At 41.6% G+C, this 240,677-nt stretch overlaps 4 protein-coding genes across 14 annotated transcripts; 2 read left to right on the top strand and 2 right to left on the bottom strand.

The window, feature by feature from the left end:
- The first annotated feature begins 17,316 nt into the window (after positions 1 to 17,316).
- Positions 17,317 to 18,975, top strand: MAP1LC3A (microtubule associated protein 1 light chain 3 alpha). Its single transcript, XM_041732956.1, has 4 exons — positions 17,317 to 17,569; positions 17,851 to 17,906; positions 17,983 to 18,089; positions 18,374 to 18,975. The coding sequence occupies exons 1-4, from the start codon at positions 17,530 to 17,532 to the stop codon at positions 18,534 to 18,536; spliced, it is 366 nt and encodes a 121-aa protein (XP_041588890.1). The 5' UTR covers positions 17,317 to 17,529; the 3' UTR covers positions 18,537 to 18,975.
- A 196-nt stretch (positions 18,976 to 19,171) lies between these two features.
- Positions 19,172 to 111,595, bottom strand: PIGU (phosphatidylinositol glycan anchor biosynthesis class U). The gene is made up of 12 exons (XM_041732955.1): positions 111,439 to 111,595; positions 97,266 to 97,330; positions 83,838 to 83,897; positions 82,919 to 82,981; positions 77,367 to 77,476; positions 75,078 to 75,178; positions 57,808 to 57,905; positions 44,747 to 44,901; positions 42,800 to 42,943; positions 40,309 to 40,433; positions 31,753 to 31,895; positions 19,172 to 19,606 (listed from the first exon to the last, which is right to left on the bottom strand). The coding sequence occupies exons 1-12, from the start codon at positions 111,566 to 111,568 to the stop codon at positions 19,493 to 19,495; spliced, it is 1,308 nt and encodes a 435-aa protein (XP_041588889.1). The 5' UTR covers positions 111,569 to 111,595; the 3' UTR covers positions 19,172 to 19,492.
- A 162-nt stretch (positions 111,596 to 111,757) lies between these two features.
- TP53INP2 (tumor protein p53 inducible nuclear protein 2) lies at positions 111,758 to 144,567 on the top strand. 3 transcript variants are annotated; one of them, XM_041733083.1, is made up of 5 exons: positions 111,758 to 111,861; positions 135,980 to 136,172; positions 139,931 to 140,105; positions 140,472 to 140,760; positions 141,237 to 144,567. In XM_041733083.1, exons 3-5 carry the CDS (start codon positions 139,982 to 139,984, stop codon positions 141,487 to 141,489), a joined length of 666 nt encoding a protein of 221 aa, XP_041589017.1. In that variant the 5' UTR covers positions 111,758 to 111,861; positions 135,980 to 136,172; positions 139,931 to 139,981; the 3' UTR covers positions 141,490 to 144,567. The 3 variants fall into 3 exon arrangements, with proteins under 3 accessions (XP_041589017.1, XP_041589018.1, XP_041589019.1); XM_041733084.1 differs by having other exon boundaries at positions 111,784 to 111,861; positions 135,988 to 136,172; XM_041733085.1 differs by lacking the exon at positions 111,758 to 111,861 and having other exon boundaries at positions 135,683 to 136,172; positions 140,592 to 140,760.
- A 946-nt stretch (positions 144,568 to 145,513) lies between these two features.
- NCOA6 (nuclear receptor coactivator 6) lies at positions 145,514 to 236,686 on the bottom strand. Of its 9 annotated transcripts, none has more exons than XM_041732543.1 (17): positions 235,466 to 236,685; positions 221,820 to 221,896; positions 204,123 to 204,225; positions 202,578 to 202,650; positions 198,356 to 198,637; positions 192,618 to 192,773; positions 187,338 to 187,460; positions 181,286 to 181,414; positions 179,752 to 180,612; positions 177,585 to 177,731; positions 173,548 to 174,664; positions 170,625 to 170,746; positions 164,018 to 167,011; positions 161,025 to 161,093; positions 158,135 to 158,171; positions 154,399 to 154,544; positions 145,515 to 146,225 (listed from the first exon to the last, which is right to left on the bottom strand). In XM_041732543.1, the coding sequence occupies exons 5-17, from the start codon at positions 198,588 to 198,590 to the stop codon at positions 146,182 to 146,184; spliced, it is 6,180 nt and encodes a 2,059-aa protein (XP_041588477.1). In that variant the 5' UTR covers positions 198,591 to 198,637; positions 202,578 to 202,650; positions 204,123 to 204,225; positions 221,820 to 221,896; positions 235,466 to 236,685; the 3' UTR covers positions 145,515 to 146,181. The 9 variants fall into 9 exon arrangements, with proteins under 9 accessions (XP_041588481.1, XP_041588477.1, XP_041588478.1 ...); XM_041732544.1 differs by having other exon boundaries at positions 145,517 to 146,225; positions 154,399 to 154,547; positions 177,585 to 177,698; XM_041732546.1 differs by having other exon boundaries at positions 145,517 to 146,225; positions 154,399 to 154,547; positions 177,585 to 177,695.
- Positions 236,687 to 240,677: the final 3,991 nt, after the last annotated feature.

The raw sequence follows: 240,677 nt of genomic DNA, 5'->3' as shown, positions 1-240,677 counted from the left end.
TCTCTCTGCCCCCAGCCCAGCTTGCTCTGTCTCTTTCTCCCTCTCAAATAAATAAAATCTTTTTTTTTTAATTTTTTATTTATTATTTATGATAGTCACAGAGAGAGAGAGAGGCAGAGACACAGGCGGAGGGAGAAGCAGGCTCCATGCACCGGGAGCCCGATGTGGGATTCGATCCCGGGTCTCCAGGATCGCGCCCTGGGCCAAAGGCAGGCGCCAAACCGCTGCGCCACCCAGGGATCCCTCAAATAAATAAAATCTTTAAAAAAAACCAAAAACCTAGGAATTACAGGCTTCCTCCTCTTATGTATGTTTGACTCAAACCAACTGTACTTTTGTACATTTTTTCATTGAGAATCCCAAACCATCTTTTCACATCAAATTCAGGTTCTGGTGAATTACCAGGAGTTAAAAAGAAATGCAGATCTCATAGATTTGTTGCAGCAGGTAGAAATCATGAAATCGCCAAACATGTCAAATCAGTAGAGCCACAATCCAATGCCGGTGAACTTAAGCTGATCAATCATATTCAGTAGCAAAGGAAAATAACAGAACATGAAGTGTTACTTCAACTGTGTTAAACAAGCTCAGTTGGATCAAAAGGCAACTTCTCCCACTATCTTCAAATTTATTCTCCGGGACTTGTTCTTCCCCTGCCTCTGGATGGAATGTCTTGGCAAATCTCAAGGCTTTGCTCACTACTTTTGGGTACTGAAGGCCCTCCTGTTGGCAAGTAATGTGTCTGGTCCAATGTAACAAAACCTTTGAACTGAATTTGGAGATGGAGACTGACCTGGACTCACCTTCAGCCCAGTGCTGTCCTTGCCCTCCGTGGTGGGGGGTGAGGGTAGGCAGCAAGCTCTTGGAGCCTTTGTGCTGTCACCTCTTTTGCCCCATGTTGCTAAGAGGGGAGTGAGATGGAGAAGAAGGTGCTCACCTTACCAACGCTGTTGTGAACTTGGTCCTGGCTCTCTAAGCCTGACATAGGTTTAAAGCTGAAACTTGTCCTTCTGATCCCTCTTTCAAGACTTTTCAAGACCTGTCTACGGCCCTCCTACCTGCCATTCCATTACTTTGGATGCTGTGGGCTCCCTGGCTGGCCCCTTATAACTTTCTTTCTTTTTCTTTTCTTTTCTTTTCTTTTCTTTTCTTTTCTTTTCTTTTCTTTCTTTTCTTTCTTTTCTTTCTTTTCTTTCTTTTCTTTTCTTTTCTTTCTTTCTTTCTTTCTTTCTTTCTTTCTTTCTTTCTTTCTTCTTTCTTCTTTCTTTCTTTCTTCTTTCTTCTTTCTTTCTTTCTTCTTCTTTCTTCTTTTTTCTGTCTTTTTTTGTTTGTTTGTTTGTTTTAGATTTTATTTATTCATGAGAGACACACACACAGAGAGAGAGAGGCAGAGACACTGGCAGAGGGAGAAGCAGGCTCCATGCAGGGAGCCCAATGTGAGACTTGATCCTGGACCCCAGGATCATGCCCTGCCTGGGCTGAAGGCAGACTCAAAACTGCTGAGCCACCCAGGGATCCCCCCTTATAACTTTCCTTTTGGCCTCTGATTCTCAGGGTTCCCCTCTACACACTCTGCCTGTCAACTCAAGGTGAAACAGCATCATCCACCACCTCCCTTCTTGGGTGGAGACAAAGCATCCACCACCTCCCTTCATGGGTGGAGACGGCTTCTAACAATCTTCCTCTAGCGTCCAATTCTTATAGGCTAGCAATCAGACTGAAGTCTGGACTCACTTTGGGCCACCTTGTTTTGCATTCCTGCATTAGTCCTGCTCTTCTCTTAGCATGTGGCCGCTATTGCCTTGGAGGTTCAGCAGAAACTGAGATGAAAATTATTAGACTTTAACTTCTAGTTCACAAGAAATGTGTTATTTAAAACTTCCCTTAAAGGCAAAATGAGGGGATCCCTGGGTGGCGCAGCGGTTTGGCGCCTGCCTTTGGCCCAGGGCGCGATCCTGGAGACCCGGGATCGAATCCCACATCGGGCTCCCAGTGCATGGAGCCTGCTTCTCCCTCTGCCTGTGTCTTTGCCTCTCTCTCTCTCTCTCTCTGTGACTATAATAAATAAAAAATTTTTTTAAAAAGGCAAAATGAAATAGGAATTTCACGATTTAAAAAAAATCTGGACTGACTTTAAAACTTTCTTGACATACAAGACTTGTTTGACTTTCAAATAGTATTAAGTTTTCAAATATACATAGAGAAAACATTATGGACAAAAGAAACATATTGCCTGTAACTTGTTCTTATTTTAAAATCTTCCTTTGTGGGACGCCTGGGTGGCTCAGTGGTTGAGCGTCTGCCGGACATGGGATCAACATCCTGAGCCAAAGGCAGACGCTCAACCGCTGAGCCACCCAGGCGTCCCTGAAGGGAATAATTTAAACAGAAGAGCTGCAAGATAAAGTTGAGAAACTCTCCCCAAAAGTGGAAAAGGAGAAAATGGAAAAGTTAAGAAAATTGAGGGATCCATCTGAGATATTCAACATCTGATTAGCAGAAGTTCTAGAAAGAGAACACAGAGGGTAGAAAAAATGTTTAAGATCTTATTTATTTATTTGAGAGAGAGAATACAAGTAGGGTGAGGGGCAGAAGGAGAAGCAGACTTCCTGCTGAGCAGGGAGCCTGATGCAGGGCTCAGTCCTTGGACTCCTGGATCATGACCTGACCCAAAGGCAGATGCTTAACTGGTTAGCCATCTAGGCACTTCCAGAGGGTAGAAAATTATCAACAAGAGACTCTAAGAAAATTTTCCAAACTAAAGCCCTAAGTTTCCAGATCAAAAGATCTGAATGACCAGAGTAATTAATTTTATTTTTTTCAGAGCAATTAATTTTAAAAAGACCCATGCTACCCCAGTGTTTATAGCAACAGTGTCCACAATAGCCAAAATATGGAAAAAGCCCACGTGTCCATCAACAGATGAATGGATAAGGAAGATGTGGTATAGGGATGCCTGAGTGGCTCAGCAGTTGAGCATTTGCCTTTGGCTCAGGGCGTGATCCTGGGGTCCCAGGAAGTCCCACATTGGGCTTCCTGCATGGAACCTGCTTCTCCCTCTGCCTGTCTCTGCCTCTCTCTCTGTGTCTCTCATGAATTAAAAAAAAAAAAAAATACACACACACACACACACACACACAATGGACTATTAGTACGCCATCAAAAAGAATGAAATCTTGACATTTGCAATGATGCGAATGGAACTAGAGGGTATTATACTGAATAAGTCTAAGAAAGATAAATATTATATGATTTCACTAGTGGAATTTAAGAAATAAGACAGATGAACATAGGGGAAGGGAAGGAAAAATAAAATAAGATGAACGTGGGGAGACACACCATAAGAGACCTGAACTCTAGGAAACAAACTGAGGGTTGCTGGAGGGTAGGTGGGGTAATTTGGTGATGGACATTAAGGAGCACACTTGTTGGAATGAGCACTGGATGCTATATGCAACTGATGAATCAGTAAATTCTACCCCAGTAACTAATAATACAGCATATGTTAACTAAATTGAGTTTAAATAAAGAATAAAAAAAATAGGAGATGCCTGGGTGGCTCAGTGGTTTAGCACCTGCCTTCAGTCCAAGGGCATGATCCCAGGGTCCTGGGATCGAGTCCCCTCATCAGGCTCCCTGCATGGAACCTGCTTCTCCCTCTGCCTGTGTCTCTGCCTCTCTCTGTGTGTGTCTCTCATGAATAAACATTTTTTTTAAATATTTTTTTCTTTTTTAAAGATTTTTATTTATTTATTCATGAGAGACACACACAGAGAGAAGCAGAGACAGAGGCAGAGAAGAAGCAGGCTCCATGCAGGGAGCCCGATGTGGGACTCAATCCCGGGACTCCAGGATCACACCCTGAGCCAAAGCAGATGCTCAACCACTGAGCCATCCAGGCATCCCCAAAAAAGGAATTTTTAAAAATAAAAAAATAGGTAAATAAAAAGACCCATACCAGGCCCCATCATCATGGCTCTCAGAACACTGTGGACAGACACAGTCCAAAGAGAGAAGAAAAACAGGTGCCCAGGATTAGAAATTACAACAACATTGGACCAACAGCATCACTAGAAACAGAATGGAGTGATGCCATCAAAATTCTGATTAAAAAATTACTTACAGCCTTGAGTTCTATTCCCAACTAAACTATTAGTTAAGTCTGAGAGTCAGGTAAATATTTTCAGACATATAAGATCACACGTATTTGTCTGCCATGCACTTTTCTCAGGAAGCTACTGAAGAATGTACATCAAAATCAGGGCATGAAAACAAACAAACAAACAAACAAACAAACAAAACCAAAATCAGGGCATGAAGCAAAGAAAGTACAACATGGGCTTCAGGCAATTTGAGACTCCAACATGAGAGACACAAAAGGGATACCTCAGGATAATGGTGAGGGGCCTGGGGCAGTAAGCCTAGAGAGAAGTCCTAAATAGGGGAGAAAGGTGTTTCCAAGAAGAAAAAACTGATAGGTTTTTTGATCCATTTGAATAGATTGCGAGAGATTTTTAGTTCTGCAACAAATTTAGGGATAATTTAATATTGGAGCATGAAAATCAAAACAAAGCAACAAAAAAGTAAGCCCAAACTCCCGGAAATAAAAAAATTGTACAATAAAAAGCAAATTTAGGACATATCCTGTGGTTCAGCTGTGCATAGTTATACAGGCAAAATACTAGAAAACCCTGAATGGTGCTATAGCTGCTGAGGGATGGGAAGAGTGATGAGGGGCAAGAGTCGAATCCCCTTCCAGTGTAAGAACTAAAGAAATAGGAGGACAACTCTGGTGCTTAGAAACATGAAGGTGAGGGGCACCTGGGTGGCACAGTTGATTGAACATCCAACTCTTGATTTTGGCTCAGGTCATCATCTCAGGGTTGTGACCTCAAATCCAACTGGGGGCCCCATGCTGGACATAGAGTCTGCTTTTCTCTCTCTTTCAAAAAAAGAAGGAGGAGGAGGAGGAGGAGGAGGAGAAAGAAACATGAAGATAAATATTAGAAGAAATAGCAATAAGTAGTTAAATTGTTATTTGACTTTTTATTGTTATCAGTATTATTTGGGTAAAAGTTAAATTTTGAGAGTTTGCAATAACCTAAAGCTATGCTTATAATAGGATAAGTGAGTGCTTCTGGCCCTTTTCCACTGAAATAACGGAAGAATGAAGAGAATATTCTAGAACTCCAGGGGGAATCTGGAGAGCTAGACCAAAGAGAACCTGTTGCAAGCATAAATTATCTTGGAAGTCTCCTACAATCTTTTAAAATTGTACACGTATTTTTCATGCTGGTGGCTCTGTGGCGAATGCAGAACCTGAGTGGAATCAGGAACTCAGTCAGCCAGGTGAGCACTGATGATGGCCTGGGTGAGAGGAGTAACTTGGGGTCCTTGCTGGGGTGTAGGAGGGGGATTCCCAAGGAGAGCATCAGAACTTGCTGAACTGGTGGGAGGGAAGGAATAAGAAGACCTCAAGGGGACTCTGAGGTGCTTGCCTGAGCAACCAGGTCCTGCCACTTGTTGAGATGGGGAGCAGTTTTGGAGGGGACAGTGTTAGTATATGTGCTACCAAAGCAAGCACTGGAGGGACAAAATCAACCATTCTGAAATGGCCTGTTTAACCTGGGCCTATCAGGCATCCGTGGGTCTGATCATGTTGAACACCCTGTTGAATACACTATTCTGCCAGTCCATGCTGGACAAACAGACTTGGGCCATAAGCCAGTGATTAAAGCCAAGAGCTTTATATGAATTCACCAGAGTGACAGAGTGAATGAAAGGGGAGAGGGGGGTGTGAAGGCATCACCAGGGATTCTTCACCTCCAGAGCTCTGCTCCAGGAACAGGCGCCTGCAGACAATGAGAGCGAGGGAGGGAGGGAGGGGGGCCCAGAGAGTCAATTGAGGCGAATGCTCTTTGGATTAGGATTTAATTAAGATGCAGAAAATTCAAAGTAACTGTGGCTTAAACAAGATAAAAGTTTGTCTAGTCAGCAGCCCAGGGTTGGCATGGTGACTCCACAAAGTCATCAGGGACCCAGGCTCTTTTCAGCTTTTAGCTCCACCATCCCCCCACATGGCCCTTGTCCTTGTGATCCAAGATAGCTGCTGGAGCTCCAGCCATCACATCAAGTTTCAGGCAGCTGACGGAGGATGGGTACAGAAGGTTGTACTCTTTCCCTCTAAGGAGATTTCCCAGAAGTCCCACAGAGCACTTTCCACTCTTTTTCTCCCCCTAAGAGCACTCTACGCCTTTATAACAACCAAGCAGGCTACTGAGAGGGGACGAAGCAAAAGGAGGGGATGGCCCCGGGGGCTTCACAGTATTGTAGGGGAAGGTGATACCGGCCCAGGTGGTGGCTGATCACCTCAGGCCTGCTTCCCACCGGGTCTGGGGTCTTGCTGTTGTAGACGCCCACCATGTCTGGTAGGACGCTCTTGTCCCACAACACTTACATTTTGTGGACAAAAGTTTAGTCATCTTGTCACTCTTAACTGCAGTGGAAGCTGGGAAATCAAGCTGGCTGCCCTAAGAGACATTCAGGGTTGTGTTCCAAGGGGTAAGAGTCAGCAGTTTCTGCCATAGAAGCCAAGAGAAGAAAGAACTTTCAGGAGAAAGTGGTCGTAGCAGTGGGCTGGGAATGTGTGCTGGGCAAGAGAACGTGGAGGCTCGTGGGGAAGTGACTGACCAAGGGTGAGGTAGAAATCTTGTCTGTTCAAAGGGTGGTGGTGAGGTGTGGTCTAGGCTGAGACCAGGGAAGTGCAGCCCAAGCTGAGCGGGGTGGAGTGACAGTGGGGAGGGCTGTGAGGGGCAGATGGGTCTGAGAGGACACAGAGTGACAGGTGGGTGAGTGAAGGGGAGAGCCCAGCTGAGGCCTGGATCAGGCTGGGGTGATGGGATGTGAGGGCAGGGGGATAAGCAGGAGGTCGGATACTGGGGAAGATGGTGGCTTCACTTGGATGTTTCAAGCTTGAGAAGAATAACATTCCGAGGCAAACTTTGCTCAGGAGGCACGATCCAGACTTGAGGCTCTGAGAGGAAGTCAGGGCGTCAGGGCTGGAAGTAGGGGTCTGGTAGTCACTGACATGTTGAAGGCAGTAATGGCTGTGAAGGGAGACCTGACCCAGGAGGACATGAGCAGGCTGAGGAGAGATGAGGGCCGTGGCAGGATGAGAGCCCTCAGGTGCAGCCAGAGCCTGGAAAGGCCAAGAGGGGGCCACTTCCGCAGGTGACTGGCCAGCTCTGAAGGTGTGGGGAGGGCAGGGTAAGAGGAACAACCCTGGCTCTGTCACTCAGGGAGGGCGGGTGCGGGGTGAGCATGCCCCTGGCTAGAGGGAAAGGAGGGGACAGAGGGAGGGCGGCCCCATGTGGGCAGTGGGACTGGTCGTCATGGCCTATACTTCCCAGTGATGCCAGAGAGACTTTGAAGAGTGAGCGTAGACACTTGGGGACCCCTGGGCCGGTTTCTTTCCCTCTAGTCTTTGAAAAATTCAATTTAGAGTCTGTAAACAGGAACAACCAATCCTCACTCAGAGATAACAACCCTGTCTCAGACTTCAATCCTTCTGGGTCCTCCCAAAGTGAGGCCCATTTTACAAGTGAGTTCATTGCCTTAAATAAGATATCACAGCACTGGGTGCTAAAGTTGGGCCACCTGATCCAGGCCCTGTTTCCCCAGAATTCCATGCTTTCTTGGTCACTCTTTGATATTGATCCTTGACCTCAGAGCCTACTCTGTTAGCATCTCCAGGTGATAAAATTGAGGTTCCAAGGGGAAAGAATGTGCTCCAAGTTTTCCAGTAAGTGGTAAAGCTACTTTGGACCTACGTCTGTCTGCCACTGTGTAAAGGAAAAGACAGAGTCTTCAAGAAAGAGCCTGCCATGGTCACACAGCAATTGGCGGCCACCCCAGGCCGGGCCGTTGCACTCTTGTGTGATGGGCCAGCCAAGGCCAGCTTTCTGCCCCAAACGGTCCTTTCGGATCTCCTTAGCACCCGGCAGCAAAGCTTGGCCCAGATTCAGTCCCTGCACATGGTCTAGAGGGGGAGACAGACCCTCAGATGGGCAGCAACCCAGAGAAACAGCACTGGGCAGGCCCAGAGTGGAGGTCCTCATCCAGCAAGTATCTACCGAGCACCCTCTGTTTAAGTGCTGGGATAGAGCAGGAACCAAACATATGGAAAATGCTGCCATTAAGGGGCTTAAATATTAGTGGGAGGGGAAAATAAAATAATTTTTGTAATAATTATACACCATATCAAATTTAAACCCACAATGAAATACCACTGCACACCTACCAGAGTGGCTAAAATTAAAGCATCTGACAACACCAAATGTTTATAGGAGTACAGAGCTACTAGAACTCCCATATAAGTTGATTAGGATCTAAAATGGAACCACTACTTTAGAAAAAGATCTGGTAACATCTTACAGAACCAAACACACACCTCATAAGCCAGCAATTCCACTCCTAGATATTTGTCCAGGTGAAATAAAATGAGTATATCCACACAAAGACTATTACAGGAATGTTCATAGCATCTTTATTGTAATCACCAAAAGCTGGACAGTCCAGGTGTCCGTTGGCAGGAGGATGGATGACCAAACTGTGCTACATCCACACAATGGAAACTACCCAGCAATATAAATAAACGGTCTACTGAGGTCTGTAATGACAAAATGTTCATATTGAGGTAAAGAAGCCAGATACAAAAGCATGTACTGTATGGTTCCGTTTATATGAAGTTCTAGCCAGCTGAGACTAACCTATAGTGAAAAGCTCAGAATGGTGGTTATGTCTGGAGGTGAGGGTGGAAATGCACTGAGGAGGGGCAGAAGGGAACTTTCTCAAGAGGTGATGGTAGTGTTCAGTATTTTTGTAGGAGTTTGGGCTGTACGGTGTCAAAACTCCTCACACACTTAACATCTGTGCTTTGTTATATTTAAATGTTATCCCTGTAATGAAAAAAAAATTACCCAAAACACATATTGATATGAACGTGAAGGGTTTAGGGATAAAGTAAACAGATGTCTGCAACTTACTGGGTTTTTTCCTTTTTTCTTTTGAGATATAATTGACATATAATATTTATATCAGTTTTTGGTGTACAATCTAATGATTCAGTATTTGCATATATTGTGAAATGGTTGCCACAGTAAGTTTGGTTAAACACCATTAGCATACATAATTACAATTTTTTTCTTATGATGGCGAACTTTTATGATGTACTTTTAGCAACTTTCAAATATACACTACAACATTACTAACCATAGTCACCAAGTTGTACATTATATTTATGTCCCCTTGATATAAATATCACACACACACACACCCATGCAGGGCAGATCTCACAACCCTGAGATCATGACCTGAGCTAAAATTAATAAGAGTCAGATGCCTGGTAGCCCTGGTGGCTCAGTGGTTTAGCACCGCCTTCAGCCCAGGGCCTGACCCTGGAGACCCCGTATCGAGTCCCATGTCAGGCTCCCTCCATGAAGCCTGCTTCTCCCTGCCTGTGTCTCTGTCTCTGTGTCACTCTGTCTCTCATGAATAAATAAACTTAAAAAAACTTTAAAAAGTCAGATGCCCAACTGACTGAGCCACCCAGGTGGCCCCCCTTGACTTATTTATAACCCGAAAGTTTGTGCCTTTTGACCCCTTTCATTCATTTTGCCCCACCCCACTCCCCAACCTATGGCAACCACCAGTCTGTTCTCTGTATCTATGAGCTTGTTTTTTTAGATTCCATATATCTGTAAGTTCATGGTCCATCGGTGTTGTCACAAATGGCAAGATTTCATTCTTTTTTATGGATTAATAATATTCATGTGTGTGTCTGTGTGTGTGTGTGTGTCACATTTTCTTTATCCATTCATCTATCAATGAACACTTAGGTTGTTTCTGTATCTTGGGTATAGTAAATAATGCTGCAATAAACATAGAGATGTGTATTTCTTTCCTAGAGATTTTGTTTCCTTCATATAAACACTCAGAGGTGGAATTACGAGATTCCTACTTTTAATTTTTGAGGAAACTCCGTACTGTTTTCTACAGTGGCTGCACAAATTTACATTCCTACCAACAGTGCACAAGTGTTCCCTTTTCTTCATACCCTTGCCAACATTTGTTTCTTGTCATGTTGATAACAGGTAGCCAGGTGTGAGGTGGTATCCCATTGTGGGTTTTTTTGCTTTTTGTTTTTTGTTTTTAGATTTTATTTATTCATTCATGAGAGAGAGAGAGAGACAGAGACAGAGACACAGGCAGAGGGAGAAGCTGGCTCCATGGAGGGAGCCCTATGTGGGACTCGATCCCAGGTCTCCAGGATCAGGCCCCGGGCTGAAGGCAGCACTAAACCGCTGAGCCACCTGGGCTGCCCCGCATTGTGGTTTTGGTTTGCATTTCCCTGATCAGTGACATTGAGCATCTATGTGTCTATTGGCCTTCTGTATATCTGCTTTGGAAGTGTCTATTCAGGTCCTCTATTTTTTAATCAGATTGGGGTTTTGGGTTTTTTGCTATTGAGTTGTATGAGTTCTTTATATATTTCAGATATATATTATATATATAATATATATATATATTAACCCCTTATCAAATATATGACTTGTAGATATTTTCTCCTATTTGTAGTAGGTTGTCTTTTTATTGTGTTGATGGTTTCCTTTGCTGTGCAGAAGCTTCTTATTTGATGTAGTCTCACTTATTTTTGCTGTTATGTTTGCTTTTGGTATCAAATCCTAAAATCATCACCAAGACCAATGTTAAAGAGTTTATCATCTATGCTTTCTTATAGTTTTATGGTTTCAGGTCTTACATTCATTTTTTTTTTTAAAGATTTTACTGGGATCCCTGGGTGGCGCAGCGGTTTGGCGCCTGCCTTTGGCCCAGGGCGCGATCCTGGAGACTCGGGATCGAATCCCACGTCAGGCTCCCGGTGCATGGAGCCTGCTTCTCCCTCCGCCTGTGTCTCTGCCTCTCTCTCTCTCTCTCACTGTGTGCCTATCATAAAATAAATAAAAAAATAAAATTTAAAAAAAAATAAATAAAGATTTTACTTATTTATTCATGAGAGACACAGAGGAGAGAGGCAGGGACACAGGCAGAAGGAGAAGCAGGCTCCATGCAGGGAGCCCAACGTGGGACTCGATCCCGGGTCCCCAGGATCACACCCTGGGCTGAAGGCAGCACTAAACCACTGAACTACCAGGGCTGCCCCAGGTCTTACATTCAAATCTTTAATCCACTTTGAATTAGTTTTTGTTACAGTGTAAGTAGTGGTCCAGCCCTCCCATCATCATTTACTGAAGAGACTATCCTTTCCTCCATGATGTATTCTTGGCTTCCTTGTTATACATTAATTGTTCATCTATGCATGGGCTTATTTCTGGGATCTCTATTCTACTCCAGTGATCTATGTGTTTTTAATAACAATATTATACTGTTTTGATTACTATAGCTTTGTAATAGAGTTTCAAATCAGGGAGTGCGATACCTCTAGCTTTGTTCTTCTTTCTCAAGACTGCTTTGACTCTTCAGAACCTCTTATGGTTCCATACAAATTTTAGAATCATTTTTTCTATTTCTGTGAAAAATGCCTTTGGAATTTTAATAGAGATTGCATTGAATCTGTACATTGATTTGGGGTATAGAGACATTTTAATATTCATCTAACTCATGAGTACAGAATATTCATTTATTCATGTCTTCAATTTCTTTCATCAATGTCCTATGATTTTTAGTATATAAGTTTTTCACCTCCTTTGTTAAATTTATTCCTAAGTATTTTATTCTTTTTGATGCAATTTTAAATGGGGTTGTTTTCTTAATTTCTCTTTCTGATAGTTCATTTTTAGCATATAGAAAGACAACAGATTTTTTATTTTAATTAATTAATTTATTTATTTATTTATTTATTTTGACAACAGATTTTTATATATTGATTTTGTATTACAACTTTACTGAATTTATGAGTTCTAACAGTTTTTTGGTGGAGTTTTTAGGGCTTTTTATATATGTAATATCCTGTCATCTGCATATAGTGATAGTTTTACTTTCTTCCTTTCAGATTTGGATGCCTTTTATTTCTTGCCTAATTGCTCTGGCTAGACTTTGCAAGATGGTTTTGAATAAAAGTGTTAAGAGTGGGCATTGTTGTCTTCTTTCTTTTTTTTTTTTCAAAGATTTTATTTATTAATGAGAGACAGAGAGAGAGAGAGAGGCAGAAACACAGGTAGAGGGAGAAACAGGCTCCATGCAGGGAGCCCGATGTGGGACTCGTTCCCGGGTCTCCAGGATCAGGCCCTGGACGGAAGGCGGCGCTAAACCACTGAGCCACCGGGCTGCCCCGTTGTCTTGTTTATGATCTTAAATGAAAAGCCTTCAAATGTTTACTGTTGAGTATGTTAGAAATCAGTTTGTCATATATGTAGCCTTTACTATGTTGAGATATGTTTTTATCATAAATGGATGTTGTGGGGCACCTGGGTGGCTCAGCTGGTTAAGCGGCTGCCTTCCGCTCAGGTCATGATCTCAGGGTCCTGGGGTGAGTTCCCAAGTGGGGCTCCCTGCTCAGCAGGGGAGTCCACCTCTCCCTCTTTCTCTGCCTGCCACAGCCCTTGTTTGTGGGCAAGTGCTCTCTTGTCAAATAAATAAAATATTAAAAATAAATAAATAGATGTTGGATTGCAGCTTATTCTGAGATGCATAAAAAAGATTGGATGGAGGGCAGCCTGGGTGGCTCAGCGGTTTAGCACCGCCTTCAGCCCAGGACCTGATCCTGATGCCCGGCCAGGATTGAGTCCCATGTCGGGCTCCCTGCATGGAGTCTGCTTCTCCCTCTGCCTGTCTTTCTCTCTCTCTCTCTCTCTCTCTCTCTCTCTCTCATGAATAAATAAATAAAATCTTAAAAAATATATTTAAAAAAAAAGATTGGATAGAAAAAAAAAAAAAAAGATTGGATGGAGGGCCACCTGGGTGGCTCAGCAGTTGAGCGTCTGCCTTCAGCTCAGGGCATCGTCCAGGGGTCCCGGGATTGAGTCCTCGAGAAGCCTGCTTCTTCCTCTACCTATGTCTCTGCCTCTCTCTGTGTGTCTCTCATGAATGAATAAATAAAATCTTAAAAAAGAAAAAAAAGATTGGATGGATGGACATACAGATGATAAAGCAAACATAAGAGTGTAGAATGTAACTGGTAAGAATATTGGTGATCGCTGGACAATGACTTCAAGTGTTCCATATACCTGAATATTTTCATAATGCTTAGAAAAATTACATAGCATATTAGAAGGTGATAGATGTTCGGGCAGAAAGATAAGCAAGGCATTGGGAGGGAGGATAGGGAGTGACCGGGGTGGGAGCTGAAACATTAAATAAAATCACTCAGGAAAGCCTCCCTGAAAAGACCTGGAAAATCAAGGGTGCGAACCACACAGAAATCTTGGGGGAAAATGTTCCAGGCAAAGTGACCAGTAAGTACAGAAAAGCCCTGGGGCACAAGCATTTCTGGGGTTCCTGGAATAGCAAGGAGGCCAGTGTAGCTGAAGCCAGGGGGGTGAGGGTGAAGGTACATGAGGCCCCAGGAGCAGCAGGAAGGGAGATCCCACAGGCTCACGGGCCACTGTTCAGCTTTGACTTTTGCTCTGAATGAGTGGGATACAGGAACAGCTGTCAGTGTAGTGAGACCACACGGAGGCTCACAAAGCCAAAACAAAGAGGCCAGAGGGGAGCTGCTGGCAGTGGTCAAGCAAGAAATGATGGTGGCTCCCGCCTGAGGGTCGTGGTGGAAGTGGTGAGAACTGGTCAGGTTCTGGATCTATTTTGAAATGTGGGCCAGCAGGGTTTGGGCATGGATTGGATGTGTGGGTAGTGAGACAAAGAAAGCAGTCAAAAATGATGGATAGAGACAAGGAAGATTACAGTGGGAGCACATTTTAGAGGAAGAGCATAGGTTCATTTGGGGGAAGCTAAATTTGAGATGTCTGCTAGGCTTTCAAGTAGAGAGTAGACATTTGGATTCAAGGGAGATGGGGGAGAGGGAGGAAGCCTTAGGGAGAGAAACAGGAGGACTGGAGTGTCAGTCCTGCTAACTGGTTGAGTAAGAGTAAGAGCAAGCACAGACCTTGGGGTTTGGGGGAGGAGCCCCTCCCCCACTGTAGCCTCAGTCCAGGGCTTAGTCAGACAAAAGAGAGGTGTAACCATTTCCCCAAGGCCATGGCCGACCTAATTCTTTAAGTCGCACTCAATAGCTCTGACCACACTCTCCTGTAACTTTGTGAGATTTGTCCATTTTGACACAGCTTTAGACCAAAGGTCAGAGAACTAAGGCCTCAGGCCAAATCTGTTTTAGCAAATAAAGTTTTATTGGGGGCACAACTATGCCCATTAGGGACCTTAGACTACTTCCACATTCCAACAGAATTGAGTAGTTGCTGGAGATCATATGCCCTCAAAGCCAAACATATTTACTGTCTGGCCTTTTCAAGGGAAAGTTTCCTGACCCCTTCTCTCTCTCACGGTGTGTTGCTCTGTTAAAGGGATTCCTAAGATATTCAGTGGGACATTTAGGTGGTCCCATTTTTTTTTTTTTTTTTTTTGCCATTAAGAAAATGCTCCAGGGGATCCCTGGGTGGCGCAGCGGTTTAGCGCCTGCCTTTGTCCCAGGGCGCGATCCTGGAGACCCGGGATCGAATCCCACATCGGGCTCCCGGTGCATGGAGCCTGCTTCTCCCTCTGCCTATGTCTGTGCCTCTCTCTCTCTCTCTCTGTGACTATCATAAATTAAAAAAAAAAAAAAAGAAAAAAAAAATTAAAAAAAAAAAAAAGAAAATGCTCCAGTAGGGGATCCCTGGGTGGCTCAGCGGTTTCGCGCCTGCCTTTGGCCCAGGGCACGATCCTGGAGTCCTGGGATCGAGTCCCACATCGGGCTCCCGGCATGGAGCCTGCTTCTCCCTCTGCCTGTGTCTCTGCCTCTCTCTCTGTGTGTCTACCATAAATAAATAAAAATAAATCTTTTTTTTTTTTTAATTTTTATTTATTTATGATAGTCACAGAGAGAGAGAGAGAGAGGCAGAGAGACACAGGCAGAGGGAGAAGCAGGCTCCATGCACCGGGAGCCCGATGTGGGATTCGATCCCGGGTCTCCAGGATCGCGCCCTGGGCCAAAGGCAGGCGCCAAACCACTGCGCCACCCAGGGATCCCAATAAAAATAAATCTTAAAAAAAAAAGAAAATGCTCCAATAAACACACTTAACTATGTTCCCTTGAGCTCACATGGCACACAGCAAGGGGAATTCCTGGTCTCTAGGATATAGGCATCTTCAGTTTCGGTAGATTTTGCCAAATTGCTCTCTACTGTGCTAAAAAGATTTACACCCTCATCAGCAGCATAGAGTTCCTATTTTTCCATTTTTCTCTAAAACATGGTATGATATTCGTTCATATTAGTTAGCAGTTTTCTGTTGTTCATGGATTCCTCTGGGTCTTCTGGCTGTGAGTGATGGTTATGCTTCTCTCTTCTTTTTCTTGGCCTGGTGCTCTGGCTTGGACCTTGATACAATGTTGCATTGTGTTCAATGCAAAATTCAAAATTTGTTCTTGGCTTTAAAGGGAATAATACTTAACATTTTATCATATAGTATGGTGTTTTACCATTAAGTATGATGTTTACTGCAGGTTTTTTGGGGAGGAGTAAGAGGAGTTCACTTAGAAAACCATCTGGATTAATTTTTTTAGGTATATAGCTACTCACTTTGTATATTTCCTTTTTATTTTTTATTTTATTTTTTAATTTTTTTTATTTCCTTTTTATTTTTATTTTTTAAAGATTTTATTTACTTATTCATGAGAGACACAGAGAAAGGCAGAGACATAGGCAGAGGGAGAAGCAGGCTCCCTGTGGGAAGCCCGATGCAGGACTCGATCCCAGGACCACAGGATCCGGACCTGAGCAGAAAGCAGACGCTCAACCACTGAGTTACCCAAGTGCCCTGATCATCTGTTTTAATGGGTGAATGTAAAATCTTTTTTTACCTCTGGTTTTGTATCATTTACCATTCTTTTAACTACTTTTTTTCTCCTTTACTGCTTTGGCCATTACACTTTCCATTCTTTAGTGATCCCTCATAAGTGTCTGAAATACACACTTTGGTTTACAAAGCTGGGCAATTATCGGTATCTTTATCTTGCTCCCCTCAAATCAGGCATCTTAGAACACTTAGAACTGATTGCCCTCTCCAGTCTTACCTGTTGTGTCCTTTCTTGTTTTGTACTCCACAGATTAATCATCACTGTTCATGTTCCACTGTGTTTTAGATCTACTCACGTTTGCCAGTTGAGTTGCTCACCATTTTTCTTTTTGTTTTGTTTTTTTAATTTTATGATAGTCACAGAGAGAGAGAGAGGCAGAGACATAGGCAGAGGGAGAAGCAGGCTCCATGCACTGGGAACCCGACGTGGGATTCGATCCCGGGTCTCCAGGATCGCGCCCTGGGCCAAAGGCAGGCGCCAAACCGCTGCGCCACCCAGGGATCCCGCTCACCATTTTTCTATCTTCTCTTTGGAGTTCTGCAAATTCATTACAAAGTGCCAAAATGCTACTTTTATTTATCCCGCTTTGGATTTTATGTGAGAATCCTGGTCTTTAATCAAGTTTGTAAGCTCTTCTTCAGGAACTGCCTCTCCCATTTTTTTTCTCTCCTTCTGGAATTCTGATTGGGCCTGTGATAGGACTGGTGAAGTGAAGACTCACTTCCTCTTTTACATTGCCCATCACCTAGTTTCTCTGGTGAGTTGCTTCTGATCTATTTTCCAGTTCAGTGACTTATCTTCTATATCTAATCTACTTTTTTGTCTCATCCTTTGAGACCTGAATTTCAATAGTTTTTCTAATTGTAGAAATTTCTTCTAAAACCTGTGCTCCTTTTTGGTGTCTTGCTCTTTCATGTTTTAATCCCCTCACCCTAGCTTTTTTTTTCTCTAATCATGAGCTCCACGAAGGCGAGAAGGTCTTTGGGTTCACTGTTGTCACCCCCGGTGCCTCGCACCGTTGCTGGAACAGAACAGACTCCGAGCGTCCTATGGGATGACTTGGCACCAGTGGGAACAGAAAGATGCCGATCTGGGGACTGACTCTGGCTCCCGCTCGCTCTCTGCGGGAGCCGAGAGGTCGCTCAACCCCGGCTTCGGGGAGAGGGGGCGGCAGCCCATGACATCACCGGACTGTGACGTGCCCAGGAAGCCCCGCCCCTTCGCGGCCCAGACAGGGAATCCAGCTCTGTCCCGTGACGTCACGGGTCCGGGCGGGAGGGTTTTGCGTCGGCCCAATGGGAGTGGCGCGCCGGCCTCCCCTTTAAGGAATGTTGTGACCTGACGTCACCCGGGCGAGTTACCTCCCCGAGCCACCGCCGCCAGGCTCAGCTCGAGCCCCGGAGCCCTTGAGCGCGAGGCGCGGAGCCCCCGAACCTCCGCCAAAGCCCCAAGCCGCGCGCCCCGGAGCCCCGGCCTGCGCGCCCCGCCGGGCCCGCGCGATGCCCTCGGACCGGCCTTTCAAGCAGCGGCGGACCTTCGGTGAGGCCCGGCGGGCGGTCAGCGGGCGCGGGGAGGGGGCGCCGCGAGACTGACCCTGACTGCCGCAGGCGACGTCAGCCCCGTGACGTCAGACTCGGGCTGGACCCCTGGGCCGTGAGGCAGGTTCAGGCCTGGGCCGGGACCTCGCCTCCCAGCCGGCGGGTGCCAGGCCCTGGGGCCTGATGGCCCTGGGGGCGGGGGTTGGGGGGGCGGGGCCGGGGACAGGCGGGGCGAAGGGCGAGCGGGACCTCTCGGCCTTACTGCCCGCCCGCTGTCCGCAGCCGACCGCTGTAAGGAGGTGCAGCAGATCCGCGACCAGCACCCCAGCAAGATCCCGGTGAGTCCCGCCACCCCCTCCCATCCCCGCGGCCCCAGGCCCCGCCTGGCTCACGCATCCCCCGCCCCACCCCTAGGTGATCATCGAGCGCTACAAGGGTGAGAAGCAGCTGCCTGTCCTGGACAAGACCAAGTTCCTGGTCCCAGACCATGTCAACATGAGCGAGTTGGTCAAGATTATCCGGTGTGTGGGCAGCAGCAGTCAGAAGGGGCTTGGGTCCTTCTGGGGGAGGGGGAGGGCGAGGCCGCAGCAGGCCGGGCCTGGCCTGGCCTTAAATCTCTGATCTGGAGAGGTTGGGATAGTCAAGGTCAGGGCTGGGATCAGTGTCAGGTCAGAGTGAGGGCTCCTAGAAGGGGCTGGGATGGGTGTGAAGCCACCTCAATCGTTTGGGGGGGGGGGGGGTGTAGGGCTCCACCCACCCAGGAGCCAGGCCCCCTCATACTGGCTTGCTCTTCTGCCCACCCCAGGCGCCGCCTGCAGCTGAACCCCACGCAGGCCTTCTTCCTGCTGGTGAACCAGCACAGCATGGTGAGCGTGTCCACACCCATCGCGGACATCTATGAGCAGGAGAAGGATGATGATGGCTTCCTCTACATGGTCTACGCCTCCCAGGAAACCTTCGGCTTCTGAGCCAGCAGTAGGGGGGGTGGTTGGCCTGGGAGTGGGGGGGTGCCCTGTCAGGCTCTGCCCAGGGAACTCCTGGCTCCTGAACTGAACTGCTCTGCCCCGGCTGGGCTGGGCAGGGATGCTGGCCCGCTAGCCAGGGGGCACCAACTGCACCTACTCTGCCCCTGGGTGGATCCTGGGCCAGTCATTGTTAGGGATGCCCTCCTGGGTGCTGGCTGGGATGGGGGAGGGTGGGGAACAGCCCCCAGCACTCTTGCTCGTGTGATTTATCTTTTTTTTAGGCCCCTGCCCATCTGCCCCTCCCTCACCTGAGGCGCTGCCCCCCTGCCTGGACCTGCCCACCCCTGAAGGACTGGCCCCTGGCTCACCTGATCTTGACATGGTGTATGGATCTGTGGTCATTGTTCCTCTGCAGAATAAAGATTGCTCAGGCCTGCCTGGCCCTTTGCTTCCAGCTGCTTGGGGAATGGGTAGGGCTGCGGGTGGCACTGTCTCATACCAGTTTCAGCTCACTAGGAACAGCTTTGTGTGCTGTGGACTTGGGGCTCATTCTGGAAACTCGCACCAGTGTGTGGTATACCGTGGTGATGTTAAGGGGCCAAGCCCACCTTTTCCAGGAGTTCAGTGTGGGCCCAGGATAGATTTCATAACAAAAAAGATTTATTAAGTAGCCACAACCTAACAAATCCTGCTCACCTGCTTCTTCCCCTTTCCAGCATGGAGGGGGTTCCCCGGTATGCAGAGCCAAAAAGTGGGGGTCCAAGCGGAGTTGCTCCTGGCTATTCCCCACAGGCCTTGCTGCCAGCCATGGCTCCCCTCTGGTGCCAGAGATTTGTAACCCTGGACTCGAACCTCATTTGCCTGAGGACTCCTCTGCTGGGAACTCTGGCTAGAGGGCTGGGCCCAGCCTCTGGCCCTTTGACCCCCTGAAGTCCATGCAGCCCTGTGACCAGCCCGGCCTACTTGAGCACAAGCATGGCCTCTGTGCCGTCCTTGGCAGTCAAGTAGAGACCATGTGTGAGGTAGTACTCCCGCCGCAGGAAGGCATAGAAGTAATCAGAGATGAGCAGGATCTGGGGGGAGAGAGAAGGTGTCAGAAGCTCTAAGGAAACTCCCCCTGAACCTTGGGTCACTGAGGGGCTGGGCAGGTGTGGGGGAGACCCTGCTCAGGCACCCCTTACCCACACTGCAAGGTTTTGCACTTCAGAAGTCGCCCCAATCCATCCCACCCCTGTGGGTTTATGCCACCATCCCTAGGTCTGGCCTCTGAACTCCAGAATGTGACCTCTGCAACCAGAGGCCCCTCCACAGTACAGCTGAGTCCCTGTCAAAGTTGCTTCTCCCGCTGTGAACCCATACCCCCCCATCTTCCTTCCAGGTGCTGAGGCCACAGAATCACCTGATACTTCACCTGCCAGTTCTATCTCCCAAATGGTCTCAAATTCACCCATTTCTACTTGTCCTTACAGCTACCACCCTGAACAAAATCACTGGCATCTAAACAGCAGTAGTCTCTTCTCTGTGTTCCCTGGTCCCAAGCCTCCCACCCCCAGTCCATTCTCCTTAGCAGCCAGAGATTGCTTTTCAGAACAAATCTGGTCATGTTCCTACCTGAAAGATCCTTTTAAAGGCTTCCTAAGGCTCTTAGGGTGAAGATCAAACTCCTTTGAGGCTCTGAGGCCTTGGGCCTGGTCCCTATCCATGTGCATGCCTCACCCTCTCTCCTGTTCCACCTCACTCAGCTCCAGTCACACTGGCCTCTTTCCTCCTGCTGCAGGATCTCTGCTGTTCCTTCTGCCTGGAATGTTCTCTTCCCTTTCATCCAGTCACCATCTGCTTACCCTTTAGGTCTCAGGAAGGATCATTTCCTTAGAGAAGCCCTCCCATACCCCCCAGGTTGGGTCTTGGCCCCATTAATCTCAAATTAGTTTTTCTTTCATCTGCATGACTGCCTGATAACTGTGGCTCCTCCCCTGGACTGGGAAGGGTCCCCAAGGGGTTCTGACACTCTGGTATTCATGCCCAGCTCAGTCTGCCATTCCTATATGGGCCACAGAATCAAAAAGGCCCTACCTAGAAGCTCAGGCTACCATCCCTATCACAGAGGCCCAGAGCTGAACATGGACTTGCGCCATTTTATAATCCCATCACATGCTAAGACCTCCAGTGCCTGGGGCAGGAGGGGCTCCCCAGGTCTCAGCCACTTAGAGGCCTCTTAGACCATCAGCACCAACCACCTGTTGCACAGATGAGAAGATGGAAGCCCAGAGCAGTGGTGGGGAGCACCTGGCTAGAGCCTACAGAGCAGGTCAGAGGTTGAGCTGAGTCTGGGATCTTGGCCTCTGATCCTCAGAAACCCCTGTCCTGGGCAGCCTCATGCTGTGGGCAAATAGAACATGGAGGCGCTTGAAACAAGAGCTAAGGACAAACACCAGGGCTGGCCTCAGGACCAGGTCCTGCCATTTTATCACCAGAGGAGCCCATCTGGCAAGCTGATGGTCTCTAACAGATGAGGAAACTGAGGCACAGAGCGTCCAGTAGTTGACCTAAGACTATGCCAGGAGAGCTGGCCTAGTGGCCAGGACCCTGCAAAGTGAGGCAGAGAACTTGCAGCAGAGGCTATCAGTGGAGCAGATAGCCCAGGAAGCCTGAGGCCTTTCCTCATAGCTGCGGGCTCAGTTACCACAGCAAAGGCTGACCTCATAGCCTGTAGCCCCTTTTTCACCCAGACCCGAGGTGTCCGGTCTGGGGATGGGGAGCCTGAAGCTGTGGCTGGGCTGGTGGGGGCTAACCCCCAAGCCAGGTCTGGTGAGGGTGAAATGCAAAGTCACAATTCACAATAAAACAAAACGAACCGACTTCAGTGTTATACACAATCAGCTGCACAAGGATTAGAAAATCAAAATACTAGGGATTAGGTTGAACCATATAAAACGGCCATTTTTGCAGATCAAAAATGGTTGAGTATTGGAAAGTTCATATAGCTCAATCCAATATAAAATGGAAAAAAAAATGAAGAGATACAAACAGTAGAGCACACGTTTTTGTTTTTGTTTTTTTTTTTTTAGCACACGTTATTTAGAAGAACCAAAACAAATATCTAAGGCCTTAGAGAGCTATTCTTTTTCCTTATAATCCTTAATATTGCAAATTATGTATGCATATATCATTGACTGAAAAATCAATTAAAAGCAACCAGCCAATAAATGACTGAATAAATAAATAAATGAGAGGATTCCTTTTGGAATCCTTACAGAGGAATTCCAAATAACTTATGCAGACATGCCCTCCTCCAGGAGATGGAACCTAATTCTTTTTTTTTTTTTTTTTGAACCTAATTCTTGTCTGCCCTCTACCCCTGCCTGAGTGGGCCAGACTTGGTAACTCATTTCCAAAGAACAGAGCAGGGAAGGAGAAAATAGTAGTTCTCTACTGGAGAAGTCCCACAAACACGGTCTTGAACAAATGATGAAGGGTAACAGCATGAAATCAGGTGGCTAGCATGTACTGGCTGAGCTTTCAAAAAATCCAAACCCCAGTCTTTTTTTTTTTTAATTTTTTTCCAAATCCCAGTCTTATAGAAAAGCATGGGACAAACCCAAAGGAGGGACACTCTACAGGATACCTGGTCAGTGCTCCTCAAGACTGTCCAGGTCATGAGAAATTAGGACAGAGTGAGAAAGGGGGCACAGAACATCGGGGAGACAGGACACTTAAATGTAATGTGGTCTGCTGGCTTGGGTCCTGGGTGTTCAATGTTAAATTTTTCAACTTTGCTGTGTCTGTGAAAATTTTCATGATAAAGTGTCAGGAGAGGGTGGCATGGAGGGAAAGAGCCCTGTGTGCTGGCTTGGTCTATCTGGAACCAAAGGTCACTAGTCCTGATTGGGTGTCCTGCCCCTGCCTCCACAGAGAAGGCATCTTGTGGACACCAGGTTGGCCTGGAGGCTTGGCTTTTTCAGAGAGATGCCCCCGGGTGGTAGTAGGCTGACCGAGGCAACCTCTTCTGACCTTGAAGCTTTCCATTTGGGCTGAGGAGAAGGGATTTCCCAGAGACCATGGGATTCAGGCCACACAGCAGCTGCAGACCAAGAGCGCTTCTGCCCAGTCTGGGCAGTGGAAGTTAGGCAAGGAACAGTAGAAAGAGCATGGGTGAGTTAGTGGCTGTGTGGCCCTATGTAAGTCACTTTCCCTACCCTAAGCTGCATTTTCCTTATTTGAAAAGTGAGTTATAAACCAGTTTACTCACAATGGTGGTTCCCCTAGCCCTTGCTCAGTTCCTCTGTGTTTTCAGAGACCTGAAGAGCAGCCCATTTTTTAGAGCTGCCCTCAGGACAATGGCTGGACTCCTCATCTCTCCTGCAATCAACCACCACGTTCTGCTAATCTCCTTCTTCAGACTTCCAACTCAGTCTCCTTGTCTCCTCCCGTTGCCACCTCTTGATGGAAGGCCTCCTGTATCATCCTGGCTCCCATTTTTTTTTTTTTAAGATTTTATTTATTTATTCATGAGAGACACAAAGAGAGAGGCAGAGACATAGGCAGAGGGAGAAGCAGGCTGCCTGTGGGGAGCGCAATGCGGGACTTGGTCCAGGACCCTAGGATCACAACCTGAAGGCAGACACTCAACCACTGAGCCACCCAGGTGTCCCCCTCCTGGCCCCTCTTAATCTCTCGGTGTCTCTCTGGCAGTCTCTCAGGGTCTCTCTCTCTCTCTCAGTCTCTCTCTCACACACACAAACACACATGAATCCTTCACTTGCCTGCTCAGAAGTGTCTAGTGCCCCACTCTGCCCTGCACCACATCCACACACCCCAGGATCCCTGAACAGCCTGTTCCTGCAAACAGCACATGGCCACACCCCACCGCCTCTGCTCATGCTCAGCTCGGTAGCTGGAATGGCCCTTCCCACAAAGGGCTCCTACTTAGCCCTAGAGAGGCATCATCTGCATCTCCTGCCCTAGAGTCTTCCCTAACCTCATGCTCAGTTATGTCACCCCTGGGATGAAGTCACAACCAAATGGGGTGGCATCTGCTCCAGCTCTGTGACCCCAAGCCCAGGAAAGGGCTGGTGCTCTGGGAGAGGTCTGCTGGTCCCCACCCTCTCAGTGTTACCACAGTGAGGGCTCAGTCAAGACCACATTTCTCCCACTAGTAGCCAGGAGGGTTGCAGGACTACCTTCTGGGCCACAATGAAGATTTAATGAGGCAGTTGATAAAAGGATGGCCAGGGACAGGGAGCAGTGCTTCACATGTGGAGTAAAATGGACAGAAGATGCTCCACTACAGGAGAGGAGAGTGGAGAGAGGGGGAAACCAACAACTCCCAGGTAGCTGCCCTGGGCCAGGCCCTTTACCAAAAGAGCATCATTAGGGTGGGCAAAATGGGTAAAGGAGAGTGGGAAGTACAGGCTTCCCGTTATGAACAAGGGGGATGGAAGGCACAGTGCAGAGAATACAGGCAATGGTACTGTAACAGTGTTGCAGGGGACAGAGGGCAGCTACACTTGTGGTGAGCACAGCATAACAGAGTTGTGGAATCAGTAAGTTGTATACCTGAAACCAATGTCACACTGTGTTGTCAGCTATGCCTCAATTACAAAAAAAAACCCATTATCATTGTCATTGAATCTTCACAACATTCTGGGGTAGGGCTTATAAGCCCCACTTACAAATGAGCAAACTCCAAGGTCAAGGGTCTTCCCCAGGGTCACACGGGGGTTAGGGAAACTTTAGGCTGCAATGCTAGTGCTGCCTGAAGCCCAAACCCTAGTTCTTCTCCATTGCCCCCACGTCCCCTCCCAGTTAAGGATTCTGGGAGGGGTGAAAGGACTGCACCCATACATGTGGGTCCTGTTATGAGCTCACAGTAACCGTGGTCTACACTAACACCCCTGTTGAGGCTGTGCTCTCAAGTCCCAGCCCTATCCCTTGGCCAAGAAGATAGAGATTTTTGGGTAAAAGGCAAAATAAGTATCAAAGACATCTGAGCCAGTGAAGGCTGTTAATTCAGTGGGTCTAGAAGCCGGGGGCTCAGAACAGCAGTCTTAACCAGCAAGGCCCCTTGGCTACAGCTTCCCAGAGAAGCAGGTGCTGTCACCATAGGCATGTTCCAGTTCCCCAGGTCTCTTGATTGGGCTGGAGATGCTGATGCTTGACAGCCAACCTGCACTTGGGGAGCTCATGTGGTTGTCTCCATGGGCAATCAAAGCACAGCTCCCTCTGCCCAGGCTGCCTCAGATCTCAGAATGTGGGAGCAGGAGGGGGCTGACAGTCGACTTGCGGAGCTGGATGGGCTTTGGCATGGACCCTACTCAGGCCTGAATGGACACATAGGGAAGGTAATGGTGGAGAAACAGAGCTCTACCCTCTAGCTCTAAAGATACAAAATAATGCAAAAAAATCACTGGACCCCTGGAAGGTCACAACACAAGATTAAAGTCAGTATGATGGTAATTGTCATCTATGTGGCACTTTTCAATTCACAAAAGCTTCCCCCCCCCATGCCTGAGTCCTCACAGCCATCCTAGGTGAAAGAAACGGAGGCTGCTATCACCACTTGCCAGGTTTCAACAGCCTCCCCATGTTCCAGATTCTGGCTCACACCCCTCACCTCTTACCCTCCTTGCATGGTGAGGTTTTCCAAGCAGGAGTGGAATCACAGTTATCTTCAGCCAAAACCCACAGGCTCAGCCTGGTCCTTAGCCTGACAAGGCTCATGCTATTGCAGGATGGCCTTCTGTACTCGCTCACTCACACTCTCTTCCCCACAGGTCCCACCACAGAGAGCCTGGTTAGCTGCTACCCACCCCTGCCCCATGTATGGGCTGCTTCCCACAGAAGCTTCCTTATACACCCCAGCCTTTTTACTCCATTCATAGCACCACCAGGCTGCCCTGGCCCTGCCTGGTTTCTTTTCTTTCTTTCCCTCAGACCTTGGACTCCTAGGAAGCAGCGCTGTGTCTCATTCACATTCTGCTAGCAGAGTGCCTGGCACATAGCAGGCACCCAATATATGCAAATAAATTAATTAGGCCCAAGGACTTGCCTAAGGCCAGTGAGCCAGGACAGATGGAGCTCAGAGTCACTGCAAAGGCCAGACCTCCAAAGCCCAGGCTTTCTGCTGGCCTTGCCCCCCTATATTTAGCTCAGGCTTTTCCTGTCACTCTTGTAGATAGGGAAGGGCCTGTGAGAGCCACGCTTGGGATGCTGAGTACTAAGTTAAAAGTTTGAGGACAAAGGAATGAACGAAGACCTAGCAAAATGTCACCAGTGAGGAAAGCAAAACACACCCCACTGGACGAGGGCAAGGGCTCCAGCCTGGGCCACAGGCCCCTCTTGTCAGGAGGAACACTTCTACCCACACACAGACCTGGGATCTTGCCATCAGGACCACACAAACCCATGGAATTCGATTTGAAATGGGCCCCGGCTGTCCACAAATGGGGGTTACCATTCAACCACTGATGATCAGCCTAACATGTCCCCCAAAACTTATTTCCTCGTGGTCCCATTCCCCAGAATGACACCAGACCAACTGAGAGGTAATTCCAGGAGATAGGATTGTGCTTTCATTTGTGGAGTAAATACATAAGTCCTGAGCAGGACTCAACACAAGAGGGCTAGTGTCTAGACCCCAGGGCTCCAGATCTCCCTGGAGACAGAGAGCAGAATGGCCAAATCAAGGCCAGCTACAGGGTCTACACTACAAGGAGAAGGGTTTGGACTCAGCACCTCACAGAGATGAGGCAGCAGCTCATGGAGTATTTACAGACCAGCTGGGACACTGTTTTGGACAGTGGGAATCTGTTTTGGACACGGACACAGAATAGGAGTGGGGCTCTCAGGGTCAGCCACAGAGGAAAACGGAAGTGGGCTCTGGCTCCCTAGGAATCCAGCAGAACCTGCCACAGGCCCAGCTCTGTCCTAAACAGATGTTAGAACTGGGAGGTTAGGGTATACAGGATTATATGGGATCACTGGTCATAAAATGTGGTTTTGGATCCCAGCTTATTCTGTTTATTCTTCAATGAACAGTCACTGAATATTCTTGGTGCTGGGGATATGGTCCTGAGCAAGACAGACCTGGGGCTGCCCTCATGGAACCTTGGGTCTAGCGAGAGGACATGAGAAACAAGAGCATGAATAAACATACCCCTTAGGTTTGGGGACTTCCAAATCTCTGCTTCTTCACTGATACCAGGAGAGCAGCATCCTAGTGCCTCCTTCAAAGGGCTGTACAAAGACTAAGTGAATTCCTTATTATAAAAAACAAGGGAAAACAGCTTATAGGGCTGTCAGGAGGGAAGCAACTGTGTCAACTGATGAGGAACTTCCTTCCTACACGAACAAGGAAAAATCACCAAGATGTTTTAGTAAATCATGATGTTCCAACCATCATGATGTTTCATCATGATGCCAACAATAAAACACACACACAAATAAAATTCTTCTCTAGGAGCACACAAGTATACGTGAATATACAAGGAAAGGTTCAGAATGCCACACAAGCACATGATCCAGAAGATTAAAGGGATCATATGGGCTTGGGCCCTAGTAGGCACTCTTTAAACATGAGTCGCTATTAATTATAATTTTAGGGAGAGATTTCCTCATGTTCCCTGTTTCTAAGATGAATTGGGGTGAGGGTAATGTTTAATCTTACTCTTTTAAAAAAACTAAATTTAAACACTTTTTTTTTTGTTAAATAGGCTCCACACCCAGCATGGAGCCCAATGTGGGGCTTGAACTCATGACCCTGAGATCAAAACCTGAGCTGAGATTGAGAGTCAGACACTTAACTGTGCCACCAAGGTGTCCCTAAACATATTACTTTTGGTTTATATGTAAAATCTTTGACAACTAATTTTCTTCTGCTGGTGGTCACTGACCTGCGGGAGAAAAAGAGTTTAAAAAAAAAAAAAAGAAGACGTTTGTTCTTCTTCCATCAGTTTACTGGTCTAATGTTTCCCTGGGGATTTGCTCTGGCTATCTGAAGAGCAGATCACTGGTGCTACTTCTCACACCAACATATGAATAATGGTAACAGGACCCACACAGGCCCAGTCCTCTCAACACCCAGGGAGGCTGGGGTATCCTGGTTTCAAGAAAACTACAACCCAGAGAAGTCACTTGCTGAAGGTCACACAGTGAGGAAGTAAAACCAACCAATCTATCTCAATTCCTCCTTCTCGGCAGCAGCCCGGGTGGCTCAGCGGTTTAGCGCCACCTTTGGACCAGGACGTGATCCTGGAGACCAGGGATGGAGTCCCACATTGGGCTCCCTGTATGGGGCCTGTTTCTCCCTCTGTCTGTATCTTTGCCTCTTTCTCTCTGTGTGTCTTTCATGAATGAATAAATAAATAAAATCTTAAAAAAAAAATTCTCCTCCCTAGCCTTTCTTGCCCACTCCCCTGCACCCCCCCCCCCAGCCCTATGGATGTTTTACTGTGGTCATTTCCTGGTTACTGACTCTGAGGCCCAATTATAATTAACAAATGATCCATGCCACATGCTGATAACTACTTAATGGCCCCAGGGGAAAGGATGAAGCCTAAGTCACTGGTTTACCTGCCAGTGTAACTAAGAATTTACCAATAGCTTGTCATATAACAAAGTGGCACTGACCAACTCAAACAGAGCAGGACTTCAAATCTGTGGGTCAAGATGTTCTCCACATTCAGCACTCACCAACACCAGACCACGTTCTGGACGCCTGCTGAAAATCCATACTTCTCTGGTTCCCAGGACAGCTCTGGTCTGTCTTGCTCAGGGAGGGGATAGGGAAGACCAGGGGATTTTAAGGCATCATCCCAGCTAGAAGAGCTGAGAAATGCCAGCTGTAGGACTGAAGACATGTCCCCAAAGGCCACACATCTCAATGGAAGCACTGATTGTAGGTCAGATAGAAGCAGGGGCTGGCTTGATCTGTGGAGGACAGGTAGGGGCTTCAACAGCCAGAGAGACCAGGTTCTGACAGAAGTGGGAGAAGGGCTGGGACAGAGCTGCTTACTAACCTTGGTTGGTGGGGGTGACTTGGCCCCCAACCTGCCCACCTCCCAGATCTCTCGCTCTCCAGGCCCAGCTGCTACTCCTTCCTCCCCAGGGCTTTCCCAGACCACCCACAACAAGAAAGGTGATCTTGTTCCCACTAGATTCCTCCAGTGGTTACTCTGCACACTGGGCCATTAATCACGTCATGTTCTCCCTGGCTATCTTTGGTTCATTCATTCAGCAACCGTTTGCTAAACAACTGCTCTATGCCAAGCACAAAGCTGGTAGCTGGGGACCCTAAAGTGGGAAGGACGGGCAGATCTCTGCTTGCATGAGGCGCACAGGCTAGTGGGGGAGGCAGAGAGAGAAACAAGTAAATAATATAACATTACAAATTGGGTAAGTGCTAGGAAGGAAACAGGTTAAGAAGGAAACAGTGGAGCAGGGGAACTTCATGGAAGGCCTTTTTAAGGAGGGGGCACTTAAGAGTTACTAAAATTCTAAATGTCTCATATTTGCACTCTGTGGCTCCCAACAGCCTGAAGGCAGGGGTTTATAACCTCTAGGAAGAGCACTCTTCCTACCTCAGTCAGTGCTCCAGGACAGTGATAGGACTTGAGTGATTGCCTTGGTAAGTGCCCCCATGTGACATGTCCCTCTAATGACCTGGCAGCAGCAGCCACAAAGCCCAAACAAAACCAGCAGTCCCAGAAAACATTTTTTTTTTTTCCAGAAAACATTTGACCCAACAAAGTTGTCTGACTCAAGAGCCCAGACCCAAGGTGGCTGACGACACAGGTGTGTGATGTCTGCATAAACTGCCAGCTTATAGATACTTGTACCACAGCTGGGAGGCCTGGAGGTTGGTATGATCTATTTGAAGGGCAACGTGGCAATATCTGCCTAAATGCATAATGCACATGTCCTCTGACCCAGTAAATCTCACCACCTGGAGTCTATCCTAAGAAAACACTGGCATGTGTGTATGAGATTATGTGGAGGGATGCCCAAGGCTCTTCCATTTATAGCAGAATAACCAGGAGCAACCTCAATGTCCATCAGCATGGGCCTATCTAGTCAAATAAATAAAGTTCCTCCTGCCCACAGGCTCTTGGAGCCATTATGAAGAGGAGACCATCAAGACAAAGAACAGTACCTAGAGTAGGAGGCCGTTCCTTTATATAAGTAAAAAAGTTCTGTATGTGTGCACATATACTGAGAGCTGTCGTAAATGCATAGAGAGCATCTGCAAAGACACCCCAAACCGATCCCAATCATGACATCTGCCTTGGGGTGAGAATAGATGACCCTGGTGGACCTTACCATTCCAAATGCTTCTATTTCGTTTTATTTCTTTTCCCAGCAATATTAATGAATTCATGTATTATGAATACTCATCTGATTAAAAGTATATTTTAAAAAGAGGTTAAAAGAAAAAGGCAAAAGACAATGCCATGGGCTCAGTCTGGTTTTTCTACGCAGCTCAGCCACTACCTAGGACACTCCCTCCCCCTGGCCTTTTGTTCCCACCTGCAACCCCGTGTTCCAACAGTTCTGTCTCTTCTGCCTTCCGTGGCCCCTGAGCTCTTGCAAACATCTACCCTACCATTTACAGAGACCCTTCCCTCCTAAAGGCAGCCACAGGGAAAAAAGCTGTCCTCTGGCAAGTTCCATGAATACTTCATAATCACTGCAACTGTATTCCTGATCCACACCTGACACTCATGAGCTGACGACAAGCTGTGGACTATTGCAGTGGAGCCTGCCAAACTCCCCAGAGGCCCAGGGTGGGCCCAGTGCCCTCACATGCCAGCCATCACTTTCAAAGGATAATTAAAAGGATTTCAGCAAGACAGAAGGGCCAGAACAACCTTTTGGAGTTCCTCAAATATTAAGTTGAATCCTGCACATTTCTGTTTACAGAGGACATGGGAGGGGCTGAGCATCCACCATGAATAACCTGAACATAACAGAACAGAGACTCCAGGATGGTCCCACCCAGGCTACAGTGCCCTCCATCTCTCTTCCTGCTGTTCACAAACCAAGATAAATAGCCAGGCTGGACATTAATTGTCCAGAAATGTCCATGCAGGAAATACCAGACCCATCACTCATTGCAAAAATCCAAACTCCTCCCTTCTTCTTTCCTAGCAGCTAACCTTGGAGGCAAGGCTCTCCCTGGGGACTATCACTGGCATCATTAGTCTCTCCAGCTCGCCTGGCTTCCCATCAAGCACAGGAAATGCCTGACTGTGCCAATGGCAAGTGAAATGGTAAATAGTACAACTGATTCTCATAAGACCTCACACAAGGAAGATGGAGCTGACCTAAGGGAAATTCAGGAAAGTTTGCTAGACCACCTGTAGCAGAATCTCTGGGTAAACTTTAAAACACAAATTCCTGACTCTGTTTTCCTGTCTATTGGTTCAACAGTCTTGGGAGTGGGATCAGGAATCTGGTTTTCCGTTTGTTTTCTTGGACAATCAAAGCCACGTAATTGTGACAGTCACAACTACAGGATTTAAAACACAAACAGAGAATCTACGTTAACAACTTCCCCTTCACCTTGATTCTGAGAACCACTGCTCTGTGGCACCAAGGGAGGGGCTTTTCCTGGGTCAAGGGAAGATTAGAGCTCCTAGCTGGTACCTCTCATTCTCTGACCCCTACAGCTTTCTCATCCGCTAATCCAAACCCCGAGATATGTGCCCTGACTTATCCAACAGCTAGACTGAACTATTTCTCATCTCCCTGCGTCTGCTTCTGCTGTCCCAGTTTGGAAAGTCTCTCCTCTCCCTCCTCCTACCCTCCACCCAGCACCAACTGCACCCACCATAGTGCCATGCAGCCCAGGTGCTGTTATAGAAAGAGGGTAGCTCAGAAATGAAGCCTTTCCTGAATTTGGTTCTTGGCTCCTCCAACGACCTTGGGCAAGAAGACAACCTGTGTGAGGTGAGCCTTGGTTGCTGTTTGTCAAGTAGCGATAGCACTATCTCACAGGCTTGCTGGGAGAATTCAGTGTGACAAGGGCTCCACACAGTGCCTAATGAATGCTGACCAAATTCAGCTTTTTTACTGCTCTCTTCTTTAATCTTCTCTACTGGACTAGGAGCTATTTCAGGGAAAGAATGGTCCCCTCACTCATGTCCAAATGCCCAGTTTACAGAACCTCAATGTCTGAAGCTACAAAATGAATCCCTGTCCCCATGCAGCCCTTGACTCTTACCTGCCCAACGTTGAAGGTCAGCGTGATGGCATAAAAGAAATTAGAGTTGGCACTTCCTGCATAAATCCAGAGGTGCCACAGGACAGGGAAGAGCAGGGAGCAGACGATGATGATACAGGTGAGGACAAAGATGTTTCTCAGGACTGCAAAGACAGATGGTCACAGTTAGCCAAATACTGATTCTCCTTGGTACCTTTTCTTGTGAGGATGGCCCCACAGGATGAAGAGGTCCAGGAAGAGCCTGGGGTAGCTCAGAGGCAGAATCCTCCTCCCAGATTCTGAGGCTCTGGGGGTGCCAAGAGGCAAGCCTCAGATCCTTGAGTCAAAGGCTTCCCATGGCCAAAACTGGTGGGAAGTCCTAGGTTTGGACTCTGTACCTCCCATTGTGGGTCTGGCAACACTGTGAAGGCCTCTGGGCTCTGCAAGGGGAGCATTTCAGCACGACAATGCCCTCTATTCCCCAATCTCAGAGTGTCCAAAGGTAATTCCCCCACACTCCTCAAGCAGAGTGCTGTTGGTCCACATGGGATCGCAGACAGGAACAGCAGGATAAACCCATGGAGGTTAGAGCACCTCCTCCTCGTGCCCCAGAGTCTATGGTGTCATAGCCCTGGGTCTTAGAAAAATGTTTTCCAATTTTTAAAATTCATGTCTCAGGTTCCCTGCCTTTCTCTTCAAATGTCCTTCATTTTTCCTTAGATGATTTGAAAATCTCTTTTGACATGCTCCCTGTCTAACATCATACCTCACACTCCTAGAGGGATTATGGATTCTCACCAGGTAGGAAGCTCTCCCAGAAGTCCCAGAGAGGACCTGACACACAGAGTGGTACTGGCAGGCAGGTGGAGTGCAGCTGGAGGGGGAAGGAGCAGGACAGTGTGGCCCAAACTTGGCCTTAAAAGACAGAGGCTGGGATGCGCGGGTGGCTCAGCGGTTGAGTGTTTGCCTGCGGCTCAGGACATGATCCCAGAGTCCCAGAATCGAGTTCCATATCGGGCTCCCCTGCATGGAGCCTGCTTCTCCCTCTGCCTGTGTCTCTGCCTCTCTCTCTCTCATGAATAAATAAATAAAATCTTAAAAAAAAAAAACAAAAAAACAAAAAAACAAAGGACAGGCTGGGGCACCTGGGTGGCTCAGCCATTGAGCGTCTGGTTTGGGCTCAGGGCATGATCTCAGTATCTGGATGGAGTCCTGCATTGGGCTCCCTGTGGGGAGTCTGCTTCTCCTGCTTCTTCCTGTGAGGAGCCTGTGACTCTGCCTCTCTCTGTGTCTCTCATGAATAAATAAATCAATCTTAAAAAAAAAAAAAAAAAAAAACCCTGGCACAGATATATTACTGAGTATTTTCTATGTCTGCTGTAACAAATCACCACTAACGTAGTGCCTTAAACAGCATATGGTTTATTTAATAGTTTTGGAGGTCAGAAGCCCAAGATGGGTCTCGTAGGCTAAAATCAAGGTACTGCAGGGCCGTGTGCTCTTTGGGGAGGCTCTAGGGGAGGTGTCTGCTTGCCTTTGCTGGGAGGAGGGGCTGCCTGGGTTCTTGCCTCTCCGACTCCCCCCAGCAACACCAGGCTAAGTCTTTCCCATGCCGCAGCATGCTGACCTCCCCTTTGTTCTCCCTTCCACCTTTTTTTTTTTTTTTTTAGAAAACAGACTTTAGTTTTTAGAGCAGTTTTAGGTTCACAGCAAAACTGTGGAAGAGATCTCCCACATGTACCCTGCCTCCAAGCCCTTCTACTTTTTTAAGGGCCCACCTGCAGCATCCAGGCTAATCTCCCCATCTGAACATTTTTAACTTTAAATCCTTTTGCCACATCAGGGTGCCACCCAGGCAGTTGGTTAAGCTTCTGCCTAATGCTCAGGTCATTGTCCCAGAGTCCTGGGATGGAGCCCTGCATTGGGCTTCCCACTGACAGCCTGCTTCTCCCTCCTCTCTGCTTTTGCTCTATCTCAGTCTCTCTCTCAGATAAAAATAAAATAAAATAGATCCTTTTGCCACATAAAGTAATATATTCACATGTTCTGGAGATGATGTGGACGTCTTTGTGGGAAGGGGAGCATTATTCTGCCTATCACACTGTGCTTTCCCACCCCCCCCTTAAACTCAAGGGGTATCTGACAGTAGGATTATATGCTATTCTTATTTTTCTTTATACTTTATTGTATTTTATTTTTATTTTATTAAAGATTTTATTTATTTATTCATGAGAGACACACAGAGAGAGGCAGAGACACAGGCAGAGGGAGAAGCAGACTCCTTGCAGGGAGCCCGACGTGGGACCTGATCCTAGGTCTCCAGGACCATGCCCTGGGCTGAAGGCAGCGCTAAACCGCTGAGCACCTGGGCTGCCCATTTTATTGTATTTTAAAAGAAACTAATAAGTATTATTTAAAATAAACTAATGAAAAGAATGCCTTAAAAAAAAAAAAAAAACTTACCAATGGATCTAGGTCCCAGCAGGCACTTAATGACAGAAGCTCCCTTCCTCTTTCTGATTCTGACCTTCGGGAAATCCCTTTTTCCAAATCAGAGTTTGAGGAGATTTCGGAAAATGGGGAACCTCCTGAACATTAAGGTTGTTTGTCTTGATTGTACGCAAACTTGGTAGAATTGGCAGAACTGCTACACCAGGAATTCATCATCGGAAGGGGGACTGGATTACACATGCAATTCTCAATTCTGGCTGCAAAATAACATCGCCTGGGAAGCCCCACCTGGTCTAAGTAAATCAGAGTCTTGAGAGGTGGAGGCTAGGCATCCATGTTTGGAACTGCTTCTCTGGTGATTCTAATATGCAACCAAGGCTTCAAACCACAGGATTACAGTTGCAGACCCAGGGCAAATATAAGGTCCAGACCAGTCTGCTACAGAGATTTCACTTTTCTAGGTCATTATGACGATAGTCAGAACAAGGTAGTTCAGAGTTCTTGTTAAAGGTGAATGCTTTTGGGCAGCCCGGGTGGCTCAGTGGTTTAGTGCCACCTTTGGCCCAGGGCGTGGTCCTGGGGTCCGGGGATCAAGTCCTGCATCGGGCTCCCTGCGTGGAGCCTGCTTCTCCCCCTGCCTGTGTCTCTGCCTCTCTCTCTCTCTGGTGAATAAATAAATGAAATCTTAAAAAAAAAAATAAAATAAAGGTGAATGCTTTGAACTTAAGGTTCATTAGAAATGACAGGTGTCTTTTCTTTTTAAAGATTTCATTTATTGGGGATCCCTGGGTGGCTCAGCGGTTTGGTGCCTGCCTTTGGCCCAGGGCGCGATCCAGGAGTCCCGGGATCGAGTCCTGCGTCGGGCTCCCTGCATGGAGCCTGCTTCTCCCTCCTCCTGTGTCTCTGCCTCTTTCTTTCTCTCTCTGTGTCTCTCATAAATAAAAATAAATAAATCTTAAAAAAATAAAGATTTCATTTATTTATTCATGAGAGACACAGAGAAAAAGAGAGAGAGAGGCAGAGACACAGGCAGAGGGAGAAGCAGGCTCCATGCAGGGAGCCTGGCGTGGTCTCCAGGATCACACCCTGGGGCCAAGGCACAGTGCTAAACCGCTGAGCCACCCGGGCTGCCCGACCAGGTGTCTCTTTGTTGCTGGTTGTTGTTGTTGTTAAAAAGCCCTTTCTTTTATGAAATGAAGATGAATGGCTGGCAATTGACTTTTAAAAAAGATTTTATTTGACAGAGAGAGAGCACAGCAGGGAGAGTGGCAGGCAGAGGGAGAAGTGGGCTCCTCACGGAGCAAGGCACCGACATGGGGCTCAACCCCAGGACTCTGGGATCATGATGTGAGCTGAAGGCAGACGCTTCACCGAGCTGAAGGCAAACGCTTCACCGACTGAGCCACCCAGGAGCCCTGCAATGGACTTTTTTAATGTCTTCAGCAAAATAAGAAATTAGCAACTCTGTCACCAGTTTTTTAAAAAGTTAGTGGTCTGTGAACTCCCACAGTTTGGAAACACTGGCCTGGAGGGCTTGTAGGGTCTTCTTTTCTAAACTGAAATTTCCACAATTCTGGGTTTTCAAAGCTGAGAAGGAAAAGCCCTGACTCAAGCATTCCTGAGACTTTGTAGGGAAACCTCCCTCCTCCCAGCACAAGAAGTCTGGGAAAAGGGCTATATACATTGAGAGTTACTATTATTAAACAATGTTACAACCTGAAGAGAGAACAATCCTATTTGCCATTCCTCTACTCCCACATCACTGTTTACATTTCTGTGCTGCTTTCTTTCTTTTAAGATTTATTTATTTATTTTAGGGCTGGGGGTAGAGGGGCAGAGACTCTTAAGCAGATTTTGTGCTGAGCCGAGAGCCCAACACTGGGCTCGACCCCACAACCCTGAGATAACGACCTGAGCCGAAACCAAAAGTCAGATGTCCCTCTTAGCAGTTCTTTCTGATCCCTTGGAAATTATTTTGCTGAAAAAGATATACATTATTCCTAAACAAAACGCCTGTGGCCTGACAGCCCAGGTAGGTCACTGTTCCTTACCTCCAGCCACTCTGGATTTCAGACAGGGTGACAAGAAGGTGACACAGTGCATAGAGACTGGAAGAGGCTCCTATGTGGCTCCCGGCTGCAATTACAGACAGCTGCAAAGATGCATTCCCATGTGCCCGGAGGAACTATCACTCGTATCCAGTTGGCTTCTGGCCTGTGGTGACCTTTGCAGGAACAGGGAGCTGCTACTCACCCTCGTTGGCTGGCAGGGCAGAGGATTAAAGCTGTGCACCCGAATGCCCAGTGCTGGGGACCTGGGGCACAGGACAGCTTGTTCCAGGCACTGGGTGTCAGAGATGTCAGAGATGACCAGCGACTAATGAGGCCAAAGGTTCACCCTTCATCAGACTTACTGGGTCAGAGGGAATCAGATTTCCCACTAGCTCACCGGGTGGCCTATCCAGTCTCTGCCTCTGTTACTGACAAACCAAAACTTTAGGAGAGTCACCTTCCCTCTCTGAACCTCAGGCATTCAGAAATAAAATTCTAAGGGTGCTTGGGAGGCTCCACCAGTTAAGCAGCTGCCTTCAGTTCAGGTCATGATCTCGGGGTCCTGGGATGGAGCCCCATGTCGGGCTCAGCAGGGAGTCTGCTTCTCCCTCTGCCCCCACACCCACTGCTAATGCTCACTCTCTCTCTCCCTTTCTCAAATATTTTATCTCTTAAAGATTTTATTTATTTATTTCAGAGAGCGAGTGCAGAGTGAGAGAGCAAAGTGATGGTGGGGAGGGGCAGAGGGAGAGGCAGACTCCCTGCTGAGCAGGGGAGCCCTGTGCAGGGCTGCATCCTAGGACCCTGAGATCATGACCTGAGCTGAAGGTAACTGCTTAACCGACAGAGTAACTCCGGCACTCCTCAAATAAATAAATCTTAAAAAATAAAATAAAATTCCACTTGAAGAATCCAGTCCTACTAGGAGTGTAGAGGGGACCTGGGAGCTTCAAAAGTGCTTATTGTATCGTTATTCTCTATAATTTGTATGTTTTTTCATCCGTATTCTTTTACCTTTATACAATAGTCAATAAAAACAAAACAACACACACACACACACACACACACACACACACACACACACATTCAGCCTCTGGTAACTGGCTCTTTAGCTGGACCACTGCAGGCTAGCACTGGTTCTACCAGCAGGCTGCTCCCTAACATCGCAATTGTGTGTCTGTATGACTCATCCTGGCCCCAAGCCCCACAGAGCGTCAGGGGCCTACACTCAACGCAGCACCCACATACCTCCTCTCTTCCCCATTGGCCAGGACAGGAAAACAAGAAGGTGAATGTGTGAGCAGGCATGTCCCCACTGGCAACTAATGTTTAAACTAAATTCTTAACCACATTACAAGTCTGAATATATCCAACCTAGACTTAGAGACTTCTCAAAGTCTCCACCCATAGGTCCAAAGGACTCGGCTGGAGATGCTCCTGGCTGAATGTAATGACTCACAGCTGTCATGGCCCAAACAGATACCCTGAGTATGAGTATTCTCTGCCATAGGAGCTGGTGATCGAGGGGGTCAGCCAATGCTCTGTGCAGGATCTTCAATTAAGCTGTACTGTAAACTGCTTGCCCAACCAGCCAGCTAAAGTATCTATTAGATCATCTAGGTTTCTGGAAACCCCATCCTTATTTTCTCTGCCTCAACCCTAGAAGACATAAAAATAGCTTATTTCAAGTTTTGAAAAATATGTTTATTCTAATGATTCTGACGGACTCTGACTACTTAGCCTGAAGCTTTGATCATGGAACTATACAGGAGGTGCTCCTGCATGATTGTTACTGGTGATAACTGCAGTGCTCTTTACATATATTTCTTTCTCAAACTTAAAACACTCATGGGAGATATTCTCCCCATTTGACAGATTAAAAACCAAGAGACTCAGAATGGTTAGATGATTTTTCCTAAAAATAGCTAGAAATGGGAAAGCCAGGATCCAGATTCAAGTCTTTCTGGCTCCAGACTGTGTTCAGTAATACGGGATGAAAGATCAACCAAGGGCAAAAGGTGCCCCTTGGGATAGATAGCTAATAAAACAATGACCCTACTTTTGGGGAAAGAGGATCAATGCACCCAACACCCACTCAGTCACAATCTGGGGCATGTCAACTTGTATGGTGGCCTCATGACCACTCTACTCTGCTGAGGGGCACCAGGTTGACAGCCCGCTGGACAGGGTGATTCTTCTTTTTTTTTTTTAAAGATTTATTTATTCATTTATTCATGGCAGACAGAGAGAGAGAAAGAGAGAGAGAGAGAGAGAGAGGCAGAGACACAGGAGGAGGGAGAAGCAGGCTCCATGCAGGGAGCCCGACGTGGGACTCGATCCCGGGACTCCAGGATCACGCCCCGGGCCAAAGGCAGGCGCTAAACCGCTGAGCCACCCAGGGATCCCCGGACAGGGTGATTCTTAACTCTGCAATGAAGATGTCACAGGCAGAAGATACCACTTCCTTCTCCCAGTCAGGCTGGACTGCTTACTGCCCCACAGGCCACCACCTGCAAGGGCAGCCCAGGCTTGGCCCACCCACTCTGTTGTTTACCTCTGCTCAGAGGCCCCGATTTACAGGTAGGTTTCCTTCTAGCATCTGGTCAGTTTCACTTCCTGGTTGCCACCCAGACAGGCCCAAACAATAACAAAGATTTACTTCCTCTGAAGCCTGCCCTCCTCCAGTTCATTCTTGACATCTTGCTGGGCACCAACTGTAGGCAAGGCAAATTCCACAGCTCCTTTCCTGTTTTAGTTTAGAGAATCAAGTGGGGCTGGGCCACTAACACTGCCTCTTTATTAGGGAGGCTGAAAAACCCATCCAGAAACACCTGCTGAGCTGTGGGTCAGGTTTGATTCTGGGTGCTGGGTACACAGAGGTACATGAATTGTAAGCCTATCTCAGGGAGCCCACAAACACTGAAAAGAACGCTCACAGAGGGCTAAGAGCCCAACTGAGGAAGATACTGGGGGCCTAGGAAGCAGAACTAGCTCACTCTATGCCATCTTCTGAGGAGGGGATGGTTAGAGCTGAAGTGGTCTTCAGAGCAGGCAGATGCCTAGTGCTGCCATCTGTCTTCTACAGACGTTTAGGTGCAGTATTGGGAAATAGTTCAAAGCCCAAGGTCTAGTGTGTGTGACTTCTTAAATCTAAATAAATTTCCATTAAAAATTGAGTTTCTCAGTCATACCAGTGACTATTGTATTGGACTGTGAAGCTATAGGACATTTCCATCTTCACAGAAAGTCCTACTGGACAGCATTACCTGGAGGCTCACAGCCAGCCCTTCTACTTACCTATCATGTGACCTTGAACAAGTGGCTCTACCTTTCTGTACCTCAGTTTTCTCATCTGCAAAATGGTGATATTTTCCTACCAAGGCTGGTGTGAAGGTAAAATGACCTAATGCATGGAACATTCTTAAAACCACAGTGGCAAGGTAATTACTGAGTAAGTCCTCAAAAAATGGTGGTTATTTTGTGGCACCTGGTTGGCTCCATCAGTTAAATGTCAGACTCTTGGAATCAGCTCAGGTTGTGATCTCATGAGTCATGGGGTAGAGCCCCATGTCGTGGGCCCTGAACTCAGCAGGGAGTCTGCTTAAGATTCTCTCTCTGCCCCTCCCACCACTCTCACTCTCTCAGATAAGTAAATCTTTAAGAAAATGCTTATTTTATTTTTTTTTTAAAGATTTTATTTTTTTATTTGAGAGAGAGTGAATGAGCTCAAGCAAGGGGCAGGGAGTGGGGAGGGCAGAGGGAGAGGGAAAGGCAGACTCCCTGCTGAGCAGGGAGCTGACCTGGCCTAATCCCAGGACCCTGAGATCATGACTTGAGCTGATGGCAGCTGCTTAAAAGACTGAGCTACCATGCACCCCAAAATGCTTATTTTTATTATCATCATTAGTCTGTGGTGCCTAGCAGACAGACACTCAGGTCACTGCCTCTCTCCCAGTGCTGCTAGCAGAGCAGATGCCAAGCAAATGCCTATCAATTGCTTTTTCCTTGGCCGTTTCATCCAGGGACCAGGCTGACACAAATCTGCCACCAGAGGTTTAGAGGCAGGAGTACTCACATCTGTAGAGATGATTCCACACAGGGAAGAAGGCCATGTAGAGGGCCACATCCCCCACCGTTGGGTAGGACTTGAAGATGGAGATGATAGCAATCTGGATGAACATGAAGAAGACAGGGTGCTCCCTGGGGCGGGATGGGGCAGGCAGACAGAGAAGGAGAGATCAGTCAGGGACCACGCTCACCCTAGAGACTCCTAACCCCAACCCTTGAACCCAAAAATACTCTCTAGGGGACTTCAGGGAGTGGCTGGCTCTGTTGCCCACAAGACATGGGGGCCTAGACCAAGTAGCACAGCAGAAAACTGCAGGGACCCAGAGACGTCCAGAGGTGGTGGTGAAGAGGGCCCAGTAAACACCAGAGAAACAGCTTGTCACCCCCAACCCCCATCCGAGCTCTGGGCCTTACCCCAGGAGCCACTGAGGAAGAAAACAAATGAAGTCACCTTCATTACTGGGCTCTAATGGCTGCTTGTCAGAGTAATCAGGTAGCCTCCCTTGCCAGAGGCTCCTCTGACAACCAAACCCAGGGCAGGAAGTGCCTCCTTGCTGACATTCTTCTCTGATAGTTTGGTCAGTGGATTCTACGGACCCTTAGCCATGATGAGCTCCTTTCCAGAAAGACAACTGATTGCTGCAGGCAGCTTTTCAACTCTTATGCACTGGAACTGGAGTTCATGTTACCTTAAACAAACAATAACGGCTACCATTCCCTAAACCCTCACTATGTGCCAAATTCTGTCCTAGGCCCTTTCCTTGCACTACAATGTGTGATCCCTACTACACTTCAGCTACTCCTCAGTACGCAGTATTGTCACCCACACTTTGCAGATGAGGAAAGAGAGGTTCAGAGAAGGTAGGTAAGTTAGTAAGCAGTGGGACTGTTTATCTCCAAACTTTTAAACATCACCAGTACTGTTCTCCTGAGTGCTTAGCACGATCACGGCTCTCATCAGGAAGGGTGGGAACAGAGCTCCATTTCCAGTGTTCTTCTGAGAACTGACCAAGTGCTAAAAGGAAGCCAACAGGAAGAGGCCAGATCTATACCCTCCTCAGCTGTACCTAAACAACATGCATGTGGCCTATTTCTGCATAGTACCTAAATGTCCAACTCATAAAGTTTTTCTTCAGGGATTAAATGGCATTCTTGTCTTGTAGGTCAAAGGTCAGAGTTGACTCAGTGGGGTATAAATCTGAGATGTGGAGACAAACATGTACACACCCCAAACACTTAAGCAGTTTTACATAGCAAATGCTTCAGACTCGGCTTGGCAAAGTCTCACAGTCCTGTAAGCTTTAGAAGGGTCCAGCTAGCTCAGTGTCTTCCTAAAGACAATCCAAATCACTGGCTGTGGGCTTTTTAGGTCGCTGGTAAGAGTTGGCAACATTTCTATGAAAAGGTAAGTGAAAATATGGTCACAAAACTATGGAGACCAGAACCTCCTGCAATGCTGGGCAAGGCTGCCAGAGTTCTGGAGCCTGCCAGGCCAATGAAGATTTTCTGTCAGATGCTAGGCCAAGGCTATGTTATGGGAAGGAGACATGAGCTCTGAGTTTTATAGAATGGGAACCATGCACATTGGTACATTGGTTATGAAGACTGGCAGGAAGGTTAGAACAGAGAACTCAGGCTCTTGAAATATAAACCAAATTCTCTGGACCATTAATGCATATCTATGTCAGTGCCTGTTTTTCCTTCTCTGAAGCCAGGATAACAGAACATCTTCCGGGGGCTACTATTAGTGATCTTTCTCAGGAGTTTGGCATGGTGCAGGGGGATGAGTATAGATTTTGGAGACAAACGTAGGTCTGAATCCCAGCTCCACTACTTACTAGCTGTGTGTCTCTGGGAAAATGGTTCCACTTCTCTGAATGTCCATTCCTCAACTATAAAATGGAAGTGATGATAATAAAATGATGCCTACTGCCAAGAAGTGCTGGAAAGGTTAGGTAAGAACACTTTTCAGAAAGCCTAAAATGGGCTGGGATGGAGCCAGGCTCAGTACATGTTAGCTTTCTTACACTATATAGAGAAGAGAGCTCCACAGACAAGCCATTTGACAGAAATTGATCAGAAGATGAAACAGAACTGCAGGTAGCCAACCTCCCAGATAATACATCCTGAGTCCCCACTGTCTTTGGAATACTGATGGAGGACACCCAACAAGATCCACTTTTTCCAAAGATACCCTCCAACTCCAAAACCTTCCTCTTATCCAAAATAGTGAGTGCGTTCAGTAGCACTGTGGGCTCAGAGTGAAGCCAGGGGAAATATCTTCTGGCTCCTCTGGAAATATCCTCCAAAGAACCCTCCCTGCAACCTGTACTTGGTGTGACTCTATTACTGGTTATGGCTACTGGAATTAGAGGCCATCAAGGGCAGGGTTTCCTAGGCAAAGATGGCATAAACCTGATAGCAATGCTCCTAGTACGAAAGGCACCTGTAAGACTATAGATGGCTCTGTAGACAAAGCAGCAGGTCCAACCACTTACTTTAGCTTTATGGCTAAGGGGATGGTGTAGAAGAAGACGTTGATCTGAAACACACATACAAAGAAGAGGCTGAAGTGCTCAAACATCTCCGCAAAGAAATACCAAAAAAGACCAATATTTGGAGTGAGATCTGGAACAGAAAGTCTGGAAGGAAAAAAACAAAGGGAGAGAAAAAAGAGAGCCAAATTTTAAACAGTCTGCTTTAACCTGCTTTTCTCCTAAGGATTTTGGTCACTACTGGGCAGCCAAGGATGGCTGTCCCCACTGAGATTGGGATGTGAGGGCCTCTCTAGGCACCCTGTATAAAGGTAACTAATAAAAACAAGAGGCAGGGAAACCAAAAATGATAACCTATAACATCAGCTGAACCAAACTTCAGGGTACAACAAAGATCTGAAATGAGGCAGGATACAGGCTAGAAGTCAAAAGAGTGGCCCTCTTTTACTGCCTAAAATACATATGTTTAGATGTAGGAGATATCCAGGACTGTAACAAAAGAGGAATGGGTTTTAAACAAACAATATCTGGACAGCCCTGGTGGGTCAGCGGTTTAGCGCCGCCTTCAGTCCAGGGCGGGATCCTGGAGACCCAGGATCGAGTCCCATGTTGGGCTCCCTGCATGGAGCCTGCTTCTCCCTCTGCCTGTGTCTCTGCCTCTCTCTCTCTCTCTCTCTCTCTCTCTCTCTCTGTCTCTATGAATAAATAAATAAAATATTAAAAAAAAAAACAACAATATCTATTTGGAGCATTCCAAAGATTTGCCTAGAGGAGCAAGCTCAAAGATCCTGCTGCTCCCCATTCTGTCGCTGCATCCCCACAGCAAGAACCAGAGACAGTGCCTGACACCACAATAATTTCTGGGGTCTTGAGGAAGCATCAGCAGGTTCCAGCTAGGATCCCAGATTTCATTTGAGAAATAAGGGTTTCACTGGAAAGCTTTTTGTCTAGTTGTATTGGTTGTTATTCTGGCTCTTCTGAAAATTTACATTATATGTTTTATTTTAAAAAACAGAGTTGAAACTGATGTCAACTCACAATTTTAAAAGGGCAATAAATAGACCATGGAGAAGGGAGAAATATGCAATGGCTCATGGTCAGAGTTCCCTGACCAAGGCCTCCACCCAGGACAAGTCTTTGCCTCCTACTGTGACTACATTTCCTTTTCTGTGAAGTGAGGTAAAGAACAAAATCTGTGGGTCAGCAAAAAGCCAGGGAAAGTTTTTCACCAGCAATACAAACTCCTATCTAAGGAACAGCATGAAGAACTACAGATTATGCTCAGTCAGGACTTAACACAAATTAGCAGCAGTCCAGAATCCCAAAGGGGAGCCTGCCACTCCATAGGCTCCATAGCCCTTACAGGCTTAACTCTCTACCACCTCACTGGGCTGTGAGTTCCTTGAGGTCTGCGCAGTGACCATCCTCCTCAGCCCCGAGACGATTGGAAAATGTCTGCAGAATTCATACTCTGTTTTGATTTACTCTATAAGTGTGACACATGGGAGGTGGCTTTATTTTAAAAGTGTCAGAGACCCTGTTGCAGCAGAGGAATATATCCATTTCTGTTGGGGACTGAACCAAACCCTTCTAGGCAGAAGCTGGTAGTTGTTTCAGATGTTCTTAGAGAGTGCTCTTTAATCTTAATAGATTGAAGGTACTCGCTACACCTGTGGTTCTTAACGTATGTTCTTGGATGTTTAGCATCACCTGAAAACTAGTTAGAAATGTAAATTCTTGGTTCCTATCCCAAACTTACTTAATCAAAACCTCTAGAAGTGGGGCTCAGAATCTGGGTGTTAACAAGCCTTGTAGGTGATTCTGGTGCACACTGAAGTTTGAGGACTACTGTGTCTAGATGCTCCCTGTGGTTGCTCACCCTCTGGTTCCAGCTGGAGCTGGGAAAACCAAATTAGATTCCAGAGTTTTTCTAATGAAGTCATTACTTACATGAAGCCGTAGACTGCAGGGATGAAATCCCAGGAGGTGAGGAGGAAGAAGGAGAGGCAAATGATTACCACTAGACTTCCCACGTACATCATGGCATATTCCCAAGAGAAGATCCAGAAGGCTTTGCTCTTCACTTTCACAGGTATGTACTGCCGCTAGGAGAGAAGGAAAATGGCATATTTAGGATGTCAAGGACAGAAAGAAATTACCAGCTTAAACTTCAAGATCCCTTCCGCAAAGAACAGGACACAGAAAAACTGAAAATCAAAGGACTTAAAAGGATTTACTTATGCTAGGTAAACACTCACCAAAAGAAAACTAGTTTAGTTATACTGTTAACAGATAAAATAAACTTTAATGTATAAAGTATTGCAGAAATAAAGGTGTTCCATAATGATAAAAGGTTCATTAGAAAGATGTAACAGCTCTAAACTTGTATGTATCTAGTAACAGTCTAAAAATATATAAAACAGGGGATCCCTGGGTGGCTCAGTGGTTTGGCGCCTGCCTTTGGCCCAGGGCGCGATCCTGGAGTCCCGGGATCGAGTTCCGCGTCAGGCTCCTGGCATGGAGCCTGCTTCTCCCTCTGCCTGTGTCTCTGCCTCTCTCTCTATGTCTACCATGAATAAATAAATAAAATCTTTTAAAAAAATAAAATAAAAATAAAAAAATATAAAACAAACATGGACAGGACTATAAAGGAAAAACAGACATAACCATCATCAGCAGGTAACTGACAGATCAAACAGACAAAAAATCAGTAAACAAGTAGGAAATACAAATAGCACATTTTTTTTCTTTAAATATTTGAGAGATCAAGAGTACACACAAACTGGCAGAGGGGCAGAGGGAGAGGGAGAAGCAGACACCCTGCTGAGCAGGGAGCCCAACACTGGGTTCGATTCCAAGACCCTGGATCACAACCTGAACTGACAGCGACACCCAACCGACTGAGCCACCCAGGCAACCCTAAATAGCACACTCTAATAAATTTGTAACTTCCTTGAGAATGAGTTAGGAAAACAAAATCTATATATCTACATAGATACAGACATAGAAAATGTGGCAAAATGGTTAACTGGGTCATCTAAATAAAAGGTACTTCGACTAGTCTTTCAACTTTTCTAATTTTTTTTTTTTTTTGATAGTCACAGAGAGAGAGAGAGGCAGAGACACAGGCAGAGGGAGAAGCAGGCTCCATGCACCGGGAGCCCGATGTGGGATTCGATCCCGGGTCTCCAGGATCGCGCCCTGGGCCAAAGGCAGGCGCCAAACCGCTGCGCCACCCAGGGATCCCTCTTTCAACTTTTCTAAAGCGTGATATAAAAGATTAGGGGACAACAAGAAATGAACATTTGAATGGTCCTATAAACATTTAAGAAATTGAATTAGTAATGAAAAATTTTCCCATAAAGAAAAGAGCAGGCCCAGTCCGTTTTACAGGAAAGCTCTACCAACATTCAAGAAGCAGGTTATTTATTCTAATCTTACGTTAACTTTTTCACAGCAAATATAAGCTTGATACCGAAACCACTTACCAACACAAATGCAAAGATGCTAAATGAAATATTATCTAACGTAATTCAATAATACGTGATAAAGGTAGGTTATGACCAGAATGGATCTATTCCAAAAACTCAAGGTTATTCCAACATAAGAAAAGCTATTAATACATGTAACACAAACAGCTTAAAAATAAGAAATCATATTAGTGTCAGATATATGCAACAACTACTTATAAAAAATAACAAGCAATAAAAGAATTCAGTGAGGTAGCAGAATATAAAATTAACATACAAATATCCTTCATAGGCACTAACAATAAACAATTAGAGGACACAATGGTAGAGAAAACCACATTTACAATAACACCAAGGAAAAGAAAACTTAGAATTAAGTCTAACAAGAAATGTGTAAAACCTATTCATGGAAAATTTTTAAATACTCCTGAAAGACACTAAAGTGGACTTGAACAGATGGACAAATATCCCCTGTCCTTGCTTAGGATTATTCCAAATTATAAAGAGTTCAGTTCTTCCTAATTTAATTTATAAATTCAATGCAATAATGCAATCCCAATAAAAATGTCAACAAGCTATTTTATGGAATTATAGAAGATTAAATTCATATGGAATTTCAACCATTCATATGGAAATACAAACATGCAAGTAATGAAATACTAATAAACACTACAACAGGGATGAACCTTGAAAACATCATGCTAAGTGAAAGAAATCAGTCACAAGACCACATATTGTATGATTCCATTTGTATGAAATGTCTAATATAGGAAAATCTATAAAGACAAAAAAACCAGAATACTAGTTGCTTAGAATACTAGTCGCTTAGGGCTAGAGGGGAAAGGGGCATTGGTGCAAAACAGAGAGTGAAGGCTAACGGGCATGGGATTTCCTTTGGGGTGATAAAAATGTTCTAGAACTGATTGCGGTCATGGCTGCACAACTCTGAATATCCAAAAATCACTGAATTGTATACTTTAAGTAAACTTATATCTTGATAAAAATAAAAGCTGTTAAAGAAAAACACCATAATTAAGTAAAAAAATAAGAAACTGGAAGGAAATATTTGCAGGTTAATATTCCTAATATATAAAGGATATATATAAAGGATTCCTAAAAATTGAGGAAAAACAGACCTAAATACAACAGAAAAATGAGGAGGAAAAATGAACAGATACTCCAGAAACATGACGAGGTGTTTAACTCATATTTAGAGAAATGCAAATGAAAACAATACTGAGATACCATTTCTTTTTTCTTTTTTTTTTATTTATTTATTTATGATAGTCACACACAGAGAGAGAGAGAGAGAGAGAGAGAGAGAGAGAGAGAGAGAGGCAGAGACACAGGCAGAGGGAGAAGCAGGCTCCATGCACCGAGAGCCCGATGTGGGATTCGATCCTGGGTCTCCAGGATCGCGCCCTGGGCCAAAGGCAGGCACCAAACCGCTGCGCCACCCAGGGATCCCACGAGATACCATTTCTCATAATCAGACTGGCAAAAATTTTGAAATGTGACAACACATTCTGTTAGCAAAGCTGTGGAAAAACAGGCACTATCCTACATTACTGGTGGGAATAAAAATTTTGTGCAATCCCTATGGAGGGAAATTTGAAAAGACCTAAAAAAAAATATGTAAATACTTACTTTTGGCTCCAGTAATTCTACTTCTAGAAATCTACCTTGAAGATACCCCTCTGACAATATGAAAATACATATACATACAAGGTTACTTATTAAAGCATTAGTTGTGATTACAAAATATTAGAAACCATCTAAATCCCCATACAAAGGGGAGGGTTAAACTCTGGTACAGCCATACAATGGAGTATTACACTGCTGTAAAAAAGAATAAAGATCTCTATGTATCAATCTGCAGTGACTTCCAGGAAAGAACAGTAAAAAAAGTAAAGCACATAAGGGTACCTAGAGCATGCTATCCTTCATATAAGAAAGAAGAAAATACACATGTAATCTGCTCACTTGTGCAAAAGAAACACAGGAAAAATAAACCAGAAACTAAAAATAGTTACTTAGGGTGACAGAGAAAGAATGAAAAAGAACACAATAGTAGAGATGAAGATAGGGTGGTACTTCTCTGAAAGTTTTTTTGTATAGCTGATTTCTTAGAACTATAGCAATATTTCTTAGTCTCTTCGCATACCCTCAAATAAACAAAAATTTAAAACCTACCAAGGTGTAGAGGAAATCTAAAATCCTACAAACAGTAATAAGTGAGCCTAACTGTATCATGAATAAGAGGACTATGCTGAAGGGCCACATGGGAGAAGGAAAGAACCAACCTGAGTGACTTCGAGAAACAGTAACTTGACAGAATACCGTAATGCTAAAGACAAAAAGAATTATGTGTACGTGTTGTAATCAGGAGATATATTTCTGACATGGTTATTTCTCACAGCAATTAGCAATTCTATTTTTTTTAAGATTTTTTTTTAAGATTTTATTTATTTATTCATGAGCGACAGAGAGAAAGAGAGAGAGAGCACGCAACAAAGAGAGAGAGAGAGAGAGAGAGGCAGAGACACAGGCAGAGGGAGAAGCAGGCTCCACGCAGGGAGCACAAAAGCTGATTTAAAGGAGCCCCCTTAAAAAAAAAAAAAAAAAAGGAGCCCCCTTTTCTAGGTCAAAGCTAGAAAAATTTGAGCAATAGGCTAATATTAATATTGGATTTTTTTTAGATGAAATCCATACAACATATATTTAACTACTTTAAAGTATGCAATTCAGGTTCTTTTAACAGTTGTCATGAAAGAAGTTTGAGGTGGATGAAGGTTAGCTCCCACTCTACACTCTTGCTGCAAAGAAAGCAAGTTTCATTTGTCAAACAAATATTTGTCAAACAAATATTCATTAGCAAGCAGGCACAAAGCATTTCACACAAATCACTCTAGAAAATCCATGAAGTCCCAGCTCTCTCCCCTTTTAGTTGTTCCAATTACCTATTGTAAAAAAGATTCACTTGGGGCACCTGGCTGGCTCAGTTGGATGAACACATGACTCTTGATCTGGAGATTGTGAGTTTGAGCCCCATAATGGGTGTGGAGATTACTAAAAATTATAAATAAATAAACTAAAAAAAAAAAAAAAAAGGTTCACTCAAGGCAGAAGGATATTATTACTATCCCAGAGGCAGGGGTCTGTTGTCCTTGGAGTCACATCAGACAACCAGAAATCCTCCTAAAAATGTTAGACGTGGGCGGCGGTGGGGGAGGCAGCCGGGTGGCACAGCGGTTTAGCACCACCTTCAGCCCAGGGTGTTACCCTGGAGACCGGGTATGGAGTCCCACATCGGGCTCCCTGCATGCAGCCTGCTTCTCCCTCTGCCTGTGTCTCTGCCTCTCTCTGGGTCTCTCATGAATAAATAAATAAAATCTTAAAAAAAAAAAAAAAAAAAAAAAAAAAAGAAGGTTAGGTGGGGGATGGATTAGGAATGAAGCCTTTGGCACCATCTCCAAAGGAAGAAGTTACAGGCCTTCCTAGATTCTTAATTCCTTTTCACAAAAATATAATAAGCGTCTCTAAATACTTAAACCAATTCTACTTCTTTTGAATACTTCGATTGCACCTACTACTTCTTTTATATTTATTTATATTTTGACAATTGACAATATACAAAAACAGAACATTTCCACCATCACAAAAAGTTCTATTGACAATGCTGCTCTAAAAGAACAAAGTTTCAAGAGAACATTATATTTTTGGGGATGGAAAATGATTCCACAAAGAGGAGGCCTTCACAGATAAATTCAAAGAGGAAGGCACGTAAGGTTCTGAGTTCCCTGTAGAGTTGATCATCCTGATCCCTCTTCCTGACAAATACTGCCATCTGGCATAGAAGGAAGGGAGGCAAGGAGGGTGGGGGGGAGGGAGAAAACCACAGTCCAGGGATGGATGGAAAAAAACCCTCCAAAGTAAAAATATTCTTTTGGTTTGTTTTTCCCTTCCTCCCTACTTAATGGGATTTAAAGAAGGGAAGTAGGAAGTGAAAAAGGCAGCCATGAAGAACTGAATCAGGTAGACTATTCAAGGCCACTCTTGGAAGAGAGTCCTAAGCACAGATCCAGGAGATGAGGTTTCACTTTTCACAAATCTGTTAGCAGCCCCCAAATTTTGGTTTGCTGCCACATTCTCCGTCCTTCATTGGATCTAAGATGTCACTGTCGATGCTTGAGTGGGAAAATGATTTTTTTCCTGGCAAATCTGTGATGTCAAATGGACATTAAATTTTAGGTATAATTTTGTTCTTAAAACTTGGTCTAAAAAAACAAAACAAAACAAAACTTGGTCTGGGAGTAGATTTGCTTTAGGAAACAGAGCCCTGAGAATATAATGTCATGTAGAATGTTTACTGAATCTATTTATAAAACCTGGGTCTGATTAAAGATTAAATAATCTTTCAGGACCACTCCCATTACATCAAGTGCAGCACGCCTGAAATGCTTAAAAAAGAAACTCAAGTGATCCTTTCCTTGATGGCTTGTTATTTATAAGCCCTAGAGCGAGATTTAATCAAGAGGTCCACATTGCACATTTCCCAGGGAACAGATAAGCATTCGTTTTACCTACTTTTTCTTCAATAGTAAATGCCAACTTAAAATGAAATGTATGTGAGTTGAAGGGTTGGGAGAATGGTGCCCTAAACTTTTGGATCAATTTTTTAAAAAATCTTTTCATTGTAAAATAAAACACAAAATACAGAAAACCACATAAAACAAATATATAACCTAGTGAATGATTATGAGACAAACATCTCTAAGGTCAGGAGGAAGAAATGTACCACCACTCCCCCAAGTCTCTCTCTGAGCCCTGTGCCAGCCAGTCTCTTCCTCCCTCCAAAGTCATCACTGATCCTGGCTTATAGAGTACTCACTTCCTTGCATTTCTTTTTCTTTCTTTCTTTCTTTCTTTCTTTCTTTCTTTCTTTCTTTCTTTCTTTCTTTCTTTCTTTCTTTCTTTCTTCTTCTTCCTTCCTTCCTTCCTTCCTTCCTTCCTTTCTCTTTCTTTCTTTTCTTTCTTCTTTCTTTCTTTCTTTCTTTTTCTTCCTTCCTTCATTTCTTTTCTCCCTTTCTCTCTTTCTCTTCCTTCCTTCCTCCCTCCCTCCCTCCTTCCTTCCTTCCTTCCTTTTTTTAAAGATTTTATTTATTTATTCATGAGAGACCTAGAGAGAGAGAGAGAGGCAGAGACACAGGAGAGGGAGACTTCACAGGGAGCCTGATGTGGGACTTGATTCCAGGACCTTGCAATCACAACCTGAGCCAAAGGCAGACGCTCAACCCCTGAGCCACCTAGGCGTCCCACTTCCTTGCATTTCTTAATGGCTTTCTATCAAACTGTGTATTCCTTTACACTATAGTTTAGCTTGCCCATTTTTTCAAAATTTAATAAAACTTTTAAGTCTCTTAATTTACAGGTCCTACAACCCATCCCACTTGTGCCCCCTACGATTCATGGGTTGAAGAACCTGGGCATTTAACCTGTAGAACTTCCCACAGTCTGTTTTTTTGCTAATTATATACTTGGTCTTCAGTACTTCTTGCAAATTGGCAGCTGGATCCTGAAGCTTAATCAATTTCAGATTTGATCCCCTTGGCAAAACTCTGGTGGTGGTGTGTTCTTTTCTCAGGAGGCATGATTTGTTTGTTTTTCACATTAGTAGCTATTAATACTCAATGCATAGATAACTGGTATTACAAAACGATGCTATCCCATCAATTTGTCTTCATTTGCAAGCTCAAAAATATATAGTAGCTCACCTACTATATGGTTACCTAATGGTATAGGAAAGACAAGATAAGTGCTTATTTTTTTCCTTTTATTTCCAGTTCTCAAGGTAATGAATTGGTTCTCTGTCAATTCTCCTAATTGGATCAATTACCAATTGACCTTTCTAATATCATTATGAATGTCTGAATTTAAATATGAGTTTTAATTCATTTCAGTTCTAATCCTAATGAAACTCAAACTGTCCCTCTTTGGTCAGTGAGAGCCTCTTCAAGTTGGATCCTGAGTCCTTTTGAGATGACCCCAGCAGTCTTTCATAGCCTCCTTGTTATCTGGTATCACAGTAGTCTAGGATTATCCTGTACATTTCCCGCCCTAAACTTAGAACTAGGCATTTCTCTGAGAAACTCATTTCTTTTAATGGGTAAAAATGGTATTGTAAGATCACAATCTGAGCCCTAAGGATACTTACTGATACTGGGTCAGTGACTGTTTCTAGACCTTCTGGTGGACTTAAACATAAATATACACACATATTCAAACTCCTCCAGAGGCCAGGCAGGTAACAAATGAATGAAGTTAGGTAATAGAAATGAAGTACAGCGAGTGGCTCAGCAGTTTAGCACTGCCTTTGGCCCAGGGTGTGATCCTGGAGACCCAGGATTGAGTCCCGCATCAGGTTCCCTATGTGGAGCCTGCTTCTCCCTTTGCCTGTGTCTCTGCTTCTCTCTCTCTGCCTCTCTCATGAATAAATAAATAAAATCTTTAAAAAAATAAAGAAATGAAGCACAGAGACTATGCTTAACTGTGAAGAGGGTATGCCTTGTCTAAAGGAGACAGATCTCCCAATTTTTCAAAAGAAGCCAGAAAGATAAAATTTTATTTTTTATTTTTATTTTTATTATTTTTTTTATTTATGATAGTCACAGAGAGAGAGAGAGAGAGAGAGAGAGAGGCAGAGACACAGGCAGAGGGAGAAGCAGGCTCCATGCACCGGGAGCCCGATGTGGGATTCGATCCCGGGTCTCCAGGATCGCACCCTGGGCCAAAGGCAGGCGCCAAGCCGCTGTGCCACCTAGGGATCCCAAGATAAAATTTTAAATGAGTTTTTATTTATTTATTTATTTATTTATTTATTTATTTATTTATTTATTTATTTTTATGTATGATAGTCACAGGAGAGAGAGAGAGAGAGAGAGGCAGAGACACAGGCAGAGGGAGAAGCAGGCTCCATGCACCGGGAGCCCGACGTGGGACTCGATCCCGGGTCTCCAGGATCGCGCCCTGGGCCAAAGGCAGGCGCCAAACCGCTGCGCCACCCAGGGATCCCTTAAATGAGTTTTTAAAATGTTGACAACTAATTAAAATAATTAAACAGCACAGTCAAATAAAATACCTCTGTGGGCTAGATGTGGTCCATGGGCTATATACTCTCAACCTGAAAAAGGCAACCTGTAGTTACATCCCAGAAGTTATATGGTTGCTAATGTATACAAAAATTTCAGGAAGTAAAAGAATTCTCAGACTGGTCAAGAAAAGCCTAACTATAATAAGAAAGGGGAAAAATGTGTAATTATCTTCTTCCCCCCCAATTTTCTAAAGCACTAGGGAGAAAAGCATTTTCTAGTGGCACTTGAGTGGTACAGTTGGTTGAATGTTCAAACTTGGTTTCAGCTCAGGTCATCATCTCATGGGTCATGAGATTCAGCCCTATGTCAGTATGATCAGTGCAGAGTCTGTGTCAGGTTATTTTCCTATCTCCTTCTGCCCCTCCCGCTTGTGTCCCCACCCCCCCCAACCCCCCCACAAATAAATATTAAATCTTTAAAAAAAAAAAAAAAAGAAAGCATTTTCTGTACAGAAATCATTTCTTTCTCATATTATGGTGAAAAAGGCAAAAAGTCAGTACCAGGAAAAAAAACCAAAACTCTTAAGGAAGTTGAAATCTTTTTTTTTTTTTTAAAGATTTTATTTATTTATTCATGAGAGATAGAGAGAGAGAGAGAGAGAGGCAGAAGCAGGCTCCATGCAGGGAGCCCGATGTGGGACTCGATCCTGGGTCTCCAGGATCAGGCCCTGGGCTGAAGGCGGCGCTAAACTGCTGAGCCACCTGGGCTGCCCAAGGAAGTTGAAATCTAATAAAAGTGTTTATACTTAATTTCTTAGACTATCAGGATAAGACCCAGGAAATATATTTTACATGATAGGTATATTAGAGGCAACAAAGCTGGTAGAAAAGTTAATTGCAATTGCATGATTAAGTGCTCACACTCATTTTCACCTGTTCTTTTTTATTATTTTTTTTAAAGATTTATTTATTTGAGAGAGAGGGAGAGCACGAGCAAGGGGAAGGGCAGAGGAAGAAGCAGACTCCTGCCAGAGCAGGGAGCCCAATGCAGGGCTGGGTCCCGGGACCCTGGATCATGACCTGAGCCGAAGGCAGATGCTTAACTGACTGAGCCGCCCAGGCGCCCCTCATTTTCTTTCACCTGTTCTAAAGAAAAGGTAAGCTAACAGCATTGCCACCTCTGAGTTGGCCCCCTCCTAGAGTCAACAGAGACAACAGAATGTTACTGGGGAAAGAGAGTAAAATGTAAAAATTCCATATAATATTCCAAAGAAGGCTGGGGAAAGACCTACTATTAAGAAAGACCTGGTTGGGGGGCACCTGGGTGGCTCAGTTGGTTGGGGATCGGGTTCTTGATTTAGGCTCAGGTCGTGATCTCAGGATCATGAGATGGGGCTCTGCATTGGACTCTGCGCAGTATGGAGTTTGCATGGTATCCTCTCTACCCCTCTCCTTCTGCCCTTCCCTCCCCGCCTGCTTGTGCTTGCATGTGAGCAAGTGTGTACTCTCTTAAGTAAATAAATAAACAATCTTAAAAGAAAAGGGAAAAGAAATAAAGACCTGGTTGGGTTTGGCTCCTTTGATGCAAGCTAATACCATATGATATTACTAGACATTATCTGGAGCCGCTCCAGGCTCCAGAAAGTATAGAAATCACAGGATTAACCTTTACAGTTCAAAGACAAGACAGAAGGTCAGGCTGCATTAAAGCAAAAATCCATAAGCACACTTATGAGGTATTTCCCCCTGGTTTCTGTTACTTTCTTTCAAAGAAAATGAGAACCTCAAGCCATCTAAGGAGGTCCAAGATTTAGGAATCTCAAGCAAAAGGAAAGAGGGAACTAGAAACCTGCCTGACTGTACACTGATGTGTTAACCCTTTGCAGTAACTAATATTATCCCCATTCTGAGGCACGGAGAAGGGACTGAATAAGGTGACTGGCTGAGCTGCTCGATTCCATGACTCAGTTGAACTGTCCAATGATGTCAGAAATAAATTTGAGTTTTAAACAAAAGTGATTTTACAAAAGGCAGTGTTTACAAATTGGTTTAACAAACCATTTAAAAATTTTTAGTCAGTTCATATGTACAAATAAATATATTTATAATAGTATTTACTTGACATAGTTGCACAAAAATTCTGGTTCCTCTTAGTGATCAGACTTTGTTTTTTTTTCTTTTCTTTCTTTTTTTTTTTTTTTTTGTGATCAGGCTTTCTAAAGAATGAACTGTAAGGGGCGCCTGGGTGGCTCAGTCGGTTAAGCATCTGCCTTCAGCTCAGGTTGTGATCCTGGGGTCCCAGGATTGAACCCCACATCAGACTCCCTGCTCAGTAAGTAGTGTGCTTCTCCCTCTGCCCCTCACCCTATTCATGCTCTTGCTCTTTCTCTCTCTCTCTCTCTCAAATAAATAAATAAATAAATAAATAAATAAATAAATAATATTTTTTTAAAAAGAATGAACTATAGTGATGCCTGGGTGGCTCAGTGGTTGAGCGTCTGCCTTCGGCTCAAGTCGTGATCCTGGGGTCTTGGGATCAAGTCCCGCATTTGGCAACCTGCGGGGAGCCTGCTTCTCCTTCTGTCTGTGTCTGCTTCTCTCTCTGTGTCTCTCATGAATAAATAATTAAAATCTTTTAAAAAATGAACTATAAATATGAAGTAATAAAGGAAATGTAAACAGCATATTGTTATGTGGAAAAATTCTTGGATTCAGCAAGAATCCGGAAAGAGAATCAAAGAAAATTTCACAGTGCAATGATGTATCAGACTAGCAATCATAAGTCAAATTTGAGAAGCCAGTGCTGGCAGCCTGAGAGGAAATTGTTCATAGCACTTTATTTTTAAGATCTTATTTTGAAGTAATATTTACACCCAATACGGGGCTTGAATTTACAATCCCAAGATCAAGAGTCACATGCTCTACTAACAAAGCCAGTTGGGCACCCCTGGTTCACTGCATCCTAGACACTGATGGTGGCACTACAAGTTGGCTGAAGCTTTCTGGTGAACACTCCAGTATTACATAATAAGGACCTTGAAACTTCTCACACCTTTCGGTCCAATGATTCAGCTAGAGGAATATGCCTTAAGGAAATAACTTAAAGAAAATCATATTACTGTACTATTTATACCAGTGACAACGAGAGTACATCATCTCAAATTCCCCCAAAAGGGCAAAGACCAAGATAATCATGTATCACTATGTACATAAATATGAAGACATATTATGAAGTCACTTAAAATGACAACTATGCAGACTATTTCAATAAGTGGAGGTATACACTCAGTTTTAGCAAGAGTGTTTATAATTAAGAAAAAGGCTCTGAAATCAGACATTTCTTGGTTTGAATTGTGGTACTGTCCCCTGCATACTTTCAAGAAATGCTTGTTTTCTAAGAATCAATTTTGACCATGAAAGACCTGCAAGTAGTTACCTGCTCTTGAGGAGATGTGTGTATTCTTACTGAGGTGGAAAAGAGAGACAAGTTAGAGGGCAGGCTCTTGCATCAAGCTGCCCGAGTTCAGGTCTTGGCACTGTCACCTGCCAGCTGTCTCACCTTAGCCAAGTGACTACACTACCCAACATTCCAGTTGCAATTCACGTGTCTAATATGGCTAATATTAGACTAAAACATGGCTAATAAAATGACCTATCCCATAACGTTCTTATGAGGTTGAAAATGAAATGATGCCTGTAGAGTGTTCAGTACAGTCCTGGACATAGTAGGTTCTCAGTAAATGTCAGCAATCTGTATTCTTTAAGTAATACTTATTGATCACCTACCATTGTCCCAGCATTGCATTAGGGACACCCACTACATTTAATCCCTACAAGAACCTTATGAGTATTGAACTTTTTTTTTTTGAGTATTGTTATACAGAAGTTTTTTTTTTTTTTTATACAGAAGTTTTTAATTTTTCTTTATTTTATTGATTTTTTAAGGTTTTATTTATTTATTCATGAGAGAAAGAGAGAGAACGGCAGAGACACAGGCAGAGGGAGAAGCACGCTCCATGCAAGGAACCCGACGTGGGACTCGATCCCAGGTCTCCAGGATCAGGCCCTGGGCGGAAGGCAGCGCTGAACTGCTGAGCCACCCGGGCTGCCCTATAGAAGTTTTTTAAAAATGAGCTCGGAGAGGGGTCTATATAATAGTAGATGACAGAAGGAGAATGCAAGATAGTTGGTAGGTTCCAACCACAAACATGTAAAATGAAATACACTTATACATTTGTAATGATATGCATAATTGGAACTTAATGTTCACTAGGTCCATTTTGTTTGAAGTTAGTCAAGTGTCTTTGTGTTTTTGAGTAGAAGCAAGTAAATATGAGATAAGGAGCCCATCCCATTGCTTTTATTGAGCCATGCCTTCCTTTCCCCAGGCAATGACCAGGCCATGTATTAAATGTCACTGGAGTGCTGGCTTCTGACCAGCAAGTGCTTACCTGAAGGAGATAGAGGAGTCCTGGTACAAACAAGGTGAGTGGGTACAGAGACTGGTATGTTGCTAAGGCTAAAAAAATAGCACTGAGGAAGGCACTACCTGTAAAAAGAAATAAATATATGCAATAATCCAGTCTTATTAATCAGGATTAGACTGAGCAAATCCCAAAACAAGAGACTTTCCATAACTGGTCAAATAAGCTTTTGCCAAATGTCTCCTGGTGTACGGGTACTATGCAAACTCATACAGAATGAGAGCTTCTTGGCTTGACTTCCCATGAAAGGAAACCTAGGAAGTCAAAACCATTTACCTTTAGCAACCTGAGACACTTCAATTATGCTTCCTTTAAATTTTCAGAGCAAGAAAGATTTCACAAAACTTTGATCTAAAGATGAACAAAGGGATCAAGTCTATTAACATCTGTGTCCTATTTAACTTATCAATGAAACCCATAATTATTGCTTAAGCAATTCAGAGGTAGGAAACCCATCCCTATTTTATAATATCTTTTCCTTATGTACTATCTTCAGGTCATGTATTTATTATTAAAATATATTAATTTTTAAAAATAATGCCCCTATTCCCTACGTAAAACGGACCACTACAGAATTATTAAAAATGTTATAATAAATTTGCAATGACATGGAAAGATATAACATCCTATTAACTGAAAGTTATAAAAAAAGATATGTATATATATACACTATGATCTCTTTAAAAAAGAATGTATAAGTAAATTTTTAAAAAAGACTACAAGACTAGGCTCAAAGTTCATAGTGATTTTTCTCTTGGTGGTTTGGTTATGGATTTTTTGTTTTTGTTTTTTTCTGGCTTCTCTGTATTTTCTAAACTTTCTATAATGATCATGCTTTGTTTTTGTCATAAAAAAAACTGATTTCTTCTTTTTTAAAGGTTTATTTATTTATTTATTTTAGAGAGAATGAATGAGAGTTAGGTGCACATGTGCTCGTGAGCTAGGGAGAGGGGAAAGAGGATGGGGCAGAGGAAGGAGAGAGAAAATCTCAAGCAGACTTCCTGCTCAGCACTGAGCCTGGAGCCTGGGTGAAGCAGGGCTCCATCTCACGATTCTGAGACCACACCTGAACAGAAACCAAGAGTCAGACACTCAACTGACTGAGCCACCCGGGTGCCCCAAAACTGATTTTTTTTTAAAAATACCAAATAGCTGGGGCACCCGGGTGACTCAGTGGTTGAGCGTCTGCCTGGGGCTCTGGTCATGATCCCGGGGTCCTCAGATTGAGTCCCGCAGAGGGCTCCCTGCAGGGAGTCTGCTTTTCCCTCTGCCTATGTCTCTGCCTTTCTGTGTCTCTCATAAATAAAATGCTTAAAACAAACAGCTATTTTCTTTCAGATGGTTTTAGATAAGAGTACCCTAAAACTAAAGCTAGAGAACCCAAATTTGCAACAGAGGTTTCAAAGTGGTCCAGAAATCAGGAGAGTGTAATTGATGGTTCAAGGCTGGTATCTTGTAACGTTTCATAAAATGACAGAACTCATGATCACTCTCATTAGTGTGGGGTCAACTTGTTGGGCCTGCGGAATCAAGGGGATTGGGAGGCACCAACAAAATGGCGGCGGACCCTCCAGCTTGTCACCTTCGCCTTGGGACTTTTCTACCACCAGCAGACCGCCCAAAGACACGTCATCATGGGGAGATAAGACCTATGCGGGGAAACCTGAACCGCACCTTATCCAAACCCTATATAAGGGCATAAGCAGTTATCGCCCCATACCGATTTCACCAGTAATATGCCCTAATACCTATCACCCCATACAGACACAACCCCTTACCCCTCCTCCCTTAAAAAGCCTGCATGTATTCCCTTTGGGCTGGACTTCCCCAGCCCGCGACTTCCCCGGTCTCACTCCCTTGCGGGGGGCCATGGAACCTCGACCAAGAGTGCGTCCCTTAAAAGCCTGCCTCGGGGCAGCCTGGGTGGCTCAGCGGTTTAGCACCGCCTTCAGCCCAGGGCGCAATCCTGGAGACCCGGGATCGAGTCCCACGGAGCCTGCTTCTCCCATTGCCTTTAGCTTTGCCTCTCTCTCTGTGTGTGTCTCTCATGAATAAATAAATAAAATCTTAAAAAAAAAAAAAAAAAAGCCTGCCTCAACCAACTTTTGCCCAGCCTATTTCATTTCACTACAAACGGATCAAACCTGACACAACTGTTTACTGGAAATAACAGATATCCTCTCAATGGTATTTCACTAAGGGAGGAACTAGTTACTCCACTAAGTCTGAAGGGTTTTACCCTCTCCCAACTCAGCTCCAGAAACAAACAGAAGATGATCCATAGGATTTTTTTGCCCACCAAAGCAGTCTCTATACTTGAAACACTGAAGACCTACCTTGGAAGAGGAGGGTTATGATATGACTACTTTATAGGAGAGTGAGTGGAGAGAAGAGAATTTTGAGGGCTCCATCCCTCAAATTAAGGAAACTTATTAGCTAGGAACAATTCCTGGTTGAAGGAAAGTAGAAGGAAGGCAGGAAAAGGAGGAAAAACTGCGACAGAATTCTATGGGGTGAGCTGTTTCATCATGCTCATTACTGCCAGGTATGATGTCCTATATCCAGGATACTTGTAAACATGACTGAGCAGGGACAGAATCATGGCCAGCCAAGCTGTGCCACCAGCAGAGGCCTCCACATACCCATTGAGCCGTAGACACCTAGAACCAGAACCAGGTCAATTCTGAGACAGGGAAATGGCAGTGGTGGGAAAAGTACTGTTTTGGAGTCTAGCATCTAGGGTGGGTTCAAGGTTCCCTGACTAAGCCAAAAATCTGAATGACATTTTGTGGGAAACCAGCTAAGGGAGGGAAAAAACTGGAAAGAACTTTTAAATTTAGCATGTCTTTCTGCAGAGACTGGGGTTGGAGAAAGAAGAGGCCCTTTAGCAGGGAAAGGAGGCTAATGTTCCAACTCCATCCATTCTTACTAATGTGGTCAAAACAAATACATGACTTTCACCCCTCTCTTTCCCGGGAGACACCAGGGAGTGAAATAAACACAGCCACCTCCTGCCTTAATTGCCTGAGATCAGTAATTACTTGTCTGGAGCAGCTGACTATCTATAAGGCCCAAGAGGGAAGAAACGGCCCATAGGGTCACAGAACGGACTTGTGAGTTTCAGAACACCTCCTCCCAATATCAGGAAAAAAGCAGTCTTCCTTCCTCAGATGAAATCATTTGGAAGGAAAAATCTGTTCCTTCTGCTTTTCTCTACCAGTAAGTGGCATAAACATCTCCCAGGCTACTGTAGTGATCCTTCACCTCTCCCACTCCACACTTCCTCTAGCAGTCATCACAGCCTGTTGATGGACCTATGGAACATCCACCACTGCAGTTCCTGCTCTCATCGGTTGCTTCTCCTCCTCAATGGTCTCTCTAGTCTCCTCCCATCTAGTTCTCTAGAGAAGTACCAGAAGGATCCTTCTAAAACAAATACACTGTGATAAGCCCCTCTTTAAATGCTTCTGATGGTTCTATTTCATTCAGCAGGTTTAGTCCAAACTCCAGCAGCAAACAGGGCCCTTTGCTAATGGGTCTTATTTATCCAGCTTCACTTGTCAGTGTTCTCCTATACATACTCTGTCCCCCAGCTACTCTGGACCATTCCCTAGATTCTGAAAACACCATGTGCTTTCATTCCTGTGTCTGTTCTCAGCCCATTACTTCTGCCCAAGCTATCCTTCCCTGCCCATTCTCCACTGACCAATTGATTTTTTTTTTAAAGATTTTATTTATTTATTACTGAGAGACACAGAGAGAGAGGCAGAGACACAGGCAGAGAGAGAAGCAGGCTCCTTGCAGGGAGCCCAATGTGGAACTCGATCTCAGGACTCTAGGATCATGCCCTGGGCCAAACGGAGGTGCTCAACCGCTGAGCCATCCAGGCATCCCTCCACTGGCCAATTGAAATGTCACTCTATGAAGCCTAAGCAGTCAGGATAACAATAGTGATTATAGCTAATGGTGGTCTCACTTACTAGGTGCCAGGTACCTATCCTCTGTATCCAGAACTGTGCTGGACTCATTAAAAAAGAAAAGAAAAAGAAAAAGAAAAAGAAAGAGAAAAAGAAAGAGAAAAAGGAAAGAAAAGAAAAGAGAAAAGAAAAAGCCCTCAGTATACATCATAAGCACCTTGTGAAAGCTCTATTTTTCTACCCATTTTTATTCTATCCATTTTTTAAATTTATTTATTTATTTATTTATTTATTTATTTACCCATTTTATAGGTAAAGAAATTAAGGTACAGAAACAAAAGGTTAAGTAATACATAATTTTAAGTAATGGAGTCAATCAGATGATTGTAGTGCCCATTCTCTTCATTCATTCAATACCTCATTCAATACTGATATTGTCCTTTAATTAATTTGTTAATGTTGCTTTCTCTCCCCATTTGTCCGTGAGTTTCTCAAGGGCAATAAATCTCTCTTCACTTTGAGCCTCCAGCTTAAATGAGTGAGTGAATGAATAAATGAGTGTCATTCAGTGACACATATGAATCCCTTAGACAAATCCAAGCACATTAAAGAAAACCAATGTTTCTGTTTTCTTGAAATATAACTGACATACAACATTGTATTAGTTTCAGGTGTATAGCATAATGATTTGATATTTGTGTATATTGCTTAATGAGTACCACGATAAGTCTAGTTGAAACCAAGTTCTTGAGGAAGGAAATCTTAGGAAGTGTAAAACACAAGTAATAAAATGCAGGCAAAGCACAAAAGAAATGGATTCTTGAATACAATGAAGCTGCTGAATAGAAGTTGAGGGCTTGTGGCAGGGGGCTGGGCACAAAGAATGTTCTGTGGAGTAAACTACTGGATGGCAGAGGTCTGTAGTCTAGTGGCAGAAACATAGTACAACAACAGTCAGGAGACTGGTGTGTGGGATGCCAGGCCAGGTATGGAGTGGATAGGGCACATGCACCACTGAGCACAAGAGAGGGGGAGTATGGAGACACACAAGGACTTAGGGCTGATACGTTTTGAAAAAAGCTAGAAGGAGCAAGATGAATGGGTTAGGAAGGTAGAGGGATGATGATAGATAGGTGCTTGGGGCAAGGTCATGAAAGATAAAGGTAAAAGGTGGGGCATCCAGCTGGCTCAGTTGGTACAGCATACAACCCCTCAATCTTGGGGTGGTGAATTCAAGCCCCATCCTGGGCGTGGAGCCTACTTAAAGAAAAAAAGAGAGAGAAAAGTAAAAAGTGACTTCAAATATTTTAGGTAAACTATACGATATGCAAACATTTCTGGAGTGCCTGCTCTATGCCAAGCCTGTGCCAGGTGCCAAGAAGACTGGTAACTGAGACAGCTTCCCTCCTCAGGGAGCTCCCAGGAACCAGTGGCAAAATACGGAGGGAGGAGAGTACAAAGCTAGCCCATCAGGGGAAGCTGATACCTAAATTTTGAACAATGATTAGGCGAGGCCTGACAGTCTAAGGGAACAGAGAGTACACGTGCAGGAGGGCAAGGGACAGTCCCATGCACTGCAGGTAAAGGGGGTTATAATTAGCTTGACGGGTAAAAACAGGGCAAGAGTTGGGAGCAATGACTGGAAGAGGGCACAAAAGAGGCTCTTGTGGATGTTGGTAACATTCTGTTTCTCAGTCTGAGTACTGATTTCTCATCATTTAGTGAAAATTCATGGAATTGTACACTAACAATCTGTGTGCTTTCTGTAGATATGTTATACATACTCCAATAAAAAGGTATAATATACAAAGTCTCATCAAGCAGGTAGATGGGGGTCAGATGATAGAGGACATAGCTTGCACAGTCATCCCAAAGCATTGACCAACAGGCCTAAACATGACATCTCAAATAATCCCTGAAATGGCAGCCTCAACTGGACAAGAGCTAGGGCATCCTGCTCATCTGACTGGGATGAACTATGCCAAGAGGACTGTGCATTTTACCAAAATAAGATAATCTACTATTTATCTGCTATCTACCCATCTAGCTTCAAATATATTTTCCAACTCTCTAGGAAGAGAGAGTTTTGTGTCCAGGTGGGGGCCAAAACAAGCCTTGGCAAGGCCTGGGGTAACAATGCCTCTGGGAACCACACTTTGAAGCAATCTGGGCCTGGGCAGGTGGCAGAGCTATAGAACAGAGCAGGACTGTAGATGAGGTAGGGCTCTAGGGGATGGTTCAAGATACTGACTGTGAGTGGAATGAGCAGAGAGGGGTCACATACAGCAACCTGTACCAGGACAGGCGGTGGGACAGACTGGAACGTAGTGAAAAGGGCTGAGTTCCACAGGATACTCAGAAGAGGAAGCTGAATAACACGCAAGATTGATGGGAAGGAGGAGTTGATGCTGGGGGCTGGGCCACTATTCTTCCTCACCAAGTGCTCTTTTAACAGGGAAGGCTCTTTTGGAGTAGTCCATCTACATCAGTGATGATAATAATTTATTGAGCACATACTCTGTTCCAGCCACACTGTAAGCACTTTACATGTATTAAGTCCTTCCAATAACTCCATGAAGTGGGTAGGCATAATTACGATTCCCATTTTACAGAAAAGAAAACTGGAGGACAGAAAGGTTGTTTGTTCAGGATTACAAAACTAGTTAATAATAATAATAGGATTTGAAACCACACTGTCTCATTCCAAACCCCACACTCTTTTTTTTTTTTAAGATTTTATTTATTTACTCATGAGACACACATACACACAGAGAGGCAGAGACACAGGCAGAGGGAAAAGCAGGCACCATGCAGGGAGCCCGACATGGGACTCGATCCCAGGACTTCAGGATCACGCCCTGGGCTGAAGGCGGCGCTAAACCACTGAGCCACCAGAGCTGCCCCAAACCCCACACTCTTTAACTACATTACTACACTACCTTCCTAATCCCAATCCATAAAAATCACAATAAACTGAGCAACTATTTGTTGAATGGGTTCTGTTAAGAAAGCATGCTAAGTATTTTATATTTCTTATTTATTCTTCTACTAATCTATATAGCAGACATTATCTCTGTGATCATACTGAAGCTCCTGAGGCTTTGTGATTTACCCAAGGCTACAGAGCTGGTAACTAGAAACTAGCAGGTTTTGAAGCTAGGTTGATATGATAAAACCGCAGGCTGCTTTATCCTAGGGTCCTCTATGACTTTCTTCATGAGTAGAGCTTTACTCTAGAGGAACCCCATGTGGCAGTGATAGGTTCAGGCCTAAGGACCATTGGTCTGCCATTGTTCTTCCAGCGCTGAGCTCCAGGAAGAGACTCTCATTTTTACCTCCAAGTCCTCCCTAGAAGGCTCACTGAGCCTCTACCAATCCTGAGAAATCTTTTAAAAAAGAGGACATTATTAAAAGTAACAACCAGCATCACTTTACTGAGTTCTTAGTACATCCCTCACACCATGCTGTGTGTTACATGTACCATCTCATTCGTTCTTTGTATTTTCTCTGTGCACTAGGGGCCGTTTCAATCCCCATGTTACAGATAAGAAACCCAAGGACCAGAACAGTTAAATTACTTGATTAAGGTGATACATCCAGGAAATGGAAGAGCTGGGATTAGCTACCAGATCTGTCTGACTTTAGAGTAGCCTGAGTGAGCTCTTAATCACCCTTGACTGCCTGAGAGTCCTTCTTCTTCCTTGAGAAGTAAGTCCTGTCACACACATCTCTTTTGGTGGGACAAGGAGAATTGGAAGGGTCCTTAGGTGGCAAACCTCAAGAATTCCTAGGTTGGAACATCTCATTGACAAACATCAACAGGAACAAGCAGGACTATCTATTAAAATGTTTGTTTTCCTTTTTATAGCCTAATGAAGATTTCACAGGGATGGAATATTTTAATTAGCCACTGAAAGGCAGACTTCCCCTTGACCAAAAGTTCCAACTTTGAAGTGAAACACGAACTGCTCCACTAAAATAACATCAATCCTGCCCTTAGACCTGTTTGCTGCCCAACTCCACAAAAAGGACATCACAATACAATGGCTTGGGCCTTGTCCTGGCCTGTAGCTCTTGATGTGTCCCAGGCAACCCTGGACTGCCACAAAGGAGGCCAAGGGAGAACAAACAGGAGAAGGGGACAGAGCCAATGAGGCCACCCTGTTCTGCAGGACACTAGCTCCATGGAAGTCTGGGGAGAGAGTTGCCAAGTTTACTTTCACTGTCCCTATCTTCTTATCAATCAAGTAAATTTGTTTTTAATTATGTACTCACTGAGAAAATTTGGGAAAAAATAGATCTAAAAAGAAACAGAAACATGAGCTTACTCTAAAAACACAAGTATTATGCTTTTGGAATCTATTTTCTATTTTTTCTTGTTTTAACATAGCTGAGATTATATTTTATTAAAATATACAATCTTGTACTCTGCCTTAAAAATATGTATTGTCACATAATTTGCAATTATTTTTTTTTTTAAGATTTACTTATGGGACGCCTGGGTGGCTCAGCAGTTGAACACCTGCCTTTGGCTCGGGTGTGATCCTGGAATCCCAGGATCGAGTCCTGCATTGGGCTCCTTGCATGGAGCCTGCTTCTCTCTCTGCTTGTGTCTGCCTCTCTCTCTCTCTCTCTCTCTCTGTGTGTGTGTGTGTGTGTCTCTCATGAATAAATAAACAAAATCTTAAAAAAATAAAAAAGATTTATTTGAAAGAGAAAGAGAGAGTGTGAGTGAGGGAAGGACAAAGGGAGAGGGGGAGAGTGAATCCTCAAGCAGATTCCCGCTGAGCTCAGAGCCTGACCTGCAGCTTGCTCCCAGGACCCTGAGACAGAGACCTGAGCCAAAATTGAGAGCCAGCCACTTAATGGACTGAGCTACCCAAGCACCCCTAGAATTACTTTTAAGCACGTGGGCAAATCATGGTTTATATACCCATTCCTCTATTTCGAGATTTTATTTTTTTCCAGAGAGAGAAAGAGAGAGAGAGAGAGAGAGAGAGAGAGAGACGGAGCACATGTGCATGTGCACGCGCATTCAAGGCATTCAAGCATAGGCATATGCAAGTAGAGGGGAGGGGCAGGAGGGCCTCTCTCTGTTTTGAAGTACTATCCATTTTTTCTAGTCATAAATAATCCTGCAGTTAATGCCTTTGTATTATAAAGCTTTGTCTGTATTTCTGCACTGCTTTTGGATAGGTTCTCGAAAGTAGAATAAATCAAAAGTACAAACATTTTAAGACTACTGCCAAACTGCTTCCCAAGAGGCCTTCACTAATTTCCAAATCAACTCACTATGTGGAAGAATGCCTATTTGACAGCAACTTTGTCAGCACTGAGAATTATCTTCTAAAATCTTTGCCAATTTGAAAGGGAAAAAAAATAAGCCATTCCTGTTATTTTTATTAATTATCTATGGAGTTGAATATTTTTCCATATTTTATTAGTCATTTATATTCCTTCTTTGTGAAGTCTCCAAACTGTTTTCTTCTTTTTAAATAAATTTTTTTAAAATTTATTTATTCATGAGACAGAGAGAGGGGCAGAGACATAGGCAAAGGGAGAAGTAGAGAGCCTGATATGGGACTCAGTCCCCAGACCTGAGATCATGACCTGAGGTTAAGGCAAGTACTCAACACTGAGCCACCCAGGCATCCCTTTTTAAAAAAAGTTTTTTAAAATTTATTTATTCATGAGAGACACAGAGAGAGGGGCAGAGAAAAGACAGAGGGAGAAGTGGGCTCCTCACAGGGAGCCCAATGTTTTAATTATTTTTAAAGATTTTACTTATTTATTTGAGAGTGAGCAGAGCAGGGGGGAGGGGCAGAGAGAGAGAGGGAGAAGCAGATTCCCCACTGTGCAGGGAGCCCTTTCCCACACTGGATCCCAGGACCCTGGGATCATGACCTGAGCTGAAAGCAGATACTTGACTGAGTGAGCCACCTAAGTGCACCTCCAACTGTTTTCTTCTTTAAACGAAGAGTGAATTATTCCTTTACAAATTTTATTTTATTTTTTTTAAAGATTTTATTTATTCATGAGAGACAGAGAGAGAGAGAGGCAGAGACACAGACAGAGGGAACAGGAGACTCCATGCAGGGAGCCCAATGTGGGACCTGACCCCAGGTCTCCAGGATCACACTCTGGGCTGAAGGTGGTGCTAAACTGCTGAGCCACCCGGCTGCCCACAAATTTTGTTAAAATTTAATTATGTGGTACAAATGTGAAATATAGAAAAATGACTTGCAGACTTTATTATTTTATTTCTTTAAAGATTTTATTTATTCATGAGAGACACAGAGAGAGAGACAGACAAAGGCAGAGGGAGAAGCAGGCTCCCCACAGGGAGTCCAATGTGGGACTCAATCCCAGGACCTCGGGATCATGCCCTGAGCCAAAGGCAGATGCTCAACCACTGAGCTACCCAGGCATCCCTGACTTGCAGATTTTATAAGTGACCCAACTTTATTGTATACTCTGTTGGTAGAGATTATTAATATACCCAAAGAGTTAGAGTGGTTCAGAGACCCAATTAAAATAGAATTCTTCAAATATTTTAACAGATTTTAATAGACTATTATTTGTGATGGTCTCTGTTTACAGCTAACAATGGAAAAAACCTTCAATGTCTAAGAAAAGGGAAGGTCTGGGACCCTACAATTAATACACCAAGGAATGGAAGTGGAGGTAGAACAGGGTGATGAAAGACTTTCATTTTGTATTTTATACATTTGTGTTTCTTTTATTCTTATTCTTTTTTTTTGTTTTGTTTCTTTTATTCTTACCAAGTATTTCAATTACTTACATGAACTGCTCCTAAAAGTAAACAAACAAAAACACCTAAATTTAGATTTATAGAAACTGACAAACAAGTGATCAATGTCACACAATTCACATGAAGTAAGTGATAAAAGTAAAACAAAATCGGAGTACCTGCTTGGTTCAGTCAATTAAATGTCTGCCTTTGGTTCCGGTCATGATCCCAGGGTCCTGGATTGAGCCCTGCGATAGGCTCCCTGCTCAGCAAGGAATCTGCCTCTCCCTCTCCCTCTGCCTGCCACTACCCTTGTTTGTCCTCTCTCTCTCTCTCTCTAATAAATACACAAAATCTTAGAAAAAAAAAAGTAAAACAAAACTGTGCATATAACATTAAAAAAAGTCTGTATTCATCCAACAGAAATCTGGATCAATATAATAAAAAGATTTTTGTTCTGTGGAACCAGAAACAATGTGGCCACAAAAGAGATACATACAACTTTTTTACATGTTTTTCCCCTAAAACAAAACCTTTCCGTTGATATAAAGATACATACAGGGCAGCCCCGGTGGCGCAGCGGTTTTAGTGCCGCCTGCAGCCCAGGCGTGATCCTGGGGACCCCAGATCGAGTCCCATGTCAGGCTCTCTGTATGATGCCTGCTTCTCCTTCTGCCTGTGTCTCTGTCTCTATGAATAAATAAATAAAATGTTTAAAAAAAAAGATACATACAAAACATGTTTTATTAAAATGGCAAATTTCACATTTTTGTGTGAGACTCCTAATGCATATACCTTCAGAGCTTATGTCTTCTGTCTTTCCACTTGGCTATTTTTAAAAATTAATTAATGAATTAGTTAGTTAAGTTTATTTATTTTTCTTAGTAATCTCTATACCCAATGTGGGGCTCAAACTCATGACCCTGAGATCAAGAGTTGCAGGCTCTACTGACTGTGCCAGCCAGGTGTCCTTGCATTCAGTTATTTTTTTTTAAAAGATTTATTTATTTATTTGAGACAGAGAGAGAGAAAACGCACGACCATGGGGGGAGGGGAGGGGCAGAGGGAGAAAGAGAAAGAGAATCCTCAAGCAGGCTTACCTCTGAGCAGGGAGCCCAAGATGGGGCTCGATCCCAGGACCCAGAGATCATGACCTCAGCCAAACTCAAATGTTGACCTCTTAACTGACTAAGCCACCCAGGTGCCCCTGCACTTGGCTATTATAAAGGCAGCATTTCCAAAGAGCATTTCCAAAGCCCCAAGATGGGGCTCGATCCCAGGACCCAGAGATCATGACCTGAGCCAAACTCAAATGTTGAACTCTTAACTGACTAAGCCACCCAGGTGTCCCTGCACTTGGCTATTATAAAGGCAGCATTTCCAAATAGTCTTGGCTATTATAAAGGCAGCATTTCCAAAGCAGCATTTCCAAAGGCATTTCAGTCCTTTCTGCCAGGCTGCAGCATACAGTCATTTTTTATTGTATTTTATTTATTTTTTTATTACTATATATTATATTATATTATATTATATTATATTATATTATATTATATTTATTTTATTTTATTTATTCATGACAGAGAGAGAGAGAGAGAGAGAGAGAGAGAGGGAGAGGCAGAGACACAGGCAGAGGGAGAAGCAGGCTCCATGCAGGGAGCCTGACACGGTATTTGATCCCAGGCCTCCAGGATCACACCCCAGGCTGAAGGCAGCACTAAACCGCTGAACCACTGGGGCTGCCCTAGAGTCATTATTTTAATGAAAGCCAGGCACCTCGATAAATGGGTCTACCTGAGCCTGACTCTCTGGAAACTGGGACTGAGGCAGGCAGTATTCACAGAAGTAGAGTCTTCACTATTCCAAAGTTGTTTCTAACAAAATGACCACCATTTTCAGAACAAGAAAATTCAGGTTATGCAATATCTCCTCATGGATGATAAGTTAAATTAAAGGGCCTACAGAAAGGCCACCTACAACCACTGCAAGAGAAACAATGTCTATGAAGACCTAAGTCATTCCCATGCTGCCCTAGAAAGAAAATGTAAACTCCCGTAAAACGTTCTGCATACAACTTTTGATTCTTTATTTCCTGAGTATACAAACTATTCGCAACAATGTAGCAAAATAAAGACTCTCGTATACTTCTTATGGGAGTATAAATTGGTAAAATTCTTGAAGGCAATTTAGCAACAAATTTCAGAAATCCTAACGAGGGTACACATCCAGTGATACAATAATTCTATTTCCAGGATTTCACTGTAAGAAAATAACTATATGTGGGTATGGAAATTACTATACAATAGAAAATTAATTGTAGTATTATTTAAATAACTGAAAACTGAAAAATTAGTTAAGTATTTAACAGAAGTTGGTTAAAGAATTTCTACACATTTCATTTCTACACAATGAAATAGGATGCAGCCATTAAACATGGCTAGATGTTTATTGATATATATGTAGATTATATTATTGACCCCAATTCTCCATCCCTCCTTATGTCCAGACTCTGTCATATAACTTTGCAGTGTCTTCCCATTGTGAACAGGATGAAGTCTCCACCCTGAGCTCAGCCATGTGTTGTTTTGATCCATGGGATGTTAGCACATGTGATGCAACAAGAAACTTAAAAGTGCATGCCCGATTGGGCTTGCTCACAGCTGTGCCTTTGCTATCATTATGAGAAGACCATGTCTAATTTAGTCCCTGGGTCCAGGAGGATAACAGACAGGTAGAGAAGAGCCCAGCCTAGATTAGCCAGCTATAGCCAGCTACCGATGCATGAATGAGCCCAAATGAAACCAACAAACTGCCTAGCCAAGTCTAACCGAGATCAGCTGATCCTTAGCTGACTTACAGATATATGAATCAAGTAAAAGTTTATAGTTGTTTTAAGCCACTGAATTTTGGCATTGTTTGTTAAATGACATTTTTGTGGCAATAGTTGATTGAGAACAATATTTAAAAGTCTGAAAGAAAAATGAGGAAAAAAGTCTGGAAAATATATACACCAAATGCTACTAGACTCCCAGTTAAAAACCATAGATAATTGATCACATGCATATCCTCTCTCCCTCCAAAAACCTCACTAAAATGACAATAAAGGAATAAAATTTGTCTTAAACAACAAAGGAGAAGAGATTATAGCAAAATAAAATTTAATACAATAGTGGAAACATAAAGCAGATGGAAGAGGGAAAAGTGACTGAGCAACATGGAAGAAATTACAGTTTAATGGCCTGCAGAGAGGAGCAGCAATAAATATTGGGGCAACTCACCCCCTACAGTGCTAGTTTCTAAGAAACTCAGCACCTTGAAGGCATCAGGTACTATGGAAAGTGGGAGTACAGAGATGGAAATCAAGCTGAAAGTTTATATACAGACCAGTAAGAACCCCGGGTCGCATCTCATCTATGTGCAGCCAGGTGACTACCCCTACATACACCATCTTTCCACCTTCTCTACCCCTCAAGACTACAGTTCTAGAGAACACTCACTAAAGAGGCACAGGTCTAGAGGATACTATGCATAGTAATGAGCTGAGGGAAAGTGTGGGCTGAAAAGTAATGAGATTACATAAACTCTCTCTATTGCAATCTACCACATCCATCCCCCATTCCTGCTCTCTCAACTCTAGCAATTGGTCACATGAACCCCCCATCCCACCAAAACTCCATCTTGGTTACTCTTAGGCAGGACATTGGAGGATTCCTCTTTGGAAAAAAATCATTTCAGAGAAAAAGAAAATGATGACATTTAGGGATACCTACAAGAAAAAAAGGCCAGCGCACTGCCTGAAATCCTTACAGTGAGACTGATTCTGCCCATTCACAGGGTCTCAAATGAACACATTAGTGCCAGTTTTAAATAACAGCCAGCCAGCCAGGGATCATCATAAATAAGAGAAAATCCTCCCATGTGAAAGACAGAGCCCAAATCAAACAGGAAAAGAAAAAGGTTGGGGGAGGGGGGGGCCAGGAAGACAAAGGGACTATGTATAGAACTAATGGAAACTAAAAACAACAACAAAAATTCAGAGAGATAAGAGAGGATACTGTGATGGTAAAATAATAACAGGACATGAGACGCCTAGGTGGCTCAGCGGTTGAGTATCTGCCTTCAGTCCCAGGATTAAATCCCACATCAGGCTCCCCATGAGGAGCCTGCCTCTTCCTCTGCTTGTGTCTCTGCCTCTCTTTCTGTGTGTCTCTCATGAATAAATAAATACAATCTTTTAATTAAAAATAATAACAGGCTACTTCAAAGAAACAACTGGAGATGAAAAAAGAACTTTAAAATATGTTTAGAAAATTAGGGGTGCCTGGCTGGCTCAGTCAGTAGTGCATGCAACTCTTGATCTCAGGGTTGTGAGTTCGAATCCCACACTGGGTGTAGAATTTAATTTAAAAACAAATATAAAAAAATAAAAACATTTAAAATATAGATATATAAATATTTTTAAATTTTTAAATTCAATAGAAGAGTTGAAAGATAAAAATATAGATGTGTCCCAGCAAAAGTAAGAGGAAGTCGGTGAAAAAGACGGAAAAATCCCACGAAAATAAAATATGCAGATTAGACCAGTCAAGAAAGGCCAATATCCAATAGATGTCCTTAAACAAGAGGACAGAGAAAACAGGAGAGAATTTGAAAAATAGTACAAGAATACCTTCAAGAACTAAAGGATACTGGTATCTAAACTGAAAGGGCCTACCAAGTGTCTAGCATAATAAATGGAAAAAGGCTCATGTGTAAGACATGGAATCATAGGGGCACCTGGGTGGCTCAGTGGTTGAGTGTCTACCTCCGTCAGGTCGTGATTCTGGGGTCCTGGGATGGAGTCCTGCATCAGGCTCCCCACAGGGAGCCTACTTCTCCCTCTGCTCACGTTTCTACCTCTCTTTCTGTATCTCTCATGAAGAAATAAATAAAATCGTAAAAAAAAAAAAGACATGGCATCATAAAATTTCAAAACACTGAGGATAAAAAGAAGATCCCAAATCTTTTAGAAAACATTAGATTACATTTAATGGCATCAAACTGCTTAATAGCAACCAGGATGCTAGAAGACAGTGAAGTAATGTCTTCAAAATTCTGAAGGAAAAGTTTTTCCAGTCTAAAATTCTATACTTGCCCCAACTGTTAATTTGCTGCCAAACTAAAATAAAGACATTTTCAGACGAAAATGACTCAAAATATGTATCTCATACACCCTTTTTTAAATGATTTTTAAGTAATCTCTATACCCAATATGGGGCTCAAACTTACAACCCCTTACTTTTGTGATCAAAAGTCACACACTCCACTGATGAAGCCACTCAGGTGCCCTTCATACACCCTTTCTTAGGAAACTACTAGAGGATATACTTTAGCAAAACAGAGGGGGAAAAAGTCAATGAAGGAGAGAAGGAATACAGGAAAGAAGGATAATAACACGGAATAATTATAAAGGAAAGTCCCAGTATGATAGCTTTGCAGCAGACCCAGAAAACAGTGAGGACAGACTGGGACAGGATGGAGGATGTGTGAGAGGTCTTCAGAAAAATAATGGAACTAGTAGACTATTGATGTATTTAAACATTTAAAAAAAACTATTTGGCACTTGATAGGTCTATCAGAACTAGGGGAAAAATAAGGATTGTTACAAAAGGAGTAAGTAAAAACAAACAAAAATAAATAAAGAAAAAGTAATCATGTTACTACTTTGCCCAGCAGTAAATAATACAGTCATAATATACAGGTACTGACTACTGATTTAATCAAACCTGTCATATAACTTCTCTAAGAAAATAAGGCAAAGGGGAAGTGATGATACAAAAGAGCTGAATCTTTATCTCCCATAAGGGGAATGCAATAGATAATATCTAAAATTTATAATTCATGAAAAAGCAATATGAGATCTCACTTAGAAATATGGGCAGCTGAATGGCTTAGTCAGTTAAGTGTCTGTCTTCAGCTCAGATCATGATCCTATGATCAAGCCTCTCATGGGGCTCCCTGCTCAGCGGGAGCCTGCTTCTCCTCCCTCTTCCCCTCCCCACTGCTTGTGCTCTATCTTTCTCTCTCAAATAAATAAATAAAATCTTTAAAAAAAATATGGAAGCAAATACCAGCAAAGCCAGAAAGGAGTTCTTTCAAAGTTGAACTAGGGATGGGAAGAGAGGCAGAGACTGTTATTCTCATTATAAGCCTTTTCCCAGTTTTTTGTTTATTTTTTAAACTTAGTTAGTTAATTATTTACTTATTTATTTAAAATAATCTCTACACCTAACGTGGGGCTTGAACTCACGACCCCAAGATTAAGAGTTGTATGTTCTTCCAACCAAGCCAGACAGGCACTCCACTGTTTCTTTACAACTGTGTTAACAATAACTCTCTGAGTAGTAGAATTTAAGCATCTTTTAATTTTTTCTCTTAGCTTATCTAAATTTCCTATAATAATCTTGTATTACTTGCATAATTAAAAATTCTTAAATGTCAGATTGTTTTTTTAAAAAAAATCCACAGAAGAAGTATTATAAAACCCTGCACAAATCAGGGACTGACCTTTGCACTTTCCTTTGGGACCTTACCTTTTATTGTGGTCAAAATGAAGAAAGCAATGAGAGTGTTGTTGATGGCGCAGGTGGACTTGGCAACACAAGACAAGACCGTGTAGGGATTTAAGAGATAGCTGGGAAAAACATAAATGTTGGCATTAGTAATCCAAATCAAAGGACCAGGGAGTCCTGGCCACCACCAGCAGGCAATTCAAGAAATTTACTAAAACCATACTCAAGGGAAGGCAACTTTTTAGAAATGAGTTCTCTTAAAAGAATGAAATGGAGTTGGGACCAATGAGTACAAGACGCTGAACATTCACTGCCTATTCTGTACTCTGTGGTATATCATCACAGAGATCCAGTAAACTAGCAGCACCATTCCTCTAATGGAAAAACTGAGACTCGGTGGTTAAGGAACTTGCCCAAGGTTTCACAAGCTAATAAATTCATTAAAAAATCAGGACTTTCTGGCTCTAAAGCCTATGTTTTTTTCTATTACTTAAGAGCTCATAAATGGTAAAATTTTACTGATTCCCAAAGAGTCTTGTATTTTAGGAATGTTTACTTGTCTTTAAAAACCAGGAAAGTAATTTTTCCTCAATCAGGATCCTAAGCTCTGATGCAGGCTACCCACCCAACCCTTTCTCCAAGAGGTCAAAGCAGATTGGGGTTAGTCCTCTTGGTAATCAAGCTGTATCCACCAAGCCAGACCCCAAGGACAGGGTAAGTATCTGCTGAATTCAATAAGCTGGTTGCCACAGAACTTCACAGGACATCTTGAACTTCCGCTGAGAAGGAATTACGCTGAAAAATCCAGTCTTTTCCTGAGGTGGAAAGGAATGGATTTAGAAATGAATTTAAAATGCTGATTAGGGAAATGTTATATAGTTATAATGGATTATTTTATTTATTTCTATCCTGTTTCCACAAAAGATTTGAGGCAGCTCAAATGAGGACAGATAATAAAAACTAATAGCAAAGTAGAAATAGAAATAAAAAACCGAGACCAAGAAAAAATGTCAATAGAAAAAAAAAAAAAAAATAAGGGCCAGGGTAAAAAAGACCAGATGTGTCTTCTACAGCACTGAATAATCAGCTTCAAATCTGGCTCTGAGTTTCCTGGCAGAGTGAAAGGGAGACCGGTTACATAATTCTGATTATTAGATAGGAAGAAACATACCAATGTCTCACGGGGAGATTATAATTCTTATTCACCAATAAAGACCTTAAATCCAATACCTCCCAGTGCTGTAAGATTAGCAGTTCTAAAGCCAAAAGCCCAGAAACTGTTTTCTTTTCAACAATTACAGATAGGCTTGTCACACAACCTTTAAAGAAATGGCTGCTATTATAAAAGTATCCTCAGGAGATATATGAGTCCATAAAGGATTCATAAAGTTACTAAACCTCTAGTTCTCTTAGGTAGTTCTTGCCAATATTTCTGAAATACATAGGTATGAAAGTTGTTTGGTTGGGAGAGGGGGAAAAAAGCCATTTCTAAATAGCAGGTGATGTTCAAGAAGCAGCTGCACAGCCACCTATTTGGAATACTGAATAGGAGATTCAACACAAAGCAGAGGGTTGAATAAACTGTCCTCACAAGGCCCCTTTTAATTCTGAAGGTCTAAAGTCAGGTTTTTCCATAAGGAAACTTGTCTGTCTTGTTTACAGTATATCTCTAGAAGCAAGCATAGTATTAATATTCAGTGACTATTAGCTGACTGAATAATTATTCATATTTGCCTATCTCCAGAATACAAATGGGAATAACCTGAAAGAACTAAATTTACTGGAAGCACTGAGCACTCCCAAAGAATTCTTTTACAGAGCTTCAATAAGTTTCACTCTCCCATACTGATCACCCAGCTGGGATAGCTCTGTTTGGCTATGTTTTTCTACACTACAAATGGAGAACTAATTGTACATGAAATATAGGAGCTGCTCAATATAATGGCCACATAAAGATCAGAATTTTATTCAATCCATGTATATAATTAAAGAACTCTTTTATTTATTTATTTATTTTTTTTAAAGAAACACTGGTTACAAGTAGGCTGGAGCCTAGATCAGCATACAGTGAAAAGGCATTTGTAAGGGGTTGATTGTGCATGTCCCTGTGTGAGGCTTTGTCCCAACAGAGACAGAATGGCTCTGTCTCTTTTGCTGGCCAGCACCCCAGTTGTGCAACAGAACCACAGCAAGTACTTGATGACTAAGACTGCAAATCTCCAAAAATATAACAAACAACATGAGAAAGTCTCATCAGATTTTTCCTTGCATTTGTTGGCACTGAGCCCTGTTTTGTCAAAGAATACTTACAACAGGGCCACTTTCAGAGGGATGTAACGCATTTCCATAGGGGTTCGGATGAGTTCGGCCACATCTGGGGCATACTGGTCTAGTTCTAGGAGGAGTTTCTGCTTTTTAAACTGGAAAAAAAATGACAAAACACATTACTTCCCATTGTTTTTAGAATGAAGACAGTAGCCCTTCCATGGCCTGAATGGCCCCACCTGGTCTGGCCCTACCTCCCCAAGCTCATCTCATAACCACCTCTCCCCTCACCTCTCACTTTCTGGGTTCAGGCACCATGAATATGCCATAACCCTCATGTTCCCAGGCCTTTGCATTTGACCTGGAACAACCACCTCTCTTTCCCTAGTTATGTCCCACATCATCTTTAGATCTCAGTTAAATCATTTCTTCCTCAGGAAGGCACCCTCACCCTCACTCAAGTAGGTAAAATCTCCCTATTACACATTCTTCCATAGTATTGTTCATGGTTACAACTTTTTTATTTATCTAATATCTGTCTCCCTCACTGACTATGAGTTCCATGAGAGCACAACAATGTTTATATTTGCCAGTACCTGGCACAGCGAGCAAGCAACAAATATCTATTGAATGGCTGGATGAATGAGTGGCAAAGCAATGTTCTCAGCCATTCTGAACAGTTATCTTTGGGGCAACTGGGTGGCTCAGTCCATTAAGCATCCGCCTTTGGCTCAGGTCATGATCCCAGGGTACCAGGATCGAGCCCCACATCACAGAGCCCAGCCTCAGGCTCATTACTCAGTGAGGAATCTGCTTCTTCCTCCCCCCACCCTCTCCCTGCTCATGCTCTCTTAAATAAAATCTTATTTCTTTTTTTAAGATTTTATTTATTTATTCATGAGAGACATAGAGAGGGAGAGAGGCAGAGACACAGGCAGAAGGAGAAGCAGGCTCCATGCAGGGAGCCCAATGTGGGACTCAATCCCAGGACTCCAGGATCACAACCTGAGCCAAAGGCAGGCGCTCAACCACTGAGCCACCCAGGCGTCCCTCAAATAAAATCTTTAAAAAAAAAAAAAAAAGTTATCATGAGTGGCCTAAGGATTCCAAAGTTCCATCCGTAAAGTGAAATATTTTCATACAATGTGAAATGATCCCCTGAATGTCACAGTATCCAGGGGTTTCTTCCAAGCTCTCCTGTTTCAAATTTTTCACTTCCACAGAGGAAGTAGGGGAATAGCCATGATGAAGAGAAGGAGGAGGGCTGGGCGTGGCTCGGCAGCTGGATAGTCTAGAGGGAGTGAGATGGGGGTGGAAAGCTCTTGCCTTCCCCTGGTGTGTCCCAACAAGTTCATGGGTGTGCTCCAGAATGAAAAAAAGTTACCTATAAGCAACCATGGGTCAAACTATGGACAGAAAAAGCCTCTGAACCCAGAATGGGTAGTTTTGCTGAATTAATGGTGAGAGAATCTTATTTCAAGAGTATAAAATCAATGCTGCAACCAATTACAAAACAGAGTACTGCAGAGGAGCCAGAGTAGCAGGTGCTTAACTATCTGTGCATGATTAAAGATTTAATGATGAAAAAGGTACATATGGACTGCATACATACTGCAAATACATACTGCATTTGTATAACTTACACAAAGTTAAAAGCATGCAAAATACTACATGTTATTTAAGGATATATACAAAAGTAGCAAGAGTTAAGGCTGTGTGGGGGAATGATAAACACTAAATCCACAACAGTGGTAACTGGTGAGAGGGAGAACAAGGAGATGAAAGTCTCAGATGTAAGTATATGTGTAATGTTTATTTTTTTATTTTATTTATTTATTTTAGAGAGAGAGAGAGAGAGCACAATTGAGGAGAGAGGCAGAGGGAGAGGGAGAGAATCTCCAGCAGACTCCCAGCTGAGCGCAGAGCTCAACACAGGGCTTGATCCCATGACCCCAAGATCATGACCTAAGCTGAAACAAGAGCTGGACACTCAACCAACTGAACCACCCAGCTGCCCTATGTAATGTTTTATTTTCAGGCTGAAATAAGTTCACAGTATGTATTATTCTTTCCATATTTTTGCATGTCTTTGGTGTTTCAGAATTTTTCAATGGAAATTTTTAAATAAAATTTTAAAGATTCATCTTTCAGTTCAAAAGAAAATTGAGGCGTTATCACAGGAATACAGGTAAGCCCAGACTTCTTGCACAGATTTAAATAGAGGCTTAATCAAAACACCTGAACAAACTCCAAAAACTTCCCTTTGATCATCTCTGAGAGTTCAGGTTAAACAGTGAATTATCATCATTAAGAGTTATGCTACCATTCACAGGCGAGGTTGTTTAATTAAAAAAAACAATACACAAACAAAAGTGCTTTTATCAGAGAGGAGGGGGCTGGCTGGGTAGACAAAGCACTTAGTGAGACAGCTGCAGCAGTGGTAGAGAAAGGAGTCCCTGCTAGTTAAGGGTTCTGGAGTTCCTGCAGAATGAAGGCCACCTGGACGGAGTGAGACCCACAGAGAAGGCTGTTGGAAGGAAACAGGGAGTTCGTCCAGGAGCAGCCAGAGAGACAGGTGGGAATGCAGATCCATTCCGCAGGCTGGAAGCCAGCCAGCCCGACTACAGGAGGAGATGGGGGCAGCTCAACAGGCACGTGCAGATCCAAGGCAGAAGTGACACTGTGCCGACAACTAAAGAAAAGTACTTCCTTGTAACTCCAATCTTCCAAAAATACTTTGAAACAGATTTTATGAAAGAAGAGTCTGCAGGAGAGAAGGGCAGTCAAGTCAGCATTCCCCAGATTTTCTGCTATGTCTCTTTTTGTCTGCCCCAATCTCACCAGCAAAGCCCCCATCATGCCTGACCTCACAGGCCCAATATTGACTCAGCTCCCCAAAGAACAACAAAAATCCTTTTTAAAAATCCCCACTGTAGGGATCCCTGGGTGGCGCAGTGGTTTGGCGCCTGCCTTTGGCCCAGGGCGCGATCCTGGAGACCCGGGATCGAATCCCACGTCGGGCTCCCGGTGCATGGAGCCTGCTTCTCCCTCTGGCTGTGTCTCTGCTTCTCTCTGTCTCTATGTGACTATCATAAATAAATAAAGAAAAAAATATTTAAAAAAAAAAAAATCCCCACTGTAAAAAAAAAAAGAAAAAAAAATCCCCACTGTATCAGAGACAGAAAAATGACTAAAAGTCTAAGGAAAAATGAGCACACGCAGCACACCAATAAAATATTAAAAGTATAAAAATATGTGAGGTTAACAAGTACCATTTAAAATTCAAAGATAAATATTTCCAGATATATTCAGCAGCCTTGACAATGATGAGATTTTTTTTTTTAAGATTTTATTTAAGAGAGAGAGTGTGAGAGAGCATGAACAGGGGATAGAGGGAGAAGCATACTCCCCCACTGAGTTGGGAGCCCAATGCAGGACTTTATCCCAGGACCCCTGGGATCATGACCTGAACCAAAGGCAGATGCTTAACTGACTGAGCCACCCAGGTGCCCTAACAATGATGAGATTTAAAGCTATCACAGGAGAGGTTAAAAGTGGCCTAAAAGGTATAGTACCAGGACGCCTGTGTGGCTCAGTGGTTGAGTGTCTGCCTGCCTTCGGCTCAGGACATGATCCTGGAGTTCTGGGATTGAGTCCTGCATTGGGCTCCTGCATAGACCCTGCTTCTCCTCCCTCTGCCTATGTCTCTGCCTCTGTGTCTCTCATGAATAAATAAATAAAATCTTAAAAAAATAAAAAAATTAAAAATAAAAGGTGTATTACTTGGGTGCACTGTCTCTGTAATCATTAATCACCTTATATACAGATGCTTGTGTGCTTTTCCATATGCATATTTCAATAGAAATTTTTGAATTAAAAAAAAAGTCTCCAAGGTGGAGCTAATTTATCTCTGCATGTCTTAGCTTATGAGGAAACCATGACCAGAGCTGAAAGCAGAAGCTTAACCAAGCCACCCAGGCACCCTTAAGATATACTCTTATAGCAACTTTCAAGTATACAATATTAACTATAGTCATCATGCTATACATTAGATCTCCAGAACTTACTCTTCTTACAGCTGGAAGTTTGTACCTTTTGACTGACATCTTCTCAATTCCCCCACCCCCAAACCCACTCTCTGGCAACCACCAATCTACTCTGTTTCTATGAGTTTGACTCATAAACTGTACACTCAATGTGGGACTTGAACTCATGACCCCAAGATCAAGAGTTGCATGCTCTACTAACCAAGCCAGTCAGGCTCCCCAATTTGACTTAAAAAAAAAAAAAGATTTATTTTAAAAAGTGAGGTAGGGGACAGAGGAGAGAGTCTTTAGCAGACTCTGTGCTGAGAGTGGGCCAACACAGGGCTTAATCTCACGACCTTGAGATCAGGACCTGAGCCAATACTGGGAACCAGATCCCTAATCGACTGCAACCCCCAGGCAACCCCCCCCCCAAGGCTGACCTTTTAAGATTCCACATGTAAATAAGGTCATACAGTTTTTGTCTTTGTCTAATTTATTTCAGTTTGCATAATGCCCTCAGGTTTATCTATGTTGTCCCAAATGCTCCACTGGTTTAAGATGTACACTCCCTGGGTCTTAGTGATAAGTCTCTAAAATGTAGTGTTTTGGGTTTTTTTTAACTATTTTTCTACACCCACTGCAGGGCCTGAACTCACAACCCTTATATGAATAGTCACAAGCTCTACTGACTGAGCCAGCCAGGTGCCCCTACTTCAAGGGTTTATAGACCTATTAAATCTTAAATGGACGCCGAGTTAAGAATTGCTAATCTAGATATCTTATAAATCTTTTCGAAGTCCGCAATTGTAGAATTCACCAGCTTTGTTACTAATGACCAGTGCCACAGAAATGCAGACTGCTACTTCTGGTTCAATTACTTGGTAACAGAAGTGAAAATGAACAATAAACAGACAACACCAATGTGATGCAGCCTTCTCTTACTCCAGTCTAAATCCTCTCAGTGGCTCCTAGCTAATCAAGGAGGACTGCAGCCAATTTTTAAAATAACTACATGGATAGTACATATGGTTAACCTGTTAACTCTCTTAGAACCCAGGAAAACGAAAATGGTCACAATATGCCATTTCCCTTGGCTACCAAAAATGGATTAAGACTAAAGTTTACATCAATACTTTCTACAGGCATTTACTACATGCCAAATTTCCCAAATAAGATTGCTCTTTGCAGGGAAAAAAAACTACATTGGGAATCCAATTTTACCTCAGAGGCATAACACTGTCAGTTAAAAGCTGCATTCATGAAAAGAAGATTTTTAAGGGTCCTCAGTAATAGAATTGTAGTTCAATACTGCTCTCGAATTGCACTTGCACAGGTAAATGGATATTAAGCTACATAAATTAAACTGACTTTTCTGTATCTGTTAAGAAAGCTGTTTCATTGCTTTGTTTTGGCCATTCCAGGGCTGGCTTTCAGGCCAGAAGCCTCTCTTCCACTTCTTAGTATTTTTAAACAGTGGATCCTTAGGTACATGACCTTTGATTCTTTGTAATCACAAAGGCCAGAAGACTATCAAAAACTCTAGTTTTGTCTCACCCACAGACTACTTACCACAACTTTATTGAAGTCTTGGATTGCAAAATACAGGGCAATGGCAGTGAGTGCATCAGTTATCTGTCGAGAGAAAGAAATGATAGTGTAGGAGTGATGGAATGCTGCCAGGGCCTAGAGCTTTTGGATGGTGGTGGCCTATTCGGTAATGAAGTCTTACAGTCAGGCAGAACCTCAACTCTCACTTTGACTACCCAAAGATAAAGCCTTGAGGGAGATGTGACTAGAAAACCTTGAGGACTATCACCCATCAAGGTTTATGTTAGCTTGGTGTATCCATTTGTTCTTTCACTGCAAGTTACTTAAGTCTTCTGTAAAACAGGAATAATATCCAGTGCTCTGCAGGCCTGATGTGTCAAGTGCCTAGCATGAAGTAAGTCCTCAATAAACAGCAGCCGTTAGAACGATTAAGGAAGACTTCAGTACACCTCCTACCTGACCCAGATTTTCAACCCTACATAATAAGGCAAGTGTTCCAAATTACTATCTCTCAAAACAGCCTTGTCACCTCAGCTTTGAAGGTTATTGCCTCTGAGAGTCTCATCAGGCCTATGTCCACTGCATGGAATCTCTTGGCAGAATGCTTAGGAAATTCAGGTGCCTCTATACTGGCTTAGGAAATTCAGGTGCCTCTATACTGGCACCACAATTAAAACCAATCATAGAATCTTGGTGCTACAAAGTTTGAGACTACATAGTCCAGAAAGCAAGTATAAGGAATTGGAAGTGGTCAGATGTCAGACTACTCCCCGTACTTCCATAATACTATCATAGTTCCTTGAATTCAAATTAAGGATAGGTTTTTGCTTTTATACTCTCAGAAACTCCTCAGCTCCCCAAATATAATTTTTCCCAAAAACAACAAGAAAGAAGACTCTAAAGATATATACATATTGATTTTACATGGAAGGTTACTTACCATAAATACCAATTCAGCATAGTCAATCAGGAAATGAAAGAGGTATATTATTAATGGAGTCTGTAGGAGAAAAACAAACAACAAATAAATTAATTTAAATCTTATTATTAAAAAATAAATAAATAAATCTTATTATTATCAGTTTCCAGAGTAGGGAATGGGAAAGAAGCTATTCTCTCAGCAAAAATCTCTCTTTCCAAGAATACTGTTCTGTAGTAGTTGGCCAGTGTCCATACAAGGGAGAATAATTTAGGGTCACTGGATCATTTTTTGCCATGGGGACTATCTGCTGAACTGAGTAAAGAGGACAAAATACAACATGTGTTAAGTATCTGTTGAGGAACTGTAAACATACTAAAAGTACGAGGTAAGTTTTAGATCTAAGCCATACAGAATAACCAAGGGAAACTCCATAGTGGACCAAGATTACTGAAATCATAAAATAAATTGGGAAATCTTTTACTGCCTCTTGTCCTCTGAGATGTTTTATATCATTAGTGTTATTGCCTCCTCATATACTGGGGGAAATTTGCTCACTGTGAAGTCATCCTGGCATGAGTTTTCATTAAGAGATTTTTAAAAAAAGATTTCATTTATTTATTCATGAGAGACAGACAGAGAGAGAGAGGGGGGCAGAGACACAGGCAGAGGGAGAAGCAGGCTCTATGCAGGGAGCCTGACGTGGGACTCAATACCGGATCTCCAGGATCAGGCTCTGGGCCGAAGGTGACGCTAAACTGCTGAGCCACCCGGGCTGCCCTCTTTAAAAGATTTTAATTACAGATTCAATTTCTATCACAAATAAAAAAAAAAAAAAAAAAAAAAACCCACAAATAAAACACTATTCAGATTTGCTATTTTTTCTTGCCAGTTTAGGTAAGTTATAGATTTTGTCCATTTCATCTAAATTTTCAAATTTACTGCCATATTTAATTAATAATATATAATTTTTATTTTATAGTGATTTTCCCTTTTTCATTCCCAACATTGGTAATTTGTACCTTCTCTCTTTTATCTAGACAATTTTGTCAAAGATTTCTCAATTTAATCAGTCTTTCAAGGAACAAACTTTGGGCTTTTCTGAATAATATACTTTTGTTTTCTATTTCATTAATTTCCTAACTTTATAATACAATATATAATCCTTCCTTCAATCTCTTCTGGGTACAACTACTTTTTCTTTTTCTAATGATACATAGATTACTGATATTTAGGCTTTCTTCTTTCCTAATGTAGTCATTTAAAGCAATAAATGTTCCACTAACTATGGCTTTAGCTGCATCACACAGGTTTTGAAATGTTGGCTTTTCAATATCATTCATTTCAAAATACTCTGATTATCGGGATGCCTGGGTGGCTCAGTGGTTGAGCATCTGCCTTCAGCCCAGGGCATGATCCTGGAATCCCAGGATCGAGTCTGACATTGGGCTCCCTGAATGGAGCCTGCTTCTCTCTCTGCCTGTGTCTGCCTCTCTCTCTCTCATAAATAAATAAATGAAATATTTTTTAAAAAACCTCTGATTTTCACTGAGATTTCTTCTTTGATAAATGTATACTGTATAATTTCCAATTATTTTAAGTTTTCTTTTTATATTTTTATAATTTATTTCTAGCTTAATTCTACTGTGGTCTTAGGAAATACTCTATCATTTCAATAATTTAAAATGTGTTGTGACTTGCTTTATGGTCCATTATATGGTCAATTTTGGTAAATATTCCATGTACACTGGAAAAGAATGTGCATACTAATACTTCTGGGTGCAGCATTCTATACATAACACTTAGGTTAAGTATGTTAATAATTTGTTCAAATCTTCTATATCCTTACTGATTTCTTTTGTCTGTTAGTTGTATCAGGTGATTGACAGAAGTATATTAAAAATCTCCATGACTGGATTTGTCTACTTCTCTTTTTAGTTATGTCATTTCTGTCTTATATATTTTGAAGCTATGTAGTTAGATATATTTACATGTAGAATTACTGTATCTTCTGGGTAAACCCTTATATTTATCATTATAAAATAATCCTCTTTACCTCTCATAATGTTTACTGCCTTAAAGTCTTCTTTTTCCGATGTCTGTATATCTACATCAGCTTCTTTGGGTTAATGTTTGCTCGATATATCTTTTCCTATATGTTTACACTCTACTTTTTTGTATGTCCTCATATATATGTTTCTTAAAAGCAGCAAATAATTATTTTCTTTAATCTGACAACTGTTATCTTTTAGTTTTTTTAGTCTATTTACATTTAATATAATTACTGATGTATTTGTGTTTACCATCTTACTATTTTCCATTTGTCCCATTTTCTTTTTCTTGCTTGCTTCTGCATTATTTTTTATTATTCCATTTTCTCCTCTATTAGCTTATTGGTTATACACTTAGCTACCATTCTTTCAGTGATTAACCCACAAATTATGGAATAGGTCTTTAACTTTAATTAGTATGTAATATAAATGACTACTTTTACTACCTTCTAGATCATATAAGGATCTTTGAATACCTTAAATCCATATAGCTACTCTCAACCTTTTCTGCTACTGGTGCTATAGCTTTAATTCTACATGTATTTTAAACCCATAAAGCATTATTATTGTTTTATACAGCCAATATTTATTTAGATTTACCCACATATCTACCTTTTTCACTGTTACTTATTCCTTCTTATATTCCAAGATGCTGTTGAAGACCATAATCCTGCCTTTTTATAATTTTTTAAATGCTGGAAACAAATTCTATCAGTTTTTATTTGCTTGCAAATGTCTTTACCTTCATCTCTGAGAGATAATGTCTCCTTTGGCTGCTTGAAATTTGTCCTTGATTTTGAGCAGTTTTGTTAAAATGTATGTTTTTCTTTGAATTTATCCTGCTTGGGTTTATAGAGCTTCTTGAATTGAAATATTTCATACATTTTGAAGAACTTTTCCACTACTAATCTCTTCCAATATTGTTTCTGTCTCATTTTGTCTTCTCCCATGGAGCTCCATTTATATGTATGCTAAACCTTTTTACTATATCTCATAGATCTCTTTTTTTTCTGTTTTCTATCCTTTTCTCTCCAAGCTTTAGTCTAGGTATTTTATATAGATCTATCTTCCAGATCACAAATCCTCCTTTAGCTTTGTTTAATCTGTTAAATTTGCCTATTGCATTCTTATTTATTTATTTATTTATTTATTTATTTTTTTTTGCCTATTGCATTCTTAATTTGCTATTATGCTTCCCAGTTCTAGAATTTCCATTTGATTCATTATATTATATTCCAGTTCCCAGAGATAAATTCTCTACCTTGGACTTATTTTTTGTGCATGTTAATCACTGGCCATTGTTATTTTAGAGTCCAAGTTTGATAACTCCAGTATCTGAATTACCTGTGAATCTTTAGTGCCTATTTTTTTCTGTCCCTATGCTTGGTAACTTTTGAATGAATGATGGACATTGTAGAGGTCCTATATGAGGTGTTTTCCTCCAGAAAGGATTTCTTCAAACTTCTGGCAAGCAATTAAAACAGAATTGCATCACCTTAATCTAATTAGAGTTAGCAAATTAAGCTGAATTTAGTTTTTGTTAAGACTAGTCTATATGTGGTCTACCCTTATTCCTCCATTCAGTGTAGTCCTTCGGAGGACCCAACTGGAAGCCAAGACCTGGGCACCTGGGTGGCTCAGTGGCTGAGCATCTGCCTTTGGCTCAGGTCGTGATCCCAGAGTCCTGGGATCGAGTCCCACATCAGGCTCCCCACAGGGAGCCTGCTTCCGTGGGGAGCCTGCTTCTCCCTCTGCCTATGTCTCTGCCCCTCTCTCTCTGTCTCTCATGAATAAAGAAATAAAATCTTAGAAGAAGAAGGAGGAGGAAGAGGAGAAGGAGGAAGAAGGAAGGGGAGGAGGAGGAGGAGGAAGAGGAGGAGAAACAGAAGAAGCAGCAGCCACCACCGCTGCCAAACCTTTACCAGAGCCCTGCCACTTTGGTTGGCCACGCACTTGAATTTGTAGTTCTCTAGCACTGTGAGACTGACAATAGCTCTGCTTAGTTCCTTAGCCTCTTAACCATCAATTTCCGTTCTTTCTCTGCTCTCAGCCTGTGGCACTTACATATTGATAAATGCATTAAGGAGAAAGCAGTACAGACTCTCAGTCTCACATTTGGTACCTTCCTCTCTAGGATCTCAGTCCCTCAATCCTGGCTATCTTGATACTTTCCAATACCATAAAACAGATAGCAGGAGAGTTGGCTTACTGAGATAGGCCAGTTCACCAATCTACCAGAACCAGAAGAATAGTACATGACTTGGTTTTAGTGAGCCCTTGCTGGTGACTCAGGAGCACCTCTGGCAACCACATGCAAAAATGTGTCCTATAATATTGCAAAGGTCACTATAGGCTTTTTAGGGACAGCAAGCTAGTGTGGTAGAAAGAACAAGGATTTGTGATCAAACTCAGGTTTAAAGCAAGATTCCATGTCTTTTCTCTCTCTAAGCCTTAGAGTCCTCATTTATAAAATAAGAATATGACCTATTTCACAAAGTTCTTGGGAGGAGTAAGTGGTAATGGGCACAAAGTGTTTAGCACAGTGTCCAACACACATACAGTAAACGTCAGTATGTTAGCTGTCTGAGATCAACTTGTTACCTCCTGTTTTCTTTTCTTTTTTTTTTAAGGATTTAATTTATTTATTCATGAGAGACACACACACAGAGAGAGAGAGAGAGAGAGAGGCAGAGACCCAGGCAGAGGGAGAAGCAGGCTCCATGCAGGGAGCCCGACGTGGGACTTGATCCTGGGTCTCCAGGATCAGGCCCTGGGCTGAAGGTGGCGCTAAACCACGGAGCCACTCAGGCTGCCCCAACCTCCTGTTTTCAAAAACAAAAACAAAGGCATCAACTTTGCCTTTCAAAGTTCTAAAAGAATTAAACTTTTTATAACTATCTACTAATGGATTCTTTTTGCATTTATTTTTGTTAGTAAGAAGTAGTAACTTGATATTTAGATTACCAATAACCTGCTTTCAAAGTGTTTTGATGCTTTAGATAGTTTAGAATGGGACGAAGTAGGTCTCCGAAATTACAAAACAAATAGTTCTCAAAAAGCCTATCAGCAAATAGGCTGGTTTCCATAATGAGCTAACGGTACATAGTAGTTAAATTATATATATTATTATAGAGAAGTATACAGTCAATATAATTTGTCTTCATGCTGTTTCCATGTCAGTGACCATTCCCAATCAGGGTAGAGTAAATATGAATGAACTCACAATTTTACAATCAGTACTTGGCTAACCACAGAAAATAGAAACATCTGCCGAAGGTAGTCATAGAATCTAACATGGTTGCCAAATTCTCTTTTTCTCTGTGCAGATTTTTCTTCTCCACTTTTACATTTTCCTAAGAACTAGATAATAAAACTGCCTGTAGACTAGAAAAGAAAAAAAAAAAGCAAAGCAACGATGAACTTTATCTTCCAAAGTGTTCTTTTCACTTGGTTTGACATAATTTTATTTATGTTTTATTACTTAAAGAAACTGTATTGAAATATAGATATCTCTATATTTATGAACACTGAGCTTACAGGAAAATTAACTCATAATCAGGAAAGAAGCAAGGGACTCTGACTTTGAGGTCATCCCCATTATGTTTGGTGTAAGCAATTGTTCAGTGGTAAAGGGGTTATTTTACACAAGTATAGAGTTAACAAGGCTTCTTGTAGTTAGAAATTATTATCTCATACCATTATCCCCTCTTATTTACACTTAAAAACACCCAACCATATACTGGTGAGGAGTAAGAATGCATTTTCTCACAGAAACATTTTAAATAATGGTTATATGATTATGACTAGATATGGCTCTTCCATTCATTTGTTTGACATATTTTTTCTGAAAAGGACTATTTCACATCTTGCCCTATCCTCAACCTTCAGCTTTCCTCCCCACTTGTCACTTCCAAATGACAACCTCATTTCTTATTTTACTGAGAAAAGCAATTAAATGAGAACCACCTTATTTTCCCACTATCCAGTTAACCAACTTCCTGTATCTATATCTATATTCCCTATCTATCACCCATTAACAATGAACAAACTTCCTTTCCTCTTAGCTGAAGTCAAATCCTCCCCTTATGAATTGTATCCCTTTTCTTCTTGCCTCCGCAAAGATACTGCTCATTCAATTATCCTTTCTTACAACATAAATTCTCTATCCACAGGATTATTCCCATCAGCAACTAAATATGCAGATTCTCTTGGTTTTTTGGTATTTTATTTTCTTAAATTTTGATAGTTTTTACGTTATTTCTTTTTTTTAATATTCTATTTAAATTAAACTTAGCTAATACATCATGTATTATTAGTTTCAGGGGTAGAATTTAGTGATCCACAAGTTGCAGTGCTCATTACATCAAGTGCCCTCCTTAATGCCCATCACCCAATTACTCCATCTCTCTAACCACCACCCTTCCAGGAACCCTCAGTTTGTTTCCTATACTTGAGTCTCTTATGATTTGTCCCCCTCTGTTTTTATTTTTCTTCCTGTTTTTTAAGTAGGCTCTAAAAAACAGAGCCTACTGACTGAGCTAGCCAGGTTCTCCCACGTAAGTTTTTTTCATTAAAGTGTAGTTGACACAGTGTTACATTAGTTTCAGGTGTACAACACAGTGATTCAACAAGTTTATACATTATGCTATGTTTCCCCCAAGTGTGGCTATCACGTCACCATACAATGCTACTACAATACCACTGACTATATTTCCTATGCTGTACCTTTTATTCCTTAACTGAAAGCCTGTATCTCCCACTCCCTTTCACCTATTTTGTCCACCTCCACACACCCTTCCACTCTGGTAACTATCAGTTTGTTCTCTGTATTTATGAGTCTGTTTCTCCTTTCTGTTTGCTTATTCACTTGTTATTCTATCTATCTATCTATCTATCTATCTATCTATCTATCTATCTATCTATCTATCTATCTAAAGCAGGCTTTCTATTTATTTATTTAAAGTAGGCTCCATGCCAACCATGGAGCCCAACTTCAAGCTTGAACTCACAATCAAGAGTCACTTAACCAACTGAGCAACCTAGGCGCCCCCTGCTTTGTTTTTTTGGATTCCACATATAAGTGAAAATATATGATATTTGTCTTTCTCTGCCTGACTTATTTCACTTAGCACAATGCCCTCTAGGTCCATCCATGTTGTTGCAAATACCAAGATCTCATTCTTTTTTAATGGCTGAATAATATTCCACTGTGTGTGTATGTATGGGTAGGTTTGAGTGTGCACATGTCCATTTAACTATCCCTGGACACTTGGGTTGCTTCCCTATCATGGCTATGCTGTGATAAATATAGGGCAGATTCTCTCTCTCTTTTTTTTTTTTTTTTCAGATTCTCATATTTAAAACGTCTTTCCAGGGTTCCTAGGTGGCTCAGCCGGTTGGCTGCCTGCCTCTGGTTCAGGTCATGATCTTGGGGCCCTGGGATTCAGCCCCAAGTAGGGCTTCCTACTGGGAGGTCTGCTTCTTCCTCTCCCTCTGCCCCTCCCCTCACTGCTCATGTGCTCTCTTTCTCAAATAAATAAATAAAATCTTTTAAAAAAATAATAAAAAATAAAATGTCTTTCCTATACATCTGCCTTCAGCTACTATACCATTTCCTTGATCTTCCTTTAGAGCCAAACTCCTCATAAAGGTTGTCTATTCTCTGTCTTATCAAAACAGAGAAGTCCAAGATATAATCCACAGGGTCTTTTATAACCTAATCTAGGAAATGACATACCATCATTTCTGCCATATTTTACTGGTCACATGAGCCAACTCTGGTACAATGTAAAAGAGGACTACAAGTGTGAATACCAAGAGTTAGAAATTTTTGGGAGCCATCATGGAAGCTGGCTATCACACCAGATGATCACAATAAGCCCATTTTCAAGTATCATCTATAGACTGACAGATCCCAATTTTATATCTCCAGCCTGAACCTCTCAAGTTTCACATTTGTATAGCCAATTGGCTTAACATCATCATTTGGATGTCTTTATACTTAATATGGTGAAATCTGAACTCTTATTTCCCACCCCATTAAAACCTGCTCCTCCCTCAGTATGCCTCATCTCACTAAATTATATCACCATTCACTCAGTTGTTCAGGACAAGAATGTACTATCTTTGAATCATATCTTTGAATTCTCTCTTGCTTTCATATCTCATATAAAATCTATTAATAGGTCTAATTCGAAAAATATGACTAAAATCTAATTACTTTTTAAAAAATATTTTATTTATTCATTAGAGACACAGAGAGAGGCAGAGACATAGGCAGAGGGAGAAGCAGGCTCCATGCAGGGAGCCTGATATGGGACTTGATCCCAGGACTCCAGGATCACACCCTGAGCCGAAGGCAGACACCCAACCACTGAGCCACCCAGGCATCCCTCTAATTACTTTTTAATTTTATTTTTAATTGTTTTTATAACTATAAGTTTATTTATTTATTCATGAGAGACAGAGAGAGAGGCAGAAACACAGGCAGAGGGAGAAGCAGGCTCCCTGCAGGGAGCCCGATGTGGGACTCATCCCAGGACCCCAGGGTCACGCCCTGGGCCAAAGGCGGTGCTAAACTGCTGAGCCACCCCGGCTACCCTAAGTACTTTTTTAAAGAGTCTAATCACTTTTCATCATCTTTGTTGTTACCACACTGTTACAAGCCACCATCATCTTGCTTAGACTACTGCCTAAGCATCCATCCTAATCTTTTTCCCTGCTTTACCTCTTGCCCCTACAGTCAATTCCCCTCACAGTATCCACAGCAGTGTTTCTTTTTTCTTTTTTAATTTTTATTTACTTATGATAGGCACACAGTGAGAGAGAGAGGCAGAGACACAGGCAGAGGGAGAAGCAGGCTCCATGCACCAGGGGCCCGACGTGGGATTCGATCCCGGATCTCCAGGATCGCGCCCTGGGCCAAAGGCAGGCGCTAAACCGCTGCGCCACCCAGGGATCCCCACAGCAGTGTTTCTTAAATGTAAAATAAATATAATCACTTCTCTCCTGGTTTAAAAGTCTCCATTTTCTCAGCATAGTAAAAACAAAATCCAGTTGCTACTGTGGGCCACCAGGGCTGGTAAAGGATCTCAAGATGGCTGAGCAAAAACTTGTTCTAACAGTCATTTAGGGGCACCTGGCTGGCTCAATCGGTAAAACATGCGACTCCTGATCTTGAGGTTATGAGCTCAAGTCCCATGCTGGATGTATGGATGCAGAGACTACTTAAAATCTTTTAAATCAATCAATCAATTAATAAAAATAAAAATGAAAGGCATTTACTGAGTAATCCTTAGGGAGATCATAACCCAAGACCAAAAGACCACTGTTAACTTCCTAAAGTCCTGGAATGAGACCCTTACCACCAAGCTGGCTACTCTACCTAAGAATCTACCTGCTATCAATTAGACTTACACATGGCCAGTGTGGTAAAGGCTGGCTTGGCAAATGACTTTGAGAAGTTAAATGATCTTCCTATTCCAGGATGCTGACGAAAAAAGATGTAAAAAGTTGTGCTGAGTTTTGGTCTCTCTTCAGGAATGAGGAATATGATAGAGCTGGAGAAGATGAAGAACATAATTCCATTTGATCAAATGACCATTGAGGATTTGAACAAAGTCTTCCTAGAAACTAAATCAGACAAGAAGTATCCTAACTGGGCTCACCAGCCAATTGAGAATTTATAAACTTGAGTCTGGGAAGAAGCTCTCACCTTCATATTATAAATTCTAGACATTAAAAATAATTATATTAAAAATAGATAATCTGAACTACCATGTCTATAAAAACTGCTACATAATCTGACTCCTAACTTCTCACAACTTGTCTTTAATATTTTCCTCTTTGCTCATTCTGCCTTAGCAACACTTGCCTTCTTCTCACAAATGCCAACCACATTCCCAAATCAGGGAAGTCATCATATATGGCTTGTTAACTTCATTTAGATCACTTATTCAAATTTCACTTCCTTGGCGTGTCTTCCTTGAACACACTATAAAATACGGACACATACATGACCATCACTTTTTATCCCTGTACTCAGTTTTATTTTTCTACATGTACTTATTTATGATTTAACTGAAATCCCACTTTTTTTTTCTTTTTTTGGATTTTATTTACTTATTCATGAGAGACAGAGAGAGAGAGAGAGAGAGAGACAGGAAGAGGGAGAAGCAGGCTCCATGCAGGGAGCCCAATATGGGACTGGATCCCAGGTCTCCAGGATCGGGCCCCGGGCTGAAGGCGGCACTAAATCCCTGAGCCACCCAGGCTGCCCCCACTTTTTCTTAACTTCAGGCTTATAGAAGTATAATGAGTATAAAATAAACTGCACATATTTAAAGTACACAATTTGATAAGTTTTGACCTATGTATACACTCATGAAGTCAACCAAGATATTGAATATATATCCTCGTTCCCAAATGTTTATCAATTTTATTGTTCATCTCAAAGAACTAATTGTGTTTCAGTGTTTTTTGCTATTGTGTTCATTTTGTTTGTTTCCACTCAGATCTTATTTCTTTTATTCTGCTTAGTTTGAGGTAAATTTATCTTCTTTTTCTAGTTTCTTAAGGTAGAAATGGGGGTAATCAATTTGAGACCTTTCTTCTTTTCCAATAGAGGCATTTAGCACTATACGTTTCCCTCAAGTACTGCTTAGTGACATCCCACATATTTTGATTGGTGTGTTTTCTGTTTTTTTTTTTTTTTTTGATTGGTGTGTTTTCATTTTCATTCAGTTCAATATACTAATTTCCCTTCTGATTTCTTCTTTGATCCATGGGTTATTGAGGAGCATGTTACTTAGTTTCCAAATAATTGGGGATTTTTCAGACATCTTCCTGGTATTAATTTTTTATTTAATTCCATGAGGTCAGAGAATATACTTTGTATGATTTTAATCCTTTTAAATTCATTGGGCCTTGTTTTATGACCCAGAATATGGTCTATCTTGTACATGTTCCACGTACACTTGAAAAGATTATGTATTTTGCTATTGTTGAATAGAATATTCTATAAATGTCAACGAGGTCAAGTTGGTTGACATCCTATTCAAGGCTTCCACATCCTTGTTGATTTTCTGTCTGCTTATCATATTAATCCTTGAGAGAGGGATATTGAAATCTCTGACTATAATTGTGGATTCATCTATTTCTCCTGCGGTTCTGTCAATCTTTATGTATTCTGAAACTCTGATATCAGGTGCATAAACATTAGGATTGTTATGTTCTCTTGATGAATTGAATAATATTATGAAATAACCATCTTTATGGTGATATTCTTTGCTCTGAAATCTGTTTCCTTTTTACTATTTACTATTTGTTGCTCTCAGAAATAAATACCATGAGGCCAAGGACTGTGTCTTGTTTTGTATCCCTAGCATCTAGCAGGGTAGTTGGCATTGGGTATGTAGTTAACAAAACTTTATTAAAAGAGAGAAGAAAGGGAGGGATTGGAATACATATATGGGTGTAGAGTCAGGCACTAGGAATACTGAGTGAAAAGTTGCCAGTACTTGTTCTGAGGAATATATGTCATGATATGTAAAACAAGTATTAGGCAATTTCAAGAGTAATATATGAACCACTAAAAGTATAAGCACAAGATGCTCTGGAAGATGTTCAGGAAGAACAACTAATCAGTCTAGGTGATGAGGAATGGCTTCTAGAAGGAGGTAAAATCTAAGTTAATATCTAAATAATAGAGCCAATCACAAAAAGAGGGAAAAATAGCCCTCCATAAAGGGACAACAAAATGAGCAAAAACACATAGGTAAGAGAGATTATAGTATTGGGGCATAATGGAAATATGTGAGAACTCTCTCAAGGGGTTCCTATTCTGTCTAGAAAACATACTGCCTAACAACTACTGCACACCAAGCCCTCATGGCTAGTGGACTATGCTTTCATATGCCCACACACATCTGTTCCCAATAACTGAATTGTGTGCTTATTAAGAGTCTTAAATTGTCCCTGTTTCTGCTAGCAGTTCTTATTATTGTGGTTCAATTAGATAGTAATACAAAACTAATGAAATAAGAATGCAAAAGCTAGTTGTTATCTTCATGAGAACCAGGCTGAATGCTTTCAGAAAACTAGACAGAAGAACAAAAAAAAAAAAAAAAAAGAAAAGAAAGAAAAAAGTTGTTCTCAAAGTAGGTGTGAGGGAGACAATTGTAAAAATGAGGGGTTAAATAAATAAATAAATAATGAGGGGTTAAGAATTCAAATTAGAAGACTTCTACTTTAAAACGATATAGCTAATAGTAATGAGGAGGGGAAAAAATTTTAAAAAACGTAATGGGGAAGGGAGAGTGGAAAGAAATGTGGTTAGGGCAGCCCTGATGGCCCAGCAGTTTAGTGCCGCCTTGAGCCCAAGGCGTGATCCTGGAGACCTGGGATTGAGTCCCACGGGCCTCCCTGCATGGAGCCTCCTTCTCCCTCTGCCTATGTCTCTGCCTCTTTCTCTCTCTTTCTCTGTGTCTGTCATGAATAAATACATAAAATATTAAAAAAAAAAAAAAAAGAAAGAAATGTGGTTAATGTAAGCAGGACCCACAGGGCTTTGTATGCCACTGTCTGGTTTTTATCTTGGATTCAGTGGTGAGCAAAGGTACTAAGCAGGACACTAACAACATTCAGATTCACATTTCAGAAAGATGACTCTGGCTGCAGAATAAAAAGTAAAGGCGCAAGACTGAATGGAGAAAGCCTTGTCAAGAAGCTGTTGCAGGAACCCAAGCAAGAGATAATGGTGACCTAAGAATGATTTTACTGTTTTAAGAACTAATGTTATGGGTTAAATAGGTTCTTGTGGACTTTCTAAGAAACCAGCATTGTTGGGCAGCCTGGGTGGCTCAGTGGTTTAGCGCCGCCTTCAGCCCAGGGTGTGATCCCGGAGACCCGGTATCGAGTCCCAAGTCAGGCTCTCTGCATAGAGCCGGCTTTTCCCTCTGCCTGTGTCTCTGCCCCTCTCTGTCTCTTTGTGTCTCATGAATAAATAAATAAAATCTTTAAAAAAAAATAAAAGAAAAAACCCAGCACTGCTGACACAGTTTTCATGAGAAAGCATGTTCCAAAAAAAAAACAATTACATGACAATTAGCGTACAACGTATTTGTGAACTGGGAACTTTTTACAATTTATTTGCCAATAAAAATGGTAACTTCTACAGAAGTCTCATCTGCTTTCTCAAATTACAATCTTAATCTGGATCAGTTCCACTGCAATTGTGAAATCTCCTTCCTATGCAGAGGACATCTAAAAAAGGTCTGTTTCTAAACATGATTTTCAAAAATAGATCTTTTCAAATATTTGTACAAAACAGAGGTTAGACTTTGGTATTTGTGACTATAAACTACTCTTAGTACTCAGAAAAGAAAACAAGAACACTTACTTCATGAAATACTGCTCCAGAATACGGAGACACTCCCAAGTCCAACAGTGAGAGGCCTTCAACCACTGAAAAGTAAAAACATCCAAGTTCACTCTTACTTCAGAGACATATGCAGATGGCCAAAGACCAAAGAGTTAGATACTCCCAGGAACAAGAAGGGCCTCACGGTATGTCCAACCCCCTTTACCTCATTCCCAGCAAGTGGCTGTAAACCTTGAACACTTCAGATGATGTGGAACTTTTTTCCATAAAGAGCATTCCTTTCCACTGTGGGGCAACTCTCAGGAGAAAGTTTTACGTTAAACTATGACCTTTCTCTGATTTCCTTGTAATTTCTACCTACTCTAAAAAGTGTTCCCTTTATGTATACTTTGCTCTATTCCCCAAAATATGACGACAAATTAGAAGCTGGTGAGAAATGCTGTTCCTAGTGTGGGGAAATGGGCACTTTTATGTGCTGCATATTTGACTGACGTGTATTAACTTTTCTACATGGAAATATGTACTTTTAAAGTATATGTCTTTTGACACTGAAATGATTGTTCTTACAACAATTTATCCTAGGGAAATAACTATGTTTATTACAGTGCTCAGAAGACTGAAAAATAAAAAATAATCCCAATTTCCATTAATAGAGATTTACCTAGATAAATTATGATATGTATACATGTGTATGTATAGATACCTAGATAGAAACACTTTATAGTTAAAAATCATACTGTGATATAAATAACTGAATAAATAGATAAGTGGAAGAGAAAAGAAAGCTCTTTCTTACAGAGAATGATAAATATCAAATGTAGAAGGAAAGATGGAAATAGAAAATCACCAGTTGGCAGACCCCACAGTAATAATATTGAAAGACAAGATTGTCAGGGATACTAAAATCAGTGAGTAAAAATATGAGAAACCATATTTGCGAGGGGAAAATAATTTTACGTGGACAAACTTGGCATTCACTACTTTAATTGTGTGACCACAGTTAAGATCACCAGCAATACATTGAACAGTTCACACTATCAACATCAAGTACTTCCTGAAATGATTCACTGAGTAGGGAAAAAAACACTTCTGTGGTCCTTATGCCAAAAATGTGTATCCTTGCCAAAAAAGCATAACTTCAATCTAATCATGAGAAAACACCAGGCAAACCCAAATCAAGAGACAAAATAACCGGATAGTGCTCTTTAAAAGTATTAAGGGGCGCCTGAGTGGCTCAATTGGTTGAGTCCGACTCTTGATTTTGGCTCAGGTCATGATCTCAGGGTCGTGGGATGGAGCCCCAGGTCTGGCTCTGTGCTCAGCAAGGAATCTGCTTGAGATCCTCTTTCCCTCCCCTCAATTTACTTATGCTCTCTAAAAGAAAGGAAGAGAAAAGAAAGAAAATATTAAGTCTGAGGAAGTATCCCAGATTGGAAGAGACTAAGGATACATAATAACTGAATGTAATGTGGGATCTTGGACTGAATCTTGGACCACAAAAATCTTGGATCACATTAGTGATACAACTGATAAAATTCTAATAATAGATATTAATACTGTATGAATGTTAATCTTCTGGTTTAGGTCAGTGTACTATGTGGGATGTTAACATTAGAAGACGCTGAGTGAAGGGTAAACAGGAATTCTTTGTACTATTTTTGCAACCTTTTGAAAATCTAAAATTATTTCAAAGTTAAGAGTTAAAATTAAAAGTTATATTACAGATAATCATTTACTGAATGAAAGATGTCTGTGAAATATTCTTCAATGAAAAGCAGGACATAACACAGCATGTCAATATGATCGAATTTTATTTAAATATTTATAAGCCTTAATCCATTTAACTGAGAGAAAATGAATATATGTATTCAATGAGAATATCTCAAAATAAGCATAAAACTTAGATATTAAAAATTTTAATATAGGGCAGCCCCGGTGGCTCAGCATTTTAGCACTGCCTTCAGCCCAGGGCATGATCCTGGAGACCCGGGATTGAGTCCCACATTGGGCTCCCTGCATGAAGCCTCCTTCTCCTTCTGCCTGTGTCTCTGCCTCTCTCTGTTTGTCTCTCATGAATAAATAAATAAAATCTTTAAAAAAATGTTTTGTTTTTTTTTTTTAAATAGGGCAGCCCCTGTGGCCCAGCGGTTTAGTGCTGCCTTTAGCCCAGGGTGTAATCCTAGAGACCCGGGATCGAGTCCCACACTGGGCTCCCGGCGTGGAGCCTGCTTCTTCCTCTGCCTGTGTCTCTGCCTCTCTCTGTGTCTCTCATGAATAAATAAATAAAATCTTTAAAAAAAAATTTAAAAATCTAGTAACCATCTCTGCTGATAAGATTATAGAAAATATTTGGTTTCTTTTACCTTTTCTTCATTTTCTGAATCATTAGCAATGAGCATTAACTCATAATTACTAGAAAGAAACAGGAAAAATTTAAAAGACACTGAGTGAAGAGTAAGAAAAAATATGAAAGGGACAAACAGAAACTACAAAATGTATGAGCTTATATATGCCTACAATGTCTCAGAAGTACATGTAAGAAACTGGTCCCTCCAGGGAACACAAATGGGTGGTTAAAGGAAAGTGTGGAAAGATGCCTTTTAATCATATAGTCTTCTGTACCTTTGATTTTTGAAACCTGTGACTGAATTACCAATTCAAAGATACACAAAACAAAACCAAAGTTACAAAGCCCATTTGAAGAAAAAAAAAACTATATATTTATAATGAGTGGGTTTTAAATATGGCTTTAAACTTCATGGACCCACCCTAGAAAGAAACATAGTTACACAGTTACACATACTGGCTGTAAAATAAAACAAATGCTATTGCTCAAGACAGCTATAACCCATCCGTATATGAGGACCAAAAAGAAACTTCCCCCAAGGAGCCACATAAAGAGGTTGCTGTGTAACACAATTATTAAACCCTTCACTAATAGCTTTACTGTAGACCCAAGGACATGATTCATCAGGCCACTTCACAGGGTAACTCCCCACTTAGCCAATAGCATCTGACCACAGAGCAGTAAAAGCAACTCAACAAAGGACCAAAAAGATGCTGTCCAGGGTCATCATTCTTCACTGGTTTAATCCAGAGGGAGATTCTTCAGTATGTAGCCAGAAGAACAAATTGTATACTTTCAGGCAGTTGTCCGAAACATAATTTCTCTCAGATATGCCTTTGCTACATATTGTACACCTATGAATTTGTTAATGTGTTCTCTGGCAAGTACCTGAAATATGGCTCTGCTATCTTCATGATTAAATATGATCTCATATTACTTAATAGATAATTGACCTGAGGGAAGAGTCAACCTCATGTAAAAAACATTAAAAAAAAAACCAAAACACTACCGTTTACTACCACCATCTATAGCATTAAAAAGTATAGGAAGAGCATAAACTCAAAATATTTTCACTGGAATAAATTGATCTTTATGATAAACTTTTTATAATGCCCATATTTTGGTGCACAAGATTGAAAACTTTGGAATGGTCTACAGTACATTTGGGAACATCTGAGTTATAGAGTAACAAAACCCTCTAGAATATAAAAGTGAATCTACTCCATGTATAAAAGAATAATCAGGGGCCCCAAATTCTAACATATATAACAAGGTCCCAATAATGTTTTGCTGGAAACATTTTAAAATATGTTTCATAAAATGCCTGTATGGGAGAAAAAACAAAATACTCATTTAAAAAGAAAAAACCCAACAACACAAAGAATCCATAACTTTAAGCCATTCTTCTTCCTAGAGTACACCCCAAAATAACATCTGTGAAAAGTACACCAGAGAAATTAAATAAAATTTCTGATTCATGGAATTCTTTTCCAACAACTAAATTTTCAGAATAGTTAACTATAAAAACTAATTAATTATTGCCAATTATTCTAAAATATAAGTTTTTTTTTCAGCTAAAGTATCTCAACTTTTTTTTTTTTAAGATTTAAGTAATTTATTCATGAAAGACACCCAGAGAGAGGCAGAGAGACATAGGCAGAGGGAGAAGCAGGCTCCCTATGGGGAGCCCGATGTGGGACTCAATCCTAGGACCCTGGGATCACACCCTGAGCCGAAGGCAGACGCTCAACTACTGAGCCACCCACACGTCCCAAGTGTCTCAACTTCTTACGATTTTATTTTTAAGTAATCTCTATACCCAACATGGGGCTTGAACTTACAACCCCAAGATCAAGAGTCACATGCTCTACTGACTGAGCCAGCCAGGCACCCTAATAAAGTGCCTAAATTCTTAACTGATAAATTGAATGAAGCAAAAATTCTTATTTAGTTATCTTGATATATTTTTCCAATGGTTGATCATAAAAACATATCATTTAGCATAAGACATTGTCTTTAAGCTTCTCATATCAAGAAGCATATGCATTCAGCTTGTTCAAAAGAAGTAGTATCCTTATATTTCTAGTCCAGAAGGCCCAAGATAGTGTCATTCCCATAGCAATGAACACACCTAGCATCCAGATCTTGCTTTCTAAATAACATCCAATAAAAGAAGGCAGGGTTCCTTGGAGGAGTGGTTGATTTCAGGACTGGATAAGCCTAAAGAAAGCATCTTGTGGTTCCGGAAAGTGTCCCAATGGCCAAAGATGGAAAAATTTGAGCACCAAAATAAATATAGACAATAATCCAGAGAATAAAATAAATACCTATGAATCCATACAGATATAAAATAAATGACTGAATAAATAAGGAAGAAGGGACAACTCTTCCTTACAGAAGAATCCCAATTCTAAATCAAGAGGGAATGAGGGAAATAGAAGAGTCAACATTAGAACACCATTGTAATAATTGGTGCAGGCAAATCAACCCACAAGTGCAAAAAGTAGTGGGCAAAAACTTAATGAGAAACAAGATATTTACAGAGCCCCTACATATATCCCCCAAATATTTATGAATTAAAAAGGGATAGCAACTTTACAGTAGAGAAACAAGACAGGTACTATCATAACCAAAGGATTAAGCATAAATTACCAGTAATAAGATCTTTCAATAAGATATATACCCAATCCAATACATTGAGGATCACTTCACTTCAGTGGGATTCTTCTCCAAAATCCATAATCTCAATCTAACTATGAGAAAACATTAAACAAACTCAAACTGGGGAACTGGGGAACATTATACAAAATACCTGACCAGTATGTTTCAAAAGTGTCAAGGTCATAAAAGACAATGAAGAGCTGAGAAACTCTCAACCATGGGAGAAGAACGAGAAAACATAACAACTAAATGCAATATGGCATCCTGAATCAGATGCTAGAACAAAAAGGAACAATGGGATAAAAGGTAAACTCTGAACAACTACAGTTTGTTCAACAGTATTATAACAATGTTATTCTCTTAGTCTCCAAGACTATACCTTGATTATGTAAGATGTAAACATTAAAGGAAGCCAGGTGAACAGTATATGGATCTCTCTGTACTCTCTTTGCAAATGTTTTGTAATTCTAAAATTATTTCAAGTAAAAATCTAAAAAAAAAAAAAGGTAGTAGTATCCAGCGTCTGGATCCAGTGCCAACTTGCAGGAAATATAGAGGATGCAAGAACATGTTAACTGTACCATGAATCTACAATCAGTAAAACCCAAACTATAGGAAACTCTGCAGGTCAGTCTGGGTTCTTCAACAATAAGAAAAAGATGGGATGGACGGAGACCTTAAAGATTAAGGGAGACCTAAAACACATATAAAAACTTTTGTTTAGGGACGCCTGGGTGGCTCAGCGGTTGAGCATCTGCCTTTGACCCCAGTGCATGATCCTGGAGTCCGAGGATTGAGTCCCACATCAGGCTCCCTGCATGGAGCATGCTTCTGTCTCTGCCTATGTCTCTGCGTCTCTGTGCGTCTCTCATGAATAAATGAATAAAATCTTAAAAACAAACAAACAAAAAAAAAAAACAACAACTTTTGTTTAGGGGCAAGACTAAACTGTAGTGACTAGGGACACTCGAGCAATAAAACAAAAAGAATGCAAAGATGTCATGACTATAATATAAAACTCTGGATAATAGTTACTTAATGAAGGGGGTTAGGGGGCTGTGACTGAGATGGGGATACAGAACGGCTTTTGGATTAAGTGGCAAAGTTCTGATTCTTGATTTGGATGGCTACAAAAGTGTTCACCTTATCATAATTCACTGAACAATACACTGTTGTGTGTGGCTTACTAATTCTCCCTTTTAACAATAAAGGTTTTGATTTCTTTTAAGATTTTATTTATTTATTCATGAGAGACACAGAAAGAGAGAGAGAGAGAGATCAGGCCCTGGGCTGACGGCAGCGCTAAACCACTGAGCTACCTGGGCTGCCCTGATTTTTTTTAAAGTAATGCTGTCAGAGTGTTCTTCCTAACCCTGATCCTCATGGCTGCATTGGAGGTAGGTTTCTAAATAAGCGCTAATAGCCTGGGCTCTACCCTGAACCCAAGAAGCTAAGCCTATACTGATTCCTAACCACTAGGTCAAGGTTGAGGAAAAGACCAAATATGATTTTATAAAGTTCCAAAAGTGCGGATTCCTGGGTGGCTCAGCGGTTTAGCGCCTGCCTTCGGCCCAGGGTGTGATCTCCTGGGATCGAGTCCCATGTTGGGCTCCCTGCATGGAACCTGCTTCTCCCTCTGCCTATGTCTATGCCTCTCTCTCTCTCTCTCTCTCTGTGACTATCATAAATAAATAAAAATTAAAAAAAAAAAAGTAAAAAAAATAAAATGGGGTATTAACATATAGGGCTTGGGACGCCTGGGTGCCTCAGCAGTTTGGTGCCTGCCTTTGGCCCAGGGCATGGTCCTGGAGTCCCAGGATCGAGTCCCACATCGGGCTCCCTACATGGAGCCTGCTTCTCCCTCTGCCTTGTCTCTGCCTCTCTGTGTGTGTCTTATGAATAAATAAAATCTTAAAAAAAAAAAAATTAACATGTAGGGCCATTTACATCTTAGAGCCATTTTGGTGATTAAATTAGTTCTTAAACATATCTAAAATGCTTCAAACAGGGCCTGTTACATAGAAAGCATTACATCAGTGTTAGTTATTATTTTCACTGAACTAAGAAACACATGCTTGCATTTTGTCAAGCAAGAAATCTCTGTAAATTTTTGTTGGACTATCAAATAAACCAATAGTCTGTAGAAATGAGTGACATAGGAAAGAGGTCTTTCCTATTATAGCTATCTGTTATTTTTGCCACCCAGCATCAATTTCCCTCTTTTCTAGTAGCAGCACTGTGGTTTTCCTTTTTTTTTTTTTTTTAAGACTTATTTATTCATAGGAGACACAGACTGAGAAAGAAAGAAAGTCAGAGACACAGGCAGAGGGAGAAGCAAGCTCCATGCAGGGAGCCCGATGTGGGACCTGATGCTGGGACCCTGGGGCCACGCCCTGAGCCAAAGGCAGACACCCAACCACTGAGCCACCCAAGTGTCCCTATATATTTTTAAAGATTTTTTAAAATAAATTTTTATTTATTTTTGATAGTCACAGAGAGAGAGAGAGAGAGGGAGAGAGAGGCAGAGACACAGGCAGAGGGAGAAGCAGGCTCCATGCACCAGGAGCCCGACGTGGGATTCGATCCCGGGTCTCCAGGATCGCGCCCTGGACCAAGGGCAGGCGCCAAACCGCTGCGCCACCCAGGGATCCCTTTAAAGATTTTATTTTAAGTGATATCTACACCCAACATGGGGCATGAACCCACAACATCAAGATACGGAGTCACACGCTCCACCACTGGGCCAGTCAGGAGCTCCAGAAGTAGAAACAGATACGTGACTTAGGCTGACCACAGTAATTGGCTTACAAATTGGCATATTACTCAAATAAGTTCAATGTGACTTGGTTCCAAGGTTTTTGTTATGCTTATTGAAGAACAGTCACCCTCTCCAAGGGACCTGATACTTTGAGGGATACTATTAGGGGCCAATCTTACCAATATTCAAGAAGAGCTGTCCTGAACGCAGTCCATGCCAAGATGGAGAAAGAATTAGTCCTGATGAGATCACAGAGTCTCTGGATCCAGTTAGGCCTGAAGTCAGGATCTACCTTGGATTGTTCTGTTACAAAGGCCAGGAGGTTCACTTTTTATTATAATTTGGGCAGTCTGCAAAGAAGAAGTCAAACTCTCCCTCTTCGCCGATGACATAATACTCTACATAGAAAACCCAAAAGCCTCCAACCCAAGATTGCCAGAACTCATACAGCAATTTGGCAGCATGGCAGGATACAAAATCAATGCCCAGAAATCAATGGCATTTCTATACACTAACAATGAGACTGAAGAAAGAGAAATTAAGGAGTCAATCCCATTTACAATTGCACCCAAAAGCATAAGATACCTAGGAATAAACCTAACCAAAGAGGTAAAGGATCTATACCTTAAAAACTATAGAACACTTCTGAAAGAAATTGAGGAAGACACAAAGAGATGGAAAAATATTCCATGCTCATGGATTGGCAGAATTAATACTGTGAAAATGTAAATGTTACTCAGGGCAATTTACTCATTTAATGCAATCCCTATCAAAATATCATGGACTTTCTTCAGAGAGTTAGAACAAATTATTTTAAGATTTGTGTGGAATCAGAAAAGACCCCTAATAGCCAGGGGAATTTTAAAAAAGAAAACCATATCTGGGGGCATCACAATGCCAGATTTCAGGTTGTACTACAAAGCTGTGGTCATCAAGACAGTGTGGTACTGGCACAAAAACAGACACATAGATCAATGGAACAGAATAGAGAACCCAGAAGTAGACCCTGAACTTTATGGTCAACTAATATTTGATAAAGGAGGAAAGACTGTCCACTGGAAGAAAGACAGTCTCTTCAATAAATGGTGCTGGGAAAATTGGACATCCACATGCAGAAGAATGAAACTAGACCACTCTCTTTCACCATACACAAAGATAAACTCAAAATAGATGAAAGATCTAAATGTGAGACAAGATTCCATCAAAATCCTAGAGGAGAACACAGGCAACACCCTTTTTGAACTCAGCCACAGTAACTTCTTGCAAGATACATCCACGAAGGCAAAAGAAACAAAAGCAAAAATGAACTATTGGGACTTCATCAAGATAAGAAGCCTTTGCACAGCAAAGGATACAGTCAACAAAACTAAAAGACAACCTACAGAATGGGAGAAGATATTTGCAAATGACCTATCAGATAAAGGGCTAGTTTCCAAGATCTATAAAGAACTTATTAAACTGGGGCAGCCCTGGTGGCACAGCGGTTTAGCACCTCCTGCGGCCCGGGGTGTGGTCCTGGAGACCCAGGATCGAGTCCCACGTTGGGCTCCCGGCATGGAGCCTGCTTCTCTCTCTCTGTCTCTGAATGAATAAATAATAAATCTTAAAAAAAAAAAAGAACTTATTAAACTCAACACCAAAGAAACAAACAATCCAATCATGAAATGGGCAAAAGACATGAAGAGAAATCTCACAGAGGAAGACATAGACATGGCCAACACGCACATGAGAAAATGCTCTGCATCACTTGCCATCAGGGAAATACAAATCAAAACCACAATGAGATACCACCTCACACCAGTGAGAATGGGGAAAATTAACAAGGCAGGAAACCACAAATGTTGGAGAGGATGCGGAGAAAAGGGAACCCTCTTACACTGTTGGTGGGAATGTGAACTGGTGCAGCCACTCTGGAAAACTGTGTGGAGGTTCCTCAAAGAGTTAAAAATAGATCTGCCCTACGACCCAGCAATTGCACTGTTGGGGATTTACCCCAAAGATTCGGATGCAATGAAACGCCGGGACACCTGCACCCCGATGTTTCTAGCAGCGATGTCCACAATAGCCAAACTGCGGAAGGAGCCTCGGTGTCCATCGAAAGATGAATGGATAAAGAAGATGTGGTTTATGTTTACAATGGAATATTACCCAGCCATTAGAAATGACAAATACCCACCATTTGCTTCAACATGGATGGAACTGGAAGGTATTATGCAGAGTGAAGTAAGTCAATTGGAGAAGGACAAACATTGTATGTTCTAATTCATTTGGGGAATATAAATAATAGTGAAAGGGAATAGAAGGGAAGGGAGAAGAAATGGGTAGGAAATATCAGAAAGGGAGACAGAACATAAAGACTCCTAACTCTGGGAAACGAACTAGGGGTGATGGAAGGGGAGGAGGGCGGGGGGTGGGGGTGAATGGGTGACGGGCACTGAGGGGGGCACTTGATGGGATGAGCACTGGGTGTTATTCTCTATGTTGGTAAACTGAACACCAATAGAAAATAAATTTATTATTAAAAAAAATAATTTGGGCAGTCTGAGTCGGGATTCTGTCATCTGCACATGAAAGAATTGACAACACGCTAATTTAAAACCCTTTAGACATTTGAAGACAAGAATCATCTCCTAAGTATACAGCCTCTCATTTATTCCTATTAAAAATCAGTGAGTGAAGGGCACCTGGGTGGCTCAGTTGGTTAACTGTCCAACTCTTGTTTTTGGCTCAGGTCATTATTTCAGGATCCTGAGGGCAAGCCTCAAGTTGGGCTCTGCACTGGACACGGAGCCTATTTAAGATTCTCTCTCCCCCTCTGCCCCTCCCCACCACCGTGCTAGCATGTGCACATGCACACACACTCTCTCTCTCTAAAAAAAAAAAAAAAAAGGGATCCCTGGGTGGCGCAGCGGTTTGGCGCCTGCCTTTGGCCCAGGGCGCGATCCTGGAGACCCGGGATCGAATCCCACGTCGGGCTCCCGGTGCATGGAGCCTGCTTCTCCCTCTGCCTGTGTCTCTGCCTCTCTCTCTCTCTCTCTCTCTGTGACTATCATAAATAAATAAAACTAAAAAAAAAAAAAAAAAAATTAAAAAAAAAAATCAGTCCATTCATCAAAATCTATTTGGATCCACAGCCCTTCACCCAAACAACTGGCCACTCAAAAAACTCATGTGAAATGGATGAATAATGAACGTCATGTGAAACCAGAAGGGCTCCTACTTAAATATTTTTAAAATGCCTGCCTTTTAGGGTTAAACACAATCATTTGCTTTTTATTTTTATTTTATTTATTTATTTTTTATAAAAGCAGCTGCATAATGCAGCTTTTTTTTTAAAATTTTTATTTATTTATGATAGTCACACAGAGAGAGAGAGGCAGAGACACAGGCAGAGGGAGAAGCAGGCTCCATGCACCGAAGCCCGACGTGGGATTTGATCCCGGGTCTCCAGGATCGCGCCCTGGGCCAAAGGCAGGCGCCAAACAGCTGCACCACCCAGGGATCCCAATCATTTGCTTTTTAAAATATCCCATCTCAAAGTATACTCTGAAGACAAGTGATACAGATGTTGTACCCTCCCTCCACCCAGTATCTCTGCTTGAAACAGGACAAATAATTATCCTGACCCAATCAGATTTAGATGGGTGACACCAAATTTCTCTCTAGCTCTGACACTGGCCCCAAGCTCCAGATCTAAACCTTTGAATATCATACTATTACCTTATACACACATCAACACTTACGCTATCCTTTCTGACTCACATATTTCAGTCAGTATCACCACTGTTCTCCCTGTTATTTTAAATTCAAAATCTTAAAATGAGCTATTTTGGCTTTCATTATTGTGCTAAGAGCTTCAACATGGATTATCTCATTTAATGGGGTACCTATTATAACTCCCTATTTTACACATGAGAAAACTGATGTTGGAGATCACACAGATATAAGTGGCCGAGGAAAAAAAGACTCAAACCCTTTTAAAGATCTCAGACCTGGGGCACCTGGGTAGCTCAGTTAGTTGAGTGTCCAACTCTTGATCTTAGCTCAGGTCTTGATCTCAGGGTGATGAGTTCAAATGCTCTGTTGGGGTTTAACTTAAAAAAAAAAAAAAAGGTCCCAGACCCTGTACTCTTAATCACCACACTACATTGCTTCATCTTTGGATCCTTCACCTTGTCCATCCTATACGTAGCCAGAGCTTATGTTTTCTTTTCTTCAGTATTTGTTCAATGGTAATGATGCAACTACTCTATGCCAGTCACAAAGGATTTAGGAATGGATAAGGAACTCATAGTACAGTGGAGAAACCAGAGATAAACAAATAATTATGATAAAAAGTGAGAAATGCTCTTAATAGAGGTATGTATAAAGCTTTAAGAGAACAAAGAAAAGAGGGCCTAATATTGCCCTGAGGCTTGTGGTATCCAGAAGCAGCAAGAATCAAGTGGCTTCAACCCAAACACGTCAGTTTGTTCAACAATTATATGTAAATATTATATTCAAGGATTATCAAGTCTAAATTCTCCCCATCACACAGAAGAATTATTACTACCTTTGTTAACCATTTGTCAACTGGAAAACCTGGACACATTACTTAACTTCTCTAAATTTTAGTTTCCTCATCTATAAAATGGAAATAACACCATCTAACACATAGAATAACTAGAGGATAAAAGCTTACCATAGTCTTTAATATGTAGTAAGTATTTTTAGAAACCAAAGCTCAAATTATTCATTGAACAATCATTCATTACATCATTCCCCATTCCAAAATGTCTATAGAGTAACATCAACACTCAAGCATTTAAAGTTCTAGGACAGGGATCCCTGGGTGGCGCAGCGGTTTGGCGCCTGCCTTTGGCCCAGGGCGCGATCCTGGACACCCGGGATCGAATCCCACATCAGGCTCCTGGTGCATGGAGCCTGCTTCTCCCTCTGCCTGTGTCTCTGCCTCTCTCTCTCCCTCTCTCTCTCTCTCTCTGTGACTATCATAAACAAATAAAAATTAAAATAAATAAATAAAGTTCTAGGACACAAAGAGGACTTCTGGGGTGTTGCAACTTCTGTAATGTTCTACTTTTTGATCTGGGTGCACCACATGAATATACAATTTGTAAAAATTCATTGCACTCTACACTTTCTATATGTGCATTGTGTGTATATTGTACTTCAGAAAAAAAGGTTTTTTAAAAGATCTTTAAATTCTAGCCCTAACCTAACCCCTTTTCCATTATGCCCCCACTTTGTACATTTTGCATCCTTCAACATTTTATCTTACATTTTATCTTCTGCCACCTGGAACTCTCCTTTCTCTACCCCTTTCCAAATTCTACATCCTTCAATAGAGCCCACATCCTTAGGAAACTGGAAAAGGAGGGACGTCTGGGTGGCTCAGCGGTTGAACATCTGCCTTTTTTTTTTTTTTTTTTAAGATTTTGTTTATTTATTAGAGACAGAAAGAGAGAGAGGAGATAGACACAGGCAGAGGGAGAAGCAGGCTCCATGCAGGGAGCTGGACGTGGGTCTCGATCCCAGGTCTCCAGGATCACGCCCTGGGCTGAAGGCGGTGCTAAACCGCTGAGCCACCCGGGCTGCCCAATGAGCGTCTGCCTTTGACTCGGGGTGTGATCCCGGAGTCCCAGGATCGAGTCCCACATCGGGCTCCCTGCACGGAGCCTGCTTCTCTCTCTGCCTGTGTCTCTGCCTCTCTCTGTTTCTCATGAATAAATAAATAAAATCTTAAAAAAAAAAAAAAAACTGGAAAAGGAGAGGACACTTTCTCGAAACTCCAAGGAAGGAACGGGATGTACACTGAACATTTTTCAAAAAGGATTATAACTACCTGTCTCTCCCACTAGCCTGTGGATCCTTCAGCACAAACTCTCATTGTAGGCGCTGGTAGAAAACCGTGCCTGATGAAGAACTTAAGAACAACCAGTAGGAAATGCGGCACGGCAAGCCCCAGACTGAGAACAGGCGTCTAAGCACACTCACACACTCTACTCGCTTAGGCAAAATTGCTCCCCTCTTTGGGGACTCCCCTCACACACTGGACCATACCCCGGGGAGAACCACGTGCGATCCTTCATCATATCCCAATCCCTTCTGCAAATCCCACTCCACCCAGCACTCCCTTTTCTTACACCTCTTCTTCCTCAGACCACGCCCCTCTGCTCTGGACACGAGTGGGACACACCCCCTCAACTCCCCACAGCTCAGGTGAGCCGGCCCCTAGGGCCCAAACCTAGCCCCACAGTCCCACGCCCCCTCCCTTTGGCAGCCCCGCCCTCTCGCCCTCTGAGGACGCCAGAGCCGGTCAGTTCCTTCAGAATCTTGAGCTAGAGGCCACTGCCCCCGCCTCCCATTCACTGAGGCCAGGAGAGCACAGGCGGGGCCTGGCCACCTACTCCAGCCAGTGGCCTCACCTCTCTTCCACGAGCTCAGTGGGGACACCACCTCCACCCGTTCAGAAATGAACTCGGCCAGACTGGAGCGGAACAAGGCCGCCCGCACGGTCACGGCCACAACCACCACCAGAGCCAAGGGAGCCGCCATGATAGCTGGGGCGGGCGCGCAGGCGGGAGGGAAACGTGAGGCGGAAAAGCCAAGCGAGCGACCTGCGCGCCACCCTCTGTAGTTCCACGGTCAAGCGCGCCTCGCTGCTGCCGCCGGAGCGCCCAGACTGGGGACTACCGCTCCCAGGATGCCTTGCGACGGGGCGGGGCGACGTAGAGCCGGGCGTCTCAAGCTCGTAGCAAAGGATTGAGCGACGTCTCCTAAAACAGCAGGTGTATGGTAAAAGCCCTCTGTGCTGCCGAAAGTAGACACGGGAAGGTGTATCTCCCTAGGTTAGTGAGCAAGTATTGAAGAGTTGTTCATTTCATTCTTGTGTGTATGTTTTCAAAGTTAGGATGTTTCCTTTTATGCTTTTAAAGAAAATTAAATATGTATTCATTTATGTATTCTACAACTGTTGAACAACGCCGCTATGCCAAGCATTTTATTGGGTTCTGAAGATACATTTTGGAGTATAGATTTATTTGCTCTGCAGCCTTGAACAAGTTAACCTTGCTGTGTCTCAGGTCCCTCATCTGGAAAATATGCTAGTCGTTAGCCTGCCCATCCGTATGGGCTCGCTAGAAACGATTGAGGAATGCCTAAGAAATTTTGCAGGTCCTTTATAAGCCATTATCAAAAATTAAATTATATAAACTTACAGTTAAATAAGTTATATTAAAACAAGGTAATAAATACTCAAAACTCCTTATTTCCTAATTATTTTACTACATTTTTGTTTTATCTGTGCTCTTGAGGTTATTTACTACTGCTATATTACTATGGCAATACTGTATAATGGTTGCTGCTGCCCATCAGCTCCCAAATTGGCGTTCAGTGATGTCACGTTGGTAGCTTGAAATCTCTCTGGATGAGAGTGTTTACACTACAAGCACTACAAATCAATTTTGGACTTTGGAGAGCTCGTTGAAAAGCATTAAGTGGCACATCATTAATTAATGTATGAAAAGTACTTATGGTGAGTGCTTAACTGTTAGCTATAATAATATTAAATTAATATATAAGGAAAGTTCAGGTCTGTGAGTAATATGAAACAGGTTGTATGATCAGGAATAACTTGGTGGAAGTGTGTTGGTAACACTGGACAGCGTGGTCAGGGAAGGCTCTGGGAAGACATGACATTTGAGCTGAGATCCAAATGAGAAACTAATAAGAGCTGACATGTGAAGGAAACAGACTCTGATTCAGGAAACAGCAAGATGTGTTTGGGAAAGAAAACAAGTGTGTTCCAAGTGGAGAGAGTGGTAGTGACCAATCAGGGACCTGTTTGCCATGGTTGAGAATTTGGACTTTATTCATAGTGTAATCCATATGCCACTGGAGGCTTTTAAACCAAAAAGTGATGTAGTCAAGTGTGCATTTTTAAAAGATCACTAAAAAATAAAAATAAAAATAAAAGATCACTATATCCCCCAGCCCTATACTGAGTATTGGGGAATCTTGCAGTGACAAAATTGCACCCAGTGCCTTTATGGAACTTGGAGATGTGATAGTCTTAAAAATAACACAAATAAAAGTAAAATCACAAATCATAATGAAAGAAGGAAAAGGGGGAGCAAGATGCTAGGAGAATACAAAAATCAGCCTTGGAGCTGATCGATTTCTTGACCAATGGGAGGGGTGGGTTTTCAGTGGAAGAGGTAATCATGAAACAATAGAAAAGGCACCCTCATCCTTTGAGCCCTGTTCTGCCAAGCACTGTGCCATTCTTTTAACACACATGAGCTTATTTAGTCTGATAACCTTCCTTTCTAACCATATAAGTGTTGCTATCCTCTTTCACATTAAAGGAGATATATGTATTACATCATCATAGAGTAAAGTGTATTATATCATGAAAAGTGGAGGTTATTATAACACAAACCCATAATGAAGATTGAACAAGATTATGTAATGTAAAATGGTTAGTGCATACCAAGTGCTTGATATGCATTATTTAGCTGTTTCATTATTGTTTACATTATCCTAATAGATGACTTAAACATTCTTTGTAGGGTGAAAATTGTCTTTGGGAAGAACCATTATAGATAGACCCAATTTGTTGGTTCTTAAACATGAGTTTCCATGGATCATAGACCTAAATATTAGAGCTAAAACTATAAGACACCTACAAGAAACCTGGGAGTAATCTCCATGACCTTGATTTAGAAGGGTTTTTTTAGATACAACACCAAAAGCACAGACAACAAAAGATGAAATAAATAAATTGAGTCTCATCAAAATTAAATAATAACAAGTATTGGTAAGGAAGTGGGGAAATTGGAACCCTCATGGTGGGCATGTAAAATGCTATAGCCACTTTGGAAAACAGTTTGGTAGTTACTCAAAATGTTAAACATAGAGTTGCCATATGACCCAACAATTCAACTCCTAGCTAAAATCCAAGAGAAATACAAGAGAAAAAAAGAGAATCCAAGAGAAACATATATCCACACAAAAACTTATACTTGACTGCCCATAGCTTGTTCATAGTTATTATTTATGATACCTAAAAAGTGGAAACAAAACAAATATCCATTTTGTTTGTTATGAATGGATAAACAAAATGTGGTCTATTAATGGACTATAATTGGGTAAAAAAAAAAAAGTATTGATACATGCTACAACATAGATGAACTTTAAAATATGCTAAATAAAATAAGCCAAACACAAAAGGCCACATATTATATAATTCCATTTATGTGAAATGTCCAGAATAGGCAAATCTATAGTGACAAAAAGCCAACTTAGTGGTTGTCTAATGCTGGGGTGGTTGAGGGGGTGGGAATAGGAAATGACTGCTAAGGAGTACAGGATTTCTTTTCAGGATGATGAAAATGTTCTAAAATCAGATTATACAATTCTGTAAACATACCACAACCACTGAGCTATATACTTTAAATGGGTGAATTTTATTGTATGTCTGTTATGTCTCAATATCTTTTAAAAAATGAGTAATCATTTGGGAGATATATTTTTCAAATGTAAATTTCCTAGCTCTGCCCCTGAAACTGTGATTTGCTAGGTCTGGGAAGGAGCCCAGGAACCCCTACTCTTCATCTATTCTGATGCTAGTGGTTAGAAACTGTACTTTGAAGAACAAAGAACATTATCGTGAAGGCATAAGTATCTAGTAGTTTATGCAACAAAAAGATTAAAATAGTAATAATAGCTAGCAAGTATTTGCATGCTTACTATGTGCTAAGCATCATTTTAAGTGCTTTACATGTTTTATCTCATTATCTACAGATACTATTACAGCTACTATAACTTCCCCATTACCACATGCACATGAAGAAACTGAAGCCAAAGAAACTTAGCTAGAAAACAGCATAACTAGAATCTGAATGTTAGGTCTAGACATTGTGATTAAGCAGGAGAGGAATTTGGGTTGAGTTGTGTTGAGTTGTTTGGTTGTTGTAGCTGAGAAGGAGGGGTAGAGATTTGAAAGAAGGGAGATAATAAAGGAACAAGCAAGATGATTTCTGTCTTGAGAAGCCAGAGGTCCCAGATGATATGTGGGTTACCCAGGAGGAAGAAATTGAGGCTCTGTGATATTAAGCAACCAGCTTTAAGTCACACAAACTGGGTGCATTTATTGAATACCTGCCTTTGCCAGGTCCTATGCTAGTCTGTGAAGATACAGTCTATATATTTCTTTTATTCCAAACAGCAAACTGATTCTGGCCATCTTTTTTTTTTTTTTTTTCAAGATTTTATTTATTTATTCATGAGAGACATGGAGAGAAAGAAAGAGAGAGACATAGGCAGAGGGAGAAACAGGCTCCCCACGAGGAGCCAGATGCAGGACTCAATCACAGAACCCTGGGATCATGAGTTGAGCCAAAGGCCTACACTCAACCACTGAGCCACCCAGGTGCCCCTGATTCTGGCCATCTTTAAGAAGTTAACTAGGAGGCTTTGAGGGAGGTCACAGAGCCAAAGACAAGACTGGGGAACCAGACTTGGAATGGTTAGGACCCAGGTAAACAACACAGGGTCTGGGAAGCAGGAGCCACCTGTCAGGTCAACTAGGTACCACCAATGGAATGAGTGAACATTAAGTTTTTAATGGCCTTGCATTGTGTCATTTAAGATTTAATGTTCTTTTTAAATTTTATTTATTTTTTTAAAGATTTTATTTACTTATTCATGAGAGACACAGAGAGAGAGGCAGAGACACAGGCAGAGGAAGAAGCAGGCTCCATGCAGGGAGCCTGATGTGGGACTTGATCCCAGGTCTCCAGGATCATGCCCTGGGCTGAAGGCGGCGCTAAACTGCTGAGCCACCAGAGCTGCCCAGATTTAATGTTCTTGGAAAGAGCATGTGATTGATTGAGATTAGGCCCCATGCCTGCCTCTTGGCTGTGTGTAGGACAGCAAGAGAAAAAGATCTGTGAGAAGTCAGATGATGAATTTACTAAGTATGTCTTAGGACAGCACCCTGAAGGTAGCTAGGTGAAATCATATGAGTGAAGGCAAAGGTGATTGGATGCTGGATGGGAAGAAAAAGGCAAATGTCCACTAATAATGGTGGTAAGATAGACACAGTTGCTCCCATATTGGGGTTTATAGTCTAGCAAGGAGTCATACAAAATAGAAGTAGTCAGGCAAAATATTTAGAGGTTATGATTAGACCTATGAGGGCAACAAAGAGCAATGACAGTGAACGACAGAGGACCTACTATTGACTAGATTGGGTAGTCAAGGAAAGCCTGTTTGAGGAAGTAGTATTTAAGCTGAGACCTAAAAAATGAGAAGGAACCACTGATATAAAGAACTGGCAATAGTAAATGGTGTATATGGTGAGGAGGGGATTGAGTTTGCAATGGGGGAGGCCAATGTGGAGTGAAATGAATAAAAGGTAAGACTGGGAAAGTAGGCAAAGGACAAATGGCCTTTGTGAACCATTGATGCTAGGTTGGATTTTTATTCTAAAAGCAATAGGAAGTCCACCATGGGGTTTCAAGAAGAGTTGGAACATGACCATAATTAAGATTTCAAAAATATCCTTCTGACCACTGAGTGGAGAATGGATTGGAGGAAGCGAGGCTGATAGCAGGAAGACCAGTGAGAAGATGCTGCAGTCAAACAGGGGAAAGAAGATGGTGGCTTGGACTAGAGTGGGAGAGAGAAGTAGTTGGATTCAAGACGTATTTTGGACGAAGCACGATCAATTCTTTCCCAAATCCTTCCATAGCTTGTTCTTGCCTCCTGCAAAAGTCTGAAGGACAGTTCTGTGAGACTTTCATTAACACAAATTTGAGAGACAGAAACACACAGCAAAAATCACAGACTGACTAGTATATAAAATATTTAAACATGATTGAGGATTTTTTTTTTAATTTTTTTTTTTTTTTTTTTTTTTTTATGATAGTCACAGAGAGAGAGAGAGGCAGAGACACAGGCAGAGGAAGAAGCAGGCTCCATGCACCGGGAGCCTGATGTGGGATTCGATCCCGGGTCTCCAGGATCGCACCCTGGGCCAAAGGCAGGCGCCAAACCGCTGCGCCACCCAGGGATCCCGAGGATTTTTTTTTTCTTCCTGGTGGCCTGACGAGCAGCCATATTATATATGACACAAGTAACCAACCAAGCATGGACATTTATGACACACCTAGTCTTCCTGCAGAAACAAATGGTCACAGAGGTCCTTTACCCTGGGAAGGCAATAGAACCTAAGCCAGAAATTTGAGAAAAACTAACCAAAATGTACAGAAACACACCAGACAATTATCTTTGTCCTCAGACTTGAACCCACCTTGGTGATAGCAAAACAGATAAAATTTATAATTTCTTGGATCATGCAAAGAGAAATGAACCCAAACATAAATGTGCAAGATATGGCCTGGATGAGAAGTAAAGAACTCAAGAAAATCAGCATAAGACACGTAAGAACAGAGTAAAAAAAAAAAAAGAAAGAAAGAAAGAAAGAAAAAAGAAAGGTTGCTATAAAAACAAAAGGAAAAAGTAAAGATACAGCATTGGCTCGATCTATATTTGTATAAAATTTTCACCATAAAACAAACTACATAAAAACTTAAAAATGAACAATAACAACTCATTAAATAGGGTAAGTGGAAGGCAGTGGCATGTAGGAAAAATAATTGAAGGCATCCTTACGATTGAAAAAATAGTAAAGGCCTGATCTAGATCATTGTACAGATTGGGAAGTGAAGTCTCAGAGAAGAGCAGCTCCTGCCCCAGGATCACAGAGCAAATCAGGGTGGCACTGGGTCCAGAAACCAGAGTTCTCACCATCTGTCTCCTGTACTAGCTGTCACTTGTTCCTGGAGACCCCCACCAGCTCCTTCCTCAACCCTTGCACCCCAGTGTTGTAAGGGCCCAAAAGGAACCAGAAATCTGGCCTTTATAATGCCCTGAAAACAGATTTCCGGGACTGTGCCTCCAGCTCTCTCAATTTCCTTCCGTCCCCTACCCATAAATGTACACCCTTGCAAAGGCCATCCTGTTAGGAAAACAAGACCAAGGTATAAACTAGAACTACAACCCAAAGGCTAAAGATTGGCTTCCTCTTGTTCAGCCTCCTGTCTCTGAATCCCTCTCCTGCCTCAGGAGCCATACCCTCCACAACCATGCATTCAGACCCCCCTGCCCTTCCCCCAAATATGCACAGACCTCCTTGCTCTGGTAAAGAAAATAGGGATAATGGTCTTTGCTTGCCATTTCCTGGCCTCCATCCCACCTTTCCTTTCTCCTCTTTCCTAATAGGACACTGAATCCTCAGCCATGTGGTTTGAGTGGGATTGACTTCAACCCCATTCCAGGAATGACTTTAAATGGCTTTAAATGGCTCAAACTAACCAATACATTCCAAATTCCTAGCCCCAGTGATTGGTTCAGGGATGAGCATATGACCCAGATCAGGTCAATAAGAGCTAAAAAAACAAATTTCAATTCTGGAAGTTTGAATTCAGCCATTTGGGGAAATAAGTCTTTACTTTTCTGCCAAGTTTGAGTGTGGAAACACCGAGACCCAGAAGCAGCTGGCAGTTTATATGTGCAAGACAAGGGGCACCTGGGTGGCTCAGTTGGTTGAGCGTCTGTCTTTGGTTCAAGTTATGATCTCGGGATTCTGGGATTGAGCCCCACATCAGGCTGCCTGCACAATGGTGAGTCGGCTTCACCCTTTCCCTCTGCCTCTGTGCTCTCTCTCAAGTAAATAAAATCTTAAAAAAAAAAAAAAAAGACAAGATATGGCAAAGCCAAGGCCAAGGCCTAACTTATTCTACATTGTAAAGATACAATGAGCCACTTTTCAATTTAAATAGTTTATTATTTACATACACAGCAAGAAGGATAAGCCAGCTCCCCAGGATCTTTGTTCCACATACCAAAAAGGATGATACTGAATCAAAAGGGGCTGAGCAATTGCAGCAAAAGTTGTGGATGCCCTGTGGTTGAGGAGCCAGCTCTAGACTTCGCTTAACAGGTTGTATATTCTGCAGGTCCATTCTGAATAAGGTGCAGCAAAAAGTTCCATAAGCCTCTCGAACCTGGGAAACAGTAAGAAAACTGTCTCATGACAGCCTCCCAGGGGAGAGAGGGAAACAAGTAGAAGATGGCCTCAGTCTTATAAGCCTCACATCCTCTCCTGTTCTGGGAGGGTCATGAGGCAGTCTGTCAAGATAAGCTTTTCAAACCTTTGCCTGTATGGCCTACATGAATATGCAAGGCCTCCAGGGTGCCAAGACAAAGCCGGTTCCCTACACTAGCACCTGATCACAAAGAGAGAGCCTGTCAAGAATTAAACCAACACCTAGGAAGTGTTTTGGAAAAATTAAGAAGACTGGATCTTAGTTCCATTATTTGAGATACTGGATGAAGCCTTGCCTGAAGGCAATTATTGCTAAACATTTCAACCCAATTTCCTTTCTAGTTTAATCCAGTTTGAGTTGGATCCGTAGTTACCTTGCAATCAAAAGTTCCTCTTCATTACAACAGGCTTTATACATCCCTGGCTTTAATCACCATTTATATTTTGGTGACTCTCAGATCTTTATTTCTAGCCTAGGTTTCACTTATTGATACTCAGACGTTTGTATCAAACTAGATATTGCCACTTTAAACTCCAAATATCTAAAACTGAGCTCATGATCTTCCTTTAACAACTCATTCTTCCTCCTTAATTCCTTATCTCTGTGAATGGCACCACCCATCTTTCAGTTGCTCAGCCAAAAACCTGGGAATCAGCCTTGACACCTCCTACTTCTCTATCCCTTATACACAATCTACCTTCAAGCCTTGACCTAAACATTGGTCAAATCAACCTACTCTTCTCCATCTTCGCTGCCACCACCCTGGTCTAAGCCACCAGCATTTCTCACCTAGACGTCTAATATACTCTCCTAATTGATCTCTTGCTGCATTTACTCTCCATTTTACAACCCACTCTTTATGTCTGATGTCCACTGTTGAATGAATGAATGAACGAATGAACAAATGAATATCACTAACTCTTCACTTAAAACCCTTCACTGGCACACCACCTGGGTGGCTCCGTGGTTGAGTGTCTGCCTTTGGCTCAGGTCATGATCTCAGGGTCCTGGGATTGAGTCCTGCATCAAGCTCCCTGTGTGGATCCTGCTTCTTCCTCTGCCTCTCTCTGTGTGTCTCTCATGAATAAATACATTTAAAAACTAAAAAAACAAAACAAAACAAAACAAAAAACACCTTCACTGGCTTTCCTTAGGACAGCCAGTATGATCTCTTCCTCTACCTACCTCCCTTGTCTCATCCCACTTTTCTGCCCTATTTACACTTGAGAAACTAAAGGATCAATAGTCATTTCCTTGGTACATTCTACTTTGTACATCCCACTGGCTACCCCAAATAGCACCTGTACTCATTTGGCAAAGTCCTACTTATCTTTCAAGACCCATTCTTCAAGTTTCCATCTCTCTGAAGACTTTGGTTCCATCTAGGAGTCCGTTATTTCTCTATATTCTCAAAGCACTTAACAGCTGCCTCTAAGCTGCACTTAATAATTACTGTCTGATAATTCTGATGTCTGAAGTTTTTGGCAGTCTGATTTGTTGTGTCTACTGAATCTTACTTATAGTGGATTGCTTGTGGATTATTAGCTAATTATTTGGAAGAACTTTATATACAGGAATTCTGTGTACCTTGCACTTGGGTGTGGGGGAGATTCAAAGAGGATTTGCATTTGTTCCTGCTAGGCATCTGAGAGATGGTTTTAGGTCTCCTTTTATGTTAATTTCTCAGCATTGGGGATTCCCAGACATGCAGGTGATATGAATATGAACCCCAGACTCCTCGAGGGTAGGCATGTGGTTTTAAATTCTTGGGAGATATTTTCTTTCCTCCAACCAAAGACAAGGTCAAGATGGACACATATTCTTTTTGTCTCCTTTGCTAGTAGTCAGAAGTTTGTCTTCTTCTACTCTAATCTTTCACTGTGGGGGTAGCCCTTCTAGGGTCTCAGTTCCAACCCCAAACTTTTTGTAAGCCCAAGTTTTCATCTCCCTAAAAGACTGTTAAAACCTGAACTATTGCAGGTTCAATTGTGAATTTAAAAGGATGTTTGTTGTTTTTGTTTCTGGCATTTCCATGTGTTCTATAACAGGAAGTACCAGATATTGTCAGAAAAGGAAGTCCAACTCAATACTTAGTAGACAGAATCATCACCATTTACTTGTCTATTTTCTCAGTGATTATCATGGAGGGCAGGAAATGGGTCTGACACATCTCTGAGTCAAGTCACCCAGCCCAAAATCTGGCACAGAATAAATGCTCAGAGTGTTTGTTGATACCAAACCTTCACTCAGACACTTCCAGTGACGAGGAGCTCACTCTCTCCCAAAGCCTTTTCTTTGGAGAGGTTGTATTACCTAGGTGACCACCTGGCTAATGAGAGACAGACTGTCCCTAGTCTGTGTTCATTCTTCCCAACACTCAGCTTGTCCACTCACATTCTGTGGAAGGGAGCTAAGGGCCTGGATGATCCCAGAGATAACTGAAACTTTAAGCTATGATCAGAAGGAAGCTCATAGGCCACTTCCATTTGTAAATCTAAAATTCTCATACACCATTGGTGGAAATCTAAACTGGCACATTTGGGGAGGACAATTTGATAGCATTTGTTGATATTTGAAATATGTATACCTATCAGTCTTATAAATCATTTCTCTGAATCTGTTCTATTTACACAAGAACAAGAATAGTCATTGTAGCATTGTTTGTGGCAGCAAAAAATTGAAAATCACCAAAATGTCCATCAGTAAGCTATCAAGCTTACTGATGATCAAGCTTACAGGGATGCCTGGGTGGCTCAGTGGTTGAGCATCTGCCTCTGGTTCAGGGCGTGATCCCCGTCCCAGCTGAGTCCCACATCAGGCTCCCTGGGGGGAGCCTGCCTCTCCCTCTGTCTATGTCTCTGCCTGTCTCTCTGTGTGTCTCATGAATAAATACATAAAATCTTTTAAAAAAAAAAGCTATCTACAGTTAAATAAGCTACCTATAGCCATACAACAGGAAACTGTAAAACAGTATTTTTTTAATGAGGTAGATCTATGTGTCTATGTGTATTGACATAGGTAGAACTCCATATTGCTGAGTGAAAAATGAGTGTTCAGGACAGAGTATATAATATGACATATTTATTTAGAAATGAGCAAACAAACAATTTATAAGCAGTAAAAATTGATACATCCTGGCAGCCCAGGTGGCTCAGCAGTTTAGCGCTGCCTTCAGCCCAGGGTGTGGTCTTGGAGACCTGGGATCCTGTCCCACATCAGGCTCCCTGCATGGAATGGAGCCTGCTTCTCCCTCTGCCTGTGTCTCTGCCTCTCTCTCTGTGTGTCTCTCATGAATAAATAAATAAAATCTTTAAAAAAAAATCAATACATCCTGGAAGCTATTTGGTAATATCAATCAACACTTAAAATACTATTGAAACTTTTAAAATAATCTCACCTTACTAATCCCCAGTAGCAGATATTCATCTTGGGGTGCCTGGGTGGCTCAGTTAGTTGGGTGTCTGACTCTTCATTTCGTCTGTGGTCATGATCTCAGAGTCATGAGATATAGCCCCAAGTCAGGCTCTGTGCTTGGCGGGGAGTCAGCTTGGGAGTCCCTCCCTTTTCCCCTCTCCCTCCACTCCTTCTTCACTGTGTGTGCATGAGCACATGCTCTTTTCTTTCTTTCTCTCTCTCTCTCTCCCTCTCTCTCTCATGTGTGTGCATGCACGCACGCAAAAAAAAAGGTATCCATCTTACAAATAAATATGCAAAGTAATGGATAAAAATATTACTTGCAGCATTGTTTGTAAAAATAAAATATTGAGAATGACCTTTCTTTCCATAGGGGAAAAGAGAAATATCAGGCATACATACAATGGAATACTATGCATGTATAAGAAAGAATGAGGCTGCTCTCCACACTGATAAGGAAAGGTCTACAAGATATATTGTAAAATGAAAAAAACAAGGTGCAGAACAGTGTCCCTATTTGTGTGAAGTATACATATATATGTATTGAATATATACTCAATATATTCAATGTATAATATATATTCAATGTAGTATATATACGTATGTGTGTGTATACGTATATGTTAGATTTTAACTGCATAGAATACCTCTGGAAGGAATAACAGGAAACTAGAATTGGTGGTTGCTTCTAGGGAAGAGACTTAATGGTTGTAAAAAGGGGAAGGAAGGACATCTGCTTTTTACTGTATTCCCTATTGAACCTTTGGAATTTTGAACTATGGCCCTGTAATTAAGTAAGTAAAAAATATAAAGCATAATTCTAAAACTAGAAGTAAAATAAACCCAATGAAACAGAATGCTTCCTATATGTAAATATATATATGCGTGTTGTGTAGAAAAAGGAAAGGATATACTCCAAATTAGGGCAGTGATGGAAGGTCTTTTGAATTGGAGGGATGGTCAAAGGACCTTAACTTTATCTTGTTTGAATTTTATAATTTTTTAAATTATAACATTTGTTTGGATTTTATACAATATTTATATAAATTGTTGCATCATTTAAAATACATTTTAATTTTAATTAATTAATTAATTGATTTTAATTTATGATAGTCAGAGAGAGAGACAGAGAGAGAGGCAGAGACATAGGCAGAAGGAGAAGCAGGCTCCATGCACCAGGAGCCTGACGTGGGATTCGATCCCGGGTCTCCAGGATTGCGCCCTGGGCCAAAGGCAGGCGCTAAACCGCTGTGCCGCCCAGGGATCCCAATACATTTTAATTTTTAAAAATAGACTTCAGTTGGATAGAATACAATCACCCCAAGGCAAAAGAGTAAGGCTGCTCTCCTTCTTCTCAGAGAAGGATGCATTTCATACTTTGTCCCTACTTGCCTTTCCCTAAGGATACCTTGGCTCAGAAGGAGGTACCTGAGCTACTCCCAGCATTATTCAAAAGAGCCCCTCCTGTCACCTCTCACCCACTTGGCTCTCTGTCCCCAGAGTTCTGGGCTAAGAACCAGAGCCAGTTGGCTATAGGGTTGTATTTCCAGAGGGCCCCATCAATTTGAGGTTGAGCAGGGCCATCCCAGGAAAACCGGGACATCTGGCTCCAACCTTTTTTCTTCTCTGTTCATCTCCTTCAACACCCTGCCCTGCCATTTCCCACCTCCCAATCTGTATTTCTCTTTTAGTCCACTCAGTGGAGAGTGCAGTGAAAAACCTATTCTGGGGTACCTGGGTGGCTCAATGGTTGAGCATCTGCCTTTGACTCAGGTCATGATCCCCGGGTCCTAGGATTGAGTCCCACATCAGGCTCCCCACAAGAGGTCTGCTTCTCCCTCTGCCTATGTCTCTGCCTCTCTGTTTCTCGTGAATAAGTAAGATTTTAAGAAAAATCTTAAAAAAAAAAAAAGAAAAATCCATTCAACCAGATGTGTAGGGATTTAGTGTCCTGCTCTCTCAACTAGTTGTATTTTAGTTTCTTTTTTTTTTTTTTTTAAGTAGGCTCCATGCCCAGTGTGGAGCCCAATGTGGGGCTTGAACTCATGACCCTGAGTTCAAGACCTGAGGTGAGATCAAGAGTTGGACACCTAACTGACTGAGCCACCCAGATGCCCCAACTAGTTGTATTGTATGAGGCATCTAAAGATGGCAATGTTGGGATCCCTGGGTGGCGCAGCGGTTTGGCGCCTGCCTTTGGCCCAGGGCGCGATCCTGGAGACCCGGGATCGAATCCCACATCGGGCTTCCGGTGCATGGAGCCTGCTTCTCCCTCTGCCTGTGTCTCTGCCTCTCTCTCTCTCTCTCTCTCTCTCTCTCTGTGTGTGTGTGACTATCATAAAAAAAAAAAAAAATTAAAAAAAAAATAAAGATGGCAATGTTGTGAGGGAAGAAGCAATAATGGTAGAATTTCTGGTACCAGTGAGGAAGGGATCCTGAGGCAAAAGGGCTTCACTATCACTCTTGAGTCATGTTGATTGTCAATGCCATATCATACTTCAGAACCAGATGAGCGTGGGGTACCTGAGTGGCTCAGTTGGTTGGTGGGCTCTTGATTTCTGCTCAGGTCATGATCTCAGAGTCTTGGGACTGGGCCCACGTCAGGCTTGCATCCAGCTCAGCACTGGTGGAGAGTCTGCTTGAGATTCTCTGTCTCCCTTTCTCTCCGCCTCTCTCCCAACCTCTCTCTCTAAAAAACATAAAATAAATAAAAATAGGGGCACCTGGGTGGCTCAGTTGGTTAAGCATCCAACTTTTGATTTCAGTTCAGGTCATGATCTCAGAGTCCTGGGATTGAGCCCTGCATGAGGCTCCCTGCTCAGCAGAGAATCTGCTTCTCCTTCCCCCTCTGACCCTCCTCCTTGCTTATGCTCTCTCTCTGTCTCAAATAAATAAAATCTTAAAAAAAAAATACAGACCTTTCTTTAAAAAAAGAAATATTACATGAAAAACCTTTCAAATACCTCCTAGAACATAAAAAGCAATCAATAAACATTAGCCATGATTGTTACTATTTATACAAATAATTTTTCTTTCTTGAACACAGAATGGAAAAGTGTGAAGGCCCTTGCAGAAGAAAAAATAATCTGTTGAGCCAATAAATCACCCAGATATAGAGGAAGGAGGTATTAGTCACTAGTCTTTCCTTTAAAAAAAGAAAAAAGATTTTATGTATTTATTTGAGAGGGAGAGAGTGAGTGAGCAAGCATGAATGGGAGAGAGGGGCAGCAGAAGAGGGAGAAGCAGACTCCTGACTGAGCAGAGAGCCCAACAAGGGACTCGATCCCAGGACCCTGAGATTCATGACCCAAGCTGAAGGCAGACACTTAACCAACTGAGTCACCCAGGCGCCCCTAATCACTAGCTTTTTTTTTTTTTTTTTAATTTTTTTATTTATTTATGAGAGAGAGAGAGAGAGAGAGGCAGAGGGAGAGGGAGAAGCAGGCTCCATGCACTGGGAGCCCGATGTGGGATTCGATCCCGGGTCCCCAGGATCGCGCCCTGGGCCAAAGGCAGGCGCCAAACCGCTGCGCCACCCAGGGATCCCCAATCACTAGCTTTTTAAAGTCCAATCCAAATCAGGAATGATTGTCATGAAACAGAGGAAGTTCTTGAACACAAGTCTAAAGAAAATGGTGTTCTGACCAAAATGTGTGACAACATCACTTCAGAGACATCTGAAAACATCTGGCTTGAGGGTTATGAACTGATAAACTTGTCCTTCTCGAATGAATTGGTCAATGTTGATTTTGTGCATTTTGTGTCAGTGGTCACATTTGTATTTTTTTTTAAGATTTTATTTATTTATTCATGAGAGATACAGAAAGAGAGGTAGAGATGTAGGCAGAGGGAGAAACAGGCTCTTTGAGGGGACCCCAATGTGGGATCGATCCCCGGATCCTGGGATCACACCTTGAGCCAAAGGCAGACACACTCAACCACTGAGCCACCCAGGTGCCCCACATTTGTATTTTCTTAAATTGAGTAAGTCTATTTTAATGTTTCTTTCTTTCTTTTTTTTAATGTTTCTTTTTTTTTTTTTTTAAGATTTTTATTTATTTATTCATGACAGAGAGGCAGAGGCAGAGACACAGGCAGAGGGCGAAGCAGGCTCCATGCAGGGAGCCTGACGTGGGACTCCATCCCCTGTCTCCAGGATCACACCCTGGGCCGAAGGCGGCGCCAAACCGCTGGGCCACTGGGGCTACCCCCCCCCCCCTTTTTTTCTTTTTAAAACAACTTTGTTGGGCAGCCCGGGTGGCTCAGTGGTTTAGCGCCGCCTTCAGCCCAGGGCGTGATCCTGGAGACGCGGGATCGAGTCCCACGTCAGGCTCCCTGCATGGAGCCTGCTTCGCCCTCTGCCTGTGTCTCTGCCTCTGCCTCTCTCTCTCTCGTGTGTCTATCATGAATAAATAAATAAAATCTTAAAAAAAAAAAAGATTAAAAAAAAATAAAACAACTTTGTTGAGGTGTACTGAATTTTGACACCATGGAACCACTCCCACAGTCAAAATATAGAGCTCTTCTGCCACTCCAGAAAGTTCCTTTGCTCCCCTTTGTATCAGTTCTTCCACCCATCCATAGGCAGTACTGATCTGCTTCTGTCAGTATATATATACTACTTTTGCCTGTTCTAGAAGTTCATACTAATGGACTTATATGATGTGTACTCTTTGGCATGTGGTTTCTTCTGTTCAGTATCATATTTTGAAGCTCATCCATATTTTTTGCAGGTTTTATGGCTTTTCCTTTTTAATGCCAAGTAGTAGTCCATTGTTCGAATATACTGCAATTCTGTTACCTTTATATACTAGGTTTTGAAAGAATAAAGGTTGACAGAGTTTGAACTCTTGAAGAAGAGGGTGAAGAGGTAATAACTGGAAGTAGAAGCCTCAAGCTTCTGTTCTGTCCCTTTTACTTGCTCATTTCATTGTCCTGGGCTAGGACTTCTCCCTCATCCCTGCTTGTTTCCTCATCTGTAACTTACTGCACTAGATGATCTCTAAATAACTATTCCATGCAATTACATTAAAGGTGGAAGGGTTTCTTCTACAAGATGGCACTTTTTTTAAAAAAAGATTTTATTTATTAATTCATTGATGAGAGACACACAGAGAGAGGCAGAGACACAGGCAGAGGGAGAAGCAGGCTCCATGCAGGGAGCCTGACATGGGACTTGATCCCCAAACTGGGATCACGCCCTGGGCCTGAAGGCAGGCACTCAACCGCTGAGCCGCCCAGGGATCCCTAGATGGCACTTTTTTTTTTAAGGCTCACAAGTAAGGTCCTGCCCTCTGACAGAGACCCAGACAACTCCTTTGGCAGAAACAGAGAACAAAATCCATAGAAAACCAGATAAGCAGATGGAAAATAAGCAGGGAGACCCCAGGCAAGTCCAGGAATTGATTAATAAATATTTCCAGTCTAATCAGAGTCTCTATTCCTGGCTTTTCTGCCCAAAGCTCCTTGTGTCAGACTCTTGGCTGGAAACAAGGGAATCAGGCCAAGAAGATTTTATAGAGTAGAAGGGGTTTTGAGGACTTCAGAGAGCAGGTTATGGTGAAGGGCTGAGGCTTCTACTCTGGGCCCAGAAGGTAGGGTGGATAGAACCAAGGGAAAGGGTGGTGGGAAGAGCTTGATCCAGAGAATGAATAAGTATCTTTCAAAGATACCGTTGAGCTCAAATATCTACATAACCCAAGTAAATCCCAGGGCCCTGCATGGTTTAGGCTTAGCCTCCAATGTCACATTCAAGAACTGCAGTATAAAGGACAAACGGTTGAAAACAAAGTAAATGTTCAGCTATAGAGTACTGAATGGACAACTTCAATCTACCCTTACTTTGATATAATGTAATACTACGTAGTTTAATATTAACAAACAAGAAGCATCTCTGTAAGTACTATTAGGGACTGATCTCCATGTTTTATCAACAAGTTTTTAAAACACATTTCAGAACAGTATGCACAGTACACTATCATTTGTGCTCAAAATGGGGAGGTCATATATACATATACATATGTGCATACATATACATATGTGTGTGCAAAGAATATTACTGACAGTTCACACAGGAAGCTCATAATAGCAGTTACTCCTGGGGGAGCAGAAGTTGATCGAAGGGTTCTGGGGGCCGAAATGGGAAGGAAACCTATATCTTTTTATTCTCTGGGATTTTGAATTGTATGCATTCTAACCGATTCAGAAATTAATTAAAATGTATTAAGTCCAAGGACAATCATCTAACTCCAAAAGTAACTTAAAAATGACTCTAACATTTACTTATTCTTTTTTAAAAAAAATTATTTATTTATTTGTTTGTTTATTTATTTATTTATTATTTTTTTACTTATAATTCTTGAAAGACATCAAGGGGTCTCTAATCTATGTGAACATCTTTAGAATTTCCTGTGTTCTTACTAATCCTCTCATGCCACACTGCTGCCTCTCATTCACTCACCAAATTTGTCACTTCCATCCAAAACTGTCCCCCATTGGCCCTTACCCACACCCTTGCTTTTCTTTTTTCCTTCCCGCCTTTCCATCCAGTCTCTGTCATCCTTGTTATCCCAGTTTTGTATCTCAAAAGAGAGCAGACAAGATAAAACTCTCCTTAAAAAGCCATGGGCAGAAAACAGGTGAGCAGGCAAAGGAATTCCCCATTAATACCCTCACTGTACAAACAGAAGTCCACAGAGGGACAGAGTTACCCAAAGTCAGAAGCAGAGTCAAGACAAGGGTGCAGGGCTCCTAATTTGAAACCATATTCTGGGCCATTCAACCCATTTGCCCCAAGGCAAGCTTCTACTCATCCTTCAAAGCCTACCTCAGATGTCCTCTCTTCCTGGCAGCCTTCCTTGAATCTCTCTCTTTCTCTCTCTCTCTTTTTTATTCCCCTAGCATCTTGTCCTACCCACTGCCATAGCCCTTATTATATATATAATATATATTTATATTTATATATTTATATATTTATATATTTATATATATTTATATATAAATAAATATTTATATTTTATATAAATATATTTATATATTTTATATATATATAAATATATATATATTTTTTTTTAAGACTCCATCTATTCATTCATGAGAGACACAGAGAGAGAGGCAGAGACACAGGCAGAGGGAGAAGCAGGCTCCATACAGGGAGCCCGACGCAGGACTCGATCCCAGGCCTCCAGGATCACACCCCGGGCTGCAGGCAGTGCTAAACCGCTGCACCACTGGGGCTGCCCTCTCCCTGTATTATAATGTTTCTGATTATGTTTCTGTTTACACTGAACAAGATTCTCAAGTATAGAAAAGGTGTCTGTCTCCCAGAGAGTAGTTAGGTATTCCTGAGTGTGGTGAATTAGTTGAAACTGTGTAATGCTCTAAGAGACAGACAGACAATGTGTTTTGAGAGCTCTGAGCTAGGAGAGGTTACTTCTTCCCAAAGAGATCTTGGAAAGCTTCATGGAAGAAGTGCTATTGATTATATATATATATAATATATATATATATATATATACCCTGAGTTGATATATACCCTGGAGTTGCATCCTATATAATCAAGTTACTCAATTTCAACTCTACGACTTTGGCAAAACAAAAAATATTGAAAAAAATGATTTCTTCCCATTTATAACACTATATTACAAGCTTCACAAAAATGCTTAAACTAAGATAAAATGTACTGGAGTAAGATTAGTAACCCAAGCTGCCTCTTAATTTTCATGCAAAAAACTTTATAGCGCATGTGTAGAAGTCTTCTATTAGTTGTGTTACAAACTTCCATAAATGTAGGAGCCCGAGACAACACCCATTTATTAGCTACAGTTCTATATGTCATAAGTCCAGGCACAACTTATCTGGGTTCTCTGCTCAGGGACCTACAAGGGAAAATCAAGGTGTTGACCTGCTGTGTCCTCATCTGAAGACTGAAACAGGCAAACCTTGGCTTCCTGACTCCCTCAAGTTGTTGGGAAAATTCCTCTTCTTGCAGCCCATATTAATGAGATCCTTATTTTCTTGCTATCTGTTATCTGGGAGCCATTCTCAGCTTCTAGAGGCCCCTCCTGGGTCCTTGTCATGTGGCCATCTCCACAACATGGCGGTTTGCTCCCATGTTGATGGTAGTGTTTGTTACTCAAGAAAATGTTTTCATGTTAGGTAAGAAAAATGCTGTACATTTTCCCCACAGAGGTTCTATAATTTTTATGCTATTTACTATTGTGTGTACACAGAGGTACATGCAATATTTCTAGACAGAATTGAATACACAGAAACACTATCTTGGGTCTCAGGAGTCTGAGTCTCAATTTCCTCATCTGGAAAATGAGGATAACAACAATGTCCATCTTGGAAAGGTATAGGCACACAGTAAACGGTCAATAAATATAAGCTGCTAACTACATTAACCCTGGAGATTAGAGAGAGTCTAGACACAGGAAGATTAGGTAGGGGTCGGGGAGGGCTCCCTAGGCCAAGGAAACTGCAAGAGCAAATCCTGCAAGCAAGAAAGCTGGTGGTGGTTTGGAGTGTGGTCATTTGCAGAGGGTGTAAGAGTGTGTGTGTGTTGACAGAAAAGGCTAAATGAGTGGGTGAGGGCAGCTGCACTCACCCTTTCAGTCAGTACTTACTGAATGTTTACTGTGTACCAGGTACTGTGAGAGCATGCCTCAGCCTAGACATGGGAGGGAGCCAAGGAGGAATTGTGAGCAGGAAAGGGCAGTGGCCTGAGCTGCTGGGAGCCCATCTGCTCCTAGAAGAGTGGCTGCCTCAGCAGGAGGGAACCCCACTGTCTCCTTTCTCCTTCCCAGCCTCAAAGCTGGAGGGATACAACCATTTCCCTTCAAAAGTTCTAAATGTGGGAATTCATGCAGGGCATTTGCACCAGAGCAGCTCACTTGGGTACTTGTCTACACTTGAACCCCAAGTCACCACCCCAGCCTCACACCTCGGTTAAGTAGACCAAAACTAAGTTGGATATTTCACTTCCTGTCACCTGACTCCTCTTCCTGAAATGGATTCTGTCCTGACTATCCCCTCCTCCAGGGAGGACAAACAAACACAACTGGCTGCCTGAAGGTTGGAACTGGAGGTAATATTTAGGAAGTGCAGGGCCAGCCACTTTGCAGATGGGGAAACTGACTTGCCCAGGGCACCAGGCAGTGAGCCCAGGAAAGGACCAGAACTGAAACTTGGAGTTACTGACAATCTGGCCAAGGTCTTTTTCATGGTATTCTCTCTCTCTTACACACACACACACACACACACAGACACACACACCACCCTCAGTTTAACCACCTCTGAGTTGAACAACAACCCCCCCCCCTTTTTTTTTAACAACAACCCTTTTTGAATAAAAATTCTGGGGATATGGCCCCTGATTAAGGTATAGGTCAATTTGTTGTGGGGAGAATTGGGGAATTATGTCTGCCCTAACCGGCTTTACCAATTAAATTTTTCCCCATTTATCTCAGTTTCTTCACCAGTAAAATGGAAAGAATAATATTATCTACATGAGTAGGTTGTTGTGAGGGTTAAGTTAATTAAAACACAGGTAAGGACTTAGAATAGTACCTGGCACACAGAAATCCTAATAGTATCATAATTAATATTTTCATTTAACTGTAGTTCTGGGGCTAATGAAGGGCAAGGGAAAGCTGTTTCTAGAGTGATCAGGGCTCCGGGTTTTGACTCAGATTCCAAGCTACCCACTGGTCTTTGCCTCAGCCTTGCCCTCAACCTGAGAGGGGAAAGGCGGGGAGAGACCAAAGGTGACGTGGTTCTCCAGTGGGTGGACTCACACCTTCAAGTACACACAAGGTCTCGTGAAGGACACACCCAGGCTGACACATCTCTGCCCTTTGAACTAGGGGGCGCCAAGCCATTGGGGAGCCCCCAGGGCTTGGTGAGGGCAAACCCAGGCCCAGACAGGAATAGAAGAGTGGCCTCTTGACCTCCAATCCTGGAGCCCATAAAATTGGGCAGGTGCTTATATCTGAGCAGGAATTGGAAGGCTTTGGGCATCTGTTAACTCCATGGGTGTGAGCCCATGTGCACATGTGTGTATGTTTGTACATGGATGCCTTCATGTGTATGTGTAGATTCCATGTCTATCCAGCAATGGCACTTCCTATCTAATTAGAAATGAGACTCCAGGATTACCCCTAGCATGGTGCCCACTGCCTCTTTTTACAGCCCTCAGGCCTAGACCAGGATCCCTGCATACTAAGCTCCCCACTGCCTGCCAACCAGGATCAGTAGATGTCTCTGCTGCTCTATAATTCTAAGTAGGTGCCATGACTTCTTTATGCCTCAGTTTCTCCACTATAAGATAAGGAGTTTGGATGAATTAAGATCTGAGGTGTCCTTCAGCCCTGATAGTAAATCTGCAGTGGAGAGTGATGGTTCCAGGGGTTCCAGGAGAGGACTCCACTGGGCTGAAACCCCCTACTTCCATAGGTCCTTCTGACTCCACAGAGAAATGGAAGACTGGGATCTGCCCTAACAGCCTATACATGTGGTTCAGCTAAGGTTAGGAGCAGAATCCAGGTCACTTAGGATTATCAGAGTACAAGCTAGGAGCTCCTTCTCTGGACTTGGAGGACCAAAATCCTGTGGCCAATAGAATGCCTTTTTTTTTTTTTTTTACATTTTTATTTATTTGTTCATGAGAGACACAGAGAGAAGCAGAGACACAGGCAAAGGGAGAAGCAGGCTCCCTTAAGAAGCCCGATGCAGGACTCAATCCCAGATCTCGGGATCACGACCTAAGCTGAAGGCAGATGCTCAACCACTGAGCCACCCAGGTGTCCCAATAGAATGCTGCTTATACCAGGGTAGAGGGTCCAGGTGAAGACTCCTCTACCAGCCAACTGTCTTTTTTTTTTTTAATTTTTATTTATTTATGATAGTCACACAGAGAGAGAGAGAGAGAGAGAGGCAGAGACACAGGCAGAGGGAGAAGCAGACTCCATGCACCGGGAGCCCGATGTGGGATTCGATCCCGGGTCTCCAGGATCGCGCCCTGGGCCAAAGGCAGGTGCTAAACCGCTGCGCCACCCAGGGATCCCCTACCAGCCAACTGTCTTGAGCTGTAATTGCTAAGCTTTTGTTTAGAGTCTACTCTGTCAGTCCCAGCATAGGCTGGGTGGGGATAGTATATGGACAGAGATTACGTACGCCCTTTGGATGCCAATCATCTGGGAAGATACACTACACACACACACACACACACACACACACACACACACACAGAGTCATCACCACTGCTTATTTATTGAACAAATAAATCAATGTCTATCAAGGTAGCTCTGGACATATGGGTGGAGAAGGCTGTCTAGAGGAAGAAAGGGTGAGTAGAGTCCCGAAGACAGAAAATATATAAATTCAGAAAGATCTGAAGAGAGCATTCTGGGCTCTGGGGGCTTTGGGAGAGTGTTCAGGAATTTGACATTAGCACAAGCTGCTGGTAGAAGTGGGGAGGAAGCTGGAGAGAGCTGGAGCTGGTTTAGGAAAGTTCACAAATGCTGTGTTGAGTGTGATACTTTGGGAGCCACAGCAGTTTTTAGAACAGGGAAACAGTGTGATGGGAGAGGCGTGTTAGGGCTTATTTTGTTTAAGTCAGTAACGAGGTCAAGAGAGGATATAAGGTTAGCAGGAAGTGGTTGTAAAGAGCAGAGGCTTAGGGTTGCACAGAATGACACTTTGGGGACATCACTCCAAAGGTCAAAACCCTGCTCTCTCTCCTCCCCCCTCAGAAACCTCTGGGTATTATTTCCTGGCTCCTTCTAGGAGTCCCTGTGGAGTTTCAGACTAGGCTGGGACAGGATTTTATCACTAGAACATGAAGCTCCCGCCTAGCTTACTCCCTGCCTCCTTTTGGGCCTGATGGGCAGCTCTCAGACCCACCCCCACCAGTCTTACTCTACTGAGAGAGAACGTAGAACCTCTGGCCCTGGAGATTCAGAGGATGCACATTTGTGGTCTCTTCAAGAATTTCCCAGGGCATTGGGAAAGTTGGAGGTCTGGAATCTGGGATTGGCAGAAGCCTGAGGGTTGAGTTTTGGAAAGACTCTCTAGAAGCTCAGATATGTTCAATTTAATGGAAAAGGAAGTTGAGGCCCACAGAGGTAACATGACCTGTTTGAAGCCACACGCAAGTTTGGGGCAGTCAGGACTGGGCCCAGATTTCCCTGAGGAGGCTGAAGCACTCTGGGGTTTAGACAATCTGATGTATGCAGAGAGTGAAGAGGGTTGGGGCCAGAACTATGGATTCAGATCCTGATTCTGGTATTTATTATAGCTTTGCAACCTGTAGGAAGTCAGTTAGGCTCTCTGAGTCTGTGTCCTCAACTGCAAAACGGGGATAATACTCACTTCTGGGGTTGTTGTGAAGATCAAAACATATAAAGTGCTATAGCACAGTGCCTGGCACTCAGTATTTAGTTAATGTCAGCTAGTGGTCTGGTGGAAGCAATAGCACATACTCAATGTTTGTTGAATGAATTATTGAAAATAAAGGGCAGCCCGGGTGGCTCAACGGTTTAGCACCGCCTTCAGCCTGGGGTGTGATCCTGGAGTCCCGAGATGGAGTCCCACATTGGGCTCCCTGCATGGAGCCTGCTTCTCCCTCGCCTGTGTCTCTGCCTCTCTCTGTGTCTCTCATGAATAAATAAAATCTTTTTTTTTTAAGAAAGTAAATCCACATGCTGACAGATTTGTGAGCCTAAATTTCCTTGTCCTGTCACTTTTCTGTCCAGTCGTGGTTAAATAAAGTGTAAACGCTCCAGTACAGAGCCGTCTCTAGATGAACTATTTAATCCAGGGCAATGTCTCTCCGAGTCCCACTCTGCAAAATCTCCCGTCAGCCTAGCCAATTCCTCTGCACCCCTGGGTGCTCCCCCGGAACCAGGGAAAGGGGACGTCCCCACCTCTCAAGCCTGCCCAGCTGAGGAAAAATAGAGTAGAAAAGCAGATAACGTGTAGGGTGAGGAGATGAGACAGAAGAGGAGGGAGAGCAGGGAGAAGGTTGGTGGGGAGAATGGAGGTGCACGGACGTGATGGTGGAGCTGACAAAAGGGTACAGATGGGGGGGCAAGGATAGAGGAGGATGCCACCGAAAGGATACGGGGGACAGTGGGAGGGCGCTGGGATGGCTGGAGAGAATGCCGGAAGATGGGAACCCTCCTCATGAAGAGGTCTGTGGGTAGTCCTGCAGCAAGGAGTCGAAGGTCCCAGTAGTGGCCTCCCCGGGAGGCCCCCCCGAGGCTCTGAGTCGGGCTCCGGGGCAGGAGCCACTAGCCAGCGAATCGTGGAGGGGGAGGGAGCGGGGGTGTCCGCAGCCTGGGATTGGCCACTGCTCGGCTGGCCGGTGACGCGAGGCGGGCGGGCCCCTTTGTGACGTCACAATCAGCTGTTTGAACGTTCTAATTTGTGCGGTGAGCTCTGCAGCGGCCGCACAGCCTCAAAGCCCCGCGGGCGAGCGCAGCAACTGCGAGCTTGCGAGCCGGAGCCCCGCCGCCTCCCCGTCCAGCCCCCGCGATGCAGCCCTGCCTGTGATCAGCGCCGACGTCAGGACGCCCCGCCGCACAACTACCTCAGAGCCCCTCCGCCCGCCGCGCCGCCCCCTTCCCCAGGTGAGTCCCGGCCGGCCTCGGCCCAGGGGGTCCCGCGCCCCGAGACACGCCCCGCGGTCTCCCGGCTCCCGGGTCTTTGTTTCCGCCGGCGGCCGCCGGGCTGCACTCCCATCTCTCGATTGGCTGCCGCACGCCGGTACACCATGACGTCTCTCTATTTGCATATGACATTGAGACGTCACCAAGGCCGGCACCGCCCCCCGGCTCGGGTCGCCTGTCCTCCCTTGACCCAGTAGGCGCTGGGTCGGGGCTGGGCCCACGGGTGAGGGACGCTGAAAGGCAGCAGGACTGGAGGGGCCTCGGCAATTTCCTAGGCTAACCCAGGTGTTGGGGTCAGGCCTCTGATCCCCTTTCTCCTTGGGTTCGGGCGGCGCTGCTGGGTCTAGGTTGGGCGGGGGAGGGTCCTCCGAGTTCAGGGGCAGCCCAGAGCTCAGTTCTAGGTCGTCGGGGGCGGCGCCAGATGGTGGAATACCGTCTCTCCAGCTCCAAGCTCTGCATCCCCGGGGACTACCACAACATCTCCCTAATCGCTGTTGTGTGCTGTGCCTTAGCTGATGTCACTCCCTGCCCCCAAACAAGGGGTCTCAGACTCCATTTCACGGAAGGAAAACTGAGGCCCAGAGAGGGGAAGTTGCTTACTTGAGGTCGTGAAGACAATTAGAGGCAAGCCTACTTAGTGAATGACAGATGCATTAGCCATGGCACATGTCTAGTAGGAACTCAAAACAAGTATTGAGTTACACATTCTCCTAACACTGGGGACTCTACCTTAGGCTCAGTACCATCCAAATTCGATGGGGCTGTTAGGTCCCTTTATTCCTGGATCGTTTTCCTGGAGGTCTCTGGAGACTGATCTCCTTTTGTGGCCCTGACCCTCACTGTGTACCCTGGAGTCCCAGAGCCCAATAAAATCGCTGCCTCCCAGCTGTTTTGACCACAGAAGGGTGAGTCATTAGCTGCATCAGGGTGTCTCCAGGACTGATGTTGGGGTGGGTGGAGTGTGAGAATTCCCTCTGTTTGGCCTTTTATTACCTCCCCAACTCCCAGTATTGTCAGCTAAGAAGGACATGACCTGACATAGAACTGGTGATTAGAGAGAGAGGGGCAGGCCAAGGGAGTAGGAGAAGGAGAGCTGGCTTTCCAAGTGGATAGGCCCAAAGACTGGGACAGGAGCCCCATCCCAGCCTGGGCTTTGCTAAAGGATGGGGTGGGGTAGACATGGCGTGGAGCTCAAGTGCTATTCTGGGTACAGCTGCTGTAGTTATTAAAGGGAATGGTTCTCCCTGGAGCAGGGCTGGGAATGTGAGAACCAGGAAGCTGGCAAAGATGGGAAAGAAAATCCGGGAGGCTCCGCCAGTGGTCATCAGAGGGGGCGGGCACTGGCTGGCTGGTGCTGCTGTCACTCTTGGGTCTGTCACTTAATTGCTGTGACTTCAGGCAGGGAGCTTCCCCTCACTGAGCTGTCTTTACCTTAATCTGTGTATAATTTGAGGAGACCCAGAGCAGGTTCTGCTATACAGTGGGCGTTGTTGTAACTGCATGATGAATCTTGATGTTAGGAACTCCAAATTCCTTTACAGCTGGGCATAGTGGTTCTGAGGTGAGGATTGACTTGATGAGTTCTGACTCTCTCTGACTTCCCTATTTCCTCTGCATCATCTTTTTGGGTCTTGTTTGCTGAGGCTTTCCTGATTGTGTATATACTCTGGATGGAATTTAGTGACCTGGGGCTAGACGTACCTGGCCACCATCTAGCTGTGTGTCTTTGGATAGACTTATTTCCTATGATTCTCAGGTTGTAAAATGGGCCAGGTGAATATGATGAGCCTGCACCAGCTCTCAACTTCCCTTTCATCTTCTCACTGAACTAGTCAGTCTTTGCAAGGAGGGTGTCTTTGCAAGGAGGGTGTGACTCATCAAGGCTCCAATCTTCCCTTCCTTCAGGAGGGGCCAAACTTTCTGGATTTTTGGTAACTGAGTCACTAACTCTCTGTGGTTAAGAGATGGGTTGAGATATGTGACTTCTGCTGGGCAGACACTAGTTGGGGGCGCCTTGGCTTTTATAATCTCTGTAGATGTCCCACCGGAAAAGCCAGAACCTAGGAACACTTCCTTCTGGAGCCTGGCCACTGTGGGTCTGCAAATGTGGAAATATTCTCAGTTTATAGAGGTTGGATGATTCTGGGGGCAAGTGTGAAAACATACCCAGGGAATGGTCGAGGTAGCAACAAGCATAGAAATACTTCAGGTGGGTTAGCAATAAGTGTAGAATGCCTTCACGGAATGGAAAAGTGGACATGCCCCCAGGGAGTTTTACAGGAAGTGTGGAAACATCCCTACAGGAAAGTGATGAGTGTCTCAGTAGCAAAATGGTCAACCATCTTCAGGGGACAGATGTGGAGGCTCAAGCTTTGGGACATCCAGGGGACTCTTAGCCAGGCCTAGTCCTAAGGTAGGCTTAAGTGGGGAGAAGGGCAGATCTATAGCTACCTCCTTGGTGTCTCCATTCCTGGAGCAAGGAGTCTCCTCCCTCATTTTCATCCAGGGAAGGGCTGATTGAGGGGTTGGGTCCTGGTTCAACCCTCAGTGCTCATCCTTAAGGGCTGTTGGGGGCTGACAGGCCCTCCCTTCATCATCACCTCCCACTGACCTGCTGCCTCTCTGGGGCCAGGAACCTGATCTTCCTCCTAGCCATGAATGCTGCCCTTGAGCAGGAGTTTAGGTATAGAGGGTCAGAGGGGGAAGGGCCCAGGGGAATAGGATCTTAGAACCTTGTCTGACAGGCACAAATGAGAGCTGTGCAATCACATGGTAGTGGTTCTGTGGGATTTCTGCCAGCCAACACTATTCAAGCCTCAGAGGCTCCAGTAGTTCTTAATCTTTGGGGTCAAGGAGTGATGTTAGAAATCATGATGAAAACTTCTCCCAGAAAAATGCCTTGGCCATCAAGTTAAAAATGCCTAATCTAATGTCTAATCCAGTAAAGGCAATGGAGTATGTAATTATGGTGCTGCCTCTGGAATTTGACTACATGGGTTTGAATCCAACCTCTGTGTCTTATTAGCTGGAGACTTTGTACAATTTACCTTACCTCTCTGAGCCTCAGTTTCTTTATCTGTAAAAGGATAATAATTAGACCCTTTTCCTAGAGTTGTGAGAAGTACCTGTTAATGTGATGTAAAGTGCTTAGTACAGTACCTAGCACATGAATGTTAGCTATATTATGATGATGATCATAAGTAATCAATACTGGACTGTTTCTTCCTTGCTTGGAGAACTCCAAGGTCCAGCTTGGAGACCTTTTCTGATAGAATCTGGTCATATGTATCACCCCTCCCATATCCCTAAGAGCATGCAATAATAATAATAATAATAATTACTAGTTGATTAGTTTATTGGATGCTCACTCTGTGGCCTAATATGGCTCTAAGCACTTTGTGTTTGGCTCATTTAATTCTTATTAGAGCCTAGAGAAGGATACTATGGTTAGCTCATGTAACTCTTATAAGGGCCCAGAAGGAGGTGTTTTATCATTGGCATTGGACAGAAGGGAAAACTAAAGCACAGAGAAGTTAAGTAACTTCTAAGGTCACACAGAGAAAATAGAAAAACCTGAAAGCAGACGGACTTACCAGCACGTGCACACTCCCCCGCTGTACTCATACGACGCTCTGGGGGCTGGGGGTGGGTCCCCAGCCCTGAGTCGAGGTGGTCTTAGACTAGTCTGGCGGCTCTGACTCCCTCTCTGCACCTCCCAGGTTGCTACGCTGCCGTAGGGCGCCCCCCTGAGGCCGCCTCACTTCCCCGCCATGTTCCAGCGCCTCACCAGCCTCTTCTTCAGTGCTCCCCCGCCCCCCGAGGACCCCGAATGCCCCCGAGCCTTCGTGTCCCAGGAGGATGAAGTGGACGGCTGGCTCATCATTGACCTGCCGGGTGAGGCCTGGGTCGGGGCCAGGGCTCTGATTCCCGGGCCGGTGAAAGGGCAGACGGACGAGCAGCGGAGGGGAAGGGGAGTCCCCGGCCTACTAAGGTAGCGACGCCGAAGGCGGGGTAACAGGGCCCCGTCCCCTGCAAAGCCCAGGCCGCCTCCTGGCAGCGCCGCGTTGGGGCCCACACCTGACGTGTCCGAGGGCAGCCGGTCGAGACTCCCGGCCCGTGGGTGCCCCGTGGGCGCGGCGGGCGGGGCTGCGGGTCTGACTAACGATGCCCTTTCTCTCCCCGCCCCACTGTGTCCGGTGTGTGTGTGTCCCTCCCCGCTGCGCCCCCGCTCCGCATGGCTCCCCCTCCCGCGCCCCGTAGACAGCTACGCGGCCCCACCCAGCCCCGAGGCCGCCCCCGCCCCCGCAGGCCGCCCCCCGCCCGCGCCCTCCTTGATGGACGAGAGCTGGTTTGTTACCCCTCCCGCCTGTTTTACTGCAGAGGGGCCCGGAATCGGGCCCGCCCGCCTCCAGAGCAGCCCCCTGGAGGATCTCCTCATCGAGCACCCCAGCATGTCCGTTTACGTCACCGGCAGCACCATAGTGCTGGAGCCTGGGCCCCCTTCCCCGCACCCCGACGCTGCCCTGCCTGACGGCGACCTTAGCGAAGGGTGAGCGGGCCGGGGACGTGGCCTGGAGACCCGGAGAGGCGGGTTTGGGAGGTCCGGGGCCGGAGCCTGGGGAGCGAGCTCGCCCGGGAGCGAGCCCGCCCGGCGCCGCAGGGGCGGGGCCCTGAGGGGCGTGGCTTCGTGGCCGGAGGCGGGGACGAGGCTAGGAGCCGGGCTGCGGGCGAGGGGGCGGAGCTCTAGCAGAGAGGGGGGCCCGGGGCGGGGCCCGGGGGGCGGGGCCCCGAGGCTTGGGGCGGGGCTGGTGGGGGGCTGGGGGCTTCCTGAGGCTGGCACCGCAGGTAAGCGCCCGAACAGCGGGAGCCCCGCCTTCCCCGGAGTCCGGCTTACTTGGTACAGGGGTCGGCGCTGAGGAGGCGTCTCCAGGCTGGCTCGGAAGGAGGGCACTGGGCACCCCGCTGACGGGAGAGACCGCGCTGCGCCGGCTCGGGCCCTGACCCAGCCCTGCTGTGTCCCCGCAGGGAGTTGGCGCCCGCCCGCCGCGAGCCCCGGGCCCTGCGCCACGCCGCCGCCCCCCTGCCGGCACGGGCCGCGCTGCTGGAGAAGGCAGGCCAGGCGCGGCGGCTGCAGCGGGCCCGGCAGCGGGCCGAGCGCCACGCGCTGAGCGCCAAGGTGGTGCAGCGGCAGAACCGCGCCCGCGAGAGCCGTTCGCGCCGGCCTAAGCACCAGGGCAGCTTCGTCTACCAGCCGTGCCAGCGCCAGTTCAACTACTGAGGATCCTCCGCCGAACCACAGACCCCTCACCGACTCCCGACCCCTGTGGGGCCCCTCTGCCGCAGCCAGTGTGTTGCTCGAGGAGCGCCCGCAACTCACCTGGGTTGGACACTACAACCTCCCTCAAGCGAGGAGGGGTGCCAGCCTCCCCCCACCCTCGATTTTCCCACGTCTGATCCTCTAATCCGCCTCAGAACAACCCCCCTCCGGCCCCATTTCCACATTTCCTCCATTTCCTTCGCCCTGGACACTCCATTCTTCATTCCTTCTCTGGCTCCTGTCCCCGTCCCTGCCCTGACATTCCCCTACACCCTTGCCCTCTGGCCCGCTCCTATCTTCTCCTCCCACATCTAGCTCACTCCCCGCCTTCCACTCCCACTTTACAAGCCTCACCCATCTCACCTTTGGCACTATGCTCACTCCTCCCTTATTCATTCCCAGTAATTCCCTCCCAGATGGTTGGGGGAATGGGCACCGAGACCAAAGGGTTCTGCCTTGAGTCTCCCCCTTCCCTCTCCCCGTGGAGTTGTTTAGGCCCGGAAAGGTAAAGTATGTGGAACAGGACTGTGAGATGTGTTAGAGGGAGAAGGTGGAGGGAATCGAAGGAAGAGGCAGCCTACTGGAAATGTAGACAAGACACACAGATTAAGAAGCTGTAGGGAGCAGGGCACCATGGGAACTGGCACTGTGCTTGCTCTGAGAGGCGAAGCCCTCCTCTTGGGCTTGAGCCTGAAGTCTGCCCCCACCTCCCTTTCTGATCATCCCACTTCCCACATCTTTTCCAGAAATCCACCCCTCTGCATGCCCCCAAGTCTGAAGGGCTTAGTATTTTGTTGCCCTACCCGCAACATGTCACCCCAGGAGTAGAGGCTGGCTGGGCAAGGCCCTGCCATCCTGGCCATCTGTTCACATGCCTAAGGTGCTAGAACTAGTTTAGGAGAGATGCAGGCCAGAGGGCTTCTATCTAGGCAGGGAAAGTGCATCCCCCAGAGTAGGAAAACAAGGGAATGACACTGGGGAGGACAAGCTGTGGGGTGAAGCCATCCCAAGACTGACAGCTCAGCCTTCATGTTGCCTCTGGCCGTGTATTTCATTTCACACACTGCCCAGGATGGCTAATAAACACTCCTGGGTAGGAAGCCAGGAGCCCCACTGGCCCAAACCCCAAATAGTTTGATTCCAGGTTTAGGGCCTCCAGGGGGCCTCTCATTTCCTCCCCCAGGGCTCTTCCTTTCTAGTCTGATGGGGAGAAATGGGTGCCCTATGGTTCCCCTTGTCCTCTCCTCCAGTAAGTAACTGGAGGAAAGAACCTGAGTCCTTGGGTGAGACAAGAGGGGACACAGGCAGACAGTGTTGCCCTTCTTGTGGTGGGAGTGAATTTTGGGCTCAGACACCAGCAACAGCTTCTTGGGATACCCCGAGTTGCTTCCCTTTTCCTCTGTCCTTTTTTAGCGTGTGCTCTTTCTTCCTTGAAACTTTTAAGATGTCCTGTTACATACTAACATAGGTCTTCCCCCTCACTCCAATTCCAGGTTTCTTGGCCTCAAAGCCAAGCTGAGGCTTGGTTAGAAAACTGCAATCCCATGAGGGTAAAGGCATCTACCCTCCCTGATCCTCTAGCCCCAAACCTCAAATTGAGTATATGGATAAGGGAGGGGGTAGCCCCATGGTTGCTGGGATGGAGGCAGAGGAAGTTCCTCTTGGGGCTTCCTATCCAAGGGAGCAAACCAAATCTACAGTAAAGACAGATCAAAGTCCCATTAGGGCCCCAATGGTTGACAACCTTGCTCTTCTCACCAAGGTTCTCCTGCAGTTACATCCTAGTTGTGTTTATTCTTCCAGCTACCCAGTGGTCAGTCACTTCACAGCCAGCTTAGGGTCTTCAGCACTTCTGAGAGCTGAAACTCCCTCCATATCTTCCTGCCTACTCCTTTGCTGCCAGCTGGGACACTGGCTCAGCCTGGGCAGTTCCCATGATCCTTTGAGGGGGAGGGGTTGGGGAGAGTGGGTTATAGGGCATTTGGTTCAAATTTCAAAAGGCCCCTCCCTTACACATATTTCTGGAGGCTCCTGTAGTTCTAGAACCCTGCAATCCCATCACCTGGCTGATGGTAAGGCTCACATGTTTTTGTACTTTCCTATAGACTCTGTAGCATTTGAGTGGCAATATTTTAATTGTGTATAGATTTCTAAGAACCAACACTACTCAGTCTCCTGCTAGTCTGACTCCTGAAGCATCAGACCTCGTCATACTGTATTGACTGTGTATGTGCCTTTCACCTTGAGCATGCTTCAGGATTTTTTTTAAACCACAGAACTTGAATATGTGAGGGAACTAGAATTCACAAAGTCCTATGCAACCTTAGACAGGAGGGGGTGAGAGTCTGTCTTAACTGATGTTTTCAGAGACCCTGGAGAAGTTTGTATTAATTAATGTCAATACTACCAGCACTTTGCCAAAACTGAGTATGTCAGAGGGACCCCTGTTTCTAGAGACCTAAGACATCAAAGGGCGACGTCCAGTTATTCCCCAATATGCCTGAGTGCTCCCTTCAAGCTAGTTGTCACCTTCCAGCTTTTGCCAGTTTGGCCCCAGGAGGGAACCGTGTGTGTATGAATGCAGTTTGCTGCTCTTTTGGGGTATGCCTGCTTCCCAGCCCCCATCTGGAGCCCTGATCAATTTGTTCTGACTTATAATGTCTTAGGTGCAACAGGGACCCCACTAGAGCTCTTGGATGCCTCCTCAGATCCATGTGGCTTTATGTGAGGGGACTGAATGCAGACACACCATAGCCCCTTGAATTTTCCCTCTTCACCTGCCACTAGTTCCACATGGAACCAACAAGTTGAGTGTATCCCTCTTAGTTGTTTTGTGTTAGACTGGCTGAAATGAGAAGACTGTGGTTGACCATGTTGTGACATGTTGACAGACTCAAGGACACAACCACCTCGATCCAGTCACATGGCATGCCTGTGTATGTGTATAACAGGATTCTGATTGTTAGATTTTAATGTTATTCCTCTATGGGAGAAAAAAAATTAATATAAAGAAAAACAAATAAAAATATATTTAAAGCACATTATGCTTTCTGTCTGAGTAGAGCTAAAGTAGAAGCACTCTGCGATCTCAAGCACAGTACAAGCACAGGGATTATTATTAGGCTGGCTTTAGTTCTGGTTGTGTGTCATACATACACCAGAGGAAGAGAGAAGATAAGCTTGTTGGGAATGAAGCCAGACAATTGTGGGGTCTGACTCATAAATAACTACTTTTGGAGGATCCCTATAAGCCAAGGCATATATAGACAGTTGAAACACGGATGAGAATGAGAGCATGACAGAATCACTGACATCCTTTTGGTCTCAGACATTAGGTTCTGGCAGGGGCAAGGAGACACTGCAGGGGCAGGGACAGACTCCATGTCTAGTTCCAGAAGATGCAGCAGAAGGCTGAGGCCCAGACCAACACAAGGACAGAGCCCAACCCCAAGCATCAGTCTCTCCTGAGGGTTGGGAGTAGGGTGGAAGTAGAAGCAGCAGGTTTGGAGACTATACTTTTTGGGTAGGAATTGAGCCAGGAAAGGGAAAAACCTGGGCATGTTGATGAGAAATCAGCCCTAAGCCTGAGATGAGAAATAGGGCACCCAAAGGGTAGAAAGTAGTGGGCATCTTTGAAGTATATAAAGTATATAACACAAAATGACCACTTTGATGTGGGAGCTGCCCTGATCTAACCACAGAACTGGACTGAAGGTGGAAAGCTGATCTAAAATGGGCTGGATTCTTGATACCGTTACAAAGAATCCTGCTGATCAGTCTGGGCTTATCTCTTGAATGGAGGAGAATGTTAATAGTTGTTAACATTCTGTGCTTGGAGAAACACTACGAGGTGGAGAAAAAGTGTATCCGGGTTATGGGTGGCTTCCTGTCCCTAAAAAATCCTGGGTGGTCTTTGATCCTAAGTTGATTCTGTTATTTGCAACCAAAACAAATTTGACCAACATTTATCAAAGTGCCTGGTACAGTGCTGAAAAGGGCTAGTTTCTTCAAAGCAGGTATAGTAAGGACAAGGTTGGATTCTACTTTACAAAGAAGGCTGTTACTATTCATTTATGGTCCAAAGAAAGAGCGTGCTCACCCAGTAATCCCTTACCAATAACATACATTTATGTTCTAGGACAATGACATTTATTTAACACATTCAGTATTTCACATTGTACAAACCCTTAGATTCTCTTTATTCACTGGTCCATTTCTACAACAAATACATCCAAAACACTATATAATAAAATTATTTACAACATTTCCAAAGGAAAAGATTTCTTTTGCTCCCACTACTGCTATTCACACACATAACTTCCACAGCACAATACATCATTAGAAGATCTAAAAATGCTCACCCTGTACTAAGGCTGCTTAGGAAATATGAAAACTAATAACATAATTGCATTAGCTCCTCTCAATACATGGCAACATTTTAGAAACCTTGAACTTCATCTTGCAACACCAAAAGGGTTCAACAACTTTGCTTTCCCCATTGCACTTTACGAAACAGGTTGCAAGGACTAGGAAAAGGGCCACATTATTAAAATGACTAACTGTACAGAAGTGGATTTTAAAAAGTCACAGCTCAAAATTGCTTTTTGTAAAATTCACACACATTTACAAGGATCAAGTCGCCATCCAGCTTGTTTACTTGGATTTTCTTCTCTTGGATTGCACTGCACTGGTTATGTCTGTGGGGGAAAAGGAAGGACACACTCAGCTGAGGCAATTCTTTATGGCAGTGATGTTTAGGCAGTCCACACAACGTAGGGCTGGCCTAAGTGGGGCCCTACTGGACTGAATCCCTTTTGGAGTCAAACCACTGTTTTGCAGTAAGTGATTCTTTTTGCCTTATTATAGTCAAAGTTTCTAATTAACACGACCACAACCTGTGGTCATTAAGTGTCTATTGTGGCCTAGCCAGGAATATCAAGGCTGTGGATACATACAGGCAGAGAAGTAATTCAGAGCAAGCCATAGCCTGCTCTGAGCCCAGGAGAGCCTGCAGGCTTCATGGAAGAGGTGGGGTACTGAATGATAGTGGCATAAAGGGAACAAGTATGTTTTAATTCCTTTATTTCCTCTTATCACAGTGTCTTCAATCAACTCAATCTTACTCCATATTTAAACCATATTTCTCAAAAACTTTTCTACACATAGGGTGCCTGAGTGGCACAGTTGAGTGGCTCTTGGTTCTGGCTCAGGTCATAGTCTCAGGGTCTTGAGATAGAGCCCTGCATCAGGCTCCACGCTTGGCACGGGGTCTGAGTTTCTTTTCCCTTCTTCCTCTGCCCTTTTGCCCCTCTGCACTAAAATAAATGAATGAACCTTAAAAAAAACCTTTTCCTCACAAAAGTCTTCTACAGCAGAGTACAAGAAATACTTGAAGCTCTCCAAATGTAAACATGTCTTTAAAATCTTATATAGCTCTTAAAAATTCACCCTCATTCTTCATGCTGCTCCATAGATTTGGGGGGGGGGGCTTTTTTAAAAAAGATTTTATTTATTCATGAGAGACACAGAGAGAGAGGTAGAGACATAGGCAGAGAGAGAAGCAGGCTCCCTATGGAAACCTGATGTGGGACTGGATCCCAGGACCTTGGGATCATGACCTGAGCCAAAGGCAGACACTCAACCACTGAGCCACCTAGGTGGCTCCATCTTTTGGCTTTAATATGAAATCAATGTTTTAAAACATTTCTCCCATCAAGGATAAAATATTTTCTATCTAACAATAATATGTCAGATGAATCAGTTTTATTGATTTCTGGAAACTAGGATAAATTTTATTCTTTTATTTTTTAAAGATTTTATTTATTCATGAGAGACAGCGGGGAGAGAGAGAGAGAAGTAGAGGGAAAAGCAGGCTCCAGGAGAAGCAGGGAGTCTGATGCAGGACTTGATCCCGGCACCAGGGATTACGACCTGAGCCAAAGGCAGACACTTAACTGAGTGAACCACCAAGGCACCCCTAGCCTAAATTTTCTGATGCTGCATGTTAGTTAGGTTCAGTGGCTTTTTGTTTTTTTAAGATTTTTATTTATTTATGAGAGACACAGAGAGAGATAGAGGCAGAGACACAGGCAGAAGGAGAATCAGCCCCATGCAGGGAGCCCGAGGTGGTACTCGATCCCGGGTCTCCAGGATCAGACCCTGGGCTGAAGGCAGCGCTAAACCACTGAGCTACCCAGGCTGCCCAGGTTCAGTGTTATAAGCAATTTTTCTTTTCTCTTTTGTATATTTTGAGAGCCCAAACTTAAGATGCAGATGCAAAAAGCAAAAATGTTACTGTTAGCTATAGTAATTGCTAAGAGGGTCTCAATGACTTTCCAAGAAGTGACCTATGCAATATTTTGGGGCTTCTGTTGGTGGAAATTTCAGTATGTGTATCTGCTTGTTGGAAGGTCATGCTGTTTCTGCCATGTGGTAGAGGAGTCAGTCTCTCTGTCTCTCTGATTTACTCCTTAGTCTTTTGCTCGTCAGAGGAGTCATTCTGACAGGATGTGGATAATGGTGTTCTTCAATTTCATGTAAATAAGAGTCTCACACACCCAAAAGTTCCCTATAATCAACTCTCTAGCCCAACTATCAGGCTTCATTTTCACTGTAGTAAATTTATCATTTGAGTAAAAATACACAGAGTTTCTTTGTTGTTGTTGTTTTTTTTTTAAGTAGGCTCCACACCCAGTACAGAGCCCAATGCAGGGCTTAAACTCAGAACCCTGAGATCAAGACCTGAGCTGAGACCAACAGTCGGACACTCAACTGACTGAGCCACCCAGGCGCCCCTACAGAGTTATGTCTTTTTTTTTTTTTAAGATTTTATTTATTCATGAGAGACAGAGAGAGGCAGAGACATATATAGGCAGAGGGAGAAGCAGGCTTCCCACATGGAGCCTGATTCAGGACTCGATCCCAGGACCCCAGGATCAGGTCCTGAGCCAAAGGCAGACGCTCAACCACTGAGCCACCCAGGTGCCCCCAAAGTTATATCTTGATGGAGTATTCATCCTTAGATATGTTAATTAGGGCAACTTTGGGAGCTTCTCCTTTGTTGTGATATGAAGGATCAAGTGATGTGTCTGAAAAACACCTATGTGACTGGGAAAACAGGTGAGAAGGGGGAAGGTAGAAAAGCAATCTCAGACTCCCCCCACCCCCTGCTTTCTTTGCTTTTTCCCATCTGTCACTGCTTCAAAGCACCCAATGATCTGGCAGACTGACTCTGCTTCTGCAGATGAATCAATGAGTGGGACCATGAATAAACAAGTGATTTGTGTTAGAAACCACAAAAAATAATCTTTTAGATACCAGGGTTAGGGGTGGGTGAGAAAAATGGTGTAGGATGTACTTTTACACTTCCATGAAGGAAAAAAACTCTATTAACCTGGTATTGAAGTCTCTTATCACCTTCCCTGGATAAATCTAGGCAATCTAGGCAAAAGGGCAAGGTCACTTTTGATGTCTTTATAAATCTGTCTGAAAAGATGAGTTTTTTGTTTTTGTAGTTCAATATTCTACTCCCACTTTTACTATTCCACTGAACACAATAAGAGAATTTAGAAGTAAACTCTTTAAGGTAAGGAATTCTAGGGAAGTAATGAAGAGCTGATGGTACATGCGGGGTGTACATCAGGCTGCCTACCTTATCTGACTGTGCATAATCCCACTACCAAGAACCCCTAAACCAATACCATACTAGCAAAATAAAATTTACAAATATTGTTGAAAAACCCTGTTTTTTAAACCACCAATGATTTTACAAATTAATGTCTTCACAAATATAAAAGTAGTCCAAAGACTAACACAGTAACACCATTTATATTAATATTTTGAACCAACTATATGGTAAAGAACTGGGTCAATAAGTCTTTCAGATGGTTGTCCATATATACTCTTGGAAGGCATTTACATTTATAATTTGCTATGGGCACTTTCTCCCCCTGGTTGCCTCATTTTGACGGTAAGCAAATTTGGACAGACCTATAGTGCAAGATCTATTAAGTCTTCTGTTATGTGGAGTTTACCTTTACCTTTCAAGGAATTTTAGAAAATGACCTTGATCTTGCTCACTTCATTATGTCTTTTACTGTACCACTTCTAGCTAAGATTTCTATTTTTGTAAAAAATTCTGGGAATTTCAAAATTTTCATGGATGGTTTCTGAATGATGCTACAAGAGTACAGTTTCAGGCATTATTGTTCCGAGTTTTCTCCCATATTATGCTCATTTATATTTCCACAATAAAATTTCCATTTTGGGATCCCTGGGTGGCGCAGCAGTTTGGCGCCTGCCTTTGGCCCGGGGCGCGATCCTGGAGACCCGGGATCGAATCCCATGTCGGGCTCCCGGTGCATGGAGCCTGCTTCTCCCTCTGCCTATGTCTCTGCTTCTCTCTCTCTCACTGTGTGCCTATCATAAATAAATAAAATTAAAAAAAAAAATCTTAAAATTTCCATTTTAAGGATTTTTTTTAGATTGTTGCTTCTCAAGTTGGTTGTGGGTAGGGTAGGGCTCTCACCCTACTTTGCTGTCAGAGGGATCTTAAGGCACTCCAGGGACACTCACCACTGCTGCTGATTATAGGTTGTTCTGAACTTCCTTCATGTTAGCATATCTTCCCTGGTTTCAGACTTATGCATTGAACCTCATTTTTAACTACTGATCTTTTTTCCCAGTTGAAAATATAACATGAACACTATTATGAACAGAAGAGTAAATAACGAATGCCAAGGAAGGAAAACGAGAAAAATCATTTCTGTGTTAGAAAGGGAATACATCATGTCAGGAAGCAGAACTATTCATGTGCATTTTTCTAACACCAAACCTGATCAAGTGCAATTTTAAAAAGAAGCTTACTGATTTGTGAGAGTCAATTTCTATGTCTGTAATTAAAAGTGGGGGTGGAAGGCCCAACAACCAAAACCAAAACAACAGGTTAGAGAGTGACCTATCAACCACGTAGGCCTCTCTGGACCTTCCCAGAAATAATCTGTCCCACCTGCTCCAATCTGGCAGTATAGTAGGCCTTGGCCAACATGACGTAAGCAAACTGTTCTCACAGCAGGAGCATGGTTAATGTCATTGGTGCTCTGACAATACAAATATACCAATACTTCTCATTATAAACTCATATTTCTCAGCTTTCAAGATTCTCATGAAAAACAGACTTTCTGATATTGTTTGTATATATATATGACCCAAATTGTATGAATGCAAAAGGCAAACCTTTTTCTTCCTTCAAAACTTTAAGAAGTATTGATGCTGCAGAAAGAGGTTTCAGGTATCCAGCACTACATGTGTCTCCAAATTTGAGTTGCATAGATTTTTGGAAACCACCCTGATATTTTATGATCATTCCCTGGGTATGGGTTCAAATATAATCACAAGAAGTTATTTTATGACTTAAGTTCAGGGTTTTGGGTACAATACAGCATATTACATAGCAAATAATATGCATATTTATTCTTTAATCCAGATCCAAGCACTCTAATACTTAAAAATCAGAACAGCTACAGTACTGACTTTAAAAGGTAACTTACCTACCTTAGGAGTTCAGAACTGAAAGCCTGAGGGCTTGAGGATGCTGTAAAGATTTGTACATGACTGTGGTTTCTGGGGTTTGGCCAGATCTCAGAGATCTCAGGAGACATTTATTTACCCAGCAACCCTCCATGCAAAAGCACAAAGCTTTCAAGTCATTATGGCCTTTCCTAAGCCACTTAAGTCTCAGAGCAGGGATGGGGCAGGCATTCCAACATGACTACTACCACCTTGGGACAATGTCCAGTTTAAGTATACAAGCCTATTCTCCACCCCCTTCTAAAATAGGTTCCAGCTTTCCATCTTTGGTTGGCTGGCAGTTCTCTACAGACTGGTTTTAATTTGGGCATCTCGTCTTAACTGTCCCAGCTGCTCCTTTGATTAATTCTTTCTGGTGCACTGTAAATGACACCCTTACTCTCTTGAAGATCAGGGCTCAGGTGAAGTTTCCAAAAACCTGGTATGTGACATCTTTAAAGGTCAACACTTGTTACTGCTTTATTATTTTTAAACATTTTTTTTAAAGATTTTATTTACTTATTCATGAGAGACACAGAGAGGTAGAAGCAGGCTCCATGCAGGGAGCCCGACGTGGGACTCGATACCAGGTCTCCAGGATCATGCTCTGGGCTGAAGGCAGTGCTAAATGGCTGAGCCACCTGGGCTGCTCTTGTTTCCTGCTTTAAAGGTACTTATATACCATATTCTATAGCCCAGAAGACCTCGAACCTTTGGGAGAGTGAGGGGCCAAAAGAATACAAAGAATTGGGAGGAAGCAGATTTTCCCACAGAACTCTAAGAAACTTCCCTTTAGTGGTCTAAGTTTAGTATTCAATATACTGAAAGGAATGCTTCCTTCCAAACAAATCTCTGCCTGGAGAAAATGAAGAAAAGTTGCTGGTTCCCTTTCTGTATCAGAGTGGGGATACCTAAGAGGACCCTGCCAGTGGTACAGACAGGATGTCTGGAAAGGAAAGAAGACACCTCCCTCTCTGATGGGCTGAGATAAGGTAACTTTTACATCTCTACTTTACCTGTATGTGATCTGTAAACCTATGGCCTACTCCCACGGGCTCTGTGAGGAACCGTGAACTTCTTTTTTTGCGTGTGTGTGTGAATTTTTTTAAAAATTTTATTTATTATTTATGATTGTCATCACAGAGAGAGAGAGGCAGAGACACAGAGGGAGAAGCAGGCTCCATGCAGGGAGCCCGACATGGGATTCAGTCCTGGGTCTCCAGGATCGCGCCCTGGGCCAAAGGCAGGCGCCAAACCGCTGTGCCACCCAGGGATCCCGGAACCGTGAACTTCTTGCCCAGAAATACAACCTACCAATGACAGCTGAAGTCTCAGGTCAGTGTCTGGTGTTGGTGCACCAGAACCTGCCCTCAACTTCAGGCTGGCATCCCAACAGTACTTGACTGTTTCTCAGCAACTCTGCTGATATGAGGCATTTCTCCAGGATCCCAGCTCTTGCCTAATATGAGCTAGTCAAGCTCAGCACATTTCCTGAGGGGATGAAGTATCATACCCTTCCTCAGATTTGGGCCTTTGTACATGCTATACCTTTTGCCTAGAATATTTCATTCAACTCCCATGGCCTACATAATGCCTCTTCATTCTTCAGGTCTCAGCTTAAACATTTTCTCCAGCAAGCCTCTGATTTGGCAGAGGAGTATCCCAGTTATAGGTTCCTACAGTATCATGTAATTTTGCTATCATAGCATTTAGCATTTAATGCATTATATTCATCTTTCTGGCTGGCACATAATTGATATGATGAAGAAGAGTCTCTGTCTTTTCACCATTATATCTCCAGGGCCTGGGGATAAGTACTTGATATATATCTGATAGGTGGTTATTAATAATTACTGATTATATGCCTTTTGTATTAGGCAGCATACCAGGTACCAAGGATATAATGGTGAGCAAAACTAGATACCTCCTGCCCTAACAGAGTATATACATTCATTACTTATCACACAATAAACATAAAGTTACCACTGTGATGTTACGGAGGAGAACATGGTACTATGATTCCTCATAGCAGTGACAAGGGAGCCAAATAGAAAGAGTAGGAAGTTAATGAGAAGAGAAGAAGGAAGAAAGAACATTCCTTGCAATGGGTATAACACACACACACAGGCTTGTGATGAGGGATGAGCGGCTTATCTGAGTTGCTGAGGGAAGTCAGATGAGGCTGGGAGAGGCTGACAGGGGCCAGACTACATAAAATCTTGTGGCCCATGCTGGTGCTTTTAGACTTGAATTTTAATTACAGTGTGAATCACTGAAGGGTTTTAAGCTGGAGTAGCAATGAAGATGGAGTAAAATGGATGAATTTGGGTCACCTGAAATAAAATCAGCAGCTTTCTGTGAGGATAAGGGAGAGAAGTGCCAAGAAGAATGTGCCCAATGGACAGATGGTGGTGCCATTCCCTGAGGTGGGGAACACTGACAAATGACCTGACACTGTGGGTGAAATCAGACATTTGAATTTGAAGTCCTGTTAAGGTTGTGCATCCAGCTGAGATTTCTAGAGGTTTGTACTAGAAATACAAATTCATGAGTCATCTGTGAAAAGTTGTAACTAAGAAGGGGCACGACTGAGATTAGTTAGGGAGAGAAGAGTTAAAGAGACAGGGTGACTCAGGATCAAAGTGTGAGGAAGACCAACATCTAATATCTGGGTACAGAGATTGAGAAGGAAAAGCCAGAGAAGTAGAGAAAACAATTGAGAGCTCTAGGTTACAGAAGCCAAGGACAGACTGAATTCAAAAAGGAGACATCAGTCAACAGAGGAGAGAAACTGGTAGTGTAAGGTTCTTGACAAGGTTAGAGAAGATGGGATCAAAGAGCACAAGTGGAGTAACTGGCCTTAGACTTGAGGAGGGACAGCTGTTCTACTATAGTAGGAACAAAGGAGGATCCTGGTAGATTTATGTCCTGACAGCAAGAGCTGAAGCAGTTCTATTTTCTCTGTGGAGAGTGAGAGTCTCTGCTGAAAGAGAGGAATGTAGAGGCCAGAGGAGTGGAAAAGAGAGTTGACTACTGAAAGATGGGTGGGCCACATTGAGGACCTATCTGAAGTGGTGATTATGAGTCAATCTGCCTTGTTATGTTCTTTCTTTTTCCCCTCAACAATGCTTGCTGCTGTGTATACACACAGAAAACACAGAGGTAAATGAACTAAGGAAGGACAAACAAACAGTAGAAGTTAAAGTAATAGAAGCAATGATGAAAGACAAAGTCCTCTGCTGTGGTAATAAAGACCCCATTCTTCTATTTGACCCACAGTAGCACCCACACCTCCCTGCTAACCTTTAGTAGAACTGGAGGCTGAAGCAGGCCGAGAGGATCGCTTGCGATGTCCATTTTCTACACTTTCAGAAGCCACAGTTGGCTCTTCGGTTCGGGAGTTTCTTCGGCTTGGGGTTTTGGACTTTTCAATGATCTCTTTGGGCTCACTGCTGACAGGGGAAAGCACAAAGTTTCCAAAGAGGTGAGGGAATCAAGTCACACACAAAAAAGGGTTCGTCCAATAGAGTTTCATTCATAAGGCAGGAGTTTACGAAACATACAGTCACTCTGAAGAGAAAATATTCCATCCTGGGACAGTAAACACAAAAACCTTCTATACTACTGACAATTTAAGAGTTTTTGGCTTGTTACACTAGTAAAAATAAAATACTAAAGCATATTGCTGGTGCAATTGCGGAAAAACAGGTAACAGAAATTAAGAACTTGGAACAAAAATTCTCAAACTTCCTTATCCATTTTTCTAATACAACAATATTCTCTTTCAAAAAGTAACAGTATCTAAAATCTAGGAAATTACTAATATATATTGGCATTTCCTATGAGCCTGGTATAGTCAGATAATGGCATGGTATAAGTCACATTATAGAATATATATCAGGATATATTCACAGTATATTGCTGGCTATACTGGTTGCCCCCACTTCAATCCCCCTTTTTTAGTATGCAGAGATTTAAAATTGGTAATATGCAGTACTATTAAGGGTATGGGGAAAAAAAAAAAGGTATAGGGACAGAAACTCCTGATAGAGTATAAATTACATAACCCAATAGTTCTCAGTAGGAGGTATTTTTTTTGCTTCCCAGGAGACATTTAGCAACGTCTAGAGACATTTCTGATTACCATGACTAATGTGGGGATGCTACTGGTATCTTTTGCGTAGAGGTCAGGCATGCCACTGAACATTCTATAATGCATAGGACAGCTCTTCCCACCCCACCCAAAAAAGAATTATCTGATCCAAACTATCAATAATGCCAAGACTGAGAAGCCCTGGTATAATCCTCTGGCTCAGCAATTCTATCTCTAGGTGCCTAAGGAAACAAATCTTTTTCCAGAGCTCTAATCATACACAAAGATGCCAAAGTATTTTATTTATACTAATGAAGACAGAAGATGTAAATACTTTACAATAGAGTAAAAAACAAAAAGATGGCACATCCATATTCAGTCATGAAAAATCATGTTGTAGTTTTATTTAATGATAAAAACTGTTCATGATACATTATTGTGGGGAAAAAGTTACCAATGTTATGAATAGTATAATCCCATTTTCATCACAATACATGTTGAGTATATATCCATAACCCCATAAAATAAATGTGTGAGATACATGTGTGTGTGCATAATGTACAGTGCTTATATATAAATACTATATGTTAGATATATAAATATCAGATATAGTACTTATATATAATATACTATCTGTATACATACTCTGAAGAGAAGTAGAAGATGAACTAAAATACATACAATATTGTTTTAATCACAGCAATACTGGTTTACTGGTAGTTTTCTTTTTAATTTTCTGATCTGAATTTCAAATTTTCTTTAATAAACTTTTTTACTACTTTCATGGTTCAAAAAAAAGCACATCAAATCATTAGGGAAAAAAGCTGATTAAATTTGCTTGTAAGGCATGGAACTGAAACCAAAGCAGTACAACAAAGAAAACAAAAGAAGCTGATGAAAGGGATGCCTCTTCTGGGAAGTCTTCCATGACCTCGCTCCCCATGTGAAGTTTTCTTTTTGGTTCAGTCTGTAGCTGGCATTCTAGAGCATCCATCAGATTATACAGCATATTTTATTTTAACATCTTCTGCCTTCCACTAGATCAGGAGCTCCTTAGAGACATGATCTGTGGCCTATCAACAATCCCTACCCCTCCATTGTTCACTCCTGTCTGAGGATCCTTTACTAGTGGCACTATGGCTGGGAATCTGGCCATACTGTTTGCTACCTTGCTTTATATCTAACAACTGACCCATTAGCCAAGGTAAGTGAAGAGGCAGCAGGGCTAGAGCTGGGGTGGAATTAGGAGTCAAGAGGTATCTATACATCCTTTTAGAGATGTTAAGGATGGCTTTCTGGCTAAGAGCCCAGAAAATGGTCAAAGCCTCTGAGGAAGAAAGATTCCTAAAGCAAGTGCCTCTTTCTCCTTGGCAAAACAAAAGCCATAGCTGTCTCCAGCGCTGGAAACAAACATCCACAAGATATTTTTGGTTTGATTATCTTCTTTCTGTAGCCATACAGTTGGTGTATGCGTCAAATATTAGCGCAATCCAAATAAAAATGCAGGCAGGATCATGCAGTAGGAATATCAGTAAGTTTGGAGGCAGAAGAACAGGGATCAAGTGTTACACATATGTTTACTGGCCATGATATTGAACTTTCTCTATGCTTCAGATTCTTGATTTATAAATCCCCATTTTGTCTGCTGCAACCCATAAGTCTGAGGGCTCTGGAGTCAGAGTGCCTGAGTTTGAATTTCAGCTGCACCACTTACTAAATGTGTGGCCTTGAGCAATTTAGTTAACTTCTCTGAGCTTTAGGTTCCTTATCTCTAAGACAGAATTTGCTTCCCTAATACATATTGTGAAAATTAAATGAGATGATACACTTCAGGAACTTGCAGCCCAGTGCACGGCATGGAATGCATTCATATAAATGTTGGCTATTATGACCACTTCACAGGATTGACAGGATTACATGGGAATATGATTGTGAAGACTGTTTCATAAAAAAGTAGTACAGGGATCCCTGGGTGGCGCAGCGGTTTGGCGCCTGCCTTTGGCCCAGGGCGCGATCCTGGAGACCCGGGATCGAATCCCACATTGGGCTCCCGGTGCATGGAGCCTGCTTCTCCCTCTGCCTGTGTCTCTGCCTCTCTCTCTCTCTGTGTGTGTGACTATCATAAAAAAAAAAAAAAAAAAAAAAAAAAAAAAAATTAAAAAAAAAAAGTAGTACAAATATGATAAATTCTCTAAAATGTCATCCAACATACTAGTACACTAAAAAAGGAATGACTTTTGAAAAATAATAGTTCTCTGCATGGAGTTATTAATGAGGTTGAAGCCACAGGTGTTATTTCATTTTGTTAGGTTGTGCGGCTTGCAGATTAACAAAAAAAAAACATGAGTTTTAGGGTCAGACCCTAAAACTAGCTTTCTCTCTCTTATGACTGGAGGATCAAACAGCTATACTTCAGAAGGTGTTGCAAGGACTATTATTAATGACAATATAGCAACAGCTCCTACAAACTGAACATTTACTATTTACTATGGTGAGTGCTGAACATGTTCTCATTCAGTTTTCAAAAAAATACAAAAGGAAAAACTTAGCCACCAAGTTTTATTAAGAGAAATGATACCTCTGAGGGGTTAGGACTCATGATAACTCTCCCACTTTAGTAGGGAAAACAGACTGGTACAAAGAGTGAAGGAAAAGGCCAAGGTGAAGAGAGGTTTAAAAGCCAACACCCGGGCAGCCCCAGTGGCTCAGCGGTTTAGTGCTGCCTGCAGCTCAGGGCGTGATCCTGGGGACCCGGGATTGAGTCCCACGTGGGGCTCCCTGCATGGAGCCTGCTTCTCCCTCTGCCTGTGTTTCTGCCTCTCTCTCTCTCCTCTCTGTGTATTCTCATGAATAAATAAATAAAATCTTAAAAAAAAAATAAAAGCCAACACCCTTTGAAGAGCTTAGGCTGTTTTCATGCTAAGCCTGTAGAATGATTGGTCTTACCTTTGTCCAGCGACTATGGCAGCATTTACCTCGAGTTCTGTGAAAAATACAAAGGACAGAAATGAGATGTGGGAGCTCCTGTGGTCTATGTCTACTGGGAGAAGAGAGGTGTCTATGAGAATTCGGAATGCCCTATTTATGCTAACATGTCTCTGTGCACAGCAGGATTCTCACTCTACATGGTACAGAGACAGAGTTGGCAGGGACACAACTCCATTTTCTGGGGCATAAGACATTTAACTTGGTCTACTTTTACTTCTACTCTACATTGAAATAATCCTGTTTAGATCAACAGAACTAAATTCACACTGGTTCATATTTTACCCAACTATAACTAGGTTAGTAAAATAAGCTGCTTCCTCTCATGTAGAAGAGATTTTTTTCATTCTTAAAATATTTCCACCCTCTTGACACTTGTTTTTAAAGACAGTAATCTTCAAATATGTCTTAAATATTTACTCAGGATGCATTCTCTTCTACAGGATTTCCTCACTGAGTTTTAGAGGGCAGACTGCTTTGCTTTGAGATAACACCTACAGACTCCATTATGTTCCTCTCTTCCTCAACCTCCCAGCAATGCCCTCCAAGAAAGGAAAAATCTCAGTAATTTGTCTAGCAGGGTTTTGTTTAAATAAGCATTCTATGGGTTTATCAGGCACTTCTTAGCATCAGCTGAAAACATCTTCTTTCACTATATGCCTTTAAGTAGTTCCATCTTTCCAAAAGACTTTGATGCACAGGATAGCAGTGATCTCTCCCACTTCTGAGCTTCCACAGCTCTATCCCTGTCCCCTCTTTTGGAGAATTCAGCACCACAGACTCACACAGTACATGCCTAATCTATCCCACTGATTACATGTTAACCTCCCTGAAGGCAGTGAAATCAGAGTGCATGGGTTAAAATTCTGACCCCATTGCTTTATTAGCCAAGTAACCTTGAGCAAATTACTTGATTTCTCTGTGCTCAATGCCTCATCTGAAAAAAGGGGACAACTACTTTACCCATCTCAAAATTAAGAGGATTAAGTGAAATAATACATACAAAAATTCAGTATAGCACCTGACTTTTAGTAATAACTTAGTATTAGCTATCATTAGTATTGCTATGATGCTCATGTTGATACAGCCTTAATGTGACAAGGCTGAAACATTTGCTTTCAATGCAAGATGAGGGAATCTCTGCTTCTCATTTGTTATTTAGCTCCCCATATCTAACCCATAAAACCTGGGAACCCCTCCACATGAAACAGACACCACCTCACTGAGTCTCTGCTGCCTTGCTGGAGCATACAAATTCAGGTAATATGTGCTCAAAAATGAAAACAGCTCAAAGGAGACTGATTACATAAAAATTGTGACTAGTCTGCTCACATGAAACGCTTTTGAGAACTTTAGCACGGTCACAGCTAATTCACATAAGCACAGATCAAAGGAATTTGGTGAAGGCAATTAGTGTCTCTGGGGGCATTTAAAGGAGATTCATTTAAGTGAAACTTTTTAAAAGGAACAGGATTCTTTGGCCAATTATTCTGAGGAAGATGTAGAGGATATGATAAAACAATTTTGTGGAGTAAAGAATTGGGGCAGGAAATAGGATTCCCTTCCTCTTTCTAGTTGCTCCTTTTCTCACCAAAAATTAATTTTAAAAAATTAAAATTTTTTTTCCAAAAATGAATTTTACTATCTAAACCTTTCTGTGAATAATTTGCTCCACTCCTATCCTTCTCAGGTACCTAGCACAATGTCAGGTATCATGTGGGCAGTTGGTAGCAAAGGGAAAATCTGGGGGCTGAAATGTTTTTTAGCTCATCCATTCTTTTCAGAGGATTTTACTAAAGAGTGTGCAATAGAACACAACATAGCACATACCATATGAAGCCCGTTTTAAAATAATCATAAGTTAGGGTGCCTGGCTGGCTCGGTGGGTGGAGCATGTGACTCTTGATCTCAGGGTTGTGGGTTCAAGCCCGACACTGGGTACAGAGATGCCTTTAAAAAAATCCTTTAAAAAATCACAAGTTATACCTTAATTTCACTGGCTTAGGCCTAGAAAACTAAACATGGTAGTATCGTGTTTTGCTTACAAATTTTGTCAAGTATGAACTGTACTGTAAATGAGATTCTAACCTCCTTGTGGAAAGTGTCATACTTCACTTTTTTGTTGGCTTTTTTGGTACCCCTCCATACCTACAGTGACAAAGGGCCAGGCAAGACTAAACTGTAACATATTTATGATGTTGATCTGTTTTGGCCTATTTATTTGCTTATAAAGGCAGTGCTGTTATTGCCATCAAGATCCTCATGCATTCAGAACTGACTCAGCATTTCCATGATTATTTTCAGATTACAATGGACTCCACCTTCCAGAAACACCATCCCTAGTGCTATTTGCAATTTCTTGGTCATGGGGAAGAAATATAATGCCATCCAGAGATGACTGGAATGACTGACTCCCTGGGGAATGGCTGCTTCACTGTAGCAGAGGTTTCCAGAACAAGCCTCCGCTCCTGTCATGAAAATGCAATTCCTAGCTTAGTGCAGTAATGCTTACCATGCCAGTGAACTGCCATATGCCAGTCAGCTGCCAGCTATGGGTGCTAGGGTCATGGAACAGGGCAAACTGTGCAATGGAAACCACCCCATTGCTGGATGGCAGACAGACAGTGGGCACTGCAATGCCCTTCTTGAGTTCCCTGGCTGACACCAGGAATGCGTAAGACAGCAAGGTGGTCCAGGGAAAATAACCTCAAATAGTACTGCACAATTTCTGCCACTCAACTGAAGTCTGCTCTGAAGCAAGTAGGTAAGAGAGTCCTGGCACCTTGAGGAGAGAAGCAGTTCTTTCACATGTAATCCATTCCACTCAGAGTTTTTCCAAAGCACCCCTTACCTGGTCTGGCAACAGACCCCTGCAGTGTTGTGGCTGTAGTTTCCTTTGAGACTAAACTCGGTGATGGGGCTAAGGCAAGAAAAAAAAAGAGGCCTTTACTTTCTTTTCTCAACAAAACAGAAAGCACTGACTAAATTAAGAGCTAAGTAACTGCTCAAATACACATCCTCTTGGAGGGCAGTACTTGCAATTGCCTTGAAAGGAGATTTCAAAACTTATCTAAAATTAGCTACTATACCATACAGTAACATAGACCACCACCAGGGGCATTTGTTTTTCCCTATTGTGTGTACAAAGATCAAGGAAAGGAGGTGGCCTTTCCAAGGTGGTGGCCTTTCTAAAAGCACCCATGATTTTTCCTTTTTAGGGTCATGTTCTATCCAGTACTCTGAAAAACTCCAAAGCATACCTTAGTAGGCAACTCCAACCACTTCCAGAGGAACAATTATATCATCTGTGTTAGTATTTAAAAATTCTCACCCCTCTAAAGATTACACCCCTTGAAACCTGAAATGAATCACACAATTTTTTACACTTTTCTACAGCAGCTGGCAAAGAGTGACAGTCATAAAGCACATATTCAATTCATACTTGATGAATAAATCATTTGATATGTTATTTACTTCTCTAATAAACAGCTATCAAGAACTTACTAGAGGCAAGGCACTATGCCAGGCACCTTTGGAGACCAATTATTCTTTTTGCCCATCAGAACACAGCCCAGTATCAAACAAAGATAAAATACACACATGTGGTACACTGGAGTGCAATGGAATGTTATATGAAGAAGACTCATAAAGTATAAAGTGCTATGGGAACCAAAAGCAAAAGAGATCAATTCTAGATTGAGAAAACTGATGGTACATTTAGACAGAAAAACATCAGAATTATGCTTCAGAGGACAAAGAGTACTTAGGTCCTTGAAGAGGAATGGAACAGGACAATGTGCTCTAGAATGGGAGCTTACTGGATCATACAGTAAAGATCAACGGCACAGATATGCCACAGTCACTCAAGGATTATGTCTTCCCATCTTGACATTTCAATCTAACATCCTAGATAAACTCTGTAACTGTAAGTTTTACCCGTTTGCAGATATTGTGAATTTTGTAGATTTCTCTCCCTTAGTCAATAATGCATTTGTGCTAAGAATTTATTTTGGATGTTTACCTGATAAAAGCTTAAAACTACACCTTAACTTCTACTTTTACCTCCAATATTGGTTTCTCACATTTTCAAGATAAAAACCCAGAAGCCCCTTAAAAAACAATGGAAAAATTCTTACTAAAATCAAATTTTTCTCCCCAACTTGCAGGTTCATCTCCCTAAAGCTCATCTATTTCTCTAGGATTATATATGATTCATATAAAAATATTTTTTTAATCACTTCACCACTATTCTCTTGGTATATAGGGGGAAAGTTCCCTGAAAGGAAGTACAATAGAAACATTTAGTAAAGAGAACATATTTAAGTCACACCAGGTTTCTTCATTCTTAGGGGTCACCTACTTTCATAGAACTAGAACCAGAAACCTAGAGCACCCATACCTATGAAGTCTGTCTTCTGCAAGGACAGTGAACTCCTTAAGGGATTTTATCCCTCCCTGTATCGCCCCCACTAAAGAGGCAGAGAAAAGGGGAATTACCTTTTCCAAAGCTCTGAGTGAGGTGGTGCACTGGCCACTTTATTCTAAGTACTCTCCCTGTATCTTTGTATAAATTTTGGGAGGTAGGAATTATAGCCTCCATTTTACATGTGAAGTATATGGCTTATAAGAGGTTAAGGAATTTATCCAACTGTGATTGGTAACCAGTGGAACTAGAAATTGAACTCTGTACCCTGAAGCTTGAGTTCTTTCTGCCCCTCCACCTAGGTGCTACCATTCAAAAATTTTTAGATGCATTAAACAAGACAGGCACTATTAGCTAGCTTAGGATACAGCAAAGGTGCTTCTCAGCTTTGGCAGTGTGATTTGCTCCACTCTGTGGAAACAGAGCTTCTCTACCATTTAGGCCTTACAGAAAAAGGAACATGTGTTTGAGAGGCAGGATGTGAAGGGGGGAGAGGAGGTTTAAGGATACCGAAGCTCCTGTCATTTGCCCACCTTAACTGTACATGAGAAATAATCTAGATACACACAAATTGGAATGGCCTAATTTACAAAGAGACTGAAAGAGAAATCAATAACAATTATTTACATTTATTACTGTATTCTGTGCTAAGCACATTATATGCATTATCTCACTGAATTCTTACAACTACCGTTGTAAAGAGGAAACTCAAGTTTAAATAGTCAAGTAACTTTCCTAAACCCAGAGCTGGTAAATGCTGGTGCTGTGATATTAACTCAAGCCTGCCTGTCTCTCAACCACTTTGTGTCTCTTGTGTCTATTACCATGAGACCTGGGTTTTTGAAAAGCTTTCCTCTGGAGTAGCCAGTCAGAAGGGAATAGTCCCTTCTGATAGAGTACAATGAGAAGGGGCCATGAGAACCCTGCTCTGAAACTGTGGAGAACAAGTCAATATTGCAGTAAGGAGAACTTGCAAAAACAGCTATTCACCTTTAAGGGACAATGTTAAACTGGAGGTTCACAGTATAGACTGAAAATACTGAACTCTGAGCTGCAGTCTTCTCACCCACAGAATGGGGTTAGGGCTACCTGACGTAGTTGGTATGAAGATGACGTGAGATAACATATGTAAAGATGCTTTTTTGTAAAATGAAAAATTTTATATATGAAAAATATATATTATATATGAAAGGCCTATCACTCACTTCAGGAGCTGAGAGAGAACCGTATTAATGAATGTAAACTTAACATAGGCTTTAAAGTTGTATTTCCCAATGTACTTCCAATAAATTAAACTACCACTATTGCTATTTAGCCCACTTTTCCTCCTCCAAGTAGAAAAGAAAAAAAAGGCTTTCTTTTGTGGAATAGGTCATCAAAAAACTGACACGAGGAGATGATGCCAGGCCCCAAGTACATACCTATGCTGGGCAGAAGCTCTGGATGGGATCCCACCTTCTCCTCCACTAGGCCACCCACAAGTGGCTCAGGTGCTATGCCAACATGATTGTTTTTCGTGGCTGGCGCCGCGGAGATGAGCTCAGAGGGTACCAGAGTGGTTACTATCGAGCGTACACTGGTGGGGAGAGTACCGCCAGGTAAGCTGGGTCCTGTTGAGGTGGAGCCTGGGCCCACAGGGCTAGAGGTCATTTTTAGCAGAGTGGGTGCTGGGGGTGTTGGGGTTTTACTGTCCAGCTCTGTGGGTAACTGCTCTGTTCCCATGAGCCCTGGAGTTGTAGTCTCTAGCCCTTGGCCTTCGGTCTCTCCATCTGCACCATATTGCTCTTCCCCTTTCTCAAGAGAGCCTGTAACTTTCTTACATGCCTTGGTCAGCAAAATCTGGCCGATTTTGTCCACTTTTCCTTTGCCCTTACTAGATGAGACTGGGCTTCGCCGGTTGACAGAGGAGCCTGGACTATTGGTCAAAAGGGGAGAAACCATTGTGGTTGACTGTGAAGAGGGCAGAGTGCTCTGATCTGCTGAGGTGCTCACCTGAGGACTAGCCTCATCTGGATTCAATTCTTTCACTTGCTGGACAGGGGGATGAGGAGGGACAACTGGAGAAGTTGTACAAGGAGGGGAAGGAAGCTGAACAGGGGTGGCTCGTGAGTTAAGGACTAAGGGTCGACCAGTCTGTATATTTGGAGCAGTACTACTGGAGGGGACATTAGGCGGTACAGGAGCAGAAGAAAATTTTATGTTCTGAGGTATGTGTAAAGGGCCAACAACTGCAACAGAGGGAGGCATCAAGCCAGAGTTGGTTGTCAGTGGGGCTGCAGGAATTGTACTTGGCTGTGATCCTTTCATAACCTGAATTATTGAGGATGAATTGATAAAGACAGGTGTAATGAACTGAGGCCGGGCATTAGACTGAGCAGCTGACTGTCCCTCAGAAACCATAACCTTGCTACCCACATTGGGCATTGTGACAACTGTTGACATCAGTGCAGACTGCAGGTGAGTTGGCAGAGCTGCTGATGTGTTAGCTGAAGTTGTGATAGGATTGGAAGTTACAAAAACAGTTATCTGATTTGGGGGCAAAGGGGTGGAGATGGAGGAAGAGCTGACAGGTCTTGACATTACTGGAGGGATGCTTGGTGCAACATTAGAACTGACCTCACTCAATTCTGGATGCACAAGGGTTGAACACGGCTCATTAGTGTGAGGTAAATTTAGGGAATTAGAGGGTTCTTTAGAAGACGGATCCTGCAGTGTGGGAATGACAGATGCTTTTTTCAGGTCCTCCCCAGAAACTACTGGGGGTGTTACTTCCAGATCTGTAAGCCCAGGGGGTTTAATGGTCACGTTAGGAGCTCCAGAGTTGTCAAGAAGTTGACTTAATGATGTCGGTGCTTCCCTCATAGCAGGAGACACCAAATTTTTGTTCTCTTCAACACTGGGAAGTTTGTTAGGATCCATAGGTTGCCCATCCTTTTTAGACTGATCTTCAGGGACAACCATTTTAACTTCTTGGGTAGGGACTGTTTTGAGCTCAATGTTTACCTGTTCCTTCCTACCCTGGGAATTCTGGCAATCGCTGTCCTGAGGCACATTCAAGCTCTCCTTGTTATCCTCGAGAACACCCCCCACTGCAGCCACAGGCATGGTAGGATTCTGAGGATTCAGCCCGCTGTTGTTAGGAAAGCTCCCAGGTACAGAGGGATTGGCCAAAGGAGTGGGACTGACCAATACGTTTCTTGGCAACTCCACGTTTTGCAACAGGGTTGTGTTTGTCTGAGAGGCCAGAGTAAGTTTAGGGGTTTTTGAATTCTGTCTCCCAGGACTTGGGGTGGTTTTCCTACTGGACCCAGGACTAGACCTGCGACTGTTGCTTGGACTAGCCCGTTTTGTTGCTCCAGAATTAGACTGCTTTCCAGAATTCACCACCACAGAATCTAATTTGTGAGTTTGTGGGGCAGCAAAATTGGAAGGATTATTCATGGTAAGATTTGAAGGTGCTTGCCCAATGGCCTTTAAAGTTGTTGGGTTCAGGCCCTGCTGATCAAAGCCCCTGTTTAAATTTGGCCTAGGAGGTAAAGGAATATTAATCTGTGGGGGAAAGAGTCCTGCTATGGAGGCATTGAGTCTTTCTGGTGATAGACTGATCTCTGAAGGTTCTGTGCTGGGAGGGCGATTGTTGGGTGTCTGAGGATAGTAGGGCCTGGGGCTGGCTCTGTTTGGTGTTTTAGGCCTAGATGTTTGGGTTGGAGCAGCCACATTTGGAAAATGGTGGCCATGGGAGCTGGGCAAGGAATTTACAGGGGGTTGCTGGGGAGTTGCACCTTGAGTTGCTGAAAGGGGCGATGGTCCGGGTTTTGGCCCTGTCATCATTAACTGATTCTGGGAAACTACTAAATGTGAAGGCATGTTGTTTGGGCCTCCTGAGACAGATGGTACTTCACTGCCACTCGCTTCAGGGAGTGAGGACATCTCTCCCAGTGGTGAGCTAGAAGGATTCTGGGGGTTCTCCTGGTATACCATTTTCCTTGAATTGCTTCCCAAAGGAGTATTCAAAGGCATTGGCATTCTTTGTTTATCAGGTGATGGTGGCACGGAAGCAGGTCCTTGTAAACTGACCATGACAGGCACATTGCCACTCTGCTGCATGGGCATTCTCTGGGAGTCTGGGTTCAGGGGGCCTCGTGGGGGGTGGACATTTTGGGAGACTGGAAGCCTAACTGATTTGGGGTCTTGCTGCATCATGAGCATCATCATCATCTGTTGTTGTTGCTGCTGCTGCTGCTGCTGCTGCTGTTGGGACTGTGGCTGACTGGGAGGCGGTGGCTGCTGTGGCGGCGGTGGCAGTTGAGGCTGTGGCTGCTGCTGTGGTGGCTGTGGTGGGGCTGCCACATGCTGCATGAGCTGAGGAGGCATCTGCTGAAGTGGCCTCTGTTCAACTGGTTGAGAAGGATAACCTAAAACAAGCCCCCCAAACCAGGGAAGTTAGATTTTTGGCAAGAAAAGCTTTGCTACCTTTAGAGTATAGCCAAGCAATACTCATCTTAGGCAGAACAGACAGTGCACAAAACAGCTTAAGCATGCCCACCCCCAGGGGGGTAGGGGCAGCCTCTTTGTTATCCAACATAAGCGAAGGGGCACACTGCTTAAGGAAGCAAAAAGCAAAGCATCAAGAACCTGGAAATCCTCAGATTTCAGGGTGTCAGTGAGGCCCTTCTGCACTAAGACTGTTCTAATAGACAGGCATGGGGTGCTGTGCACTCACAGTGGCTGAGTCAGTCCCAGCCATTCATTCAGAGGAAATGAAAACAATTCCCATTGACAGCAAGGAGCTGAGCACCCATCCTTGGGCTCTCATATGGTCATAATAAATATCCCACTGTCCTTGTGAATGAATTAAGGCATTTAGGATTCACTTTTTCTGTTATCACTGATTAAATTTTTACAGTCTGATTTTGTGAAAATGCCAGCACTGAAGATAGCCTTTTTATTCTTTCAATAGAAGTAAAATATAAAATGCTAGGATTCAATTCCTTAAAAAGGATTTAAAATTACTCTAGTCCATTGGCTCCATACACCATGCTGCATCCTTCAGGCTCAATTCTTCGGGAAACCCAACTGAATTAAACTGACCCTCTGATGTAAATCAGTTTAATGTAGGAGCTCATAGAAGGTGATATACATGCTGAAAATCAATTGAAGGCACTGAAGATTTCTTTTTAATGGATATTAGTTTCCATTTACTTTCTTACATGTTAAAACTCTATTTGGAGAAATATTTTCTATGAATCCACAATGGGAGAATAAGCAAGCCAGAAGCATTGCCCTCAGGAATAAAAAATAATTTTGGGAAAAGAACTCTGAGGGACAATGCCTTATAGATTTTCAGAAGGCAAGAGCTCAAATGATTCTTTCTCTTGTGAAGGTTTTACTTGGCATTTTAGAACTAAAGCCTTATACAATCAGCAGAAAGGAAAAATCATTAACCAGGAATTAAGGTGGTTCCATGGGAAAAAAGTGGGGATATAGCTGGGATATGGTTTCACAAACTAGATTATTCCATTGTTGCATCAAAAATATGTAAGGAAAGTTTTAAGAAGGTGCAGGAATAAGAACTGTTTGCTCTGGCAGTCAGCAGAAATAATGATTCAAGATTTCCACCGAGCAGCTATCAAATGCTGCTGATCCACAGGGTCACAGACCCTATAGTCAATAGCTAATTAAGGTCTTCTGGCCAAAGATTTCCATGGCACCAATGAGTATAATGTGAAGAATTCAGTTTTGAAGATTTTTAAAAAATCCTTTTCTATTTTAGGCCCAAGTTATCTCTTTACATTTATAGAGCCAATAATATATGGCATTTCTACAGGTTTAACTTGGGTTCCCATATTAAAATAGTCATTTCTGTAGAAGCCCATTTTTGTTGGGCTATGACACAAATGTCTTTTATCTTTAAATCAGCCCACCAGGCAGCACAGTAAATACCAAAGAAAGCATAATAGATAATACAGCAGCCTCTCAAAAGTAATGGCTGAAGGCATGGCTGCTATAAAGTTTCCAGAAGCCGGAGGCAGCAGTCCAAAGGGCACTAATGGTAAGACAACAGATTGGGGTTGCCATGACAGAATGGTGAAGAAGGAAAGCCAGAGCACACATGGTATCTATAACATAACCAAACATGGTGTTTATTAATCAAAGGATGCAAATTCATATGCCTTTAGGCACCAGGCCAGTAGTGAAGAAGAGAAGTAGTCTGGTACAAGACATACGTAGTAGTTCTGTGGACAGAGCCAAACTGAACAGAATGGATGTTCTGTTTATTTATTTTTTATTTTTTGTGTTGTTTAAAGGCATTTAAATTCAGGTTTTTGTTTGGTTTAATACACTGCAGGACAATTCAAACACATAAAAGGTCAAATTCAGCCTATAGGTTCCTACTTTACAAAGTACGGAAAGGAAGCAATGATATGTGTGAGGACCCCTGGGATTCGTATAAGAAGTTAGATGTGTCTGAGGGAAGAATGTACCTTCTGGATATACCTGCCAAGACTGCTGACCTCCCCACCTCAACTGTGCTGCTGCAACTTACTGACTGGAAGTGTGGTGTGCCCAAACAATTTGTAATAAATAACACAAAGTACTGACATCATGATGTATTTACTTCTTTTGTGACTCATTTTTAAAATACATAAATTAATGGAAGATTAAAGTTGATCCCCGGGACACCTTGGTGGCTCAGCGGTTAAGCAGATGCCTTCAGCTCAAGGCGTGGTCCTGGTGTCCAGGGATCGAGCCCCACATCTGGCTCCCTGCATGGAACCTGCTTCTCCCTCTGCCTATGTCTCTGCCTCTCTCTGTGTCTCTCATGAATAAATAAATAAAATATTTATTTTTTTAAAAATAAAATCTTAAAAACAAATAAAGTTTATCCCCCAAAATAATGTCATTCTCACTTCTATGCCATAAAGGAAGTGGGATAACTAGTGAGGAAAAAAAAACATAGGGGAGAGTGACCTAAGGTGTGACAGGCTTGTGTGTCTTCAACTGGGTCATAGGGGAATAAGGTTACACATCACTGCTCAGGCCAAGAGTAACAAGTATAGAGATAGTGTGGCAGCTGGCCTTAGTTCTTCTATAACACCTAGGTTGGAATAAGTGAATTTTAGGAGCTTTTTCCTTTTCAACATTTACAAGATATTTTATAGTCCGAAAAGGGTACAACACAGGGGACTTCAACAATACTGATCCTCCTATTTATTATTCAGCTGGGTGGTAGGTACATGAATGTCTTTTTTAGTACTCATAGTTTTTATGCTTCACGATTCATAATAAAACTGCTATAAAAAAAATCTTACTGTAAATCCTGTTCTCTGCTTCGAGAAAACCCTAGTAGGAAAGAAAGGCTGCAGGAAAGGCAGGCAAGCAGGATTAGAGTGAAAATATCTTCCCATTTAGTCTTACTCTATTTTGATGCCAACTAGAACCTTGATACTGACAAGAATAAAGAGGCATTTCACATTTCAGTCTGATTTTATGAGGACTTAAAATAATGAAGTAAGCGATGTATGTACAGTTGACCCTTGAACAATGTTGAAAATGCAGTTGAAAATCTGTGTATAACTTTTGACTCTCCAAAACTTAACTACTAACAGCCTACCAGATGACTGGAAGCCTTACTGATATCATAAACAGTTCAGTAACACATATTTTATGCTACATGTATTATATACTGTATTCTTATAAGTAAGCTAGAAAAAAGAAAATGTAAGAAAATCATGAGAATATATTTACAGGACTGTATTTACTGAAAAAATTTCATGTAAGTAAACCCATGCAATACAAACATGTGTTGTTTTAAGGGTCAACTGTATATACTACATACATATACAAGCCTTCAAAAGTTATATTTGAAATTTTTATTTAATATCAAGGCAAAGTTTCCAAATATTAGATATATCTTATCTCTAAAGAAGTCTAGTTAGAAGACAAAATACAATGTTTCCTTGAAAAGAAACTGTATTGCTGTATAAATGATGAAAAGTATATAAACTTTAGCTAACATTTTATCACCTGGTGGTCGGTTTGAAAATTCTGGCAGTTTAGGGCCCGAGTTGTCCAAGTTAATTCCTTGTTCTCCTGGCAATGACTGCTGATCGGCCTCTTCCAGCCCAGCTGGGCGAGTATCTGGGGTACTAAAAAATAAATTACACATTTGAGAGTAAGTTGCATAGTTTATACATGCAAGTAGCTTAACCTCTTGCCTATTTCTGAAGAACTAAAATCTGTTTGCATTATCAGCCTTACCATCACTTACATCTCTCTAGTCTGATATTAATATTTGGCATAAAAATAATCCAGCAATTTCATTCAATAAAATCTACTTAATAGTATGGCTATTTACTCAAAGTGCTTTCTACAAATTTCTGACATAATAATTTTCATGTCATCATCCATTCCTTAGATGTTTTAAGACCTCATCATAGTTTGGGTTATCAACATTATAAAGTACTGTTTCTGTGAAACCACCCTATCTTTGGTGTAGTTATCAATGTGAACCAGGAAGTCCAGATTATTTCTTTTTTTGTAGATAATTCATCACACCTTGCAAGAAGTTGTAGGTTAGCTGATAAAAATGGTATTCAGAGAATAAAGATGGAGAATGCTAGAACAAAGCTAAGTAACTCTGCTGAATGAATATTTACAGACATCCCCTTGGCTTTGGGATGCTTTCATTTTTACCTGGTTTAGTGGGGGGGGGGAAAGAGATGAAAAAAATGTTATTACTAACACCTAAATTCTCAAAGAACCAGCATGCTCAATACCATTTGGTTTGCAATCTTATTCCTAGCTGCACCTTTCTTCCTTATCATTAGTTTCCCTTTGCCCTGATGTTGATCACCCACTTTTAGATGGCATTTGATCTCATTATATTCTGTATAGTTTCTAAGCCTTACCTTAAATCCATTTTAAAAAGTCCTAGTACAAGGCAATTTAGAACTTGAAGGGGGTCCTTTAGCACATCAAGATGCCTACATCAATTTGTTCCTCCTATGACTTCTCTATCATTTCAAATTATAAGGATACTGTAGGTCTCTACTTTCATGGAACTATACTGCTAAAAAAAAAAAAAAAACCCTTAGATATCTGGTCCAGGTACCTCATGATATGGATTAGAAAACAAAGGCCCAGAGAGGTTTAAGAAGCCCATGGTACTACAGTGAGCTACTGGTAGAGTTAGGAGCAGGTATTCTTATTATAACTACTGTCTCCCTTTCCTAGTAGCCCTGATGCTATATAAGGCCCTTTTCACAATTTCTAGCCCCAAGAAGTAAGCAATCTCCCTCAAGGCTGATGAAGACAGCTAAAATGCATACTAACAACAACTGAATAACCTTGCAATTTTACTCCTAGATACTGAAAGGAATAAATAGCCTCCTAGGATAGCAGGTTGATAGCAGTTAAAGAATTCAACTTAGAAAGAGCTACTAGAAAAATTAGATAATTACAGGTCTTCTTAAGTCTGAATTCAGGAAAATATAGTTTGTTAATATAGTTATGGACTTTTGTAAGATTCAAGAACCAGCGAGTATGGTATAATATTAGAGTACAATCAGAGAAATATTGTGGGAAGGCTTGGAGACAGTCGGTTTTATATTGAACATTTATGGTTGTTTAAACTCTCCCAAAGTTCTAGCAATTTGTTTCAATCAACCCTTTTATATTCATTAGTCACTATTCCCTATTAACAAGAGCCTCTGAATTCCAATTTTATGATTAAAGGCAGAAAATCCAGTTTAATCAATACTCCTTCTGGAAACATTTTATCAAAGCCTAAAACATGACTAACAACTAGCTTATAGACATGACACATAAATTAATTTCCCTCCTGCTGTGATCTTGCAAAAGAACTCACCTGGAAGAACCTTTACTTAAATGGGAACTGATTTAAAAGGTCCAATCAACCTAAAAAGAGGTTTTAAGCTTCTAGGGATGACTGCCCCCCCTTTTTAAAAAACAAAATGGAGATCCTTAAAAGGAAATGTATCTGTATGAAAATTAATTAATTAATTAATTATTTATTTATTTTACAGTGGACTCCATGCTGGGCCCAAGCTGTCCAAGTTAATTCTTTGTTAACTCCATGTCCTTGGGCATGGAGCCCAACACAGGACTTGAATTCATGACCCTGAGATTAAGACCTGAGCTGAGATTAAGACCAGATGCTTAACTGGCTGAGCCACTCAGGTGACCCATCTATTTTTTATTTTTAAAATTTTATTTAATTTTTCCCCATGCCCCTAAAGATTTTATTTTTAAGTAATCTCTATACCCAACCTGGGGCTTGAACTCATGACCCTGAGATAAAGAGTTGCATGTTCTACTGGCTGAGCTTTCCAAGCATCCTCAAAGAACTATTTCTATTTGAGACAGCAGGGGGTCTCCATAAATTGCTTTCATCTCTAAAACATACTTGGCCTTTCTTGCTCCCCAACAGTCATTACGAGCCTGAAGTGCTTTGTGGAGGTGCAATGTGGTAGCACTGGCTACTTTTCAGTTTCTGTGTGCCACAATCCCCCTGAAACTCCATATAACAGTCAACTGCAGTGTATGAACCTTGTCTGAATCCTTATTTGAACAAACTATAAAAAAAGAATTAAGATAATTTGAGAAATCTGAACACTGAATATGTGAGAATATGAGGGTAATATTAGTTTTTCTATGTGTTAGTGGTATTCATTAAAAAAAAAAAACATAACCAACAACCATCGTTATCTTTCAGAGAAACATAGGTACTGAAATAGTTACAGTCGTATTTGCTTTAAAATAATCAAAAAGGTAATGGAGGGATAAAGGCAAGATAGACTATGAGCTGATAATTGTTGAAGCACAGGGATTTCATATTGCTCTCATTTTATATGTTTAAAATTTTTCATCAAAAAAAGTTGTCCACAAAGAAATAAATAAGATTTGAGGTGAAACTATCACAACCTACTTTAGATCTTGCTGACTATTTTTCTTCTTCCGAGGGGGTTTCTTCTTCTTCGGTTTATTTGCGTTGGTATTATTTTGCTTATTGTTTACCCCAAAATGGCCTGCAGAGATGTCACTTTGCAATAAGTTGACCAACAATGGGCTTGTTAGTGTGACATCCTTATTGACCGGGAAGCCTGGATTCTGACCACAGGACATCTGATTTCCATTGGGTGCTCCACTGAAAGGTGCATTGAAAGGCATCCCATGGCCTGAGAAGTGGTTTCCCGAGGCACTGTTGCCCTGCATGGCCTGCACGTGGGGGGGAACCATGTTGCTTTGTTGCATGCTAACATCAGGCATCATCTGAGACAAACTGACATCACTGTTTGCTGTAGTAGCAGGATCACCATGCTGCTGGGCCATGTGTGGGCTGGGCCCTGGTGGTCGCAAGACCTGCCCCTGAATCCCCATAACCTGAGATGGACTGTTGTTCACGGGCCCTTGCTGTGGCAGCATCTGTCCTGATATCTGTCCCGTAAACTGCACCATGTTTCCTTGCATGTTTGGAGTTGGTCCCCTCATTATCTGTGCTGGTCCCGGCATGACACTGGATTGGTTCTGAGTGTTAAACTGTTGCTTATTCCCCTGCATCTGATTGGTCATTATCTGTTCTATCATTGGGTTCTGTTGGAGTAAAACTTGCCCCTGAGGCCCCATCATCTGGTTATGGGGTGCCATCATTTGTGGGCCCTGCTGGGGAAGAATCTGTTTGGGTGGGGTCATCCTTTGGGGCGAGGGCCCAAGATTTTGGCTTTGAGGGTTCACCATCATCTGGCCCTGAGGCATAAGCTGGGCCCTTGAAAGGATCATAGGGTTCTGAGGATTCAAGGTTCCTTGTTGCTGGACCATCTGGCCCTGGGAGGGCACAATCTGCTGGTGCATGCTCATCAGCTGAGACGGTGGGCCCTGCTGAGGCTGGCCTTGCATGTTGCTCAGGTTCACCTGAGGAACCCCAGAACTACCAGCCTGCTGGCTGTTCATGTTGCCATGAATTCCCATGAGGCTGGGCTGCATCATATTTGGTGGCCCATGGGACACCTGCATCTGGTTTTGAGGAGGACCAGCTCCTTGACCACCTAAAAAAAGAAAAGGAGAGGACAGTTTCAGAAAGAAAGAGTCATTGATATTAAGATATTCAAATTATTAATTGGAAAAACATCCATTATACCCATATGTCCACTGACCAACAAAAACATATATGCTGTGCTTGACATATTTTCTGTGGCCTTTCTAAGTATGGAGATATGACTGTGGAATGACTGTTCACATCCTCATTGTTTCTTTACTCCTATTTGGTACTTAAAGGTAACATTTTGAAGATGAATAGCTTACTTTCTTTCAGATTAAATAAAGAGAAAGGCAGCATCTCATTGTTTAAAACTGACATGTAGCTACTTTAAGGTGAAAAAAATTAATGAAAAGCACTGTAGGTTAGTGAAATAAGCTCTGCTTTAGATTAGTCTAGGAAACAATGGTGTGATGCATTCTCTTAGGAAAATCTTGACAATGTTGAAAAGACATTAAAAATGCTTCCTGGAAAATGAATGACTCTGAAAGATTATATGTGTGGTATCTGGATGTTGCATGTGAAAGAAGAGAAGACCTAGTATGTCCTGAGGACAGGTCTTCTCTATTCTGATATGGTAAAAATTAATCCTAATTGGAAACTGAGCCGCTGGTAGGACTCAACTGACAGACAACCCAGAAGATGCAGGCAGAGAACAGTTAATAAGGGATGTTAAAACTTTACTGACACTCCCCTGTGGCAGTCCTTGGTTGATCATATGGGACATGTCCTACTCTTCTCTTTATTTCTAATTTATTTTATTTTTCTTTATTTCTAATTTAGACACTAATTTAGACACTGGCTTGCTGCAGTTTTTTCTTATTGTTGGGTCTTTGGGATATTCCTATAGTTGCTTGCATTATCTCCCTGGTTTTAATGAATAACCCTCTAGATTATTTTATTTCTATTTTTATTTGTCACTTTAGAGTGAGAACTAGAAAGTGGCAGCCATAATGAAGTTATGAGATCAGTCCAAGCTCCAGCCAGGGAGGCAGGTGACAAACTATCCTTTGTTCACATTACCCAGAGTTTTTCTGAACCCCAAAGAAGATTTTCTAAACTAGCCTTATAAATTCTTTTTAAAAAATTATTTTATTTTAATTTTTTTGAGAAAGTGAATCAGGTAAGGGGCAGAGGGAAATAGAGAATCCCTAGCAGGCTCCATGGGAGCCTGGGCTTGATTCCACGACTCAAGCAAAATCAAGAGTCAGATGCTCCAGTGACTGAGCTACCCAGATGCCCCCAGCCTTAGAAACTCTTAACTTGAACTCCATGGCCATTGTATATACTACACACACTGTATGCAAGTGTATAGTCATTCAATCAATAATTATTTGAGTACCTAATATGTACAAGACACTTTTGGTGCTAAGGTAATATCAATAAACAAGATAGACCAAATCCCTGATTCTTTGGAGTTAGCAAGAGACAGTAACAGGCAGAAAAGCATTTTTTTCAGGAAGAAGTAAAAGCTAACAAGAGAAATAAAGTAGGGTAAGAGAACAGAAAATGAGAAACAAGAGTAGAACTGTCTTATGATAAATAGAGAAAGCTGCCTTTCTCTTTATTCCACATGCAATATGTGCATGTGGAAGGCACCATATAAAAATATAAAATAGCTGGTGCTTGGGTGGAAGAATTATGAATGATTTTATTACTTTTTTATAACTTCCTATAAAACTCATGAATTCACATAACTCAGGAATGCAGTTTTGCATTAACAGATGGGGAAAGTCAAATAGACTGCCCTACTCTTCTCTTACCCTTCAAGAAATAGTCTGAACTTTTTAAAAAATTAAGTTAGAATTTTTCTTGCTCCTCAGTGATTTACAATTAGAGTTGGAACCATATAACTAAATTAACTCCAAGTAGGGATGGGGAGTTCTCCACAGAAAATTTTTGTACTACTTCAGTCCAAACTGCCTAAATGAGAAAGGACAAGAAGATTAGTCATGTGACCTAAGCAACCAGAAACTTGAGGTCTGGGCACATACATACTGCTTTATAAATTCATTTTAGCCATTCTGCTCCATCGTATTTCATCTCCAAAATTTCTTCTTATATACACTATTGGCATTAAATCTATATTGATTGAGTCTGGTTTTCAAACACTACATGATAAACCAGAATATAAACATTCTGCATAAACATAGCTAACATGTACCATAGAGAGGTTTATAAAAGTTGCAGTTCCCCAAAATGCCATGTGCTTCTCTACCTGTAGTTTACTTTGCCAGAAATGCCTTTTGCTCTTTTATTAACTCAGGAGCTGGTAAACCATGGCCCATGGGCCAAATCAACTGCCAGTTTCTTTTTTTTTTTTTAATTTTTATTTATTTATTTATGATAGTCACACAGAGAGAGAGAGAGAGAGAGAGGCAGAGACATAGGCAGAGGGAGAAGCAGGCTCCATGCACCGGGAGCCCGACGTGGGATTCGATCCCGGGTCTCCAGGATCGCGCCCTGGGCCAAAGGCAGGAGCTAAACCGCTGCACCACCCAGGGATCCCCAACTGCCAGTTTCTAAATAAATAGTGTTTGGAACACTGCCATGCTCATTTATCATATTGCTTATGTTGCTTTTGTTGCTTATATTGCTTTTGTGTTATAACAGCAGAGTTAAGTAGTTGCGACAGAGACCATATAATCTGCAAAGCCTAAAATGTTTACTAACTGGGGCCCTTTATGAAAAAAAAAATTGCTGACCCCTGCTCGAACTCAAGTTTCATTTTCTTCCCTTAGGTATCTTTAGGTTCCCAAGACACTGTATCTATGTTTGCTATATTAGTTATTGCCCTGAAAGAATAACTGGGTTTGAGATTAAGGAGAAGGATCAGAACTTATATTTATCTGCATATTCTTATTGTCTATTATGGTATCTAACATACAATGTTCAATAAATGCTGGCTAAATAAAGCACAGAAAACAAACCTGCATGCTGGACATTTTGATTTGCTTGCAGCTGAGGGGCTCCTGAATTCCCAGGGGTGGTTGCTGTGGTCGAAGGCACCTGACCTTGCATAAAGTTCGGATTGGCCTGTCCTGCTGAGAAGCCAGGTGGGAGGCGTTTAGGCATTCCTTAATAGAAAACAATGAGTAAGGCAGTTACCTAGCAAATTTATACTCTTGCTTAGATGTGGAATGAATAAGGAAGGATGAGCTGCATGAAGTCTCCACTGGCTTAGCTCTCTGTCACACTGGTAGGATCTTTAATAATAAGGTTGGGAAAGATGGTTAAAAAAATCAACACAATCTCTTACATGAGCATTGTCAAGATGAAAAATAAATACTAAAAATTTACACTTAGAACATGCCAAGGAAGAGATGGCAATCTGCTCCCTAAATGTGATCTGAGGCCACGTCACAGCAAGGTTTAGGGCTCACTTTTCGTGATAATACAACAGACCCCAAAACTTTACATATTTTCACACAGGCACCAAAGGAATATGCTAAATTCTCTTATATTTAAACAAATTGATCAAAAGTACTAAAAAACAAAGAGCTGGGTCCTGATATTAATAATAGGTGATTTTTTTCCATTAAGGGAAATGGATGACAATCTCCTTTGTGGAAATTTTCCTCCAATATTGTGCTTGTCTCTTGGGAAGAGATAGGAGATTAGAAACAATCTATAGGAGCTTCAAAGTGAAGCTATCATCATCATGCCTTCCCCTTTTAAGGTTTGTTGTAATTCCAACAGCTATGGTACCAAAAGCCATGCTCTAATGGAATCTTACAAACGTATTACTTCCTTTTATATGAAAGTTTAATTTCAGAAAATAGATCTGTAAGAAGGAGGATCTCAGAACCCACTCATTGTTTATAATGTAGGCCTTGATGTGGCCAGATCACCTAGGTGAGCACATCATCTGCTCTATGAAAGCATCAAGACCTAAAGCTCACTTAAAAATTTTTGTATTAGTCCATTTATTTTTAAGGACCAAATTTTCAATGTCCTGAAAAACACTTTGTAGACAAATATGCATTTGTCCTTTCTTTAGCAGTGACAAGTCCCCATTTGCATGCTTCCACTGTAATTAAATCAGTAATCACATTTGCAGGAGGGACTACCCAGCTTCCACTGATCCAGGGCTAGATGCCCAGAACAGTGAAGTTTGGAACTAAAACATTCTTGCATTTTCTAAAAACTTCTTAGGATTCAAATATTATAGCCTGCACGTCAGCAAAATTAATTACAAGAGAGTGAAAAGACTGATGAGCAACTTAATTTCACCAGAAACCATGAGAACATGCCTTTGCTATGTTGCACTGAAGATGCAAGGGTTTTTTTCTGGGTAGGCAATGGGTGTCTTTTGGTGGGGACATGTTTATCAGATGACAGTATTACTGACACTCTATATACCTTACTGAAAAGCTCCAAGCACATTCATGTGCACTAGATCAATGATTAATAAGAATAAATAATAAACATGGAGATGGATAAGTTTTACTGTAATCGTTTTACCTCTCACACATTAAGCTCCATTGCTTTTTCTTCATACAAGAGGCACCTTACAAAATAAATAAATAAATCTCCTTTAGGTATAACTGGTGGAATTCCCTCTCTAAGGAGCAGGCATTGGCATTATAAAACTATAAAAGTTAATGATTTCTGAACTTACTCCCCTTTAACACTTTAATCAAATATAACAAATACCATGCTTACTACTTTACTAAGATTATCAAAATCGGAAACTTGAAGGGATTTTCCCCCAAAGACCCTGTATTTATCTTTTCATTTTTGCTCTATTGCATAATCTTAATTTTTTTCAACAGCTGAGCAGTTTAAGCTAATAAAATGCATGTTTCTTCTGGACATCTTAATTTACTAGTCCAAGATCAAGTAAAAATAATTTGAAAAACAAAATGGAAATCTCTATATTGAATTTTACCTGCATTTTTATCCAGAGGGCTAGCTTAAATGTAACCAATAAGATGCTGCATAATACATCAAGTTAACTAATTTATATTAAGTGTCACCACTATATCCACAAAGCCAAATAATTATATCCTCCCTCCATTAACTCTAAATACTGAAGTTCTATTAAGATCTATCTCCAGTAAATTTACCAACACAAATAGCTTCAGTGTTCCTCACCTCCTAGGCCTGGATGTAAACTCTGTGGCCCCTGGTTTGGTGGTTGCTGCTGCATCACCATGAAGTTAGGTGGCACATTTCCCTGTTGAACCATAGGATTCCGACCGGGAGAGCTGACGGGCTGCTGAAATCCCTGGGGAAGTGGGTTATTTTGAGGTGGCCTTGGTCCCATCTGCTGCTGAGTTTGGTTAACCGTTGGGGAGGATGCAGGGGATCCCTGCTGGAAGGAGGAAGGTGAGGAGGCAGGAGACTTGTTGGTGAGGTGGGGCTGCTGCAGGGGGGTTGGGACCCTGGAGGGCCCTCCCTGCAAGCTCTTCATCTGAGGAGCTGTGAACTGGCCTGGGTTGCTCATCTGAGGAAAGTTTGTATGGGCTTGTGAGGCTTGCTGGCTGCCAAAGGGATATGGAGGGGGAGGGTGGGAAGGTGTCTGTACCGTGGCTAAGGATGGTCTTGCCTGGAGTTGCTGTTGCATTGGGCCAGGCAAGGGAGCCTTCTTCCACCCTTGGTTTGCAGTCATTGTGCCCAGAGAACCCTGGGCTGGAGGAGGCTGAAGGGCTCCAGAAGGCAGCTGGTTCCAGCCTGGAGGAACAGGCACCTGAGTTGGGGCAGTAAACTGGGGTCGAATTCCCTGTGGCTGTTGCTGCTGATGTTGCTGTGGGGGTCTTGCCTGTAGCTGCTGCTGCTGCTGTTGTTGTTGTTGCTGCTGCTGCTGTTGCTGCTGCTGCAGCTGGGGAAAACCGGCTGGGTTCATTTGTCTGTTCACAGGGACAGGCTGCATTGGGTGGTGCGGGGGAGCTAAAGATCCTGAGGGATGATTCTGTGGCTGTAAATGGAGCCCAGAGAGGAGTGGATCCATTGCATCTGTTTAAAGACAGTCAACAAAGCAATAATTATATTACTACAACCTAGATCTTACAGTAGTAGTCTTAGCAATTCTGCATATAGAGAGCGAAGTCCCCCTGGTACCTTCAGGAAATGTTTGTGAGCACCTTCTATATGCAAAGCAACGTACCAAGATGACAGAAAGAGACTACTGCCTAGAAAGAGTTTATGGTTCAAAAGTGGATATAACAGCATAAAATGCAGAGGAGTGTTTTCTAAAGCATATTCTGGGGAACTATGTTTATTAGTGTTGTAAGAAAACAAAACAAAATATAGTCAATTAGTTTTGGTAACAATTGAACCTAACCATCTTAGGTTTCTTTGCTGCAGGACTTTCAGTGCCTCCAACAGGTTAATTCTGAATCTCTAGGAGGGAGGGTAAACCATGATGCCCTTACCAAACTTACTACAGAATTCTCTGCCATGAAGTATCATGCAGGACTACATATCCATTTTTAGGAGTGTTGGGTTATAACTGATAAGAGAATGAGAAATTCTGAGAAGGAAATGATGACCTTTAGCTTGAAGAAACAGGGAAGATTTTGTAAAGAATTGGTGGCCTACGAATTTGATATCAGGGACAGCTGAATTTTCTAATAATCTCTGCAACTAGGTCCAGCTTCTTCAATCCTCAAAGATTAGAGGTCATTACCTGACTGAGAAGCAGGGCGAGGAGTCCTGGGTTGCAGCTCTGAATTGGGGCCTGGTGCCATCATGGAAGATGACACATTTACACTCTGGGGTATCATAACAGTGGCAGGGCTGGTCATCCTTATTAGTCCTAAAGGAAAAAGAAAATCCCTAGAATAGAGTACTGGAATTGGCACATTTGTTTTTAAATTAAATATTTCAAGGATATGAAAAGGTATGGAAAATTTCTGTACCCATCATCTACCTTGTTAAGTAACATTTTGCCCCATTCCCTTCAGATACATATATAGACACAGAAGCCCCCCTTCCTTCCCAATCTCATTCCATTCCCTTTCTTATAATTGGAATTAATAGTTCCATACATGTTTATTTTTTCTACATATGTAGGTAAACTATAACATGTTTAGTATGCTTTTAATCTTTGTGTAAGTGGTACCACACTCTGTCTTCTTCAGTTTCCTTTTTCACTTAATATTACTTTTTGAGATCCATCCATCTGGACTGCTATAACGGTGATCTATTTTACAGAACCCAGGGATCCCTGGGTGGCGCAGTGGTTTAGCGCCTGCCTTTGGCCCAGGGCGCGATCCTGGAGACCCGGGATCGAATCCCACATCGGGCTCCCGGTGCATGGAGCCTGCTTCTCCCTCTGCCTGTGTCTCTGCCTCTCTTTCTCTCTGTGTGACTATCATAAAAAAAAAAAAAAAAAAGCAAAAACAAAAACAGAACCCATACATTCTCCTGCTGATGAATAGGTAGAGTTCTCAGGTTCTCCCTCTCCTTGCCCCAAATTTTCATTCTTACAACTCTACAATGTTATGTGTTCTTGTGGACATGTGTCTTTAGATTATATACTTAGAATTCCTAGGTTTTAAGTATAAGCATCTTCCATTTTACTAAATATTGGCAAACTGCTCTCAAAAAACTGGTTATACCAGGGTGGTTGGCTGGCTCAGTGGGAGGAACATGAGACTCTAGAGATCGGGGTTGTGAATTCAAGCCCCACATGGTGGGTGTAGATTGCTTAAATAGATAAACTTTAAAAAAGTAGTTATGCCAATTTATATTCCAATTAGCAGTTTGACAACTACTCTTATTCCGTATCTTTCTAATTTCTGATACTATTAGACTTTTTAGGATTTTAACATCTATGTTAACAAGTGAAAATATATTATCCTCTTGGGTCCCTGTGTGGCTCAGTCGGTTAAGCATCTGTCTTCAGCTCAGGTCATGATCCCAGGGTTTTAGGATTGAGTTCTGCATCAGGCTTCCTGCTGGGCAAAGGGTCTGCTTCTCCCTCTCCCTCTGCCCCTTCCCCCTACTCATCCTCTCTCTTGCCATGCATGCTCTGTCTCTGAATTTTTAAAAAATCTTAAAAAAATAGGGGATCCCTGGGTGGCTCAGCAGTTTAGCGCCTGCCTTTGGCCCGGGGCATGATCCTGGAGTCCCTGGATCGAGTCCCACATCCGGCTTTCTGTATGGGGCCTGCTTCTCCCTCTGCCTGTGTCTCTGCTTCTCTCTCTGTGTGTCTCTCATGAATAAATAAATAAAATCTTTTTTTCTTTTTAAATTATCCTCTCTTCATGTCTCTGAGTTTTGGCATCAAGATTAAAAATAACTTCAAAAAAAGAGCTGGAAAGCATCCTTCCTTTGCCTATGCTCTGGAAGAATATTTGAATCTTTTTTTTTAAGATTATATTTATTTATTTGAAGAGAGAGAGAGAATGAGAGCGAGCGAGCACATGAGCAGGAGGGGCAGAGGGAGAAGCAGGCTCTCTGCTCAGTGTTCAGTGTCAACACTGAGCAGAGAGCCTGACAAGGGGCTCAAGCCCAGAATCCCAGGATCATGATGTGGGTCAAAGGCAGCTGCTTACCCAACTGAGCCATTCAGGTGCCCCCTATATCTGTTCTTTAAATGTTTAGTAAACTCACATGGAAAACTATTGGGGCCTGGGTTATATAACTGATTCATAGAGAGACAAATTTTTAATTATTTCAATTTCTTAAATAGTTACAGATTTTTCAAGTTTTCTTACAATCAGTTTTGGTTAAATTATATTTTCAAGAAAATTGTCCGGGCACCTGGGTGGCTCAGTGCTTGAGCATCTGCCTTTGGCTCAGGTCATGATCCCGGGGTCCCAGGATGGAGTCCCCACATCAAGCTCCCTGCAGGGAGCCTGCTCCTCCCTCTGCCTATGTCTCTGCCTCTCATGAATAAATAAATAAAATAAAAAAGAAAATTGTTAATTTTCTGACACTTTAAAATTTATTAGCATGAAGTTATTCACAACTTTTTTCCATTTTGAGATATAATTCATGTATTATAAAATTTGCCCTTTTGAAGTATACACTTTTTCCCCCCTTCTTTACATTGCTTATGCCTTCTCTTTTTAAAATTTAACCATGTTCAACAATTTTAATTGTTTTTTCAAAGAAACATCTTTGGTTTTGTTCTTTTATTTTTTTAAAGACTTTATTCATGAGAGACACAGAGAGAGGGAGAGAGGCAGAGACACAGGCAGAGGGAGAAGCAGGCTCCCTGCGGGGAGCCCGATGTGAGACTTGACCCTGAGACTCCAGGACCATGCCCTGGGCTGAAGGCAGACACTCAATCACTGAGCCACCCAGGCGTACCACTCATTATTCCATTTTAATTATTTTTTTGCTATCCATCATGACTGCTTTTTAAAAAATCGTGCATAGGGGATCCCTGAGTGGCTCAGCGGTTTAGTGCTTGCCTTTGGCCCAGGGCGTGATCCCGGAGTCCTGGGATCGAGTCCCGCATCGGGCTCCCGGCATGGAGCCTGCTTCTCCGTCTGCCTGTGTCTCTGCCTCTCTCTCCTCTCTCTATGACTATCAGGAATTTAAAAAAAAAAAATCATGCATATTTACAATGTATTTTAAATTTTCTAGAAATACAGGATATTTTGGTTAGCTGTTTTTGATTGTTCGCCACTGACTTAACTGTATTGTGGTCAAAGAATATGATCTGTTGATACCAATATTCGTTTGTTTGACACAGAGACGGGGCACAAACATAGGCAGAGGGAGAAGCAGGCTGCCAGCAGGGAGCCTGATGTGGGACTCGATCCCAGGACCCTGGGATTATGACCTCACCCGAAGGCAGATGCTCAACCACTGAGCCACCTAGGTGCTCCCCAATATTTGGTATTTACTGAAAGTTGATTTTAGAAAAATACATGATCAATTTGTATAATGTTCCATTTATGCTTGTAACACTTGAATAAGTGTTATCCTTACTAATTTTCAAAATAAGCTCCATACATCAATTACTAACACAGGTGTGTTAATATCTTCCCTAAAAGGATACCTCCATGTAATCCTGTCCACTTTTGCCTCACATATCTTGAGGCTAGGTTATTAAGTACATAAAAGTTTAGCTGTCTTTCTGATGACTACTTCATTTTATATCATACAGCAGCCCTATTTATCCTCAGTAATGCTTTTTTATCTTAAGTGTGTTTTATCTTATAAAAATATTGTTATATCTCTTTTCTTGGTTAATATTCACCTGGATTATCTTTTTTCCATCCTTTTAACTATAAACCAAATCCTTATGTTTTATGTGCTTCCTGTAAGAGCACATAACTAAATCTGAGGTTATTATTCAACTTGATTAATCACTATCTCTATCAGTGTTCACAATACATTTACTATTAATTGCTAGTATATTTTGATTCATTTTATCATTTTATGATATATTTTTTTTAATTTTTATTTATTTATGATAGTCACACAGCGAGGGAGAGAGAGAGAGAGAGAGAGAGAGAGGCAGAGACATAGGCAGAGGGAGAAGCAGGCTCCATGCACCGGGAGCCCGACGTGGGATTCGATCCTGGGTCTCCAGGATTGCGCCCTGGGCCAAAGGCAGGCGCCAAACCGCTGCGCCACCCAGGGATCCCTTTTTTCTTTTTTTTAATGATACCCCTGGCTCTTTTTTTTTTTTTAGATTTTATTATTTATTTATTCATGAGAGACACACACACACAGAGAGAGAGAGAGAGAGAGAGAGAGAGGCAGAGACACAGGCAGAGGGAAAAGCAGGCTCCATGCAGGGAGCCCAATGTGGGACTCGATCCCAGGACTCCAGGATCATGCCCTGAGCTGAAGGCAGGCGCTAAATCACTGAGCCACCCAGGGATTCCCCCCACCCAGCTCTTTACCCCTTCTTTTTCTATGGTGTTTTCCTATTTGTTTCTGTGCTATTTTCCTAATTTTCTTGGATTTTTTCCAACATGTCCTCCGTTTTTACCCCTCCATTACTAGTTTAGAAGTTATACATTTTATTTCTATTATTTTATTTTTATTTATTTATTTGAGAGCGAGAGAGTGTGTGCATACAGCAGCAGGGGGAGGAGCAGAGGGAGAAGCAGACTCCCCACAGGGAGCCTGATGTGGGGTTGGACCCCAGGACCCCAGGATCAAGACCAGAGCCGAAGGCAGATGCTTAACTGACTGAGGCCACCCAGGTGCCCCTCTATTATTTTAATGATATCTTTTGTCAAAACACACTTGACTTAAAGTCTAAACATGTGACAATCATTATTGCTAAATGAGCCAATATTTATTTAGATTTAACCCATGTTGACCAATTATTTAGCTCAGCATTCCTTCCTAGATCTTATTTCTTCCATTTTAGGTTCAATTTCTTCTTTCTGAAGTAGATTCTTGAGCAGTTCAAATTAGCAAGAGTCTGTTAATGGTACCTTCTCTTAGTGTCTTTGAAAATATCTATTTTATACTACTCTTTATAGTATAGGTAGGTTTAAAATTCTAGTCTGTCAATTACTCTCTCATCACTTTGAAAATATTGTTCCAGTGTTTCCTGGTTTTCAGTGTTGCTGCTAAGAAATCAGCTGTGATATGACAGCTTTTTGTTTGTAAATAACTGGTCTTTTGAGTTGTTTTTAACATTCTCATTGTTTTTCATGTTCTACAGTTTTACAATTTGTGTCAAATGTGGATTTATTTTTATTTACATTGGTCAAGATTTCTGAGGATTCACATCTTTCACCAATTCTGGAAAAATTTCAACTATTCTGACTATTGGTCCTCCTCATCCTAGATCTATTCTTTCACTAACTATATGCAACTCTTTCCACTCTGGTTCTTTAGTACTGGCAAGAGCATCACTGATTATCTCTCATCAAGCTACCACAATACCAAATGCTCAGACTTTAGTGGAGAACTATAACTACTGACCCCCTACAATAGGTACATCTACTATGTGGTATTCCATAATAGTCTAATAGCACAGGTCCAGATATATCACAGGAACTCTGTAAACATCAGCTTCATGGCTCAGGGCTCATCCAACTTCAAGCACGAGCTCAAAAGATTGTAAGCAAAATTACCTCATTTTTTAGGTGAAGAAACTGCTGCTTAGAGAGGTGTAGGGACTAGTGTGGGGTAACCAGGAAATGGCACTGCCAGGATAAAAATCTAGTTTCAATTTTATATGGCCAAGTTCAGTAATGGTTTATAAATTGAGCCTCTCCATTCTACTGTATTTCTTCATGAGCTACTGTGGTAGGTAGGGAGAAATTTGTTTTACTGGAAAACTTAGCAAATAATTTATAACTCAATTTCTAAGTACCAAAAACACATATTCTTTCACATGCTTCTTCAGATTCCATGTAAGCACACAAGAACTCTCAGGTCACAGATTCTCAGCCTCAGAGAAAGTGGGAGTTGGAAAACTACATTCTCTACTATGCTATAAACATTCTGAGGGTAGAAAATATTTTATTCATTTCTATCTCCAACACTTAGTAGAGGTCCTGTCGTCTAAAAAGAACTCAATAAATGTTTCCTGCACAGCTCAGTGCTCATGTATTTACCTTTAAGCATGAACCCATGCTCTGTGACTCTGCCCTCCTAAGAGAGATTTAAATCTTGCTTTCCTAAACCAGAAAACAGAGATGTGCCAGAAACCCCCATCTATTTTGCAGGACCCAAATGATTATACATTAGCAAATAAAGAGAAACAAGCAAACCAGTAAAATGTCCTACAACTGAGCAGGAGACCTCACCTGGACCACCGGCCATGGGAAATGCTGCCTCCATCCTAACTGAATTTCCAGCTCCCATGGGTCCATTCATTCTCACATCTTGGCTTCGGTTCTGAGCCAAAGCCAGGTTGATAGCACCTTCCCCTGAAAATGATAGGTTATAAAAAGGAAACCATCAGAATAAGATGCAAATGTTACTTAAAAACAGGTACACAAGAACTTTAGTTTTTTGTGTTTTTGAAGAATTATGGTAAGCTTACCACCACAAAAGGTTAAATTCAATACTATATAGGTCTTCCTTCAACTTCATTTGAGTAGGTTTACTTACATGAAGAACAAGGAGAACATAACAATCCTCACAATCTAGCAGATAGGCAATTGTGAATGATAGTGTCAGGAGATGGCTTGTAACTCTGAGTATCTATGTTCAAGTAGCTCATGGTGTATGCATGTGTGCATGTGTGTCTATGAGCATGAGAAGGAAGAAAATGCTCTCAAATTCTCAAAATCCTAGATTACCTTTTGGGAATTTACAATCAGAAGGTAGAGACATGAATAGGTTTAATGGAGAAAGAGAACACATGATGGTATATTTGTGAGCAAAACACCATTTCCCTTTCAACAACTGCAACATAAACAGGTATCTATTAGAGATATTCATGCAATAAAGAGTAGGTAGGTTGCTACTAATCTACTTTTACAGCATCTAATGATCAAACCAACATTTGTACAGTTTTTATTTTATTTTAATTTTTATTTATTTATGATAGTCACACAGAGAGAGAGAGAGAGAGAGAGAGAGAGAGAGAGGCAGAGACATAGGCAGAGGGAGAAGCAGGCTCCATGCACCGGGAGCCCGACGTGGGATTCTATCCTGGGTCTCCAGGATCGCGCCCTCGGCCAAAGGCAGGCGCTAAACCACTGCGCCACCCAGGGATCCCCTGTACAGTTTTTAATGCTTACAAGATTTTATCTCATTTGAACCTCACAATATCCTGGTAGGTAACATAATTATAAGTATTACAATTAATTTGAGGTAACTCTAAACTTAGAGATAACTTAAATTTCACTTGGTTTAATTATAAAAAGAAACAAATTTCAGGAAACTTCCTGCACTTAATCCAAAATTTTGACTATTGTTACTCTGGATGACATCACCACCTAGCGGACAGATAGAGTATAGCTAGCTGGCGGTTAAGGAAGTGAAAGGAAACCTTGTATTGATCCGCATCCTTCTGGCATCATTCCATACCGTGGGGTCCTGGTTTATAGAAACAGATAACAAAGCAGAAAGCTAATGACAGCACAATAGTTTCCTCTGTCTTGTCACCGATAAAGTCACCTTTATGTATTAAGTATTTCAACCAGGCAGGTAGACTGGTCATAGGGCACAAACATCCTACTAATAAGGGACCAATCACCAGGAACTATAAGATAGTCTACATTGCCTATGGGAGTCAGGAATGAAAGGAAAAAAAGAGACTACAGTTCTTGAGGGTTTCCAATAAAGAGAAGGAACTATTAATATATCAAAACTGCTAAAACATTCTAAGCAGAAAGAGTATTACTTTTGAAATGGACATATGAGCCACACATATGATTTTAAATTTTCTAGAAACCATAGTATATTCAATGTATTATTATTTCAACATATAACTAATACAAATAGTTAATGATATATTTTACGTTCTTTTTTTTGGAGTGCTAAGTCTTCAAAATCCATAGATGGCTGGTGGCTACCACAATTAACAGCCCAGATGTAGACCTTGCCTCTCTAACCTCAACTCACTATTTTCTACTTAAATAAGGATTCAGCCTTAGTGGCATATTTTTATAGTTTCTTAGGCACACAAAGCTGCTTCTCACCTTAAGGCCTTTGCACATGTCGTTCCCTCAGTCTCTAACAGTTCTCCTGCTCTCTTCACATAAGCCAATTTCTCAATTTTCATGTACTCTTAAGTATCACAGGCCCCAAAAGACCTCCAACTGCCTTATCCAAGGTTAGATCACCCTTATCAGAACATCTTGTTATATCTTCAGTCCATATCCCCGAATGAGTAATGACTTACTCATTCACTTGATTTCTTGTCTGCCTCCCCCATCACTGTACAAGGGTAACCATAAATCTGCCCTAGTTCCCTTTTATCTATCGTTCAGGGACAGTTATTAATAGCACCCTTTTTACTCTCAAAAGTGTCATTTTGGTTGATAAATTATATGGCCACCCTAATTATATCCTTAAGACACAGAACAGTGTCTGATACATAATAGCACTCATTGGCTATTTATTAAATATATTATGAATTGTCATCTTATAACCTTACAAAGAATTACAAGCATTTTCTATACGATGAATACATTCCTGGAAAATCCCACATTCTGTCAAATCTCATGCTGAAAATAGCTTTTATGGGAAAAAGTGTTGCTGGAACCTCAAAACGCTATTGGTTTTGTAACCAGAGCTCTAATAAAAACAGTAACTGATGGAAACAACATATCCAGAAACATTTACGGTGTCAATGCCATAATCAGGTGCTGAGATAATGCAGATGCAGTAGAGCTCCTGAATCAATGAGGCTGCAAGCAGGAGGAAGTAAAACGTCACAAGCTAAGTCTGGGGATGCACTTCTGGGGGAAGGTATCTGAATGTAAGTTCAGATTAATTATCTTAAAATAGAGCTGAAAGGACTTCCCACCTATGCAGCAGCTGAGTTTTTTTTTTTTCTTTTAGATAATCATCTTTCTATTTCCACTATTCCAGCTTCCCTTGTCTTGTTTATATGAATACACACAATTTCCACATTATATTACTATCATTCCCCTAATTGGCAACTGCATATAAGCTAACTGGTATCAAGAAACACACATGAGGCTCCCAAACTTGCTGATTAGGAAACCACAACCTATGGGCTCAATCTAGCCTGCTGCCTGTAATAATTAAAGTGTTGCTGGGAAGACATCCATGTTCATTCACTTACATATTGCTTATGGCTGTCTTGTACTACAACCAGACTGGAATTGTGTGACAGCGGTCTTAGGTTCCACAAAGCCAAAAATATTCTCTGGCCCTTTACAGAAAAAGTTTGCAGACTTCTGCTTTAAATCACCATGAATGGAGGGGTCACGAAATGTCCTCAAAAAAAGATGTCTTCCCAACTCCCTGGCTAAAACTCAGAAAAGGAAGGGTACAGAGAGTGTTCTTCAATGGAAAATAGGCTGTTGGGAGAATAACCTGTCCCTGAACCCCTGCAGCAGACACCATGGCGTGGCAACATCTCTTCTTACAACGTACAAAGGCATCAGCTTGTTACCAGTTTTAGAAAAGCAAAGCTTCTGCCACCACTTTAGATCCTGTCTGAATTCTGAGGGAGTGTGGAGAAAAGGAGATCACCTGGAACACATATGTACTTCCTAAAAAGTTAAAGAACTCTTTTCTGTAATGTGATAATCATTGCCATTTGTGAATTTCATAACTTCTTGAAATATATGTTATCTATTTTACATCCCTGATGGTACTTATGCTTTAATTTACGGCTTTAACAATAAAGAGGAGCCAGCATTTTATCCTTTTAAAAAGAACTTATAGGAGGTAGGTCTGATTAAAAGAAGAAACTGGTGTTTCCTTTCTCCAGTAGGAAACACTACCACATAAGGTTCAAAGCCCTTTTAACTCACATAAATAGGTAACAGAGACTATAAAACATTTAGTTTTTAAGAAACCACTTATATGTTCTATAAAACATAAGCAGCCTATCTAGTTTTATTGCAGGCAATAGTTGTTTTACTCCCACTCTTCCCCAAAGTTCATCCAATATCCTACAGATTGCTATGAATAAATTTTACTTTTCTGGATCCTTTTAGATAATCCAATATTTTTCATAATAGATGGATTGTTATTTAAACCACTATTCCCTTGTTTACCAAATGATGGGGCTTACCCCATTTCTCAAAATACATATATAATCATTTCTAACCTCCTCTGTGCTCCCCCATACTTAGTACTTATATATCTCTCACAGGTTTGTCTCCCTAACTAAGGTCAGGAGTTTCTTTTGAGTTCGTAACACCAAGGACCATATTATTCTTATCATTGTACGCCAAGTGCTAAAGCAAAGTGGTGCTATTATGTGTGTACTTCCCTTGTTTTCATTCAACATATGTCTACCAAGGAACCTAACATGTTCCAGGCAAGCAGAGCTACAATAGTGAGCAAAACCAGACACAGCCTCTGCCCTACTGGATCCTGCAATCTAGGGGAGAATAAAACAATAATCAAATAATTGCTCTGATGAAAGAGTGACATAAATGATCTAAGGAAAAAACCCAGACTTTTGTGAGAGCACATAAAGAACACTGACTTCATCAAGGAGTTCAGAAAAAGTATTTTCAAGATGATTTAAGGTGATAAACTTGAAGGCTGAGTAAGTGTTAAATAAGAGGAGGGGGCATGGTAAGGGACATAGAGAAAACATAAATGCAAACGGCTGCAGCTAAAGTGGCTTGAACAGACAGCAAAGAGGAGAAGAGAGTTGTAGGAGTTACGATTGGATGAGAAAGGTGGAGGTCAGACCATGCAAAGCCATGATGTCTTGGTATAAAGTTTGGTCCTTATTCTGTGAACAATAGCAAGTGATAGCAGGGATTTTAAGCTGCATGTATGTGTGTGTGTAGCATATTTTCATTTTGAAAAGACCACTATGGCAAAATATTTGAAAAATGAATACTGCTACAAAAAGGACTATTCAGGGCCTCCTAATCTCTGTTAGATAAAGAAAAGAAATACTAATGCTTATTTGGTTGAAGGAAACAAATGAAATTAGATATTCTTTTTTTTTTTTTTAATTTTTTTTTAATTTATTTATGATAGTCACAGAGAGAGAAAGAGAGGCAGAGACACAGGCAGATGGAGAAGCAGGCTCCATGCACCGGGAGCCCGACGTGGGATTCGATCCCGGGTCTCCAGGATCGCGCCCTGGGCCAAAGGCAGGCGCCAAACCGCTGCGCCACCCAGGGATCCCTAGATATTCTTTAAAAGACAAATCAGCTCCTGGTCAAGGTGCCAATAAATTCCAAATCTGACAGACTGACAGACAAAATCAGGCAAGGGAATGGAGTCTGAGACTGTGGATGCTAAAGCATCAGAATCCAGACAAAGCCTCAATTCCTCTTTATCCTATGGTGCTGCAATGTGAAGCACAGGTTACATGAGTTACCTGGCATTCTGAAACACGAGAGGAACAGACAAGCAGCACAGAAAATTCTACATCCTACTCTTGTTATGATTTGGGTCCAGATGGGCACCTTCAATTTGAACGGAGAGGATCCCCAGATCCCGAAGCTGCTGGTTGTTGCTCTGAGCCAGGATCCGTAACCGCTCCGCTGCTTCCCGGGGGATGTTGAATGTCACACGCACACTGTTCCAGGGCTCCACCTTCTGTACCTTTAGCTTGCTGGATTCTTGGTCATGAAAGAAAGAGAATTAATATTAGTAATTTTTTAGCCACCAGAAAACATGAAACAAACAAACCAAAAGCAAAAGAACAAAGCAGAGCACTGGCTTGCAGTAGCTTTGAGAGGTGTCTTTGGCATTAGGTACATTTCAAATCAAATCCCAGCTCTACCACTTAGCACCTGGGTGACCATGAACAAATTATTTAAGTTTTCTGAAACTTACCTTCCTCTTCATGTAAAAACTACTTCATGAGATTTTGAGTACTAAATGAGAAAATATATGTCCAAACCCTAGAATAGGATCTGACACACACACTGAATACATGGAAAGCAGTAAGATGGAGAAGGGAATGCAAGGAAGAAGAGAGAGGTAAGTTTAAATGAGTAGACTAGGGTCTCGTTCTGGACTCAGTTAAATGTATGTGAACTGGCATCATGAGACCATGTAGTCTCAAATTTCAGTGAAATTCTGTAAAAAATGGGATGCAGATTATGCCAGTTCATATTCATATTTAAATATTAATGAGTATCTCTGTGCAAGATAGTCACAGAGAGGGAGAAAACATTTCTTCCAATGTCCTATAAATGCTTCAATTTAAGAAGGGTTTAAGTCTTTTTTGATCTAAATTTTTTTTCCCTGCTTTAAGAGTATAATTTTCACTGAAGCACACTGAAGGAAAAAAACAATGTAATTTGATAACAAAGCTTCAGTGAGGATATGAAAACATTACATTTCAACAAGTGTGAAAAGTCAATGCAAACTTTAGGACTTTTTTTTTTTTTTTTTAAGATTTCACTTATTTATTCATGAGAAACACACACACAGAGAGAGAGGCAGAGATATAGACAGAGGAAGAAGCAGGCTCCCTCCCGGGAGCTTGATGCAGGACTTGATCCCTGGACCCCGGGATCATGACCTGAGCCAAAGGTCGACGACCCTCAACCACTGAGCCACCCAGGTGCAGGACATGTTTTTGAAAGAATATACAAAAGTTAATAAAGGAGGTTAAGTGTTATTTGTAATTGTGTTTTACAGATGGAAAAGTAAATCCCAGTCCCAGTTAGCTGATAAAAAATTTTTTTTCAACAACCCAGACAACATAATTTTCCCTTTTGTTATGAACTTGGCTAAATTAAATCTTTGGTATCCTCTATTCAGTTTGCATTTCGATATAAAGGAAATGGGTCATACAGGTATATGTGTTGTCAAAATCAGATCTACCTACAGGTCGAGGAAAGTACCTACATGTTGCCTAAAGCCCCTTCTAGCTCCAATACCACTATACATTGAAAGTTAACTTATCCAAACATGGAGTTCACTTGTTCTAATGTGGAAAAAAGAAACTACTCGCTAAGAGCAGTGAGGTAATACAACCACAGAAATTTAGAAAGGATTAGGCAATAATTAGTTCAAGTCTATTTTACAGATGAGGAAACTGAGGCCAAGAGAGGCTGTGATCTGCCTAGAATCTTGTGGTCACCTACCAGCATCAGAGATGGCATTAACATCCAGCTCTGATTCTCAGGTCAATTTACTTTCCATGACACTTATGCCTCTGAATAGCAAAAAGTAGGAAAGCTAGAGATCCTGATTCCATGGAGTGTTAGGTGCTATAGGGCTTCTTCTCAATCTAAAGAGTACTAGAATTTTATACAAAGTTTAAACAAACATCAAATTAGTTTATGGTATTATCTATTTGTGATATGGTTATTAAAAAATCCTTGTCTATAAAATGGTTATATTTTATCAAAAATTTTAACTTCTATCATACCTGAGAAGATTTGACTTAATATACTTTTGGACCAAGAATACAATCTTATATATGGTGATAACATCATAAATCTGGTTTGGTAATTTATTTGAAAGCCACAAATAAATTGATTCAGCTATCTATCTTTTATCTTATTTTTTAATGCAAAATTAAAGCCCCACTGTGGTGCTTGAACTCACAACCTGGAGGTCAAGGTCACAAACTCTACCAGCTGAGCCAGCCAAGAGCCCCTGATTCAGCAATTTAAACCAAGAAAAAATGTGAGTAATTAAGAGCAATGAACAATTTCATGCTCACTGACACTCTTTTCCCTGAGTAATATGATAAATTACAACTATAATATATATTTAATTTCATGTATGTTGTTCTAAGCTGGAAAAGCTCTTATATTCTGACCATAATTATGGTAACAATGATGGCAGTAACTGCAACTTTAACACGTAACATTCCCTAATACTATGCTTTACACAGAAAAAAACATACATTCAAAGCCCGTGAGAAAATGACAACTTTCCTCCTAACATCAAATCTCAAAGGAAAAGAAAAACAACACTAAGCCTAAAAATCTAATCACTACTTGATCACATCAGGATTTGTGATAGAAGAATAAAATCTAGCGGTGCCTGGGTGGCACAGTCAGTTAAGCATCCAACTCTTGGTTTCAGCTCAGGTCATGCTCTCAGGGTGCTGAGGTTGAGCCCCACTTTGGGCTCCATGCTTGGTGTGGAGTCGGCTTGAGATTCTCTCTCTCCTCACCCTTCGTGCTCCCTCTCTCACAAATTAAATAAGTAAATCTTTTTTTTTAAAAGAAAATAATAAAATCTAGGCTTTTTTGTCAATGAGAGTAGATAATTGTACTAACCAGAAATGATTCAGAACATCTAAACCAAGGTTCAAAACCACAAATGCCCACAAGACCCAGACATGTAGTCTAAATGTATGAAGAAGCCAGAGAGGAGCAATGTGAGATGAGGGCCTGCCCTAAATAGAAGCTGCTCCTGAGCACCATCAGGAAAAGAGAGTTCAATGTTTATAGATCTTTCATTTTTAGTGCTAAATCCAAAGTCTGGATTTGTATGTAAAATATTTCAATTTTATTTTATTTTATTTTAATTTTTAATTTTATTTATATATATGGCTATAGTTCATTCATTTTTAGCTGCTATGAGTGATTTCATTTTTTCTTTAAAGATTTTTATTTATTTATTCATGAGAGACAGAGAGAGAGAGACAGAGACACAGGCAGAGGGAGAAGCAGGCACCACACAGAGAGCCTGACGTGGGACTCGATCCAGGGTCTCCAGGATCACGCCCTGGGCTGCAGGCGGCGCTAAACCGCTGCGCCACCGGGGCTGCCCAAATATTTCAATTTTAAAAGCATCGGCAATGAAATTCAGACATTAAAAAACAAACAAACAAACAAAAAAACGAAAGTAGAGCCATAACACAACAAGCTGCCAGCTGGGTAACCTTTCATCTAAAATTTAAGAAAATGGGGCACCTGGGTGGTTCAGTGGTTGAGGGTCTGCCTTTGGCTCAGGTCATGATCCTGGGGTCCCGGGATCGAATCCTGCATCAGGCTCCCCACAGGGAGTCTGCTTCTCCCTCTGCCTGTGTCTCTCATGAATAAATAAAAGAGAATCTTAAAAATAAATAAATAAAACTTAAGAAAACATATTTCCTGTACGTTTAAGTAGAACCATGAAATAAAAGTTTTTTTAAGCTTTAAGGGGCCTTCAAGCTCCAGTATTGAAGGAAGGAATGGAAACTGAAGTTTGGAGTGTTAAAAACAATAAATAAACATGGGTCTTAAGAATTAACTCCTATACATTAGAGCAGATAATTTAAGGATTACTATGTTAAGCAATACCTTATCATGTTCAGTTTCTCCATGTAGTTAAAAGAAATACAACAGCATTTTTATTTAAAAACAAATTCTACCTCTCTGATTTCAAGCTATATTACATAGCTATAGTAATAATAACAGTACGGTATTGGCATAAAAAAAAAACAGATTAATGAAACAAAATAGAAAGCCCAGAAATAAACCCACACATATATGGTTGATTAATTTATGACAAAGAAGCCAAGAATATGCAAAGGACAGTCTCTTCAATAAATGATGCTGGGGAAACTAGACAGCCACATGCAAAGGAATGAAACTGGATCACTATCTTATACCATACACAAAAGTTAACTCAAAATAGATTAAAGACTTGATGTAAGACCTGAAACCATAAAACTAGAAGAAAACATAGGTGGTAAGCTCCTTAACATTGGTCTTGGCAATTTTTTAAAAATGTGACACTAAAAGCAAAAGAAACAGAAACTAACTAGTGGAACCACATCAAACTAAAAAGCTTCTGCAGAGCAAAGGAAACCATCAAGAAAATGAAAAGGCAATCTACTAAATGGGAGAAAATATTTGCAAATCATGCATCTGATAAGGAATTAATATCCAAAATATATAAAGAAATGAGACAACTTGCAAGCAAAAATCCAAACAATCCAATTAAAAATTGGGCAGAAGATCTGAATAGACTTTTTTCCAAAGACTACATGTAGATGACCAACAGGTACATGGAAGGTGATCAACGTCACTAATCATTATGGAAATGCAAATCAAAACGACAATGAGGTATCATCTCATATCTGTTAGAATGGTTATTAACGACCAAAAAAAAAAAAAAGTGTTGGCAAGGATGTAGAGAAAAGAGGAACCTTCGCATAGTGCTAGTAAGAATGTAAACTGGTGCTGCCAGTTTGTGAAAAACAGTATGGAGTTTCCTCAAAAAAATTAAAAATAAAACATATGATCCAGCAATTCTACTTCTGAGTATTTACCTGAAGAAAACAAAACCAATAACTCAAAAAGATATCTAGACCCCTCATGTTCACTGCAGCATTATTTATAAAAGCAAAGATATGGAAACAACCTACATGTCTGTGGATAGATGAATGAACATAGAAAATGTGAGAAAATACATATACCCATTATATATATATTATATATATATTGACATATATATATAAATCTCACATATATATGATATATATATCAATCTCATATATATATATATATATATATATATAATGGAGTATTATTCAGCTATAAATAAGAATCTTGCCATTTACAACAAACATAAAGGAACCCTCAGGGCATTATGGTAAGTGAAATAAGCAGACAAATACAGTAAGATCTCACTGACATGTGGAATCTTAAAATACAAAACAAAACAAAACCAAAAACACCAAGTTCGTAGATATAGGGAACAGAATGGTAGTTGACAGAGGTTGAAGATGAGGGGTGGGGAGTGGGTGAAATGGGTAAAGGGGGTCAAAAGGTACAAAGTTCCAGTTATTGTCATAGGGATGTAATGTACAGTATAGTGACTATGATTAGTAATACTTTATTGCATATTTTCAAGTTGCTAAGAGAGTATATCTCAAAAATTCCCATCACAAGAAAACTGTGGGCATTATACTATATATTGGCAAATTGAATTAAGTAAAAAATTTTGAAAAAATTAAGAAAACAAAATTGTAACTATATATGGTGACAGATGTTAACTAGACTTATTGTGGTGATCATTCACAATATATAAAAATATGGAATGGTATGTTGTATATCTGAAACTAATATAATGTATATTATGTCAACTATACCTCATTAAAAAAATTCTAAAATTCTAATCCTACACTTAAAATCAGCCTTTCAATCCAGTATAGTTTTACTTTGTAAAACTCAAGAAAATTACAGAAGAGCAAACACTTTTAAAAAAGAGTAACAAGAAGAAAATAATTAAAGCAAATTACCCATGTGTAACAAATTGGGCACATTCTCCAATATTGTGTCCAATTTCCATTTGAAGTCTTTATCATCTATATTTCCTTTGAAGGCCACAAAGATTGTGGAATCCTCCAAAATATTCTCACTTTTTGTGTCATCATCTTCTAGTCCAGAATCAAAATCCATCTCTGAGTCTTCCATTGTTGATGAACACAAGGAAGTATAGATGTCTTCTAAGTTTGGAAGGTCATCCAAAACCATGGTGAATATTATTCCAGTAGCATATGCCAAATGGAGAATAAGAAAACCTTTGAAAAAAGAAAATTAAAAAGGTATTATAAGTGCATAATTATAAAATCAACAATGTATAACCCACTGTTCTGTGAAAACTATAATTTATTTGCCAGGTAATAAAAATTGAGAAATTACAAAGAGGATAAACTAATTAAGATATTCTGTAATAATTAGTTTTTTTAAAAAGACTTTATTTGAGAGAGAGAGAGAGAAAGAGAGTACAAGCAGGGGGAGTGGCAGGCAGGAGAGGCAGAAGCAGAGTCTCCGCTGAGCAGGGAGCCCAATGTGGGGCTTGATGCCAGGACTCTGAGATCATGACCGGAGTCAAAGGCAGATGCTTAACCAACTGAGTCACCCAGGTGCCCCTAATAACTAGTTCTTAAAAATATATAAAATAGGGGCAGCACCTGGGTGGCTCAGTTTGTTGAGCGTCGGACTCCTGATTTCAACTCAGGTCATGATCTCGGGGTCATGGGATCAAGTCCCACATTAGACTCTAGTCAGGGTGGAGTCTGCTTTTCTCCCTCTCCCTCTTCCCCTCCCTCTCACTCTCTCTCTTTTTCTCTCAAATAAATAATTTTTTAAAAATACTTGAAATAAAACTTTGCCAGTTTAAGTAAAGTTCCTTTTATTATAATTTCTATGTCTATTATGTCACAGGCTACTTTTTGGTAAGCCTATAATATGGGGAGGAGGGAACAGAGATCACAAGAAAATAAAACAAGTTATATTTGGAGAATAATTTATATAAGTCTTTGGCCCACTGAGCAAGGGGCTCCCTGAGACTCTTGTTATTCCTATCCCAACAAAAGTTTCAGAGGAGCCAATGTTTTTACAGCCTTTTTCTTTCTCTAATCTGAAAAGCACAACTTGACCCAATTAAAAAAAAAAAAAAAAACATCCAGAGGACTACTTAAAATCCTAAAGTCTTGAGGACCCTTTAAAACAATGTTTAGGGGATCCCTGGGTGGCTCAGCGGTTTGGCGCCTGCCTTTGGCCCAGGGCGCGATCCTGGGGTCCTGGGATCGAGTCCCGCGTCAGGCTCCTGGCGTGGAGCCTGCTTCTCCCTCTGCCTGTGTCTCTGACTCTCTTTCTCTCTATCGTGAATAAATAGATAAAATCTTTAAAAAAAAATAAAACAATGTTTAAAGGGTTATTAGTAGTTATATGGCTAAAAATAATAATTCAGGAAAAAAACAAACAAAAAATGTTTTTAAATACTTTTAGGAAAGGAAAAGAGGTGGTTAACACATGTTTCTGGAGGGAAAGAACTTTGTCCAGAACAGAACTAAATAACTTTTAAACTTTCAGATCTGGGCAGCCCCGGTGGCTCAGCAGTTTGGTGCCGCTTTCAGTCCAGGGCCTGATCCTGGAGACCCAGGATCGAGTCCCATGTCAGGCTCTCTGCATGGAGCCTGCTTCTCCCTCTGCCTGTGTCTCTGCCCCACCCCCCCCTCTCTCCCTCTCTGTGTCTCTCATGAATAAATAAACAAATTTTTAGATCTAGGAAAATCACATTATCTGCTATTTTCAGTTACGTTGTCTACCAAAGAGTACATGTACTAGAGATCACATTATGTGGCCATTTTCTTCATTAGCTTTGGGACTGAAGATCATATTCTTAACCCAAAAGTGAGTGAATATTAAGAATGACATGGAAACATAAAAACCGGGCAGCCCTAGTGGCGTAGCAGTTTAGCGCCTCCTGCATCCTGCAGCCTGGGGTGTGATCCTGGAGACCCGGGATCAAGTCCCACATTGGGCTTCCAGCATGGGGCCTGCTTCTCCCTCTGCCTCTCTCTCGCTCTCTCTGAATGAATAAATAAATAAATCTTAAAAAAAAAAAAAAAACATAAGAACCTCATACAACTCTTCTAACTTAAAAACATTCCTTACATAAACTATAATTACAACTTTGTGTTTTTTAAAAGATGGATAAGGAAAAAGAGCCGAAAAGAAATTCACAAAATGCAGTGATTGTTCTAGGTTGGTAAGATCACTGGTAAATTTTCTTTTCCTATTTTTTTAGGAAAAAAATTTTATTTTTTCTATTTTAATAAAAAAAATTTATTTTTCCTATTTTAACAAAATACACTAGAAGTCACTGCGGATATGCAAAGCTAAATATGCTGTAACATGGTTATATTACCAGCACAAATGGAAAAAATGTATCAACTTTTAAAAACTGTTTAACTTTTTTTCTTTTTCTATTTTATTTTTTTTTATTTTTTTTTTAAAGTTTACTTATCTAATGGGAACTGCTCTTTTTTTTTTTTTAATTTATTTACGATAGTCACACACAGAGAGAGAGAGAGGCAGAGACACAGGCAGAGGGAGAAGCAGGCTCCATGCACCGGGAGCCTGACGGGGGATTCGATCCCGGATCTCCAGGATCGCGCCCTGAGCCAAAGGCAGGCGCTAAACCGCTGCGCCACCCAGGGATCCCTCTTTTTCTATTTTAAAAGTCACTTAAACTTCTTAAGAATAAAGACTTTCCCAAAACCAATTTAAGCTAAAATCTTAGGGGGAAAAAATTCCTCTGTTTTAAGTATGAAAAACAAAACCCAATCCTTCGAACAGAGTACCTTACAGTTTGGCAAGTATATCATTTTCTAGTACTGTGATTATTACAAAGGAATAGTGTGAAAAAAAAAAAAAAAGGAATAGTGTGATTTGGGTGGTTAAAAAACAATAGCGTTCAAGAAATCCCTCATACTGTTGCCTTTAGTCAACTAACATCTGTACTTCACAGATTTAAAGAACTTTAGAGGTAAATAAACAAGACTAAGAAAGCTTTTAGGGCTTAAAAGCTGCTGTTCATTAGGAAAATGACTGCTGATAACTGCTGAGACTGCCTAAAATACTGGAGCTATTTAGTAGCTATTCCATAGTTGGGATGACTGCAAGAAGGATTTCAAATTTAAGATATGTTTTCTAAAAGAATCTTTAACTGGAAAGAAGGAGGCCAACTAAAAACCTTGGATTTTGATAGTCTTCCAAAAAGGTGACATCAATCATGCCATGAAGGCTAATTTTTATTTTTTAAAGATTTTATTTATTTATTCAAGAGAGACACAAAGAGAGAGAGGCAGAGAAGTAGGCTCCATGTGGGAGCCTGATGCAGATGAAGAAGTAGGCTCCTTGTGGAGAGCCTGATTCAGAACTTGATCCCAGGGTCCTGAGCTGAAGGCAGACGCTTAACCAATGAGCCACCCAGGTGGGAATCACTGCTAATTTTTTAAAAAGATTGATTGACTTACTTAGAGAGAGAGAGAGTAGGGGGAAGGGCAAAGGGAGAAGGAGAGAGAATCTCAAGCAGATGCCCTGCTGAGCACAGAGCCTGACGTAGGGGCTGGATATCATAACCCTGAGATCATGGCTTGAGCTGAAATCTAGACTCAGACATTTAACCGACAAAGCTACCCAGGCATCCTGGGAATTACTGCTAATTTTGTTAGGCATGATAATAATGGTGTTATGGTTATACAATACAATGTTCTTACTGTTCAAGAGATGCATACTGAAGCACTCAGGGTTCAAATGTTATAATGCTTATATTTTACTTTAATTGAGGAAGGGTGGCACTTGAGTGGCTCTGTCAGTTAAGTGTCTGGTTTTAGCTCAGGTCATGACCTGACCAGGGTCCTTGGGTCAAGCCCTGAGTCGAGCCCCAAGTCAGGCTCTGAGCTCAGCAGGGAATCTGCTTGTCCCTCTCCCTCTGCTCCTCCTCCTGCTCTCTATCTCAAATTCATAAATAAAATCTTAAAAAAAATTTACAAAAATAATTAAGGAAAAATAGATTAAGCAAATATGGCAAAATGTTAATAAAGGTTAAATATAGGTGATGGGTATACAGGTGTTCATTATACTATTGTTTATAGTATAATTTTTTAAAATGTTTGAAATAGTTCATAATAAAAATGTTTTTAAAAGAAAAGAAAAAAGCAAGCATACCAGCAACAAACTACTGCTCCGAGGTAAAACTCCACCAGACATCAGGATGGCTTAGAAGCTTACTTATGAACACCTTCCAAATCATAGGATTAAAAATAAATATATGTAAACATGTGTATTTGTAAATATATAAATTTATATTACTTATAACTTGTTACTTTTAAGTACATGAATTTATATATCAGATATATTATACATATAACTGCTAATATGCACCAGATTTACATTTAGATCTGAAGATAAAGGACTGGTGTAGGTAGCTGAATAATGAGTAAAAGACTGTCACAGGTTATTCAGATTATCAACTTGGCTGCCATTTAAACAAAAGACAAGGCCCTATGTTGTACATCAGAAATCACAAATTCCCATACTCACAGGGGTCAGGCAAATAAAATAAGAGAAGTACACTGGATATTAAATGCATTTGCACATATTGTATAAATGATCTGGGCAACAGGAAACTCACAAACCCATCCATGCTAAGCAGCCACTACTCTGCTCTAGCCTATTACTTTCTTTTTGGAAAGATGGGAGGTGTTGTACAGGCCCAGCACTAGTAGATGTTCTAAATTTTAAGAAAAGACTAAAATCCATATATTCAGTGAATATCTCCAGATTTTAAAATAGTTTTACATTTTTGGAAAATACTGCAGGCTAAATGAAACATGCTGTAGTTGCATAAGGCTCAGCCATCAGTTTTCAATTTCTTTCTTTTCTCTTTTCTTTTCTTTTCTTTTTCAGTTTTCAATGTCTATGACTTATATGATTAACTAGTCCAACATTAGGTCTGGGTGAATTATGCAGGGTTTGGTATAGTGCTGGCAGAGACCAGATATTTAAAATGCATTTAAACGTTATGATGTGCCAGGGCACCTGGGTGGCTCAGTCAGTTGAGTGTCCAACTCTTGATTTCACTTCAGGTCATGATCTCAGGGTCATGAGACTGAGCTCTACTTTGGGCTCCTCACTCAGTGTGGAGTCTGCTTGAGATTCTCTCTCTCTCTCTGTCTCTGCCTTTCCCACTTGTGCTCTCATAAATAAATAAATCTTAAAAAAAAAAATGTTATGATGTGCTTCCTGAGAGGCCTGTGGACTCTCTAAGATAAAGAAAAAGAAGTCAAGGTTTCAACCCCAGAGGAACAGAAAGCACTCAACTTAGTGAATTTTGGGTTTCATTAAACATGCTGATGCCTCCCATAACTGGCTGAAGGACCATCTTCTCTTTTTTTTTTTTAAGATTTTATTTATTTATTCATGAGAGGCACACAGAGAGAGGCAGAGACACAGGTAAAGGGAGAAGCAGGCTCCATGCAGGGAGCCTGATGTGGGACTCGATCTCGGGACTCCAGGATCATGCCTTGAGCCGAAGGCAGACGCTTAACCGCTGAGCCACGCAGGCATCCCAAAGACCATCTTCTCCTTTGACAATATGCCAGATGATGAAGGAAACAGTTTTTTTATTTGCTATGTGACTTTGGTAGAGTAATTCTGTTGCAAGGAATTAAGCTGAGCCTTAACTACTCTTTTACATAATATTTCACTTACCAAAATGTCTTTAATTTTTATCATTTATCCAGGTCATCTTCTAAGTCCAAACAAGCTGGCATTTTTAGGGCCAGTATTTCAAGGCAGCAGCCAAATAAAAATTCTAAAAAAGAGACAGAGAGAAAATAAAGTTTCAGTATTACACAGAAATTAGAAATTACAGAGGTGACATCTTTGTAACAGAAGTCAATGCAAGTATCACAAGTTGCCAAGTCAACTTAGACATCTTCAGATGATGTTAAAACAGAATTTTCATTAAGTCTACAAAATATATCTTTTTTCTGAAATTAAACCACTATTCAACAAGCATTTCAAAGACTATGGATTCAAAACTCAGGGACATATATGAGATTCCCTTAAATAAATCTTTAAAAAGAAACGAATTGGAATATTACAAACACTTCCTTTACATGACAAAATAAATCTTTTTGACCCTAAGTTGTCAGCAGCTTGCTTAATGGGGAAAAGCTGGGAAGAAGACAGATATCCATTAGGTATTATTAAACACTGTGCAGGAGATATAAAGTCAATGAAATGAAACAAGACTAATAGTAAAAAATTGGGAAAAAGAGTGTAAAATTATCACTATTAGCAGATGATATTTGTATTTATATTCTTGAACATCTTAGAAAATCAACAAGGAAACAGAAAAAATAAAAAAATTCAGTAAGGGTGCCTGGGTGGCTCAGAAGTTGAGCATCTGCCTTTGGCTCAGGTCATGATCCTGAGGGTCCTGGGTTGGAGTCCCACATCGAGCTCCCACAGGGAGCCTACTTCTCCCTCTGCCTGTGTCTCTGTCTCTTTCTTTCATGAATAAACAAATAAAACCTTAAAAAAAATTCAGTAATGTAGAATGGTACAAAATACACAGAAAACAATAGTTTTTATTACATTTGCAATCGATCAACAGTAGCTGGGGGAAAAAATCTAATTTACAACAGCAAAAAAAGATAAAATATTTAGGAATGAACTAAAAAGAAAATGCAGAGCTACAAGATGAAAATTTTAAAATACTAACAAAGGCTCCAAATAAAAAAAAGACTTGAACAAATGGAATGACACCAAATTAATAGATAAAAAGACTCCTAAACATCAATTCTCCCTAATTTAGAATTTAATAATCCCAATAAAAAATGCTAACTTATTTTTTTAAATGGACAAGCTGACTTTAAAGTTCATATGGAAACAAGAAAAAAAAAAACCCTGAAAAAAAATGATTAGTGAAAGAGATAAGCCTTACCAGATATCAAAACATAATGCCTCAGTAATTAAAACTGTGTAGTACTGGCATATAAACAAATGGAAGACCAACGGAAGACTAACATCCTCCAAACTGATCAAAATGGATATGGAATTTTAGAATCTCATGAAGGTGGGAAAAATTAATTTTTCACTAAATGGGTGTAAGTAGCCATGTAGGGAAAAAAAGAAATTAGAGCTATAACTCATATCAAGAGAACTCCAAATGGACCCAAAACTTCAATGTAACAAATGATACCCTACAAGTATTAGAAGTACAGAAGAAATATTTATAACTTTGGAGTGGGTAGGGATTTTCTGACCATGACTCTAAATCCAACGCCATTAAAATAAAACTGGTGGATTTGAATACATAAAAAAATCAAAGAATTCTGCAAAGCAAAAAACACCATAAGTAAAGCAAAACAAACCCCTAACAAACAACAAAATGACAAAGAAAGAAAAAATACTGGCAATCATATCACTGATGAAAGAGCAAATCTCCAATACATAAACATACTATAGAAAAAACATAGGCAAAAAAAAAAAAAAAGAAAAAAACATAGGTTTCTGTGTATATGTATGTGCACATATACAGATATATAAAGAGAAGAGCAATTTGGACAAAGAATTATGTCCAAAAATGGACAGAGAGTATGATCATAAAATCACTGAAAAGGAAATACAAATGAACTTTAAACATATGAAAAAATATTCATCCTTACATATAAGAAGAAAAAATTTTTTTCATTCATCAGATTAGCAAAAAATTCAAAAATTTAATAATGCACTCTCTTGGCAAGTTTATGGGAAACCAGACAGTCTCATTCATTGCGAGTAATAGTCTAACATCAGCAATTAGGTATTATCTATCAAAATTACATTAACACAACAATCTCACTTCAGTTTAGTGATCCAATCCTACAGATACACCTGTTCCCACACTAGATGACATATATACAAGGTTATTCCCTAAAGCATTGTTTGCAACAGCAAGATAGGAAATGATCCAAATGTCCATCAACAGAGACTGATTAAATTATAGAACATCTAATAAAAAGGAAATGCAGCAAGAATAAGGATGCTCTCTATGCACTGATATGAGATACTCCCCAAGATACATTGTTGAGAGAAAAAACAAGGAGTAAAACATTGACTACAGTATGCTACTTTTTGTAGAAAAAGAGGAAAAAGGGTTTTATATATGTTAGTATTAAAATAAAATACTCTAGAAGGAAATACAAAAAATAAAAATTATTATCTTCAAGGTAAAATTTTAAAAATCATGTTGTACCAGAAGGCAAGGAAGCACTCAGACCAATAGGGAGATGTCACAAGGACCTAGGTGCCAGTTTTAAGGGGGTTTCTACTAGCAAATTTTTTTTAAAGTTTTATTTATTTATGATAGTCACAGAGAGAGAGAGAGAGAGAGGCAGAGACATAGGCAGAGGGAGAAGCAGGCTCCATGCACCGGGAGCCCGACGTGGGATTCAATCCTGGGTCTCCAGGATCGCGCCCTGGGCCAAAGGCAGGCGCTAAACCGCTGCGCCACCCAGGGATCCCTCTACTAGCAAATTTGAGACAATTTTAGTATTGAAATGAACAATGACTAAAATTAATTATAATATCATGAATAAATAAGAATCCATAAATACATAGTAATAGCTCAGAGAGTAAAAATATTGCTCAGGAATTCACCATTAGGGGTAACTATGACATCAACTCCTTACTCTGAAGACTGATAAAGAAAAAGAATGAAGCAAGCAATTTATTTCTTTTAAGGGTTCATCTTTGGTAAAGAGGAAAATTAGAATGCTAGTTTACATTAGAATGTAATGTATACATTAGAATGCTAGTTAATAAGTGCAGAAGGAATGAATTTTAAAATCACCATCGTGCAACCTCCAATGAAATAAGTGATTCAGGCAAGGATGATCAAGGGGTGCTAAAAATCATGTGGTGAAAATTGCTGGAAAACAAGATTCCCACGGTACTAAAGGATTATTTCACAAATTACTTCCTAATTGCAAAGAGAAAACAAGTATCTTTACAATGGAAAGATATGACAGTCACCAGCTTAACCTGGTAATCAAACTCAGTAACAATTAGAGTAATATATATTTTTTAAGATTTTATTTATTTATTTGAAAGAGAGAGAGCACAAGCAGGGGGAACAGCAGGCAGAGGGAGACAGAGAGGAAGAAGCAGGCTCTCCATTGAGCAGGGAGCCCAAGACTCCAGGATCATGACCTGGGCCAAAGGCAGATGCTTAACTCACTGCATCACCCAAGCACCCTGGAGAGTAAGACCTTTTATTTATGCCTCCTGATGTGATGTAACCTTTAAGTACCAGTCATCATCTACAATGTATTATCACTCAAAATGCCTAACCTAGATCTAAACATATCTTTAAACTTAATTTCTCCTTTATAGGAAATTCAGGAGATAGAGCAATGAGTACAATCACATGACGAAGTATTCGATTACATGCATGCATGAAGAAATAATCATGCATGCATGATTAATACATGCATGAAGAAATAATCAGATGTAGAATGTGGGATTTGCTACAACAAAAGTCATCTGGTCTCTTCAAGACCCAAAAATAGGGAGAAACAATTCTCAATTAAAAGACTTCAAAAAAAAAAAAAAAAAAAAAAAAGACTTCAGAAATATAACCACTAAATCCAATGCATGAATGTTACCTACACACACCTTGAAGAAAACAGCCAGAAAATGTTTTTTAGACACTGGGGAAAACTGAAATATGAAGTTACAGAAGATTTTAGGGCATTCTGAAAAATGTTCTTGGGTGTGAGTGCCTAGGTGGCTTAGTCAGTTGAGCCTCCAACTCTCGGTTTTGGCTCAGATCATGATCTCAGGGTCTTAAGACTAAGACCCTTGTCAGACTCTCCTTGTTGGGCTCCCTCCTTGGCTAGGAGTCAGCTTAAGATTCTTTCCCTCTGACCCTCCCCTCACATGCACATGTGCTTGTGTGCACTCACTAATAAATAAATAAATTTCAAAAACAAACAGCAGTGTCTGTGTGGCTCAGGTGGTAAAACATCTGACTTCCATTCAGGTCATGATCTCAAGGTCCTGAGACTAAGCCCTACACAGAAATTAGAAATTACAGAGGTGACATCTTTGTAACAGAAGTCAATGCAAGTATCACAAGTTGCCAAGTCAACTTAGACATCTTCAGATGATGTTAAAACAGAATTTTCATTAAGTCTACAAAATATATCTTTTTTCTGAAATTAAACCACTATTCAACAAGCATTTCAAAGACTATGGATTCAAAACTCAGGGACATATATGAGATTCCCTTAAATAAATCTTTAAAAGAAACGAATTGGAATATTACAAACACTTCCTTTACATGACAAAATAAATCTTTTTGACCCTAAGTTGTCAGCAGCTTGCTTAATGGGGAAAAGCTGGGAAGAAGACAGATATCCATTAGGTATTATTAAACACTGTGCAGGAGATATAAAGTCAATGAAATGAAACAAGACTAATAGTAAAAAATTGGGAAAAAGAGTGTAAAATTATCACTATTAGCAGATGATATTTGTATTTATATTCTTGAACATCTTAGAAAATCAACAAGGAAACAGAAAAAATAAAAAAATTCAGTAAGGGTGCCTGGGTGGCTCAGAAGTTGAGCATCTGCCTTTGGCTCAGGTCATGATCCTGAGGGTCCTGGGTTGGAGTCCCACATCGAGCTCCCACAGGGAGCCTACTTCTCCCTCTGCCTGTGTCTCTGTCTCTTTCTTTCATGAATAAACAAATAAAACCTTAAAAAAAATTCAGTAATGTAGAATGGTACAAAATACACAGAAAACAATAGTTTTTATTACATTTGCAATCGATCAACAGTAGCTGGGGGAAAAAATCTAATTTACAACAGCAAAAAAAGATAAAATATTTAGGAATGAACTAAAAGAAAATGCAGAGCTACAAGATGAAAATTTTAAAATACTAACAAAGGCTCCAAATAAAAAAAAGACTTGAACAAATGGAATGACACCAAATTAATAGATAAAAAGACTCCTAAACATCAATTCTCCCTAATTTAGAATTTAATAATCCCAATAAAAAATGCTAACTTATTTTTTTAAATGGACAAGCTGACTTTAAAGTTCATATGGAAACAAGAAAAAAAAAACCCTGAAAAAAAATGATTAGTGAAAGAGATAAGCCTTACCAGATATCAAAACATAATGCCTCAGTAATTAAAACTGTGTAGTACTGGCATATAAACAAATGGAAGACCAACGGAAGACTAACATCCTCCAAACTGATCAAAATGGATATGGAATTTTAGAATCTCATGAAGGTGGGAAAAATTAATTTTTCACTAAATGGGTGTAAGTAGCCATGTAGGGAAAAAAAGAAATTAGAGCTATAACTCATATCAAGAGAACTCCAAATGGACCCAAAACTTCAATGTAACAAATGATACCCTACAAGTATTAGAAGTACAGAAGAAATATTTATAACTTTGGAGTGGGTAGGGATTTTCTGACCATGACTCTAAATCCAACGCCATTAAATAAAACTGGTGGATTTGAATACATAAAAAAATCAAAGAATTCTGCAAAGCAAAAAACACCATAAGTAAAGCAAAACAAACCCCTAACAAACAACAAAATGACAAAGAAAGAAAAAATACTGGCAATCATATCACTGATGAAAGAGCAAATCTCCAATACATAAACATACTATAGAAAAAACATAGGCAAAAAAAAAAAAAAAGAAAAAAACATAGGTTTCTGTGTATATGTATGTGCACATATACAGATATATAAAGAGAAGAGCAATTTGGACAAAGAATTATGTCCAAAAATGGACAGAGAGTATGATCATAAAATCACTGAAAAGGAAATACAAATGAACTTTAAACATATGAAAAAATATTCATCCTTACATATAAGAAGAAAAAATTTTTTTCATTCATCAGATTAGCAAAAAATTCAAAAATTTAATAATGCACTCTCTTGGCAAGTTTATGGGAAACCAGACAGTCTCATTCATTGCGAGTAATAGTCTAACATCAGCAATTAGGTATTATCTATCAAAATTACATTAACACAACAATCTCACTTCAGTTTAGTGATCCAATCCTACAGATACACCTGTTCCCACACTAGATGACATATATACAAGGTTATTCCCTAAAGCATTGTTTGCAACAGCAAGATAGGAAATGATCCAAATGTCCATCAACAGAGACTGATTAAATTATAGAACATCTAATAAAAAGGAAATGCAGCAAGAATAAGGATGCTCTCTATGCACTGATATGAGATACTCCCCAAGATACATTGTTGAGAGAAAAAACAAGGAGTAAAACATTGACTACAGTATGCTACTTTTTGTAGAAAAAGAGGAAAAAGGGTTTTATATATGTTAGTATTAAAATAAAATACTCTAGAAGGAAATACAAAAAATAAAAATTATTATCTTCAAGGTAAAATTTTAAAAATCATGTTGTACCAGGAGGCAAGGAAGCACTCAGACCAATAGGGAGATGTCACAAGGACCTAGGTGCCAGTTTTAAGGGGTTTCTACTAGCAAATTTTTTTTAAAGTTTTATTTATTTATGATAGTCACAGAGAGAGAGAGAGAGAGAGGCAGAGACATAGGCAGAGGGAGAAGCAGGCTCCATGCACCGGGAGCCCGACGTGGGATTCAATCCTGGGTCTCCAGGATCGCGCCCTGGGCCAAAGGCAGGCGCTAAACCGCTGCGCCACCCAGGGATCCCTCTACTAGCAAATTTGAGACAATTTTAGTATTGAAATGAACAATGACTAAAATTAATTATAATATCATGAATAAATAAGAATCCATAAATACATAGTAATAGCTCAGAGAGTAAAAATATTGCTCAGGAATTCACCATTAGGGGTAACTATGACATCAACTCCTTACTCTGAAGACTGATAAAGAAAAAGAATGAAGCAAGCAATTTATTTCTTTTAAGGGTTCATCTTTGGTAAAGAGGAAAATTAGAATGCTAGTTTACATTAGAATGTAATGTATACATTAGAATGCTAGTTAATAAGTGCAGAAGGAATGAATTTTAAAATCACCATCGTGCAACCTCCAATGAAATAAGTGATTCAGGCAAGGATGATCAAGGGGTGCTAAAAATCATGTGGTGAAAATTGCTGGAAAACAAGATTCCCACGGTACTAAAGGATTATTTCACAAATTACTTCCTAATTGCAAAGAGAAAACAAGTATCTTTACAATGGAAAGATATGACAGTCACCAGCTTAACCTGGTAATCAAACTCAGTAACAATTAGAGTAATATATATTTTTTAAGATTTTATTAATTTATTTGAAAGAGAGAGAGCACAAGCAGGGGGAACAGCAGGCAGAGGGAGACAGAGAGGAAGAAGCAGGCTCTCCATTGAGCAGGGAGCCCAAGACTCCAGGATCATGACCTGGGCCAAAGGCAGATGCTTAACTCACTGCATCACCCAAGCACCCTGGAGAGTAAGACCTTTTATTTATGCCTCCTGATGTGATGTAACCTTTAAGTACCAGTCATCATCTACAATGTATTATCACTCAAAATGCCTAACCTAGATCTAAACATATCTTTAAACTTAATTTCTCCTTTATAGGAAATTCAGGAGATAGAGCAATGAGTACAATCACATGACGAAGTATTCGATTACATGCATGCATGAAGAAATAATCATGCATGCATGATTAATACATGCATGAAGAAATAATCAGATGTAGAATGTGGGATTTGCTACAACAAAAGTCATCTGGTCTCTTCAAGACCCAAAAATAGGGAGAAACAATTCTCAATTAAAAGACTTCAAAAAAAAAAAAAAAAAAAAAAAGACTTCAGAAATATAACCACTAAATCCAATGCATGAATGTTACCTACACACACCTTGAAGAAAACAGCCAGAAAATGTTTTTTAGACACTGGGGAAAACTGAATATGAAGTTACAGAAGATTTTAGGGCATTCTGAAAAATGTTCTTGGGTGTGAGTGCCTAGGTGGCTTAGTCAGTTGAGCCTCCAACTCTCGGTTTTGGCTCAGATCATGATCTCAGGGTCTTAAGACTAAGACCCTTGTCAGACTCTCCTTGTTGGGCTCCCTCCTTGGCTAGGAGTCAGCTTAAGATTCTTTCCCTCTGACCCTCCCCTCACATGCACATGTGCTTGTGTGCACTCACTAATAAATAAATAAATTTCAAAAACAAACAGCAGTGTCTGTGTGGCTCAGGTGGTAAAACATCTGACTTCCATTCAGGTCATGATCTCAAGGTCCTGAGACTAAGCCCCACGTCAGGCTCTGAGCTCAGCAGGGAGCTTCTCTCTCTCCCTCCCTCTGCCCATCCCACCGTCATGCTCACTCTCTCTCTCAAATAAATAAATAAAATCTTAAAACAGAAGTTCTTGAGTGTGGTACTATTATTTGTGATTGTATAGAAAATGCCCTTATTCTTAGGAGATTCATGGGAAAGTATTTAGGGATAAAGTGTCATAATGTCTGCAACTTATTTTCAAAGTATTCAGCAAAGACAGGTAGCTAGACAAACATGATGCAGACATAGCAAATTATTATCACTGTATTTTTTCTATATGTTTGAAATTTTTCATATTAAAAAGCTGGGGAGGAGGGTATAAATAAATCCTGGGAGGGTATGAATAAATCCTGGGTGCCTGGGTGGCTTAGTTGATTAAGCGTCTGCCTTCAGCTCAGGTCTTAGGTCATGATCTAAGGGTCCCGGGATCCAGTCCCATGTGGTCTGGTCTTTTAACCTCAAGTTCAGTGCCTCTTCCATCATATACTAAATTCTCTTTTTACCAGGGTGATTCCCAGACAATGAACAATTAGCAGAAATACCAAAACCAAGTGATATAGTTTATTTCAGGTCAATTCTCGCCCCAAATATTCCAAAATGACTAAAGTCAGAATATCTGAGATCAAATGAGTATATGCCTTGAAAGAACTGCAGTAACTCTCAATTTTGGCTATACATTTGGGAAATTTTTTTTAAAGATTTTATTTATTTATTCATGAGAGACAGAGAGAGAGAGAGAGAGAGAGAGAGAGAGAAGCAGAGACACAGGCAGAGGGAGAAGCAGGCTCCATGTAGGGAGCCAGATGTGGGACTCGATCCCGGGACTCCAGGACCACACCCTGGGCCGAAGGCAGGCACTAAACCGCTGAGCCACCCAGGGATCCCCCATTTGGGAAATTTAAAAAAATATTTGGGAAAATTTAAAAAATAATGCCTGAGTCATATACTACGTACTGTGGCCTAAGTTTTGGGCATTGAAACAGTGGCCAGCTGATTTTAATATGCAGCCAAAGTTTAAAAACCACACTTTTCATACATTATTTAATTTACCGTATATGAGGAAACTTAGTGAGGTGGGGAATGTGGCTTAAGAATTTGCTCAAATTGGGCAGCCCGCGTGGCTCAGCAGTTTAGCACTGCCTTCAACCCAGAGCCTGATCCTGGAGACCCAGGATCGAGTCCCACGTCAGGCTCCCTGCATGGAGCCTGCTTCTCCCTCTGCCTGTGTCTCTGCCTCTCTCTCTCTCTGTGTGTGTTTCTCATGAATAAATAAAATCTTTTAAAAAAGAAAAGACTTAAAAAAAAAAAAGAATTTGGGGATCCCTGGGTGGTGCAGTGGTTTAGCGCCTGCCTTTAGCCCAGGGCGCGATCCTGGAGACCCGGGATCGAATCCCACGTCGGGCTCCTGGTGCATGGAGCCTGCTTCTCCCTCTGCCTATGTCTCTGCCTCTCTCTCTCTCTCTCTCTCTCTCTCTCTCTGTGACTATCATAAATAAATACAAATTTTTAAAAAATTAAAAAAATAAAAAATAATTTGCTCGAAAAAGTGATGGAGAAATGAGAGCTTTTTCTTCTGTTGCTTATTAGAAAATTTGATTGTTTCTTTAAATTTGTTATGTAATACAAACCATATTATTTGTGAGAAAATCAAACAAAACATAACTATATAGAATCTAAAAGTGAACTATACCACCCTGTATTCCATCTTATTTTTTTTATGTCCTTGGAGTCCCTTTTCTATGTCCTTTCTATGACCTTGGAGTCCCTTAAACCCTTCTTAGGTTCTGTTGTCATTTAGAAAATGATGAGCTAACATTTTCCAGATCTAAGGACACTATAACTATTTTAATACTTGGCTATTTGACTTCAATATTAATCATACTTCCCTGAGGAACTGGAAATCATTTGGCACAAGGTCTCTAACTCTTTCTTCTTCCAGTAGTGGCTGTTGTCCACACTATTCTCATCTCCCTCCTTTCAAAAAGTTAATCTAAGCTGGAAGTTAAAATGGAGGTTACCTAAGAATACCTGGTTCATCTCTATCATTGCCTCCAGCCTAATTTTTCAATGGTATTTTCATTGTTATACTTAAGGAAGCAATAAGAGTCAAAGTTATTAACAACACTGGAAATTAGGACTGCGCAGCTCAAAGAATTGTTGGACCCAAAAATTACTTTAATGCCCAAGGCAGGAATGGGGCTTGAAATCCAACAGAAGAGCCAGGCAGGAAGGTAACAGATTTTTAACTGACCCCCATATGCGTGGCTCCATCCCTCCAGCTACCTGCTGTAAAACAGCTTTCTCCAGGAGCACCTGGGTGGCTCAGTCAGTTGGGCATTCCACTCTTGGTTTCAGCTCAGGTACTGATCTCAAGGTCGTGAAATCGAACAACCCTGTATCTGCTCCACACTCAGCCCATTCTGCTATGATTCTCTCCATCCCTCTCCCTCTGCGCCTCCCTACTCCCTACGCACACGCATGGTCCCCACCCCACCCCCACTCAAGTAAATAAATCTCTCAAAAAATTTTAAAAATAAAACAGCTCTCCAGAGTAAGCAATGGCAGAGGTGATACCTATACTCTAGCATGACAGACCCATTTAGAATAGTTAGCACTATTACATGCCCATGGCTTCCCCTCTCTATTTCAGGTTCTATAACATACAAAGTAGTACACACACATCTTGGAATTTGAAGACAGACACAGGAAGACTTGACCAACCGAAAGCCTTAGGAGCATTACATTCAGGAACCACAGGTATTTGTAGCTTAGGCTTCAAATTATCAAAAACAAATTCTCCTTTCTGAAGTCAAATTACCCAGGCTACAGAAAGGGATTCCCCACCCCCCCGCACTGCTCCTGTCCCCTCAATCAAATAGGAGGCACATAAATGACTGCTAGACACAAAAAGTATTCCAAAACTATCACCGATTAGTTCTTTAGCTTAACACCTGAAAGGAAAGGACAACTTATAGAGCCAGCAAGCAGCCAGTGAGGTACCCATCTATCTTGTTTATTTGGTAAGTACCAGACCTATACACCTCTATCCTTTTTCAAGGAAGAATAACTGAGGGAAAGGAACATTCCAACACATAAGAGAAACTCGGCACCTGTAATTCAGAAAGTGAGTATGTGAGGAGGAACAGGTTAAATTTTAGGTATCAACTACATTATTCTCAATAGATTTGATAAAACATTAAAATGAGAGATCAAAGTCCCTAGACAGGAATGAAAAGAAGTAGTTGAGACACAAAAGTGGAAATAATAGAGGATAAAAAGCAAAGGAAAAATAATGTAAAAAAGTAAATATGTCACCTCAGATTTCAGATCTTTACTAAAAGTTATAAAGAGCAGAATATTTAATTAGATGTATGGGGATGACAAATTTGAGAAACTTCCATAATAGAGATGGAAAGGACAAAGTAATGGAAATTATGAAAGAAGATCGATAAAGAGAGAACAAACAAATGAACAGAAACAATAATCAAAGATTTTTTTGTTTGTTTGTTTTTTGGTTTTTTTTGTTTTTTTTTTTAAGTAGGCTCCATGCCCAACACGGGGCCTGAACTCACAATCCTGAGATCCAGACCACTGAGCCAGCCAGGGGCCCCAATAATCAAAGGTTTTTTAAAAGGGAAATGAATACTTTCCTGAGTCAAAAAATGTTCTGCATCTCTAGCTCAAAAGAGCTCATAATATACCAGGCAAAATTACTGAAAAGATAATGACAGCTAGATTTTTTTCTAGTCAAACTTTTAGATTTAAGGATAAAGAAAATGCCCCACAATCAACCCACAAAGCAATAAAGAAGTCATACACAGATGACCAGAAATCAGGCTGACCTTGGATTTCTGCTTCGTAAGATCAGAAGTCAATGGCAAAATAGTAAAGAATTAGGAGTGGAAAATAATGTGACCTAATAATTCTGTCCTCTCCCTGACCAAGCAGTCATTCAGTCTGAAACTAACATAAAGATATTTTTATCAGATACTTTCCATAAAAATATTATCTAATAATAATTAACCAAAACAAAGACCTTGAGACGGGATGAAATCAGCTAAACATTAAGTCTAAAAAATTGTTATAAATATGATTAGCATCAATGCTATTTTTTTAAATCATAAACTTCTAATTGTTCAGACAAAATTCTACCTCTTACTGTCCTCCATTCTTTTTCAAACATCTTTCAAATGTTCAGGTACTTAATAGCCTTCAGTTCCTTTCTAATAACCATGGGTTAAATGGGTTTTTCCTATTCAGCTTTATAGCCTTCATGGGAAGACAAATTCTAAGCACAAATGAAGAGTGTGAATTCTGGGCCTTTAATACCCAACATCCAGAAGTGTCTACAAAGGTGCAAGACTAGCCAGCCATACTACAGTTACACAGTCATCAGAAATTGGCCACTTACCGTCGTCTCTACTCCTTTACAGCCATTTTGAATGATTGCTAACTCATAGCCCTAACACTACCCTAAATCCTCTAAGTAAGGAATGGAATACTATGCTCCTTATCCTTGACATTTAACTGTATCTATTACTTGGTATTGGGATTTTTTTTCCTTTCTATATTATTTTTCTATTTATTCAATGCTGCTTATTTATTGAATAAAGAGCGCTGAATAAAAGCTATTTTTTTAAAAAATCATTGAAAAGGAAGATCTATAAGATATGAAATAAAGATGAACTATTACTAGTCACCATTATCTTCATCTGAGTACTATGAACAATTCTGCTAATATGTTCAAAAATTCTGTTGTTAATTTAATGGCTTAAGTTCTCCTATTAAAGGGTAAAGAGGGGCAGCCCAGGTGGCTCAGCAGTTTAGCACCGCCTTCAGCCCAGGGCCTGATCCTGGAGACCCGGGATCAAGTCCCATGTCAGGCTCCCTGCATGGAGCCTGCTTCTCCTTCTGCCTGTGTCTCTGCCTCTCTCTCTCTCTCTGTCTCTCATGAATAAATAAATAAAATACTTATAAATAAATAAATAAATAAATAAATAAATAAATAAATAAATAATAAAGAGTTTTAGACTAGATCAAAGAGCATTTGTGTATTCCAGATACCTCATATAACAGAAACCATATAATAACTGATCTTTTATGACCAGCTCTTTCACTTTGCATATTTTGAAGGTGTTGGAGCAAGTAACCTTTTTTTAAAATATTTTATTCATTTATTCATGAGAGACAGAGAGAGAGAGAGAGGTAAAGACACAGGCAGAGGGAGAAGCAGGCTCCATGCAGGAAGCCCGATGTGGGACTGGATCCTGGGACTCCAGGATCACACCCTAGCCGAAGGCAGGCACTTAAACCTCTGAGCCACCCAGGGATCCTGCAAGTAACATTTTTAAAATCACCAAACAATATCCCTTACCAAAAAATACCCTATTTATTTATCCATTCACTTTTCAGTTGCTTCCACTTTTCATTATTATGAATAATGTTGCTATGAATATTCATAATATGAGCTTTTACATGTATATGTTTTCATTTCTCTCGAATATATATATGTATATGGCTATATATTTACAGCTAGGAGTAAAAGTGCTAGGTCATACATTCTATGTTTAACTTTTTGAGGAATTGCCAAACTGTTTTACAAAGCAGTTACACCATTTTATACTCCCACCAGCAGTGTACAAGGGTTCCAATTTCTCTGCATCCTCACCAAGACTTGTTATTACCTTTCTGATTATAGCCATCCTGGTGGGTATGAGTGGTATCTCACTGTGATTTTGATTTGCATTTCCCTGGTGCCAAATGGTGTTGAGCATATTTTCATTTTTATTTGACACTGGCATAATCTGCAGAAATATCTATTCAAATCCTTTGCTAATTTCTGAAATTGGAGTATTTGACTATTGAGTTATAAGAGTTCTTGATATATATTTTTTATATTATGTAGTTAACATACAATGTTATATTAGTTTCAGGTGTACAATACAGTGATTCAATAATTCTATACATTACTCAGTGCTCATCAAAATAAGCGTAATCCTCTTCATCTATTTCATCCCCCTCCCCCGTAACCAGCAGTTTGTTTTCTATATTTAAGAGTCCGGTTTTTTGTCTCTTTTTTCCTTTGCTCATTTGTTTTGTCTCTTAAATTCCATATATGAGTGAAATCATATGGTATTGTTTTTCTCTGATTGACTTATTTCACATAGCACTATACCCCTCTAGGTCCATCCATGTTGTTGCAAAAGGCAAGATTTCATTCTTTTTTTTTTTTTTATGGCTGAGTAATATCCTGTTGTGTATATATATCACATCTTCTTTATCCATTCATCTATTTAAAAAAAAAAGATTTATTTATTTGAGAGAGAGAAGAGGTGGGAGGAAGGGCACAGGGAGAGGGAGAGAAAACCTTACACAGACTCCATGCTGAGCATGGAGGCCGAGGCAGGGCTCCATCTCATGACCCTGAGATCATGACCTGAGCCAAAAACCAAGAGTCAGAGGTTTTGGTTTTTTTCTTGTTGTTGTTTTTTAAGGTTTTATTTATTCATGAGAGACACACAGAGAGAGGCAGAGACAGGCAGAGGGAGAAGCAGGCTCCATGCAGGGAGCCTGATGTGGGACTCAATCCCGGGACTCCAGGATCACGCCCTGAGCCAAAGGCAGAAGATCAACCACTTAGCCATCCACCCAGGTGTCCCAAGAGTCAGAGGTTTTAACTGACTGTGCCACTCAGTGCTCCTACCCACTCATCTATTGGTGGACAGTTGGGCTGCTTCCATAATCTTGCTATTGTAAATAATGTTACAATAAACATAGATGTGCACATATCCTTTAGAATTAGTGTTTTCACATTTTTTACGTAAATATCCAGTAGTGGAATTACTGGATCATATGCTAATTGTTTTTCGTATTTTGAGGTGGCTGCACCAATTTGCTTTTCTGCCAACAGTGCATGATGGTTCCTTTTTTTCCAGATCCTTTCTGATACTTGTTGTTTCTTGTTTTTTTTGATTTTAGCCATTCTGACCAGTGAGAGGTGGTATCTCATCGTGGTTTTTTGATTTGCATTTCTCTGATGATGAACAACCTTGAGCATCTTTTCACGTGACTGTTGATCATCTGGATGTCTTCTTTGGAGAAATGTCTATTTATGTCCATTTTTAAAATGGATTATTTGGGGTTTTTTGTGTTGAGCTGTGTAAATTCATTATATATTTTGGATACTAACCTCTTAATCAGATAAGTTGTTTGCAATATCTTCTTCCATTCAGTGGCTATCTTTTTGTTTTGTTGATTGTTTCCTTTGCTGTGCAATAGCTTTTTATTTTGATGTGGTCTAAATAGTTTATTTTTGCTTTTGTTTCCCTTGCCTTAGGAGACTTATCTAGAAAAACACTGCCAGAGCTGATACCAGAGAAATTACTGCCTGTGTTCTCTTCCAGGATTTTTATGGCTTCAGGTCTCACATTTAGGTTCTTTACTCCATTTTGAGCTTATTTTTGTGTATGGTGAAAGAAAGTGGTCCAGTTTCAATCTTTTGCATATCACTATCAAGTTTCCTTACCACTGCTTGAAGAAACTTTTTCCCATTGCATATTCCTGCTGCCCCCTTTGTCAGATTAATTGACCATTTAATTGCGGGCTTATTTCTGGGCTCTCTGTTCTATTGCTTTGTGTCTATTTTTAATGCCAGTATCACACTGTTTTGATTACTATAGTTTCATAGTATCTTGAAATCTGGGATTGTGATATCTCAGGTTTTGTTCTTTTTCAAGACTGCTTTGCCTATTCAAGGTCTTTTGTAGTTCGACACAAATTTTTTTTTTTTTTTTAGATTTTATTTATGTATTCATGAGAGACGCACAGAGAGAGAGAGAGAGAGAGAGAGAGAGAGAGAGAGAGAGGTAGAGACACAGGCGAGGGAGAAGCAGGCTCTATGCAGGGAGCCCGAGGTGGGACTCGATCCCGGGACTCCAGGATCATGCCCTGGGCAGAAGGCAGGCGCTAAACCACTGAGCCATCCAGGTGTCCCAAGGTACTGGATTCTTAAATCAAAATATTTATCCCCCTTTTTATGTATTTATACAAATATTTAGGCAAAAAAAGGTCACAAGTTGCAACAGTGGCCAGATCTGCTTTAATTAGCTAAAGCTGTGATTCCACAACTTGTCTGTACTTTAGAATCACCTATGGATCTTTAAAAAATTCCAAAAGTGGGATGCCTAGGTGGCTCAGCGGTTTAGCGCCTGCCTTTGGCATGATCCTGGAGTCCCGGGATCGAGTCCCACATCGGGCTCCCTGCATTGAGCCTGCTTCTCCCTCTGCCTGTGTCTCTGCCTCTCTCTCTGTCTCTCTCATGAATAAATAAAACATTTTTAAAAAATTAAAAATTCAAAAACCCAAGTCATAGCCCCAGGCCAATTAAGTCACAATAGAGTGAAGAGTAGGGAAGGAAGGGAGACAAAGGCATTGATAATTTGCCAAGTTCCACAGGTAAGTCCAATGTGAAGAGAAGTTTGGAAAATCACTAAGCTAGAGTTTTTATCTGACTGAATAATGTTAAAATTCATTCTTGGTAACAGAGACAGACAAAAGGGAAAACAAAACAAAACCCAAACTCTACGCATTTGCCTTTCTCTGAGTCAGATTGCAAGGTACCATTCCCCCAACCTCCAATGTTATGAATTCTGAAAACATAAGAAAGAGGGCCAGATAATTATTTTTCTTCTTGGGTTTATTCATGCCTCCATTCCCCTCCAGAATCATAGACAACTAAGATATTCACTTTTAATCTTTTCTCAGTGCTTCTCATGAAACCAATAAAGAATTTTACCATATTATATATATTCAACATAACTTAAAAAGACAAAGCTCACTTGCTTTATTAAGAAACTGGTTTTCTAATAAGAGGATCTTATTTAATTCCATTGCCCTCAGTCCAATTCACATGTCAAATGTAGCTTACCAAACTAAAATGCCCCACAGACATTAAAGTGATTAAAGATCAGAGACTAAAATGCCTTCTTTTTTAAAAAGTAAATTCTATTTCTAGCTAATTAAATCCTTTTCTTTTTTTTCCAATACTTTTCTTATAAATTGAAATCTATTTCTTTAATAAAACAAGATTGCATTTGTGTTCTATATAAACAACAGACCTGTTTAAGAACTCTCTGACCACTCTCAGAAAAGATAATAGACGTTCAGTAGGACCCCTCTCCATTCCATCCAGGACCTAGACAGAAAGGGAAAAGGGCAAAGAGGAAGAAGAGAAACATCAGAAGAAAAGACTAAATACATAAGCCCAATGAACTTGTTTAAAATATATTTTTGTAACTGCCCAAATTCCTATTTTCTACCATTGTTTCTGCTAATTTCACTCTAAAAAGAGTTGTTAAAAGACAAGAGATTATTCATAGCCTTAATCCAGTGGTTTTTAAAAAAGAAAACTTTCATAATCATTAAGAAAGCTTTTTAAAAATACATCAATAGTGGTTATACAAGTGTGTTCATTATCCTTATGATTTGTGCACTTTGCATTGTATGTATTATACTTTAGTTAATATTAAAAAACAAATAAATCGGGATCCCTGGGTGGCGCAGCGGTTTGGCGCCTGCCTTTGGTCCAGGGCGCGATCCTGGAGACCCGGGATCGAATCCCACATCAGGCTCCCGGTGCATGGAGCCTGCTTCTCCCTCCGCCTGTGTCTCTGCCTCTCTCTCTCTCTCTCTCTGTGACTATCATAAATAAATAAAAAATTAAAAAAAAAAAAACAAAAAACAAATAAATCTGTCTTGGGCAGTACCCCTAAATGATTCTAATGAATGAAGTATGTAGCAGAAACAGTCCCACAGAGGTTACATGATTTGCCCTAGATTATGTATGTTAGCTACAGACTAAGTCTTTCTTGTCATTTTCCTACTCTTTTGTTGTAAAACTATAAATGTTCTGATGGTAATATGCTTTTTAATTTAACATTTACTCTTCTACTTACACTCTGAAAAAATTTTCATCACAAATGACAATGCAAAAACCAAACAAGCAAATAGAAAATATAGATGTCTTGGTTCGCAACCATGCACTATCACAGCTGCTGCACCATCCACAAAAGAAGTTAAATAAAGCCTAATGCCCATGCAATGATCTCCTAACTGCAGAATCTGTTTTTAATAATGTTTTCAATACAAATGTCAAATGATTACTAGTAAAATTAACTGAGTATATCTTGAGAACAGACTAGCGTTATTTTATTAAAATGAAACACAGGGTAACAGAATGGAAAGAAAGCGAGGCTAAGCATAGCAGAGTACATGTGCCTCAAGTTCTAGTTGTAATCTTCCCATACAGTTGGTATGACTGTGGGCAGGATAATTTCTCTTTGGACCTAAGATTTCTAAATTATAAAATGAGAGGATGGATCACTAAGCTAGAGCTAAACAGGATCTTGAGTTCCTCCTGTTTAAGAAAACTCAAGGACTATTTACCAAGAAATTTAATTATTCTATCTGCTTTCCCTTTAAACAACGAATATCTCCATTCAAATGTTTGAAATAGATTTGTAATGGGAGTTGGGGGGTGGGCAAAATGGGTGAAAGGGAGTGGGAGGTAGGCACAGGCTTCCAGTTATGGAATGAATAAGTCATGGGGATGAAAGGTACAGCATAAGGAATATAATCAGTGGTATTATAATAGAGTTTTATAGTGACAGATAACAGGTACACTTGTGGTGAACATAGCACAACTTAACAGAGTTATCAAATCACTATAGTAGACACCTGAAACTAATGTCACATTGTATGTCAACTATACTTTAAATAAACAAACAGCTTTGTAAAATAAGAATCCCAGAATTCTTCTGGAATCTGTCTCATAAACACAAGCATATCTTCAGCTTGTGCGAAGTGATTTGTTGTCTGGGTGCAAACCTTTCCTTCTGACAGAAGGTTAGTAATAGAGGTGCCTGGCTGTCTCAGTCAGTAGAGCATGTGACTCTTGATCTTGGGGTTTTAAGTACAAACCCCATGTTGGGTGTAGAGATTACTTAAAAATAAAATCTTAGGGGTGCCTGGATGGCTCGGTCAGTTAAGCATCTGCCTTCAGCTCGGGTCATGATCTCTAGGTCCTGGGATCGAGCCCCACAGTGGGCTCTTTGCTCACTGACGAGTTGGCTTCTTCTCCCTCTGTGATCTCTCTTGCTCTCACTCAAATAAATAAATAAAATCTTAAAAAAAAATCTTAAAAAGGACAGCTAGGAATAATATTCTCACTGTTACCAAAGAGACTGTTTTTTTTTTTTTTCCAAAGAGACTGTTTTGCATGGATTTTTTTTTAACTTTATATTTTGAAATCATTTCAATCACTCTGGGCTTTTTGGCTAAGATCAAGTGAAATCATTTCAAACTTATAGACCATGAGTTATTATTTTTTGAAAGATTTTATTTTTAAGTAATCTCTATACCCAACATGTGGGATTTGAACTCACAACCCCAAGATCCAGAGTCACATGGTCCACCAACTGAGCCAGCCAGCCACCCCCATGAGTTATTTTTTTTTTTTAATTTTTATTTATTTATTTATGATAGTCACAGAGAGAGAGAGAGGCAGAGACACAGGCAGAGGGAGAAGCAGGCTCCATGCACCGGGAGCCCGATGTGGGATTCGATCCCGGGTCTCCAGGATTGCGCCCCGGGCCAAATGCAGGCGCCAAACCGCTGCGCCACCCAGGGATCCCATTATTTTTTAAATAGAAAATATGTGCAGAGAAGTCCCTCATAATTTCTAATCCAGAATTTGAATACTTTCAATGGATGCATTTGTTCAACTACCCTTGACTACTTATTATATATCAGGCAGGATAGGTAGATACTTTCCTGTTTCTGAAGTTACTATATAAGAAACAAAATTTTGTAGAATGAGAAATTTTAAATAACATTTATATGAATGCCTAAATCTGGATATTACACTTGTAGTACTTACAATAAGCGGCCTGTTAACCACATAGCCTTAAATGTTTCAGGATAATGTATAAGGCATTCATAAAGTGTCTGAATAAACAGTTAAACGTGAACTGCCAAAATGATTTGCCATAGCACAACTAAAGAGCCAATCTCATCCTTCCTACATCTCATGAATTTCTTTTTTTTTTTTTTTTTAATGAATTTCTTATAAAACTACTACATGCTTCTTGTTTCCAAGTTCAGGGCTCTCAAGGGAAAATTTATGCAAACTTCCAATCAAATCATAGAAACTTAGTACCCTGAAAGAATCCACAAAATGCCTGTCAAATACATTGTCATTACTGTATTGACAACTGGTTGTTTTTTTCTTTTAAGGATTTTTATTTATTTATTCATGAGAGACAGAGAAAGAGAGAGAGAGGCACAGACACAGGCAGAAGCAGGCTCCATGCAGGGAGCCCAACGCGGGACCCGATTCAGGGACTCCATGATCACACCCTGGGCGGAAGGCGGCGCTAAAACACTGAGCCACGGGGGCTGCCCAACACTGGCATTTCAATACAGTAATGACCACTGGTTTGTTCCTGGTAGGAATACTGGACATTTAAGGGATTAGGGAATATTAACATTATTTTTTAAACTTCAATTCTGACATTTTAGTATAAGAAACAAAAGATAAATCCGTGAAATATGAAATTTCAGATTCCTAGAACTACTCTTCCTAACACAAATATAGTTAATTTAACTGAGCAGAATATAAACCAACAAAATAAGTCAGAGGCTTGAAGAGATTTTCCCCATATTGTTAGATGCCATAAGTGGTGTCTTTCAGCCTACAGACTATTTTGAATTTTACCTGATCACATCTGTCTGTTGGCTTGGACAGTACACAATCTTCCTTCATTCTTTCCATTAGTCAGATGTTTAAGAAAGATATGGAAAGACTGAAGAGAGTTCTGAGAAAAATCATGGAAAAGAGGTGATTTTGAAGAAAAGTTTGAAAGAAAATGAAGAGTGACATAATTACTAATCTGAAATCCATGGAGAGGCCTCTGAATAGAGATCTTAAAGAGCTAATGTATAAATAAAATCCTCAAAGTGTGCTGTTGTGGTGTTTTGGCTAGTGCTGTTTTTTACATAAGAGGAATTTCCTGACTATTCTGGTAAAGTTACTGGCATAGGCAAATGAGGGAGGCTGGGTGTGTTAAATCATCAACCATCTGTTTTGATTTGGAGTGTCTACTTATTCATGATGACCTGATCAGAGAATCTCCCTAAAGCTTGAATTAGCTATCCAAAGCTTGAATCAGTTACCCACCATATTGCAAAATTCTGCAGTGCCATCCTGTTCCCATATAGTAACCACTCAGCAACATTTGAATGTCCTAGATCTACCATCTAAGGGCCCTAACAAACTACTCTGGCTTCATCTCCCCACAACTCTTCAACACACCAACAAAACAGACTTATCACCATTTCATGTTTGCTTTCCTATGTCCATCAAGCCCTTGGTTCCTCTCTCCTTAACTCATTGCAATCTTACCCTTCTACTTATTTAATAAATTTTAATTTAATGCCTCTGTAGCACCTCTGTATCATGCCAACTGCTACAAGTTAAACTGTATCCCACAAAAAGATTTATTAAAGTCCTAACCTCTAGGATCATAGAATATAACCTGATTTGGAAATAGGATCACTGCAGATATAATTAGTTAATATGAGGTCAGAGTGGAGTAGAGTAGGCCCTTAATCCAATGACTAGTGTCTTTTTTTTTTAAAGATTTTATTTATTTATTTATTTATTTATTTATTTATTTATTTATTTATTTATTTGACAGAGAGAGCACAAGCAGGGGGAGCAGCAGGCAGAGGGAGAGGGAGAAGTAGGCTCCCTGCTGAGCAGATAGCCAATATGGGGCCGATCCCAGGACCCTGGAATCATGACCTGAGCTGAAGGCAGAGCTTAACCAACTGAGCCACCCAGATGCCCCTGACTGGTTCTTTATAAGAGGGAAATTTGGACACAGAGACATGGAGAGTATTGTGATGATATAGCTGCAAATCAAGAAACACCAACAACTGGGGAACCTGGGTGGCTCAGTCAGTTAGGCAACTGACTTTAGCTCAGATCATGATCTCCTGGGGTCCTGGGACTGAGCCCCAGCACTTGTCCCTCTGCCCCTCCCCCACCCAACTCGTTCTCTCTCTCTCTGTCTCTCTCAAATAAATGAAAATCTTAAAAAAAAAAAAGAAAGAAAGAAAAGAAAAGAAAAGAAAACAAAACAAAACAAAAAACCAAACACCAAGAACTGATGGAAGCCAGGAAGATGCAAGGAAGGATTCCACCCTAAGTCCCAGAGAAAACATGGCTCTAATGACACCTTAACTTCAGGTTCTAGTGTCAAGAACCAAAAGAGAATAAATCTTTGTTGTTTTAAGCCACCCAGCTTATGGTAGTTTGTTACAGCAGCCCTAGGAAATATACCACCTTTTCTATAAAGTCTTCTCTGATCTTCCAATTGGTAGTAGTACTCTCTCCCTCTCCTGAATTTCCATAGAATTTCCATAGCACTTATAGTCTCATTTAAAACATTTATGCTCCCCCTCCTTTTATATGTTCACATCACTTTCCCAGATGAATTAGTTTCCTGGAAGGCAGAAACTGATTATTCACCAACTGGATATACCTCTTAACACTGGTAGGCAGTCAATATATACTATCACAATCACATTTTCCTCCACACTTAATTATTCTGATTACAATGCTTCTGAGTCATTTCCACACACACTAAAGAGTTGAACATAATCTAAAAGAACTCAGCTGAAGGCTCATCTTTTTTAGGAAAATGCCAGATTCAGATTTATATCAATTATATCAATATATTTTACATGGATATGTGCATATACGTATATGCAAATACTGATATTAATATTCACAATGGGAAAGAATATTTAACAAGTCCATTATTTGGGTTTATTGATTGGTCTCTTATTAAGTCTAGCCAGATGCTGGTTTACCTAAAATCTTCTTACTTATATTAGCATTTGATGGTAAATCACAATGTCTTTGATTTCTCTAAGTGTTTGAACTTTTTAAGTCTGTATTTTATAGAAGGAACACAGTCTTACTTTCATATACTATTTAAAATTATGACCAGGGACTTAACCTAATGAACAATTCTCCTATGTAAAATCCAAAATAGGAATCTGATTCACAAATTTGCAACTATTTTTTCCTGTGAGAAACTGCTGTTGTCTGGTCTTTAGAAAATATACACAAACAGTACTATAGAACTAATATCCAACAGGTTCAATTTTTTTTTTTAAGATTTTATTTATTCATGAGAGACACAGAGAGAGAGAGCGGCAGAGACACAGGCAGAGGGAGAAGCAAGCTCCATGCAGGGAGCCTGACGTGGGACTCGATCCCGGGACTCCAGGATCATACCCCGGGCTGGGGCTAAACCACTAAGCCACTGGGGCTGCCCCAACAGGTTCAATATTGGTAAAGGTGCCAGTTAATGGGAGCTTTTGTTGCTTTTTTGTGTGCATTGGATTGGGGGGGGAGGGGTGGTGGTGGTTGTAGCTGGTTAATGTTAAATACAAACCTAAATATTTATCTTTATTTTTAAATTTTTATTATCTTTTAAAGATTTTGTTTATATATTCATGACGGACACAGAGAGAGAGAGGCAAAGACAAAGGCCGAGGGAGAAGCAGGCTCCAAGCAAGGAGCCCGATGCAGGATTTGATCCTGGGACCCCAGGATCACACCCTGGGCCAAAGGCAGGTGCTAAACCGCTGAGCCACCCAGGCGGCCCCCTAAATATCTATTTAAAGTATGAATGCAGGACGCCTGGGTGGCTCCGTGGTTGAGCATCTGCCTTAGACTCCGCGTGATCCTGGTCCTATCCAGGATCAAGTCCTGCACTGGGCTCCCTGCTGCGAGCCTGCTGCTCCCTCTGCCTGTGTCTCTGCCTCTCTGTGTCTCTCATGAATAAATAAACAAAATCTTTAAAAAAAAAATAAAGTATGAATACCCTCTGAATTTGGTGATAATGTTAACAAAGATTTTTCACCCCAGCTTTATTGAGATATAATCAACTTATAGCATTGTGTTCAAATGTCAATGAGATTGATACACATATACACTGCAAAATTACCACAATAAAGTTAGTTAACACATCCATCACTTCACATGATTACCTTTTTTTTTCCAGTGTGGCAAGAACATTTAAGATCTACTCTCTCACAACTTTCAAGTATACAATACATTATTGTTAACTATACCCACCATGCTGTACCCTAGATCCTCAGAATTTACTCATCTTAAAACGAAGTTTATATGCCTTGACCAACATATCTCCATTTCCCCTACCCACAGGCCATGGCAACCACCATCCTCTCTGTTTCTATGAGCTTAGCTTTGTAACTGACATAGTTAATATTAACTCATCATTAATAGACTACAATTCTTCACAAGTTAAAGATGTGGTTCTGGGAACCCTGGGTGGCGCAGTGGTTTAGCGCCTGCCTTTGGCCCAGGGCGCGATCCTGGAGACCCGGGATCGAATCCCACGTCGGGCTCCCGGTGCATGGAGCCTGCTTCTCCCTCTGCCTGTGTCTCTGCCTCTGTCTATGTCTATCATAAATAAATGAATAAATAAACAAATAAATAAATAAATATTTAAATAAATATTTAAACAAACAAACAAACAAATACTGTTTGGCAAATGAATGAATTCCTGTTTTTCCTTTGTCTCACCCAACCAAGCTCTTGGAAAACAGCTCCACATAACAATTAAAAAGATCTCTTCTGGGATCCCTGGGTGGCTCAGCGGTTTAGCGCCCGCCTTCAGCCCAGGGCATGATCCTGAAGTCCCGGGATCAAATCCCACATCAGGCTCCCTGCATGGAGCCTGCTTCTCCCTCTGCCTGTGTGTCTGCCCCTCTCTCTCTGTGTCTCTCATGAATAAATAAATAAAATGTAGAAAAAAAAAAAAAAGGATCTCTTCTATAATGTTTCATAAAAGCTAGCCAGCTAGTTTTCTTTTCTACCATCAATGTGGTAATTTCTAATGTACCCAGCACACAGTAGATGCCTATTCAGTGATTTGAAATTAATTTCATCTCATCTTTTAATTTCAATTATCATTTTATTCATTATGATTAAGAATGGCTCATCCTTAGAAAAAGACTTTGGTTTTTACCTGCCCACAAACTCATCTGTCAATTTCTGACCATTCTGACCCTTACCCCAACATATCATTTACTGGTTCAGGAAACATAATATTTAAAACCTCAGTGAAGTACGAACTAGAAAATCAAATGCCTACAGGGCAGTAAAGGTAAATGAACAAAATAAGGGAGAAATGAAGACTGCAGGGGACTAGAAAACAAATACACATCATATCTAAAAGCTTTAGCTTTTACTCCGTTGCTATGAGAGAATATGAGTTTGCTATGAGAGAATATGAGTTTATTCACACATCTTTCAAATTTTCAAGGTAAGTCAGAAATCTGTGTAAATTTGAGCCAAACAGAACATGTTGGCAGGTGAAATCCAATCACAGACTCCTGGTTTGCATCCTGTTACAGAAGTTCTCTGCAAAAGAAGTGATGGGGTGAGAGAAGTTCCATCCCAGCAAAGTCTGAGGTAGCAGCTAAAACTGCAGCAACTAAAAGCATCTCCTATAACACTCAGCCTACCTCTCAACCATTCTGTTTTGACCTTAAAACCAAATTAAACAGACAATTGTGTTGAGTACATTGAGCCCCTACTCTGAGCCAGGTGCTGGAAATCAGAAATGAACAACAGTGCTAAATATCAGCTAACATTATTGAACATTTCCTAGGTGCCACACCATTCCACGTTACCTGAATTAACTCACTTAATCCTCACCACCCTATGAGATAAATACTATTTATTATCCTTATTTTAAAAGCTGTTGAAACTTGGGACATCTGGCTGGCTCAGTAGGTAGAACATGAGACTCTTGATCTTGCAGTGGTGAATTCAAGTCCCACGTTGGGCTGACTGGCTAACTATCTAGCTACATACATATATACATATATTCATATATACATACAACACATAAGAGCTAAAGAAACTGAGGCACAAAGAAGTTACCCAACCTGTCCAAGGTCACACAATAAGCAAGCAACAGAGCTAGAATTAGGACCTTAGACTCCACCAAAACACACAATTTGAAAACAAAGTGTCATTCAATAAATGGTGCTGGGATAATTGGGTATACATTCGAGAAAAAATGAAACTGGACCCTACCTCACATCACATATCAACAGTCAATTCCAGATAGATTAGAGATCTAAACATCAAAGACAAAGTAGTGGAGATTCAAGAAGATAGCATAAAGAACAATTCCGAAATTTGGGGGGAGGAAAGATTGATAGATTTGTGAAAATTCACAACTTCTTTTAACAAAAGAAAAAGAGATTTTAAAAATTGGCAACAAACTCAGAAATTATATCTGTAATACACATAACCAACAAAGGTTACTAATCAGAAAATATAAGGAAATCTTTTGAAAAATACAACTCAAAAGAAAAATGGCACAACAAGCCTCAGCATGGTCTAAGCTGTGAAAACCTGTCACTACCACAGTTGCCACACAGCAGACCCCAGAACAGACCTTGGCATCACTGACCAATATAAAATATTGAGGGATCTATGTCATACTGCAGATACACAGGAACATAGGGGACCCAGCCAGAAGGACAAAGCCAAGATGGTTATTCTCCATTATATGGGAACTAGATGGCAAACCATAAGTTGAACATCCAGTCTTCAAATGCTGATCAGATTGGCAAGCATCTTTAGTAAAAATCCAGACAGTAAATATTTTCAGCTTTGTGAACTATATCTTCCCTGTGAAACTACTCAACTCTGCCATTGGTAGGGTGAAAGCAGCTAAAGGCAATACATAAATAACTGTGCTTGTGTTGCAATAGAACTTTATTTACCTGAATAGGTGGTGGGCCAAATCTGACATGGCCCATAGTTTCTTGACCCTGATATGGATGGTTGTGATTTTCCTACATTCTAGGAATACTTTCCCTGCTTTTATGTCTGCTGACACTTACCTCTGATTTCCTTAAGCAAAAACTACACCACACTTGATAGCTTCACAATGGTTTCCCAATTACTCTACCCCAAAAAACTTCTCCCTTAATATCTGTGAAAACTGTTGCTTCATTTTCCTTTCACCCTCTTTATAACCTCTTTGACAGCCATTATCCCAAACCAAAAATCTAAAATATTCCTTTTCTTTTACCATGTGCAATGGCAATTATCAATACCTGAAAATTCTAACTTTGTTCAAAGCTCACAGCCTCTGCCTTGACTAGGCCCTTGTTATTTCTTCCGTGCTCTCCAATCCACTCTCCATTCAAAGAACATCCATTGGGATCCCTGGGTGGCGCAGCGGTTTAGCGCCTGCCTTTGGCCCAGGGCGCAATCCTGGAGACCCGGGATCAAATCCCACGTCGGGCTCCCGGTATATGGAGCCTGCTTCTCCCTCTGCCTGTGTCTCTGCCCCTCTCTCTCTCTCTCTGTGTGACTATCATAAATGAATAATAGAAAAAAAATTAAAAAAACAAAAACAAAGAACATCCATTTATCACCTAAAACTAAACCAAATCACATACTCTACTCCTTGGAATCCATGAATGCTTCCCTATCAGCTAAAGATTCAGTCCAAACTTCTTAGCAAAGTCCTTTTGCTAAGAAGAAGCCAGGTTCCAAAGAAACGTTCATCTCATCTCTGACCACTTTTCTACACGTATATTATGCTCTAGCCACAATTGAACTATATTCCCTGAACGTGCATGCCTTTACCTGGAAAGCTCTTTTCTCCCAACTCTATCTGGCAAACTCCTTCACCTTTCAGGATCACCCCTTCACAAAACCTTCCCTGACTCCTCGAGCTGAGACATTGCCCACCTCTATGTTTTTACAACCTTTGACACTGCTTTGGCATTCACCATTTTGAACTATCATTGTTTATATGTTCATTTCTCTCATAAGATTGAATATCTAAAGTGAAGAGACCCTGCCTTAAAGATCTTTGAATCCTTAGAGCCTGGCATAATGCTTAGAATATCTTAGTGCACAGTAAATGTCTGCTGAATAGAAGATATGCCTGGTGGTAGGAGTAGGGTTTCTTAACCTGGGGTTCACAGATGGGAATCCACAGACAGAATTCAGAGGGGTCTGTGAACTTGGATAGGAAAAAAACCCCACCTATTTATTTTCACTAACCTCTAACGGAAAGTTACCATTTTCTTCAAATATAAATTGTAGGCAACAAACCACTCTAATATTAGCAGTCTCTGTGACAGTAACTGTGTCACAGTTACCACAGATATCTTTACATTATATTACAATTGTTGCTGATATCTCAAAATATTATTTATGTTCACCATGTGTTAAAATTGTAATTATCGGGGGATCCCTGGGTGGCAGAGTGGTTTAGCGCCTGCCTTTGGCCCAGGGCGTGATCCTGGGGACCCGGGATCGAGTCCCACTTCGGGCTCCCGGTGCATGGAGCCTGCTTCTCCCTCTGCCTGTGTCTCTGCCTCTCTCTCTCTCACTGTGTGCCTATCATAAATAAATAAAAATTAAAAAAAAATTGTAATTATCACACCCATCACTAGATCTGATTTCTTAATGTATTAATAAAGTATATCTATATCACTATTTTATAATTTGTGTATTTTGGTATTTCAATATAATGGTTTTCTCTATAATACAATGTATTTTGTTTTACTCAATTAAAAATATTATTCTGAGAGGGGTTATTATCATACTGAGCAGCTTTACTAGATGGCAGAGGGGTCTACTGCACAAAGTCAGGCCTTCTTGCATTAGAAAGATCCAGAATAGGGATGCTTGGGTAGCTCAGTTGATTAACCCTCTGTCTGCAGCACAGGTCATGATCTCGCAATTCTAGCATGGATCCCTACATTGGGCTCCCTGCTCAGCGGGGAGTCTGCTTCTCCTTCTGCCCCTCACCCCACTCTCATGAGCACCTGCGCACTCTCTCTCAAAATAAATAAATTAAAAAAAAAAAAATCCAGAACAAATGAATCTTGATGCTGTGTGTGTGTGGGGGGAGGTATATATATATACACATATATAGTATAAACGCACTGGATATATATTGAAAATCTTACTTGCTATGTACATTTTCATAACGTTTTTGTTGAAAATCCTTTTTGATTTTATGGGAGCCTGTAACTACTATTTCATAATATTTCATAGTTTCCCTCAGAATTCTTCCATAACCCATATGAACTCTGAACTCTTCTCTATCTTGATCAAACTTCAATTAAAGTTTGATCAAGATAGAAATCTTGGGTGTGTACCATTGTTCACTGTTATCTTTTTCACTTTTCGGTGTCCCTTTGCTGTAAACCCCTAGAACAGAAGGAGCATTTCTTAAAACTCTAAAAAGTTAGAAGTCAAAAGGGTTCTGAAGATAACTTCTTTGCACAAATGCAGGTAGGCTGGAAATGATCAAATAGCTGGTTACCAGTACTTTTTTTGTATTCCTCTTCAGTCTTTCTACTGACAAACTAATTACCAAAACAAAAACAGAGTAACCGTTCTTTGATATTTGCTGCTATAGCTCTCCTTAACAATTTTCTCAGAGCTAACAAATTCCACTAAGGCGGTGGACCTCCAGAGCCAGGAACTTGTGAGATCTTGAGGAGTCAACTTTATCTTGCTCAGCTAAAATCCCTACACGTTCTGAAGTTGTTCTATGATCTCTAAGAGCCTTGTAGTTTTCACTCACACATTCATTTTTCTACACCATTCTTACTGGCTTCAAAAAAAGCCTTTGTGATGACCTCCCCAGGTGACCCTGCTCTTAAGACAGTGGGCTGTCCCCTTCCTGGGAAGACACCTTGGGTCACCGCCCACAAACAGCCCGGTCCCTCCTTTTAAAGACACACACAAACTCCCTAAGTTGATGGAGGTTCTTTCTTCTTGCCAACCAGTTCCACCCTATGCTGGCCAGCTCCTGCACCCGAACCGCTGTCTCCCTTTTCTCTCTTCTCATCAGTCTTCCTATTTTCCATTGCTCTTCCTAATTGGGAGTGGAACATGCTAGGGGAACATATGTCCTCAGTCTCTTGGGAGTTGGACGATTTGCAATTCGGCCCCGCGACTCAGAGAACCGCTCCAATCTCATATTCGCGCCTGTATCCAAAGGGCCCCCAATTCTAATATTTCTAATCACAGCCTCCCCCCTCCACCCTCCGCGCCTCCACAAAGAACTGTCCCGGCTCTGACAGCCTGAGCGTGGACCCCACGCCCCTTTGGGTCCTGCCGGCCCCGAGGTCCTGAACGTGAATAGCCTGACTAAACTCCGGTCCTGGCCTCCAGCCTCAAGGACCCCGGCCCCAGTTCCGTTTGGACTCAGTGTCCCTTCTCGACCCCGAGCCACGACCCCACGTTCGGCTCCCGCCAGTTCCTCTGGCCTGGAGCGCCACCCCGTGCAGACCCCGGCCGGCCCTGCACTTCCTCAGCGCCCTAGACCCCGCGTCGCGCACCCTCCCCAACCCCGGCCGGCCCCCGCTCCCCCCAGCACCCCCGCCCGCAGGCCCGGGGCCCGCTCCCCAACATGGCGACGGGGACACGAGCGCGGCGGGCGGGGCGGCTCCGGGCCGGGCCCGCACAGGAGCCGTGTTCCACTGCCGGCCGGCGCCATTTTCCCGCGCCGGGCCCGGGCGGCGCCTCCTTCCCGTGGAGCCGGCGGGACCGGGACCCCAGACGCCCGGCGGGCCCACCCCTTACGGGCCCGCGTCGCCGTCACCTCACCTGAGCGCGGCCCCAGCCCTCCCGGGCGGGCCTCGGAGCACCGGCCCGGGCCGTGCGCGCCCGCCGCCCTCCGTGTGTCCGTCAGTCCGTCCTCGCGTGCGTCCGTCTGTCCGGCCGTCGGCGCCCGGCCGCCCGCAGCCCGACCCGGCAGGGCCTCAGGGAGCCGGCGGGGAGGGGGATGGGCCGGACCGGGCTGGGGAGGGAGGGGGAGGGAGGGAGAGAGGGTGGGAGCGCGGGAGGGGGCGGGGCGGGCGGGGGCGGGCCCTGGTCACGTGGCCAAACGTCCCCGAGAGCGCGAGGCGGAGCGCGCGCCCGCTTACTTGCGTGCAGAGCTTAGTGCCCGGGTCGGGAGAGTTTCTGTCTCCTGGAGCCTTAATATCATCAGTGGCTCTTGGCTCCATTTCAGAGTAGTGCACAGCCTTATAGGAGCCCCCTGGCTGAGTGTGCTTGGGCAAGTCAGCGCTCCAAGCCTCAGTTTACATATCTGAAATAAGGGGATAATAATAGTGCTTGCAAAGAGGAAATGAAGACAAGGAAAGCACTTGGCACAATGCCTGACGCATAGTGTCCAATAACGTTAATGGTGATGAAGATAACCTTTAGCCTTTATTATTTGCCTATAAGTCCCTCTCTGCTTTTTCCCATCACCATCATGCTAGTAAGCTCAGTAGGTGCAAGAGAATGTGGCTCCTTCCCTCTCCAAATGTCCAGCACTGGAATTGATGTCTGTCGTACAGGCCTGGATTCAGAACTGGCTTTCACTCTTGATAGCTATGTGACTTTCTTTGCCTCTGAATCTCGGCTTATTCATCTGTGAAATGGGAGCTAAGAGTCTGTCATGAGCATCACAGAAGAGAGAAGATGAGCCGGTGGGTTGTAAACAACTGGTCAGGCATACTGATCTCATCTCAGAAAAGGAGCCTGGAGTCCTTTCATTCCATTGAGCACACACTGTGGGCTTGAACTGGTGCAATAGTGATCCAAGGCCTTTTCACATCTTCCCTGGCTCCCCTTTAATCTTTTCTCCACCCTGCTGTCAGAGTAATGTTTCTAAGTCGGAAATTTTATCATGTATCCCCTCTATTTAAAACTATTTGGTGGTCCATATTGCTCTTAAGATTAAGGCCAAATAGATATCTTACTGTTGCCCTTGCCACATCTCCAGACTTATCTTAGGGAGCTCTTCTTTTCTCTCTCGGCTGTGATTACAGTGATCTTCACACATTATACTTTCTTCCTTCTCAGGACCCTTGAACGTGCTGATCCTTGTGCCTGAAATACTCTCCTTACTTTGATAACTCATCAGCCTTCAGATCCCAGCTCAAACATCACTACCTCAAGGTCTCCTTCCCTGACCATTCCCCAGACAGGATCTTTCGTCCTCAAGAAGACACACTAGGTTGTTTATTCCTTGTCTTCACCATTAGACTGTGGACTCCATAAGGAGGGAGACTTTATCCATCTTGTTTACTACCATTTCCTCAGCATATAGCACAGTGCCTGACACAGGAGGTGCTAATAAATATTTGCTGTATTTGTGCATCCTGGACACTATGCTAGGTGATGGAGGGCAAAGAAAAAGAGAAGCACAGATTGCTGCAAGAAGGCGTCTTAGGCCCTTGAGCCTAGGAAATTAATACCAAAAGGACTTACAAGATCCTGGAAAAGGGATGCCTGAGTGGCTCAGTGGTTGAGTGTCTGCCTTCAGCTCAGGGCGTGATCCTGGAATCCAGGATTGCGTCCTGCATGGGGCTCCCTGCTTGGAGTCTGCTTCTCCCTCTGCCTATGTCTCTCTCTCTCTCTCTCTCTCTCTGTATCTCCCATGAAAAAATAAAATCTTTTTTAAAATCCTGGAAAAAAGTTTTTTAAGCTTTTTCTTTTGACTTTTAAAAAGTGAGGTATAATTTACATACAGCAAAATGCAAACATCTTAAGTATATATATAATAAATTTGTACCTGTGTTCTTGCATTGCCACCACCCAAATCAAGAACTATCAACCCAGAAAGTTCCTTTTTATCTCCTCCTATATGTCCCCTCTCAGTCAAGACCTGCTCTCCCAGAGGCATCACTGTTTTGATTTCTAGCACCTTAGATCAAGTTTGACAATTCTTGCATATAAACATATATGCAAATATTCTTTTATGTTAGCCTAGAAATCTGACATACCCAAAGAGTGACTCTTTGGATAATGATAAAATTAATTAGTTACTTGATTAACGAATTAATCCAAAAGACTTCATGAGAAACAAGTTAGATAAAGCTCCTGCCAAAAGCCAGCCTAAAGACAAATGACATCATCCACAAACCTCCAAGTTTCACAACAATTTCTAGAGGTAAAGCTCTGAAAGATTTGAGGAACTCAACAACATCAACAAAAATCCAATTTAAAAATGGGCAAAGGAGTTGAATAGACATTTCTCCAAAGAAGACATACAAATGGTCTATAAGCACGGGAAGACATTCCATTTCACTAGTCATTAGGGCAAATCAAAACCACAAGACCATTTTACACCCAGTAGAATTGCCATTATAAAAGAAATACACACACACACACACACACACACACACACACACATACACACCAGAAAATTTCAAGTGAAGATATGGAAAAATTGGAACACTTATGCATTGCTGGTGTGAATGTAAATGATGCAGCAGCTGTGGAAAACAATTTGGAGGTTCCTCAAAAGTTAAACACAGAATTACCATTGATTCAGCAATTCCACTTCTGGATATTTACCGCCCCCCCCCAAAAAAAAAAAAGTACAAGCAGAGACTTGAGCAGATTTTGTACACTCATGTTCATAGCAGCATTATTCACCAGAGCCAAAAAGTAGAAGCAACCCAAATGTCTATCAGATGAATGATAAACAAAATGTGGTATATACAACATACAATGGAATATCATTCAGCCTTAAAAAGGAAGGAAATTTTGACGTATGCTACATAATAGATGAACCTTGAAGACTTTTGCTAGGTGAAATAAACTAGTCACAAAAAGAAAGACGTTATATGATTCCTCTTGTAGGAGGTTTCTAGGTGGTCAAATTCATGGAGACAGAAAGAATAATGTAGAATTGAAAGAACAGAAAAGAAAGAATTGTCAAGGGCTAGCAGGAAAGGGAAATGGAGAGTTACTTTTTAACGGGTACAGAGTTTCAATTGGGGAAGATGAAAGAGTTCTAAAGTTGGAAGATGGTGATGGTTGCACAACAATGAATGTATCTAATGCTACAAAGCTGTACACTTAAAAATAGTTAAAATGGTGAAATTAGTTATGTGTTTTATGACAATGAAAAAAGAGAAACACCACAAACATGCCAGAACCTGAGCCACCATCTTCATCTTTAATTTGTTACCCGTGTCCTTAAGCTGAGGGTCATAAGTTTTTCTGGGATTAGCAAGGATGCAAGGAGGTAGGATCCAGAGACCCACTTGGGCACCTACACATCCTGTAAGTGAAAATAGCAGAAGCATAGGCAACATAAATATTTGTTGCCTACAGGAAGTCAGCAAAGGGACAGAAACAGGCCATGAACTGGCACTAACTATAGCATAGATCACAAGTTTGGGCTCTGAAATCAAAATACTCAAATTCAGTTTTTAGCTCTGCCATTTATTAGCTAAGTGAGCTTAGGAAAATTCAACCTTCTTGCTATACAGGTCAGGAAACCGGGACCAAAAGGAGAAAAATGACTTTTCGAACAGGGTCCAAAGAATTTTCCCCTTTGTTTCTTAAATCTTAGATGGTTTTTTTTTTTCTTAGATGGTTTTTATTTTGTTTTGTGTCCCTAATAGACTGTAAGCTCCCCCAAAGAAACTATTTTTGTAATATCATCACTTGTAATATAAATGAACTTTTTTGTGCTTCATCTGTAAGATATGGGTGGGTAATAAGGGCATCTTACAGATAAAGAATAGAAGTTTAATGAATTAATATATATTAAATGTTTAGAAGAGTACCTGGCACTTTTGATAGCTTCAGCAATGCCAGGTTCCCAGAGGCCTCCAAAAAGGGTATAAGGCTGTTTCACAGAATGTTTCGAGCAAGAAAAGCAATTCTAAGATAACCAGGATTGTTCTGGATTCAGACTTGGGTAAAGAAAAAGCAAATCAATTGTTCTTTGATATAAACCCATTGATTAGCATTTATTGAACTTTTGCTTTCACATGTTAGTTCAAATGAGCTTAAGCTCTTGCAGTGAATACTTCAACCATGTCTTTAAGAACAATATCACAGGAATAAAAAGAAAGAACAAAACCATCTAAAAAGTGTCAATGTTCTACTCTCTGTGGGGTTCATGACAGCCGTACCAAACAACAAGTTTACCACATTTAGTTGGGCAAGTTGTGTCTTGCAAGAAAGAGGACATCACATCTAAGCGGGTACTCTTCACTGGTAAACACTGTAATTTAGAACTTTATTGTGATAATTTTACCAGTAGATGGCAGTAAAATGCCCTGTTATTACAAAATCAGCTCAATTTCAGACGGCAGGAAACAAAGGTGCCCTAAAGAGGAGTCACTTCTACTTTGTATAAAGGCTTTATCTGGGCAAGCAATATCTTGTATTAGGAAAAAAAGATTGAGAAATAGAAATAGAGCAATAAATACACAATTGAAAAAAATCGAAGAGTATTAAGAAGTGACAAAAGAGAGAGAGAAAGAAAGAAATATTCTTAGGATTTAAAAACCTGTTTTCAAAAATATTCTGAAATTTTAAGCCATTTTATTAGTGTATAACATAAAGACATAAAAATTCACAGGTCCTAAGTGAAAATCCTGATGAATTTTCAAAAGTGAACACTTATCTACCCAACACCTAAATCAAAAAATAGAAAGAACATTGGCAGCTCCACAAATGTCCCTTAGTGCTCCTTTTTCAAAAGTCATTACTCATGCCCCTGAAGGTAAACAATATTCTGATTTCTTACTCCATAGATTAGGCATGCCAGGTGTTAAACTTTATATAAATGGAACCACATAGAATGTATTCTTTTTTTTTTAATTTTTATTTATTTATGATAGTCACACAGAGAGAGAGAGGCAGAGACATAGGCAGAGGGAGAAGCAGGCTCCATGCACCAGGAGCCCACGTGGGATTCGATTCGATCCTGGGTCTCCAGGATCGTGCCCTGAGCCAAAGGCAGGCGCCAAACCGCTGTGCCACCCAGGGATCCCACATAGAGTGTATTCTTTTGAGTCTGGCT

This window comes from Vulpes lagopus, chromosome 18 (assembly GCF_018345385.1).
Source record: "Vulpes lagopus strain Blue_001 chromosome 18, ASM1834538v1, whole genome shotgun sequence".
Lineage (NCBI taxonomy): Eukaryota > Metazoa > Chordata > Mammalia > Carnivora > Canidae > Vulpes > Vulpes lagopus.
This window is presented reverse-complemented; position numbering and strand designations above follow the sequence as displayed.

Excerpts from the sequence above, each read along its gene's own strand:
- MAP1LC3A (XM_041732956.1), top strand. The coding sequence starts at position 17,530 with ATGCCCTCGGACCGGCCTTTCAAGCAGCGGCGGACCTTCG. Across the intron at positions 17,907-17,982 it reads AGCACCCCAGCAAGATCCCG|GTGATCATCGAGCGCTACAA; the intron begins GTGAGTCCCGCC and ends CCCCACCCCTAG. Across the intron at positions 18,090-18,373 it reads GAGTTGGTCAAGATTATCCG|GCGCCGCCTGCAGCTGAACC; the intron begins GTGTGTGGGCAG and ends TGCCCACCCCAG.
- TP53INP2 (XM_041733083.1), top strand. The coding sequence starts at position 139,982 with ATGTTCCAGCGCCTCACCAGCCTCTTCTTCAGTGCTCCCCCGCCCCCC. Across the intron at positions 140,106-140,471 it reads GCTCATCATTGACCTGCCGG|ACAGCTACGCGGCCCCACCC; the intron begins GTGAGGCCTGGG and ends CGCGCCCCGTAG. Across the intron at positions 140,761-141,236 it reads GACGGCGACCTTAGCGAAGG|GGAGTTGGCGCCCGCCCGCC; the intron begins GTGAGCGGGCCG and ends GTGTCCCCGCAG.
- NCOA6 (XM_041732539.1), bottom strand. The coding sequence starts at position 198,590 with ATGGTTTTGGATGACCTTCCAAACTTAGAAGACATCTATACTTCCTTG. Across the intron at positions 161,094-164,017 it reads AGAGCTTCTGCCCAGCATAG|CCCCATCACCGAGTTTAGTC; the intron begins GTATGTACTTGG and ends TTCTTGCCTTAG. Across the intron at positions 154,548-158,134 it reads GCCATAGTCGCTGGACAAAG|CAGTGAGCCCAAAGAGATCA; the intron begins GTAAGACCAATC and ends TTCCCCTGTCAG.
- PIGU (XM_041732955.1), bottom strand. The coding sequence starts at position 111,568 with ATGGCGGCTCCCTTGGCTCTGGTGGTGGTTGTGGCCGTGACCGTGCGG. Across the intron at positions 75,179-77,366 it reads CCTCTGAAAGTGGCCCTGTT|CTATCTCTTAAATCCCTACA; the intron begins GTAAGTATTCTT and ends TGTTTTTCCCAG. Across the intron at positions 44,902-57,807 it reads GACTCCTCTATCTCCTTCAG|CGGCAGTACATACCTGTGAA; the intron begins GTAAGCACTTGC and ends CTTCTCTCCTAG.